This window comes from Salmo trutta, chromosome 27 (genome assembly GCF_901001165.1).
Source record: "Salmo trutta chromosome 27, fSalTru1.1, whole genome shotgun sequence".
NCBI classification, from domain to species: domain Eukaryota; kingdom Metazoa; phylum Chordata; class Actinopteri; order Salmoniformes; family Salmonidae; genus Salmo; species Salmo trutta.
In genome coordinates, this window is record NC_042983.1 from 15202280 (window position 1) to 15490637 (window position 288358).

The 288358-nt window shown below is 44.5% G+C and overlaps 12 protein-coding genes, 1 long non-coding RNA gene and 1 pseudogene across 23 annotated transcripts in view; 8 read left to right on the forward strand and 6 right to left on the reverse strand.

Moving 5' to 3' along the window:
• epg5 (ectopic P-granules autophagy protein 5 homolog (C. elegans)) overlaps positions 1-13598 on the forward strand; it is a 27035-nt gene extending 13437 nt beyond the window's left edge. For all 3 annotated transcript variants that reach the window (XM_029716833.1, XM_029716834.1, XM_029716835.1), the window contains 20 exons: positions 2764-2908; positions 3794-3965; positions 4061-4226; positions 5286-5428; positions 5524-5680; positions 5790-5984; positions 6133-6346; positions 6436-6611; positions 6712-6919; positions 7029-7104; positions 7317-7420; positions 7565-7740; positions 7948-8151; positions 8353-8562; positions 8724-8868; positions 8951-9193; positions 9362-9575; positions 9657-9869; positions 11417-11531; positions 11630-13598. In XM_029716833.1, coding sequence (XP_029572693.1) covers positions 2764-2908; positions 3794-3965; positions 4061-4226; positions 5286-5428; positions 5524-5680; positions 5790-5984; positions 6133-6346; positions 6436-6611; positions 6712-6919; positions 7029-7104; positions 7317-7420; positions 7565-7740; positions 7948-8151; positions 8353-8562; positions 8724-8868; positions 8951-9193; positions 9362-9575; positions 9657-9869; positions 11417-11531; positions 11630-11812 — 3459 coding nt within the window. In that variant the 3' untranslated portion in view covers positions 11813-13598. The remainder of the gene's footprint in view (positions 1-2763; positions 2909-3793; positions 3966-4060; positions 4227-5285; positions 5429-5523; positions 5681-5789; positions 5985-6132; positions 6347-6435; positions 6612-6711; positions 6920-7028; positions 7105-7316; positions 7421-7564; positions 7741-7947; positions 8152-8352; positions 8563-8723; positions 8869-8950; positions 9194-9361; positions 9576-9656; positions 9870-11416; positions 11532-11629) is intronic.
• A 12702-nt stretch (positions 13599-26300) lies between these two features.
• On the forward strand, positions 26301-36345 carry dnajb5 (DnaJ heat shock protein family (Hsp40) member B5). 2 transcript variants are annotated; one of them, XM_029716836.1, is made up of 4 exons: positions 26301-26855; positions 28922-29174; positions 29823-30478; positions 36039-36345. In XM_029716836.1, exons 2-4 carry the CDS (start codon positions 28964-28966, stop codon positions 36270-36272), a joined length of 1101 nt encoding a protein of 366 aa, XP_029572696.1. In that variant the 5' UTR covers positions 26301-26855; positions 28922-28963; the 3' UTR covers positions 36273-36345. The 2 variants fall into 2 exon arrangements, with proteins under 2 accessions (XP_029572696.1, XP_029572697.1); XM_029716837.1 differs by lacking the exon at positions 26301-26855 and adding an exon at positions 27228-27318.
• Positions 36346-39980: 3635 nt separating this feature from the next.
• Positions 39981-43028, reverse strand: LOC115164051 (aldo-keto reductase family 1 member A1-A-like; annotated as a pseudogene).
• A 1507-nt stretch (positions 43029-44535) lies between these two features.
• On the reverse strand, positions 44536-54558 carry LOC115164401 (transitional endoplasmic reticulum ATPase). The gene is made up of 17 exons (XM_029716839.1): positions 54415-54558; positions 53286-53397; positions 52942-53114; positions 49573-49715; positions 49342-49472; positions 48980-49111; positions 48486-48588; positions 48211-48344; positions 47830-47965; positions 47610-47722; positions 46698-46862; positions 46446-46568; positions 46164-46376; positions 45714-46022; positions 45353-45508; positions 45111-45265; positions 44536-45030 (listed from the first exon to the last, which is right to left on the reverse strand). Exons 1-17 carry the CDS (start codon positions 54429-54431, stop codon positions 44925-44927), a joined length of 2421 nt encoding a protein of 806 aa, XP_029572699.1. The 5' UTR covers positions 54432-54558; the 3' UTR covers positions 44536-44924.
• A 485-nt stretch (positions 54559-55043) lies between these two features.
• On the reverse strand, positions 55044-62858 carry fancg (FA complementation group G). 2 transcript variants are annotated; one of them, XM_029716841.1, is made up of 13 exons: positions 62667-62858; positions 59018-59117; positions 58747-58872; positions 58478-58653; positions 58153-58288; positions 57928-58058; positions 57706-57852; positions 57468-57625; positions 56951-57337; positions 56064-56104; positions 55830-55973; positions 55628-55742; positions 55044-55456 (listed from the first exon to the last, which is right to left on the reverse strand). In XM_029716841.1, exons 1-13 carry the CDS (start codon positions 62739-62741, stop codon positions 55354-55356), a joined length of 1839 nt encoding a protein of 612 aa, XP_029572701.1. In that variant the 5' UTR covers positions 62742-62858; the 3' UTR covers positions 55044-55353. The 2 variants fall into 2 exon arrangements, with proteins under 2 accessions (XP_029572701.1, XP_029572700.1); XM_029716840.1 differs by lacking the exon at positions 62667-62858 and adding an exon at positions 59511-59782.
• Positions 62859-71872: 9014 nt separating this feature from the next.
• LOC115164403 (neurofilament medium polypeptide) lies at positions 71873-76137 on the forward strand. The gene is made up of 4 exons (XM_029716842.1): positions 71873-72868; positions 73799-73998; positions 74098-74222; positions 74370-76137. The coding sequence occupies exons 1-4, from the start codon at positions 72082-72084 to the stop codon at positions 75535-75537; spliced, it is 2280 nt and encodes a 759-aa protein (XP_029572702.1). The 5' UTR covers positions 71873-72081; the 3' UTR covers positions 75538-76137.
• A 5161-nt stretch (positions 76138-81298) lies between these two features.
• Positions 81299-101918, reverse strand: thoc5 (THO complex 5). The gene is made up of 20 exons (XM_029716843.1): positions 101815-101918; positions 98192-98306; positions 97841-97984; positions 97621-97734; positions 92693-92790; positions 92419-92565; positions 92221-92335; positions 91794-91926; positions 89982-90059; positions 87372-87418; positions 86388-86487; positions 83529-83637; positions 83347-83448; positions 83127-83223; positions 82860-82971; positions 82595-82698; positions 82273-82360; positions 82010-82125; positions 81672-81862; positions 81299-81582 (listed from the first exon to the last, which is right to left on the reverse strand). The coding sequence occupies exons 2-20, from the start codon at positions 98282-98284 to the stop codon at positions 81519-81521; spliced, it is 2052 nt and encodes a 683-aa protein (XP_029572703.1). The 5' UTR covers positions 98285-98306; positions 101815-101918; the 3' UTR covers positions 81299-81518.
• A 696-nt stretch (positions 101919-102614) lies between these two features.
• On the reverse strand, positions 102615-110395 carry tfip11 (tuftelin interacting protein 11). The gene is made up of 15 exons (XM_029716845.1): positions 110257-110395; positions 109624-109842; positions 109305-109476; positions 107632-107800; positions 107373-107500; positions 105770-105931; positions 105456-105647; positions 105144-105323; positions 104883-105017; positions 104648-104754; positions 104367-104535; positions 103896-104139; positions 103543-103685; positions 103222-103387; positions 102615-103122 (listed from the first exon to the last, which is right to left on the reverse strand). Exons 2-15 carry the CDS (start codon positions 109830-109832, stop codon positions 102773-102775), a joined length of 2526 nt encoding a protein of 841 aa, XP_029572705.1. The 5' UTR covers positions 109833-109842; positions 110257-110395; the 3' UTR covers positions 102615-102772.
• Positions 110396-110416: 21 nt separating this feature from the next.
• On the forward strand, positions 110417-113166 carry srrd (SRR1 domain containing). Of its 3 annotated transcripts, none has more exons than XM_029716848.1 (7): positions 110418-110741; positions 110897-110937; positions 111092-111303; positions 111588-111644; positions 111774-111925; positions 112028-112073; positions 112197-113166. In XM_029716848.1, exons 1-7 carry the CDS (start codon positions 110593-110595, stop codon positions 112389-112391), a joined length of 852 nt encoding a protein of 283 aa, XP_029572708.1. In that variant the 5' UTR covers positions 110418-110592; the 3' UTR covers positions 112392-113166. The 3 variants fall into 3 exon arrangements, with proteins under 3 accessions (XP_029572709.1, XP_029572708.1, XP_029572707.1); XM_029716847.1 differs by having other exon boundaries at positions 110422-110741; positions 111588-111686; XM_029716849.1 differs by lacking the exon at positions 111774-111925 and having other exon boundaries at positions 110417-110741; positions 111588-111686; positions 112197-112340.
• A 13-nt stretch (positions 113167-113179) lies between these two features.
• si:ch211-166a6.5 (clustered mitochondria protein homolog) lies at positions 113180-131539 on the reverse strand. Its single transcript, XM_029716844.1, has 28 exons — positions 131191-131539; positions 127772-127881; positions 125448-125619; positions 124531-124668; positions 124182-124339; positions 123949-124103; positions 123435-123557; positions 123211-123343; positions 122918-123010; positions 122594-122760; positions 122268-122450; positions 121653-122051; positions 121405-121478; positions 121205-121309; positions 120953-121053; positions 120717-120869; positions 118303-118365; positions 117935-118167; positions 117690-117774; positions 117457-117610; positions 117204-117343; positions 117010-117090; positions 116721-116846; positions 116483-116592; positions 116291-116384; positions 114848-114964; positions 114673-114752; positions 113180-114574 (listed from the first exon to the last, which is right to left on the reverse strand). Exons 1-28 carry the CDS (start codon positions 131237-131239, stop codon positions 113878-113880), a joined length of 4293 nt encoding a protein of 1430 aa, XP_029572704.1. The 5' UTR covers positions 131240-131539; the 3' UTR covers positions 113180-113877.
• A 20380-nt stretch (positions 131540-151919) lies between these two features.
• Positions 151920-154005, forward strand: LOC115164408 (uncharacterized). The gene is made up of 3 exons (XR_003869913.1): positions 151920-151993; positions 153314-153379; positions 153938-154005. It is a non-coding gene; the product is annotated as an uncharacterized LOC115164408 (long non-coding RNA).
• Positions 154006-172368: 18363 nt separating this feature from the next.
• LOC115164409 (transforming acidic coiled-coil-containing protein 1) lies at positions 172369-206185 on the forward strand. 2 transcript variants are annotated; one of them, XM_029716851.1, is made up of 13 exons: positions 172369-172692; positions 191027-191118; positions 197378-197786; positions 198666-198726; positions 199128-199212; positions 202239-202291; positions 203180-203314; positions 203380-203456; positions 203684-203727; positions 203858-204018; positions 204130-204236; positions 204338-204458; positions 204633-206185. In XM_029716851.1, exons 1-13 carry the CDS (start codon positions 172628-172630, stop codon positions 204699-204701), a joined length of 1479 nt encoding a protein of 492 aa, XP_029572711.1. In that variant the 5' UTR covers positions 172369-172627; the 3' UTR covers positions 204702-206185. The 2 variants fall into 2 exon arrangements, with proteins under 2 accessions (XP_029572711.1, XP_029572710.1); XM_029716850.1 differs by lacking the exon at positions 172369-172692 and adding an exon at positions 188194-189020.
• Positions 206186-214179: 7994 nt separating this feature from the next.
• On the forward strand, positions 214180-240564 carry LOC115164410 (pleckstrin homology domain-containing family A member 2). The gene is made up of 12 exons (XM_029716852.1): positions 214180-214370; positions 216323-216487; positions 224311-224367; positions 224473-224521; positions 229373-229470; positions 236415-236543; positions 236648-236749; positions 236842-236910; positions 237209-237279; positions 237379-237442; positions 237768-237845; positions 238402-240564. Exons 2-12 carry the CDS (start codon positions 216347-216349, stop codon positions 238864-238866), a joined length of 1323 nt encoding a protein of 440 aa, XP_029572712.1. The 5' UTR covers positions 214180-214370; positions 216323-216346; the 3' UTR covers positions 238867-240564.
• A 5088-nt stretch (positions 240565-245652) lies between these two features.
• On the forward strand, positions 245653-267867 carry LOC115164412 (T-box transcription factor TBX5). Of its 4 annotated transcripts, none has more exons than XM_029716856.1 (9): positions 245653-245820; positions 250711-250880; positions 251675-251769; positions 258391-258510; positions 260428-260575; positions 261075-261227; positions 263426-263517; positions 265411-265637; positions 265808-267867. In XM_029716856.1, the coding sequence occupies exons 2-9, from the start codon at positions 250746-250748 to the stop codon at positions 266353-266355; spliced, it is 1518 nt and encodes a 505-aa protein (XP_029572716.1). In that variant the 5' UTR covers positions 245653-245820; positions 250711-250745; the 3' UTR covers positions 266356-267867. The 4 variants fall into 4 exon arrangements, with proteins under 4 accessions (XP_029572716.1, XP_029572713.1, XP_029572714.1 ...); XM_029716853.1 differs by lacking the exon at positions 245653-245820 and adding an exon at positions 248784-249441; XM_029716854.1 differs by lacking the exon at positions 245653-245820 and adding an exon at positions 248784-249247.
• The last annotated feature ends 20491 nt before the right edge of the window (positions 267868-288358 follow it).

Below are 288358 nucleotides of genomic sequence, written 5' to 3' on the forward strand. Positions count from 1 at the left end.
ATGTATCATATTGTATTGGTGGCTAGATGTATCTTATTGTATTGGTGGCTAGATGTATCATATTGTATTGGTGGCTAGATGTATTGGTTGCTAGATGTATCATATTGTATTGGTGGCTAGATGTATTGGTGGCTAGATGTATTGGTTGCTAGATGTATTGGTTGCTAGATGTATCATATTGTATTGGTTGCTAGATGTATTTGTGGCTAGCTGTATTTGTGGCTAGATGTATCATATTGTATTGGTGGCTAGATGTATTGGTGGCTAGATGTATCATACTGTATTGGTTGCTAGATGGAGCATATTGTATTGGTGGCTAGATGTATCATATTGTATTGGTGGCTAGATGTATCATATTGTATTGGTGGCTAGATGTATCATATTGTATTGGTTGCTAGATGTATCATATTGTATTGGTTGCTAGATGTATTGGTGGCTAGATGTATCTTATTGTATTGGTGGCTAGATGTATCATATTGTGTTGGTGGCTAGATGTATTGGTTGCTAGATGTATTATATTGTATTGGTGGCTAGATGTATTGGTGGCTAGATGTATTGGTTGCTAGATGTATTGGTTGCTAGATGTATCATATTGTATTGGTGGCTAGATGTATCATACTGTATTGGTTGCTAGATGGATCATATTGTATTGGTGGCTAGATGTATCATATTGTATTTGTGGCTAGATGTACTGGTGGCTAGATGTATCATATTGTATTGGTGGCTAGATGTATTGGTGGCTAGATGTATTGGTGGCTAGATGTATCATATTGTATTGGTGGCTAGATGTATCATATTGTATTGGTGGCTAGATGTATTGGTGGCTAGATGTATTGGTTGCTAGATGTATTGGTTGCTAGATGTATCATATTGTATTGGTTGCTAGATGTATTTGTGGCTAGATGTATCATATTGTATTGGTGGCTAGATGTATCATACTGTATTGGTTGCTAGATGGATCATATTGTATTGGTGGCTAGATGTATCATATTGTATTTGTGGCTAGATGTACTGGTGGCTAGATGTATCATATTGTATTGGTGGCTAGATGTATTGGTGGCTAGATGTATTGGTGGCTAGATGTATCATATTGTATTGGTGGCTAGATGTATCATATTGTATTGGTGGCTAGATGTATTTGTGGCTAGATGTATTGGTGGCTAGATGTATCATATTGTATTGGTGGCTAGATGTATTGGTGGCTAGATGTATCATACTGTATTGGTTGCTAGATGGATCATATTGTATTGGTGGCTAGATGTATCATATTGTATTGGCGGCTAGATGTATCATATTGTATTGGTGGCTAGATGTATTGGTGGCTAGATGTATCATATTGTATTGGTGGCTAGATGTATCATACTGTATTGGTTGCTAGATGGATCATATTGTATTGGTGGCTAGATGTATTGGTGGCTAGATGTATTGGTGGCTAGATGTATTGGTTGCTAGATGTATCATATTGTATTGGTGGCTAGATGTATTGGTGGCTAGATGTATCATATTGTATTGGTGGCTAGATGTATTGGTGGCTAGATGTATCATAATGTATTGGTGGCTAGATGTATCATATTGTATTGGTGGCTAGATGTATTGGTGGCTAGATGTATTGGTGGCTAGATGTATTGGTGGCTAGATGTATCATATTGTATTGGTGGCTAGATTTATCATATTGTATTTGTGGCTAGATGTATCATATTGTATTGGTGGCTAGATGTATTGGTGGCTAGATGTATCATATTGTATTGGTGGCTAGATGTATTGGTTGCTAGATGTATTGGTGGCTAGATGTATCATATCGTATTGGTGGCTAAATGTATTGGTGGCTAGATGTATCATATTTTATTGGTTGCTAGATGTATCATATTGTATTGGTGGCTAGATGTATTGGTGGCTAGATGTATCATATTGTATTGGTGGCTAAATGTATTGGTGGCTAGATGTATCATATTGTATTGGTTGCTAGATGTATCATATTGTATTGGTTGCTAGATGTATTGGTGGCTAGATGTATCATATTGTATTGGTGGCTAAATGTATTGGTGGCTAGATGTATCATATTGTATTGGTGGCTAGATGTATCATATTGTATTGGTGGCTAGATGTATTGGTGGCTAGATGTATCATATTGTATTGGTGGCTAGATGTATTGGTTGCTAGATGTATAATACTGAATTGGTAGCTAGATGAATCATATTGTATTGGTGGCTAGATGTATCATATTGTATTGGTGGCTAGATGTATCATATTGTATTGGTGGCTAGAAGTATCATATTGTATTGGTGGCTAGATGTATCATATTGTATTGGTGGCTAGAAGTATCATATTGTATTGGTGGCTAGATGTATTGGTTGCTAGATGTATTGCTTGCTAGAAGTATAATACTGTATTGGTTGCTAGATGAATCATATTGTATTGGTGGCTAGATGTATCATATTGTATTGGTTGCTAGATGTATCATATTGTATTGGTGGCTAGAAGTATCATATTGTATTGGTGGCTAGATGTATCATATTGTATTGGTGGCTAGAAGTATCATATTGTATTGGTGGCTAGATGTATTGGTTGCTAGATGTATTGCTTGCTAGAAGTATAATACTGTATTGGTTGCTAGATGAATCATATTGTATTGGTGGCTAGATGTATAATATTGTATTTGTTGCTAGATGTATCATATTATATTGGTGGCTAGATGTATTGCTTGCTAGAAGTATCATATTGTATTGGTTGCTAGATGTATCATATTGTATTGGTTGAGTGTAGGAGCTGTGGGTGGAGTATGTGGACCTGGAGCGTGTCCAGTATGATGAGAGGGAGGTGCTGGATCTCTGGGACAAAGTGAAGAATGAACCCACCTTCATACAGAGCAACAACCCTGCCTTCACTGACTACACCAACCCCAGCGCAGGTACATGAACACAGCCTCAGCACATAGCAGTTGTGACTGAATGAATGACGTTTTATTCTTGTGTCAACTCGTCTGGTTGGCAGCCCATTCCTTATGGGATTAATTGACACATTACAATAATTCACAGTGATAATTCTTCCAGTGTTCTGTGCAGGATGCAGCGGATAAAGAGTGGAAAAATAAACCCGTAAATAAGGTTATCCAAGCAATAATTATTTATCCCTAGAGCAGTAAAAATAAAACAAATACAGTTAAATACAGAAATAATACACGGAAGGCGTTGGAACCAAGTCTGACACAGAGAAGATTTATGTGTGAGACAAGCCTATACACAATCTATATACATAGGTGCCATTCGCTATGTGGGAGCAAAATATTTGTATAATTTAATTATAGGGACCTTTTTTCTTTTATTCCAGGCTTTATCAAAAAATTCTGCAAATGGCAATACATAATTGACAGAAAAAAACATTTCAGTTTTTCCTCATGACTCAGCCACATAATTCCAGGGTATATCTGGTGGGCTTTCTGGAATAAGGACAAGCGTATATCATGGTAGGAAGGGCAATAGAGGATCAAATGAATTTCATTCTCTATTTCATCAAGGTCACAATATTTACATTAGTCTTTCCTCTTACATTTCACCATTACACCGACCTGTTTCAATACGCAGGGGCAATATCCCTGATCTTACCTGTTTCAATACGCAGGGGCAATATCCCTGATCTTACCTGTTTCAATACGCAGGGGCAATATCCCTGATCTTACCTGTGCACAAAGCGATCGCTCGCTTTTAGGTAGGGTGTACATTGGAAATGATTCTAGTGCTAACAAACCGAGCGGCCTTGTTATTGTCGTTGTTGTAACCTTTTTGTGTGTGTGTAGCGAGGAAGCGTATCCAGTCTAACCTGCAAAAGCACGCTATCCCTCTGCCGCTCCCCGAGCTGCAATCACAGAGAGCTCCGGTACCAGAGGTCCCCTCCGCCTGCCTCGCTGACCCTGCTGCTGCTTCCACTCTCCTTCAGCAGGACCTCTGCTGTCTGCAGGAGCAGGCCAGGTACACACACACACACACACCAACCGTCACGCCATTGATGTATACCTGTATGTGAGGTTTTGGGACATGGCTCACAGTGTGCTTGGTGCGTTTAGGTTTGCAGTGTCTCGGGAGGCCCAGCAGGTGGCGTTGGAGTCAGAGCTGCTGGAGAGTCTTCCTCTACTCTACAGGAACAGGCCAGAGCAGGTTACTGTGGCGCTTGAGTGCAGAGGGCAGAGGGGGGGCCAGCCCTGCCAGGGAGCGGCACACATCACTGTCACGGTAGGACTTTTATACGAGTCAATTCTGTTTTGAATTCATTTTCAGAATGGGATGATTCTGCTTGAAAATTCAATGCAAATAGTCTGGATGGCCATTTGATTAGCTGTTCAGGAGTCTTATGGCTTGGGGGTAGAAGCTGTTTAGAAGCCTCTTGGATCTAGACTTGGCGCTCCGGTACCGCTTACCGTGTGGTAGCAGAGAGAACAGTATATGACTAGGGTGGCTCGAGTCTGGCAATTTTTAGGGCCTTCCTCTGACACTGCCTGGTATAGAGGTCCTGGATGGCAGGAAGCTTGGCCCCGGTGATGTACTGGGCCGTACGCACTACCCTCTGTAGTGCCTTGCGGTCGGAGGCCGAGCAGTTGCCATACCAAGCAGTGATGCAACCCGTCAGGATGCTCTCAATGGTGCAGCTGTAAAACCTTTTGAGGATCTGAGGACCCATGCCAAATATTTTCAGTCTCCTGAGGGGGAATAGGTTTTGTCGTGGCCTCTTCACAACTGTCTCTGTGTGCTTGGACCATGTTAGTTTGTTGGTGATGTGGACGCCAAGGAACTTGAAGCTCTCAACTTGCTCCACTACAGCCCCGTCGATGAGAATGGGGGGGGTGCTCGGTCCTCCTTTTCCTGTAGTCCACAATCATGTCCTTTGTCTTGATCACATTGAGGAAGAGGTTGTTGTCCTGGCACCACACTGTCAGGTCTCTGACCTCCTCCCTATAGGCTGTCTCATCGTTGTCGATGATCAGGCCTACCACTGTTGTGTCATCAGCAAACTTAATGACGGTGTTGGAGTCGTGTCTGGCCGTGCAGTCATGAGTGAACAGGGAGTACAGGAGGGGACTGAGCACGCACCCCAGTTGCAGAGGCAGGTGTTAAGTCCCAGGATCCTTAGCTTAGTGATGAGCTTTGAGGGCACTATGGTGTTGAACACTGAGCTGTAGTCAATGAATAGCATTCTCACATAGGTGTTCCTTTTGTAAACATGCATCCTCCTCCCCTCTTCCCCTCATTCCCATCTCTTTGTGTGTGTGTGTGTGTGTGTGTGTGTGTGTGCAGTGCGAGTGTGTACAGAAGCAGGAAGCAGTAGAGACTCAGATCGTGTCTCTGAGAAGCGACATTAAGCAGCTGCAGACGGAAGCCAAGACTCCTCCTCCTCAGAGCCTTGCCCAGGCTGCAGTACACACTGAGAAGTTCATTACGTCAGTACACACACACACCATACCTGTATGAATGATTCCTCAATTAGAATTGTTGATAGTCATATGTGCCATAAAGTAAATAAACGTGTGTGCAGTGCTCTGGTGAATTTGTACAAGGCCAAGCCGACGGCAGCAGTGCAGTGTGTAGGAGTGGCTGCCTTCTACAAGGTGGTCTCTTTCGTCTGTGAGGACACACTCCGCCACCCACCCACTCGCCAGTACCTCTCTTCCTGCGTTGAGATACTGGGACAGGTACTACACACACACAAACAAACTTATTTCATACACATAGGACGTGACTGTGTGTAGGTGTTAATCCAGTTTGTGTGTGTGTAGGTGTTAATCCAGTTTGTGTGTGTAGGTTTTTATCCAGGGCAACCAGGCAGAGTGCGGGCGTGTCCTCAGCACTATCCTGGAGCAGAGACGCCTGTGTCCCCTCCTCTCCCCCTTCTTCACCCCAAACGCTGCACCCAATCAGCTTGTCTCTCTCTACAAGGAAGTGGTGACATCACTGCACCCTGACAGCGCTGACGTCATCTTCATGCTGCTCACTAAGGTCAGCCTCAACCTTCAGAAACATACACAACAGCTACACACACCACCCACACAGAACACACACTTCCACCTCGACCCATCACACAGAGAACTGGAAGCCTGTGGCATTCCTGTGTTAAGATGAGCAGATTCTCTCTCTCCCTCTGTAGTTTGACCTGAGTGCGTGGTTGAGTAAGGCCGAGCCAGTGTTCTCAGAGCGTAGCAGACTGGTAGAGCTGGTCCACACTGCTCTGTGTTCCTGTGGCCGTGACCCCGAGGCTGACCTCCTCACGCCCTTTCACCTCTTCACACGACACTGGACCCTGTTGCTCAGACACCACTTCCCTGACCACTACAGCGACTGCCTGCGCCTGCTCATGACCAGTAAGACTGTTTTGTTTGCTCTTATTGCGGACTTCAACATGCAACGTGTGTGCGGACGTTGAACGTGTGTTTGTGTGTGTCATTGTCAGGTTCGACAGAGCAGTTGCTGAGCCCAGAGTGTTGGAGGGTGACTCTGTGTGTGCTGGGTGTCTCTCCTCCCCCCTGCAACACCAAACCCACAGCAGAGCCTTCCGGGACCACAGATACCCCCAAACCCACATCCATCTCCCCCAGCCAAGCCCCCATCACCCTCTCTCCTCAGCAGGTGAGTGCTGAAAGTCCTCCCTAAATCTTCATATTCAATACTGTTCATTTCCAGTCCAGTTTATTTAACCCTGCCTTGTCTCTTGATTGGCCCTCCTCAGGTGGAGGAGACGGTTGATTGGCTGTGTGAGTATTTTCAGCGTTGTCGTCTCAGTAAGTCGGACCTCCGCAGCTTTGGCCTTTACTCCGCCTGGGCGCCATACGTCAGTGAGGTCACCACGTTCTGGGGATATCTGATTGGCTACCTCATTGACCTGCAGCTCAACGCCTGCGCCAGGGAGCCACTGGGGGGAGCCAGAGTGCTGAAAGGTACCAGACACAGTTTTCATTAAGACATTCTGCTTTTTTTCCCCCCAGTCGCTGTTGACATCTCTCCTCCTCCCCACCTCTCATCGCTTCCTCTTTCTGTCTCTCTCAGCCCTGCAGGATCTACACGGTAAGATGGTCCGGCTGTTTAAGCCCTGGATCCTGGTTCTGGAGACAGACGATGTCAGGTAAACACACCTCTCTATCCCTCCGTCTAGTTCTCTCTCCCTCTCCATCTTTGCCACTGTCTTTCTATCTCCCTCCCCCCTTTCTTACTTTGCCTTGCATAACGCTAACAAAGCTACAGGCCTGTGGCATTGCGCTGTTTGGACTACAATATTTTCTCGCTCTCTCCTATCTTCTCTTACTCTCTCTCTCTCCTCCTTTCTGTCTCTCTCAGTAATCCAAGGTGTTATCCCTGGTTGGAGTCAGATGCCAGCGCTGCAGGCTGTCTTGTGGACCTCTACACCCAGCTGACCCAAACACTACACCACAAGTTCACAGGTTTGTGTGTGATGTTAGATGTAATGAAAGTCATTCATGTGTTTGAGCCTACATTTAAGGTGTGTGTGTGTGTGTGTGTGTGTGTGTGTGTGTGTGTGTGTGTGTGTGTGTGTGTGTGTGTGTGTGTGTGTGTGTGTGTTCCAGACCGCCTCCTCCCCGGGCAGCGTGGAGCTCTGTGGCTGTGTCTGATGCAGTACTGTGACAGCTGCAGCTCTCCTCGTACACCAGAGTACCTCCTCTACCTTTACCACCAACACCTCGGCAGCCTGCCCTGGACTCACCTGCACCCCGATACACACCTCATGGAACAGCTGTTCAATGTAAGACCCTGACCCCTTACTCTGATCCCAGACTTCTTAATCCCTAACCTCAACCCACAACTCATTGGATTCCTAAAACAAACTGACTCCTCGTACACTTTTTGAGTATCACAGTCAATAGGACTTGTTTGCGGGTAGTGCTGTGCGATGTAGCATTAGGGAGGTGTAGAGTGTTTCTTTACCCAACGTTAATCTGTTCCTCTGCAGGTGGAGAGAGGAAGTCCTAAGAGCTGCTTCCTGTTCCTAGGGGCAGTCCTCTGTAAGGTCAACTGGGTCAGCGTTCTGAGTGACAGCCTGCAAACTCCGGCCAGCTCTAACACTAACATACACACAGACTCACACAAGATGCTGGTCTATCTACTCTACATGCTGGTGTTCCTCACTAAAGAAGAGCAGCTTCTCAGCCAACCGGTGAGGGAGAATTAGGACACTGGATAGCTGTATTTGTGTTTGTACACAATTTTGTATTCTCGTTGTTTATTTCTTCATGTATTACCTCATTATGACTGGTGTGTAGCTCTGTTAACTCCCCATGTCAGTGGGTATTTTGTGGGTGATGGAATTGTCGTGGGTCTGTCCCTGGTTTAGCTTATTTTCCCCTCTGTCCTCCAGGACTCCCCTCTCCTTAGTCTGTTGGTCCAGTCCGCCTCCCTGCCATGGCACCAGGTGGACCATTCCTCCTACCAAGGGATCATGGGATATGTAGGCACCCACTACCCTCACGCTCTGCTGCTCAGCGCAGACTCCGCCCCTCAGACGCTGCTCCTATCACTACGCAGCGCTGCTGGGCTACAGCCACGCCCCCATGGGATGCCATACTGGGTGAGAAAGAGGGAACACAACAGAACGTCACCCTCCCTCTCTTTCTCTAGTTTTATCATAAACAGACTGTCTATGTTAGAGTGAGGAGAGATTGACTGACTGTCTCTCTCATTACCACAGACAAAATGAATGCATTAATCTCCGCCTCTCTCTCTGTGTAGGAGGAGACGTTGAAGGCCGGTGTGTGTGTGCGCTGGTGTGTCCAGTGTCTGGTCTCTCTGGAGCAGAGTGGTAGTATCAGTCTGGCTAACCTGGAGACGCAGTTAGAGGCACTACTGGAGAGCATCATCACCTTCAACCCACCTGGTAAGAACTCTTCATAATCATCATCATCATCATCACCTTCATCAATAATCTCTTTCTGTCTCTCTGTCTCTTGTGTGTGTAGAGGTGGGCTTGGAGCAGAGACACATGGCGTTCTGTAGTTTGTTCTGTGATTCGTTGGCTCTGCTGAACGGAGTGGGCGTGTCTACAGGCGAGGCCTTGGCAGCTCGTGTCATTGGCTGGCTGGACAGGAAGGGGCAGGGTTTCCCAGTGCTGCCTCTCCTGACAGCCTGCTCCCGTTGCCTAGCGTCCGTACGCCACATGACCCGCATCACCGAGGCTTGCATCACCGCCTACTTCACCTATGGTAACCACGGAGACAGTAACCATGGGAAGGTCTTAGGGGAGGGTCTATGTCAGGGTTTGTCAGCAGGGGGTACTGGTGACGGACAGATGTATTTTATTTCATACATGAGGTGAAAACCTCACTCGCTTGCTCTTCCCTCCCTCCGTCTCTTCATTTTTCTCACTCTAGCGGAAGAGGAGGGTGTCGGGTGGGGTCCTGTGCTGGCGTCCCTGCAGGTGCCTGAACTGACCGTGGACGACTTCCTGTCTGAGAGCCAATCAGGAGGCAGCTTCCTGACACTCTATGCTTACATCCTGCAGCGCCTCAACACGGAACACACAGTGGCCAATGAGAAGAGGACGCTCGCTCTACTCAACACATGGAACAGTCAGGTCTTCCCCAGGTCTGACCCCCCCCCGTGTGTGTGTGTGTGTGTGTGTGTGTGTGTGTGTGTGTTGGTAATATAGTTTTTTCTCTCTACCAGTGGTCCCCATGATGAGGCTAAGTTGTTCCTCTGGTGGCACAAGGCACTGTGTGTGTATGTGGAGCATCTGCAGCAGGGGCTGGGGGAGGTTCCAGCCGTGGTAGCGGGGCTGCTGCGGCTACAGACACGGCTCTCTCAGATGGGAGAGGAGAGACTCGGCTCAGGACTGCTGGGGGCTATAGGATTGGGCCGCCGATCACCCCTATCCAACAGGTACTCACACTCACACTCAGACGCCTTGACTTTTTCCACATTTTGTTATGTTAAAAAATCGTCAGCAATCTACACACAATACCCCATAATGACAAAGTGAAAACAGGTTTTTAGAAAAACAGAAATACCTTATTTACATAAGTATTCAGACCCTTTGCTATGAGACTGAAAATTGAGCTCAGGTGCATCCTGTTTCCATTGATCATTCCTGAGATGTTTCTACAACTTGATTGGAGTCTACCTGTGGATTTGGAAAGGCACACACTTGTCTATATAAATGTCCCATAGTTGACGGTGGATGTCAGAGCAAAACCCAAGCCATGAGGTTGAAGGAAGATCCGAGACAGGATTGTGTCGAGGAACAGATCTGGGGGAGGGTACTAGAAAACGTATGCAGCATTGAAGGTCCTCAATAACACAGTGGCCTCCATCGTTCTTAAATGGAAGAAGTTTGGAACCACCAAGACTCTTCCTAGAGCTGGCCACCCAGCCAAACTGAGCAATCGGGGGAGAAGGGCCTTGGTCAGGGAGGTGACCAAGAATCTGATGGTCACTCTGACTGAGCTCTAGAGTTCCTCTGTGGAGATGGGAGAACCTTCCAAAAGGACAACCATCTCTGGAGCACTCCACCAATCAGGCCTTAATGGTATAGTGGCCAGACGGAAGCCATTCCTCAGTAAAGGCACATGATAGCCCGCTTGGAGTTTGCCAAAAGGCAACTAAAGACTTTCAGACCATGAGAAACAAGATTCTCTTTGGCCTGAATGCCAAGCGTCACATCTGGAGGAAACCTGGCACCATCTCTATGGTGAAGCATGGTGGTGGCAGCATCATGCTGTGGGGATATTTGTCAGCGGCAGGGACTGGGAGACTAGTCAGGATCGAGGGAAATATGAACAGAGCAAAGTACAGAGAGATCCTTGATGAAAACCTGCTCCAGAGTGCTCAGGACCTCAGACTGGGGCGGAGGTTCACCTTCCAACAGGACAACAACCCTAAGCACACAGCCAAGACAATGCAGGAGTGGCTTCGGGACAAGTCTCTGAATGTCCTTGAGTGGCCCATCCAGAGCCCGGACTTGAACCTGATCGAGCATCTCTGGAGAGACCTGAAAAAAGCTATGCAGCAACGCTCCCCATCCAACCTGACATGGCTTGAGAGGATCTGCAGAGAAGAATGGGAGAAACTCCCCAAATACAGGTGTGCCAAGCTTGTTAGCATCATAGCCAAGAAGACTCAAGGCTGTAATCGCTGCCAAAGGGGCTTCAACAAAGTACTGAGTAAAGGGTCTGAATACTTATGTAAATGGGATTATTATTTTTTATCTATATTTTTTAAAACATTTCTGAAAACCTATTTTTACTTTGTCGTTGTGGGGTATTGTGTGTAGATTGAGGGGAAAATAAAATAATAAATCCAATCAACTTTAGAATAAGGCTGTAACATAACAAAATGTGGAAAAAGTCAAGGGGTGTGAATACTTTCTGAAGGCACCTTCGGTGTTTACTGTGTGATTCTTTTGGTAACTCCGGTGTGTGCATGTTTAGGTTCAGGGTGGTGGTGCGCAGTCTGTCTGCGTTTCTCTCAGTCCAGATTCCCTCAGAGGACCAGGTCCGCCTCCAGCCCAGTACCGACCAGCAGCTGACTGCTAAAGCACAACAGGTACACACACATACATACGCATACATACATACATATATATATACACACACACACACACACACAGAGTTGCTCAGCTTGTGTGTTTCGTGTGTTTCTAGGCTCTGGTTGTGTTGGAGTCCATGCCCAGCAGTAAACAGTATGCTGACCTAAAGGACTCAATAGGAAAAGCTGTCCAGTTCATCCACTACCCAGGACACTGTCTTAGAGATGGACCTTGCCTCCTTTCTCTGCTGGCCAACCTCCTCTACCCAGACCAAGGATACCTCAACATCATACGATAGCAGCGCCAGTTAGCATCGGCTAGCACGGTGACACAGTATGCTAAACAGGAAAAGTTAGAAATAGCAGTCTATCCTGTGGTGAAAGTAGGGAACTACGTGGGGAATATAGTGTCATTTGGGATGTGCACCGATATGCTAGTAGCCTACTAGCCATCGAATGCTGGAGCTGGACTGATAGCCATATTGATTTGACTGCTAGTGATTGTGGCACAACTATAGGTTTATCAGTTAAAGGTCTAGTTTATTAGAGTGTGATACTTAGGCGTAGATTCAATCAGATCAAGCGTTATCTGGCAATAGCCGACAACCGCATAGCTGATGTTTTGGCCGTGTATGAAGTGTAACGGTGTTGGAGCTGTCAAACCGGTGAGTAGCTGCTCTTGATCATTGTCACGAAGCCACACCAGTCCCACTCACATTAGTTCAGAACGAAAAGGTCTAGGCTATATAGAAATAATTACGCTCAAATTGAAAATCATTAAACAAAATAATAAGGATTTCTATCTTACATCTCACATTCCAGCGTTTGATCTTGTAAAAAGGCTGCATGGGATTTCTCTTACTGGCAATGCCCGCTTTAGGTATAATGCCAGGAGCCACTTGTGGATTTGCCAGCAATAAAGCAGTTCCACCTCAGACACTGTCAAAACACCCGGATGTCGGCTAAATCGGATCTGATTAAATAGAGCCCTTACTTACACACACACACACACTCTCTCTCTCTCTCTCTCTCTCTCTCTCTTTTAAAGGGCGTTGCCTTTTATTTTTAATTACTTCAGCAGTTCCTCCACATTTTGCCTATGGCTGATGTTGCAAGTGTTGGATGACAATTATGAAGCAGAGTTAGTATGAGAAACAAACTCACAGACATTACCATTAACCAGTGGCACTGATTTCACTTATTCTCTGTGATCAACATTTAATGATGGAAATTATAACGTGTGATGTTTAAGTTATTTAGAGCTCTTTTAAGTTCATCCCCAGTGGTGCATGTGGAGGAAGATTTTACATACCAGTATTAAATTGCCCATATTGAATGCCAGGGGATCAACCCATCAGTTACATGGCCTGCTATGACTGAAGGTAGAATGGTTGAATTGGCTAAAAGTGCTTTTATTGTTTGTGCCAAATACACTCAACTTATCAATTAGCCTTAGGAAAAACCATCTTGTCTTCTATGCTTTGGAGAAACACACGTGGTTATTATTCAGTACGTCTCCCAAATGGCACCCTATTCCCTTTTATAGTGCACTAGTTTTGACCAGGACCTATGTGACTCTGGTCAAAAGTATAGCACTATATATAGGTAGTTGGGTGCCATTCGAGATGCAGCCATATATTCCAGAGTACTATGGTATGACGCAGCAGCAGGAACAACAGCAGTGATATGATTGTACAGTATGTAACCTGCCTTACTGCCAGCCTGACTATGGGCTGCCAGGGGCTTGCTCAGTTGGGAGCAATGTTACAGGGCGATCAGATAGAAATGTAAGGTGTAAAACAGACATGACTCCTTGTTCAGTAGCCTAGAATGGGGAAGTGTGCCAGGTCTGAATGTACCCCTCGTTGGCTGGCTGTGTGTATATGATCAGCCTCGTCTACAGGCATGCCTAGCAGAGGATCATAATATACAGATGGGTAATGTTGGGGGGAATAATCACTAAGGAATTCACTCTGGGAACAGTGTTTACACACATTCTCCCCCAATTCCACCGCTGGTGATATGGTGTCTAGAAGTGTGATAACGCAATTTGGATCTGGAATAAATGATTTTTCTGAAATGAAACCGTGTTTAAGTCTCCTCAATCATGTGTTACTGTCTGGCACCTCGTCTGTCTGTCTGTGAAAGGAGCATGCTGCACTTCAGATGCCGGCTGTCTCCATGGAAATGGGATAGATAGATCTTAGAGGAGAGAATGGTGTGTACAGTCCATCAGATGGAGGAAAGAACTTACACACACACACACAGTCTGTCACTCCAGACTCCATTAGGTCTGTATATGAGTGAGTGACTCAGTCAGGTTTACACCTTCACAATAAAAAATGTTTAAAAAATAAATAAAAATGTTACCTTTTATCAGGGAGTCATACTGAAAAATGGTCTCTTTTACAGATGAGCCCTGAATTACAGAAATGACACGAAATACACACATCAATATAAATACAAAATGCAAGCAGAAAGAAAAACCAGGTAAAAAAAAAACACATTCATCAGTAATGATGTTCTCAATCAGAACATTTTGAAGATCCACAAATGTGCAAGAACTAAAAGCTGATTTTCCTAACTCAGTAGAGACCCAAGGAATTTCCAGTTAGCCATCCCTGAGACCGGGTGTGGCAACTCGTATGTCTAAAGTTTAGTAAAGATGTTAGGTACAGTTGGACTTAAAAGACAACATGGCATTGTATCAACCTACGTGACATCAGAGGGCCAACCAACTTTCTGGTAGAGAATGCAGTGATGAGTACAAAAATTGTCACCTGTAATAAAGCGCAGTACACTATGATAAACTGCATCTAACAGCTGTGTTCATATAGATGATGTCGCCATAGTCTAGGACCAATAGGAACGTCGACTGGATAATCTGCTTTCAACTATTTAGCGCAAGGTAGTAACTATTTCTATAGAAGTTTGTTTTTATTCTCAGCTATTGAACTAAATCATCTGTTCCGGTTTTTTTTTTTTATACTTCATACATTTTCAAATTTGAGAACATGGAGAGATTGACATCAATACAACACCCCCAGAACTTATCCTTCCCACCCCACCAAGGCATCATACAAAACAATTGAACAATGACTGAAACTAAAAATAAAACATTACAATATATATACACATGCAACAGTTTAAATAAAAGACATAAAAGAGAAAATAAAATTAACAAAAAAAATTGGGATTCCATTGTTATTGTGACATCTATCTGCACATTGAACCATTGACATGACATAACTGCCTATACTGAAACAAAATAAACAATAGCCATTCTCCATTAGTAGCTCAAACACAAATATGGGGTCAAAAAAATAAAATCTGAAATTGGCATTACCAAAGCATATGCCCCACAGTTGCTGGACTCTGATGGCTGATGAATATAATATACCTTATTATACCTTACAGTGAAATGCTTACTTACAGGCCCTTAATTAACCAACAATGCAGTTATTTTTCTTAAGTGTTAAGTAAAAAAGAAAAATAACAAACAATTAAAGGGCAGCAGTAAAATAACAGTAGCGAGGCTAGAAGCTGTTAAGAAGCCTCCTGGACATGGACTTGGCGCTCTGGTACAGTTTGCCATGCGGTAGCAGAGAGAACAGTCTGTGACTAGGGTGGCTGGAGTCTTTGACAATTTTTAGGGCCTTCCTCTGACACCGCCTGGTATAGAGGTCCTGGATGGCAGGAAGCTTGGCCTCAGTGATGTACTGGGCAATACGCACAACCCTCTGTAGTGCCTTGTGGTCGGTTGCCATACCAGGCAGTGATGCAAACAGTCAGGATGCCCTCATTGGTGCAGCTGTAGAACTTTTTGAGGATCTGAGGACCCATGACAAATCTTTTCAGTCTCCTGAGGGGGAATAGGCTTTGTCGTGCCCTCTTCACGACTGCCTTGGTGTGCTTGGACCATGATAGTTTGTTGGTGATGTGGACACCAAAAAACTTGAAGCTCTCAACCTGCTCCACTACAGCCCTGTCGATGAGAATGGGGGCGGCCTCGGTCCTCCTTTTCCTGTAGTCCACAATCATCTCCTTTGTCTTGATCACATTGAGGGAGAAGTTGTTATCGTGGCACAACACAGCCAGGTCTCTGACCTCCTCCCTATAGGCTGTCTCATCGTTGTCGGTGATCAGGCCTAACACTGTTGTGTCGTAGGCAAACTTAATGACGGTGTTGGAGCACGCACGACTGAGGGGCCAACCGTGTTGAGGATCAGCGTGGCAGATGTGTTGTTACCTACCCTTACCACCTGGGGGCGGCCCGTCAGGAAGTCCAGGATCCAGTTGTAGAGGGAGGTGTTTAGTCCCAGGGTCCTTAGCTTAGTGATGAGCTTTGAGGGCACTATGGTGTTGAACGCTGAGCTGTAGTCAATGAATAGTATTCTCACATAGGTGTTCCTTTTGTCCAGGTGGGAAAGGGCAGTGTGGAGTGCAATAGAGATTGCATCATCTGTGGATCTGTTAGGGCGGTATTCAAATTGGAGTGGGTCTAGGGTTTCTGGGATAATGGTGTTGATGTGAGCCATGGCCAGCCTTTCAAAGCACTTCATGGCTACAGACGTGTGTGCTACGGGTCGGTAGTCATTTAGGCAGGTTACCTTAGTGTTCTTTGGCACAGGGACTATGGTGGTCTGCTTGAAACATGTTGGTATTACAGACTCAGTCAGGGACAGGTTGAAAATGTCAGTGAAGACACTTGCCCATTGGTCAGCGCATACTCGGAGTACACGTCCTGGTAATCCGTCTGGTCCTGCGGCCTTGTGAATGTTGACCTGTTTTAAGGTCTTACACACGTTGGCTACGGAGAGCGTGATCACACAGTCGTCCAGAAGAGCTGATGCTCTCATGCATGTTTCAGTGTTGCTAGCCTCAAAGCGTGCATAGAAGTAATTTATCTCATCTGGTGGGCTTGTGTCACTGGGCAGCTCGCGGCTGTGCTTCCCTTTGTAGTCTGTAATAGTTTGCAAACCCTGCCACATCCGACGAGCGTCGGAGCCGGTGCAGTACGATTCAATCTTAGTCCTGTATTGACGCTTTGCCTGTTTGATGGTTTGTCGGAGGGTGTAGCGGGTTTTCTTATAGAGTCCCACTCCTTGAAAGCGGCAGCTCTACTCATTAGCTCAGTGTGGATGTTGCCTGTAATCCATGGCTTCTGGTTGGGATATGTACGTACCAGGCTGTATCACAACCGGCCGTGATTGGGAGTCCCATAGGGCGGCGCACAATTGGCCCACTGTCGTCCTGGTTTGGTCAGTGTAGGCCATCATTGTAAATAAGAATGTGTTCTTAACTGACTTGCCTGGTTAAATAAAGGTTATATTTTACTTTTTTTATTTTTTATTAAACCACAGTTTCTCTCAAATAAAAAGCCTACTGAGATAAAATAATGATTAAAAGCATCACTTATCCCATTCTTCTCAGTTATGATTTCAGAGGGGTTGGGTTAAATGCGGAAGACATATTTCAGTTGAATGCATTCAGTTGTACAACTGACTAGGTATCCCCCTTTCCCTTAGGCAAGGAAGAAGAGGAATTTGTACGCTTCAGCGCATTTACTGTTTTCCAAAATTTAGAAGGATCACCAGCAGTGTTAGAGATGAACAAATAGCTTGATTTGCTCTCTTTATCAAGACAGTACATCTGTTTTTCAATTGTCTGAAAGATTGCCAGTCCACTACAGAGTCAGTTTTCCTTGCTTTGGCCCAGGCTTGATTTCTCATTTGAGTGAGGTCACATGAAATCCAAGGGTTAGATCTATCTTTGACTCTGAATTGTTTAAAAGGGGTGTGTTTTATCTGCCAGACGAATAAACATGTAGGATACATTTTCTAGATCCAACTCAGGGTCAGGAATACTGGAGATGGTGGCTATATCAGAGTAGAACATGTCATGTAAAAACCTTTGAGATACATTTTAAAATGTATCTTCTTAATTAAACGAGGATCAGTATTTTTGTTGTTTCATATCTCTAATACATACTGTTCTATGGGACAATGATCACTGAGATCATATGCAAATACTCCACTAGCCAAATATTTATGGGGATTATTAGTAAGAATTAAATACATTTATGAGTTAACAGGATTTAAAATATTTAGCCATGTGGGTTTTGAGATCAATTGAGTCACGTTCAAATGCATATACGTTCAAATGCCAATCCAGAGTCAAATCCCCTAAAATGACCAACTCTGAGGACGGAGAAAGTGTTAAACACTCAGATATAGCACAAATAGCATCCCAAATGACAGCAGGGGGGGGGGGGGGGGGGGGGCGGTAAATCCCAGCAACAAATACATATGTATTCTGGTTTATGGACACATCTACAGTACAACAAGGAGCTCAAATTTCTTGGGAACAGAAATATTTAAAGTATACAGTATATGGCCACTCCTCTCCCTTTCTGTAATCTGTCACATCTAAATACATGAATAATTTACTTCAATGTCTTCATCAGCGACAGAACCATTTAACCATGTTTCAGAGAGAGACAGAATGTCAGGACACGAGTCCTGCACCCAAATGGCAATTGGGTCCATTTTTTTATTCATGTTTTGCACATTAGATGCATTAGCCCAAGCACCCTGAGAGATTTAAAGTCAGAGGGGGGTATTCAGCTCATAAGAGCTAACAGGCATAGGGTCATCTGCAGTTATTTGTTGAGTGAGCCTGGCCAACCACGTGAGAGCAGAGTAGACTGAGCATTTGACAGACCTCCCTCGAGTCACTCGTTGCAGGGGCTGGGGCAGGAATTGGGAGTGCAGTGTTGGCAGAGCTCAGTCCACCCGACCGGAGTGGCTGCCAATGCTCTATTCTAGCTCCTGTTGCAGGGTTGGGGCTGACACGGGGGGCGGGAGTGTCCCAGGCCTGCCCTGGGGATGGGAGTAGGGAGGCTAACCAAAACTAGCCTGGGAGGGAAGGTGTGGGGGGAATTGAGGAGGGTGGTGTGGAGGGCAGTGTGGCTGGCGAAGCTCCAAACTCTCAGCATACGAGGGCTGATGATGTGAATGATACATGGTGTGGACTGCATCATGTGGTGCAATAACCTCAACAGTGTTTTGCCAGACCCTAAAGGTAGAAGTCAGTGCTGTGTAGAGCTGGGCTGAAGTGGGCCTAGTCTGGAAGAGTTGTGCTGAGGCGGGCCTGGTCTGGTAATATGGGAGGGAGGTTGTAGGGAGAATTGAAGAGGGTGGTGTGGAGGGCAGTGTGGCCGGCGATGCTCCAAACTCTGCGTGGGGCCTCTTTGACCGCGTATGACTTGGTCATAGCTCAGTGTGTCTGCATGCAGTTCCTGGGAGAGAAGTGGTAGATGGTGGTGTTGGGGGCAGTGTTGCTGGCTGTTCTCCAGTCTCTGTGAGGCTCCACCGGATGCAGGTCTAAAGGAGCATCTGATTTGTCTCAGGGAGTTGGTGGCTGGTCTGCTGCTCCTGTGAGGTGAGGTGGACTGGCCACCCAAAGCAACATCCTTTAAGGTCCTGGAGAAGGTGGGGACTGCCTCTTTGTACAGGTGTACATTGTCATAAAGACAGTCCAAGCTGAGGGTGGGATGGTGGGCCAGGTGTACGTTAGGCCATAGCACACAGTCCCCGAGAGAGGCTGGCATTTACCCTCGATGGTGGCAAGGTGGAAATCACAGGAGGCTGCTGAGGGGAGGAGGGCTCATAATAATGGCCAGGAACAAATGGAATGGCATCAAACCATGTGTTTGTATTTCATACCATTCCACCGATTCCGCTCCAGGCATTACCATAAGCCCATTCTCCCCAATTAAGGTGCCACCAACCTCCTGTGGTAGAAATCTCTCCTCTGGAGCAAGGTAGATATTACAATATTTGCGATGGGGAAGATGGTGGAGGCCCTGTCAATCACTCCTCTTAGTGATGTGGCCACTCTCTCCTGTTGTGCACGCAGGTCATTGGTCCCCCTATGAATGATGGGGAGACAAGCTGGGCCGCAGTCAAGAGCTCCATACCTCTCTCTGTTGTGGGGCACCATCATTTTGCCACCTTTTTATTTGGGAAAAGTTTCATATAAACTTTCCATTGGAGTCCATCGTTAATATAATGTCTGGTTTCTCATCAGGTCTGTGGCGTATGTCAGGAGTGATGGGAGTAATTACAGGCCGTGAGATGGGGATAGAGGGTGTCAGCTGGGTTGGTGCATTGGTTAGCTGGGTTGGTTGGTTGGTTCTGATTCAGCTGTTGGCTTGGTCCTGGGTTTTTGTGGGACTCTTTGTAGAGTGGATGGTGGTGGCTGGTGGTGGCCTGCCTTAGCTCATGTAGCTCCTTCTGCAGGTCGTGCATGTGGCTGGTGTTGACTGTGCTGGACAGTTCCTCTCTAAGTCTGCACACTTCAATCCTGAGAGCCTGGCTGTCCTCCTCAACATTTTTCATTGCACACTGCAGTTCCCGGATCTCGTCCCTATGCTGACGCACCAGGCTGATCTCATCCCTATGCTGATGCACCAGGCTGATCTCATCCCTATGCTGACGCACCAGGCTGATCTCATCCCTATGCTGACGCACCAGACTGATCTCGTCCCTATGCTGACGCACCAGGCTGATCTCATCCCTATGCTGACGCACTAGGCTGATCTCGTCCCTATGCTGACACACCAGGCTGATCTCATCCCTATGCTGCGCACCAGGCTGATCTCGTCCCTATGCTGACGCACCAGGCTGATCTCATCCCTATGCTGACACACAAGGCTGATCTCCTCCTCTATAATATTCTGTGGTACTGCAGGTGTCCTGTGTGAGAGAGGCTTGCTCAGGGCTGTGTCTGCTGCAGGCGAGAGAGGGACACTGGGGACTATATACTGGGGCACAGAGGGAGTGGAGGCTGTTGTAGGTAGTGACAATGGAGATTTTTAAGTTCAGCATCAAGAGGTTTTATTTGGTCGAAGTAGTAGACAAATTGATCCAGACTGGCCTCCGAACCTTGAACCATCACAGTGCCGTTATTATAAATATGCATGTTAAATTTGGGGGTGGAATCAATGTACAGTTGCCTCATTGTTCTGTTTCCTGACATTTTAAGTTCATTATTGTTCTTATGGAGAGCTGTGTGCCAAGCATTACAATCATCTGCTTTTAGAATTAAGTCTGCTCTCAGAGTCTCTGGGGATTCTCTTAGCAATTTATTTTTTCCTGACTCACTTGTAACATTTTCAAGATATGTGATGGCAAGGTCTCTGAAACAATGCTTAGAGAATGCATTAATTTCCATCTCCATTGTGACCTCGTTAAACAATGCACTCTACTCTAGAATGATGTGCTTGTGCTTCTTGATGAAAGCACTTATTTCAATAATGCACCTATAGATAAATTCACTTTATAAACAATGCACTTTTATGAGGAATACAAATAAAAATATGAAATGTGTTTTTCAATGAAACAACACATTACACATAAATTAAGATACTCTCTCAATGTTCAGAATGTCCCCACCTCCTTTCCAAGTGCTATTTTGCTTGTTTGTTTGTTCGTCTGAATGCTTGTTTCGCTATCAAGGCTTGAACTACCTTCCAGAAATTCCTCAGAAATCCTTCCTCTTTCTCCCTATGTTGGTTTTGTGTTTGTTTATCTATGTCCTAATTCTTGTTGTTGTCCATGTTGGGTTTATAGTCCCCCTAGCCTGTGTTCTCTGATGATTCAGCACTGCAGATGAGTCTTGCAAGACCAAGTCAATCAATCTCTCAAAATCTCCAAACTATTTCCACAAAAGAAAAGTATCTTCCAAGTCCTCTAAATGGCCAGAACACAGCAATGCACTAAAATAACTCAACTGTTAACATATAATACACTTTTTTTAAATGTGCAATTTAAGGAGGAGCTCTTCTTAAGTGCTGCTGCTCATGGAATTGGTTGCTAGTAGATCTACATGTGAGACTTTGTGACAGGTTCTGTTACCCCTTCTGCTGGGACACCACCCTCATACACACAGGACCAGGCTGAGACAGACCAGGCTGAGACAGACAGCGGACCAGAACGAGACAGACAAAGGACCAGGCTGAGAGAGTTACCAGGCTGAGACAGACAGAGCACTCAGAGGGCTCCACTGTTGGCAGCTCCTTCTGTTGTCATGGAAACAAACATTGGGTCAGCAGTCAGTACATGTAGTGTCTAGAGCCTTCCTGTGTACAATCACAGAAATATTACACTCACAGAAATATTACACTCACAGAAATATTACACTCACAGAAATATTACCCAATGTGTTAATCCCTTTATAGGATTAATAACGTTTATTCAATTAAATCAATGCAAATTACCCTATTGCACCCACACTCACTTTTAATGTCTATAGTAAAACACACCTACACACACAATTGACAGCTGTACAGGGTCTCTCTGCTGCCACAGGGAAATGTCTCAGGAAATGTCAACAGAAACAAACCTGTACTGTAGGGTATGTGCCCTTACACCTGACACCAGTGCCGTCAGAAAGTATTCAGACCCTTTGACTTTTTCCATATTTTGTTACGTTACAGCCTTATTCTAAAATGTATTACATCTTTTTTTACACACAATACCCCATAATGACAAAGTGAAAACAGGTTTTTAGAAATGTTTGTACATTTCTTACAAATTGTAAAACAGAAATACCTTATTTACATCAATATCCTGACCCTTTGCTATGAGACTCAAAATTGAGTTCAGGTTCCTCCTGTTTCCATTGATCATCGTTGAGATGTTGCTACAACTTGATTGGAGTCCACATGTGGTAAATTCAATTGATTGGACATGATTTGGAAATAAACACCTATTTATACAAGGTCCCACAGTTGACAGTGCATGTCAGTGCAAAAACCAAGCCATAAGGTCAAAGGAATTGCCTGTAGAGCTCCGAGACAGGTTTGTGTCGAGGCATAGATCTGGGGAACGGTACGAAAACATTTCTGCAGCATTGAAGGTTGCCAAGAACACAGTGGCCTCCATCATTCTTAAATGAAAGAAGTTTGGAACCACCAAGACTCTCCCTAGAGCTGGCCGCCCGGCCAAACTGAGCAATCCGGGGAGAAGGGCCTTGGTCAGGGAGATGACCAAGAACCCGATGGTCACTCAGTGAGAGCTCCAGAGTTCCTCTGTGGAGATGGGAGAACCTTCCAGAAGGACAACCATCTCTGCAACACTCCACCAATCAGGCCTTTATGGTATAGTGCCCAGACGAAGCCATTCCTCAGTAAAAGGCACATGACAGACTACTTGGAGTTTGCTAAAAGGCACCTAAAGACTCTCAGACCATGAGAAACAAGATTATCTTTGGCCTGAATGCCAAGCGTCACATCTGGAGGAAATCTGGCACCATCTCTTGATGGTGGCAGCATCTTGTTGTGGGGATGTTTTTCAGCGGCAGGGACTGGGAGACTAGTGAAGATCGAGGGAAAATTAACAGAGCAAAGTACAGAGAGATCCTTGATGAAAACCTGCTCCAGAGCACTCAGGACCTGTCACAGGCGTCGTTTTGAACAGACCAAGGCGCAGCGTGTATAGTGCTCATCTTCATTTATTTTGAGAGAACACTTAAACAAAATAACCAAACGACAAACAGTTCCGTAAGGTACACAGACTATACGCAAAACAACCACCGACAAACCCAAAGGAAAACAGGGCTGCCTAAGTATGGCTTCCAATCAGAGACAACGAAAGACACCTGCCTCTGATTGGAAACCATACTCGGCCACACATAGAAAATGAACATAGAAAATGAAAACTAGAACAAATCCCCTCTAAACAAACCAACCCCAAAACACACAAAAACAACACCCCCTGCCACACCCTGACCATACTACAATGACAAATGACCCCTTCTACTGGTCAGGACGTGACAGTACCCCCCCCCCCCGCCGAAGGTGCAGACCCCGACTGCACCTCAAAACAAAAAACCCCACAAAAACAACCCCAAACCTAAAGGGAGGGAAGGGAGGGTGGCCACCGTCAATGACGGTTCCTGTGCTACACCCCCCCTTCGCCAATCCTCCCACTACGGAGGTGGCTCTGGCTCTGGGCGTAGCTCCCGTTCTGAAGACTCTGGGCTGCAGACCACCGCTGAAGGCCCTTGGCTGCAGACCACCGCTGAAGGCCCTTGGCCGCAGACCACCGCCGAAGGCTCTGGGTTGCAGACCACCGCTGAAGGCCCTTGGCCGCAGACCACCGCCGAAGGCTCTGAGTTGCAGACCACTGCTGGAGGCTCCGGACTGGGAGGCGTCGCTGGAGGCCCCGGGCTGAGAGGCCTCACCGGAGGCCCCGGGCTGAGAGGCGTCGCCGGAGGCCCCGGGCTGAGAGGCGTCGCCCTGAGGCCCCGGGCTGAGAGGCCTCACCGGAGGCCCCGGGCTGACAGGCCTCACCGGAGGCCCCGGGCTGAGAGGCCTCACCGGAGGCCCCGGGCTGAGAGGCCTCACCGGAGGCCCCGGGCTGAGAGGCCTCACCGGAGGCCCCGGGCTGAGAGGCGTCACCCTGAGGCCCCGGGCTGAGAGGCGTCACCCTGAGGCCCCGGGCTGAGAGGCGTCGCTGGAGGCTCCGGGCTGAGAAACGTCGCTGGAGGACTGGGGAGACTTACAGGAGACTGGGTGCGCAGAGCAGGCACGGGGCACACTGGGCCGTGGAGGCGCACCGGTGGTCTGGAGCTCAGGGCTGGCACACCCCATCCTGGCTGAATGGTCACTGTAGCCCGGCACGGGCAGAGCGCTGGCACAGGGCGAACTGGGCTGTGCTGGAGAGTGAGGGCTGCCATGCGTAGAGCAGGCACAGGGTAAGCTGGACCGAGGAGACGCACTGGCGGCCAGATGCGCTGCGCCGGTGCACTTCTCCCTGGCTGCCGGTCAACTCTCGCCCGGCAACGCTGCGGAGCCCGTACTGACCGCACCGGACTGTGCGTGCGTATGGGCGATACCGTGCGCATTTCCGCATAGCTCGGTGCTCTCCTCGTCACCCGCTCCCCACGGTAAGCACGGGGAGTTCGCTCAGGACTCCACCCTGACTCTGCCAAACTCCCCGTATGCCCCCCCCCAAAAAAAATTGGGGCTGCCTCCCGCACTTGCCTCTTGGATTATACAGCGCCTCATAGTAGCGCCGCTCTGCCTTCGCTGCCTCCAGTTCCTCCTTCGGTCGACGATACTCCCCAGCCTGCCTCCAGTTCCTCCTTCGGTCGACGATACTCCCCAGCCTGCCTCCACAGGGTCCTTTCCCGTCTAAGATCTCCTCCCACGTCCACGACTCCAAATACTTCTGCTCCTTACCCAGCTGCTTGGCCTTCTTTCAGTGGGTGGTTCTGTCACATACGACGCTTATGACAGGACCTCAGACTGGGGGTGAAGGTTCACCTTCCATCAGGACAACGACCCTAAGCACAAAGCCAAGACAATGCAGGAGTGGCTTCGGGACAAGTCTCTGAATGTCCTTGAGTGGCCCAGCCAGAGCCCGGACTTGAACCTGATCGAACATCTCTGGAGAGACCTGAAAAAAGCTATGCAGCAACGCTCCCCATCCAACCTGACAGAGCTTGAGAGGATCTGCAGAGAAAAATGGGAGAAACTCCCCAAATACAGGTGTGCCAAGCTTGTAGCGTCATACCCAAGAAGACTCGAGGTTGTAATCGCTGCCAAAGGTGCTTCAACAAAGTACTGAGTAAAGGGTCTGAATACTTATGTAAATGTGATATCAGTTTTTTTATTTTCATATATTAGCAAAACATTTCTAAAAACCTGTTTTTGCTTTGTCATTATGGGGTATTGTGTGTAGATTGACGAGAGAAAAAAACAAAAATTCAATCCATTTTAGAATAAGGCTGTAACGTAACAAAATGTGGAAAACGTCAAGGGGTCTGAATACTTTCCGAAGGCACTGTACATGCTGCGTGCATGTGCACGGTTTATCAGACAGACTCCTCCCACGAGAGCTGCTCTTCTCTACTAAGTCACTCGTTTCTTTCACACCTCCTCACTACTGAAGAGAAAGGGATGAGTCAAGCTATAGCCAGACTAATCCTGGGCCAACTTTCTCGCTCTCTTCCTCTACTTTCTCTTTGTCTCTCTCGCTACAATTCTCCCTTAGCCTCTGCCTCTCCCCCTTCCCTCTCTGTCTACCTTGAGTGGACCTTGAGTGACATGCCCGCCTCTCTACTTCTCCACCCTTCTATCTCCACCTCTTCCATCCTCCCCCACCTCCTGATGGTTCTGCGCTCTCTTATCTCTTTTGGAGGTACATTTACTGCTTACAGGCTTCTGAACAGAGTGCCTTTTCTTGGAAATTGCATAATGTAGGAATGAAAACTATAATCAGCTTCTCTTTTAATTGTGCTGTAAGTACTGAGCAGGCAGTTAATGTCCTTAACAGTAAAAATGTCACAGAAAACATTCTTACAGCAGAACTCTCTACTGATGACATAACACATCCTCTTGAAAGAGGAGAAAGGAAGGGGAGAAAAGGTAGACATGTGGACAGATATAAATACAGTACATATAGACACAGGCTGCATCTCAGTAGTCTAAAATGGCCTCTCCTCTTTATTTGTACTGAACTGACAACATTGGATGAATGGAAGTGATGTAAGATTTATGTAAGATTTGTCAATTAAGGAAAGGACACAAGAAGAGGAAGCCACTTAAGACTATTGAAATGTAGCCTCTGTGCTGAGTGAGATAGACTGACTCACTCCTCGGGCTTCTCTATCTGTCTGCCTGCCTGCGTGTGCGGGAAGGTTCTAGTCCCTGACTGCCAGTGATCACATGTACCAACTCTGTTTATATCACAGCTCAGCCTGGAGTACCATCCACGGGCATACACACAAACACACACTGCCTCAGCCTGGAGTACCATCCACGGGCATTGGATAAATCTGCCTTGGGCTCTGCTATCCCACTCTCTCTCGCTCACACACACACACACAGACAGACAGACAGACAGACAGACAGACAGACAGACAGACAGACAGACATACAGAGGGAGAGACTCCTAATATGTCTCTGTTTTCTTTTAGAGTAGAATCCCAGCTCTCTCAGAGTGAAGTAGAGCCATGACTTAGACTAATCCTAAACTCCAGACTGTTTATCTCCTCCCAGGAATGGAAGTCAAGTAAACCAACACCTCACTGAGTGGATCAATGATTAGATGGATTGGATAAATTGACTCGGGTGATGTTAATTTGATAAACGTTTCAATCAGCGCAACAAATTATCTAGACAGTCAGGCTGTCTTTTCCCATCGGCTCGGAGTGGATTGGAACAAAGCGCGCTGCGCTTTTAACTGGCAGAGTTCGACCCGCAAATCAGCTGTCGTGCGGAGAAGCGGCGAGGGACAGTTGGTGAAGTCCAGAGACAGTCACTAGCATACGGTAAGACGCTACTAAAACACACCGGCTACGGACTAACTTACTAGACTAACTCGTAGTAGATATGGACTAGTTCTGACCAGGAGCCAGTAGCCTATGTATTAGGCTATTTCAGCTTATGGCCAGGACAGGAATTGGGTTGTTGCTGTCGGCCAACGCTGTATTTCTCCTCTGAAGTTTAACATTGGAAGTGGAAATAAGTGTTGAAGGTCTATTTAATTGAACCAGAACCACACCGCATAACTATGTGATTTTTGAGTCACTGATTGAATGGTATGGGTTTTGGTTTTATTAGCCTAATTGACGTCAGAGCGTTGTTCTGTCACCAACTATTTCGGAACCGGTGAGCGGTTGAACTCTGACGTCACACAATAAAGACCCGAGAGGGATACCAGGGCGGGAGAGAAGAGAGAGACGGGGATATGTTCATCTGTTCTGCCGATTTTTCTGCTGAAAATTATAACGGGTAGGAAACGTTTAATTTCATCCTTCTATTCTTATGTGTTCTCCGCACCGCTCACTGGCCGTTTCCACGGCTGTCATTGAAGCCTGTGGAATAGCTGGTGTTGCACCACTCCGGTTTCTGCATTGGTCAATCGATAGGTTCGATTCTCACACTGAGGCGTTGTTGTCTCTTGACATATTTGCCGGTAATAGTCTATAATCAGCCTACCTGGCGGAACAACGACAGCAAAATTCGGTGCGGCGCAGATCGGCTCTATAATGGGTGACAGGTGCTGTTTCTTTGTCTCATTTTCTACGGTGGAGATTCACAGTGATGAAGATATTTACAGGAAAAGCTAAATAACAACCATACATAGGCCATACAAATAGCCTACCATCTGTTGTACTTTATCCAGCTATAAAATAGCTCGCAGGGCAGACTGTAGCCTACAATGACAGACGCATAGTGTCATATTTAGGCTAACAGGACTGCGGTTTCATGAGACTACTGATAGCATGTGTGTGTGTGTGTGTGTGTAGCAGATTGAGAGGTGCCAGATGGTAGGGAGTTCCTCACATTCACTAACTTTGAGCTTTTACTACACTGCCATGGCAACACCTTACTACATTACCATAGCATAGCAACACCTTACTACATTACCATAGCATAGCAACATGGCAACACCTTACTACATTATCATAGCATAGCAACATGGCAACACCTTACTACATTATCATAGCATAGCAACACCTTACTACATTACCATAGCATAGCAACATGGCAACACCTTACTACATTACCATAGCATAGCAACACCTTACTACATTACCATAGCATAGCAACATGGCAATGGGTTGCTATGTCCAGAGACAGTCACTAGTATACTGGCTCCTGGTCAGAACTAGTCCATATCTACTTCGAGTTAGTCTAGTAAGTTAGTCCGTATCCGGTGTGTTTTAGTACCTTACTACATTACCATAGCATAGCAACATGGCAACACCTTACTACATTATCATAGCATAGCAACATGGCAACACCTTACTACATTACCATAGCATAGCAACATGGCAAGTTCCACAAATTATCTGGGATGGAGTAAAGACTTCAAGATTCATTAGAATACTCACATGTGTGTTTAGAATACTCATTTGTGCGTGTGCGTGTGTGCGTGTAGCAGATTGAGAGGTGCCAGATGGTAGGGAGTTCCTCACATTCACTAACTTTGAGCTTTTACTACACTGCCATGGCAACACCTTACTACATTACCATAGCATAGCAACACCTTACTACATTATCATAGCATAGCAACATGGCAACACCTTACTACATTATCATAGCATAGCAACATGGCAACACCTTACTACATTATCATAGCATAGCAACATGGCAAGTTCCACAAATCATCTGGGATGGAGTAAAGACTTCAATATTCATTAGAATACTCACATGTGTGTTTAGAATACTCATATGTGTGTGTGTGTGTGTGTGTGTGTGTGTGTGTGTGTGTGTGTGTGTGTGTGTGTGTGTGTGTGTGTCTCACCAGAGAGCCAGGCTGTGTGGATCAGTTTTCATCAGGCCCAGGTGTATGCTTAACCCAGTAACCTTTCTCTCCCTCTACCACCAGAGTGCCAGGGTGTGTGTTGGGGGTCACAGAAAGGTCGTTGCCATGGGGAAGGACTACTATAAGACGCTGGGTATCCCTAAGGGTTCTAACGAGGAGGAGATCAAGAAGGCATATCGCCGCATGGCACTGAGGTTCCACCCAGACAAGAACACAGACGCCAACGCAGAGGACAAGTTCAAAGAGATCGCTGAGGCCTACGAAGTTCTGAGTGACCCCAAGAAGAGGGTCATCTATGACCAGCTAGGAGAGGAGGGTAAGAGAAAGAGAGGGTGCTCAGTATTCTGAGAGTGATGTCGGTGTGATTATATAACTGTCATGAAGTCATTTATCGTTATGTGTGTGTGTGTGTGTGTGCGTGTGTGTGAGTGTGTGAGAGAGAGAGAACACTGAGCAGACTCCTTTCTTTATTTAGCTATCCCCCTTACCTCTCCCTTCCACCTCTACCCTCTGACAGTCTGACTGTGTGTTCTCTCCAGTCTGATCAGGTCTTTCCACAGTGTGTTTGCGTCTCTCAGATAGGCCTGAATCCATGCGGAGGCAGAGATAAGAATAGCAGTGAGGTGGTGTGTGTGGTGTGTGTGTGTGTGGTGTGTGTGTGTGTGTGTTTAGCTGTGGGTAGTCTTATCTGTTTCTGTAGCAGCAAGGCTCTTGCTAGACCACTGCCCCCCCCCCCCACCCCCACCGGATCCCGTGGGAACTCTCTCACCCACGTGGGTTCGCTCTGACTGCTACTCATGCCTCCAGGGCCTCCGCTCCTCAAACTCCCTCCTACCTGCTGTAAACAAATCTCTAAAACTATTTAACTCTCTCCTTTCTCTACGGAAGGGGAATTAGGCTACAGGTAGGATGTGTGTGTGTGTGTGTGTTTGTGTACTCACAGCCCTCTCTCCCTCTCGGTCAGGTCTGAAGGCAGGGGGCAGTAGTGGTCAGTCTGGGGTTCCTGGTGGGTCGTACCACTACACCTTCCATGGGGACCCCCACGCCACCTTCGCCTCCTTTTTCGGCGGTTCCAACCCCTTCGATATGTTCTTCGGACCGCACCGCAACCACCACAACCGCTCCAACGGCGTCCACTCCAAGGTCCCCAACGACCATGACATGGAAACAGACTTTGATGAGGAAGACCCCTTCGCCTCATTCACACACTTCGGCTTCCCCGGGGGGGTCAACGGCTTCCCTGGCCATGGCGGGGGCAGGAGGAGGGGGGTGCAGTCGGAGCGTTTGGGGGGGTCCAGGAGGCAGCAGGACCCCCCGGTGGTCCACGAGCTGAAGGTGTCTCTGGAGGAGATCTTCCATGGTTGCACCAAGCGGATGAAGATCACCAGGAGGAGGCTGAACGCTGATGGCAGGAGCAGCTGTACGGAGGACAAGATCCTGAACATCGTGATAAAGAGGGGATGGAAGGAGGGCACCAAGATCACCTTCCCTAAGGAGGGGGACGAGACCCCAGAGAACATTCCTGCAGACATCGCCTTTGTGCTCAGAGACAAAGGACACGCCCACTTTAGGAGGGATGGCTCCAATATCATCTACACAGGCAATATCAGTCTGAAGGAGGTAGGGTCTGTCTGTCTGTCGCTCTGTCTGTCGCTCTGTCTGTCGCTCGGTCTGTCTGTAGCTCGGTCTGTCTGTCTGTCTGTCGGTCTGTCTGTCTGGCGCTCGGTCTGTCTGTAGCTCGGTCTGTCTGTCTGTCTGTCTGTCTGGCGCTCGGTCTGTCTGTCTGTCGCTCTGTCTGTCGCTCGGTCTGTCTGTCGGTCTGTCTGTCTGGCGCTCGGTCTGTCTGTCTGTCGCTCTGTCTGTCGCCCGGTCTTTCTCACACAGCCTTTGTCTCCACAAATACCTTATTACAAAACTAGCAGCCCGTGACAAAGTGCTCTTTTACTTTCTCTCTCTTTCTATCCACAAATACCCTACAGAACACTCACATAGAACTGGAGGCCTGTGGTATTAACCTGTTCGGACACGATTTTAAATGTTTTACTCTACAGGAGACTCAAACCCTATCTGCCTCTAGGTTTTCACAAGGGTGTGTGTTATATTATTTTAGTAAGTGGAGATGTTCTAATGAAGAGCATCAAAAGTCACATCTCTCTCTCTCTCCTACTCTCTCTCTCTCTCTCTCTCTCTCTCTCTCTTTCCTACTCTCTCTCTCTCTCTCTCTCTCTCTCTCTCTCTCTCACTCTTTCCTACTCTCTCTCTCTCTCTCTCTCTCACTCTTTCCTACTCTCTCTGACTCAGAGCCCCAGGCACCTTTAACAGCAGTACACTGGTGATCATGTTTCTAGTACTAAGCTGTGGGCAGTGGTGGAAGATGTGTGTGTGTGCAGTTAAACATTGGTACTCCACCTAAAAGAGGCTGTTCCTCCGAGTACATGACCTTGTTCAACACATCCCTCCAGTCTATCTGTGAAGTGAGCTGAGCCCTGGGTGGGCAGACTGAGTGCTTTGCAGAATGTCTCTGCCGCTGCAGTGTGAGTGAGCATGGGGGAATGTGTTGTCCCTGTGTGACAGGCCCACTCACACTCTGCCCTGCCTCATATGTCTTCCTTTATGATTGCTCTTTCAATGAGCACAACAATCGTTATGGTACTCACCATGTAGTGCAAAAACACACAAAGGATTTATACACTTAGACAGCTCTCTTTCTCTTTTATACACAGAGAGAGAGAGAGAGACACAGAGAGACACACAGAGAGAGACAGAAAGAGAGAGAGAGAGAGAGAGAGAGAGAGAGAGGGGATTGTGGTGTGAGGGTGGAACTCTGACACACAGTTCATTTAATTAAACCTCTATTCCTGTGTGGTCACAAGCTCAGCTGTGACCAGCCTGTGAAATGAAACACTCTTTTATAGTTCCAATATAGCTGCCATTTATCTACTGACTATATTAATGGACTGGCTAATGGCAGACCCCAAACAGGCACTTGTTAAGTACATACTGTATTAATTATACAAGTACCGCAGTGCTCAGATAAGCTCATTAACCAGTAGGCCTGTTTTACTGCTGTCATAAACGGTTCTTAATGTCATATACTGCCAAAGAAATATCTTTTAGTTATGAGATAGTTAATGCATCAAGAGTCGTGCACTATGTAGGGAATAGGGTACCATCAGGGACACAGACCTAGGGCTTGATTCAATCCGTATTGCGGAAGTTCAGCGCTATCGCGTGATTGAAACTTAAAGGTCATTTCCGATTGAACCCACATATGCATCGTTTACTGTGAGTGCAGTCTTTGCGCACGCGGGAACATTGCCTAGCACTGGTGGAGCTAGGAACACAAGCATTTCTCTACACGCGCAATAACATCTGCTAAATATGTGTATAACCAATAACATTTTAGTTGATTTACATTTCAAACGTGCTATAGCGCTGAACTTCCGCGATACAGATTGAATCCAGCCCCTAATGTATCCAGGAAAGACAATAAATGTTAACTTACATCCAGTGAAGGAGAGAGACAGAAGAGAGACCGGAGAGAGACCGGAGAGAGAGGTGAGGAGGGAGGAAGGGGAGATGTTGAAGGGAGAGAGAGTATTGGGGATTTGGGTAATCTGAACCATTATCTGAAAAACATAGTTTAACTGGAGCTGCCAGGGAGCTCTGCTTCCATCCAACAGGAAGGTATGATCACAGAGTTCTGGCACTAGGCGCTGTTGACGGGCTGGCTGCTATTATACACTCCGTTAGCTATGCTGGCTGGGTTTTGGCCCTAAAATAGCTGGGTCAGACCCTATGCTAGCTACACCGGCTGGTTTTAGGCCCTCTGTTTTACACAGGCTTTAGGTCTAACAATAACAAGCCCAATGAGAGCTACGTTGCAGAGCTGAAGGCTCTTTAGTCTGCTAAAGACAATTGTTACCTCTGCATTATGACCATTCTATGACCTCTACCAAGAATGTCTGGAGTCTGGACCTTTATGTCATCACTGGAGCCGGGGGCCTTAACCTGTAACTACAGGCTTCAAGCCCTGCTGACTCTCCAGCTGTTCTCTCTAAATCAGGACAGTTTGCCATTCGGTCAGTGTGAGAAACAGGAAGGAAGAACACACACACACAATCATACTTAGAAGGCTATCTCTAACTCTAAGAGGAACTTGACTTCTGATATTACAGAGAAATATGCTGTATGCATTGGCAAAGACAACATAACATGTGATAACGCTTAGGCAATAGTTTCTGGATGCCTTATATTTTGGAGGGTGGGGGGTTGAGGCGCGGGGGTTAGTAAACACTGGATTAGGCAACTGCTAACTGGGACTGTTGACACCTGATTGGGCAACTTGTAAGCACTAAACTGGAACATACAATTCAAAATAGTTTCATGTTATTGAATTGGGACTGGAAAACCGTAAGCCTACTGCACTTAATCAGAGTTTGAACTTATCAGGAGTAGAATATATTGTTCTGGTGCTGCCTTGTCTGAGCTGAGGCTTACATCATTACACTGGCCTTATGTCAGCTGTCTGTGTGCCTCCAGTGTCATGGCAACCTGTCTAGGGGCGGGATTCAATCCATAGCGCAGAATATCATTTTTGTAGTGCGGTTGAAATGTAAAGGTCATTTTTGATTGAGGCGAAATATGCAGCGTTTACCGAGAATGCAGTCACCGTGAACGCGGAAACATTGTCTTCAAATTTCAATCATGCTTATCTTCGGCGCTACTGATTCAATCCAGGCCTAGATAGTGTTGGGCGGAGTACTTTAAAAATGTAATCTGTTACTGATTACAGTTACATGAAAAATAAAGTAATCAGTAACGTAATCCTTTGGATTACTCAAAATGAGTAACGCAATCTTTTGGATTACCAGATATTTTAAAACATTAAAAAATGTTCACCTAATACAGTATTATTTAACTGAGTAACATTAGTATTTCTAAATCGGGGACTATTATGAGAGCATAAAGATCCTACAACTCATATGTTTGATATGTGAGAGCATAAAGATCCTACAACTCATATGTTTGATATGTGAGAGCATAAAGATCCTACAACTCATACGTTTGATATGTGAGAGCATAAAGATCCTACAACTCATATGTTTGATATGTGAGAGCATAAAGATCCTACAACTCATATGTTTGATATGTGAGAGCATAAAGATCCTACAACTCATATGTTTGATATGTAAGAGCATAAAGATCCTACAACTCATACGTTTGATATGTGAGAGCATAAAGATCCTACAACTCATATGTTTGATATGTGAGAGCATAAAGATCCTACAACTCATACGTTTGATATGTGAGAGCATAAAGATCCTACAACTCATGTTTGATATGTGAGAGCATAAAGATCCTACAACTCATATGTTTGATATGTGAGAGCATAGTCACAGGGCTCCATACCAACATTTTCAGTTGTTGGGACCAGCCCATGATATGGTCACACCAACATAGAAAAAACGGGTTGCCTAATAATTGTATTAAGTAATTCACCGTGCTTCATTAAGTACTAGAATAAAATGGTATGATCCAATAAATTGGAATGCACAATTCCAGATATTTTTCTGATGCACACCCTAAATTGTCACGAATTTCGAGTTTGATAATTTGGCAATTGTTGCTAGTATATTACTGTCAAAATACAGTGGCAGCATTTAAAAAAAAAAGTGGATTCAAAAGAGATTAAGTAACTATTTTGGGGCACAAATATCACAAACAAATTCATTTGGGGCTAATTCACCAAATGAGGAAGTAGTTAGCTAGATTGCAAACAATAAATCTAGCCTAATATTAGACTACTGATAGTTAGACTACTGATAGTCAGCCGTATTATTTACACCAGTAAATGTAATATATGTGGTCACCTTGAATGGCCGACGTGAGTGCCCTATGTTCAATAGTAAGAGTTGATGAATAGAATTCAGACCTACAGAACGCTGGGACCCTCTTCTCTTCAATGTTTTTCAGGGATTGCGTCTTGAAATATTGTGCAATCAGGACAGAGCTCACAACGGAGAAAGAGTGAAAGTGCAACGCAGCAAGCAGGAACTCTATGACGACTGTCTGACCAGAAGGCTAGGTGTAAATGTTTTGGAAGCCTTACCTATTCATTCAACCAGTTTATTACTAAAGAAGCCATCCATCCTTGATGAGAGATCAGCAGAACGATAGACCCTTTAAGAGCGTGTGAGAAGTCTTGAGGGTGCGCTAAATGAAAGTGGGCAAATGCTGGCAAAGTTTTACAAATGTTGCCTCTTGAGATTAGATGAAGTAATCCCAAACGTAATCAGTTGTTTTTAAGAATGCAAGTATAATCAGATTATTCATTTTTGTAATTAATCCAAGTTGATAAGTTACTTTGTTTTTGTATTCTGATTACTTAGTTACTACCCAGCCCTGGCCCTACGTTAGGGTTGGAGTTTAGTATGGTGTGCTGCCTGCTCTGGGTAGGAGTTGCAGATCTAGGATCAGTTTACTTTTACTTAATTGTAGGGTGCAAACCTGACCTAAGATCAGTGGACACCCAGGTTTCAGTCTCTCTCTCTCTCTGTGTGTGTGTGTGTGTGTGTGTGTGTGTGTGTGTGTGTGTGTGTGTGTGTGTCTGTGTGTGTGTGTGTGTGTGTGTGTGACCACGACCTCAGCTTATTCGGTCTTACTTCATTAGGTGTAGAAATGAGACCACACTCTAAAATTAGCTTCCTGTGCACTCTACAACCCCGCAACTATCAACACTACACACACAAGCACAGACACACACACACAGACACACACACACACCGGGGTTTTCCAGGTTCAGGAAACTTGTTTTAGTGTCAGAGAGGGAGTGATCCATTGTAGCTGATGATGTCATTCTGTTCCACTCTGAGTGCCAAGAAGTCATGTTCTCTAATGTTCTCCAGCTGAACCTGTGTTCTAGACTGCTAAACTGGAACAGATACAAGTTTTCTACATCCATAGCTCCTGAAACACATGTTATCACCTATCTTTAATCGCTGAATGAATTAACTACTAACAACATGTGATTTTGTCATCATTGGGCGTGAGTAGAACAACTATGTGCAACGCCAAGAGGAACAGATTGATAATCACTGTTGTAATGAAGCAGTCATATAGTAAACATGCTTGTGTCATATGATACAGTAGTAAACCCTCTCATATTCCCCTCCCCCAGGCGCTGTGTGGCTGTACGGTGAACATTCCCACCCTGGATAACCGCGTCATCCCGCTATCCTGCCATGAGGTCATCAAGCCGGGGACGGTAAAGCGGCTGAGGGGGGAGGGCCTGCCCCTCCCTAAGAGCCCCACTCAGCGCGGTGACCTCATCGTAGAGTTCACGGTTCGCTTCCCAGACAGGATCCCTCCCCAGTCCAGAGAGATCATCAGACAACACCTACCCCAGTCTTAGGACAACACCCCACCCCCCAGACTCATTACCCCCCCACACTCCTCCCTTCCCCAACCCCCCAGACCCATTAACCCCCCACACTCCTCCCTTCCACCACCCCCCAGACTCATTACCCCCCCACACTCCTCCCTTCCCCAACCCCCCAGACTCATTACCCCCCCCACACTCCTCCCTTCCCCAACCCCCCAGACTCATTAACCCCCCACACTCCTCCCTTCCACCACCCCCCAGACTCATTACCCCCCCAGACTCATTAACCCCCTCTCCATCCCTCCCCACACACACAAACGTTTTTACCAGTTGGACCCAACCCCTCTTCCCCCATTTCAAGAACTCACTGTTTCTACCACACAACATTACATGGACACTCGTATTTTTAAGGGAAAAGTTTTTTTCTGGGAATGACAAGAGGACCTCCAGTTTTAGGATGTTTTTGTTTCTTTTCGCCCAAGCGCACACACACAGACACGAACACACACACGGACACACACACGGACACGGACACACACACGGACAAGTGATACGGAGGAACGGCTCAGCGTGGCTTTGGCTTTTACCGGAACTCCTTTTCTTAAAGCTCTTTTTTTCTACAGATTTATCAAGGGTTTTATACATCCCCCTGACCCTCCTCTTCTTATGGATGAGTTGAGAGGAACACTTTATTTGAAAAAGAGAAGATTGTCCAGGATTTTCCAGAGGAAAGTTAAAAGTGGATTATTTTATTGTTTATCTACCAGCAGCTTCAGTCTCTGCTCCCCATTTTAACATAATCATCTGTTTCTAATGTTTAATAAAGCATAATGTGTGAACTCTGTGTTATCTGCTGGACAAGGCTACTACAACAGCCACTACTACCAGATCCTCCCAGTGCACAACCACTGACATAGATGTATAGTTTGGCAAACATATCTTGAGATTTGGATTTGCTCACCATAATCAGCACTCGAAGTGCAAATGAGCATGCAGTTGTTGTGAAAGGTTTGGTTGTAACATGGTGGACAGTTTGCTGAACTCTGTGTATCTATGTCTCTGGTCCAGACCCCCTGACTGGCTGAGAACCCCAACAGCGTGTGATCCACTATGGCCCTCAAATTCAACTATGGCCCTCAAATTCAACTATGGCCCTCGAAGCCAGTTCCACTGCTCCCCCCCCCCCCCATTCTTATCCCTCTAATCAGGGACTGATTTAGACCTGGGACATCAGGTGTGCGCAATTAATTAAAAGGTACAACAGAAAAGCAGGCTCCGGACCTCGTAGGGTAAGAGTTGAATACCCCTGCACTCTGGGTCATCATCTAGGTCAGGGCTTAAACTTCTGGTTTCATCCTCTCCTAATCAGGGACTGATTCAGACCTGGGACACCTGGTGAGTGCAATTAACTGCCAGGCAGAAACAAAAGACAGAAGGGTTTTGGCCCTCCAGGACCAGAATTGAACCGTTTCATCGAAGTCTGTCATCCATAGGTGCTTTGATCCCTGTGGTGTCTCTCTCTCAAAGGGAATGACTAAGTCTTTAATAACTCTCCCTGACTCAATGAGAGACTGGTAAGTGCCTTAACGTGGAGACATACACACACACTCAGTGTCCACAGGTTAAAACGCAGAGAATATGAAGACACATTTCTATGAAACTTTATAATAGGTATTGTGAAACACATTCAATATAAACCTGCCCAGATAGCCAGGACTGATCTACTGTGGATGCGGTCTTTTGGCTGTGGGGAGTTTAGTGGGAGTGATACTGTATGCGGTGCTTGAAGTGAAGGAATGAAATAGATGCTGGTACTTTATTTTTGGTTACCAGTACTGTTTCTATTTAGGAGCTGGAACACCGCAATTCTTTAAAGTGATTATATATGTATATAAATGAGTGCTGCTACTCAAGCAGTAGAACATTTTAGTTGTTGGTACTCAGTACCAGTGTATACCGGCACTGACTGTATGGGGGCTGCAGTGATCTGTACTGCGCTGAGGGACCTATCAGTCTGGTACTATCAAACATCACTTCAGGACTATCAATATTAAATGGAGACCCTTTTCTTGGTCTTTTTGACACTTGTAATATGTTTTCTATTGAAGAAATGTCTACTGCAGAGCTCTCCGACCCTGTTCTTGAAGAGCTACAGTCCTGTAGGTTTTCAATCCAACCATAATTTAGCTCACCGGATTCTAATAATTACCCGGTTGATAAGCTGAATCAGGTTAGTTACAACTGGGGTTGGATTGGAAACCTACAGGAGGGTAGCTCTCCAGGAACAGGGTTGGAGAGCCCTGGTCTACAGTATAGAGGAAATTGAAGGACTATGTAAGGAAACAGAATGATACTGTTGTTGCTCTCTGCCTCTAGGTTGTGCCAAACGTATTTTCATGTTCACACACAGAGATACAGACACAGAGAGAGATTGACAGAAATCAGAGGGACTCAATCTGAATCTAATGATGCCTGTCAAGCAGAGCAGCCACAGGGTCTCTGGGATATGTGGATGCGGTGGGGCTAAAGCAGGAAGTGAGCCTTGGCCTGGTGCTGTGTGAGAATGTGTTTTCCTGCGACTGAGTGATTCTCACTGTTTCACAGCTTCTGTACTTTTGACAAAGTTTCTCATGTGAGTTGAATTTTACAATGACAACCAATAAACCAAGTATTGCGCTATGTATGGTCTTGTGTGTTTATGTGAGGAGTGGAGGAGTTATTTGTAGCCGACCCCCATTCGACTGCTTTCACCTATCCATCACACTCAGCTCTGTTACTTCAAGGAGGGAAGGGAAGGATGATTTATCTCATTTATTGTCAAACGATCTCACAGATTAGATATCCACACATCGGAACACTGGATCAATTGGAGTATAACAAAATCAAGGATTAGAAACAAATATATTTTCCCACTAATAATGAATTCTTAATAATTGAGTAAGATGTATGTATGTGGATTCTTACTAAGGGAACGTGAGCTGCAGAACAGATGGTTCTTGTCTGATCAAATATTCAAATCTCTAGTGACTAGTCCTAGTAACTCCAGTCCAAGTATTCTGTATAAATAAAAGTAGATATGTGTGGGGTCTGTAGATCTGTCTCTAGATGTGGGGTCAGTAGATCTGTCTCTAGATGTGGGGTCTGTAGATCTGTCTCTAGATGTGGGGTCAGTGGATCTGTCTCTAGATGTGGGGTCTGTAGATCTGTCTCTAGATGTGGGGTCAGTAGATCTGTCTCTAGATGTGGGGTCTGTGGATCTGTCTCTAGATGTGGGGTCAGTAGATCTGTCTCTAGATGTGGGGTCAGTAGATCTGTCTCTAGATGTGGGGTCTGTAGATCTGTCTCTAGATATGGAGTCTGTAGATCTGTCTCTAGATGTGGGGTCTGTAGATCTGTCTCTAGATGTGGGGTCTGTAGATCTGTCTCTAGATGTGGGGTCTGTAGATCTGTCTCTAGATGTGGGGTCTGTAGATCTGTCTCTAGATGTGGGGTCTGTAGATCTGTCTCTAGATGTGGGGTCTGTAGATCTGTCTCTAGATGTGGGTCTGTAGATCTGTCTCTAGATGTGGGTCTGTAGATCTGTCTCTAGATGTGGGGTCAGTGGATCTGTCTCTAGATGTGGGGTCTGTAGATCTGTCTCTAGATGTGGGTCTGTAGATCTGTCTCTAGATGTGGGGTCTGTAGATCTGTCTCTAGATGTGGGGTCTGTAGATCTGTCTCTAGATGTGGGCCTGTGGATCTGTCTCTAGATGTGGGCCTGTGGATCTGTCTCTAGATGTGGGCCTGTGGATCTGTCTCTAGATGTGGGCCTGTGGATCTGTCTCTTGATGTAGGCCTGTGGATCTGTCTCTAGATGTGGGCCTGTGGATCTGTCTCTTGATGTGGGCCTGTGGATCTATCTCTAGATGTGGAGTCTGTAGATCTGTCTCTAGATGTGGGGTCAGTAGATCTGACTCTAGATGTGGGCCTGTGGATCTGTCTCTAGATTAGGTCGGGAAATGAGGGTGGTCTGCGTCCCTCCACTCTCTGTCCCTCTGTGAAGAGAACACACACAGTTCCATTCGGTACCACCACAAAACCCCATGGCTCAACTGAAACTCAGCTGAATTTGGCTGCATCTCAGTAGTCTCATATGGCATCCTCATCTGCTCTTCTTAACCTATCTAGTTGGGACTAGGGAATGAGGCTGTATATAAGACTATTGACCTGCACCCTGAGGTCTCATCTGAGACAATCAGAACTCACCTCCACAGCCGGGATGATGTACCTCTTGTTTCTGTTGAACGACTCGATCTGCTTCAGGTCTTCATCCGACAGGAGAAGTCAAACACCTGTCAATCAGACAAAGAAATTCCCACTCAAGAAAACAATCCCAGCAGCTACACAGAATTATAGCCTGTAGTTTCCTAGACTCAGCCAGCGAAAAGTCACATTTTGGGGAAGAGGTGAGTAGTTTCCAAACTGGTAAAGCATCATGCAGTTCAATTGGTATTCCTTCCACTAGATGGTGGTGTCCTCCTGACCTGCAGGTTCTTCAGGATCCTGGAAGGAGTGACGCTCTTGGGGATGCAGACCACCCCTCTCTGTACCTGCCACCTGGAGACAGAGAGACACACACACTTGAGCGTCGTTAATTACACTATGGCTAGTTACACGGAGGTGTTTGTGTGTTACGTGAGTATATCCTGAGCAGGGCTCTTTCTGTGGTGGAGGGTCAAAAGCCCCACAGTCCAGGGTCCTGCAGCAGGCAGGGTTCGTCAGGCGAAGCCCTGGACTGCTCAGCACTGCCCAGGGGACAGTAGGCCGTCACACACACACCTACCTGCAGTGATTCAGCAGCTCGGCCTTGGACAGGCATGGGTGACACTCCACCTACTAACACACAGAGTGAGACACCATTACAAAAACATACTGTACACACACACACACACACACACACAGTCCCATACCTGGTTGAAGATGGACAGACCGATGCCTCGGACCAACCCCTTATCAACCAGGTTCTCCATGGCAACCCAGGTTTCCCAGTAGCGTATGTCATCGTAACACACACTGCCAACGGCCCGCCTGAGCATCAGCTGTCCCACGCCTGGAGAACACGCAGGCAGCTCAGAGGACCAACATGTGTGGGACAAATTCGAGGTGTGATTAGGTGTATGTTTGTGTTGCTTACTGGAAGGCTGTGGGCCAATACAGTACATGAGGTAGAGGGCCAGGTATTCCAGTCCCAGGTGTATTAGACTCTTACTACAGTCTGTCTCTACGTAGTCAGGGTGATGCTGGGTGTTACACAGCTTAGAGGTCAGAAACACATCTTCATGACGCAGGGCCTGGGGGACTGCACAGGGGATCAACACACGTGACACATACACTATATGTACAAATGTATGTGGACACCCATTCAAATGAGTGGATTCGGCTATTTCAGCCACACCCGTTGCTGACAGGTGTATAAAACCGAGCACATAGCCATGCGATCTCCATAGACAAACATTGACAGTAGAATGGCCTTACTGAATAGCTCAGTGACTTTCAACGTGGCACCGTCATAGGATGACACCTTTCCAACAATCAGCTTCCTCATCTGGCAGTCCGATGGACAAATCTGGGTTTGGCGGGTGTCAGGAGAAAGCTACCTGCCCCAATGCATAGTGCCAACTGTAAAGTTTGGTGGAGAAGGAATAATGGTCTGGGGCTGTGTTTTCATAGTTTGGGCTAGGCCCCTTAGTTCCATTGAAGGGAAATCTTAACGCTACAGCATACAATGACATTCTAGACAATTCTGTGCTTCCAAATTAGTGGCAACAGTTTGGGGAAGGCTCTTTCCTGCTTCAGCATGACAATGCCCCTGTGCACAAAGCGAGGTCCATACAGAAAAGGTTTGTCGAGATCGGTGTGGAAGAACTTGACTGGCCTGGAGAGCCCCGACCTCAACTCCATCTAACACCTTTGGGATGAATTGGAACGCCGACTGTGAGCCAGGCCTAATCACCCAGCATCAGCGCCCGACCTCACTCATGCTCTTGAATGGAAGCAAGTCCCAGCAGCAATGTTCCAACATCTAGTGGAAAGCCTTCCCAGAAGAGTGGATGCTGTTATAGCAGCAAAGGGCTGGACCAACTCCATATTAATTCCCATGATTTTGGAATGAGATGTTCAAGGAGCATCTCATACTTGTGATCATGTGTAGCCTTTAAAGACTTTTCGTAATGCTCTTCGATCAAACTTCTACTTTTCCTCGACATGATTATTCTTCCTGTGTGTTTGTGCGTGTCAGAATGGTCCTGGAAGCGTAGAATGGCCTTGGAAAGACAGTGTGTGTGTGTGTGTGGCTCACTTTTCCTGGTCCCAGCCTCAGAACCTCCCCCACCTCCTGCTCATTACCGTAAACTGCAGCACAATCATTGTGTTTGTAGCCACAGATTAGAGCCGCCAGCACCTCCTGCTTCACCTGGAGACGCAGATAGTCAAACCATACACACAGGTTACGTTATGTTTTTGAATAAGCATTAAAGGACAAGCTCTATTTTTTATGCAAATTATAGGTGTCCAGACACTTTTTTTGCAATTAAACTAGATTTTCTCTCCCTCAGTTGCGTGCATGCACATGCATTCTCATTTCTCCTATTACCACAATAGGAACAAGAAAGCTTGCACATGCTCATGTAACGGAGTTAACGTACCATTAACTCATTCCACAGCTAGCTTGAGATGCTGGTTTAAAAAGTTAACGTTTAATTGCATTCTGACCTGTCCGAGAGCGCTCTTCCAGGTGCCCAGACGACAGGGTCACGTAGAAACTCATGGTTCAGACCAGAGGTTCTGACAGGCAGGCAGACAAACACTTTATGAATGAATGGAATTGTATATGAGGTAGCAACATGGTATCCAGCTCTAGAGGAGGTCAAACCATCTCTATGGGACTCAGAGAATGACCCAGATGACCGGGAGTGAGTTGCAAGTCATCATGACAAGTCTGAATGTGCTGTTACTGATTATCACTCATCGGAATTCATTAACTCAGCACAGGGGTCTCACGTGTGACAAGTGCATACATCATCTGAGACAGGGATATGATACCCCATATACATAGTTAAAACAGCCAAATCCTCCCCATTCTCAGCTTTCAAATATCTTTGAACCCATCATAATATAACTTTATTAACTTAGCTTCTATAGCTGATCCAACTATATGAAAGTCACAGGCTGGCTTTAGCACATTTCTAAATAATAGTATCATCCTATATTGTATTAAAGCATAGTACAATACCCAAAGCAGGTTGAGTGTTCTGAGGTCATGCTGCTATAATTAGAATTACAACCCCCCCCCTCCCTCACTACTTGTTTCAGTTTAAAATTGCGTTTGCTACCGTCCATAACCCTTTCAACGCTGCTCTGAACCACATTGCGTGCAAATAGTGATGTAAGAAGACACAATAGTGCAGTTTAGTTAAACATCCTGGCACCTTTACACCTGTGGATAGAGTAAAGGTTCCCTGTAATGTGAGACGTTACATCCGTGTATAAATAACATGCTAGAGTAAGAAACCGTAAGGAGTGCTAGTTCTTGTCTGTCAGCCAGTGTGTAATGCTCAGGAGTCACGCTGGTTTTAGGCAAAGTTCAAAGTCTGGATCTGTAACCCAAATTGTTGGAAAACAAAAACTTTACGCATCTAGAGGAACAGGCCCCGAAACAGCCCACCTGCAAATAACCCATTTATACTCGTAGACAATAACACCCAGGCTCATTAAATACATTTGAATATAAACAGTCATCAATATCATGTGCGTCAAAGTTTAAATGGCAGTTTGTATATGCACCCTGGGATGATCTGGTCAGGTAAGTGGGACACAGTGTGGTCAGATAAGGTATTGAAGGGATTGCAGACATTGAAACAATGGCCACCATTTTGGATATAAACGTTAACGACAGCTCATGCATTCAACTCCTATCCATTGTAATTTACAGGTATTTAACGCAAGGTTGCCATGGTGGTGAGTGACCAGGTTTGGAAGGACACTAGAGTTAACACTCCTACTCAACAAGCTTGTGTTTTAACTAACCCTGAAGACCTAAGGACTCAGGTTAGCGACCAGAGCAAATTGAGGCTTTTTAGCTGTGGGCTAACACGGTCCTAAAGCATGCAGATGTCCTGGGTTCAAAACCCAGTCCCACAATAGGTCAGACCTCTGACTTCCCATCAAAAGGAATGAGAAACTGGTTAGACAAGTTTGTTATGGTGAACCTGGTGTCAAACAAGGAATTAGAACAGACAGACATCAAAGTCAAACATTGTCATTTCGTGAGATTTTATTTTCAACATTTTCAAACTTGTCATACATTATATGCTACTACTCATAAAAAAATTAAGTCATTAGCTATTCTTTAATCCCCTTTTATAGTCTCACAGAATCCCACAACTAAAACCAGTCACATGGGATTGTAATAAACTCAGAATGAGGCCACTCAAGCCCCCCCACCCCCATCAACCAATCACCTAGATCCACTGCCCCCCTTCCAGATCAAACCAGGCAGCTACATGTTGTTTTCTCCACCAGAGAGGAATCATACAAAAAGAAACACATGAAAGAAGCACAGAGTCCTAAAAATGGTCAATTGGGTTTGAGTGTTTGTACAGGTATGATAACAGAGCTGGCCACCATGTGGCACCATCCATCCATCTATCCATACAGGTCATCATCGTTATCCTCGTTAAACACTGGCCCCCCACCAGTGCCCCCAGTACCCTGGCTGGGACCGCTGCCCCCTGCAGCATTGGAGGGGAACCTGGGAGAGAGACAATATTCACCATTAAAAAAAAATTAAACACAACCCCCCACCCCCCCCCCACACAGTCACACCCGTACCTGAAGCTGCCAAATCCTCGGCTCTGCTGCAGCGTCTGGGCAAACATCTCGTATTTGCGGATGTCATTGTCGCTGACGGAACGGCGGGCAAATCGCATGGCCTCCTCAAAGTGGTCCTTCCTGATCTCAGGCACAGGGTCGTCTTCCTCCACCTCCTGGAGATGAGAAAGGTGAATTGAAAAAGAAAAGTAGACATAGGGAGAGAGAAACATTAAGTGAGCGAGTGAGGTGTGTGAGCTAACCATAGCAGAGGGGTTGGTCTGCCTCTCCCTCTCTCGGCGAATCTCGTTCTCGATGCACTCTCTGATAGCCAGCTTACAGGCCCGCTGGCAGATCTCTGTAAGGTCAGCACCCGAGAACCCATTGGTCATCTTAGCCAGGAAGTCCAGATCAACATCCTACAGGACAGACGGAAGAGACCGGGTTTAACCAATCATCTTAAAGGTTATACATGACAGATCTATAGCACCTGAAACATCTTACAGATTGGTGTGAGCCACTAAATCTTGTTACATTTATATTATAACGGCATCATCAACCCTTGTTACATTGGCATGATGACAGGCGTAGGAGGATGGACTGTTGGGGAACTGTGCGTTTTACCTTGCTAATGGGGCTCTTCCGGAGGTTAGCCTTGAGAATATTGATCCTGCTCTTCTCGTCAGGCAAAGGGATGTATATGAGCTGGTCCAGACGGCCGGGTCGGAGGATGGCAGGGTCGATGATGTCAGGGCGATTGGTGGCTCCAATGATGAAGACGTTCTTCTTGCTGGACATGCCGTCCATCTCAGTCAGGATCTGGTTGATGACACGGTCGGCCGCTCCGCCACCGTCTCCCACATTACCGCCACGGGCCTTCGCTATGGAGTCCAGCTCGTCAAAGAACAACACACATGGGGCTGCCTGGCGAGCCTGCACACACAGAAACACACAGATGATTGAAACATGCGGTTCAATGCTAAGACTCCAGTTTTTCTCCATGTTGATTTAGAATCTACTATAGTGCCCTAATACAAAGTGTTCACTTATTTTTGGTGAGTCACTATGGCATACCTTGTCAAAGATCTCCCTGACGTTAGCCTCGGACTCTCCAAACCACATGGTGAGAAGCTCAGGTCCTTTAATGGAGATGAAGTTGGCCTGGCACTCATTGGCAATGGCCTTGGCCAGCAGGGTCTTACCGCAACCCGGAGGCCCGTAGAACAACACTCCCTTTGAAGGGGTCATACCGAACTTCAGGAACTTATCTGGGTGCTCCACTGGGTACTACAGGGAAAAGAAAGAGGTCATTAGGTATGACAATGTGTAATGTTAAACTGTGTGCGCACGCCTTACCTGCACCAACTCCTGCAGCTCCCGCTTGACGTCTTCCAGTCCTCCTATGTCCCCCCAGGTGATGTTAGGAACCTCCACCACTGTCTCCCTCAGAGCTGATGGGTTACTCTGGCTCAGAGCCCACTGAAAGAAATACCCACGTTTAATATATAGAAAAACGCATAACAGGTAGATGTATAGATATTATATGCAGGATTGTGATTGTAGGGTAGACTACCCTACATAGTTCACACTTGGTAGTGTGTTTCTTACCCTAAAGTCATCCATGGTAACTGCAAGGGAGTTCATGACCTCTGCATCGATGGTCTCGTCCTCCAGGTCGATGAGGTCCATCTTCTTCCTGATGGCCTGGAGAGCAGCCTCTGAGCACAGGGCAGCCAGATCAGCACCCACGTGGCCGTGGGTCTCATTAGCCACCTACAAAGGAAGACAGAGGGATTTAACACATGCAGGAGCCCTCAGTACATTATACTGGTATTCATTCACGGACCAGTTTGGATTTTTACTTTATCTAACACAAAAATACCGTTATAGTTACATTAAAGTTGTTCAGTAATGTTTAGAAGATTATGGTCATACGTTTTTAAATCGCCAGTAAGAAACTGCTAAATGCTGAGAACTGCTAGCCAACTTTCTAGCTTGCCAAACAGTTCCCCAGAAATCGTCCGACTACCCCTAGTGGCGAAAATAAGAGTATTTCTAAGACAAAAGAAATTACACAATGATAAATTAGTGCATTAAATAAATTATGAAAATGCGGGAATTGATCGATAATGCAAATGGACACCGATTGGTCGAGTATCATATGCAAAGTAGTACAAACCGGAATACTGTCAGTTTGGCCTCTATATTTGGTTGAAAGGTATAAAGCAATCAGAAAAGGAGAAAACCCATTAAAACTACTTAGAATTAATTTGTTGCCATGAACTACACAAAGCATACATTTTATAACGATTATTCGGAAACATCAAATACTGTCAGAAATACAGTGATATATTTGGTCCATATCACCCAGCCCTAGACAAATGTGTCAGCCACTTAAGACAGACACACACCAAGGATACGTCCCAAATGGGACCCTATCCCCAAATAGTGCTCTACTTTTGACCATGGCTATAGGGAATAGGGTGCCTTTTGAGACACACCCAAAGAGTCAGCACACACCTGCTCAAGGTCAACATCATCATTCAGTTTCATGTTCTTGGTGTGGATCTGCAGGATCTCCAGTCTGCCTGTAGCATCGGGGATACCAATGTCCACCTCCTTGTCAAAACGCCCTGGACACACACACACACACGTTATAGCATTGGGGAAACCAATACACAACGCCTGCACAATAAAACAAAAGCACCCTGTATCCAACAGATGAAGTGTGTATACATACCAAATCGTCTAAGTGCAGCATCTATGCTGTTTGGTCTGTTGGTGGCTGCCATGACGATGACATGAGCTCTCTGCTTCAGCCCGTCCATCAGGGTCAGCAGCTGAGACACGATACGCCTCTCCACTTCTCCATGAGTCTACAAACACAGTTAGCATAACAGCATGATATGTCTCACCATCTAACAGTTGGTCTACAGAAAGTTTCAGATCACCGTTTAAAGCTGCTACACTTGGTCTTTATTAAAGTGATACAATGTCATTGTTGGGTGACCTATTATTGTCCTTTAAAGGGGATTTCAGGTTCCTTGGTATTCCATTTTGATTCTCCTCTTGTGCACATCAACCGATATACACCGCAAATACCTATTCCCCCTCGCCTCACCTTCTCTCTCTTGGGAGCGATAGCGTCCAGTTCATCAATGAAGATGATGGCAGGAGAGTTCTTCTCAGCCTCCTCAAAGGCCTTCCTCAGGTTGCTCTCACTCTCTCCAGCCAGCTTACTCATAATCTCAGGGCCTACACACACACGGACCGGCAAACAGACCGAGAGAAGTCATACAGAGCAAAATCAAAACAGCTACCACAAAAAGACAAAAGAATAGTGATATCGTGGACAGTGATCCTCTACCAGGGACAGGGTAAGGTTTAGCATCTCACCGTTGATGAGGAAAAAGAAGGCTCCGGTCTCGTTAGCGACAGCTCTGGCAATCAGGGTCTTCCCTGTACCGGGAGGTCCGTACAGCAGGATACCACGGGGGGGCTGGAGGAGAGTGAGGAACATGTCAATCTTCTTAGTGTTGTTGACAGGGGACATTAGAACACGTTTCCAATACAACAAAATGTTTCCTATGCTTAAGTCAACTGAAATCATTGACTTTAAAAGTCAAGAAAGCATGTGTTTAAACGCTACTATTCAAGAAAGTGTGTAGAGACTGACAGAAGGACTAGAACCTTCAAACTATATTATGGACCTCAAAGCCAGATCCACTGATTTAATTCATTGTTCACCTCTAATCAGAGACTGATTTAGACTTGGGACACCAGGTGAGTGGAATTAATTATCAGGTAGAACCAAAAACCAGCAGGCTCCAGACCTCATAGGGTGAGAGTTGAATATACCTGGCCTAGAAGATAGGAGCTCTGTGTTTTACCTTGACTCCTATAGCCTTGAACAGTGCAGGGTGTCTGAGAGGCAGCTCAACCATCTCCTTGATCTGAGCCAGCTGCTTCCTCACTCCTCCGATATCATCATAGCCCACCTCATTCAGGGACTCCTCCTCATCCTAAACACAGGAAACACACAGAAGTCTGAGGGTAGGTTTGCTTACCGTTTGCCGGGTATTGGCAGGGACTTCAGGATACATAGGTCCCGATTCAATATAGATTGACCCCCCCCCCCTTGCTGTGGACTTCGGGAAAGCAATGCCAATTGGATAAAAGCACAACTCCTACATTTCCATAGGCTAAATGAAGAGTGCTCTGCCCACAAGCGATGGTGTAGGTTGTGACCCACCTCTCTCCTGATAGGCTCTCCCTCACAGTGGATGACTGTATCTGGGGCGACGATGCAGTAGGGGTTGGGGTCGGTCTCTACCACCTTGAACTCCACCGCACGCATACCCCCCCGAACAAGGAATATATCACCTACACACAATGACATTAAAGAATTAAATACAGACAAAATTCTATTGTTCACAGTCTCACTTTGGAAACAAAATGATTGGTAACAGGTGTGTGTACTGACCCTTGCGGATGGGCCTGTAGGCCTCCAGGAAGTAGGGTTTGAGGTAGACCTCAAACAGGTTGCCAGTGATCCCCTCGACTGTGTCATCAATAGGCAAAACATGAATCCTCTTCCCATACTTTACATCAGGACACGGCTGGATACTGTAGCAGGAGAAAGAGAAACACTCATCTCAATTTGCATTGGGAATATTATTTATATAGCAAATGGTATAGGTCACATACATATGATTAGCAGATGCTATTGCGAGTGTAGCGAAATGCTTATGCTTCTAGATCCGACAGTGCAGCAGTACCTAACAATTCCACAACTAAACCTAATACACAATCTAGTGAAGGAATGACAATAGATAAGTATAACATATGGATGAGCAGTGACAGAGCAGCTAAGACCCAATAGATCGTGAAGGATACAGTATATACATACGAGATGAGTAATGCGAGATATGTAAACATTCTTAAGTGGCATTATTAAAGTGACTAGTGTTCCATTTATTAAAAAGTGGCCAATGATATCAAGTCTGTAGGTAGGCAGCCCCCTCTGTGCTAGCGGTGACTGTTCAGTCTTATGGCCTTGAGATTGAAAAACAGCTTCTCTCCCCGTCCCAGCTCTGATGCACCTGTACTGATCTCGCCTTCTGGATGGAAGCGGGGTAAACAGGTAGTGGCACGGGTGATTATTGTCCTTGATCTTTTTGCCTTCCTGTGACATCAGGTGTTGTAGGCGTCCTGAAGGGCAGGTAGTTTGCCCCCGGTGATGTGTTGTGCAGACTGCACCACCCTCTGGAAAGCCCTGCGGTTGAGGGCGGTGCAGTTGCCATACCAGGCGGTGATACAGCCCGACAGGATGCTCTCAATTGTGTACCTGTAAAAGTTGAGGGTTTTCGGTGACAACCCATATACATTTTTTTTTCACCCTCCTGAGGTTGAAGAGGCGTTGTTGCGCCGCCTTCACCACACTGTCGGTATGTGTGTGGACCGTTTCAGTTTGTCGGTGTACACCGAGGAACTTAAGACTGTCCACCTTCAATGCTGTCCCATCTCTCCGCTGTTTCCTAAAATCCAATCTCTTTTGTTTTGCTGACATTGATTGAGGGGTTATTTTCCTGACACCACACCGAGGGCCCTCACCTCCTCCCTGTAGGCTGTCTCGTCGTTGTTGGTAATCAAGCCTAACACCGTAGTGTCGTCTGTAAACTTGATTGAGTTGGAGGCGTGCATGGCCGCGCAGTCATGGGTGAACAGGCAGTTCAGCAGAGAGCTGAGAACAAACCCTTGTGGGGCCCCAGAGTTGAGAACACGTTGTTTCCTACCTTGACCACCTGGGGGCGGCCCATCATGAAGTCCAGGACCCAGTTGCACAGGGCAGGGTCAAGACCCTGGGACTCAAGCTTAATGATGAGTTGAGGGTACTATGGTGTTGAATGCTGAGCTGTAGTCAATGAACAGCATTCTTACATAGGTATTCCTCTTGTCCAGATGGGATAGGGCAGTGTGCAGTGTGATGGCGATTGTGTCGTCCATGGACCTATTGGGGCGCTAAGCAAACTGGAGTGGATCTAGGGTAACAGGTAGGGTGGCGGTGATATGATCCTTGACTAGTCTCTCAAAGCACTTCATGATGACAGAAGTCAATGATAGTCATTTAGTTCAGTTACCTTAGCTTTCTTGGGAACAGGATCAATGGTGGCCATCTTGAAGCATGTGGGGACAGCAAACTGGGATCGGGATTGATTGAATATATCCGTAAACACACCAGCCAGTCCGCGCATGCTCTGAGGACGCGGCTAGCGATGCCGTCTGGGCCGGCAGCCTTACGAGGGTTAACACGCTTAAACGTTTTACTCACGTCGGCCACAGAGAAGGAGAGCCCACAGTCTGTGGTAGTGGGCCGTGTCCGTGGCACTGTATTGTCCTCAAAGAAGTTGTTTAATTTGTCTGGGAGCGAGACATAGATGGCCGTGACAGGGCTGGTTTTATTTTTGTAATCCTTGATTGTCTGTAGACCCTGCCACATACGTCTTGTGTTTGAGCAGTTGAATTGCTTACGGAGGGAATAATTACACTGCCTTTGGTCATGTTTCCAGTCGCCTTGCCATGATTAAATGCAGTTGTACATGCTTTCAGTATTGTGCAAATGCTGCAAAAGTTTCTGGTTAGGGAAGGTTTTAATAGTCACAGTGGGTACAACATCTTCTATACACTTCCTTATAAACTCGCTCACCGAGTAAGCGTATACGGCAATGTTATTGTCTGAAGCTACCAGGAACATAACCCAGTCCACGTGATCAAAGCAATCTTGGAGCGTGGCGTCCGATTGGTCAGACCAGCATTGGATAGAAATAAGCACGGGCGCTTCCCGTTTTAGTTTCTGCCTATAGGAGGAGAGTAACAAGATGGAGTCATGGTCAGATTTGCCAAAAGGAGAGCGGGGGGAGGGCCTTGTATGCATCGCGGAAGTTAGAGTAGCAGCGGTCGAGTGTGTTGCTCGTGTACTGCAATCGATGTGCTGATAGAATTTAGGTAGCCTTGTTCCTAGATTACCTTTGTTCTAATCCCCAGCTACAATAAATGTAGCCTCAGGATATAAGGTTTCCAGTTTGCATAAAGTCCAGTGAAGTTCCTTGATGGCCGTCTTGGTATCCGCTCGTGGGGGGATATACACGGCTGTGACGATAACCGAGGAGAGTTCTCTTGGGAGATAATACGGTCGGCATTTGATTGTGAGGAATTCTAGGTCAGGTGAACAAAAGGACTTGAGCTCTTCTATGTTGTTACAATTACACCATGAGTCATTAATCATGAAACATACACCCCCACCCTTCCTACCAGAGACGTTTGTTCGATGCACTGAAAATCCCGTTGGCTGTACGGACTCCGACAGCATGTCCCCAGCTAGCCATGTCGCCATGAAGCAGTATGTTACCATCCCGGATCCCTCTTTGGAAAGCAACTCTTGACCTAATTTCATCGACTTTTTTAACTAGGGACTGGACATTAGCGAGTAATATACTCGGAAGCAATGGGTGGTGTGCACGCATCCGAAGACTCACTAGAAGACCGCGCCGGCACCATCTCCTCCGAAAACGTTGTTTTGGTAAGCCTCGAATCAGTTCAAATGCCCTGGGAGGTGCAGACAAAGGATCCGTTTTGGGAAAGTCGTATTCCTGGTAAGTTGACATCTCTCTGACATCCAGTAGTTATTCCCGTCTATGTAATAACACTCAAGGTTGTTTTCTGGGCTAACAATTTAAATACATTAAAAATACTGCAGTTTCCCGAGAACTCTCCTCGGTTATTGAGATGGAAGTGATGCTGCCATCTCAATCGGCGCCATCCAGTTAATATACAGGTGTGTGCGTGTGTGTACCTGATGACATCCCCCAGACGGACACGGAGATTGTTGCGGACCACACGGTTCATGCGGACCTTCTCATCAGAGCAGGTGTCGTCAGACAGGACAATACACACAGACTCCCTGCGCTTCTTCCCCTTCATCAGCACTGTGTCGCCACGGAACAGCTGCAGCTCATCCATCTTTGCCTAAAAACAGAGCATGAATGACATGAATTTCACTAAGTGTACTAAATACGTAGACAGCAGGACCAGATCTTTTCCACACCAGCAGCAGTGTTTCAAAATAACAAAATGATCACAATCTGGGATTCTAAACGTTAACACAAATCCACCCAATGACCTGTAATTTAGGCCTACCTGAGAGAGAGAGACCACACTGTTGTCCTCGTTGATGGATTCATCGACAATCAATCTGTTTGGTCTGGTCTTCTGCTTCAGAATCGCAGTGGAAAGGTCATCATTTTTGGATCTAGTTCAAACAGAAACAAAAGCGACAAATTAAAACTCAAAGCTGACCGTCGGATAATGCTCAGTTGTTACTCCATACACGTTCTGTCCTTGTCTTATTCAGAATATTGATTTAGAAACGTCATTTTCATAGTCAGCAGTCAACTATGCTAATGTTGGATAGCTCGGCATAAATACTGTTAATTCATCGCCAGCTAGCTAATGTTGGCTAACTAGCTACCGTTAGCTCAGCAGCAGTGAGCAGATGACACAGCAAAAGGACAACTTTTGGGATCCTGAGCTGGCAAGCTACGGCTATTTAAACCAGCTAAAACATTGATGTAGCTAACGTTAACTAGTTCGGTATATAAACCTTATTAAATTAGCTAGATATATAGTTTACATTTTCGCAATATGCTATACACCTAAACCATCATAACACTAACCGTTTATTAGTTAGCTAGTCTGGTAACGTTAGGCTAATATGTTAGCTAAGCCAGTGACAAGGCCGACATTTTCACCCAGCTTTGAGTTAGCTAGCCTAACGTTAGGTAGCTAGCGAGTTGGCTAACTAGTAACGTTTAACGAATTGAGTTTGCAGTAACTTAGACATTTCCTGCCTCTAATTTATCATCATGGTCGTTGGATGAGCTTGTCAAGCCTGCAGGCCAGCGTTTCACAGGCTAGTTAGCTTACATAGTTAGTCAAATGTGCCGGTAGGCCCAGCCAACTTAGCTTGACAAAGCGTAGCTAGCTAACGTTAGCTGCCTACCTACAAACGTTTGTCAATCACTAACAGTAGTTTGGGTCATTCCAATAACTGGTCCCAATTACACTTTACATTAGCTCATACGTTAGTTAGCTAGTCAAGTTAATTCGTAACTTGAGTAGGGCATGACATATACTCTAACTAGCTAGCTAACCTTAGCTGAGGTATAATATTCGAGTTTAGTAACACGCTTGTTAAAATACACTTTTCTAGATGTGTTGGCTGTTTAGGTAACGATAGTTAGCCAACTGGTAACACATGTCTACTTACTCTCCTCCCGAGGCCATGGTACTAGTGAAATAGTATGTATAAATAAAAAGTAGCTCGCTATTTGTGGAGCGTCACTGGCAAGGTAACTTCACACCGTTCTCTTCAGTTCCAATTGCTACTGTTATGGACTAGAGCTCTCAAATCGATGCACGAGACAAACCTACTACATTCGAGAACCCAATCACATCCGCCGTTTTAACGTTTTCGAGAACTTTGTGAACATTTTGACCAATTGGATTCAGTTAGTGGGCGACGTCCATGTGCCTAGACCCATTGGCTAAGGCGCCTGTCATTAAACTGCTATGTTCCAATCAGAGTGCACCGCGTTGAGGTTATAGCGACATGGCAGATGCTCTCGATTTATTGAAACCGGTTTAGAGTGGCATTTATTGGTCCATATCTCGACTCTTCCTCGGTTTGCTGGGGTGTAAATTAAGTGCAATCCTCCATATCACGCTGACTTCATATCATCACTGTGTTGCTTTATAACATTATCGCTCTAGGTCTAACCTTATAGCACAAGTTCATCCTAATAGCAAAACAGAGAGACAGTTGTTTTTACCAGTAACAGGAGCTTGTTAGCTCCAAATCTCCCATACTGAGCATTCATTAAAACAATAACCAACACAGAAGAGAACAACCACACTCTTTATGGTGCTGAGTAAATACAAAATAATTTCAAACAAAAATATGACATATTTACAGAAATAGGGCTACAGAGTTCTAGTCCTCGAGTGGCCATCCTCCAAAATCTTGGCTGGGCTTCAGAGGTTAACAGAGTTCAAACTCCACTTAATTGGAACTCCATTTCAGCCAGGATATGAACCTCACACTATGTTGGGTGGGTAAAACCAGCTTGTCCCACGTACAGGGCTCACTAAGCCTTATGAGGACATCCCAGAGCTTATGTGGACACGCAAGTGTTTCTGGAGACACCCCCTAGCTGTGCCGAGTGTTGATGAACTCCTCCACTCTGCGTCGGAGGTCAGTGAGGTCCAGGGAGGGGCCAGTCTGGGGGTCCAGCAGGTACAGGGGAACACCTCTGGAAGGAGAGAACGCAGAAAAACAGAGGGTTAGGATGTGTCTCAAATGACACCTATAACTCTCAATTTTATACTCAAAACAATGTCTTTCTACATGTTTTTCCATTTGTATTGCGAGTAAATCCAGGTGATCATTTGTAGTGAACCATTGACCACTGATGTCATCTTACTCTAATGATGGAGCTGTGCTGGAGCTCTGGGTCTTCTCCCAAAAGGCTGCAGCCTCCTGTCTCCTCCCCAGCCTCCACAGCACCTCAGTTAGCCACAGCCCAGCGCTCGCACACCCTGTATGCACACCCAGGGGCTGGATTACAATCATGTATTACTTACTAGATACTAGTCTACATAAAGACAATTTAACCCTGTAGTTGCCTGGTGCAGCCTGCAGGCTGAGCTGTAGGTCTCTCAGGGACTCCCTCTTCTGGTCTCTGTGTGTGAAGCTGATTCCTCTCCCTGCCAGAGCCAGCCCTTTCAGCCTCTGCAGGGTCCTAACACCTAGCTCCAGCTTCACACAGCCTGCAACCAAACACCAACACATGTCAAGACAACCTCCAGATACACAAATCAACAAACATACATGTCCAAGTGGCCAGTCTGAATCCTCACCTTTCTGTTTAACACACACCTTCATCAGCAGGTTGATGCACCTGAAACACAACACATACTCCTTCAGAACTGGAACACACTCCCTCAGAACTAGAAGACACAGTTTCAGCACTCAGGTGTAAGGCATGATGCTCATCTGGTGGAGTCGGTAACCCGACCGGCCTAATGGGAACTTCTATGTTTTGATGTGATGCGAAGTGAGCTTCACCTGGTGCAGTGTAATGCAATATGAGACTCACCTGGTGCAGTGGGTGAAGTGTGATGTGATATGAGACTCACCTGGCGCAGTGGGTGAAGTGTGATGTGATATGAGACTCACCTGGTGAAGTGTGATGTGATATGAGACTCACCTGGTGCAGTGGGTGAAGTGTGATGCGATATGAGACTCACCTGGTGAAGTGTGATGTGATATGAGACTCACCTGGTGCAGTGGGTGAAGTGTGATGCGATATGAGACTCACCTGGTGAAGTGTGATGTGATACGAGACTCACCTGGTGCAGTGGGTGAAGTGTGATGCGATATGAGACTCACCTGGTGAAGTGTGATGTGATACGAGACTCACCTGGTGCAGTGGGTGAAGTGTGATGCGATATGAGACTCACCTGGTGAAGTGTGATGTGATATGAGACTCACCTGGTGCAGTGGGTGAAGTGTGATGCGATATGAGACTCACCTGGTGAAGTGTGATGTGATACGAGACTCACCTGGTGCAGTGGGTGAAGTGTGATGCGATATGAGACTCACCTGGTGAAGTGTGATGTGATACGAGACTCACCTGGTGCAGTGGGTGAAGTGTGATGCGATATGAGACTCACCTGGTGAAGTGTGATGTGATACGAGACTCACCTGGCGCAGTCAGTGAAGTGTGATGCGATATGAGGCTCACCTGGTGTAGTGGGTGACAGCCTGCTTCCAGTCCTTGAGGTGGGAATAGCAGTGGGCCTGGAGAAGGTAGGCAGCCCCAGACCACAGCACCACACCCAGCCGGTCCTGGCCTAACCCCAGCTTGTCTGGAGACCCAGGCACAGACGCCTCCATGGGCTCCTCCAGCAACAGCCTCTCTGGGAGCAGCTCTAGAGTCGTACTGATGACTTCATCACAAAGTGCCAGGCAGTCTGTAGGCCGCTGGGCCGTCAGCAGGGAGGAGCCAGCCTCCAGGTAGAGCTCAGGTAACCTGGGGAGGGAAGGGGCCTCAGAGAACCCCTGAGACAGCTGGTGGTCTGACTGAAGAGCAGCTAGGAGGTCCAGGTAGTGCTCTACACCCTCTGACACACTACAACACAAACACACAACCATAGGATAGCACACTACAAGATAAACAACAGTAGTACAAATTCAACCCTCTCAGATCTGAAGAAGTTCCTAGGAGGTATGTCGACAATGTTGTCTATCTGGGAACTTGCCTTCCGTGGAGCACACACTTCTGAGCCAGACTGTGTAGTACGCTGAGGGGGGAGGGGACAGAAAGCAGGCTGGATAGGGATTGGCCAGGGAGCAGAGAGGTGGGACAGATGATAGGTGGGGCCACAGCAGGCTGGGTGGCAGGTGGCATCATCAGAACCTGGCACAGACACAAGACCCATCACATTTCAGTCAACTACTGCCTCAGACAGATGCCTTTAATCTGTGTGTGTCACTCACTGAGTGTAGCAGATGTAGAGCCTGGATCTCTGCTTGTGTGTTTCCCAGCTGCCTGTAGACCAGGATGCTCTGGTGCAGCGCACACACACACCTCACGTCCGTCTCCAACGCCTTCCTATAACACTGCATAGCACTGTGTAGACGACCCTGCACATAAACACATCTCAGTGGTCATCACTCTTGTGTGTGTGTGTGTGTGTGTGTGTGTGTGTGTGTTTTTACCATGCGGCTGAGGCAGAGGCCTGTGAGAGTGTGTATCTGGGCCAGCAGTTCTCTGGGGGCCAATGGGGAGGGTTCTCTCTGAAGAACAGTCAGGGCCTCTGAACACCGGCCCTCACACAGCAGCTCAGCACCTGCAAAGGTAAGGACAGGTAAGGGTTAACCTCTCTGACCTTAGACAGATAAGGGTTAAACTAACCAGCATGGGGAGCTCTGAATGGTTCAGACCTTGAGCGATGACAGTGCAGATGAGAAGGAGGTCTTTTAGATCCCTGGGGTGCACTAGCACCGCTGGACTGACTGCACTCTTCTCCACAGCCACCTCTCCTGCCCCCAGTCCCTCAGAGAGAGATCGCAGCTCTTCCTGCAGACAGAGGGAACCAGAAAAACTTGAATATTTGTGACGTGATGTCAGTGTGTAACGGTAAAGAACTATTGTTTCAAGACCTCATTTCTGATTACTTCATCATGACCTAATAAGGCAATCCTAGTGTTTTACATACAGAGAAATCCAATAACAGGTTGGTCACACACACACACACACACACACTACCTGCAGCTCCTGTATGTGCCCCAGTCTGCAGGTAGACAGCCAGAGAGCCCAGTGCAGACAGAGCAGCTGCAGAGTACAGGAGCGCAGGGAAGGTGTGGAACCCAGGGACTTTAGAACCATACACCAGAACACTGGGGGGTTGGGAGGTGGACGATCACAACCTACAGCACCTAGAGCTGCACAAAGTATAGGGGGTGAGGTGAGAGAGATGGGGGAAGAGGGCAAAGATAGATATGTGTTTCCTACCTGTGTGAGTGTGCGTTTCGTACCTCTCTCCAGGCTGTGTGTGAGGAGCTGCTCTGCCTCAGTGAGTTGTGTCTGACTGATGGAGAACAGAGAGCAGTTATACACCACTGTCAACTCCAACTGGACATGGGCCGGCACCGCAAGTACACCTGGAGGGGAAGGGAGGTGAGGGGGCGGAAAGGGATGGAGAGGAGGTGAGGGAAGGTGTGGTGGATGGAGAGAGGAGGGGAGACTTATCTGTATGACTTTTTTGGGGGTGCTAGCTTAAATTAAATGCCATCTTAGATTTTGCACCTTGTATTTTCTGTAATAGTTTGTGACTCTCCACGTAGCACCATTTCAGTAGTGTCAGACCCTGTTCCCGGGTCACTGCATCTCCTCTGTCACGATGTTGCTGAAAAGACACGTTTGTTAGGGTGTTTTCACACTTGGTCCCTTTCAGACAATTTTTGTGAACTCAGTGCAGCTCGCTTAATTTTCTGTGCAGTGTTAATGCTCCAAAGGAACTCAGACCCTTAGAAAAGAGCCCTGATGCGAACCGAACTGAGACCATCTCGAGAAGTGGTCTGAGTTTGGTACACTTGAATTCCACGGTCCGGTTTCCTTTTTCAAGGCAATGTGAACACCAACCTCTCCAGGTTTGCATGTTATTATTCCCACACCACAGGCTACTGCAACACTGTTTCCCCTGCCAAATCCCCTCACATTGGTGCCACCATCCATTTGGCGACAGATTTTCATGTGAACATAAAAAAATTGCATAAAAACAATATGCGCATTTTCCTACCTGAGATGGGTTTCCGTCAAATTGACTTGTTGCGGAGAAAAGGCTGTGCGTGATGCCGTAGTGCACATAAAACGACATTTACGGTTCATTTCCAAAGTATCGAATAAAAAATACAAGCTAAATGATTTTCCACAAATGTTCAACTCCACTGTTTGCGTTATATAACGTGTGCCCCCTCTGGTACTGGCAAATGCGCTCTAGCCAACAGCTTGCCGACACAAAGCTGGTATAGCCCACTACATGAGATTATTTTGGACAAAATAGCGATCATGTCACCAGAATAAGACACTCAATATTTATTGAAAAGGAGCACCAAGCTCATCACTGTGCACTTTCACCACCCTGTGAAATTCATCATAACTTATTTCATCTGTAGCCTAATAAATGAGAAGGGTGTAATTGCTGCCCGCAATTTGGGGCGCTCCTACATCTTTATACTTCTATTGGTCATTTTCTAAATTAGGATAGTCGGGAGGCGGGGAACTCTAGTACAGTAGGTGCTGTTAATGAACAATAAAGTTGGATGTCAGCAGCCAATAAACCCCACAGAAGAAGGGGTACAGCGGTAGCTAGCTAGCCGAACACCGGTAGACAGTGTCCTTCGCCCCCACCTATCGGGCACTGTTTCCCCGCAGTTCTGTTAACGACGGCGAGGGCAGGTGTCCGGCAGGCGGGAGCAGGGATACTGTGTGCTAGCTTAGCCAGCTAGTCCTAAGGAGAACTCCGGTACACAGCAGGCGGGAGCGACACCGTGTGTTAGCTAACTAGCAAGCTAGCTAGTACACGGTATCGCCCTTGCATCCTATCTGCTGTGTCAGTGGGAGGCGGGGACGACTGGTAGACAGTGTCCTTCGGGGGAGAGAAAAACTAATAATACTTTTATTTCCCTTTGGACCCACATTCAAAACTGTCACACAAGCATGATGTTGTCCTCCCAACACATGCATTCCCAACGCGTTTTCGTGGGAGGACCACACTAGGGCTGACCCCATTTAGTCGATTGTTTGGTAGATGGTCGACCAACAGCCTAAGTTTTTTTTAGTCTAGCAGTCCCAAATAAATATATTTTTATGGCACACGAGAAACCTGTCTGATTTACACTTCTCGGAGTGGACTAATCCATTGTGGAGTCTGCGGGATGGCACACCAGTATCCCACCTTGTCTGGCGTATTTGGTTTTGTCGACATTTGAAAAGTTTAACGACAAATGTTCTGTTTCCATCAGGCCTGTCATGACTTTTTTTATCCGACATGTACTTTACTTGCATAAAAAGGTTGGATGAAACCTGGTTGATGATGAAAAACGTGTGCTGTTTTTGTATATTAAATCTCTATTGTCTAGCGTGAACAGAAATGCAAAAATGTGTTGAGTTTTGTACCGACACGATGTTCAAACTATTTGTTTGCATTATGTGACCTACAGGCTGAGAGAGCTCCATAAGCTGTTTATTTGATGATGGGTCTTGAATAGTGTGAGAAGACAACAATATTTGGTGAGAATCGCAACATTGATTTTGTACCCTATGCTAGCTCTTAAAGGGACAGTAGCCTACATTGGGTGTACAATTTAATTACATAATTATTTAATCTGCAGATATTGTGTTACCAATAACATTTACATGTTAATATTATATCCTGATTATAATTGTCTCAACTAAATGCAATCTATTAGCTTCCAAAATGTAAGTAGGCACAGTGCATTCAGAAAGTATTCAGACCCCTTTACTTTTTCCACATTTTGTTACGTTACAGCCTTATTCTAAAATTGATTAAAACAGGTTTAGAAATGTTGCAAATTTATTGAAAATAAAAACTGAAATATCACATTTACATAAGTATTCAGACCCTTAGTACTTTTAAAATACATTTTCTAAAAACCTGTTTTCACTGTCATTTTGGGGTATTTTGTGTACATTGATGAGGAAAATATCTAGCTGATATTGGCGGGAACTGGAACACGCTGTCGTAAACGTCGATCCAGAGCATCCCAAACATGCTCAATGGGTGACATCTGGTGAGTATGCAGGCCATGGAAGAACTGGGACATTTTCAGCTTCCAGGAATTGTGTATAGATCCTTGTGACATGGAGCCGTGCATTATCATGCTAAAACATGAGGTGAAGGCAGCGGATGAATGGCATGAAAATGGGCCTCAGGATATCTCTGTGCACCCAAATGGCAATCGATAAAATCTAATTGGGTTTGTTGTCCATAGCTTATGCCTGCCTGCCCATATCATAACTCAGTCCTCACTGCCACCATGGGCAATCTGTTCACAACTTTGACATCAGCAAAGACCCTGGTGAGGACGACGAGCATGCAGATGAGCTTCCCTGAGACGGTTTCTGACAGTTTGTGCAGCAATTCATTGGTTATGCAAACCCAGTGTCATCTGCTGTCCAGGTGGCTGGTCTCAGACAATCCTGCTGGTGAAGAAGTCGGATGTGGAAATCCTGGGCTGGCGTGGTTACACATGGTCTGCGGTTGTGAGGCCAGTTGGACATACTGTCAAATTCTCTAAAATTACGTTGGAGGCAGCTTATGGTAGAGAAATTATCTGGCAACAGCGCTGGTGGACCTTCCTGCAATCAGCATGCCAATTGCACACTCCATTAAAACATCTATGGCATTGTGTTGTGACAAGACTGCACATTTTAGAGTGGCCTTTTATTGCCCCAAACACAAGGTGCACCTGTGTAATGATCATGCTGTTCAATCAGCTTCTTGATATGCCACACCTGTCAGGTGGATGGATTATCTTGGCAAAGGAGAAATGCTCACTAACAGGGATGTGAACACCTTTGTGCACAACATTTTTGAGAAATAAGCTTTTTGTTTCAGCTCATGAAACCAACACTTTACATGTTGCGTTCAGTATAACGTTAACTGCCGAAATTCAATTGATAGAGGGCAACACTGTGGTCAAGAAGGGATCCATCATTTGTAGCAAGTTTAGGAGAATTTACGTGACAGGTTGAGAAATAGGTTAAGATTAGGAAAAGGATTAGGGTTAGCGAAAATGTAAATATATATATATATATATATATATATATATAGCGTATACTTTTAACGTAAATCTGACAAATGTTGGATCCATCTAGACATTACCCTTCGTTTGTTGGCTAGCTAGCTAGCAAGCTAAATATAGTAGCTCACCTTCCACTTGTCTACGATAGCGTTATTTTCTTCAGTCCATCTGTCAAGCAAACATGGAGCAGATACATGAGACATCGTTGTCACACAATCCTTTACAAATCATTAAAAATACAACCGCTCATGTCTCTTTGTTGTTGTTTCGAACTTTCCCTTTCTGGAGTCAAAGACAGGAAGCTATGTCAGCGAAGAATGTTCTGTCCGGCGTAAATCCATGTTGCTCTACCGCCGCCTACTGGATAAAGCAGGCAACACTCTCTCGATTCCATTCAAAGGGGCTTTAATGACATGTGAAACATGTTACATTACCAAAGCAAGTGGGAAAAAACAAAAGTGAGAATAAACTAAAACAACGTCAACAGAAAAATACAAGTGAACAGTAAACATTGCACTCAAATGTTATCAGCTATGTACAGTGATTTTAACAATGTGAAAATAGTTGTAGTGTGAACAGTAGGGAACGATAAGTAAACAGATAATATCGGTTGTATTTACAATGATATATGTACTCCACTGGTTGCCCTGTTTCCATGGCAACAGGTCACAAATCTTGTTGCTGTGATTGCACATTGAAGTATTTAACCTAACATATATGGGAGTTTATCACTGTTTGACTAGTTTTCAAATTCTTTGTGGATCTGTAGGAAATATGTGTCTCTAATATGGCCATAACTTTAAAAGGAGGTAAGGAAGTGCAGCTCAAATAAAATTGTAATTAAATCAATTTTACACATATTTTTAAGATGTTATCGCAGGTGCAAAAATCAGAACGAGCAATGTCAGAGTCCGGAATATACTGTAAATAGATATGTGTGTATAATAGCGTATATAGACTATGGACAGTATACAGTATGAATAGAAAGATGTGTACAGCAGTAGATATTTTTTTATTTGATTTTTATTTAACTAGGCAAGTCAGTTAAGAACAAATTCTTATTTACAATGACGGCCTACCCCGGCCTAACCCGGACAACGCTGAGCCAGTTGTGCGCCGCCCTATAAGACTCCCAATCACGGCCGGTTGTGATACAGCCTGGAATCGAACCAGGGTCTGTAGTGACACCTCTAGCACTGTGATGGTATATAGGATCAGCCTTGACTAGAATACAGTATATACATATTAAGTATAAAAAAATAGTATGTAAACATTATTAAAGTGACCAGTGTTCAATGACTATGTACATAGGGCAGCAGTCTCTAAGGTGCAGGGTAGAGTACCGGGTGGTAGCCGGCTAGAACAGTAACTAAGGTTCAGGGTAGGATACTGGGTGGAAACCAGTTAATGGTGACTATTTACAGTCTGATTGCCTCGAAATAGAAGCTGTTTTTCAGTCTCTCGGCCGCAGTTTTGACACACCTGCACCTGGGGAACAGGCGTGGGTAGGGTGGCTGAGGTCCTTGATGATATTCTTGGCGTTCCTGGGACATCGGGTGCTTTATTACATTCACCCAGTTCAATGTAACATCAATAGGTTAAGGCTACTAAATGATACTCAAATTTTCCCTATACCCATTATGAGGTTGCTATAACCTGGGCTGTTTTAATGTTGCCTCTTGAGAGTTTCAAGTTCCTTGGTGTCCACATCACCAACAAACTAACTTGGTCCAAGCACATCAAGACAGTCGTGAAGAGGGAACGACAAAACCTATTCCCCCTCAGGAGACTGAAAAGATTTGGCATGGGTTCTCAGATCCTCAAAATGTTCTACAGCTGCACCATCGAGAGCATCCTGACTGGTTGCATCACTGCCTGGTATGGCAACTGCTCGGCCTCCGACGGTAAGGCACAAAGGGTAGTGCGTACGGCCCAGTACATCACTGGGGCCAAGCTTCCTGCCATCCAGGACCTATATACCAGGCGGTGTCAGAGGAAGGCCCTAAAAATTGTCAAAGACTCCAGCCACCCTAGTCATAGACAGTTCTCTCAGCTACCCCACGGCAAGCGTCACCGGAGTGCCAAGTCTATGTCCAAGAGGCTTCTAAACAGCTTCTACCCCCAAGCCATAAGACTCCTGAACATCTAATCAAATGCCCCCCCCCCCCCCTTTTATGCTGCTGCTATTCTCTGTCTATTATTTATGCATAGTCACTTTAATAACTCTACATACATGTACATATTACCTCTTAATGTGCCCCTGCACATTAACTCTGAACCGGCACCCCCTGTATAAAGCCTCACTATTGTTAGTTTACCGCTGCTCTATAATTTTTTGGGGTTGTATTTTTCTTAAAACTGCATTGTTGGTTAAAGGCTTATAAGTAAGCATTTCACTGTAAGGTCTACCTGTTGTATTCGGCGCATGTGACAAATATAGTTTTGGCAAGTCGGTTAGGACATCTACTTTGAGCATGACACAAGTAATTTTTCCAACAATTGTTTGCAGACAGATTATTTCTCTGTATCACAATTCCAGTGGGTCAGAAGTTTACATAAACTAAGTTGGCTGTGCCTTTAAACAGCTTGGAAAATTCCAGAAAGTTATGTAATGGCTTTAGAAGCTTCTGATAGGCTAATTGACATAATTTGATTCAATTGGAGGTGTACCCGTGGATGTAGACCTACCTTCAAACTCAGTGCCTCTTTGCTTGACATCATGGGAAAATCAAAAGAAATCAGCCAAGACCTCACAAAAAGAAATTGTAGACCTCCACAAGTCTGATTCATCCTTGGGAGCAATTTACAAACTCCTGAAGGTACCACATTCATCTGTACAAACAATAGTACGCAAGTATAAACACCATGGGACCACACAGCCGTCATACCGCAAAGGCTGCGTGGTCCCATGGTGTTTATACTTGCGCACAATTGTTTGTACAGATAAACGTGCTACTTTCAGGCGTTTGTAAATTGCTCCCAAGGATGAATCAGACTTGTGGAGGTCTACAATTGTATTTCTGAGGTCTTGGCTGATTTCTTTAGATTTTCCCATGATGTCAAGCAAAGAGGCACTAGAGATTAACATACTTTGGTGTGAAAAGTGAAAATCAATCCCAGAACAACAGCAAGGGACCTTGTGAAGATGCTGGAGGAAACAGGTACAAAAGTATCTATATCCACAATAAAATGAGTCCTATATCAACATAACCTGAAAGGCCGCTCAGCAAGGAAGAAGCCACTGCTCCAAAACCGCCATAAAAATGCCAGACTACTGTTTGTAACTGCACATGGGGACAAAGATCATACTTTTTGGAGAAATGTCCTCTGGTCTGATGAAACAAAAATAGAACTGTTTGGCCATAATGACCATCATTATGTTTGGAGGAAAAAGGGAGAGGCTTGCAAGCCGAAGAACAACATCCCAACCGTGAAGCAGCATCATGTTGGTGGCAGCATCATGTTGTGGGGATGCTTTGCTGCAGGAGGGACTGGTGAACTTCACAAAATAGATGGCATCATGAGGCAGGAAAATTATGTGGATATATTGAAGCAACATCTCAAGACATCAATCAGGAAGTTAAAGCTTGGTCGCAAATGGGTCTTCAAAATTGACAATGACCCCAAGCATACTTCCAAAGTTGTGGCAAAATGGCTTAAGGACAACAAAGTCAAGGTTTTGGAGTGGCCATCACAAAGCCCTGTCCTCAATCCTATAAGAATATTTGTGGGCAGAACTGAAAAAGTGTGTGCAAGCAAGGAGGCCTACAAACCTGACTCAGTTACACCAGCTCTGTCAGGAGGAATAGGCCAAAATTCACCCAACTTATTGCGGGAAGCTTGTGGAAGGCTACCCGAAACGTTTGACCCAAGTTAAACAATTTAAAGGCAATGCTACCAAATACTAATTGAGTATGTAAACTTCTGACCCACTGGGAATGTGATGAAAGAAATAAAAGCTTAAATAAATCTCTCTACTATTATTCTGACATTTCACATTCTTAAAATAAAGTGGGGATCCTAACTGACCTAAGACAGGGAATTTTTACTAAGATTAAATGTCAGGAATTGTGAAAAACTGAGTTTAAATGTATTTGGCTAAGGTGTACGTAAACTTCCGATTTCAACTGTAGGTGTAAATCTTTGTGTAATCTATGGCAACGGTATATAGAAAGAATTTGCATTTATTGTCCTGGCAAGTGGAACACCACCGTCTTACTGCGATTTACCGTCCGGGCCCAAGTCTGACAGAATCTGTGCAGAAGATATAGGTGGTGCTGTAGGCCCTCCTTGGTTGGGGACAGAAGCACCATATCATTTGCAAACAGCAAACATTTTCCTTCAGAGTCTAGTATGGTGAGGCAGGGTGATGCAGACTGTTCTAATTCCCTCGCCAATGAATTTATATATATGTTGAAAAGCGTGGGACTCAAGCTGCATCACTGTCTCGCCCCACGGCACTTTATTGCCAATTTTAACTGCACACTTGTTTGTGTACATTGATTTTAGAATAGCTTTTTAGTTTTGTAAATTAGGGTTTGCAGGGTGTACACGTGGTCTGCCGTGTGATTTTTGGTAAGAAGCCATTTGACATTTGCTCAGGACATTGTTTTCGCTGAGGAAATGTTAGTCTGCTTTTGATGATACTGCAGAGGATTTTCCTGAGGTTACTGTTGACGCAGATTCCAGTGTAACTGTAGAGGTCAAATTCGTCTCCATTTGTATGGATTGGGGTGATCAGACCTTGGTTCCAAATATTGGGGAAGATGCCGGAGCTGAGGATAATATTGACGAGTTTAAGTATAGGCCATTTTAATTTGTGGTCTGTGTATTTTATCATTTTGTTTAGTATACCGTCAACACCACAGGCCTTTTTGGGTTGGAGAGTTTGTATTTTGTCCTGTAGCTCATTCAATGTAATTGGAGAATCCGGCGGGTTCTGGTAGACTTTAATAGCTGATTCTGAGTTTTGCAAATGATCATGCATATGTTTGCTCTTGGTTCTTTGTTATATGGCCTAAAATGTTGTTGACGTGGTTTATCCATACATCTCCATTTTGGATAGATGGCTCTTTGTGTTGTTTGTTTAATGTGTTAAAATTTCCACAGCAGTGATTTTATTCTATGTATTCTTCAATCACAAGAGAGCTGTTTTATGACATGCTGTTCTTTATTTTTGTATTTCTTTACTGTTTTAGTGTTTCCCCATAGTGAATGCGTAGGTTCTGGTTATCTGTGTTTCTGGTTGGATAGGTTTCTCAATTTCTTTCTTAGGTTTTTATATTCTTCATCAAACTATTTCTCATTTTTGTTAGTTTTCGTAGGTTTGCTTCTAGAATGTTTTTATTTGATATGCTAGGTGATAGGTTACATTTACTGTTCAGGCGTCCTACTGCAAAGTTCACACCTTCACTATTGAAGAGAAACATTTTGTCTAGGAGGGATTGGATTTGTTGTTGGTCAATTGTTTTTTGGTACGTTTCTAGACTACCCTCTTTCCAACTATAGCATTTCTTAATAGCATGCAGTTTGTTCGGCTTCGCTACCTCATGGCTGAATATTGCTCTGTTCAAGTAGATTGTGATTTTGTTGTGGTCTGATAAGGATGTTAGTTGGCTGACTGTGAACGTGCTGAGAGACTCTAGGATGAGGTCAGTGATAAAGTTGTCCATAGTACTTCAGCCAAGAGATGAGTTGTAGGTTAACCTACTGTAGGAATCCCCTCGATGCCTACCGTTGACTCTGTACAGACCCAGTGTGCGACAGAGCTGCAAAAGTTGTGACCCATTTTTCTTGGTTGTTTTGTTGTTGCTGTGTCTAGGGGGGCATATTTGGGAGGGAATGCTGTCCCCTCCAGGTAAGTGCTTGTCCCTCTGTGTGCTGAAGGTGTCAGGTTCTTGTCAAGTTCTGGTGTTTAGGTCACCAAAGACAAGTACATGTCAATGGACCTGGAAATGGTTGAGATCTCTCTCTTGCTCACTCTCTTACACACTCACTCTCTCTCTCTTACACGCTCACACTCTCTCTCTCTCTCTCTCTTACACACTCACTCTCTCTCTCTTACACGCTCACACTCTCTCTCTCTCTCTCTTACACACTCACACTCTCACACACACACACACACACACACACACACACACACACACACACACACACACACACACACACACACACACACACACACACACACACCAGTACAATGGAATATCATCCAAAACGTCCAACACTGACTCATCTATATGAGGCCTGCCAGTAGAGTTCTGTCTTCCCAAGGTCACTCTCTTCACCCTCCCTCCATCTCTCTCCTCCCTCCATGTCCATCAAGTCTATCTCCCCTTCCTCTTCATCTCTCTCCTCCTCCCCTATTCTCTTTCTCTTCCTACATCCCTTTCCACTTCACTTGCCTTCCTCAAACTTCAAACTGATTGACATTCCAAGGACAGAGAATGCTGGCCAGCCCTCCATTCTGGCTCAGTGATCTCTGCTCCACTCGCAGTGAACTCATACAGTGCTTTAAGAAAGTATTCAGACCCCTTGACTTTTTCCACATTTTGTTAGGTTACAGCCTTATTGTAAAATGTATTAAATTGTTTTTCCCCATCAATTTACACACAATACCCTATAATGACAAGGGGGAAAAAAACAGGTTTAGAATTTTTGCTAATTTACATAAATATACAGACCCTTTACTCAGTACTTTGTTGAAGCATCTTTGCCAGCGATTACAGCCTCGAGTCTTAGTGGTTAGAGCATTGGGCCAGTAACCGAAAGGTTGCTGGTTCGAATCCCTGAGCTGACAAGGTAAAAATCAGTCGTTCTGCGCCTGAACAAGGCAGTTAACCCACTGTTCCCCAGTAAGCCGTCATTGTAAATAAGAATTTGTTCTTAACTGACTTGCCTAGTTAAAAAAATATATTTGGCACACAGGTATTTCGGGAGTTTCTCCCATTCTTTTCTGCAGATCCTCTCTAGTTCTGTCAGGTTGGATGGGGAGCATTGCTGCACAACTATTTTCAGGGCTCTCAGGAGATGTTCGATCGGGTTCAAGTCCGGGCTCTGGCTGGGCCACTCAAGGATATTCAGAGATTTGTCCCAAAGCCACTCCTGCGCTGTCTTGGCTGTGTGCTTAGGGTCGTTGTCCTGTTGGAAGGTGAACCTTCGCCTCGGTCTGAGGTCCTGAGCACTCAGGAGCAGGTTTTCATCAAGGATCTCTCTGTACTTTGCTCCGTTCATCTTTGCCTCGATCCTGACTAGTCTCCCAGTCCCTGCCAGTGAAAAATATCCCCACAGCATGATGCTGCCACCACCATGCTTCACCGTAGGGATGGTGCCAGGTTTCTTCCAGAGGTGGCGCTTGGCATTCAGGCCAAAGAGTTCAATCTTGGTTTCATCAGACCAGGGAATCTTGTTTCTCATGGTCTGAGATTCTTTAGGTGCCTTTTGGCAAATTACAAGCAGGCTGTACCTGAGGAGTGGCTTCTGTCTGGCCACTCTACCATAAAGGCCTGATTGGTGGAGTGCTGCAGAGATGGTTGTCCTTCTGGAAGGCTCTCCCATTTCCACAGAGGAACTCTGGAGCTCTGTCAGAGCATCAGGTTCTTGGTCACCTCCCCGACCAAGGCTGCCCCGACTCCTCAGTTTGGCCGGGCGGCCAGCTCTGGAAAGAGTCTTGGTGGTTCCAAACTTCTCCCATTTAATAATGGAGGCCATTGTGTTCTTGGGGACATTCAATGCTACAGATATGTTTTGGTACACTTCCCCAGATCTATGCCTCGACACAATCCTGTCTCGGAGCTCTACGGACAATTTTCAGGTGTGTGCCTTTCCAAATCATGTCCAATCAATTGAATTTACCACAGGTGGACACCAATCAAGTTGTATAAACATCTCAAGGATGATCAATGGAAACAGGATGCACTTGAGCTCAATTTCAAGTCTCATAGCAAAGGATATGAATACTTACGTAAATAAGGTATTTCTGTTTTTAATACATTTGCTTTCGTTTTGTCATTATGGGGTGTTGTGTGTAGATTGCTGAGGATTTAAAAAAAAATCCATTTTAGAATAAGGCTGTAACGTAACAAAATGAGGAAAAAGTCAAAGCGTCTGAATACTTTCCGAAGGCACTGTATATAGTGGATGTAGTGAGTAACTGGGACTAAAAGCATGTGAAGTGTTCATTTCTGGTCTAAATGTGATACTCTGTCTGATAAATATGTGATTATAAATATGTGATTATAAATGTGATGAGAAATATGTGGCAGGTAGCCTAGCGGTTAAGAGCGTCGGGCCAAAGTGTTACTGATTCGAATCACCATGCCGACTAGGCTTCTGTGAGTCGCTCTGGATAAGAGCATCTGCTAAATGACAAAAATGTAAATGTGATGTGAGAGTTTGTCACTGAGGAGAAGGCCATGACAACGTCTGAGGGTGATCACCTGCCATATAAAAACAGAGAAAATACAAGGGTTTGTGCAATGTTGACACGTGCAGAAACATTTCGGTCTTTGTATCCAAGATCGTGACGGTATAACGTTGTGGAAAATGGGGCTGCAGAACTTTACAGTGACCGAGAGATATTTAACATGTTCCTTTAAGATTTACAGCCATGGTGCCGTGTGTGTGTGTGTGTGTGTGTGTGTGTGTGTTGCCTGAAGGAGTCTGATCAATAGGTGCTGTAGTAGGGACAGAATTATCCTCCTCAGACACATTCTTCCAAATCAGCTGACACACCTACAAGGACCGCACTAAAATAGCAAGTGTGTGCATTCTTAATTCTCCGCTGTCTGACTTTTCAAAGAACCTGGGTTATTGACAGAGGTAATTCTGATCCATCCACTTATATACATTTCTCGGGATCATGATGAAGACGTCAAACCTAACACACTGTTATGAGGTGTAAAGTTGTCAGTGGGCCAGCCAGGTGTGTGTGTGAGAGAGAGGGGGGAGAGACAAAGAGAAGGCGCTGCTTTCTGCTGATGTGCAGTCTGATTACCTCTGCAGTGTGAGTCTGCAGATCCACTCCAACCCACCTGGGGCACACACCTGGCCCACTGACAGAACCACACACACTTTCACTGTCATGTATTCACAGCACTGACAAATAGAATAAAAAGCTGCACATAAAACGTTCAACTAGTCCAAACACAATCGTATCATTTAAACCCAGCTTGTATTAGCTATATACTTTTCTTCTGGTGAACATGGTATTGTGGACATAATTAGTTTCAAAAAGTTGAAGCCGATTGGCCTCGGTCTACTGTAACGAACATGGCACATAATCACATTGTGGGCACTCAGAAATCAAGAGTAAATCATATCATACAATTGAACATTTGGGTGAAAATTCAAGAAGCCTATCATGCGCTGTATCATGGTGTTTCTGTAGTTAGTCTGTGTGACAAGGAAAGGGTGGTGATGACGATAGCGAAGATGATGTCTCTTTAAAGAGAGAGATTGTTCGTGCTGAGTTGTGAGTTTCTCCTCCCGCGGTATAAAAGCTCATCTCTCGTCACCCTGCCGCAGTCTGCATCTGGCTTAGAGATGAGCTACCCACTGGACTACCTCTACGGCCACGGCTCCTATCGCAGGACACCACAGGGGCACTCTGCCCGTCCCGCGGCTTCCCTCTCCTCCTCCGGCTACCACTCCCAGCCATGGACGACCTCCCAGCGCCGCCGCCCGGCCTACAGCCAGACAGCCTCTGCCGACAGCTTGGAAATCTTTAACGGCGACATGACTCGGAGAAACGAGAAGGAGATTCTGCAGACACTCAACGACCGGTTCGCCGGGTACATCGACAAGGTGCGGAACCTCGAGCTGATTAACTCGAATCTGGAGCAGGAAGCGGCTGCGCTGCGACAGAGCCAGACGGGGCGTGCTACCGTGGGAGAGCACTATCAGCGTGAGCTGGAGGACCTGAGGGTTATGGTCCAGCAGTTGACCGGGGAGAAGGCACGCACACTCTTGGAGCATGACCACCTTGAAGAGGACATCCAGCATGTGCGGACCAGGCTCGAGGACGAGGCACGCAGCCGGGAGGAGCTGGAGGCCGCAGCACGCGTCATGAACAAGTATGTGGATGAGTCTGGGCTCGCGCGGCTGGAACTGGACAAGAAGCTGTTCGCACTGCAGGAAGAAGCCGCGTTCCTAAAGAAGAACCACGAGGATGAGGTGGCCGAGATGCTCGCACAGATCCAGGGTGCACAGGTGAGGTTCGAGGCTCGAGACACGATCAAGGCGGACGTCACGAGCGCACTGCGGGAGATCCGCGCTCAGCTGGATGGCCACGCGACCAAGAGCGCAATGCAGGCAGAGGGATGGTTCAAAGGTGAGAGGTGCAACTTTATATCAAACTTTATATCACCTTAATATCTTTAATACCCACCTGGTTTTACCAAGAGAGTGGTCGTGAGAAAGCCAGTTTTATAGTCTTATAGGACTATAATGTGTGGCCGTGCGGTGACGCATCCTTGTTCGCTGTCCGTGGTGCTGAACTTGGGAGCGCTTTGGTTTTACAATCAAATAGGCTAGTGGTACATAGTGGTGCATATAGGCTATTATCAATCCCATTGGGACATTGATGCCTCGTAAGATCACCATTGGCTATATATTCAGCTAAACCTGCGTAAACATCATCCCATGAGTGCATACCAATTACTATAATGACACCTTGAGTGACAAGGGTACTTTCGAATCAAACGCCATAGTTATGAAATGATAGGCTATGATTGCATTTGGAAAAAGTATTGGATGTGAATAATGTGGTGAAATAGCCCACTGGTTTATTTTATGGAGAGGACTACGTGTTCTGTCTGGTGTAAACTCGTGTCTTTTACCATCTGTCCACCTGCCACTTGTCATCTACAGTCCTGTTTGGAAAATCTTATTACTGTTCATCATGCATTCCTGCCGTAGGCAACTATGAGTCAGCAGTATTAGGTCCCTAAAAACAAGATGGTGCATTCAAGACTCCTTGGAAGTTTCTTTTGATAAGATTTTCATCGATATGTTGTTCAGTGTCATGTATCTGAGTCAGACCTCTGACAGACAGACAGACAGGCACTGTCAAGGTCACTCCTTCCTGGAGGAGAAAATGTGTGTTCTCAGTGACAGACCTTTACTAAAGCTCAATACAGAAAAGCATTCAGGCACCTGGTCAGTCCTAAGACAGGAGACTATTTTAAAATGTTGGGTTATAGCCCCTGTTCCCATGACCTCTAACACCCTGTCTCTGACCCTGTCCCCCCACCTTCTGAAGTGCGTATGGAACGGTTGGCGGATGCAGCTCACTCTAACACGGATGCAATCCGCGGTGCCCAAGAGGAGATAGCCGAGTATAGACGGCAGCTGCAGAGCCGCACCATCGAACTGGAGACCCTCAAAGGAACCAAGGACTCTTTGGAGAGACAATGCATGGATAATGAGGACAGACACCATGGAGATATCCACTCCCTACAGGTACACTCCTCTGCCTGACTGACCATCTGTCTGGCTTTTCTCTTTCTCCTTCATTCTGACACATTGCTAAACAACGTGTGTGTGTGTGTGTGTGTGTAGGAGACCATCCACCAGCTGGACGGTGAGCTGAAGAGTACTAAGTGGGAGATGGCAAGTCAGCTGAGAGAATACCAGGAGCTGCTGAACGTCAAGATGGCTCTGGACATTGAGATAGCTGCTTACAGGTGGGTCAGGGGTTAAGGGGAAGAGGTTAAGGGTGTTCAGACTGGCTCTGAACAACCTTGCGCTTGGAATATTATTTTTTTTAAAACAGGAGACTGTATTGACACACCCAACTCAGACTGTACTTCCCATGTTCTTCCCCTAAACAGGAAGCTGCTGGAAGGGGAGGAGACTCGGTTCCTCTCTGGGCCAAGCCTGTTCTCCTACTCCTCCGTTCACCTTAAGCTGAAGGGGGAGGAGCTCTCAGACACAGTCATACTGGAGGAACAGACGGATGAGACACAGGTCACTGAGGTGACAGAGGAAGGAGAGGAAGAGGAGAAGGGCGAAGAGAAGGAAGAGGAAGTAAAGGATGAGGAAGAGGATGAGACCAAAGCTGAGGTAGAAGAGGGAGAAGGAGCTGAGGATAAGGGAGGAGAGGAGGAAGAGGGTGATAAGGAGGAAGAGGAAGGATCTGAGGATAAGGGGGAAGAGGAGGCAGGTGAGGAGAAAGAGGAAGAGAAGTCTAAGTCACCTGAGGCTGCTTCTCCATCTAAGTCTCCCACCAAAACCCCCCAGCCCAAATCACCTCCAGCCAAATCTCCCCTCCCCAAATCACCCGCCAAATCTCCTGCCCCCAAATCTCCCACAGAGAAATCTCCCCAGCCCAAATCCCTGGATGTGAAATCACCATCTAAATCTCCCCCTAGCAAATCCCCAGAGTCTAAGTCCCCTCTCCCCAAGTCTCCTGAACCCAAGTCCCCTCCTCCCAAGTCCCCCATCCAGGAGATGGCCAAGCCCCCTGCAGAAGACAAACCAGCCAAGGAGGAGAAGAAAGAGAAGGAACAACCCCAGCCTGAGAAGAAACAGGAGAAGAAACAGGAGCCAGAACCCAAGGAGAAAGAGAAGAGTGAGAGCCAGCCTAAAGAGAAGGCTGAGGAGAAGACAGACAAACCAGATCCCAAGAAGGAGAGCAAGCCAGAGGAGACCCCAACACCTGCCCCTCCTGCCGCCACCTTGGCCAAGCCTGCAGAGGAGAAGCCCGCCCCCGCCAAGGAGAGCCCCACCCCTGCTAAGAAGGAAGATGAGAAACAGGCCCCGTCCAAAACAGACGACAAACCTCAGGCAGAGTTGAAGCCTGCCCCCAAAGAATCCCCAGAGAAAACAGAGAGCAAGAAAGAGAAGAAACCAGAGCCCAAAGAGGAGGTGAAGGAGGACAAGCAGGAGGCCTCTAAAGGGTCCGACAGTAAAGAGGTGAAGGATATGAAGGTGGAAGGGAAGGCAGAGAAGGACGAAAAGTCCTCCAGCACTGAGGTCAAAGAGAAAGCCATGAAGTGAATCACTAACGCGTTGTGTATGAGAAGATCTGACGAGCCTTTGTAAAGGGAGGCCAGAGCAGAGTAAGAGACAAACAGTAAACAAGCAAAGCAATAGTGTTTCTCTAGTTACTAATCCCTGGGTACTCAACCCTGATATGATGCTTCTTCTAATGTATGACTGTAAAGAATGCAGAATGCTCTAAACTCTATCTGAATGTGTGACTTCCCGTCAATAATAACAAGTGCATTAAAACAGCAACATCGCTCTGGCTGGGAGCACAGCACAGGGCCATGTACCTTCTGAAGCCTTCAAGGGCAGAGATGTCAACAAATGTCTATAAAAGATTGTGTCAGATGAATATATTGTACTGTATGTGTATATTTATGACGATATAAATTAGTATATTATATTGACAACTATAAAAAGCAGAGAGACTATGAACCCGCTCATTGTGCACCTTAAACAGCTCCCTGTCTGGTTGTGCTGAGTCACTGTGCTGTGGTTAGTATGCTAGGTCAGGGAGGAGAACTCTGAAGTCAGGGATGATTGTGCCATGTATAAACTGCTGAGAATATGCAATACAAACTGATGAAACTAATAAAAAAGGTTCAAACTGAACAATTTCTGTGTGTTCTCATTATTATTATTATTATTATATAATTCTAATACTAAGATATACTCTGGTGTGAATTATACTGATTGCCGCAGTGATGGTCTCGATCTGACCTGGGCAAAGACGTCAATTCAACGTCTATTCCACATTGGTTCAATGTAATTAAATTGAAATGGCGTGGAAACATTGATTCAACCAGTGCGTGTCCAGTGAGAAAAAAATGGCTTGCTAAAATGGATCATTTACTGGTACAGTACGGAGGTACTAGACTACAGAAATTGTATTGCTCCCGTCTAGTTCCTCTCATGTACAGTTGAAGTCAGAACTTAGGTTGGAGTCATTAAAACTCGTTTCTCAACGACGTTTTTAACAAACTCTAGTTTTGGCAAGTTGGTTAGGACACCTACATTATGCATGACACAAGTATTTTTTCCAAAAATTGTTAACAGATTATTTCACTGTATCACAATTCCAGTGGGTCAGAAGTTTACATACACTAAGTTGACTGTGCCTTTAAACAGCTTGGAAAATTCCAGAACATTATGTCATGGCTTTAGAAGCTTCTGATAGGCTAATTGACATCATTTGAGTCAATTGGAGGTGTACCTGTGTATTTCAAGGCCTACCTTCTAACTCAGTGCCTCTGCTTGACATCATGGGAAAATCAAAAGAAATCAGCCAAGACCTCAGAAACAAAATTGTAGACCTCCACGTCTGGTTCATCCTTGGGAGCAATTTCCAAACGCCTGAAGGTACCACGTTCATCTGTACAAACAATAGTACGCAAGTATAAACACCATGGGACCGCGCAGCCGTCATACCACTCAGGAAGGAGACACGTTCTGTCTCATAGAGATGAACGTACTTTGGTGCGAAAAGTGCAAATCAATCCCAGAACAACAGCAAAGGACCTTTTGAAGATGCTGGAGGAAACAGGTACAAAAGTATCTATATCCACAGTAAAACAAGTCCTATATCGACGTAACCTGACAGTTTGCAACTGCACATGGAGACAAAGATCGTACTTTTTGGAGAAATGTCCTCTGGTCTGATAACAAAAAGAGAACTGTTTGGCCATAATGACCATCGTTATGTTTGGAGGAAAAAGGGGGAAGCTTGCAAGCCGAAGAACACCATCCCAACCGTGAAGCATGGGGGTGGTAGCATCATGTGGGGGTGCTTTGCTGCAGGAGGGACTGGTGCACTTCACAAATTAGATGGCATCATGAGGCAGGAAAATTATGTGGATATATTGAAGCAACATCTCAAGACATCAGTCAGAAAGTTAAAGCTTGGTCGCAAATGGGTCTTCCAAATTGACAATGACCCCCATCATACTTCCAAAGTTGTGGCAAAATGGCTTAAGGACAACAAAGTCATGGTATTGGAGTGGCCATCACAACGCCCTGTCCTCAATCCTTTCGAATTTTTGTGGGCAGAACTGAAAAAGCGTGTGCGAGCAAGGAGGCCTACAAACCTGACTCAGTTACACCAGCTCTGTCAGGAGGAATGGGCTAAAATTCACCCAACTTATTGTGGGAAGCTTGTGGAAGGCTACCCGAAATGTTTGACCAAAGTTAAACAATTTAAAGGCAATGTTACCAAATACGAATTGAGTGTATGTAAACGTCTGACCCACTGGGAATGTGATGAAAGAAATAAAAGCTGAAATAAATTCTCTCTATTATTCTGACATTTCACATTCTTAAAATAAAGTGGTGATCCTAACTGACCTAAAACAGGGAATTTTTACTTGGATTAAATGTCAGGAATTGTGAAAAACTGAGTTTAAATGTATTTGGCTAAGGTGTATGTAGACTTCCTACTTCAACTGTACATGTCAGTATACACCCTATGAAGAGAGGAACAGTTCTGAACGGAACACCAACTGAGGTGGTATGAAAAGAAGCACAGCGGAGGTGAGGAAGATGAGAGGTGTGAGGATCTCACTATGCGGGTGTGTGAATGTGTGCTGTACTGCATTGCGGCTGAGGAGTGCACCTCCCCTCCCTGCTCTGACGTCACATAGCCTGGGCTCATACAAAAATCAGGTGTGGTGGAGAACAGCGCTACCTGAACAGAGCAGTTCCCCCTCTTCTTTCTACTCCACAACATCCTGGAGTTAGAGAATACAGCTGCCCCATGCACCTCTCGCGATTATCCTTAGTCTCTCATCCTCATCGCACCCTCATTTTAACTCTCTTCTATACCTGCTCCACAAAGCTAGCCTGCTGAAACGGTAAGCATGGATCAAAACAGTCCAAAAGCATAATTATCATCATAAAAAGTATGTTAACGTACACCATCTAGTAGATGGATTCTGGAGTAACCTGCCACCCCAGAGATGATCTACACCAGTTAATCTGAGGCTCCATGCATGTGCTGCTAAAGACGGAGCAGTGAGACCACATTATGAGAAGTGCTATAAAACAGACATCACAACCTTTATTTCACAACAAAGGCTTCCATTAGACTTTGATGTGTTTTAGAGTCCTGTCTATGATGTCCTTGAGGTGAAGGTTGTCCACAATCATTGTGGAAACTACAGTGGAGTTGGTAGTTGTGATATGCTGTGGAGTTACAATGGAAACAATGTTTTCCGTAGGGACTGGAGCGCATGTACAGCGCCTTCAGAAAGTATTCACACCTCTTGACTCTTTCCACATGTTGTGTTACGGCCTTAATTTAAAATGGTAATCCATTATGATTTGTCATCACTGGCCTATACACAATACCCCATAATGAATTATGTTTTTTTTTAATTTTTTTTTTTTACAAATTTCATAAATGAAAAGCTGACGTGTTGAGTCAATGAGTATTCAAGGCCCTTGTTATGGCAAGCCTAAATAAGTTCAGGAGTAAAAATGTGCTTAACAAGTAACATTAAATTGCATGGGTGCATAATAGTGTTTAATATTATTTTGGAATGACTACTTCATCTCTATACCCCACACATATAATCTATAAAAAGGTCCTTCAGTCGAGCAGTGAATTTCAAACAAATTCAACCACAAAGATCAGGGAGGTTTTCTATTGCCTCACAAAGAAGGGCACCTATTGATAGATGGGTAAAAATAAAAAAGCAAACATTGAATATCCCTTTGAGCATGGTGATGTTATTAATTAGAGACTTTGGATGGTGTATCAATACACGCAGTCACAACAAAGATACAAGTGTCCTTGCCGGAGAGGAAGGAAACCAGCCAGGGATTTCACCATGAGACCAATAGTGACTTTAAAACAGTTTCAGAGTTTAAATAGTTGTGATAGAAAACTTAGGACGGATAAACAATATTGTAGTTACTCCACAATACTAACTGAATTGACAGAATGAAAAGAAAGCCTGTAGAGAATAAAAGTATTCCAAAACATGCATCCTGTTTGCAACTAGGCACTAAAGTACTACTGCAAAAAATGTGGCAAAGCAAGTAACGTTTTGTCCTGAATAAAGTGTTATGTTTGGAGCAAATACATTACTGAGTACCACTCTCCATATTTTCAAACATAGTGGTGGCTGCATCATGTTATGGGTATGCTTGTAATCGTTAAGGACTAGGGAGTTTCAGGATAAAATATTTACGGAATGGAGCTAAGCACAGGCAAAACCCTAGAGGAAAACTTGGTTGTCTGCTTTCCACCAGACACTGGGAGATGAATTCACCTTTCAGTAGGACAACCTAAACACAAGGAGTTTCTTACCAAAAAGAAAGGGAATACTCCTGAGTGTCCGAGTTACAGTTTTGACTTAAATCTACTTGAAAATCTATAGCAAGAGCTGAAAATGGTTGTCGAGCAATGTTCAACAACCAATTTGACAGAGCGTGAAGAATTTTGAAAATAATAAATGGGCAAATGATGCACATTCCAGGTGTGGAAAGCGCTTCGAGACTTATCCAGAAAGACTCACAGCTGTAATTGCTGCCAAAGGTACTTCAATCAAGTATTGACTCAGGGGTGTGAATACTTATGTAAACTTGGCATTTCTGGATTTCATTTTCAATACATTTGCAAACATTTCTAAAAACACGTTTTCACTGTGTCATTATGGGGTATTGTGCATAGACGGGTGAGAAAAATATACACTGTACAGTACACCAGTCAAGTTTGGACACACTCATTCAATTTAAAAAAAAATCATTACTATTTTCTACATTGTAGAATAGTGAAGACATCAAAACTATGAAATAACACATGGAATAATTTAGTAACCAAAATGTTACACAAATAAAAATATATTTTTGATTTTATAATCTTTTTGGTTACTACATTATTCCATGTGTTATTTCATAGTTTTGATGTCTTCACTGTTATTCTACAACGTAGAAAATAGTATAAATAAAGAAAAACCCTGGAATGAGGTGGTGTCCAAACATTTGACTAGTACTGTATATTTAATCCATCTCGAATTAAAGGCTAAAACACAACAAAATGTGGACTATTTCAAGGGGTATGAATACTTTCTGAAGGAAGTTGTTCTGTTGACATCGAGATGCTGTATCTCCCTGAATTCTGACTGTATATCACCATAAACATTAAGTTTCTCCTTGAATTCTTTCCTCGTGATCATTAGGTTTCTCCTTGGGGTTGTAATGGCAAAATGTAAATCTCTTTATGTCTGATGGATGACTGTGTGTTAACAGGAGACAACCTGCAGCAAAAAAAACGTCCTCAGAATGATCACCATGGCATAAGGAGCCCCAAAATACACCTTGGCTACATCCTTGGCTACATCCTAACAGTGGAATGTGTGTCCTGCAGGGGAGAGGGCTACTGTGGTTCTGTGATGCTGCACCAGTGTCCGTTTAAATCCAGGGCAGTGATCCAGTCCACCAGTAGTCCTGTTATCAGCTCTTACTACACTAATTACAGGATAGGGAATGCATTTTTAGGTGTGTGTGTGTGTGTGTGTGTGATAATGTATTCTCTGTATTTCCAGAACCAGTGGGTATGAGTCAGCTTAGAAAAGTGCTGAGCCAAGATAATAAAAGCCATAAAATAATGTGATCCGATGCAGAGAAGAAAAAAAAAAAAAAATGGAGAGGGAAGGCAGCGAGAGATGATGAAATATGCAATAGCTAAGAGAGGCGGAAGAAAGGAGAGGTAATTCATGATAGAATACAGCTGAACATAAATCATAGCAGCGAACAAAAAAACACCAAGAACTTGCTGATTCAAACAAAATCACTATCTTTTTATTGTCCAACCAACACACAGAATGTGTGAAACTAAAACAGACAAAACTACAGTGTATTAAAAAAGAGAGGGGGATATGAGGGCAGGGACGTGGCAGAAGGTAAAGTTTAGGGGTGACTGAAGAAGCCTTGAGGTGGACTATGAAATCAGGTGTAAGATATAAGAGGTGAAGGGATAGGGGTTAAGGGGGAGGTCAGCGGTGACTGAAGAAGCCCTGGGGGTGGTTGTACTTGAACGGCTTCAGACGGTTCGGACCCCTGAAACACAAGCAGAGAGAAACACGCTGTCAGAAATACTGAGAAAGGAGTGTGTGAGTAAGTGTGTACGCGCGTGCGTGCGTACGTACCTTACGGTGCGTAGACACATCTTCTCTCTGAGAAACTCCCGTGGTCCCTCCACGCTGTCATCCTGTCCGTCGGTCTCCAGGTATACGTCCAGACAGACACACAGACGAGCCACCTGATTGGTCAGCAGCTGGTGCCCTGGGCGGGGCCCCTGGAGCTCCGACTTAAACACATTCACCTCACTCTCCATGGCCTGGGGGAGGGGTTACACATGTCAGTCACAGCCGGTGTGCATGACTAACCAGTGACATCAAAGGACATAACAGAACAGAGATCCTCCCCTGGGTTAGGGTCTCATATTCAGTGTGTGATGAGTGAGTGTGTGTGTGTATACACTCACTCTAAGGTTGTCATCGGTACGTCCGCTGCACTCGCCCTTCCAGCTGAGTGAAAGAGCAAACAGAGGAGAGATTTCTGGATAACGGGGGTTCAACACCACTGCAGCCTGAAGACGAGCTGAGGGGGGAAAGAGAAATAGCTTAGGTTCCAGACTTTTCTAAGGGACCTTATGGTCCAAACAAAGCAAAGAGAGAGGCCTCCATTTCTTCAGGAATGTCTTCATATATTAAGTAGTGAATCATCACTTTGGGCCCTGATTTTTACCTGTTCCTCTCTCCACCACAGCCATGAAGAACAGGTCAGTTTCCCGAGCCAGACCTGCGTCTGACACATGCTGCGTGAACGACAGATTCTAGAGAAAGATCGAACACACAAAGAAAAGTAAGCTACCAGTATATGTTTTACTTCATTAAACCGCCTTGTTTTACACAATGCTTTTTATAGCAACACCATCTACACCACAGCTCCAATGAGAGCCAGAAGTTAGTGAGTGCGAGGTTGAGTTGTAGTCAAGATTGTGCGCTTCCTGTGTACTCCTCGATTGCGTAGCGAGATGAAACAAAACGGGAGGTTGTGCGTGTCTTACTGTGTACTCCTGATGTGACATGGTTGTCCAGCGAGCCAGGCGGGAGAGAACCTTAGCAGGGAACAGGTGCTGGCACTCCGTGGACACTGGAACGATACTGTGTTCTGAAACCAGACAAACAATACCAACAGCATGCAGGAGACAGGTTATTTAGTCTGTGTGAAGCCAGAGATGAGAAATGTGAGTAGAACTGTTTATGCCGGGCCAGACGTGTGTCCCTAGTGAGGAGAACCGTTTGTGCAGGGCCAGATGTGTGTGTGTGTACCTAGTGAGGAAAACTGTTTGTGCAGGGCCAGACGTGACTGGACTCGTCCTCTCAGCAGCTTCATGGTGCTCTCCATGTGACTGGCACTAAGAGAACTGCCTGCACGCAAACCCTGAAAAACACACACACACACACATAGCGGGGTTAACACACACACACACACACACACACACACACACACACACACACACACACATATATAGAAAGCACACCCCATAGCAGGAGACATTTTACTATACACAATGGCAGGGCCACCCACACACACACCTCTGGGGCGTCACTGGGGAACTGCAGTCCTCCTAGACTCTGCACCCACAGGTAGGGATGACCTAACTCTGCCACGTAGTCTCCAAACGAACTAATCCTGCAAGAAAACAACATAATCATCCATACTGATCCTACAATCATCAAACAATATCTGTATTGATACTGAAGCAACTGTACAAGGTGTGTATACGGGTGTCCGGCGTTAGGGAAGTATCCATACCCCACTTTATCAAACTGGTAGCGGTTAGCAGGGTTGGGGGTCTCGCGGCCCTGGTCATTGGCATACAGGCAGTTGAGCAGCGTGTCAGAATTTAACAGCTCCCTGAGAGAGAGAGAGAACACAATTGTTACAGCACAGGTCGCACACTCCAAACTCCACAAACACGGGTCGCTGACACGTACCCTGCGCTGATGGCTCCAGTGAGATCTGTGGCGGTGGAGACTTTGGCCTTGACAGTCATGATGTTCAGGTTCATCAGGTAGTAGTTGAACAGATGCAGCACACTGCCGTCTAGACAGAGAGACACAGAGAGAGGAGGTTCACTGGGTGTGTCTGTGAGCATGATGCCATCTACTAATATATATATTTTCTATTTGGCAAACAGGGAGATGGGACGCGTGTCTATGTGAGCGTGATGCCATCTATGTACTGTGGACGGTAAATTGCCTCTCTGCCAAAAGGTTCCACCTGCAACAGTCATCTCAGTGTGAATTAACACTTAATTATATAGTACAATGTATAGTATTGTTAGGTTCTTATTTTTCAGAGTAAATAACCCACGGACACTAGAGAAGCTTTAACCTCTCTGGGGTATGTGGGACGCAAACATCCCACCTGCGGGACACACTATTCAACAGCCAGTGAAATAGCAGGGCGCCAAATTCAAAACAACAAAAATCTCATCATTCAAATTTCTCAAACATACACCTCTCCTTAATCCAACCACATTGTCCGATTTCAAAAAGGCATTACGGCGAAAGCATAAAGTTAGATTATGTTAGGACAAAGCAGAAACAAGAAAAACCACACAGCCATTTTCCAAGCAAGGAGGCGTCACAAAAACCAGAAATACAGCTAGAATTAAGCACTAACCTTTGATGATCTTCATCAGATGGCACCCATAGGACTTCATGTTACACAATACATGTATGTTTTGCTCGATAAAGTTCATATTTATATCCAAAAACCCCATTTTACATTGGCCCGTAATGTTTAGAAATATTTTGCCTCCAAAAACTTCCGGTGAATGAGCACATCAACTTACAGAAATACTCATCATAAACGCTGTTAAAATATTAAACTGTTATTCAAAGAATTATAGATAAACTTCTCCTCAATGCAACCGCTGTGTAGATTTAAAAAAAGCTTTACGGCAAAAGCACATTGTTCAATAATCTGAGTACTGCGCTCAGACAACAACATCAAGCAATACAGATACCCGCCATTTTGGAGTCAAATAAAATCATAAATAGCATTACAAATATTCACTTACCTTTGATGATCTTCATCAGAATGCACTCCCAGGAATCCCAGGTCCACAATAAATGTTTGTTTTGTTCGATAAAGTCCATAATTTATGTCCAAATACCTCCTTTTTGTTCGTGCGTTCAGTCCACTACTCCAAATCCAGGAAGCGCGCCGAAATGTCACGACGAAAAGTAAAAAAAAGTTAGATTTACGTTCGTAGAAACATGTCAAACGATGTATAGCATCAATCTTTAAGGTGTTTTTAACATAAATCTTTAGTAATATTCCAACCGGACGATTCCAATGTCTTCAAAAATGAACTGGAACACAGCGAACGCTCACGTCAACGCGCGCCACTGAACTCATGTCATTTTCTGAGTCATCAAATTCCAGGAGCTCTTGTTCGCTCAAGATTCACTGTAGAAGCCTCAAACAACGTTCTAAAGACTGTTGACATCTAGTGGAAGCCGTAGGAAGTGCAAAATGAACCCTAAGTCACTGTATACTGGATATGCCAGGACTTGAAAAACTACAAACCTCAGATTTCCACACTTCCTGGTTGGATTTCTCTCAGGTTTTTGCCTGCCATATGAGTTCTGTTATACTCACAGACATCATTCAAACAGTTTTAGAAACTTCAGAGTGATTTCTATCCTACCTTCTGGGCCCGAGTAGCAGGCAGTTTAATTTGGGCACGCCTTTCATCCAAAATTCCGAATGCTGCCCCCTACCTTAGAGAAGTTAACCAAGTTTAAATTATTCCCAAAAGGTTCTGTACAGCTGTAATCAGAACCACCCAACATTTGTCCCATCCAGATATTTATATCCCACTTAAGACACTCCTCCTTCTCTCCAATCCTTACATTTTATGGCTCTACAGGAAGATAATAAAGAGGGTAACAGGACACCAAACGTTTATTACTCTCTTAAGAGAATCTATCCTCACCTCCCAACCTCAACCCCTCCTCCTTCATCTAATCCACAGAGGTCCGTCTGTCTCCCCTGTATCAACATGTTGCTCTCCTCTCACCCAACACATTCCACAGCCATCTGTCTTTCTACAAAGACCCAGTCTCTTTCACTCCTTAATATACTATGCGTCTGATCTATCATGTCTTTAATATCTCAATGTTCAAAATGTCAAATCCAACAGTATGATGTCATGGCGTCACTTCCCCAGTCTGCCACGTAGTGCTACTGTGTAGATAGGTGTATAGGACGGGTTGAGCCAAGGAGAAGAGAGGGACTGTTTATACCCTGCTGACAGGGGGAGATGACGAGGGGCGGAAGAGAGGAAATGGGGATGAGAAGAAGAGGGAGAGATGGAGAAGAGGATGTTCAGCATTGCAGGCGTAACTTCATCCAGCCACTGATAGGCAGGCGGGCGCGGACAGTGTGTGTAGATGGAGCTGGCAGCAGTGTAAGGCTGCAGCAGTCACACCTTATTCTCAACATATTTTCATCAGCCTCCTCTTGCTCTCCCTGTTGTCCTCTAAATCACGGGCAGTTTTTGGCTGTTTGCTGCATTAAAAGCAGTGTGTGTGCGTGCATGTGTGTCAGTCTCTCAGGGTGTCATTGGGTTCTGTCTGACTGCAGAGGCAGGAGAGGAGAGGCGACCTTGTGTAACCTCTGTAGTGATGTCATTGCCCATTGGACAAGAACAGTTTATTCACTGTCATCTATGCACCGACACTGTCCTATCATATAGCACTGAATGAGCCTATCTCCTCTGTCCCAGGGAGAAGCAGCGACAGTGTCCTGCTGCCTGTCACACAGGAACAGTATGTGTGTACCTTTGCATTTGAGGTCCAGGCAAAGGGAGAGAGGGTGTCTCTTCAGCATCTCACGTCTCTTATCATCCAGCTGACCACCTGTAGTAGGTCGCCTCCTCTTCTACACACACAGACAGACAAAGGGGGGAGTATTACCATTAGTATTTTATCATGCCATCATTTTCTACTGCTCATTATAAACTGGGTGGTTCGAGCCCTGAATGCTGATTGGTTGATAGCTGTGGTATATCAGACAGTACATCACAGATATGGCCCCAGAAAATATTTTTACTGCTCTAATTACGTTGGTAACCAGTTTATAATAGCAATAAGGCACCTCGGAGGTTTGTGGTATATGGCCAATATACCACATCCCCTCGTGCCTTATTGCTTAATTAATCAGATGTAAAGATATCTGGCCCTGGTCTAAAGTAGTGCACTATATAGGGAATAGGGTGCTCTTTGGGACACATTCTATAATCTTAACTGTTCTATCATTGCAGCCGGCTATAGGAGGACAGAGTTAACCTTGGCTTGCCCTTCACCTCAGAATTATTTCACAGAGAAAGACTAGATGAAGGGAGGGAGGGTCAGCTGAGGTGTAGTGACAGAGCAGCAGTAATGTGACCAGGCAAATCACAGACGGACAGTTGTCTTCAGCAAAAAGACGAATAAATAAATAATACAAAAAAAAGCTTGGCTGTATGTGTTGGAGGAGTGTGTGGAGTATGACTGCCAACTGTGGGTGGGCTTGGGTTACAGTGACCCATCTTATCCATGCTTCCCAGAACCCACCACATGGCACCTGTCAGGAAGCGATCAATAGACCTCCTTTCCCTGTCTGCTATAACATTGTGTGTCAGCAGAGGTTGTTGGGACAATGTGTGTAGAGGAGAGGTGAACTCGTTGACACGGACTTGTGTGTGTGTGTGTGTGTGTGTGTGTGTGTGTGTGTACAGAATGGTATTAGAAGGGCCTCTAGTGGCAGTATGGTGTGGGACAGACCGTCTTCTCCTGCTCCTCCTCTGCATCAGAATCACCAGAATCATCATCTAGAGAGGAGAGATAAATCAGAACACACACTTCAATGCCCACACTATTCTCTAATTCACCACTGCCCCGTCAAAAAAAAGAATCACTGCCCTGTCGAACACACACACACAGTAGTCATTAACTTCTTTGGGATAGGGGGCAGTATTTTGACATCCGGATGAAAAGCGTGCCCAAAGTAAACTGCCTGCTACTCAGGCCCAGAAGCTAGGATATGCATATAATTGGTAGATTTGGATAGAAAACGCTAGTTTCTAAAACTGTTAAAATAATGTCTGTGTATAACAGAACTGAAATGGCAGGCGAAACCCCGAGAACAAACCCCCCCCCCCCCAAAAAGAAATTCTGCATATCACTGATTTCAATGGCAGGCACTTATATAATAGTTCCTAGGGCTTCCACTAGATGTCAGTCTTCAGAAAGAGTTTCAGGCTGGTTTTTGGAAAAATGAGGGAGAAGTTGTAGTTTTTCTAAGTGACTCCCATTTTGGCTGTAGTGTTTCCAAGCGCATGGCCGAGAAAACGCGTTATTTTTGTTTATCTCCCGTAAAGACAATAACGATTCTCCGTCTTAAATTTTATAATTTATTTGCGTATTAGGGTACCTAAGGTTTGATAATAAAAGTTGATTGACTTGTTTGGATAAGTTTATTGGTAACATTTGGGATTCATTTTGTACGCATTTTGAAGGAGGGAAACCGAGCGGATTATTGACTGAAGAGCGCCAGCTAAACTGAGTTATGGATATTTGTTCAACTTTATCGAACAAAAGGTCAATTTGTAATGTAACTCGGACCTTTTGGAGTGCCAACAGAAGATCTTCAAAAGGTAAGGCATATACAGTGTGGGAAAAAAGTATTTGATCCCATGCTGATTTTGTACATATACCCACTGACAAAGAAATGATCAGTCTATAATTTTAAATGGTAGGTTTATTTGAACAGTAAGAGACAGAATAACAATAAAAAAATCCAGAAAAACGCATGTCAAAAATGTTATAAAATGATTGCCATTTTAATGAGGGAAATAAGTATTTGACCCCTCTGCAAAACATGACTTAGTACTTGGTGGCAAAACCCTTGTTGGCAATCAGAGGTCAGACGTTTCTTGTAGTTGGCCACCAGGTTTGCACACATCTCAGGAGGGATTTTGTCCCACTCCTCTTTGCAGATCTTCTCCAAGTCATTAAGGTTTCGAGGCTGACGTTTGGCAACTCGAACCTTCAGCTCCCTCCACAGATTTTCTATGGGATTAAGGTCTGAAGACTGGCTAGGCCACTCCAGGACCTTAATGTGCTTCTTCTTGAGCCACTCCTTTGTTGCCTTGGCCGTGTGTTTTGGGTCATTGTCATGCTGGAATACCCATCCACGACCCATTTTCAATGCCCTGGCTGAGGGAAGGAGGTTCTCACCCAGGATTTGACGGTACATGGCCCCGTCCATCGTCCCTTTGATGCGGTGAAGTTGTCCTGTCCCCTTAGCAGAAAAACACCCCCAAAGCATAATGTTTCCACATCCATGTTTGACGGTGGGGATGGTGTTCTTGGGGTCATAGGCAGCATTCCTCCTCCTCCAAACACGGCGAGTTGAGTTGATGCCAAAGAGCTCCATTTTGGTCTCATCTGACCACAACACTTTCACCAGTTTTCCTCTGAATCATTCAGATGTTCATTTGCAAACTTCAGACGGGCATATATATGTGCTTTCTTGAGCAGGGGGACCTTGCGGGCGCTGCAGGATTTCAGTCCTTCACGGCGTAGTGTGTTACCAATTGTTTTCTTGGTGACTATGGTCCCAGCTGCCTTGAGATCATTGACAAGATCCTCCCGTGTAGTTCTGGGCTGATTCCTCACCGTTCTCATGATCATTTGAACTCCACGAGGTGAGATCTTGCATGGAGCCCCAGGCCGAGGGATATTGACAGTTCTTTTGTGTTTCTTCCATTTGCGAATAATCGCACCAACTGTTGTCACCTTCTCACCAAGCTGCTTGGCGATGGTCTTGTAGCCCATTCCAGCCTTGTGTAGGTCTACAATCTTGTCCCTGACATCCTTGGAGAGCTCTTTGGTCTTGGCCATGGTGGAGAGTTTGGAATCTGATTGATTGATTGCTTCTGTGGACATGTGTCTCTCACTGTTCAAATAAACCTACCATTAAAATTATAGACTGATCATTTCTTTGTCAGTGGGCAAACGTACAAAATCAGCAGGGGATCAAATACTTTTTCCCCCTCAATGTATTATATCGCTATTTCTGACTTTCGTGTCGCAACTCCCTGGTTGAAAATGATTTGTAATACGTTTGTGTGCTGGGCGCTGTCCTCAGATAATCGCATGGTTTGCTTTCGCCGTAAAGCTTTTTTGAAATCTGACACGGCGGCTGGTTTAACAACAAGTTAAGCTTTATTTTTATGTATAACACATATATTTTCAAGAATGTTAAATATTTGAATTTAGTATTTTTGAATTTCGTGCTCTGCAATTTCACTGGATGTTGGCCAGGTGGGACGCTACCATCCCACGTATCCGTAAGAAGTTAACAGGCAGCCAGGCATGCTGCAGTCTTACCCTGGGAGTCCTCTGGAGGTTTAGACAGAGCTTTGGCCTCGTCCACGTCTCCACTGATGGACACACTCAGGCTCTTATCTGAAACACACACAAATACAAAACATGAAAACCACATCCTCGGACGTGTCCCTCCACAAAATGGATCATTTGACAAAGGAAAAAGTGACAAAAATCGTGTTCACAAGTAAGTAAAGAAGCTGACGAAGATCCGTTTTGGAATGATACGTTGTCAATAAAGCAGTGAACTGGGAGCATAAACAGTGTGCGGGCCTTCCTGTTCTTTACAAGCATCCTTGACCTGTTGGGGATAGGGGGCAGTATTTGCACGGCCGGATAAAAAATGTACCCGATTTAATCTGGTTACTACTCCTGCCCAGTAACTAGAATATGCATATAATTGTTTGATTTGGATAGAAAACACCCTAAAGTTTCTAAAACTGTTTGAATGGTGTCTGTGAGTATAACAGAACTCATTTGGCAGGCCAAAACCTGAGAAGATTCCAAACAGGAAGCGCTCTCTCTGACTTTTTCTTGGCCTTCTTGATCATCTCTAACCAAAACAGGGGATCTCTGGCATGACGTGACATTTTCTAACGCTCCCATAGGCTCTCAGAAGGCGCCAGAACGATGAATGGTGGCTTTGCAGGCCCTGGCTGAAAAACATTAGCGCATTTTGTAAGTGGTCGATCTGAGGACAATGAGACTGGAGGCGCGTGCACGAGCCGACACCATGTTTACTTTCTCTCTCTTTGAACGAAAACAATGACTCCCGGTCGGAATATTATTGCTTTTTTACGAGAAAAATAGCATAAAAATTGATTTTAAACAGCGTTTGACATGCTTCGAAGTACGGTAATGGAATATTTGTATTTTTTTTTGTCACGAAACGCGTCACCCTTCTTTACCCTTCGGATAGTGTCTTGAACGCACGAACAGAACAGAGGATATTTGAACATAACTATGGATTATTTTGAACCAAACCAACATTTGTTATTGAAGTAGAAGTCCTGGGAGTGCATTCTGACGAAGAACAGCAAAGGTAATCAAACTTTTCTAATAGTAAATCGGAGTTTGGTGAGTACCACACTTGGTGGGTGTCAAAATAGCTTGCCTGTGATGGCTGGGCTATCTACTCAGAATATTGCAAAATGTGCTTTCACCGAAAAGCTATTTTAAAATCGGACATAGCGAGTGCATAAAGGAGTTCTGTATCTATAATTCTTAAAATAATTATGTTTTTTGTGAACGTTTATCGTTAGTAATTTAGTAAATTCACCGGAAGTGTTCGGTGGGAATGCTAGTCACATGCTAATGTAAAAAGCTGGTTTTTGATATAAATATGAACTTGATTGAACAAAACATGCATGTATTGTATAACATAATGTCCTAGGATTGTCATCTGATGAAGATCATCAAAGGTTAGTGCTGCATTTAGCTGTGGTTTGGGTTTATGTGACATTATATGCTAGCTTGAAAAATGGGTGTCTGATTATTTCTGGCTGGGTACTCTGCTGACATAATCTAATGTTTTGCTTTCGTTGTAAAGCCTTTTTGAAATCGGACAATGTGGTTAGATTAATGAGAGTCTTGTCTTTAAAATGGTGTAAAATAGTCATATGTTTGAGAAATTGAAGTAATAGCATTTCTAAGGTATTTGAATATCGCGCCACGGGATTACACTGGCTGTTGAGTAGGTGGGACGCAAGTGTCCCACTGGCCCAGAGAGGTTAACTAGCCCAGTGCCTAAAGTTTAAGGATGTGCGTATGATCAAACTTTTCACAAAATGTAAGTAAACATACAAAAACACTCACCGCAGGCCTGTCCGTAAGCGCTGGCCTGTACCAGGAGGACGTAGAGAGAGGGGGGAAGGTGGCGGGCGATCTCTGTCTGTCTCTGGGTCTGTTCAAACGGCATTGAGAGGTACTCCTGGACCGGGAGGGATGCCTGGGGAATGAGACATGTTTAGGTTTCAGGCCTGGTAGGTCACATTCTGGGTACAAGGCCATTTCAGAAGGCCCTACCTGCAGTGTGTTTTTTCATGCACAAGTCCAGCCATCCATACCAGACAGAAACCTGGACTTGTGAAAGCTCTGTGGGACTGGTGTTGTTCTGTCAATTGAATGCTGCTATGGCTTCCAGGGATATTTAAGTTCACTTTGCTTCATTGTACCTGTGTAATCGCATTGTGTCCAGGTTCTAGGGGGTGTGAGAGAGTTAGAGAGTGTGTGTGTATGTTACCTGCATGATAGCGTTGAGTCCAGGCTGTAGAGAACTCAGGTGTTCCTTCTTCACCTCAATGCCTTTCTGGATCTTCTCCTTACTGGACAGAGACTCCTTGTACTGCTCAGCCAGCCTACACATACACAAAGTACCCAGAGAAAAGTGGGAGTTCACGTACTGCTTAGCCAACCTACAGAGGAACAGTGTATGTGGTACCTCTTCCTCTGCTCCAGTTCCCAGTCCAACCTGGCCAGTGTGAGTTGGTGGGGGTCATCCTTGGTGAGTGGGGTGCGGGAGATCTCAGGGGGGGCCTCCTGGTAGAACTCATCTACACTCACCAGATCTATCTCCTCATGTTTAGACCTGGACAAAAAATAAATAAAAATAAAAATCAACAACTTAGAAAAGAGCAATACTCTCGAAGCTTCTTATTCCTGGACTTAGCCCTACAGACTTTGCGCAAATGTGAGATCCCCCCAGTGGTACTGACTTGAACTCCAGACACTTGCTGATCTCCTTCTGCAGGTGCATGACCTCATAGAGCAGGTTCTGGAGCTGCAGGTGCAACACATCCACTCTCTGCTTGCCCTGAAGGGAGAGGGGAGGAAGGGGTGTTAGATGCTTTTCTCTGGGTGTGTAGAGGGTTTTCTAAAACGTTGCGTGTGAAAGTGTATATACAGTGAGGTCTAAAAGTATTTGGACAGTGACAAATGTTCTGTTGTTTTGGCTCTTTACTCCGGCACATGTCTATGAGGTTAAAGTGCAGACTGTCAGCTTTAATTTGAGGGTATTTTCATCCATATCAGGTGAACCGTTTAGAAATCACAGCACTTTTTGTACATAGTTTCTCTCCCCCCCTTTAGTGCACCAGAAGTATTTGGACAAATTCACTTGTGCATTAAAGTAGTCAAAAGTTCAGTACTTGGTCCCATATTCCTAGCACGCAATGACTACATCAAGCTTGATGGATGCATTTGCCATTTGTTTTGGTTGTGTTTCATATTATTTTGTGCCTAATAGGAATGAATGGTAAATAATGCACTGTGTCATTCGGAAGTCACGTTTTGTGTAAATAAGAATATAATGTTTCTGAACACTTCTACATTCAAGACCATGGATAATGTTGAATGAATTGTGAAGAATGATAAAGTTAGAGGCACAAAGATCTTACCCCAAGACAGTCTAACCTCTCACCATTACCAATAACAGGGGAGGTTAGCATTCTTTATTTGTGTGTTGATGGGGGGGGGGGGGGGGGGGGGGGTTATGCCTCCAACTTCATCACTTATTATTCACGATTAGCAGAAACATATTCTATTCTAATTTACAATATGTGACTCCAAAATGACAATACATTATTTCCCATAAATTTCTATCGGGCACAAAATAGTCTGAAACAAAAACAAACTGCAAATACATCCAACAAGTTTTCAGAGTCAAGCTTGTTGGATGTATCACAATTAATTTGTAAATTAACATTATTCCACTTTCACATTATGGGGTATTGTGTGTAGGCCAGTGACAAAAAAAAAAAAAACTCAATTTAATACATTTTAAATTCAGGCTGTAACACAACAATATGTGGAAAAAGTAAAGAGGTGTAAATACTTCCTGAAAGCACTGTAAAAACACTCCCACTACTACACTAACTTACAAAACCCACACAACACACACTTTCAAACTCATCATTTGCTGCTGCTACTCTGTTCTCTATTCTTACTCTTATTATCTATCCTGATGCCTAGTCTCTTTACCCTGCCTTCATGTACATAACTACCTCAGATACCTCATACCCCTGCACATTGATCTGGCACTGGTACTCCCTGTATAGAGCTCCATTCTTGTGTATTTTATATCTTGTGTTACTACACTGAGCAAAAAAATAAAACGCAACATGTAAAGTGCTGGTCCCATGTTTCATGAGCTGAAATAAAAGATATCAGAAATGTTCCATGCGCACAAAAGGTATTTCTCTAAAATTTTGAGCATAGATTTGTTTACATCCCTGTTAGTGAACATTTCTCCTTTGCCAAGAAAATCCATCCACCTGACAGGTGTGGCATATCAAGAATCTGATTAAACGGCATGATTATTACACAGGTGCACCTTGTGCTGGGGACAATAAATGGCCCCTCTAAAATGTGCAGTTGTGTCACACAACACAATGCCACAGATGTCTCAAGTTGAGGGAGCACGCAATTGGCATGCTGACTGCAGGAATGTTAACCAGAGCTGTTGCCAGAGAATTTATCGTCAGTTTCTCTACCATAAGCTGCCTCCAACATAATTTTAGAGAATTTGACAGTACGTACAACCAGCCTCACAAGTGCAGACCATGTGTATGGCGTTGTGTTGGCGAGCAGTTTGCTGATGTCAACGTTGTGAACAGACTGCCCCATGGTGGCAGTGGGGTTATGGTATGGGCAGGCATAAGCTATGGACAACAAACACAATTTCATTTTATCAATGGCAATTTGAATGCAGTGATAACGTGACAAGATCCTGATGCCTACAATCGTAATACACCGGCTCCGAAGCTCGGATGTGGCAGGGCTTGCAAACTATTACAGACTACAAAAGGGAAGCACAGCCGAGAGCTGCCCAGTGACACAAGCCTACCAGACAAGCTAAACTACTTCTATGCTCACTTCGAGGCAAGTAACAATGAAACATGAATGAAAGTATCAGCTGTTCCGAACGATCGTGTGATCACGCTCTCCGCAGCCGATGTGATTAAGAACTTTGCACAAGTCAACATTCACAAGGCCGCAGGGCCAGACGGATTACCAGGACATGTACTCCGAGCATGCGCTGACCAACTGGCAAGTGTCTCACTGACATTTTCAACCTCTCCCTGTCCGAGTCTGTAATACCATCATGTTTTATGCAGACCACCATAGCGCCTGGGCCCAAGAACACTAAGGTAACCTCCTAAATGACTACTGACCCGTACCACTCATGAAGTGCTTTGGAAGGCTGGTCATGGCTCACATCAACACCATTATTTTAGAAACCCCAGACCCACACCAATTTGCATACCGCCCTAACAGATCCACAGATGATGCAATCTCTTGCACTCCACACTGCCCTTTCCCACCTGGACAAAAGGAACACCATGTGAGAATGCTATTCATTGACTACAGCTCAGCATTCAAACCATAGGGCCCTCAAAGCTCATCACTTAGCTAAGGACCCTGGGACTAAACACCTCCCTCAACAACTGGATCCTGGACTTCCTGACGGGCCGCCCCCAGGTGGTAAGGGTAGGTAACAACACATCTGCCGCACTGATCCTCAACACAGGAGCCCCTCAGGGGTGCGTGCTCAGTCCCCTCCTGTACTCCCTGTTCACTCATGACTTCACGGCCAGGCACGACTCCAACACCATCATTAAGTTTGCCGATGACAACAGTGGTAAGAGTGATCACCGACAACAATGAGGCAGCCTATAGGGAGGTGGTCAGAGACCTGACCGTGTGGTGCAAAAACAACAACCTTTCCCTCAACGTGACCAAGACAACGGAGATGATTGTGCACTACAGGAAAAGGACGACCGAGCACACCCCCATTCTCATCGACGGAGCTGTAGTGGAGCAGGTTGAGAGTTTCAAATTACTTGGTGTCCACATCACCAACAAACTAACATGGTCCAAGCACACAAAGACAGTCGTGAAGAGGGCACAACAAAAACCTATTCCCCCTCAGGAGACTGAAAATATTTGGCATGAGTTCTCAGATCCTCAAAAGGTTCTACAGCTGCACCATCAAGAGCATCCTGACGGGCTGCATCACTGCCTGGTATGGCAACTGCTCGGCCTCCAACCGCAAGGCACTACAGAGGGTAGTGCGTATGGCCCAGTACATCACTGGGGCCAAGCTTGCTGCCATCCAGGACCTCTATACCAGGCGGTGTCAGAGGAAGGCCCTGAAAATTGTCAACGACTCCAGCCACCCTAGTCATAGACTGCTCTCTCTGCTACCGCACAGCAAGCGGTACCTGAGCGCCAAGTTTAGGTCCAAGAGGCTAAACAGCTTCTACCCCATAGCCATAAGACTCCTGAACATCTAATCAAATGGCTAACCAGACTATTTGCATTGCCCCCCCTTCTACATTGCTGCTACTCTCTGATTTGATGGTTCGCCGGAGGGCATTGCGGAATTTCTTCCCTTTTCCACATTGTTACGTTACAGCCCCATAATGACAAAGCGAAAACAGGTCCCACAGTTGACAGTGCATGTCAGAGCTAAAACCAAGGCAGGAGGTCAAAGGAATTGTCTATAGAGCTCCGAGACAGGATTGTGTCGAGGCACAGATCTGAGGAAGGGTACCAAAATGCTGAAGCGCGTAACACTTAAAAATGGTCTGTCCTGTTACAACACTCACTATCGAGTTCCAAACTGCCTCTGGAAGCAACATCAGCACAAGAACTGTTCGTCAGGAGCTTCATGAAACGGGTTTCCATGTCCGAGCAGCCACACACAAGTCTAAGATCACCATGCGCAATGCCAAGCGTCAGCTGGAATGGTGTAAAGCTCGCCACATTTGGACTCTGGAGCAAAGGAAATGCGTCCTCTGGCAGTTGGACGGACGAATCTGGGTTTGGCGAATGCCAGGAGAACGCTACCTGCCCAAATACATAGTGACAACTGTAAAGTTTAGTCGAGGAGGAATAATGGTCAGGGGCTGTTTTTCATGGTTTGGGCTCGGCCTCTTAGTTACAGTGAAGGAAAATCTTTACGCTACACCATAGAGGATTCTGGATATTTTATACGATTCTGTGTTTCCAACTTTGTGGCAACAGTTTGGGGAAGTCCCTTTCCTGTTCCAGGATGACAATGCCCCTGCGCACCAAGCAAGGTCCATACAGAAATGGTTTGTCGAGATCAGTGTGGAAGAACTTGAATGGCCTGCACAGAGCCCTGACCTCTACCTCATCGAACACCTTTGGGATGAATTTGAACGCCGACTGCAAACCAGGCCTAATTACCCAACACCAGTGCCCGACCTCACTAATGCTCGTGGCTGAATGGAAGTAAGTCCCAGCAGCAATGTTCCAACATCTAGTGGAAAGCCTTTCCAGAAGAGTGGAGGCTGTTATAACAGCAAACGGGGGTCTCAGCTCTATATTAATGTCCATGTCGTGTATCTGTAGAGTTGAAAATGTGATGGAAACACATCGAACTTTAGATTTTTATTTGGTACATGAAAACTTAAGTGAAAAAGTACATTGTGTTCAATAAGTCATCATGCACTGATTTTTACCCGCAACAAGTCCATTTGGTGTCAACCCACTACTGGTGGGAAAATAAGCGTATTTTCTTCATGTCGATTTTATATTATTCGCATGAAAATGTGTCGCCAACTGGATGGAACCCTTGCTACTGTCCAAATACTTTTGGACCTCACTGTATATGTACCTCGTGTGTCTGGTCTCTCCCCCTCTTCAGTCTCATGTGAGCCAGGCGGTTGAGTTTCTTCAGGCTCATAAAGTGGATACAGCTCTGCATCCTCTTCTCCTCTACCTCAGCACACTGGAGGGAAGGGCAGACATCATGGGGGTTAGAGCAATTCTCTTATAAGACGGAGTAGCGTCTGATTGTAAAGGACACTCATTTTCTGACTGAGTGTGTCTCTCACCCCATCCTTGGCTCCGTTGGCTTTCAGCTCCTGTATGTCGTTCATCAGTTTGGCCAGAGCTTCACAGGTCAGTTTATACTGCTGGTAGTCCTCTTCAGGGTCCCTGCCATCCAGCTCCACCTCCTCACTGTACACACGTATGTCCTGAAACACACACAGTCAATTTCAATAACGCCCCCCCCCCCTTCTCTCTCTATACTTGTCTGCCTCCCCTCACTCTACCGTTCTCAACTTGCACCCGCCCACGTGTATCTGCTGTCCACCCCTTTGCTCACCTAGATTTGAAAACGCAGACAACAGCACCATTGGTATATTGTGGAAGGTAACCCGTCTGTCTAGACTAGTGCTCACCTGGTCTCCCTCTTCGCGGCCGCATTTCCCCTCCGGTGTGCCCGTCTCGCTGCGGAGCACTTTCGACTTGCGCTTCTTCAGGGCATCAGACATGGCTTGTCAACGTCAGAGGACACTAAATACAGAAAACGTATTTATATAGAAAGCTAGCTAGATACGCTAGGCACGACAGAGATATTGGAGAATGGGGGAGTTAGGAATCCCAGTGGCCAATGAATGGAGAAACTTGTAACACCCCACCCAGCAGACGGTCAACCAATCACGTTCATTGTCATGCTGCGTAACGCAGTTGCTAAGATAACCGTCACACAATCCATTTAAAAGTATGAATGAGTCAAGAAACATGCATATTTTCCTCGAAAGTACGTCACGATTTCAACGCTATACGAAATTAGAGAATTAATTCTCAAATCTCAGAAAATATTTGTAATGTTGAGCTTCTAGTTCACGTAATTCATGCTCATGTTGGGTTTTTGTGCTTGCAGCCCATTGGCAATGTACGGGCAACGTACATAATGGGGATTAATACAAATCCAATGGAGATCCCTATCTCCTCAAAAGTACTGTATCTCTGGCCCATAGAGATAGAGGACTTGCCTTTATTTCTGTGTCATTATAGTGTCTGTACAACCTATATAAATCCCCATCCAGTTGACAACGGAAGCATGGTGGAAACCATCAATGGAAATAGAGTGGTGAGGAGGAGATGGGGAGTAATTTAGCCATTGGCGTTCTCGTGTCAATTAACACGTAACATTCCTGGATTACTCACATGAATAAAGTTAGATTTACAAGTATTCAGACCCCTACCCTTTTTACACATTATGTTACAGCCCTTTTCTAAAAATGATTCATGTTTTTCATCAATCTACACACAATACCCCATAATGACAAAGTGAAAACAGGTTTTTAGAAATTTCCACAAAATGTCAACATAAAATTACTCTAATATCTTATTTACATAAGCATTCAGAGCCTTTGCTATGAGACTTGAAATTGAGCTCTGGTGCATCCTGTTTCCATTGATCATCCGTGAGATGTTTCTATAACTTGATTGGAGTCCACCTTTGTTAAATTCAGTTGATTGGACATGATTTGGAAAGGCACACACCTGTCCAAATAAAGGTCCCACAGTTGACAGTGCATGTCAGTGCAAAAACCAAGCTATGGAGGTTGAATGAATTGTCAGTAGAGCTCCGAGACAAGATTGTGTCAATGCACAGATCTGGGGAAGGGTACAAAAACATTTCTACAGCATTGAAGGTCCCCAAGAACACAATGGCCTCCATCATTCTTAAATGAAAGAAGTTTGGAACCACCAAGTCAGTATATGGTAGCATTGCCTTTAAATTGTTTAACCTGGGTCAAACATTTTGGGTAGCCTTCCACAAGCTTCCCACAGTAAGTTGGGTGAATTTTGGCCCATTCCTCGTGACAGAGCTGGTGTAACTGAGTTAGGTTTGGAGGCCTCCTTGCTCACACACACTTTCAGTTCTGCCCACACATTTTCTATGGGATTGAGGTCAGGGCTTTGTGATGGCCACTCCAATACCTTGACTGTTGTCCTTAAGCCATTTTGCCACAACTTTGGAAGTATGCTTGGGGTCATTGTTCATTTTGAAGACCCATTTGCAACCAAGCTTTAACAAGACATTTGTGGAGTGGTTGAAAAACAAGTTAAGGACTCCAACATAAGTGTATGTAGACTTCAACTTTATGTAAATGTGATTTCTGTAAATTTTTTATAAATGCGCAAAAAAATTCTAAACCTGTTTTTGCTTTGTCATTATGGGGATTTGTGTGCAGATTGAAGGGGAAAAATATTTCAACCGTTTTATAATAAGGTTAACGTAAACAAAATGTGGAAAAGTGAAGGGGTCTTAATACTTTCGGAATGCACTGTAAATCAATAAATATGATATCAGTTTAGAAAAGGTTAATGGTACAAGACTGTACATATATGGCTGTGATGGCAAAATCACTAGATATCCCATCGAGCCATGCGGGTAGAGGCTGTCGTTGTCACAGTTCCAAGACCAGTCAGAAACGTCCAGCTAACCCTACGCCAATGACGCCGGTGGAGCTCAAAACAGAACTTGGATCTGCAATAAAGGTTCATTATGCAGAAATCGCACCACCATTTCCCAGTAGAAAAATTGAATAGTTTGCCTAATTTCAGTAAAACAAAACAAAGTATAGAGAATCATTGTACCACAAACCGCTGAAATATATTTTAAATAACCACAGTGTATTTTCAGCTGTTTGAAGTTGGTGTACATAACCGAAAGACGCAAAAACAAAGCTTCAGACTGGGAAGCATAGAAATAGTGCAAATAGATCAGATCCGCCACTTTGACTTTCAATGAGTGACAGATCTATAACTAACATTTCTGTGAATTTGGTTGGTCACCCAAAAAGTTGTATATTTTACTTTAAGTAGCAACGATATCCTTCGCCACCGTTGTCTGACACGACAGATAGTTGAATAGTCATGACTGGTTCGAGCTAAACAATTAATTTAAGTTTCTTTCCAGCGAATTTCTTAGTTGCATGATTGTGTAACTCGTTAAGTTAATGCAGTATTTAAGAAGTTTGGCCATGAGGACTAAAACCAGCATAGTTAAACTAGCCAGCTAGTTTAACCATGGAAACCGTGTAAAACAAACTCGGGACAGAATATAAACTGGGCACACATGCGCACTTGGCTAATTAAGGTGTTTTTATGCCCTGATATCAGGAGCTGGCAGCAAAAAGTTTGATTAAACAATTCAGAGCCTGTAACAAATGCATCAGATGACATTTGAGAGCGAATCAATATACAAACCCAGAAATTAGCTGTAACTATCAATAGTAAAACAATGCTTTAAACAATGTTTGCGTTCACCATTCATTTTCTGGATTCAGGTTAAGTCCAGTGGAGGCTGCTGAGGGGAGGACAGCTCATAATAATGGGCTGGAATGGAGTCAATGGAATGTTATCAATCAGAGGGGTTGGGTTAAATGCGGGAGACATTTCAGTTGTGCAAATATCAAAGATATTTATAACTGACCCAAAATAATGTAGTTTACAGTGGGATCAAATTAAGCAGTGGGTAGAACCAGCAATGAGGTGAGCAAAGCAACGCAGGAGCTAGCGAGATCCTATTGGTGCGTTGTAACATGATTCATGCTGTGATTCTGATGCATTCAAATGTATAGCACCTGAAGCATGCTCCGTGCACGTGTTTACATGCTTCTGCGCATGCTTCAGATGATAACAATGAACGCACTTGCACTACCAGCGCTTTGGAAAGTTGATGTAATTACACTTCTGTGGATATAGTTTTACATTGCTACCGCCAAAAGGGCCAACCGGTAAAGTGGAGGCTTTCCTGATTCAAACGCTCAATGCTGCCGACGTAGAATTCACTGCAATTCAACGTCGGGTTTCCAGGCAATATGTGACAATATGTCCATGCCAACATGAGTTATCCACGACGAGTCCTCTATATCGATGATCTGGCCAAAATGGCAAATATTTTTATAACGATGGTGTTGCTAGCCAGCTAAAGTTAGTAAATGTACAAGCTAGCTATCAAAGTAGCAATAACAAATATTGCAGGCACCACACACGATATACTCACCAAAACGATATAAAATACGGAAAACTATATCAGAACGTTCATTTATCCACAGCTCATAGTTTCCAGTTCCAACGCAAAGCACGATGGGTAACAATCTTCTTCGTTGGTCACGGCAGCAGGTACATAAGTGAGGCATACCGCCATCTAGGGTACTGGAGTCCCGCGCCTCAGCTAGTGCACTGTCTTTAATTAACCTTTATTTAACTAGGCAAGTCCATTTAAGAACCATTTTTTTTACAATGACGGCCTGCCCCAGCCGACACCGGGCCAGTTGTGCGCAGCCCTATGGGACTCTCAATTATGGCCCGTTGTGACACAGCCTAGAATTGAACCAGGGTCTGTAGGGACACCTCTAGCACTGAGATGCAGTGTCTTAGACCGCTGTGCCACTCAGGATTTCCCTTCTCACTAGAAGTTGTGCAACAGTGGTAGGCAAACATACATAAGGGCTCCGAGTTGCACAGCGGTCTAAGGCACTGCATCTCAGTGCTAGAGTCGTCACTACAGACACCCTGGTTCGAATCCAGGCTGTATCACAACCGGCTGTGATTGGGAGTCCCATAGGGCGGCGCTCAATTGGAAAAGTGTCATCCGGGTTAGGGTTTGGCCGGGGTAGGCCGTCATTGTAAATAAGAATTTGATCTGAACTGACTTACCTAGTTAAATAAAGGTTAAAAAATGGGTTTCAGTCAGCCAAAATGGCTATTTGGGTTATTGTGAATTTACAGCCAAGTAATTTAAAGTCCTACGAGCAATACTCTTGGCTTGCAGCGTGAGTCTACAACAAAAAATAACTTATGTAGAAAGTCAAATCATTTATTCATGGTTCCAATTACATATTTCAGTGTTCACCAGCTGAATATCAAACTTATTACAAACAAATGACAAGCGTGCTGCCTCTACACAGCATTCACCTGATCTCCATCTCTATGTACTCCCTCTCCATGTACTCCCTCTATCACTTGGCCATATCTATGAGACTCTGTAGGGACGTGGGGACCCAGGTCTTCTCTCCCTGTACGAAGACCACTCCTCTGTCTATGTAGATGACGATACGTCCAAAGGTGTACAGCTGTTTGCCCTCGTGGCGTTTGGCAACCAGCGGCATGAAGACAATGTTGTTCTCCTCAGCCTTGGTCTGGATCAGGTCTTTGAAGTTGGTGGGCAGGCTGGCACCGATGCCTCGCTGCGCCACGCTCTCAGCGTCCCGGCGCTCCTGCAGAGCCTCATACTGGAAGTCTTTACGACGCTCTGTGTGTGTGAGGTATGCTATGTTCTCACGGGCACCAGGCTGCATGTACCCTCCACCTGCAGAAAGAGAAGGGTGCGTGTGTATCATATTAACCTATGCCAAAGGTCGGTGATCAATTAATGTTGTTTGGAACTGTGTGTGTGTGTAATACGAACCAAGGCCAGAGGAGACAGCGCGGTTCATGATGTCCAGAGCTTCGTTGAACTTGTCCTTAACGAGTGGCTGAGCCAGAACAGCATCACTGAATATGGACTTCCAGCCCAGGTACCACTTTGTAATCTCCTCATAGTTAGGACTGTTACTAAGCCACGAACACAGCACCTACACAAACAGACAAACACACAAATCAATTATCTCTGCATAGTTAAGGACATTTACAGACCATTTAGGTCTAAAAAAAACAGCACAGGTAAACACATCAGGAGTAAGTCAATTATCATTAAGCACAACCTCTGTGCTCTCTCACACACACATACCTGTAGCCACTTGGAGAAGAAGTGTTTGTCCAGCAGTGATACGAGGCTGGAGGGAGACAGCATGCCCTCCCAGTCCAACACCCAGTTGAACGGCTCCATCTGCTGCTGGTGAGGATTTATTACCAGCTCCCCCAGACACAGAGCTATAAGGAAGGAGAGTAGGAAGTAAGAAACTACTGTTCTACTATCCAGTAATATTTGTCTGCGTCCCATGTCCTTTATAGTGCACTACTTATGACCAGAGTTTGTCAAAAGTAGTGCACTATCTTGGGAAGAGGGTGACATTTGGGACGCACTCAGCGTAGTGTCATTCAGCTGGCTTCAGGGACCACTGAAGGTAAGTGTGTATTTACCTAGTTTAGGGATTATGTTTTTGACCATGAAGGCCTCCCAGGCACCGGGCGTGAACACGTCTCTCCATGGTTGGAGGATGAGGCGGGCGGAGCCGTCACTCGGGTGCCAGCGCTGCAGCGCATTGGCCAGTTTACTGCGGATGGGCGGGTAGAGAGGCTCCAGCCGTGATTGGAGCAGAGGCAGCCAGGGGTGGAGCCAGGAGTGGATGGGCACTGTGTCGGTCAGGGGGTTCCAGCTATCCACCTATGAAAGAGAAGGTGTGGGGTTAGTGGGGGTAGAAAGAGTGCGTTCATCATGTTTATGGTTCTGGGTAGAAAAAAGCGACGCTTTGAGCTACCCCACCAAGACCAAACTACTACTACTTTATGGTTGTGAAACGTTTCTCTCTTTCTTAACAGAAAGCTTGGCACCACATCACGAGACTTCATATTTGTATCACTGGTATAGCGCTGATGCGTGTGTGATTCTACCTCTCTCTGCAGCCTGGGGAAGAGGAGTTGTTCCAGGAGGTGGTTTAGTATCCAGAGGGGCAGCAGAGGGGTCCAGACCTCCACACAGTCCACCATGGGTCCTACCATACGAGGCTGCCACCCCGACACACACACTCGCAGCACGGGGATCCACACCTCCCACAGCAGCCTGTACACACACACACATTATATTCACTCGCATAAGGCTTGACATTCTGGTATTTTTCCCACTGTGCACACACAGACACACACCTCTGAGGTGTGAAGTGGTATTGATTTACCTGTGGTAGGGGTCCATGTGTGCTTCAGGGGCGTTGGCGTGGTGAAGCTGATCAGACTCCAGGATGGCTCGCCACTGACCCACCTCCTCCAGACCATATGAACTGTCCTACAGACAAACAGCACAAACAGCAGGAGTCAGTGGAGGGAACTAGGACTAAATGCAAGTGTTTTCATGCACTTGGTGGTGCTTCCACAACTAAAAGGTGGAGCACGCAAGGGAGTGTGTGTGTGTACCTTGAGAGGATCCCATGTACGTAGTTTCTCTCTGAGTAGTGGATGTACTACAGCCGCAGCCAGATCTCCCAAACCTAGAGTCTTGTACTCCTCATAGAACTCACTCTGTAGAGTCTCAAAAACACCAGCACACTCCTAGAGAGAGAAAGAGGGAGTAAAATACAATAAAGAAAAGTTTGTACCACAAGGTTCAATACTGGGACCACTGTTATTCTCCATCTTCAATAATAACCTGTTCTGAGAGAGCACAAACGTGTGTACCTGCAGGCTGGGTCCTACCCCAGGTGCAGTCTCCCCGCTCTGAAAGCGATCCACCAGTTGCAGTACTGCCTCTAGCCTCTGGATGGCATCCCGTTCCGTCTCGAGCCTCGTCTGCAGACCGGAGCTCTCGTGGCTCAGAGTCACCACCACATCACGCTCATGCTGCAGACGCCGCGAGGACTACAGACAGACAGGGGAATATATTGTGAGTTTATATGAGTTTCTGAACTCTCTGGAAATAGTGTTATAGTAATCGGTGAGATGTGTGGTCTCAGAAGCAGAAAGTTGTGGATCCTAGGGGTTAGGGGTTACCTGTAGTATGTCTTGTTCCGTCAGGTCGATCAGTAGTTGCAGGTTGTGTTCCAGCTCTGGCAGGGCAAAGCCAGACGTCTTCTGCTCACGTGTGGCCACGCTCAGTGGAGCCTCCTCTGGTACACTGAGTTTGTTAGTCATCTGACTGTAGCTGTAATACACCTTCTGTTCCCTGCCTGTCATATCTATCACCTAGAGAGAGAAGGGGAGCATTTTTTTCTTCTTAAATTATAAAATTCAAGTGTTTAAATCAGTTTCTGGACACTTAAATGTGTAACTGTGTGTGTGTGTGTGTGTGTGCAAGTGTCCCCCACCTTGACCTGAGCCAATTCTCCAGCGGGTGTCTGTGTGGTCCGTCCAGCCAGCTTGCCTTTAGCCTTCAGCTCCTCTACAGTCCTGTAGGAATACTTTGGTTTCTTCTTCCCTCCACCACCTGCAGGGTCCCTACGCCACTGACCAAGCTCCCTCTGGAACTCCTAGAAAAAGGGGGATAAATGTATGTTAAATCAAATAAAATTGTATTAGTCACATGCGCCGAATACAACAGGTGTATCCCTTACAGTGAAATGCTTACTTACGAGCCCTAACCAACAATGCAGTAGTAATTAAAGAGCAGCAGTAAAATAACAACAGCGAGACTATATACAGGGGGGTACCGATACAGACTTAATGTGTGGGGGCACCGGTTAGTTGAGGTAATATGTACATGTAGGTAGAGTTATTGAAGTGACTATACAGAGTAGCAGCAGTGTAAAAAAAGGGGGGGGGGGGGGGCAATGCAAATAGTCTGGGTAGCCATTTGATTAGATGTTCAGGAGTCTTATGGCTTGGGGGTAGAAGCTGTTTAGAAGCCTCTTGGACCTAGACTTCGCGCTCCAGTACCGCTTGCCATGCGGTAGCAGAGAGAACTGTCTATGACTAGGGTGGCTGGAGTCTTTGACAATTTTTAGATCCTTCCTCGGACTCCGCCTGGTATAGAGGTCAGTGATGTACTGGGCCGTACGCACTACCCTTTGTGCCTTACCGTCGGAGGCCGAGCAGTTGCCATACCAGGCAGTGATGCAACCAGTCAGGATGCTCTCGATGGTGCAGCTGTAGAACTTTTTGAGGATCTGAGGTCCCATGCCAAATCTTTTCAGTCTCCTGAGGGGGAATAGGTTTTGTCGTGGCCTCTTCACAACTGTCTTTGTGTGCTTGGACCATGTTACTTTGTTGGTGATATGGACACCAAGGAACTTGAAGCTCTCAACCTGCTCCACTACAGCTCCGTCGATGAGAATGGGGGCGTGCTCGGTCCTCTTTTTCATGTAGTCCACAATCGTCTCCTTTGTCTTGATCACGTTGAGGGAGAGGTTGTTGTCCTGGCACCACACGGACAGGTCTCTGACCTCCTCCCTATAGGCTGTCTTGTCGTTGTCAGAGCTTTGTATGCGTCTCTGTGTGTGGAGTAAAGGTGGTCCAGAGTTCTTTCCCTCTGGTTGCACATTTAACATGCTGATAGAAATTTGGTAAGACCGATTTAAGTTTCCTTGCATTAAAGTCCCCGCCCCTAGGAGCGCCGCCTCTGGGTGAGCGTTTTCCTGTTTGCTTGTGTCGGAATACAGCTCATTGAGTGCGGTCTTAGTGCCAGCCTGTCTGTGGTGGTATGTAGACATCTACAAAAAATACAGATGAAAACTATAGGTAGATAGTGCGGTCTACAGCTTATCGTGAGATACTCTACCTCAGGCGAGCAAAGGCATACATCATTAACCCAGGTACAGATGTTGTGCTCACAAATCTAAAGGACTGGATAGGAGAGAGGAATATAGTGGAAAAGACATCACTGCATTGTTTATACCTAACCATTCCCTTTCAGATCTGTGCACAGACTACTGAAGTGGTTGAGGATGGGGAGAGACAGAAAGAGAGAGCTACCTTCTCCTCCTCCTCCTCAGAGTCAACCACAGGGAAGTCCTGTAGTGACTGTTTGGTTCTCTCGTTGCCGTAGGCGCCCACCGCCCCCTTTCCCTTTCGAAGCTTCGCCTCGATGGGGTTCAAAATACCTTAGGAAAGAGGGTTCAGAGGTCAGACCTGAGGAGAGAGGCAGCATTCGACAGAGGACAATTGAACCTTAGAGGGGAATTCTGCTAATTCTTCTGTTTTCTCGTTCTCTCTCTCTCTCTCTCATACCCACCCTGGGCGTTCTTCCCCAGTCCTTTCCCTGGTACATAGCCCATCTTCTGGAGGAGTTTCTGGCCAATCCCCTTGGTGTGTTTCTCCCAAGTGCCCAAGTCTCCTCCAGCTCGGATACCAGCCGCAAACCCAGTCCTCTGGGACTGGCTGTTGCCACGGAAATTACCACCCTGGAGAAATCAGACAGAAGAGAGAAAGACCGAGTTAACCATGCAAGTAAGACAAAAATCAGTCTTCCTAATTATGTCTATTGGTCATTAATGTGATTCTGTGTTGAACCTTTGAGTCACAGAACCTAATGCTCCTTCAATGTCCCATAAAACACACACCACACACTAGAGGTCGACCGATTAATCGGAATGGCCGATTAATTAGGACCGATTTCAAGTTTTCATAACAATCGGTAATCGGCATTTTTGGACACCGATTATGGCTGATTACATTGCACTCCACGAGGAGACTGCGTGACAGGCTGACTACCTGTTACGGGAGTGCAGCCAAGGGAAGTTGCTAGCTAGCATTAAACTGATCTTATAAAAAAAAAAATCAATCTTAACATAATCACTAGTTAACTACACATGGTTGATGATTTTACTAGTTTATCTAGCTTGTCCTGTGATGCATATAATCGATGCAGTGCCTGTTAATTTATCATCGAATAACAGCCTACTTCGCCAAACGGGTGATGATTTAACAAGCACATTCGCAAAAAAAGCACTGTCGTTGCACCAATGTGTACATAACCAGCTTGGGCTGCCTGGCTCGTGGCGAACTGTGTGAAGACCATTTCTTCCTAACAAAGACCGTAATTAATTTGTCATCAGAATTGTACATAATTATTACATAACATTGTAGGTTGTGCAATGTAACAGCAATATTTAGACTTAGGGATGCCACCCGTTGGATAAAATACGGAACTGTTCCGTATTTCACTGAAAGAATAAACGTTTTGTTTTCGAAATGATAGTTTCCAGATTTGACCATATTAATGATGCAAGGCTCGTATTTCTGTGTGTTATTATATTATAATTAAGTCTATGATTTGATAGAGCAGTCTGAGCGGTGGTAGGCAGCAGCAGGCTCATAAGCATTCATTCAAACAGCACTTTCCTGCATTTACCAGCAGCTCTTTGCTGTGCTTCAAGGATTGCGCTGTTTATGAGTTCAAGCCTATCGACTCCCGAGATTAGGCTGGCAATACTATAGTGCCTATAAGAACATCCAATAGTCAAAGGTATATGAAATACAAATGGTATAGAGAGAAATAATTCCTATAATAACTACAACCTCAAACTTCTTAACTGGAAATATTGAAGACTCATGTTAAAAGGAACCACCAGCTTTCATATGTTCTCATGTTCTGAGCAAGGAACTTATACGTTAGCTTTTTTACATGGCAAATATTGCACTTTTACTTTCTTCTCCAACACTTTGTTTTTGCATTATTTAAACCAAAATGAACATGTTTCATTATTTATTTGAGACTAAATTGATTTTATTGATGTATTATATTAAGTTAAAATAAGTGTTCATTCAGTATTGTTGTAATTGTCATTATTACAAATATATATATAAAAATTATCCGATTAATCAGTATTGGCTTTTTTTGGTCCTCCAATAATCGGTATTAGCGTTGAAAATCATAATCGGTCGACCTCTACCACACACACCTACCGTCTGTAATTTCTTAGGTGCAGTGTCGCGGGGTGGGGGTTGGGCAGGGGGAGTGTTGTCATTGTCAGAGTCATCTGACCCTCCACCTATCTGCTGCTGTTGCTTCTCCTCTGCTGCAGACTTGCGCAGCCCAGCACTCACAAAACTCACAGGGGCAGAGTAGTCCTTAGACCTGGGATTAAGAGTAGACACAGACCTAGTTAAGACCATTTGATTGTGACATCCATCTCTGCCACCATCTCCTCTTTCCAAATGTGTGTCTGTAGTTTAGTCATCAGCATGTTATCAGATGGAGAGTGTACAGGAACCAGCCTCCTACCTCTTCCCTCCGAAGCTGGGTCTCTCATCGTCTGAGTCTCCCCTCTCTGCCCAGATGCCATAGACGGCCTCCTCTTTGGTCTGTCTGTGTCTGCGGCGCTCCGGGTTAAACTCATTGGCCAGGTCCCATTCTGTCACCTCAAACTTCTCCACCTCCACCCCCTCATCCTCCTCCTCTCCCTGCCGTCCGTACAGGTGGGACATAGACATGGCTGGGTCTCTGAGGAGACAGTTAATCAAGCCTTCATCATTAAGGAATAGTTACCAGAAATTACCCAGTCACTTCCTCTTATGGATGATTTAAACGTAGGTAGTGCATACACTATAGTCTATGGACTACACTTTCTAGAAAGTAGTAACGTTAACGTTAGATATGTATTGTCTGGACTTGCTTGCTTTATGGCGAAACAACTGAAGTGATATGACCCTGTTAGCATGCAGAATATACAAGTTGACATTGATAAAGCTGATTTAGATCTATATAGTGTTAACTAGTTATATATAAATTTTATCTACCAAACTAACTAGTCTAACGTCGTTATGGGACAGCTGATTTCCTGCTCTGGCTATTCGTCGTTGGAGGGACCAGCTCGATTTACATGGCTACGAAAGTAAATTTAACTTAATTACTTACCTGAACTGCTCAGTTGTTGCAACTATCGATGAACGCAAATATATATGGACAATGTGTACCGCTAACTAGCTAGCATTGTAACGAAGACGAAACCCCAAGTACTTCCCCTTGACAAATATTGAACCGGAAGCAAATGGGTTTGCGTGCGCCACTTTAAAAACAGTCCCCCATGTGTTGCCAGAAATACTAGCTACGGTAGCTACTAACTTTTTGTTTTATAAATGTTTCCTTCGATAACACAATTAGTGGCAGTATCATTATCATAAATTCATGAGTCTAATAGCTGTGTTGGTTAGGTGAGCTGTTGTGTAGATGTAGATAAGCGAACTATTCCAGATGCCGAACAGCGGTGAGGAGTGGCAGGTGGCTCGGCGACGTAAGGGAGCAGGCCGCAAAGGGAAGATTCCTCACACCGCCCGTCATGAACCTGGACATGCCGACGCTGTGGACACAGACAGGACCAAACAAAGGATCACAGAAACCATGTAAGAAGAACAAAGCTATTAAAATCAAGGATTATCCTGACTGTTCCCATATGCCATTCACTGTACTGTATTGTACAAAGGTGGACAGTAGGGCTATCTAATCACAGCAGTTGACACAAAAAGATAACTGTGTTGCTTTATTTCTCCCACTGTAGGGCTGAACTGAGGTGTGCAGACTTCTGGTTGGAGTGGAGAGGTGTGTAACAGAACTCTAATGAATGATCTAGTTCCGTATCCGGTCCCAGTTGGCCAGTCCCATAACTTCCAGCCTCTACCAATAGCGACACACTAAACCTGAAAGATTTGGATAAGTGTAAACACTATGGTAATAGAGCTCCTTCCTTTCTCAGATCGACTGACGGCTGTGGCTAAGGCAGACTTCCCAGAGGTTGGAGGGGACCCAGCAGCAGGCGCTGACCCAGGACCTGAGGGTGGGGACCGGGCCCGGGAGCTCCCTAGCGGCACACAGGAGTGTGTGTGTTATGGTCTGGGCTCCTTCTCTTCCTGTGTGACAGCTCGTTACCAACTAGCCATGCTGCTATTGATTCTGGAATCACTAAAGGTACACGCTCTCTCTCTCTCTCTCTCTCTCTCTCTCTCAAGACCTAAGACTTGGCCTAAAGACACGGCTTCACTGTATTCCTCCTGTCCCACTCTAGATTCCCATGGAGATGTGTAATGGGAAAGGGGGATACCCAGTCAATTGTACAACTGAATGCATTCAACTGAAATGTGTCGTCCGCATTTTACCCAACACCTCTGAATAAGAGAGGTGCGGAGGGCTGCCTTAATCGACCCTATATTCCATACTATACTGTATGTAATGTATACTGTATTCCTGTCTAGATCCCTATGGAGCGGTGCAGTGTGTACGACCCTGTGTTTTCCTCAGGGGAGATGGAGGTACTGAGACAGCTTGGCCTCACCGTGCTGACTGAGAACGAGGTGTGTGTAGAAGAAACAGAACACAATTTTTGTCTCTGCAGATGGACTAATGAAGTACTATTGTATACGTGTGTGTGATGTCATCAGGAGGGGAAGCGAGCAGTGTCGAGGCCAACTCTTTTCTACCTGATGCATTGTGGGAAGGCTCTGTACAACAACCTGCTGTGGAAGAACTGGAGTAGAGATGCACTGCCTCTACTGACTATCATAGGAAACAGCTTTGCAGGCATACAGGACAGGTGTGTGTGTGTGTGTGTGTGTGTGTGTGTGTGTGTGTGTGTGTGTGTGTGTGTGTGTGTGTGTGTGTGTGTGTGATCCTCTAACGATTGTCTTTCCTTCAGGATGATTCAGAGAGAACTCCAGAGAGACTACAGCTACATAGCACACGTATCCTTTGAAACTAAGTACAGTGTCATTAGAAAATAGATATACAATAGAAATGCAGTATAGCTACATATGATCCACTGTCTATGGAGGATTTTGACCCTTAACCCCCCCTGTGTGTGTCAGGCTGTGTGTGTGTGTGAGGAGTGGCCCCTCCCATGCCCGTCCCGACTCCTGGACACCTTCAATGACACTGCCCTCATCACCTTCAAGCCATGCGGCCTCTGCAAACTCCCACAATCCACCTGGGGGGAAGCACCAGAGCCCCAATACCAACACTGCCCCGATCTGGAGATCATACAGAGAGGCCCACAGAGATGAGAGGGTTGGAGGATGAAGGAATCATTGTGGTCTCTGTGGTTCCCAGTGAAATGAGAGGATAACAAGGATTTTTTTTGCCCTTGTAATCCTTTGGTGGGACATTTTCTTTTTGGGGTAAATTTATTTTCAGGATGGAAAAATGCGTTAAGTTTAAACTTAAACTAAAACTAGATATAAAGTATGTAGAAAAGTCAATGAACATATATATTTTTTTAATAATATAATCTTTGAGAACTAACAATCACCAAAATAAAAGCTAGACAGGGAGAACTGAAAATTCCAAAAACAATGAATTTAGCAGTATTCCTTTTGTTATTATGTTTGAACAAAGAACACAGCATTATCCATGGTGAAATGCAGGAAACTAGCTTTAAAACTGCAACATTTTCTCTCAGCTCCATGGCAGAATATATAGAATCGCAGGAAATTAGCTTCAAAACTGCCAAAAACATTCTCCGCTCCATGGAGAAATTTGTAGAATTGCAGGAAATTGGCTTATTTTTTGATACAGCACCAAGATAGGGTCCTCTAAAATGTAGCCACGCCGACGGTTATCTGTGCTCATTACTATGGCAAACCACGCCCACCCCAAGCCCCTTTTTGATCCAGGAAAAACCCAGGATAGGATGGTGGATACTGGACGTAAGCCAAGTCGGATTCACTTCCACAGTCGGAAAATCTGGCAGAAGTGTGTGAGTGCTGTGGAACCTGTGTGTGTGTTTGTTGATCTGTGGAATGTATGTATGTTATAAAATTTGAAGAAAAAAAAAAACAATTACCAGACTGTCTCTTTTTCCCAATGTTTTTATTATTTTGGTTCAGTTGTGTAAGTGTAAACATTCAGTTTTATGCTGTTATAACAGTTGATTTGTCTGTAACTAAATTAGACAACAGCAGTAAGAAAAACACTGGTTTGTTTTACAGTCAAGAGTAAAATGTTTAATATTGAAAAAAGCAACAAAGTGTAGCTCTCTCCCAATATCAGTAAAGAAACCACCAGGTCAAGGACAATGGTACACTTCTATCTTCTCTTTCTGTTTTTGTTTTTCATCTCATCCTCCACAGCTCTCTGCTCTAAAGATTCTGATCCAGCTGAATCAACAGCACCGTTAATAAGCTACCGCCTTGTTGGCAGCTGCCTGTCTGTCCTATGACTCCTCTCTATGGTTATTTTTTATATATATATATATATTTTTTACTTTATTTAACTAGGAAAGTCAGTTAAGAACAAATTCTTATTTTCAATGACGGCCTAGGAACAGTGGGTTAACTGCCTTGTTCAGGGGCAGAACGCCAGATTTTTACCTTGTCAGCTCGGGGATTCGATCTTGCAACCTTCCGGTTACTAGTCCAACGCTCTAACCACTAGGATACCTGCCGCCCCTAAATTCTGTAGGTCTCTTATGATGGTCCCTCCCTCTTTGTCTTCACTCTCTGACACCGCTGTTCCATTAGCTAGCATCTCACCCTCTGCTGTGACAAGTGTTTATTTTGTTTGGCTGATGGTCGTCGAGGCGTCCCTGTTCGCAAAGACCTCCTGAGGCTCTGATTGGTCATTGCTGGTGCTTGGCGTTCCGTTCACACCGCTGACCTTATCTGACCCTGGCTTCTCATTGGCTACCTCCACATCGTTGTCTGATTGGTTTCCCTCCGATTCTAAACCTCCATTTTGTGTCAGACTCTGACTCTCCTCTATACAATCTCTGACTGGCTCAGTTTGCATTTCCTCTGTAGCCATCAGCTTTGCCTCTCCATCCTCTGTCCCTGTGTGCTGCTCAGCCTCTGGGGCAGCTCTGTCTTCATCTCCATCTCTCTCACTGGATTCTACTACAGCTCCACTCTCTACTGCTTTACTCTCTGCTGCTGACCCCTCTACTGCTGAGCCCTCCTCCACTACTAAGCTCTTTACTACTGAGCCCACATCTACGGACCACTCATTGACCTCCAGTTGATGGCCGTCCGCTGTCTGTTTGTCGGCTGTGTTCTTCTCTGGATCTACCTCTTCTGGGAGCTCCTCACCGGTGGTCTCCTGGACTACCCTATCCTCCTCTTCCTCTCTTTCAGGGGTCTTCACTTCCTTTCCGTTCACTGTTTCTGTGTGTGTGTTGTCTGGTTTGGCGTTAGCGGCCTCCTCTGCCTCTCTCTGTTCCATCAGCTTCTGTTTGAACTCCAGGAGCCTGTCACTAAGAGACCAGACCACGCTTAGATTCATGTCTGCTAATATCATTTTGGTAATATATGAATACATATATATAAATACAATCCTTCTCTTGTGTGTTACCTGTGGCTTGGTGTCCTGATGCCTGTGACCAGGGCCAGCTGCTCCAGAGTGGTCTCAGCTGAGGGAGACAGAGACTGCCCCTGGGGAGAGAGGAGACAGGCAGAAGGGAATTTAATGGTCACCTACTCTGGACCTTTATTTAGTACACAAAGAGAACAGAATAGGGTTTTATTACCTCAGCTGTGAGCGGGTTCCCTCCTTGCCTCAGAGAGCGTTCCACACGCACTGCTTGCTGGGTAATGGAACGCAGGAACTCATAGCTGCAACGTCTCTGGGGGTGGTCCTCACCATACTGGTTACACACAGACACACACACACCTATGTGAGTATGCTGTTCATTGACTACAGCTCAGCGTTCAACACCATAGTGCCCACGAAACTCATCACTAAGCTAAGGACCCTGGGACTAAACACCTCCCTCTGCAACTGGATCTGTACTTCCTGACGGGCCGCCGGTAAGGGTAGGCCACGCTGATCGTCAACACTGGGGCCCCTCAGGGGTGTGTACTTGGTCCCCTCCTGTACTCCCTGTTCCCCCACGACTGTGTGGCCAAACACGACTCCAACACCATCATTAAGTTTGCTGACAACATAACAGTGGTAGGCCTGATCACCGACAACGATGAGACAGCCTATAGGGAGGAGGTCAGAGACCTGGCCGTGTGGTGCCAGGACAAAAACCTCCCTAAATGTGAGCAAGACAAAGGAGCTAATTGAGGACTACAGGAAAAGGCGGGCTGAACAGGCCCCCATTAACATCAACATGGCTGTAGTGGAGCAGGTCGAGAGTTTCAAGTTCCTTGGTGTCCACATCACCAACGAACTATCATGGTCCAAACACAACAAGACAGTCGTGAAGAAGGCACGACAAAACCTTTTCCCCCTCAGGAGACTGAAAAGATTTGGCATGGGTCCCCGGATCCTCAAAAAGTTATACAGCTGCATCCTGACTGGTTGCATCAGGGTCTGGTATGGCAACTGCTTGGCATCTGACCGTAAGGCACTACAGCGGGTAGTGCGTACGGCCCAGTACATCACTGGGGCCAAGCTTTTTGCAATCCAGGACCTATATAATAGGCGGTGTCAGAGGAAAGCCCATAAAATTGTGAGACTCCAGTCACCCAAGTCATAGACTGTTTTCTCTGCTACCGCATGGCAAGCGGTACCGGGGCACCAAGTCTAGGACCAAAAGGCTCCTTAACAGCTTCTACCTCCAAGCCATAAGACTGCTGAACAATTAATCAAATGGCCGCCGGACTATTACATTGACCCCCCCCCCCCCATTTGTTTTGTACACTGCTGCTACTTGCTGTTTATTATCTATACATAGTCACTTCACCTCTTCCTACATGTACAAATTACCTCTAACCTGTACCCCTGCACACTGACTCGGTGCTGGTACCCCCTGTATATAGCTTTGTTATTGTTATGTTATTGTGTTACATTTTATAATTTTTTACTTCAGTTTATTTGGCAAATATTTTCTTAACTCTTCTTGAACTGCACTGTTGGTTAAGCATTTCACGGTAAGGTCTACACTTGTTGTATTCGGCGCATGTGACAAAGTTTGATTTGATTTGACACACACAAACACACACACAGTATGCTAGGTACAGACCAGGCTGGTGAAGGCAGACAGAGCTTCTTTCTCGTGATTCATGGCAGAACGATAGTCTCCCACTCCACACATCCACTGGGACAACAGATGCTGACTGGAGAGATGGGGGAGATAGAGTGATTGAGTAGTGACTTGGTTAATTGATTGATTGGTTGGGAGAGTGAGGGAGGGAGTGATTTAAGCGATTGATACCTGAGAGCAGTGTGCACGTCGGTGGGGCCAAAGAAGGAAGTGTTGATTTTGAGTGCGCTCTGTAGGAACTGCCCTGCTTGTTCGCTCGGCAACACCAAACCTAGACAGCTCTGAGAGAGAGGGAGAGAGTTTAGTCTCCTCTAACAGGTCTTAGGGGTGTAACAGTGTAGGGGTAGGTTAGGGTATGGAAGACTCAGTTCTAGTATAACGGTGTAGGTTTGGAGTGTAGCAGACTTACGTCCAGTGTAGCGGTGTAGGGGTGGTCCTCTCCATGGACTGTGAGCATCAGGAGACGGGCTCTGAACAGACACCTCTGAGCTAGAGCAGACTCTCCTCCAGCAAACACATACACCGCCAACAGAGCCTACAGGACACACACCTCCTTCACTTAGCTAAAGATGACTCGGATGACAAATAAATAAGGTCTACAAAGGCCAACTTGTTGTTTATTGATCCTTGGGGAGTTTTGATATCCCCAGTAGACGGTGGTGCTTTGAATGAGTAGTGGATGACAATGTGGTACTTACGTATTGTTGGATAGTGTTGGGGTGGTCAAAGCCCAGGACTCGCTCACTGATGACCACAGCCTTGAGCTGAACACTGCGGGCCTGGTGGGTTGTGGGTGGGGGTAGAGAGGCACAGGGTAATAGTGAGTTACACAGCCGTACAATCCTATGCCTTACATTTGAGGCCATAATCTGAGGTGTGTGTGTGTATATACCTCTGTGGGCTGGCCTTGTAAGTAAGCCACTCTGGCCATCAGGCTTAGACAGGAGCAGGCCTCCGCGTTCAGGTCGTCACACACGCGACCAAACAGATACGCTGCCTCCTTCAGACGCACATACGCCTGCTCCATCATGCCTGGGGGACGGGAAAACATACATATCACATCCGCTGGCGTCAACGACAGAAATACACACACCGACAAACTCTAACCCGGTGTGTTGAACCAAGCAGTGACCCGCCCACCTCACCTTTCTGAACGCTACTCTGAGCAGCTCGGAACGCTCGCGAGGCATCATGTGTCGTCATGGTGACATGCTTGACAACAGGAAAAATGTTGAGCACGTCGTCTGGACCAATGGGAGCCTTAGTTCGGTTGTCGAAGACGTACTCTCTCAGTCGCAGCTGAGGGACACACATAAAGATTGTGAGGTCTGTGTGAGAAGGTGTGTGTATGCATGTGTGTGTGTGTGTGTGTGTGTACCTGTAATCCAGTCTTCAAACAGAACTCTCTAAGCAGGGAGACCTTCTGCAGCCCATACGTCTCTACTAGGTGGTCAGCAGTGGAACTGCAACACAGAGACACATAAAACATCAGCTCACACTAACTACTGGTATTATTATACTATCATAATCATTAGGTGACAACGCAAGGAACTGTACAAGTAACAAGTGATGGACTAATTGATTGATTAATCGATTGATGACTAATTCATTAAATGTGCCAACCCTAGGCCGTGAGTGATGTCATAGGTCTCTGCTGCATCCTGGCCAATCAGGATCCAGAGCTCGGCTCCACTGAGTGCACTCCAGGCAGCGCTGTCTGAAGCTCCTCCCCCACGACCCCGCCTCCTGGACCTCTTCTTAGGCTCCTCCCCTGTGGGGGCGGTGCTGTAATGGGCAACCAATAGGCAGCAGAGGAAGTGACTGACAGCTGCAGAGAGACTTGACACCTCCACACCCTGTGGACAGAGGAGAGGAGGTTGCTATGGTTACAGACAGTAATGATGCTTTCCCTACACCCAGTCAAGGAACTGAGCCCAGACCAGTTAATAAGGACTGTGATAATGACACTGTAATGAAGACTGTTTCAGTACCTGCAGGAAGTTGTTGAAGATCCTTCTGGAAGAACGAACCACAATCTCTCCAACAGCCAGCCTCTGTAAGAGAGAAAAGCGGGGGTGCGTGACGTTTAGAAAATCCCTATCATCACAGCGCGTATAAAACATTTGTTCGGTGGGTGCTTATATTTGTCCTGTTTCCCACATGCAGTGGGTATTATACACATGTGAGTTAGAAACTCTCCCTGAGACTGGGGTCATAGTTAGCCAGGGTCTGCCATTATCAACAGCAACCCTGAGCAATTAGGGTTAAGTGGCTAAGGGTACATCAACAGATTTTTCACCTTGTCCATTCAGGGATTTGAACAAGCAACCTTGCGGTTACTGTCCCAACGCTCTTACCGCTAGGCTACCTGCCACTCATATATATATACACTGCTCAAAAAAATAAAGGGAACACTTAAACAACACAATGTAACTCCAAGTCAATCACACTTCTGTGAAATCAAACTGTCCACTTAGGAAGCAACACTGATTGACAATACATTTCACATGCTGTTGTGCAAATGGAATAGACGACAGGTGGAAATTATAGGCAATTAGCAAGACACCCCCAATAAAGGAGTGGTTCTGCAGGTGGGGACCACAGACCACTTCTCAGTTCCTATGCTTCCTGGCTGATGTTTTGGTCACTTTTGAATGCTGGCGGTGCTTTCACTCTAGTGGTAGCATGAGACGGAGTCTACAACCCACACAAGTGGCTCAGGTAGTGCAGCTCATCCAGGATGGCACATCAATGCAAGCTGTGGCAAGAAGGTTTGCTGTGTCTGTCAGCGTAGTGTCCAGAGCATGGAGGCGCTACCAGGAGACAGGCCAGTACATCAGGAGACATGGAGGAGGCCGTAGGAGGGCAACAACCCAGCAGCAGGACCGCTACCTCTGCCTTTGTGCAAGGAGGAGCAGGAGGAGCACTGCCAGAGCCCTACAAAATGACCTCCAGCAGGCCACAAATGTGCATGTGTCTGCTCAAATGGTCAGAAACAAACTCCATGAGGGTGGTATGAGGGCCTGACGTCCACAGGTGGGGGTTGTGCTTACAGCCCAACACCGTGCAGGACGTTTGGCATTTGCCAGAGAACACCAAGATTGGCAAATTCGCCACTGGCGCCCTGTGCTCTTCACAGATGAAAGCAGGTTCACACTGAGCACATGTGACAGTCTGGAGACGCCGTGGAGAACGTTCTGCTGCCTGCAACATCCTCCAGCATGACCGGTTTGGCGGTGGGCCAGTCATGGTGTGGGGTGGCATTTCTTTGGGGGGCCGCACAGCCCTCCATGTGCTCGCCAGAGGTAGCCTGACTGCCATTAGGTACCGATATGAGATCCTCAGACCCCTTGTGAGACCATATGCTGGTGCGGTTGGCCCTGGGTTCCTCCTAATGCAAGACAATGCTAGACCTCATGTGGCTGGAGTGTGTCAGCAGTTCCTGCAAGAGGAAGGCATTGATGCTATGGACTGGCCCGCCCGTTCCCCAGACCTGAATCCAATTGAGCACATCTGGGACATCATGTCTCGCTCCATCCACCAACGCCACGTTGCACCACAGACTGTCCAGGAGTTGGCGGATGCTTTAGTCCAGGTCTGGGAGGAGATCCCTCAGGAGACCATCCGCCACCTCATCAGGAGCATGCCCAGGCGTTGTAGGGAGGTCATACAGGCACGTGGAGGCCACACACACTACTGAGCCTCATTTTGACATGTTTTAAGGATATTACATCAAAGTTGGATCAGCCTGTAGTGTGGTTTTCCACTTTAATTTTGAGTGTGACTCCAAATCCAGACCTCCATGGGTTGATAAATTGGATTTCCATTGATTATTTTCGTGTGATTTTGTTGTCAGCACATTCAACTATGTAAAGAAAAAAGTATTTAATAAGATTATTTCTTTCATTCAGATCTAGGATGTGTTGTTTAAGTGTTCCCTTTATTTTTTGGAGCAGTATATATAAAGCATCATTACTGTCTGGATTTCCTTTTGTGGTGGTCCATTCTTGATACACACGGGAAACTGTTGAGCGTGAAAAACCCAGCAGCGTTGCCGTTTTTGACACAAACCGGTGCACCTGGCACCTACTACCATACCCCGTTGAAAGACACTTAAATCTTTTGTCTTGCCCATTCACCCTCTAAATGGCACACATACACAATCCATGTCTCAATTATCTCAAGGCTTAAAATCCTTCTTTAACCTGTCTCCTCCCCTTCATCTACACTGATTGAAGTGGATTTAACAAGTGACATCAATAAGGGATCATATCTTTCACCTGGATTGACCTGGCCAGTCTATGTCATGGAAAGAGCATGTTCCCAAAGTTTTGTACACTCAGCGTATATATATCCTGTTCTTCGAGTGCCTTTGAGTTGTGTGTGAATGAGTTTCGAGTCTGACCATAATATGTCTAAGCCGCTCCTTGTGTTCTGATTGGCTGATGGCCTTGGTCAGCTGGCCGAGGTAGCGGAGATTGATGCCCTTCTGGTGTAGCGCCTGCTTCAGCGTAGCGCCATCTAGAGGCATCTCACTGCCCTGCAGGCATGCCTCCACCTGAGACACACAGACAGCTAGAGTAAGAGACAGGTTACGACAGGTTGATAAACTGAACTCCAGGAATAGAGAGCTCCACTCACGATGGCAGGTATCCGTTGTGTGATGATGGAGGCTGCAGCCTCTCTAAGTAGCCTCTCCTGCAGCCTCACGGCCTCATGGTCACTCTTGGGGAACGTCACGTCTGAACACACAGAGGGGTGAGACAGAGACAGGGTCAATTTTTACACTCTGGTATGTCACAGCAGTGGTTTTGTCTCAGCTGTATGGGGAAGGGGAGGGTGTGTGTTGTGTGTGTTCGTGCGGAGCAGATGTGTGCGGAGCAGATGGGATACCTGGGGAGAACACGCTGGGGTTGAAGCGCATCTCAAAGATGATGTCACTGACTGATCCCACATCTTTACAAGCACCTCTCACTGCATCTGTACCTCGATGGTCACCTGGGAACACATACACACACAAAATAACGTGTCAGCTCTGATATTACCTGTGGTCTTGAAATCTAGAGCAAAAAATAAAAACGGCCTTTCCTCACCTGCTTTTACACACTCCTCCACGCCTCCATTCTCTTCCATCCTTTCTTTGCAGCGGCGAGTGAACTGGGACTGTCTGGAACAGAGGGAGGGAGGGAACAATCTTAGAAACAACACAATACAAAACAAAACATTTAGAAATGTGACATCATACTGCAGAGTTACTGTAAACGTCAGACTGTCCCACATGCATACAGTACATAAGAAGTATTCCTACAGTATAGCTAACTAGAGGTGTAATAGTACTGACTTGTCCTGGATGAAGGCCTGCAGCAGCTCTGGTCTTAGCCTGCAGAGGCCATGAGGGAACCTCCTGGGCAGACCTGAAGTGCTCTGGTACTGCTCTGGCCAGCCCTCCTCCCATGACCCCTCCTTCTTCTCCACTTCCTCCCTCTGCCTCCCTCCCTCAGGGCAGTAGTTGGCATCGGCCGGCAGGCTCCTGAAGAGGTCTAGCAGGTAGAACCTCCCATCAGCCCCCAGCAGCCCCTGGGCGTCAAGTGCGGTGAACAGAGGCACCTGGTGGCCGTTGGGCCCCACTACAGCGTGTCTCTGCAGGCTGAGGCCTTTAGCAGCCTGAGCCAGCAGCTCCAAGAGACAGCGTCGGTGGGGGGACTCCTGGGGCCCAGCGCCCACCCCGTACAGAATACCCCTGGGGGAGAGAGAGAGGGGGAGAGCGAGGAAGAGAGTGAGAGGGGGAGAGAGAGATAGAGAGAGGGAGAGGGTGAGAAAAGGTGGGAGAAGGTAGGAGAAGGTGAGGGTGACATGCCACCGACAAAGACTAACTGCAGGTGCAAACACTGTCCTCATTAAACAAATCACTGGGGAGCATATAAAAGCTAATGTTTATGTTCTTATTGAGTTGTACCTGGTAGGAGCAGAGGGGCCCTGGTCCTGCTCTGGGCCCTCCAGGCCAGGGGCCAGGCCTTGGGCAGACAGACGGATCCCCCTGTAGTCCACGGTGGCGGTGGGCAGGGTGTGGAGGCCCTGGAGCGCCCCCTCCAGGTCACTGTAGGACTGTACACCCCTCAGCTCCAGCCTCTGGGCCACCCTGGGAGGGAGGGGTGTGTTGTTATACAGCAGCATGATGGGTTCAGCAGGATTTTTTCTATGATTATACACTATAAAAAAGACTGGTCATTCTCTAGCTACATACAATGAGATCCGCTGAAGACAGGCTGAACAAGATCTTACCTGCGTCCCCTCTCGCCCCCTAACGCCATCCCTGCTCCTCCCTGGCTCAGGAACAGCCCGCCCCACAGGAAGGCGGGGTCATCAGGACCTCCACTGATTGGCTCTACACAGCCGTCAATAACAGTCTCCGCACCCTGGGCCACTGCCCACACAAACGAGCTGTTCACCTGAATGAGAGAGAATAATGTATTTTCTAGAAATGTCTAAATAGCCTTACAGTTCAAGCACAGCAGCATGACAGATCCTTTTTTGAGAGCAACAATAACAGCTTGTCAGCAGTGAATACTTCCTGGAGGACTCCTAGTGAGTATGACGTGCGTGTACCTGTAGTAGAGCTCTGTCTCTCTGTAGTCTCTCCTCCTGACTGCCCTGAGGCAGATCTCTGGCTGCCTGCAGCTCCTCGTTCCAGTCTGGAGCCTTCACATCACAAACACCAAATCAATCAGTCAATTGGTCAGACAGTCAGTCACTTGGTTGATTGGTTATTCATCCGTCCGTCCTTTGGCTTGGCTAAAACACTGAGAAGAGCTGTTAAACTGTGTGTGTGTGTGTGTGTGTGTGTGTGTGTGTGTGTGTGTGTGTGTGTGTGTGTGTGTGAGAGACAGAGAGAGACAGACCTGTGCTCCAGAGTGTTGATCCAGTCCCAGCCTGCTGAGAGGATTTCTGTGGGAGTGGGAGGCTGATGGGGGACCCAGCCAGCTCAGTGTGCGGTAGGGAGTCAGCATCATTTCTACTGGGGGCAGTTGGGGCCTACAGGGAGACAGACACTACATTACACATACGGAACATAGGGTCGGTCACTGTGTGTGTGCGTGCGTGTGTGTGTTTGTTTGTCTGTTACCTGGCTCTGAGAGTGGCGAGTGCCTGTTTGAAGGCAGGGCTGATGTGAGAGAGCAGGTCAATGAGGCAGTGACTGACTGGAGAGGACGAGGTTGGCCGAGGATCAAACACCTCTACTGTAGACCTAGAACACACACACACACATTGCTGTTGTCATTGCTGTGATAATAACAATATGCAGCTGAGATATATTGACTGAAGTAATCTCGTATGGATAATAAGTAGAGTGGGGTTCGAAATGATTGACACCCTTGATAAAGATTAGCAGTAATGACAGTATAAAATAAATAATTCACATATTGAATGGGAAATTATATTATTTTATACTCATACAAATGCTCAGAGAAAGAGCAATTGTATTAGTATAAAACTATATAATTTCCCTATATTTCTGCATAAAACATAGCGCAGTATTTGAATCATTTATTTTAAACAGTCATTATAGTTCATCTTTATCAAGGGTGTCAATCCTTTCAGACCCCAACGTATATGCCTGTTACTTCTGAGAACCTCACCTATTCAGGAAGAATCCTCGTGGACAGGATGTGATGTCACACTTGCGACTCTCTAGGGTCACCACAGTGATGTACAGGAAGTCCCCTTGCAGCTTTCTGTGCCCAGGGGGCGGGTTCCAACAGCTGAGTGACAGGTCTTGCAGAAAACTGGGAACCTTAGGAGAGAGGCACAGAGTCAGAGAGAGAAGAGTGTGTGTGTATGTATGTGTGCGTGTGTGCGTGTGTGTGTGTACCTCTGGCTGAGAGTTGTGAGGCAGCATGGCCAGTAGTGGTCTCTCTGCGGCTCCAGGGAGGAGGTACTCAGGAGGAGCTCCATCCTGATTGGCCGGGTCAGTCTTTGTGTTGCTGGACGAGCGTTTCAGGCTTTTCCCATTGGCTTGGACAGAAGAGTCTACAAAACATGCAGAAAGAGAGGAGAATGGGCAATATATTTGTTAGTGTTCTAAGCTGTACGAATAGAGGGGCTCTTTTTCATGGTCCTTCGAGCTGGATAGGAACACTTACCCTGGAAATATGACGAGTGTGTGATTCCTTACAGTGTGTGTGTGTTTGTGTGTGTTAACGTGTTTGTCATGTGTGTACCTGTAGAGTGTGTGTGTGTCAGTGAGTCCAGTAGGCTAGGTGATCGTCCTTCCATCAGAGCATCCTTTGGTCCAACAGCTCTCAGCAGCTCCAGCACACGAGCCAGATGAACCCTTGCAGACCTGGGAGAGTATGGCTCTGGAGAACAGAGGACAAAAGACAAGCCATATTCCAATGAGCACGATGGTTAATTGTTATAGTTCTACAGGCACTGACCTGTCCCACTGACACATGCACGCGCACATGCACGCGCACGCATACACACACATGAAAACAAGAACTCACGAACGCATGAACACACGAACAAACGTACATACACACACACACACACTTCTCTCTCTCTCGACTCTCTCGACTCTCTACCTCACATACACACACAGGCATAGACCTGCCCTGCTGCTGGGTTTTCCCGTGGCTGTTTGGTATTCTGACAGAAAAGCAGTCTGGTTGGCAGAAAGGTTATCCCTGTGCCAAGCCTGCTGCTTTGATGTTCTCAACCCATCCAAGACTTTGATGTTTACTGAGTCAGCAGTGGTAGAGAGAGAAAGAACAAAAAAATAAAATCGTGAACTAACGTGAACTAACACTCGCACTTGACCTTTTTCCCCCTTTACTAGCTCTGACTTTGCTGGTAGCTACAGTACTTTATTGAGGAAAAATGTACTTACTATGACCTAGCTATCTGTAAGTTGCTCTGGATAAGAGTGTCTGCTAAATTACTCAACTTTAAATTCAAAAAGGCAGAGGAAGAGAAAGAAAGAAAGAATGAAAGAAAGAAAGGGGAAGACAGTCTCAATTGGAACTCATATACAGTATATAGTAGGCCCTGGTCAAAAGTAGTGCACTACTAAGGGAATAGGGTGCCATTTGGGATGTAGCCATTGAGACAGTAGTATTGTATGTAGTTCTTCTCCTACCCTCCACCAGGCGGAGCGTGGCTCCTGGTCTGAGGTTTTTCAGGCTCTGCAGCTCTGTCAGGGGGTCAAGGGTCATTCCAGAGAGGGCCAATGAGAGGCTGGAGCGAGGAAACACCTCCTCTTTCCCCAACACCGCCATTACAGCCTCCTGAACCAGCCAGAAACCATGGACCTACGGAGACACACACAATTATTGTATTTTTTTATCATAAAGAATAAGGTTTTGAAGTGTCTGTCCCATATCTAGGAGATATAAGAAAGCTCAGGAAATATTTTAGTTTTTTGGACACCTCTTATTTTTGTTGACACAAAACTACCTCCATACTTCCATTCATTTGCATGGGTTACATTCAGATGAGTCCTGTGACACTTGTGGATGGGTCCTAAAGCAAAACGGAGAACACCATTGTGTTCGTGAGTCTCCCCTTTCCATAGTGGCGTTATATTAGTTTGTAGTCCCAACGGTTCAAAAGCATTATCAGAGAAACACCGCTGTAGCTCCAGTGCATTTTGTATTATTCTGTATGTGAATCCGACACTCTATTTAGTTTGATATGTTACATTTGGTATGGTTACATAAGTCCCAAAGGTTGCGAGTTCAAATCTCATCAACGACAACTTTAGCATTTTAGCCCGTTAGCTACTTTTCAACTACTTACTACTTTTTAGCTACTTAGCATGTTAGGTAACCTTTACCCTTTTAGCTAAACCCTCCCCTAACCTTAAACGTTACCCTTTTAGCTAACCCTTCCCCTTCCCCTTTAACCTGACTCCTAAACTTAAGCCTAACCCCTTACCCCAACCCCTAGCCTAGCTATTCTAAAGGACCACTATATATTGTGTAATGACCAGTCAAGTGCATTTATGTGCATGTATGGCCAAGCCTGGGAAAGTGTTTATTAATTTGAGTCTGTTATCTAAGTAGCATAATAAAATAATCCCCATCAATTTAAACTGGAGATATATGGATAATCCATCAAATCCGCCAATGTCGGCCTTCCACAGCTGCTGTGGAAGGTGGCCGAGCTACTAACCTGGTCTCAGAGCATTTCGTATTATTCTGTATGTAATCCGGGACACTTCATTTAGTAGGATATGTTGCATTTCGTATGGTATGTATTAATATGTGAATGTCCATCACCGATTTCCTATGATATATTACGAATTATAATTAATATTATATGTTAAGAATTTTCTAAATGCACAATATGTGTATGAATTTGCTAAATGTACAATATGTGTATGAATTTTCTAAATGCACAATATGTGTATGAATTTGCTAAATGCACAATATGTGTATGAATTTGCTAAATGTACAATATGTGTATGAATTTTCTAAATGCACAATATGTGTATGAATTTGCTAAATGCACAATATGTGTATGAATTTGCTAAATGTACAATATGTGTATGAATTTTCTAAATGCACAATATGTGTATGAATTTTCTAAATGCACAATATGTGTATGAATTTGCTAAATGTACAATATGTTACGAATTTGCAAAACGTATCATATGTTCCAAACTTAAAAAACGAATTCTAGCTAGGTGGCTAAAGTTAGCTAGCTCGCTAATGTTAGTTAGTGGGTGAACTTGGCATTATTATACTTAACAAGTTTGCATTTCGCTACACCTGCAATAACATCTGCTAAATAAAATTTGATTTGATGCTTCCACATTTAGATTGGCTGTGGCCTAATGGTATGTAGTCACTAGTGTGATATGAATTAATGGTGTGCTAATTTTGGTCCCTTTCACCTCTTGTTCCACCCTCACTGCAGGTCTGTACCCGTTGTTGTACTATTGAATGTCCCACCCTACACTCCTGCATCCAGTTCCTTCAGAAGTGCATAACCTGGAGGACAGGGGGCTCTGGGTTGTTTTCGGTCCAGGCCCAATGTGTGAGAATGTGTAGTGTGTGTGTGACTGTCAATGATTAATTTATATATACACTATATATTTTAAGCTATTTTGGAAGCAATAAAATTTCATTTATTAATGTCTACATTCGTTTTGCCACATGTATTCTATTACAGACACCTTAATAATCCATACTTTTTAATTATATTATGAGCTAAAACATTTTTTTTAAATGAATGAATATATAAAAACCTTTTCCTTAAAAGTACAATTTTTTTTGTTTACTAATGTTACTGTCTCCACTACAGCAACAAAAATACTTAAATGCATTTAATATTGTAGAATTCCATTAATACAGCTGACCGGTGGCTTCAAAGCCTCTCAATGGCCAATACATATCATCACCAATCCAGGGTTTATATAAATCATTGGTTACTATGTGTTAGTGTCTCTCTTTGTTTTACCTGCAGCTCAAATGGTTCTACTCCCGCACCCTGGATCTTCACAAGGAATGATGGGTTTTCTTCCTCCTTCATACCAGCAGCTGTTTTCCCAATGGTCAGTGTGAGTGTATCTGATTAAGGGAGGGAATGAACATGCCAATCGGATCATTAACAACAAACCCTAACCCCTGGACATGTTCAGGTGAATTATGGTTGCAGAAACGTTGTATATCAGACTGTTGAGTTGCAGTGGGATTATTATTTTTTTCAAGATTACACAGTAGCCAGCTATAGTGCCGCTTTGAAAGAGAGTGTGTGTGAATGTGTAGTGTGCCAGAGAGAGAGAGAGGAGGAGGAAAGGAAGAGGTTCCCTACCTCGACACACAGACAAGAGCAGGACCCAGCATGTGTGAGGGGTGGGTCTGTGTCTGCGTTGGCAGTATTTGCCTACAAGCAGTGATGTCACCTCAGAGGTAAGGGACTGCCACACCCAACCCTGGCATGTGAATGCCTACACACACTCACCGACACAGTCACACAGAGACACACACACACATACACACCGACACTTACACTCACACACAATACAGTCCATGGCACACACAGACCTGATCGAGTACTGCAGCATGCACAGTGCGCTTACACAAAACCTCTTAAGCTGTCAGTCCCCGAAATTGGGTACTAGAATTATATGTGTATGTTAACCACCGTTTTATAAGTCAGATGACAGAAATCCAGACCTTCCTAGGACCATTAGGTGCGGCATGTAGCCTGGTGGGTAGAAGCATTGGGCCAGTAACCGAAAGGTTGCTGGATCAAATCCCCAAGCTGACAAGGTAAAAATCTATCGTTCTGAGCAAGGCAGTTCCCCGGGTGCCGAAAACGTGGATGTCAATTAAGGAATCCCTCCGCACCTCTCTGATTCAGAGGGGTTGGGTTAAATGTGGAAGACACATTTCAGTTGAATGCATTCAGTTATACAGCTGACTAGGTATCCTCCATTCCCCATGTAAAGGTCCTCTGTTGAAAAAAATGGTATTTGCCTCCCTTTGGTGGTCGGCTGCATCATTACATCAATTTATATCACTTCACTGCGAAGTCAGGTCAAAGGGATGGTCCTTAGAAAAACATTTATCCTGCTCGACTGCTTCACGATGCAGACATGGCAAAGCAATGGCTGAATTTGTCTCGAGCAGGTGGATCTAAATACATAACTTTCATACCTCTACGATAAAGAATGTGACCTTAAACTTAAAATAAGTAAAGAAGTAATTTTGTGAGGAAGTCACAAATCGAGCCCTTTACAAAGCCCTTCTCCCCTTGTCTATAGGAGGGATGCACGTTGTTTAGTGGCCCAAATGTTGATTTAGACATACACACATTGAACAGATTTTGACTATCACCAATGTCATGATATGTTTGGTAAAGTAATAAAGAAGGTGAAATATTTTGGGTAGATGTTCCTCAAACAGATCATAACTATATATGGACATATTATAAAGTATGAAAAGGGTTATTCATTCTTTTTTTTGTCATATCATCATATTTGTTTATGTTTTATTATACATTTCTTGTGTATTAGATGACATAGGTTGAAAAGTGTTTTTTTCTCAGACATAAATAAACAACTCAAGATAACTAAGAAATCTGTCATTCATTTGGACATTTTTGCTGAGGAGATATTAGTCGCGCAATTTTACATCTAACTAAGATGTTTGATGCAGTATTTCTCAGTTACAAAATGTGCATGAAAACGAGTCGTCTCTCGTTGAATTACAACAAAGACTTTATTGAAGAATTCCTACTGTTGACCAATCATCTACAAAGGGGCGTAGACTTCAGCTACCGACTTTGGCTTGCCTCGAGAAAAAATGTTGGGTGCCCGAACGTCCGAAAAAAACTAAACGAACAGAAAACGTCACAAAATGTTGTCATAAATATGCAAAAACTCTTACGAACTGTTTTGGTTGGGAAGCATGCAGACGCCAATTAGGTTATCTTAGATCAATTCTGTATATTTTGGCTACGGCGTCTCAAAATTGACAACAGTACTATTGCGGCTTTTTTCTCGTTTTTCAAGGGAAGCTGCCAGCCGCCAGTCGAACTGAAGAACTGACACTTTACTCCCCTCGACTCCAGCGGCCAAGAGCCACCAGACCTGGCACCAATAACATCTGCCCTCCTGTCTCACACACACACACACACTAACATTCCTACTTGATGAAGGGTTACACTCCCATCACATCTCACTAGAATATATTATTTTTGACCTTTTAGTGTCTAACCAAGTCTGACAATTATACAGCTCTGATTGTAGCTATATATTAGAGGTACAACAGCGTCCAACATTATGGGTAACCTTTACAGTTGAGTTTCGGGATAATAATCTGTCAATCATCTGGTTGCCCCCGGTGATATGCCTACTCACAGGGGAGATATGCCAGGGGAGATAACAACAACCCCCCCCCCCCCCCCCCCCCCACACACACACCATCACTCACTACACAGGTATGGATTCATGAGAAAACACACAAACGCACACACACTATCACTCATTCTATACACACCACCCCTGTATTGGGTGATGGTAACACAGAGGCAGATGTGTGTGTATTTAGTTACTTGGGTCATTGCCATGAGAAATATGCTCACTATGGGAGGGGTGTGTGTGTGTGTGTGTGTGTGTGTGTGTGTGTGTGTGTGTGTGTGTGTGTGTGTGTGTGTGTGTGTGTGTGTGTGCGCGCGTGCATGTGTGCGTGCACACGTGTGTGTGTGTGTGTGTGTGTGTGTGTGTGTGTATGTGTGTGTGTGTGTGTGTGTGTGTGTGTGTGTGTGTGTGTGTGTGTGTGTGTGTGTGTGTGTGTGTGTGTGTGTGTGTGTGTGTAAGCAAGGAAGAGGGAGAAAAGCCTCCCTTGGAATAAAGGCACAATAAACTGTAGCATGCAGAGAGAAGTGGTGTGGCGAAGAGGAACGACACAGAGCAGAGATTATGTATTATGTACATTCCTAGGAGATGCAGGAATGTACATAATAATTAAAATTGTTTCCTTTAACAACATGGCTTAGTAATTGGCAGTGTTGAAAACTATACAACCAGAATTCGGTTCATTATTCTCTTTACATAGGATTTCTGTTCCCTACAGACATAGTCAGGCTTCCTGACTCTACTCTACCTGCCTTTAACAATGCCACACTGTTAGTGTTGCATTGGCAGACCAGACCATTTGGCAAGACAACAACAGTTTGACTGAATGAGAACCAGACTGGAACCAGGCTACAGCAGACCAGCAGTGCTACAATAGCCCCCTGTAGGGCAGTCTGGAACAGCAGAGAAAAAGAGAGAGACCGTATGGAAAAACAAGGAAGTGGGAGAAAGTGAAAGAGAGAAGAGTGTTGTGAAACAGACACCAGAGCAAGGCTGAGCAGTTGTTCTTTCTCACCTGATGTTCCCTGATCTCCTCCTCCTCCTCTCTTCACTTTGTCCTTCATGTCCAATTTCCTTTTTTGCTGTTCCCTCACTCTCTTGTTTTTCTGTGCTGGCACGCGGTTGCTCTCTCAGACTTGCTGTTCCGACTCTCTTCTCTTTGTCCGGTCAGAGTGAGATTGAGTATGTTTAGGAGTTTGTATGTGTGTATTTGTATATGCAGACTGTGTGTGGGAGCAAGTGAAAGAGTGTAGTGAGTTCCACCAAGCTAACTCTGCTTATCGTTTCCCCTCTGGAAGATAACCACACCCTCCTATTACTCAACTCTCCCCTTCCCCCTTTCTATAACTCTCTCTGTTTCTCCCTCAAAGCTGCTGTGCCTCGCCTAGGTGTTGAAAATGGGTGTGTCTGCTCAATCTTGCTCTCTTCACTCTTTTCACTCTCTCTCTCATTATCCTTCCCCCTCCCCCTCTACCCTCACTCCCCCTCTTTTTCTCTCTGCCCTGGGGGAAAGGTGTGATCATGCTATCCACACACACCCATCAAACTAATCACACACACACACCCAGGGATGTGGGAAATGGGAGTCATCACACATACATTATGGTGACCCAGACATTTACATAAGGAACAATGAACACATGCTATGAAACTCTCACCTTTCACAGAACATGAACGTAAAGTTACAGATGTCTTGGTTCGGCTTGGGGATGGATCGGTGTGTAATGTGTGTAGGAATGGTGTGTGTGTGTGTGTGTGTGTGTGTGTGTGTGTGTGTGTGTGTGTGTGTGTGTGTGTGTGTGTGTGTGTGTGTGTGTGTGTGCAGGGCTTCCCTTTGCAGGAATGCCAGTTTATCCTTTTACTGCAGAGGGTCACACAGAGTGTTTCTTGGTAGTATTAAACAAATCTACTTTGAAAGAAAAGTATACACCTCACACACATGGTTATGAGCTTAAAAAAAAGAAGACACCTGTACCATGTCAGATATAGAGTTGAAATGTATTCCATTTTGAGTTTGCATCCCAATATTGCCCTTTATATACATCAAAGAAGACTGAAACAAAAAAACGTTTGTTCGACATAGAAACGTCTGATTTTCAGCAGGTTTAAAAAAAAGAAACATTTATTAATTATGACATTATAAAAAATATGAATAACATTCCACCCATGAGGCCACTAGAGGACGGTTTGTTCTTTTGACTGCAGGCTACAGTGGTTGGTATTGGTACAGCTTCTTTCCAATTCCATCCTAGAGACAGTTTTATATCACACACAGAGCCTCACCTCCTTATCACAGTGCCTATGGCAGGGAGAGCAGTCAGAAATAGAATGGGGTTTGAGGAATGAAACCTGAGCACCCAAAGAGGTAGGATTAAGTGTCCTATAGCCCCTGATCTAAGGTCAGTTTTGTACCCTAATGATCAGGCTTAAAGTTATAACCTACAGTTCTAGGCCTAACTACAGGTAATAATATATAACCTACTACACTGGGCACAGACGTCAATTCAACATCTATTCCACGTTGGTTCAACGTAATTTCATTGAAACTTATCAAGAGCTTCAAGTTCCTTGGTGTCCGCATCACTAAGGACCTATCATGGTCGAAACACAACAACACAGCTGTGAAGAGTGCACGACAATGCCGATTCCCCCTCAGGAGGCTGAAAAGATTTGTCATGGGACCTCAGATCCTCAAAAAGTTATACAGCTGCACCATGGAGAGCATCCTGACTGGTTGCATTCCGGCTTGGTATAGCAACTGCTCGGAATCTGACCGCAAGACGCTACAGAGAGTAGTGCGTACGGCCTAGTACATCACTGGGGCCAAGCTTACTGCCATACAGGACAGGCGGTGTCAGAAGGCGGTGTCAGAAGGCGGTGTCAGAAGAAGGCCCTAAAAATGGTCAAAGACTCCAGCCACCCAAGTCATAGTGTCACGTCCTGACCAGTATAAGGGTTATTTGTTAGTGTAGTTTGGTCAGGACGTGGCAGAGGGTATTTTGTTTATGTGGTTCGGGGTGGTGATTTATGTAGTAGGGTGTTTGATTTATTATTTCCGGGTTTTGGTCTATGTTCTATGCTTTGTATTTCTATGTTCTTTCTGGTTTGTGGTATTTCTATGTGTAGGTTTATGGGGGGTTGGACTCTCAATTGGAGGCAGGTGCTTTCTCGCTGCCTCTGATTGAGAGTCCTATATATGGGTAAGTGTTTGGTGTAGTGTTGTGGGAGATTGTTTCTTGTTTTGCTGAGTGTGCATGACAAGACTGTTTTGTTGTTCGTGCGTTCTTCATTTGTTATTTTGGTGTTCTCTTTATTTAAAATAAAATAAAAGATGAGCATCCACATTCCTGCTGCGTTTTGGTCCTCCATTCCCGACGACAACCGTTACACATAGCCTGATTGTTCTCTCTGCTACCGCACTGCAAGTGGTACCAGAGCACCAAGTCTGGGACCAAAATTGTTCCCCCTTATTTTATAATTATTTATAATAAAATTTTGCTCTGACTCTCTTGCACATGCTAATACACTGACTGGACTCTAACCACACACTCACACATACTACACTGACACTCCAACACACACACACAGACACAACACACACACACAATACATCCATATTGACACACACACACACACACACACACACACACACACACACACACACACACACACACACACAGCTGCCCCTCTCTTTTTATTATCTATGCATAGTGACTTTACCCCTACCTACATGTACATATTATCTCAATTACCTCAACTAACCCGTACCCCTGCACATTGTCTCAGTACTGGTATATAACCTCATTATTGTTATTTTATTGTGTTACTATTTTTCCTTTTGTTTATTTAGCACATTTTTCTTACTTACTTTTTAAAAACTCTGCATTGTTGGTTAAAGGCTCGTAAGTAAGCATTTCAGGGTAAGGTCTACACCTGTTGTATTCGGCGCATGTGACAAATAACATTTGATTTGAAACAATGTTGATTCAACCAGTGTGTACCCAGTGGGGCAGTTTGAGGCTTACCTACAGGTAATAACACACCATATGTAACCTACAGCTCAACCAACATGTAATGACACACACTGTAACATGGCTCTGTGAACAGTATCTGTTTTGACCTATTCCTGTAGTTGTTTTTCCTCTATACTTGATTGACTGATTGACTAGACTGAGATAAGACCGGAAATACAGGACTGATGTCTTTCGCAGCTATGGCATTTTGCTTCAATCATCACTACAGCTCCATAAAGAGTTAATAATTTTTCAGCCTCTTGCCAGCCAGCAACCTCTGCAGAGATAATTAACTTTAGTTTAGGCCAAATGGAAATCAAATATAGGTGGATATTTCAATTCATATCATATACCCTATAATTTTCAACCAATTATTGTTGATGCTTTAATGAGCATTATCGTGTTATCTTATTATTATAACCCCCAAACTAAGGATTCATGAGCCATTGTGTCAATCTATTTCTGTTCTATTTTTATAAATTGACAATATCGTTCTAGTTTCAAAAAATAATATTCCCACATACCACTTAAATATATTATCGCAGGAAAAGTTACATTTTGGTTCATGTTTTTGGGCTGACTGAGTAAATTCAAAGATGATCTATATAAGCTCCCAAGTGACGCAGCTAAAGCACTGCATCTCAGTGTTAGAGGTGTCACTACAGCCCTGGTTCGATTCCAGGCTGTATCACAACCGGCCGGGATTGGGAGTCCCATAGGGCCGCACACAATTGGCCCAGCGTTGTCCGGGTTAGGGTTTGGCCAGGGTAGGCCATCATTGTAAATAAGAACTTGTTTTTAACTGACTTGCCTAGTTAAATAAAGGTAAAATAAAAAAATATACTGACATAAAGTCTTCCTCTCAAAGGGCGGCGGGGCTTAGCAAATGGTCAATTCACCAGCCATGTTGGCGGTAGGTCAGTGCGAGCACACCAAAAGATTTTGCAATTGTTTTAGATGCCATTTCCTCAGGTGTTGCTCGATTATTCAGGAACGTGTCAAGAACTGACCCTCAGAGCCTACCTTCTATTGACCCTGTTGACTCATCAGTAGGAAAGATTTGTTTCTCTTTTGGTCCATTCAACAACAGAGCGGTACGAACCTTGTTTCAGCAGGATGTTGTATCTATACCTTATGTCATGCCTTATTGGAATGGATTTATTGATAATATTTGTTGGAAAAAAGTTTGGATGTTGCCTCACACATACCTACTTGTTAACAAAATTAAGGAAGTTTCCTTTACAATTATTCATAAATATTATCCTGCCAACAACTATATGAAGAAGTTTAAGGAAAACATCAACTCAAATTGCTCCTTTTTTAATGACCACCCAGAAACAGTGTTTTTGGCATTGTATTCATGTAAGAAAACTGTGGCAAGACATCAGTAGATTTATAATTGAACACTTTTATGAAGGTTTAACACTATTGTGGAGAGATGTACTGCTTGGATTCTTTACCTACGATTGGAATAAGCTGAAACATTTTTATGTAATTAATTTCATTATTCTTTTGGCCAAATTTCATATTCAAAAATGTACATTTAAAAAAAAAAAATTCTTACCCTACAAAAAGAAATTGAACTGTATTTTAAGACAATTAAATACACTACTAACAAAAAAGCTGTTAGAATTATAAGTGTATGTATGTCCCTTAAGGTCCTTGTGTAATGTGATATTGTTCCCCCTAGCTCAATTGTCCATTGTATATAATCTATATATACTTGTGTTCCCTCATGTACTTTCTGTATTGATTTGTTGTTAATAAAAAAAAAACGTTTTTTTTTTTAACTGAAGGGGAAAAAAAGTCTAAAGTGAAGTATGTGCCAGTAGTGATTCATAGCAAAACAAATGCTGCAGTAGCTGTTTTCAAAGTATTTCTGCCGCTTTGTTTCATATCTAGTGATGCACAAAGAAATAGGAATAATAACGTTATAGCTATCCCACCTCGCTCAGCAACTGTTCGTCCATATATTATAACGACATTTTGTGACGTTTTTGTTGATTTTGAATTTAGGTGAGGGTTTTTTCGCCCTATCGGGCAATCGACATTTTTTCTTGAGGCAAGCCGGAATTCGGAGCCAAAGTCTACGCCCCTTCGACGGTGATTGGTCAACAGTAGGGATTCTTCAGGAAAGTCTGTTGTCGTTCAACGAGACACGACTCGTTTTCATGCACATTTCTTTACTTAGAAATACTGTACTAAACATCTTAGTTCGATATAAAATTGAGCGACTAAGATCTCTTCCCCAAAAAGTGTCAAAGTAATGACAGATTTCTCGAGTTATATTACATGAATTGTGACTATTTTGAAGAAGTAAACTGGCTACGGCGACGCAAAATGGATGAAATACTATTCCTGCGTTTTTCAAGGAAAGGTATTTTAAGGGAGTACGCGAGCACGCTCGTTCGGTTCGCATAGCCGTCTTCGGTTAGCTGCCAGCCGAATAAAGAATGATGACGCGTCCCCTCGACTCCACCGGCGAAGAGCCACCATACCTGGCACCAATAACATCTGCTCTCTCTCTCTCTCTCTCTCACACACACACTAACATTCCAACTTGATGAAGGGTTACACTCCCATCACATTCCAGATTGAAATCACACTAGAATATATTATTTTTGACCTTTTAGTGTCTAACCAAGTCTGACAATTATACAGCTCTGGTTGTACCTATATATTAGAGGTACAACAACGTCCAACATTATGGGTAACCTTTACAGTTGAGTTTCGAGATAGTAATCTGTCAATCATCTGGTTTCCCCCGGTGGTATGCCTACTCACAGGGGAGATACACAATATCCCTGTATTATGTTTAGTTACTTGGGTCATTGCCATGAGAAATATCCTCACTACAAAAGTATTATAAGGGGGGTAGATGTGTGTGTTGGTCTAACTACTACAAGTTTGGTTGTTTTTAATGTTTTAGTTTGCTTCCACTGCTAGTGATACTCACAGGCACACGTGAAGACTCGAGTGGCCCGTTACCAAGATAGCCTTAAAGGGGCAGCCGGCATTTTTTGGCACTCCCCCACCGTTGTAAAACAGATTTTGGAAGCCATAGAAATGCATGTATAAATGTCAACATTTGTTTTTGACACATGTATTCTTTTACAGACATCTTAATGCATACTTTTACATTATATTATGTGAGATAAACATTAAAATATTTATTTTCCTTGAAGTATAAACACGTTTTTTCCCTTAAAGTATATATATTTTTAGATTACTTATGTTACTGTCCCCACAACAAGAAAATAATGTCCTTGAAACATTGAATTGAAATACTGTAGAATTCTATTCATTCCTATGGAGAACTGCACCTACCGGAAAGTGCCAATATGGCCGACCGGTGGCTTCAGTACGTTCAAGACATCTGGGAACTCTGGGGAAGAAAAAAAAAACTCAGACTGGGAGAAATCGCTTTGAAAGGTCATACAACTCAGAATTACAAGTCGCAAATTTGGCATCTTTCTAGAGCTCTGACTTTCCGACCTGAAAATCACTGATGTCATGATTTCACATCGGGTTTTTTTGAGTTCCCAATTGAAAACTCAAAGCACCAACACTACAGCCAAGTGATTATCACACACTCTGGGTAATTGGACAGCTAGGTGTGAATGCTTTCAACAAATGTTGCTAGCTACATGGTTTATTGATTAGGCAACCCGGGGTTAGTTTAGTGACAGGGTAGCACTTCTGTATACAGTCATTGGTCTCTAGTGTCAGAAAATTTGATGTGAGTGCCCTGACCGACTGTCCTACCAAACTATCCAGATCAGCAGCAGGTCAGTTCATATTGTTTTTGGATTGCCTTCTCTGTCCTGACCAGCTACAATTAGCTAGCTAGCTAGCAACGGGCACTGCACTGACTGATGTGAGTCTGTTATAGCTAACTAGCAAGGACTGGACTGTGGTGTTCAATCATGTAGCTACTCCAGGGCAGGGATCTTGAGTAGCGCAGGGGTCTAAGGCACTGCATCGCACTGCTAGAAGCATCACTACAGATCCGGGTTCGATCCCGGGCTGTATCACAACTGGCCGTGATGGGGAGTCCCATAGGGCGGTGTACAATTGACCCAGCATCGTCCGGGATAGGGGAGGGTTTTGCTGGGGTAGGCCGTCATTGTCAATAAAAATTGGTTCTTATACTGACTTGCCTAGTTAAATAAAGGTTAAATAAAAAATATAAACCTACTAGCTAGATAGATACAGCAACCAAGGATAACTAGCAATAATAACAGCTAAAGTTAGGTGAAAAATCTGTCGATGTGCCCTTGAGCAAGGCACTTAACCCTAATTTGTACTGATAAGTTATGGCTGACACTGTAAAACAACACATTTCAATGCGCCTTTCCAGGGTATGTGACAATAAAAAAATACAATTTAAACCTGCAGCCAGGCTAAGAAAGCTTTGCCTTATGGCTGGCTGACTAGCGTTGTCACGCCCTGACCTTAGAGAGTCTGTTTTATTCTCTGTTTGGTTAGGTCAGGGTGTGACTTGGGTGAGCATATCTATGTTTCTATTTCTTTTTTGGCCTAGTATGGTTCCCAATCAGAGGCAGCTGTTTATCGTTGTCTCTGATTGGGGATCATACTTAGGCAGCCGTTTTCCCACCTGTGTTTGTGGGTATTATTATTTTCTGTGAGTGTTTGTGTGTGCCACAGTTGCGGCACGTTTGATTTCGGTTTACGTGAAAGGTTTCACTTCCATTAAAGATGTGGAATTACATGCATGCTGCGCCTTGGCTCATTTATGACAGGGAGTTTGAAGACAGTGATCGTGACAAGCGTAGCTAAGCCAGAGGTCTATTAATTAGCTAAATAGCTTGGCTTCACCGTCATGAGCCTCTAGTATAAGCCAGGTAGCTGGCACTAATTTGACCTGTGCTCCTGACAGCTGTTCTCTTTCCATCTTACAAGAGAAACCTTTTAAGTTAACGTGCTGCCATAATAAAGAACTAGCACTTCTGTTGTCATCTGGACAATTGCTGATCTAATCTTATACAGAGATGCCATGCATGGGTAATACCAGTACTGTCTTGTGTATCTCTGGCTAGTGCTCAGAGTTTAGCTAACATGGTTGTTGTCTTGTTATTTGTCTTTCAGTTCCTCTTTTAGTTCCCACTGATCTGGCTCCTAGCCTGGCACAGAGCATCACCCCTGTGGCAAGACAACACCCCTGTGGCAAGTGCCTCCGTACCCAACTCTCTCTCTCTCTCTGTAGGCCTGAGATGTCAGAGTGATGTCAGAGGGCGTGGGAGTAGAGGGGGGGGGGGTCTCAGCCTGGCCCCACCTTTATCGTTCAGGACCTGTCTGACACACCTGCACACACCTCTGGACAAGCATTTCGCTACACCTGCAATAACATCGGCATATGACCAATAAAATGTGATTTGATTTGAATACACCTGCACACACACCTCTGGACAGGAACCCACCTGTGGAGCAGGTGAGTGTGTGTGTGACTCAGTGTGACTCACCTCCCCCCTCCCCCCCACACACACACACTGGGGCTGAGCTAGGGACCGATTCAGCTGTAAGTAGAGGAAAAGAAGGGAACAAAGGGGAGGAGAGGAGGCAAGTGAAAGAGAGCAAAGTAGAGGAAAGGAGAGGAGATGCTTGCAGTGATAGAGAGAATAAAGCAGGGCTTTGTTTATCCCGGCAGAAGTCTTTTACTCGGCTATTCTCGCCTGTCCTGTCCTGGTCTCCTCTCTGATCAGTGGAAGCTACAGGGACAAGGGACAACTGCCTGGCTAATGCTTAATTATTGAAGTTCCTGGCTGTAACTGTAGAATTGTGTGATTGTGCAGAGACTGCTCTTTGTAGGCCGTCATTGTAAATAAGAATTTGTTCTTAACTGACTTGCCTAGTGGAATAAAGGTTAAATAAAAATAAAAAATTGTGGAGGGGAAGGTAGATCGAGCTACATCTTGGTTGTGACGCTACTTCCTCACTAGAATAGCACCTAAGGATCTCTATGAAGTTTTAAACTAGGTTCTCAGTTTAAGTGAATGCAGAAAACAAATGAGGACTAAAGGATTGGTTTTGGTTTGGCAGAGCTAAGTGTTATTTAGACATTTTAGTTTCTTCAGTGTTGCTTCATGTGTGATTGTGGAAACACAGATTTCTAGTTTGTGAGTTACACCGTAAGTAACTGTATAATGTCATAATGATGTTACCACTACAGGTGTCTGGTGTGGTGGGTGAGACATCTCCTTTTTTCACTTCCTCTTTCGAGTTCGTTGACATGGAGCCAACCCCGCCCCTCTATCAGCCTGTACAACCCCATTGGTTTTACTGTCTCTGTGCAGACTCCAAGGACTTGTGGCTCCCCATCTGCAGAGAGGACTCGGTGAGACTGGAACAGGCTTGGAGGGGAAGTAACAGGAATAGGTAGTGAGTGTGGAACAGCTGATGGATGAGATATCATAACATTCCTCTCTGGTCTGCGGCCCACTGGGTCAGTCATTGCGGCTGCCAGAGATTAGATGAATAGGCTAGATGAATAGGCAGTGTGAGCGCGTCACATGCTCACACTGTCTCCGTATCTGTTTGATCTGGGTTCATTGAGAATCTGTGTGTGTGTGTGTGTTGTGGGAGGAGAGGAGGAGGAGGTAGTGGCAGTAGATGGGGAGAGGTATGCTGGGTACTGGGAGCAGGGTCTGTCAGAGTATTGGGTCGGACCCCCCTTTGCCTCCAGAACAGCCTGATAAATACCTACATGTTTCAAGCAAACCACCATATTCCCTGTGCCTAAGAACGCCAAGATAATCTGTCTAAATGACTACCGCCCCATAGCACTCACATCTGTAGCCATGAAAGGCTTTGAAAGGCTGGTCATGGCTCACATTAACACCATCATCCCAGAAACCCTGGACTCACTTCAATTCACATACCGCCCCAACAAATCCGCAGATGACGCAATCTCTATTACACTCCACACTGCCCTTTCCCACCTGGAAAAAAAGGAACACCTCAGCGTTCAACACCATAGCTCATTACTAAGCTAAGGACCCTTGAACACCTCCCTCTGCAACTGGTGGGGAAGGTAGGCAACAACACATCCGTCACGCTGACCCTCAACATTGGGGCCCCTCAGGGGTGTGGGCTCAGTCCCCTCCTGTACTCCCTATTCACCCATGACTGCGTGGGTGGGCACGACTCCAAATCCCAGTGGCGATTTAAAGCATGTAAATCTTGGTGGGGCAAACTCCCCAACATTTTTTTAGATGCATGCCAGCAAATACACTATACAACACAACACTGAACAATACATTAATTGCACTATAACGGCGACAAGTGGTGCCCACAAACTGTTAGGGCCTACATAAAGCTGTCCCAACAGCAGAGCTTTCTTTTCAGCACCATGGAGTGAATCCTTACCACCACTACACCTGGCTATCAGCGGAGCCTTGTCTGGCAGCGAAACAATTAGTTTACTGCCTTCTTATAAAACATAGCTGATATGGCTGACCATATCTCCCTGGCATATTACATAATTTATGCAGCAGCATATAAGATATTTTTGGACTCACCTTGTGCGCGGCGGTCCTTCCTTGGCAAATTTTGTCATCAAAGAAAAAGATTTACAATTCTGAGTTGGATGACCGTTCAAAATGTATTTTCCCAGTCTGACCTCCCAGTTGCAATGCTTGCGGTTAGCCAATGTCACCGATTCCTTCCAAACAACTCATTGTTGAATTTGCGATTTCCAACTTGTTGTGTAATGTTTATGTCCAATGGCCGATGAGCACCAATACGTTTTATCTATAATTTATCTTCGTATGACAAGGATTAAAACGGATTTGCCAGTAGATTGTTTACTTGATATATGATGATGACTGCTAGCTAAGATTTTGAAAGTAAGATGTTGACATGATCAGTCCAATCAAAGCTACTGTACATATAACGTGATTTGACGTAATTTTATCTGTGGCCAATGACCTTGAGCCTTCTTGGAAGGGAACTTCTAATGTAACTCTATGGCAGCACCCAAAGGGCTCACATTCTTGATGTCTACCGTTACTAAAGGTGGGTGACAGTGTCCCCATGAGTGACAGAGCCAATCACGGTGCAATGTTGAGCCAATCACGGTGCAATGCTCCTATTTTCTGCAGGCCTGCCCCATCACCACAGAAAGCACTGAGCTAGGCTGAAACACCTACGTTTTGGAGCTGCCTGTTTGTATGCGGCTTTATTAACTCAATGATATGTATATATTTTTTTACTTGTTTGCAAACTGATATGTAACACGTATTAATGCCAAAATAACATTCAAAACAGGCAAGCCCCCCCAAAAAAGAAATATATATATATATATATATATATATATATATATATATATATATATACATTTGGGGCTCAAAGAGTCCCACCTGCCCTGAATGACGGGTCGCCACTGCCAACACCATCATTAAGTTTGCCAACGACAACTCATAGACTGTTCTCTCTGCTACCGAATGACAAGCGGTACCGGAGTTTCAAATCTGGGACCAAAGGTACCTGAACAGCTTCTACCCCCAAGCCATATGAGTGCTGAACAGTTAAATGGCTACCCAGACTATTTATATTGACCCCTTTTATTATTCCTTTATCTTCATTTTTTAAAAACTGACTCCCTTGCACTGGGTCTATGCTCACGCACTAGACTATATGCACACACTCCCACATACTCACACCTACTATGCTGACACTCTAACACACACACACACACACACACACACACACACACACACACACACACACACACACACACACACACACACACACACACACACACTCACACTCACTCACACATACTATGCTGACACTCTAGCACACACACACACACACACACACACACACAAATGCATATTGACGCAAACCACACACACACACACACACACACACACACACACACACACACACACACACACACACTCACACTCACACTCACACTCACACATAAACACACTTTCACACACGCTGATGCTACTCTGTTTATTATATATCCTGATTGCCTAGTTACTTACTCCTACCCACATGTACATACTGTATTACCTCAATTACATCAACTACCACGTTCCCCGGCACATTGTCTTGGTACTATTTGTCTTTTTAACTCTGCATTGTTGGGAATGGACTCATAAGAAAGCATTTCACTGTAAAGTCTACACATGTTGATTTGAATTCTTTGAGGCCTGGAAACGTTGCTCAATTGGTATCAAGGGACCTAATGTTTGCCAGGAAAACATTCCCCACACCATTACACCACCGCCACCAGCCTGTACCGTTGACACCAGCCAGGATGGAGACATGGACTCATGCTGCTTATGTCAAATTCGGATTCGGCTATTAGCATGATGTAACAGGAACCAGGATTCGACGGCCCAAGTGACGTTTTTCCACTCCTCAATTGTCCAGTGTTGGTGATCGTGTGCCCACTGGAACGGCTTCTTCTTATTTTTAGCTAATAGGAGTGGAACCCGGTGTGGTCATCTGCTGCAATAGCCCATCCATGACAAGGACCGACGAGTTGTGCGTTCCAATATGCTGTTCTGAACACCACTGTTATACCGTGCTGTTATTTGCCTGTTTGTGGCCTGCCTGTTAGCTTGCATGATTCTTGCCATTCTCATTCAACCTCTTATCAACAAGCTATTTTCTCCCACAGGACTGCCGCTGACTGGATGGTTTTTGTTTGTCGCACCATTCTCGGTAAACCCTAGACACTGTCGTGTGTGAAAAGCCCAGGAGGCCGGCCATTTCTGAGATACTGGAACCGGCGCCCTTGGCACCGAAGATCTTACCACACTCAAACTTGCTTAGGTCACCCGTTTCGTCCATTCTAACATTCAATTGAACAGTAACTGAATGCTTTGATGCCTGTCTGCCTGCTTTATATAGCAAGCCACGGCCATGTGACTCACTGTCTATAGGAGTGAACCATTTTAGTGAACGGAGTGGTGTACCTAATAAACTGAGTATACGTCTGCTGCAGAGACAATAGGGAACATAACATTTGTTATAATCAGTCATGGAAATAAAAATGCTGAAAATATGTTGGCTCACTATTTAAAAAGAAGATGGAGAACAAGCTACAAATCGATACTTGTAGTCAAATATCTATATAATATCGGCCAAAGATTATATTGCAATATGTAACTGTAGCGACCCCCCCTTCCCTAATTGTCATGTCTGCACCCTCTCCCTCCCTCTGTATTTACTCTCTATTTTTCTCTCTTCACCCCTAACCTCCCTTTCATGGTCAGCTGATCATGCAGTACCAGCCAATTGCGTTGCGGGAGGAATGGGCCTCATCCCCCTCGGAGCAGACACGCCCACGCACTGTCAAGAGTGGCGTCAACAACATCACAGCAGAGATACCTGTGTGTGTGTGTGTGTGTGTGTGTGTGTGTGTGGTGTGTGAAAGAGAGAGATTTACGGTTTGCCCTCTGGTCAATCTCCAAGCCGTTTAGTATAATGGATTACCTCTAGTTGCCCTACTAAACTCCTTTTAGGTGTGTGTGCTAGTTTATAGTCCTCTAACTGTCTGTGTGTGTGTGAGAGACATGCGTCCTGCTCTACTGAAGGCCTGTCTGTGTGTGTGAGAGACATGCGTCCTGCTCTACTGAAGGTCTGTCTGTGTGTGTGAGAAACATGCGTCCTGCTCTACTGAAGGCCTGTATGTGTGTGTGAGAGACATGCGTCCTGCTCTACTGAAAGCCTGTCTGTGTGTGTGAGAGACATGCGTCCTGCTCTACTGAAGGCCTGTCTGTGTGTGTGAGAGACATGCGTCCTGCTCTACTGAAGGCCTGTCTGTGTGTGTGAGAGACATGCGTCCTGCTCTACTGAAGGCCTGTCTGTGTGTGTGAGAGACATGCGTCCTGCTCTACTGAAGGCCTGTCTGTGTGTGTGAGAAACATGCGTCCTGCTCTACTGAAGGCCTGTCTGTGTGTGTGAGAGACATGCGTCCTGCTCTACTGAAGGCCTGTCTGTGTGTGTGAGAGACATGCGTCCTGCTCAACTGAAGGCCTGTCTGTGTGTGTGAGAAACATGCGTCCTGCTCTACTGAAGGCCTGTCTGTGTGTGTGAGAGACATGCGTCCTGCTCTACTGAAGGCCTGTCTGTGTGTGTGAGAGACATGCGTCCTGCTCAACTGAAGGCCTGTCTGTGTGTGTGAGAGACATGCGTCCTGCTCAACTGAAGGCCTGTCTGTGTGTGTGAGAGACATGCGTCCTGCTCTACTGAAGGCCTGTCTGTGTGTGTGAGAAACATGCGTCCTGCTCTACTGAAGGCCTGTCTGTGTGTGTGAGAGACATGCGTCCTGCTCAACTGAAGGCCTGTCTGTGTGTGTGAGAGACATGCGTCCTGCTCAACTGAAGGCCTGTCTGTGTGTGTGAGAGACATGCGTCCTGCTCTACTGAAGGCCTGTCTGTGTGTGTGAGAGACATGCGTCCTGCTCAACTGAAGGCCTGTCTGTGTGTGTTTTTCAGGTGATAGATCACCTGGTATTCATGGATCATGGCATCAGCCTCGCCTGTGACATCCGCTTCAGATCTATCATACAGTGTGGTGAGTGTCTGTGTAGTGAATGACTTCAGGAGTGGATGTATCTGTTAACTGTGTGTGTGTGTGTGTGTTTGTTAACCTGTTGGGGTGTAGGGGGCAGTATTTTCACGGCCGGATGAAAAAACGTACCCAAATTAAACTGATTACTACTAGAATATGCATATTATTAGTAGATTTGGATAGAAAACACTCTGACGTTTCTAAAACTGTTTGAATGGTGTCTGTGAGTATAACAGAACTCATATGGCAGGCAAAAACCTGAGAAAAATCCAACCAGAAAGTGGAAAGTCTGAGAATTGTAGTTCTTCTTTTGATTCTCTATCAAAACTACAGATTCTGTGGGGTCACGTTGCACTTCCTAAGGCTTCCATTGGCTGTCAACAGCCTTCAGAAAGTTCTTTCAGCATTCTCCTGTCACTGGGCAGATAATAGGAGCTCAGTCAATGAGTGGACTGCCTGTGGACAAAGGGATTGGATATGTGCGATCCCGTGAGCGCGCCGTTCCTTCTTTTTCTTCTTGAATGAATATGCTATTGTCCGGTTGGAATATTATCGCAATTTTACGTTAAAAATACCATAAAGATTGATTTCAAACAGCGTTTGACATGCTTCTAAGTACGGTAATGGAAAATTTTGACTTTTCGTCTCTGGTACTGCGCTCGTGCGTTATGCCTTTGGATAAGTGATCTGTACGCACAAACAAAATGGAGGTATTTGGACATAAATATGGATTATTTTGAACAAAACAATATTTCTTGTGGAAGTAGCAGTCCTGGGAGTGCATTCTGACGAAGATCAGCAAAGGTAAGAGAATATTTATAATACTAATTCTGAGTTTAGGTGATCTCGAACTTGGCGGGAGTCTGTATAGCTTGCTGTGATGGCGAGCTATGTACTCAGAATATTGAAAAATGTGCTTTCTCCGTAAAGCTATTTTAAAATCTGACACAGCGGTTGCATCCAGTAGTAGTCTATCTACAATTCTTTACATAATTGTTATATATTTTGTCAACGTTTATGATGAGTATTTTTGTAAATTGATGTGCACATTCACTGGACGTTTTGGTGGGAATACATTTTCTGAACATCACGCATCAATGTAAAATGCTGTTTTTGGATATAAATATGAACTTTATCGAACAAAACATACATGTATTGTGTAACATAATGTCCTAGGAGTGCCATCTGATGAAGATTGTCAAAGGTAAGTGCTTCATTTAGCTGTGGTTTGGGTTTTATTGACACATGTCCTTGCTTAGAAAATGGCTGTGTGATTATTTTTGTCTATGTACTCTCCTAACATAATCTAATGTTTTGCTTTTGCTGTAAAGCCTTTTTGAAATCTGACAATGTGGTTACATCAAGGAGAAGTGTATCTTTAAAATGGTGTAAAATAGTTGTATGTTTGAAAAAGTTGAATTTGCCGCCCTAATATTTCACTGGCTGTGTCCCGCAGGTGGGACGCTAGCATCCCACGTAGCCCATAGAAGTTAACTGCCTGTCTTTAGTGAATTACTTCAGGAGTGTGTGTGTTTGTGTCTGTGTAGTGAATGACTCCACTTGCTGTTCAAACACAGACGCCCAGAGTTTACTGGAGCAGTGTCTGTGGTTGGACGCCTCATGGGTAACACACATATAATACACAGATACAGACACTCCACAAAATATGACTTATTTGACAACCATTCTAATTACAATTCAATAAAGAATGCAACTGTCTAGGAAACATGGCAGCTGATGGAATCCTACATCTTTAAACAGGATTAGCTTATCTTTATCGCTGACCTTTTATTGAACAACCTCAGATTCACCTACAGGTTTGCTGATCCTGGTTGACCTGCTGACCAATCAGAAGACCAGATCAGGAGAGGCAGACAGAGATGAGGTAACCAGGTCTTTACAGTGACAGACTCTGTGTCTGTAGTATTACATACCTGACTGACACACCTCAAGCTAAACTCCATATACTATAAACTCACAGTGGATTCATTAAGTGTGCTACACTTACATAGATAATGTTACTCATCCTAGCCTCTATTGTCTATATGAGGGGGAACTGTAGGCCTCTATTGATAGACATCCTGCTGTACAGTACAATTCATGTCTAGATGCCACTTTGTTAATGCTATAAACATCACAGTGTATTTATGTAGTGACTATCCCATTATATTTATGTTCTATAATATGATAACCCCCCTTCCTTGTCTGTCCTGTAGGGGTGTAACCGTGACCACTTCCCTCTGACCTGTGATGCATTGGAGCAGGCTCTGTGCAGAATGGGCCTCCAGGAGCATCTGGCTACACTACAGAGCGTGGACCTAGACCTTGACTCACTGGTGAGACTGTGTGTGTCTTCATCTCTTCTCTATCTTCCCTCAGGCTCTGTGTGACGAGACTGACCTGACAGAGCTGGGAATCCCTCTGGGACCGAGGAAGAAGATCCTCCACTTCATACGGAAGAGACACATCCTACAGGTTAGGGTTCATAAGCTCGCGAAGTACTGTGTGGGTCTCAGTAGGAAACACCAGATACTCATTAGAATTTATTTTTCTGTGTGTGTGTAGGAGGGTCGGCAGGGGATGGTGCTTTTGGCCCCAGGGCTGCAGGCCCTACCAGGCTCCTCAGACGATGCCCCCTATCCCATGGATTGCCGATTCTCCAGGGGAATTGGCACGGCGACGGCAGTTTCTATGTGGTCTGGGACCACTGTACCATAGTTTCTGGGAGGCTAGAGAACCGTTGAAGATTCATATGGTGCATAGGATGCACATGGGGTGATGTGTATGTAAATACCTAAGTTGATTTATAACGTTATTGTAATGGTATGCGTGAAGGGCTGTAGGAAGTCAGGCGCAGGAGAGCAGATAGTTGGTAGCAAAACGGAGCCTTTTATTTGGCGACCCAAAAGCACACGGAACAAACTAACACGAAATACAAATAAGGGTTTAACATAACCCAGTGTAACCAGCCTAACATGCGCATGCATGAACAGATAAACAATCACTCACAAACAAACATGGGGGAACAGAGGGTTAAATAATGAACAAGTAATTGGGGAATTTTAACCAGGTGTGTAAGACACGGACAAAACAAATGGAAAGCCGGTGACGGCGACCGCCGAACGCCGCCCGAACAAGGAGAGGGACCGACTTCGGGAGAAGTTGTGACAGTTAAAGAGGAATTATGTATGTGAAGATATAAAAGGAGAGAGTACTATTCCCGAATATGCTGTATAAATAGAACACTAGTGTAAAGGAGATATAATGGGTTACAAGAGATTTAATGAAGTAACTTGCACATCCACACGTAGTGGTGTAAAAAGTATTCTGAGTGTTCAGAGTGGTCCCTTGGTGGGTTATTTGATAAAGATAAGGTTAAATCATTGTATGACTGTCGAAAGGGTCTGGGGAAAAAGTATCCGACAAAGATTGGCGCATATCCACTTTTGGTAAAGTTACGGGACTTGACTAACCCCTAACCAATAAAACTACAAACGCTTATGAGAATTCCTCCACTCCATACATTTTGAAACAAAACCCATGCCCTGTTAAATGGAACCAATGAATGTTTAACATGTAGAGACTTAACAAGAATTAAGGCTACAATGTATTATGCTCTCGATGGAGGTTTCGTTGATATCCCAAATGATGAAGTTCTAAACCAATTTCATAGGCAAAATTGAACCACCCCCCTAGACGGAGTTGGAAACTGGCTCTGTTTCCCAGTCTATCCTATCTCAGGTGCCAGACTAGTTATTGACAGAGCACTCCATCTACAGTGGACTGATAGACAGTGATCTACAGTGGACTGATAGACAGTGATCTACAGTGGACTGATAGACAGTGATCTACAGTGGACTGATAGACAGTGATCTACAGTGGACTGATAGACAGTGATCTACAGTGGACTGATAGACAGTGATCTACAGTGGACTGATAGACAGTGATCTACAGGGGACTGATAGACAGTGATCTACAGTGGACTGATAGACAGTGATCTACAGTGGACTGATAGACAGTGATCTACAGTGGACTGATAGACAGTGATCTACAGTGGACTGATAGACAGTGATCTACAGTGGACTGATAGACAGTGATCTACAGTGGACTGATAGACAGTGATCTACAGTGGACTGATAGACAGTGATCTACAGTGGACTGATAGACAGTGATCTACAGTGGACTGATAGACAGTGATCTACAGTGGACTGATAGACAGTGATCTACAGTGGACTGATAGACAGTGATCTACAGGGGACTGATAGACAGTGATCTACAGGGGACTGATAGACAGTGATCTACAGGGGACTGATAGACAGTGATCTACAGGGGACTGATAGACAGTGATCTACAGGGGACTGATAGACAGTGATCTACAGTGGACTGATAGACAGTGATCTACAGGGGACTGATAGACAGTGATCTACAGTGGACTGATAGACAGTGATCTACAGGGGACTGATAGACAGTGATCTACAGGGGACTGATAGACAGTGATCTACAGGGGACTGATGGACAGTGATCTACAGTGGACTGATAGACAGTGATCTACAGGGGACTGATGGACAGTGATCTACAGGGGACTGATAGACAGTGATCTACAGGGGACTGATAGACAGTGATCTACAGGGGACTGATAGACAGTGATCTACAGGGGACTGATAGACAGTGATCTACAGGGGACTGATGGACAGTGATCTACAGGGGACTGATAGACAGTGATCTACAGGGGACTGATAGACAGTGATCTACAGGGGACTGATAGACAGTGATCTACAGTGGACTGATAGACAGTGATCTACAGTGGACTGATAGACAGTGATCTACAATGGACTGATAGACAGTGATCTACAGGGGACTGATAGACAGTGATCTACAGGGGACTGATAGACAGTGATCTACAGGGGACTGATAGACAGTGATCTACAGGGGACTGATAGACAGTGATCTACAGGGGACTGATAGACAGTGATCTGCAGTGGACTGATAGACAGTGATCTACAGGGGACTGATAGACAGTGATCTACAGGGGACTGATAGACAGTGATCTACAGGGGACTGATAGACAGTGATCTACAGTGGACTGATAGACAGTGATCTACAGGGGACTGATAGACAGTGATCTACAGTGGACTGATAGACAGTGATCTACAGGGGACTGATAGACAGTGATCTACAGGGGACTGATAGACAGTGATCTACAGGGGACTGATAGACAGTGATCTACAGTGGACTGATAGACAGTGATCTACAGGGGACTGATAGACAGTGATCTACAGGGGACTGATAGACAGTGATCTACAGGGGACTGATAGACAGTGATCTACAGTGGACTGATAGACAGTGATCTACAGGGGACTGATAGACAGTGATCTACAGGGGACTGATAGACAGTGATCTACAGGGGACTGATAGACAGTGATCTACAGGGGACTGATAGACAGTGATCTACAGGGGACTGATAGACAGTGATCTACAGGGGACTGATAGACAGTGATCTACAGTGGACTGATAGACAGTGATCTACAGTGGACTGATAGACAGTGATCTACAGTGGACTGATAGACAGTGATCTACAGGGGACTGATAGACAGTGATCTACAGGGGACTGATAGACAGTGATCTACAGGGGACTGATAGACAGTGCCAGCCCAGTTATAATACATGTTGATCCCAGGAAGTTTCTCTCTTCCCTTCTGAATTGGCCAATATATTTTATATTCATCGCATTACATGTTAATCTTATAATAATAGACATTTAATAAGTGTGAAGCAGAAAGTGAATGTCCAACAGAAATTGGTAAGATATATAGATTAACATTGTTAAGGTAGAGTAAAATTAAAACAATGCCTTCCAATAAGGAGAAAGTGATCATGTTTGTTTTGTTTTGTTTTTAAAGCTTACAATAGGGGTAAAAGCAGAACATTGTAAGAGAGTAATCTGTGTGTATTAGCAGTAGTGATAATGTTTTTTTTCTTCTAGAAAAAGTGAATGGTAATATTAGTGGCTTTCAGATAGCACTCTAATAATGCAATATCTTAGTCATTTGAAGAAGTAAATGTTTCAATACAAGGTCACATGACGAACAGAGGGATTGAGCCTTGGGACTGATTATATTAGAGGCTGACATGTGTTGTTTGTGTTAGAGATACGCTTCCTGTGGACAAATAGATAAGCCGCCAGTGAAAGTGAGTGGTACTCACTGAACTCAAACAGGCTGTAAGGGACATAGTGGAACATTTGGGACAGAGGTATGAATAATTGAATGAGACATTTTTGACAATTTCCAATTATTATTACTCAATTCTATAGTTTAGGTAACACCAGTGATTTAAGTAAGAAGGTAATGTCATCTAAAATAATAATCTGTTTCCATTATGTGGAACTGTGTCGACAATTGAAGTAGATCCAAGTAAATGTTTTTAGTTCCAAATATTGAGCTGATAAGCCAACACCAACTTTTTGAAGGACCTAGCAGATTTGTTAAACAACAGGTTTCATATTTTGGCTAGTTGATGTCACAGGGACAGTCAGTACAGAACATATGCCAATGCAACAGGTCAAAATGATAAGATTACAAGAAAGGGACTCTGAGATTGTTTACTTTAGAAGGGCCTATTCCTCTTAACGAGACAGTGTATCATCTGATGTGTCTGAAGTATGATTCTGTATAAGCATGGTTTTATTAAGACTTCCTGCGCAAAGTAAGTAAGCTCGATTAATATTAAGAATTTTTAGGACTGACTAAGTTTACTAATGATTCTGAATCTCTCCCTTTGAAAGACTTCCTGAGGCAGGTGCCTTAGTAGAGCAGTTATTGAGACTGTGTACTATACAGTATAAAGGTACCCGGTTCCGGCTATTAAGGGATCTCCCAAATTAAGTGAGGCCTGGCCATTTTGTTTGTTTTTACCACAAATGCCAGCACCCACACAAAACCCAACTGTTATGAATATTTGTTAGTGGTGTTAATACTGTGTTTGATTAATTGTGTGGGGTCTTTTTATTTTGGTTTTAATGGGTTTTTCACAGGTTAGAAAGGTTGCAACTTCAAGGGGACACAAATTTTCTGAAGTATCTATTGTCCAAGTTTTGGTTACACACATGTACATTCTCTTGATAAAGAAATGTACTGAAAAACCCAATGTAAATCTGGCACACAAAATGTATTTAAATAATGAGTCTGAGGTACAGGGAAAGAAAAGGGAAAGAACACTCACTTAATTGGGTTGAATGACCTCTAACCTCTGTTCTGACTTTCTGGTAAGGCCTGATCACCCTCACTAGAAAGGCTAGCAACATTGGGTGAGATATTTATATGTAATATGTAAACACTGGTAGAAGTTTATAATTTATCAATAGTCCTATGTGTGATTTGGACCACAATAAGGAGAGCGAGGGAGCGCTGCCCCTGAATGAGGGAAACCTGTCTCTAGTCTATTTTACTATTCATTGAATTACCTTATGGGATACAATTATTTCCTTATGGAGTTATCAAGGGCTGTAATTCTAATTGAATTTGTTATTCTGATTTGTTTACTTTTTATTTAACCGGCAGTGTTTTTTTTTAGGTAGCATGAATCACGATGTGAGTCATGTGTCTAAAGAGGGAATTACCAGTCCCATGGGGACCTTTGGTAAATATGCAAATAGATTTTCTTCACATGCCTACCTGTAAAAGGGAAAAATGTATGTTGGTAAGGGTTGACAGTTACTCCAAATGAATTGAAGTTTTCCCCAGGTCAAATACTTCCTTACAAATAGCTAGTAATGTCTCTGTTCTACAGAATGTATCAGATTGTTGGGTTTGTGGATTGTTACTAGAAAGTGCTGAGACTATGCCATGTGGACCAAAGCAGGTAACCTTTTTATATGAAGAAGTGTATTGCTGTTTTTTTTTTGTCTTGCTTCAATACAAATCTCACCAGATTGGGTCTGTTGTATGGTTGGGATTTCTCCCTAAGAATTAGCCATCAACTCCCTGAACCTGTAACTCTGCTGTGAGGTCGCCAATGTGATAGGGGAGTGAGTGTAAGCCAATTTGCAAAAATTGTTTCAAATGTGTCTTGTTATTCTCTTTGTATTGAGAATATTGGTAGAAGTAATAATTTGTCATACAGTGAATCGTTTGCCTGGATTTCCTGAATCAGAAATGCCCTAAACTAAACGGTTGTTCTGGTCTGTCCTCTTTCGAGGTTATGGCGAAGGTGACCACAGATGGTGTCTAGATGCACGGAAGGGATAATTCGTCCGAGAACAGTGTGAGCCTCACCCCCTCTAACCGGCTGAAGTAATGACTACAATGGCGTTCACTATGGCCCTGTCCTTCCTGGGTCCGAGCCAGCAACCTGTGCACAGCGTCCAGTCGAAGCTATCAACTGCCTTTTATCTCAGGAGTGCGGCATGTGTCCACGTAGAGTGAGCATGGAGAGAGATCCCGTCCAAACTTCTCATGCTGCTGGTGTACTGGTCGGAAAAAGGACAAGACATAATGAACCGTAAAGGATAGTGGTGGCTCAGGTGAGTGAAATCAGGACATGATCAAGGGCCATCCACTTTGAACATGTGCCATTGGACAAACTGAAACACTATCTGAAGAAGAAATGCCAGAAGAATGAGTGCCGGGAAGGAGGAGGGGGGTGGTCAGCCGTGCCCGTAATTGATTTAGGCTTGTGCAAAATTGTTTAATTGGGGTATCAGTTTGATCTGTCATTAACATGCCACTCGCAACAAAAGCTCCAGCTGAAATGTCATTGCCAGAATCCATTACTGAAATTGTGTAATGACGCATATGTGTAACTGTATGAAGTGAAGGTCTTAAGTTAAAAGATTCTACTGCAATGGTTTTACAAGTAAGGGCTATAGAAGGAGGATCAGTCTCTCATTGGTACAACCTGGAATTAAGGGTTTGAAAGTCTTTGGTTTCATGCATTGATTTTGTTTACTTATGATAGAACCTCCTTTGATTGTTTAAGCAATAACCAAATGAATACAATTTAACCTTTTCACACGTATGTGATCATTCTACAGTGGTCCCTGTAGTGTACGATCAAACCGGTGTGATTAGAACACTTATTTAGAATGGTCAGTATTGAATGATGCAACAATCAGCATTTGAGCTGGCCACAGTTTTCAGAAACATTTTGCACAAACACAGTCCTTACAGTTATGTCCAGAATGTGAGCAGTTTATTTTTGGATGCAATGTTCAGACATTCACAGAAGTATCTACAGCACAACACAATCATCGAAACCGGAAAAATGTAGGCTACAGTTGTCCTAGCGCTAACTGAGGAAAGACTGACGTAACAGGGTAGTTTCTGCGCGCTGCCATGCTCCCCCCCACAGAAACCAAAGATAAGACGAGTTTGGTCACGTGAATAAAACAGTAAATATTTACCCACACACAGGGCTCTTACATGGGAGTCATAAGGCCAGGTTAGCTTAAAAAAAACACAAGCTGGGTCCAGGGGCAGGCAGAAGGTCATACACAGGGGGGTCCAAAAAGGCAACAGTACAGGCAGGGAAAAGGCTAGTAACATCGTCTGGGAGATCAGGCAATAGGTTGATAAAAGGAAAGCCGATAGGCTAAAGTACAGGCAGGGAATAGGCATCGTCAGTGAGGCAGGCAAAAACTTTCATACACAGGCGGCATAAATTACAGTGACACCAGCACTCCAAATAGAACCATGTCACAAAACAAGCAATACTTCACAATGATGTGGTGCAAAGAACTGAACTAAATAGTGTGTCATAATGACATACAGGTGTGTGAACAGGTGATCAGAATTCAGTGAGCTGCGTTCAAGGGACTATGTGTTTGAGAGTGAGAGCTGGAAAGTGAGTTGTGTTCAGAGGATCTACGTGTTTGAGAGTGTGAGTTGGATGCAGACGTTACACCAATGTGTACTGTGGTGCATTATATGTTTGTTGGAACCTCTCCAGTTAACTGACAATAAAGAATGATTCATTTAAGTTTGACTTCAGGTATCCCTGGTGGTAATTTCCACGACAGGGTAATTCATTTCCACTGGATTGTATTGACCCATGTAATATCACATTATGTTGACATTTTGTATGGGATCAAGTTCTACTGGGCTATTCAAGCTTATTCTCTTGCTCTTCTGTGGGCTGAATATACTTGTGATTAATAAATACACTCACCCCTCCCCCCCACCTCGCTCTCTCTCACATTCTCTTTCTCTCCAGGTGTCCATTAACTACCCCCAGCTGTCTGTCCATCCTCAGACCTTCTTTACGCTTGGTTCTCCCATTGGAATGTTCCTGACTGTCTGTGAACTCAAACGCATCGACCCAAACTACACTTTCTCCACCTGCAAGAACCTTCATAATATGTACTACCCTCTACGTGAACACACACACCCACCATCACCATCTGCCTGATATTGTAAGGGGTGCGTAACTGGCGGCAGGGAAGTCAGACGCAGGAGAGCAGAACTTGGTAATAGCCAGAGCAGTTTAAAAGGTAAAACCTAAGGCATACGAAATGCAAAATATGGGCAAAATAACCCAATGTGCACCAGTCAAACAAATGTGCACAAGCACTTACAAATAAACAATACCACACAAATACATGGGGGGAACAGAGGGTTAAATACACAACACATAATGAGGGAAATGAAAACTAGGTGTGTGGGAAAACAAGACAAAACAAATGTAAAAGGAAAAATGGATCGGCGATGGCTAGAAGACCGGTGACGTCGACCGCCGAACACCGCCCGAACAAGGAGAGGCATCGACTTCGGCAGAAGTCGTGACTGATATTGTATAATATATAACACCCACACACAGGGCTTTAAATTAAATAAAAAATGATTGCTCCCAACTTAAAAAAGTTAGGAGCACAACATAACATTCAGGAGCACCAGAATATTGTATTTTTTTAATTGATTGAGATATAGCCTATATTGGGCTTTCAGTGGTTGCTCAACTAAAAGTTTTGAGATTATGCTGCGAGATTTAGAGGTAATTTGTGGTTTAGTACGTTACCCTGCATCATTGTTTCATTGCTCCAGACCAATGCAAGGGGGAGTTAGAGCACTGATTATGCTTTTGGGTCTGAAGGCGCTAAATGTGTCTCTACCTAACAATGAATGGGTGATATAAACCAAATAGAAACTGATAATTGTGCGCAACTTCAAAATTTAATTTCAATTAACTGAATGATGAGGACAAAGAAGGTGATTGAATTTAGAAACGAAAATGTTCAATTATATTCCATGATATTCTTAAGAATATCATGGGGGTGGTGCTGACTGAATATTGTTTTAAATGTTAAATGTTTTATTTCACCTTTATTTAACCAGGTAGGCCAGTTGAGAACAAGTTCTCATTTACAACTGCGACCTGGCCAAGATAAAGCAAAGCAGTGCGGCACAAACAACAACACAGAGTTACACATGGAATTTAAGCAAGTAATGTCTGCTAAATAATCAAGTTGATGGCGCGGTCATATAGCCTGGCACCTACATAAAGATTAATGAATCACTTATTCATGGCTTTGGATCAAAATAAATAAGTACCAACATTCTTTCTGATAGTCTTTAATAAAGAAATGCTTTGGTTATCCTGACCTGGATGCCATGTATTATATTCTCTAAAAGGAAAAATATTATTACCGTAATATTAGAAAATATTACCACCGTCTCTTGCGCATTTCGTTTTCCAGATTTTCCCTAATGAAAAATGCCCTTAGATATTAATTTAGAATCCTCCAATCAGCTAAATGTAATTATTGGCAGAGAGCCATATAGATTGCAAAATAGTTGGGAAGAGATTTGCGATGGTACATGGTTTATTGACATGCAATTTTCCGTTCCTCTTGAAAGCGCTAACTAACAGTCAAATGCATTTTCTCCGTCGTCCACATGCACTTTAAACATTTGGATAATAAAGCATTTAAAGGCTGACATTAGTTGATTTTATGCATTCATGAATCAAACCGCTTTAGCTGACATGTTGCGGTTCATCTAATGAAGGTGCACATGGGCCTATTTATATAATGAATATGAATTCAGAGGGTAGAAATGATTGAATATTAAAGCATTAGACCTCTCACTAAAGGCGTCAGTCATACAAAAGTTATACTTAAATCCGAACTGGTTTTGCAGCACATCATCTTCAACCATCAGTGAGTCGATGGCTTGAATAGTCTTGCTGGAAATGGAATACCACAGTAGATGTTGTGTTTTTGGATGATTGCCAGGTGGCATTGGCGGAGAGTCAGGCGGAGAGCGACCTGTTTAAATTATATGAGCAAAAAATATTACATTTTATTTGGAATGGCAAGCCAGACAAAATGAAAAGGGCCTATTGTCTCACCCTATGTTCAAGAATGGCCTTTATCCCTTTATTCAGATTACAACCGCTCACTTTCGGATATTTGAAAATGAAATCCTCTCCAAAATATCATTATTTTTTAAACATGAACTTGAAAATGAGATTGTGAACTCTGCAAACAACGTTTCCAGTCCGAGAATGAGAATGGTAAATGACTGTAATTAATACAAAATACAAAAAAAATGTTAATGAGTTCCGAGAGCCAATCTGTTTTCTAACGATTAGTTTAATAGCCCGGCTACTGTGTGAAAATCCCCCCCAACAAGCAATAGCCTACCCACGTGTGGTCAACTATTTCAGCAATGTTTCGCGCTGCTCTGAGACAAGCAAGACTACTTAATGAACATATACATTTTAAAACAGTTTTTTTTATTAACTCTGCATTATAATTGTATAAAAGCCCCTTAGATATTAATTTAGAATCCTCTAAATGTAATTAGTTCTACGACTGTACAAGGACATTTTATGGATCTGCCAGTATTTACATTTAGAGATTCCAGTAAAGAAATGTGTATGTACAGGGGTAACTTTCTTCACCAGTTCTCTTTATCATTTAGCCTACCAGTTGGTGTAAATGTAATGCTAATTCTCTTGAGAGGAATTTTGCTCTTCACTATCACAATATTAAAAACGCATTCATGAATTAAATCGCTATAGCCGACATGTTGCAGTTCATCTCATGAAGGATTGACTCGATCTATAAGCCCAGGATGATAGTAAAATGGGCAATAAGATACACTACAAGAAAGGGAACACATGTAACCATAGAAAACGGTTTCAGGTCGGAGGGCCATCTAACAAGTGCAGATCGGAAGGCCATCAAGCGAAACAGACCAATGAAGCACGGGTAAACGGCGGGAGTATCTATGACTCTCTGAGGACTGGGTAGGGTATGGGGCCCACGCCCTCCGCTTCTCCCTTCCCTTAGCGCGGGGTTCTGGGCCGGGAGGGTTGGGAGGGTGGCTTCGGCTCTCGCTTGAGCTCGGATCCCCACAACTCCATGTCGCCTGGGTTGCGCCCGACCGGCTCCATCCCCCCTTTCCCCGTTAGGGGATTGTGTCGCTAGAGCCAGGATAATCCCAATACCACAGGATCCTGAGGAGACTTAATGAGCAGGAATTGGATCATCTTGCTGTGGTTCCCTGACACACATAGGTTGATGGGGGTGGTATTGTGGGTGACCCGACCTATAGAGCGCCCGTCCAGTGCTCTAATGTCTATGGGAATGGAGAGGGGCTGAGTGGGGATGTCCAGCTCGGATGTCACGCCCTGACCTTAGAGAGCCTTTTTATTTCTCTATTTGGTTAGGTCAGGGTGTGATTTAGGTGGGCATTCTAGTTTTTCTATTTCTTTGTTTGCCGGGTATGGTTCCCAATCAGAGGCAGCTGTCTATCGTTGTCTCTGATTGGGGATCATACTTAGGCAGCCTTTTTCCCACCTTAGTTTGTGGGATCTTGTTTTTGGTACTGTGCTGTATGCCCTACTGAACGTTATGTTTTCGTTTGTATTTATTTTGTTTTCGGTGTGCATTTAATAAATTTAAAATGTACGCCTACCACGCTGCACCTTGGTCCGATCCTTCCAACAATGAGCGTAACATCGGAAGCCAGGGTAGTGTCCATAATGCTCTCATCGGCCCCAGAGTCGATGAGTGCCCAGAGAGATTTCGACTGGTTCCTACACAGCAAAATGGCATGAAAAGGGGTGTGAATAAGGGGAGAGGAAAAGTTCTCCGTATGGCCCACCAGAGTACTCACTCCTACTGGTGAGCCTGATCTTTTAGTGGACAGGTGGAGACGAAATGACCAGTAGTCCAAAAATACAGGCAACTCTAAGTGTGAAGCCTGCACAGCCATCAGCTGGAGACAGCCTAGCTCTGCCTAGTTGCATAGGCTCGGGAAGAGGTGAATTGGCAGTCTTCGGAGACTCTCGGGGGAACTCGGGTATCCTCGGGTTCTCTTGGCAATAGAGCCGTTGTGTCATGCCCTGATCTCTTTCACCTGTCCTTGTGCTTGTCTCCACCCCCTCCAGGTGTCGCCCATTATCCCCTGGGTACTTATACCTGTGTTCTTTGTTTGTTGCCAGTTCGTCTTGTTTGTCAAATCAACCAGCGTTTTGTTCCGCAGATCCTGCTTCTCCCGTCTCTCTTTTCTTGCCCTCCTGGTTTTGAACTTTGCCTGTCCTGACTCTGAGCCTGCCTGCCTGACCATTCTGCCTGCCCCTGACCCTGAGCCTGCCTGCCATCTGGTGCCTTTGCCCCTACTCTGGATTATCGACCCCTGCCTGCCTGACCTGTCGTTTGCCTGCCCCTGTTGTTGTAATAAACATTGTTACTTCAACACAGTCTGCACTTGGGTCTCACCTGAAACGTGATATGTCGGGGACTTCCAGGATGCCTCGGACGCGAGGTGGAATCCTTGAACGGGTGAGTGAAATCGAATCTCCTCTCCTTCCTTCGTTCCCGTAGTCGCCCATCGATCCGAATGGTCAAGGCGGTGATCCATCGGTAGTTCCTGGGCTGCAAGCTCATCCTTTACTTCCTCCGATACTCCGTGCAGGAACATGTCAAACAGCGCTTCCGGGTTCCAGGCACTCTCAGCTGCCAATGTGCGGAAATCCACTGCATAGTCTTGCCGAAGCTGGAGTCAGTCATGCTGCTGGGTCAGTCATGGCTAGTTCGTACTATCACATTTCAGGTAAGACCCAGATGCAGACAGTGTCGAAGTAACAAAAGTTTATTACTAGTACAGGGGCAGGCAAAACTACAGGTCAAGGGCAGGCAGAGGTCAGTAATCCAGATAGGGTGCAAAAGGTCCAGAACGGCAGGCAGACTCAGGGTCAGAGCAGGCAGGGGTCGATAATCCAGTGTGGTGTGGCAAGGTACAGAACGGCAGGCAGGCTCAGGGTCGGCAGAATGGTCAAAACCGGGAAACCAGGAATTAGAACAGACAGGAGCAAGGAGAAAAACGCTGGTAGGTTTCACGAAACAAAACGAACTGGCAACAGACAAACAGAGAACACAGGTATAAAGACACTGGGGATAATGGGGAAGATTGGCGACACCTGGAGGGGGGTGGAGACAAACACAAACACAGGTGAAATAGATCAGGGTGTGACAATGGTAGCCTGTGTGCCAGGCATATTACTCACACAAATGATAATATAATGGCCTTGTTATAGCCACGGCTTTATATTTTCCTTAATATTTTGGCTTGAATTTGGAGCCACATATTTGGGAAAAATAGCCACATATGTGGGATAAGATGGCTGATAATGATACATATTTAGGGTTTGTAGAGTCCCATACCCATAGATTCACCTAGCCTCTACCTAGAAATTGAAGGCTGCTGATTTGGACCTCTCAAACCACTTAGTTTGAGGCTACTACTAGCTAAAACAGTATTTTCTGACAGACTAGTTACAAGAGTATTTCAGTGATATCCATGGACTGATTTTTAAAACTGTAGATAATAAAACTGTAAAAATAATTTGGTTAAATCAATAGCATTAACTAAAAGTATCATCTTACCTTGGATGTGTTATATTGATGCAGTATCTCACTCTCTCTTCAGTAGTGTGTTATTTTCAGCCCTTTCCTCTCAGCATATCTAGGCTTTTAAACACTCTTTTCTTAGCATCTCTCACCTGTTGCCCTGCTAGCTCCGACCCCCCCTCCTCCCCTTCCCGTCATACACCTGGCCTCTCCCCTCTCCCATGCCACTTGCCCCCTCCCAGAGCCCTGATTGGCTGCCTGACTTTTCCAAGTGTCTGCTGCTTCCTGAAGCGCAACTTCATTTTTTTCTATAACTCCACTTGTTCATTTCACTCACAAACTTCACTTGTTCCCTCCTCTCGCCCAGTAAACTCTCCCACTCCACTCTCTAACTCCACTCATTCACAATTTCTACCAATCTTTCCTTTAAACAGCAGTCACTAAACTTACGACCTGGTCCAGAAACACTTCTTATTCTCTAGCTAGCTTCATCATCTGCAGATCTGACAGAACCATCTAGGTGTGTGCAAAATGGCAGAAACTTCCCTAAGCCTATTGGAAGGCTAGAACAACCTAACATAGAAATACAAAACTAGAACATAACAACATAGAAAAAACTAAACTAGAAACCCCCCCCCCTGTCACGCCCTGACCTTCTCTACCATAGAAAATAACAACTTACTATGGTCAGGACGTGACAGCATGGTGATTTGTAGATCAGTCAGTCTCGACCCACCTTTAAAGTTGGCTGCAATGTTGAACGTGCCCACAGATACAGCCACAGCTCTCGCCCAGAATGCCTTGTGTCTGAGCCTCACCAAACTGTCGAGTCAACTCCTCGGACAAAATGGCATCTGCCTCTGGGTGTGTGTGTCAGAGGTGTGACTTCCCTGAAGAACCAAACCTCTACCAGGCAGTGACATTAAGAATATCCAAGTGAGCCCTCTATACAACTCTATGGGACAACCACAGTGAAGAATGGTTTCCTTTCTCCTAAAACCACACGGAAGGATCCGGGCCAGATCCTCCTGCTTTAGGGACTGACTGTGGGTTTCTAACCAATCAGATCCTTTTTGATCATGTCTCAAAAATAACCGATAGAAAAGTTAGGATAAAGTCACTTCTTTTTTACTTTGCCTTAGACTTAATTATTCCTATAATACATATACAACGACTGACGATTATGCAGGATGATGATTCTTCTCCTTTGTGTTTAGTGGTTGTATATCAGTACGTATCAGTCCTGACTACCAAAAGGGTAACACTTTACTTAGATGCTGCATAAGACCTCATAAAAGCATTTATAAAGGGTATAAAAACATGTAGGGCATTGACTCTTGTCATGCATATAAAGCCTTTATGAATGCTTTATTATTGCTACATATCACCACCCTAAGTAAAGTGGTACCATAAAAAGGGCAATATGATATTCTGATGTCACTCCTCTCTAGCCTAACTGACTGACTGACTATGGGTAATTAAGTTGTATTTATTTGTATGATGTAAAGGCTAAGTATTTCAACTATTGTAAAAACAACTATGATATATATCTTTAATGGAACTGACACAAGAAATGTTTTCCTCCAAGTACTTTATCGGAGAGTCAGGAATGTATGAGGTTAGGAAGGGGACAGGGTTGTCTTGTTTCGGTGTGTCTTGTGAGTGAAATGAGGTATCCTGCTATACAGAATATGTCACCAGCACCCCTCCCCCTTTGGTGTGTGCCAACCAACCTCTTTAATCTGTAGTTGGGGCCAATTTATATCCATTCTCTATCACAGTACCCCTATAGCCATACATACATTCCCTCTCTCTCTGGAGATATCTCTGACACTGGTTTACAGGGTTGGTTTCAATTCAGAAATTGACTCCAACATTGAAGAGAATTGGAGTTGGAATTTCAGTGTACTTACTGAATTGACCCCAACTCTGCTGGTTTCGCTGTCAGTCAACCAGCAACAAACCCACAGCAGTCCTTTAACATGGCATGAATTATCACTGACCTCACTCTCCTCTGCTGGTCAGAGCTAGCTGAACAATAGCTCTGGTCCAGTGTGTTAGGTGCGGCTTAATGTAATGCACTGGACCAGAGATAGCTGAACAGTAGATCTCAGTTTTCTCAACATTCTTCAACCACAGAAGAGGGTTGGAGGTTCTGAGTAGGCAGCTGATTCCCTGCTTAAAATGGGCTGTGTGAGATATCCCTAATCTCTGATGCCTAACCTCTGACCCCTAACCCCTGCTCTGCGAGCACTCACCCTCTGCTTCACTCCCAAATGATGTCTTTTGTTCTGATAACGTGAAGTTTTGCACTTCGTGACATTATGTATTTAAAACCAAAATGTATAATATTAATAACATTTAATTTGAAGCTGACTGGTATACTGTATTGCTTGATATAAGCATGTATGGGCCTTATGTCTTATTATTAACTGAAAATATGATGATATGCTCTCTATGTAAACATTTTTAACTGACTCAAGATTGTTGTGTAAGTTAGACAAGATCATTATGAGATAACACATAAGGTAATATACAGAATACTGTATTCTAGTCATGGCTCGTCAAATATAACTTGTGCTGTACACACCTTTTCTATTCATATACTGTCCATACACACCATGATATGTATATACAGCAACAGTCAAAAGCTTGGACACACCTACTCATTCAAGGGTTTTTCTTTATTTTTACTAGTTTCTACATTGTAGAATAATACTGAAGACATCAAAACTATGAAATAACACATATGGAATCATGTACTAATCAAATAAGTGTTAAACAAATATTTTATATTTGAGATTCTTCAAATAGCCACCCTTTGCCTTGATGACAGCTTTGCACACTCTTGGCATTCTCTCAACCAGCTTCATGAGGTAGTCACCTGGAATGCATTTCAATTAACAGGTTAGCCTTGTTCAAAGTTCATTTGTGGAATTTCTTTCCTTCTTAATGCGTTTGAGCCAATCAGTTGTGTTGTGACAAGGTAGGGGTGGTATACAGAAGATAGCCCTATTTGGTAAAAGACCAAGTCCATATTATGGCAAAAACAGCTCAAATAAGCAAAGAGAAACGACAGTCCATCATTACTTTAAGACATGTCAGTCAATGCGGAAAATTTCAAGAACCTTGAAAGTTTCTTCAAGTGCAGTCGCAAAAACCATCAAGTGCTATGATGAAACTGGCTCTCATGAGGACCGCCACAGGAAAGGAAGACCCAGAGTCACCTCTACTGCAGAGTATACGTTCAATAGAGTTACCAGCCTCAGAAATTGCAGCCCAAATAAATGCTTCACAGAGTTCAAGTAACAGACATATCTCAACATCAACTGTTCAGAGGAGACTGACTGAATCAGGCCTTCATGGTCGATTTGACGCAAAGAAACCACTACTTGTCACGGTTGTCGTCGGTGAAGGAGGACCAAAACGCAGCAGGTACGTGTATGCTCATCTTGATTTTTAATTATTTTCAAAATTGAACGTACAAAATAACAAAACATAAAGCACGAACGAACAACTACAAACAGTCTGGCCAAGCAAAGCTCAACACAGAACAATCCCCCACAAATCACAAACACACCCTCATATATGGGACTCTCAATCAAAGGCAGATAGACAACACCTGCCTTTAACTGAGAGTCCCAACCCCAATTAACCAAACATAGATTTAGACATACTAGACTAGACATAGAATAACTGAAAACCAAACAGTGCCCAAAAACCCCGGAATACTTAAACCAAATGCCCCTTCACCAAAACACACCACCCCGAACCACATAACACGAATACCCTCTGCCACGCCCTGACCAAACTACAACAACAATTAACCTTAACTGGCCAGGACGTGACACTACTAAAGGATACCAATAATAAGAAGAGACTTGCTTGGGCCAAGAAATATGAGCAATGGACATTAGACCGGTGAAAATCTTTCCTTTGATCTGATGAGTCCAAATTTTAGATTTTTGGTTCCAACCGCCGTGTCTTTGTGAGACGCACAGTAGGTAAACGGATTACTTGAGCATCTGTGTTTCCCAACGTGAAGCATGGAGGAGGAGATGTGATGATGTGGGGGTGCTTTGCTGGTGACACTGTCAGTGATTTATTTAAAAGAATTCAAGGCACACTTAACCAGCATGGCTACCACAGCATTCTGCAGCGAAACGCCATCCCATCTGATTTGCACTTAGTAGGACTTTCATTTGTTTTCAACAGGACAATGACCCAACACACCTCCAGGCTGTGTAAGGAGAGAGCACCTCCTCCGAGCCACCCACTGCACTGAGGCTAGGTAACACTGTCACCACCAATAAATCGACGATAATCGAGAATTTCAATAAGCATTTCTCTACAGCTGGCCATGCTTTCCTCCTGGCTACCCCAACCCCGGCCAACAGCTCCGCACCCCCCGCAGTTACTTGCCCAAGCCTCCCCAGCTTCTCCTTCACCGATATCCAGATAGCAGATGTTCTGAAAGAGCTGCAAAACTTGGACCCGTACAATCAGCTGGGCTAGACAATCTGGACCCTCTCTTTCTAAAATTATCCGCCGCCATTGTTGCAACCCCTATTACCAGTCTGTTCAACCTCTCTTTCATATCGTCCAAGATCCCTAAAGATTGGAAAGCTGCCGCGGTCATCCCCCACTTCAAAGGGGGTGACACTCTAGACCCAAACTGTTATAGACCTATATCCATCCTGCCCTGCCTTTCTAAAGTCTTTGAATCCAAGTTAATATACAGATCACTGACCATTTTGAATCCCACCGTACCTTCTCCACTGTGCAATCCGGTTTTCGAGCTGGTCACGGGTGCACCTCAGCCACGCTCAAGGTACTAAACGATCTCATAACCGCCATCGATAAAAGACAGTACTATGCAGCCGTATTCATCGACCTGGCTAAGGCTTTCGACTCTGTCAATCACCGTATTCTTATCGGCAGACTCAACAGCCTTGGTTTCTCAAATGACTGCCTCGCCTGGTTCACCAACTACTTCTCAGACAGAGTTCAGTGTGTCAAATCGGAGGGCTTGTTGTCCGGACCTCTGGCATTCTCTTTGGGGGTACCACAGGTTCAATTCTCGGGCCGATTCTTTTCTCTGTATATATCAATGATGTCGTTCTTGTTGCGGGTGATTCCCTGATCCACCTCTATGCAGACGACACCATTCTGTATACTTCTGGCCCTTCTTTGGACACTGTGTTAACTAACCTCCAAACAAGCTTCAATGCCATACAACACTCCTTCCGTGGCCTCCAACTGCTCTTAAACACTAGTAAAACCAAATGCATGCTTTTCAACCTTTCACACCCGCCCGCCCAACTAGCATCACTACTCTGGACGGTTCTGACTTAGAATATGTGAACAACTACAAATACCTAGGTGTCTGGCTAGACTGGAAACTCTCCTTCCAGACTCATATTAAACATCTCCAATCCAAAATTAAATCTAGAATCGGCTTCCTATTTAGCAACAAAGTCTCCTTCACTCACGCTGCCAAACATACCCTCGTAAAACTGACTATCCTACCGATCCTCGACTTCGGTGATGTGATTTACAAAATAGCCTCCAACACTACTCAGCAAACTGGATGCAGTCTATCACAGTGCCATCCGTTTTGTCACCAAAGCCCCTTATACTACCCACCACTGCAACCTGTATGCTCTAGTCGGCTGGCCCTCGCTACATATTCGTCGCCAGACCCACTGGCTCCAGGTCATCTATACGTCTATGCTAGGTAAAGCTCCGCCTTATTTCAGCTCACTGGTCACGATAACAACACCTACCCATAGCACGCGCTCCAGCAGGTATATCTCACTGGTCATCCCCAAAGCCATCACCTACTTTGGCCACCATTCCTTCCAGTTCTCTGCTGCCAATGACTGGAACGAATTGCAAAAATCGGTGAAGCTGGAGACTTATATTTCCCTCACTAACTTTAAAAATCAGCTATCTGAGCAGCTAACCGATCGCTGCAGCTGTACATAGCCCATCTGTAAATAGCCCACCCAATCTACCTACCTCATCTCCATATTGTTTTTATTTACTTTTCTGCTCTTTTGCACACCAGTATTTCTACTTGAACATCACCATCTGCTCATCTATCACTCCAGTGTTCATTTGCTAAATTGTAATTACTTCGCTACTATGACCTACTATGACTTTCTTTTTTCTATTGTGTTATTGACTGTATGCTTGTTTATTCCATGTGTAACTCTGTGTTGTTGTTGGTGTCGCACTGCTTTGCTTTATCTTGGCCAGGTCGCAGTTGTAAATGAGAACTTGTTCTCAACTAGCTTACCTGGTTAAATAAAGGTGAAATAAAAAAGGGCTATTTGACCAAGAAGGAGAGTGATGGAGTGCTGCATCAGATGACCTGGCCTCCACAATCACTGACCTCAACCCAATTGAGATGGTTTGGGATGAGTTGGACTGCAGAGTGAAGGAAAAGCAGCTGACAAGTGCTCAGCATATGTGGGAACTCCTTCAAGACTTTTGGAAAAGCATTCCAGGTGAAGCTGGTTGAGAGAATGCCAAGAGTGTGCAAATCTGTCATCAAGGCAAAGGGTGGCTACTTTGAAGAATCTCAAATATAAAATATATTTTGATTTGTTTAACACTTTTTTGTTACTACATGATTCCATGTGTTATTTAATTGTTTTGATGTCTTCACTGTTATTCTCCAATGTAGAAAATAGTAAAAAATAAAGAAAAACTCTTGAATGAGTAGGTGTGTCCAAGCTTTTGACTGGTACTGTACACTGAACAAAAATATAAACGTAACATGCAACAATTTCAAAGATTTTACAGTTCATATAAGGAAATCAGTCAATTTAAATAAATTCATTAGGCCCTAATTGTCACGGTTGTCAAAAGGAGAAGCGGACCAAAGTGCCGCGTGTGTTTCGTTCCACATTTGATTTACTCTGTGAAACTTTGCAATACATAAATAAACTGAATTGACAAAACAACAAACCGTGACGCAGAGGAGAAACAAAACACTACTCAAAAATAAATCACCCACAAAACCCAGGTAGAAAAACTCCTACTTAAGTATGATCTCCAATTAGAGACAACGAGGACCAGATACCTCTAATTGGAGATCATTCCAAACAAACCAACATAGAAATACAAAAACTAGAACCTACGAACATAGAAATAGAACACATAGAATAAACACAAAACACCCCCTGTCACGCCCTGACATACTCTACCATAGAAAATAACATCTTACTATGGTCAGGACGTGACACTAATCTATGGATTTCACATGACTGATATGCATCTGTTGGTCACAGACAACTTTAAAAAATGTAGGGGTGTGGATCAGAAAACCAGTCAGCATCTGCTATGACCACCATTTTCCTCATGCTGCCTGACACATGTTCTTTACATAGAGTTGATCAGGCTGTTGATTGTGGAATGTTGTCCCACTCCTCTTCAATGGCTGTTTGAAGTTTCTGGATATTGGCTGGAACATGCTGTCATACACATCGATCCAGAGCATCCCAAACATGCTCAATGGGTGACATGTCTGGTGAGTATGCAGGCTATGGAAGAACTGGGACATTTTCAGCTTCCTTGAATTGTGTATAGATCCTTGTGACATGGGGCCGTGCATTATCATGCTGAAATATGAGGTGATGGCCTAGGATGAATGGCACGACAATGGGCCTCAGGATCTCTTCACGGTATCTCTGTGCATTCAAATTGACGTTGATAAAATGCAGTTGTGTTCGTTGTCCGTAGCTTATGCCTGCCCGCACTATAACCCCATCGCCACCATGGGGCACTCTGTTCACAACGTTGACATCAGCAAACCGCTCGCCCACACGACGCCATACACAGTGTCTGCCATCTGCCTGGTACAGTTAAAACCTGGATTCATCCATGAAGAGCACACTTCTCCAGTGTGCCAGTGGCCATCGAAGGGGAACATTTTCTCACTAAAGTCGGTTATGACGCCAAATTATAGTCAGATCAAGACCCTGGTTACGACGACGAGCACACAGATGAGCTTCCCAGAGACGGTTTCTGACAGTTTGTGCAAACCCACACTTTCATCAGCTGTCCAGGTGGCTGGGGATTGTGAGGCCAGTTGGACAAACTGACAAATTCTGTAAAACAAAGTTGGAGGCGGCTTATGGTAGAGAAATGAACATTCAATTTCTTACAACAGCTCTGGTGGACATTCCTGCAGTCAGAATGCCAGAATGAGGTCTCTAAACTTGAGACGTCTGTGCAGTGTGTTGTGTAACAAAACTGCACATTTTAGAGAGGCCTTTTGTTGTCCCCAGCACAATCTGCACCCGTGTAATGATCATGCTGTTTAATCAGCTTCTTGATATGCCACACCTGTCAGGTGAAAAGATTATCTTGGCAAAGGAGAAAGGCTCACTAACAGGGATGTAAACACATTTGTGTACACAATTTGAGTGAAATAAGCTTTTTGTGCATATGGAATATTTCTGGGATCTTTTATTTCAGCTCATGAAACATGGGACCAACACTTTACATGTTGCGATTATATTTTTGTTCAGTATATATGTTTATATTCCAGTCTCTGACATTGCTCGTTCTGATATTTCTTAATTTTCTTATTTTTATTCATTATGTATGATTTTTTTATTTATTGCTAGGCATAACTAGACTGTTGGAGCTAGAAACACCACACCTGCAATAACATCTGCAAATCTGTGTACGCGACCAATAAACTTTGATTTGATGAAGAGTACTGTTAAAATACTTTTATTTCATAACCGTGTTGGCTCTGTGCTGTGAGAAGACAGAACAGTCCCCGAGAACAGAGACTGATAGCAGGGTCACTCAGAATCAGTAGTGAAAAAGTACCCAATTATCATATTTGTGTTAAAGTAAAGATACACTACATGACCAAAAGTATGTGGACACCTATATGTCCATTGGTGGTGAGCTTTACACCACTCCAGCCAACGCTTGGCGTTGCGTAAGGTGATCTTAGGCTTGTGTGCTGCTGCCCGTCGGCCATGGAAACCCATTTCATGAAGCTCCCGATGAACAGTTCTTGTGCTGATGTTGCTTCCAGAGGCAGTTTGGAAATCGGTAGTGAGTTTTGCAAAATGTTAACGTGCTACGCGCATCAGCACTTGGTAGTCCCATTCTGTGAGCTTGTGCGGCCTACCAAATTGTGGTTTCCACTTCACAATAACAGCACTTACAGTTGACCAGGGCAGCTCTAGCAGGGCAGACATTTTACAAACTGACTTGTTGGAAAGGTGGCATCCTATGACGGTGCCACATTGAAAATCACTGAGCTCTTCAGTAAGACCATTCTACTGCTAATGTTTGTCTATGGAGATTGCATGGCTGTGTGCTCAGTTTTATACACCTGTCAGCAACGGGTGTGGCTGAAATAGCCGAATTCACTAATTTGAAGGGGTGTCCACCTACTTTTGTGTATATATATTGTGTATCTTAATGCAAAATGATTCAAGTAAAAGTGAATGTCACCCAGTAAAATACTACTTGAGTAGAGTATTTGGTAGTATTTGGTTTCAAATATACTTAAGTATCAAAAGTAAATGTAATTGCTAAAATACACTGAGTATACCAAACATTAGGAGCATCTGAAGTACAGATACCCTAAGAACTACTTAAGTAGTACTTTACAGTATTTTTACTTAAGTGCTTTACACCAGTGCTCAGATTCCCTTCATCCTTTGACTGAGAAGAACGCTGTGCAGTCCAACCTCGGCATGCTCTCTCTCTCTCTGTGTGTGTGTGTGTGTGTGTGTGTGTGTGTGTCTGTGTGTGCTAATGCTGGGCTTAGGGGAGGGGTCCTGACACACATTGGTTCACAGCAGGTAGAATGTCTCAGAACAACAGGGGCTGTGTTAATGCTCACCCCCCTTCTCTTTCCCTCCCACCATCCCTCTCTCAATTCAATTTCAATTTAAGGGGCTTTATTGGCATGGGAAACATATGTTTACATTGCCAAAGCAAGTGAAATAGATAATAAACAAAAGTGAAATGAACAATACAAAACTAACAGTAAACATTACATTCACAAAGGTTCCAACAGAATAAAGACATTTCAAATGTCATTTTATGTCTATACAGTGTTGTAACGATGTGCAAATAGTTAAAGTACAAAAGGGAAAATAAATAAACATAAATATAGGCTGGTTTTACAACCCTCTCTCTCCTCCCACCATCCCTCGCTCTCTTCCTTCTCTGTCTGTTGTTCAGCTGACTAACAATAGGGGCGAGTCTCCCTCTGGAACAATACCCTCAGCACTACCCTCCTTCCCTCTTCCCCCTTCACTGTCAGAGCTTAGTGGCCTTTACACCACCCCCGCCCCGCCCTCTCTCTCATTCTTTCTCACTCCCACTATCTCTCTTTCTTTAGAGAAGCTCTGTAATGCAAGGAATCTGGTCTGTGCAGGAGGGACCACTCGATCGAAAGTGAGAGAGAGGGGAAAGAGAGAGAGAAGAGAGGAGAGGAGGGGTTAGAGGAAGCAATAGAAGGAGAGAGAGGGAGAGGGCTGGCAGACATACAGAGAGAGAGGCAGGGACTGGCGGAATAGTTGACATGTGATCAGGACTCCTGAGCAGCCAGACCATTCACCCTAGATACAACATCAGCAGCAGCAGAGAGAGTGAGAAGGAGCTGGAGAGAGAGACAGAAGGAGTCAGAGAGAGAGACAGAAGGAGCTGGAGAGAGAGACAGAAGGAGTCAGAGAGAGAGACAGAAGGAGCTGGAGAGAGAGAGACAGAACGAGCTGGAGAGAGAGAGACAGAAGGAGCTGGAGAGAGAGACAGAAGGAGCTAGAGAGAGAGAGACAGAAGGAGCTGGAGAGAGAGACAGAAGGAGCTAGTTAGTCAGGGATGTGATGTGTGAGATGAGATGAGGCTATAGTGGTTGTGCCCTCATCACTGAGATTCTACTATTTTCAGAGAGTGGGAATATGGAGAGAGTGCTCTAAAAGAGATACGCCTGTCACTTGGAATAAGATACAACACACACACTACACACATACACACCCAGCGTTGCCATGGGGGGCTCCCTCAGTCAGCACAGGAAGAGCTCCTTCAGCTCCCCCAGAAAGAAGAGCAGCATGTGAGTACACAATCTAATCACCGTTATTGTGTGTGTGTGTGTGTGTGTGTGTGTGTGTGTGTGTGTGTGTGTGTGTGTGTGTGTGTGTGTGTGTGTGTGTGCGTCTGTGTGTGTGCGTCTGTGTGCTTGCACACGCATTATTGATCTTGTTCCTGTCCCGTGAGCATGTGGTTTAGTTTCCTGTGTAAATGTTGTGTATCGCTCTCTGAACAGGTTTCCCAGCATTGTCCATTAGCTAAAGTGCAGCAGAAACCGACATGACAATAACGCTTGTTTAGATTGAACTTATTTGACTTCAGAAAGGGGATCTAGATAGGGGAGATGTACAGATTATTTAGGGTCATGAGAGAGATGTAATGAGACTGATGTGATCAGATCTCCTGACGGAGACACTTCTTTAGTACTGAACATGCACAAGATGAGGTGGCATGTAAGGTGAGTGATCAATCAACAGAAGACCAACAGTTTATGTCCATTAATCAGGTGAATAATATAACACTATAATGCATTGTCTCATGATGGCCTCTGACTAAGTCAAGTGTTGAGGTGCGGTTGAATCACTTAAAATTAAATAAAATAACATTTTATTGGTCACATACACATGGTTGGCAGATGTTATTGCGAGTGTAGCGAAAGGCTTATGCTTCTAGATCCGACAGTGCAGCAGTATCTAACAGGTAATATCTAACAAATTCCACAACAAAACCTAATATCTAACACATTCCACAACAACACCTAATACACACAATCTAGTAAAGGAATGGGATAAGAATATATAAATATAAAATATATGGATGAGCAATGACAGAACGGCTAAGATGCAATAGATAGTATAGAATAGATAGTTTAGGATACAGTATACACTATATACACATGAGATAAGTAATGTGAGATATGTAAACATTCTTGAGGTGCCATTATTAAAGTGATTAGTGTTCCATTTATTAAAGTGTCCAATCATATCAGTCTGTAGGTAGGCAGCCGCCTCTCTGCTAGTGATGGCTGTTTAACAATCTGATGGCCTTGAGATAGAAGCTGTTTTCAATCTCTCTGTCCCAGCTTTGATAAACCTGTACTGACATCGTCTTGTGGATGGACGGGGTGAACAAGCAGTGGCTCGGGTGGATATTGTCCTTGAAGATCTTTTTGGCTTCCTGTGACATCGGGTGTTGTAGGTGTCCTGGAGGGCAGGTACCGTAATTTCCGGACTATTAAGCGCACCTGAATATAAGCCACACCCACTGAATTAAAAAAAAATATATATTTTGAACATAAATAAGCCGCACATGTCTATAAGCCGCAGGTGCCTACCGGTACATTGAAACAAATGAACTTTACACAGGCTTTAACGAAACACGGCTTGTAACAAAAATAAATAGGCTTTAACGAAACACGGCTTGTAACAAAAATAAATAGGCTTTAACGAAACACGGCTTGTAACAAAAAATTAACAATTAGCAGTAAGCTTTAGTTGTCTTTTTGCACTGAGTCAATTCCTCACGCTGCTGTTTCCAACGTCTTATCATCGACTCATTAAGATCAAGCTTCCGTGCAGCAGCTCTATTTCCTTTTCCAACAGGAAGATCAATCGCCTTCAACTTGAAAGCTGCATCATATGCAATTCTCCGTGTCTTTGCCATGATGAGGGTGACAAAATGACTACCGTAATCAGAATGATGGGAAGTTTGAGCGTGCTCGATTTAATCTAAACAGTAAACAAAAAAGTTGTTTGACCGTAACCCGTTCGGCAATTTCATTGGTCTAATGAAAGCTACATGCCGCCAAAAAACTGAGCACGTCACAGAATGCGTTTTTTTTAGAAAAAAAAATTGAAAGCGGGAAAAATCCATATATTAGCCGCGTCATTGTTTAAGCCGCAAGGTTCAAAGCCTGGGAAAAAAGTTGCGGCTTATAGTTTGGAATTTACGGTAGTTTGCCCCCGGTGATACGTTGTGCAGACCGCACCACCCTCTGGAGAGCCTTGCAGTTGTGGGCGGTGCAGTTGCCATACCAGGCGGTGATACAGCCCGACAGGATGCTCTCATTGTGCACCTGTAAAAGTTAGTTAGGGTTTTTGGTGACAAGCCACATTTTTTCAGCCTTCTAAGGTTGAAGAGGCGCTGTTGCGCCTTCTGTTGCGCCTTCTTCCCCACACTCTCTCTGTGCGTGGACCGTTTCAGTTTGCCGGTGATATGTCCACTGAGGAACTTAAAACTTTCCAGCTTCTCCACTGCTGTCCCATCGATGTGGATAGGGGGGTGCTCCCTCTGCTGTTTCCTGAAGTCCACGATCATCTCTTTTGTTTTGCTGACATTGATTGAGATGTTATTTTCCTGACACCACACTCTGAGGGCCCTCACCTCCTCCCTGTAGGCTGTCTCGTTGTTGTTGGTAATCAAGCCTAACACTGTTGTGTCGTCTGCAAACTTGTTGATTGAGTTGGAGGCGTGCATGGCCATGCAGTCGTGGGTGAAAAGGGAGTACAGGAGGGGGCTGAGAACGCATCCTTGTGGGGTCCCAGTGTTGATGATCTGCAGAATGGAGATGATGTTTCCTACCTTCACCACCTGGGGGCGGCCCATCAGGAAGTCCAGGACCCAGTTGCACAGGGTTGGGTCAAGACCCTGGGACTCAAGCTTAATTATGAGTTTGGAGGGTACTATGGTGTTGAATGCTGAGCTGTAGTCAATGAACAGCACTCTTACATAGGTATTTCTTTTGCCCAGATGGGATAGGGCAGTGTGCAGTGTGATGGCGATTGTGTCGTCTGTGGACCAATTGGGGTGGTAAGCAAATTGAAGTGGGTCTAGAGTGACAGGTAGGATCCTTGACTAGTCTCTCAAAGCACTTCATGATGACAGAAGTGAGTGTTACGGGCCATAGTAATTTAGTTCAGTTACTTTGGCTTTCTTGGGAACAGGAACAATGGTGGCCATCTTGAAGCATGTGGGGACAGTTGACTGGGATAGGAATTGATTGAATATGTCCGTAAACACACCAGCCAGCTGGTCTGCTCATGCTCGGAGGACGCGGCTAGGGATGCCGTCTGGGCCGGCAGCCTTGCGAGGGTTAACACGCTTAAATGTTTTACTCACGTCGGCCACAGAGAAGGAGAGCCCACAGTCTTTGTAGCGGGCCGCGTCAGTGGCACTGTATTGTCCTCAAAGTGCTCAAAGAAGTTGTTTAATTCGTCTGGAAGCAAGACATCGATGTCTGCAAAGGGTTTTCGTTTTGTAATCCGTGATTGCCTGTAGACTCTGCAAAGCGCGGTCACAACAGACAGACGAAAAATCAAAAAAGCACCATAAAGGTTTGTAGAAACATGTCAAACGATGTTTATAATCAATCCTCAGGTTGTTTATGTCATAAATGATCGATCATATTTCAACCGGACAATAGCTTCGTCAATAGAAAAGGAAAAACAAGAAAGGCACGCTCCCGGTCACGCGCAGGACTCATGTCTGGAAATGTCCACTGTCCTTTCATTGAAAGTGGTGTTTCTCCCTCATTTTTCAGAGTAAAAGCCTGAAACAATGCCTAAAGGCTGGCCACATGTAGTGGAAGCCATAGGGATTGTGAACTGGGTTATAAGTCTTTGTATGGTGGATAGGCTTTCAATGGAAAAACAGGCATTTCAAAATAATAGCACTTCCTGGATGGTTTTTCCTCAGGTTTTCGCCTGCCATATCAGTTCTGTTATACTCACAGACAGTTTTGGAAACTTTAGAGTGTTTTCTATCCAAATCTACCAATTATATGCATATCCTAGCTTCTGGACCTGAGTAGCAGGCAGTTTACTTTGGGCACGCTTTTCATCCAAAATTCCGAATGCTGCCCCGTACCCTAGTGAGGTTAAATGCGGTGGTACGTGCTTTCAGTTTTGCACGAATGCTGCCATCAATCTATGATTTCTGGTTAGGGAAGGTTTTAATAGTCACAGTGGGTACAACATCTCCTATACACTTCCTTATAAACTCGCTCACTGAGTCAGTGTATACGTCAATGTTGTTCTCTGAGGCTACCCGTAACATATCCCAGTCCACGTGATCGAAGCAATCTTGAAGCGTGGAATCCGATTGGTCAGACCAGCATTGGATAGACCTAACCACAGGCACTTCCTGTTTTAGGTTCTGCCTATAGGAGGGGAGCAACAAGATGGAGTCATGGTCAGATTTGCAAAAAGGAGGGTGGGGGAGGGCCTTGTATGCATTGCGGCACTTAGAGTAGAAATGGTCGAGCGTGTTACTCGCTCGTGTACTGCAATCAATATGCTGATAGAATTTAGGTAGCCTTGTTCTCAAATTAGCTTTATTAGAATCCCCAGCTACAATAAATGCAGCCTCAGGATATATGGTTTCCAGTTTGCGTAAAGTCCAGTGAAGTTCCTTGATGGCCATCTTGGGGGTCCGGGGGGATATAACCGGCTGTGACAATAACCGAGGAGAGTTCTCTTGGGAGATAATACAGTCGGCATTTGATTGTAAGAAATTCTAGGTCAGGTGAACAAAAGGACTTGAGTTCCTGTATGTTGTTACAATTACACCATGAGTCGTTAATCATGAAACATTCACCCCCGCCCTTCTTCTTACCGGAGAGATGTTTATTCCTGTCGGCGCGATGCACTGAAAATCCGGTTGGCAGTACTGACTCCGACAACATGTCCCAAGCTAGCCATGTTCCCGTGAAACAGAGTATGTTACATTTCCAGATATCTCTTTGGAAAGCAACTCTTGTCCTGATTTCGTCGACTTTATTAAAAAGGGACTGGACATTAGCGAGTAATATACTCAGAAGCGGTGGGTGGTGTGTGGGTATCCGAAGCCTCACTAGAAGTCCGCTCCGGCACCCTCTCCTCCGGCGGCGTTGTTTTGGGTCGGCCTCTGGAATCAGTTCAAATGTCCAGGGAGGTGCAGACAGGATCCGCTTTGGGAAAGTTGTATTCCTTGTCGTAATGCCGGTTGTGCTGGTAAGTTGACATCTCTCTGATATACAATAGTTCTTACCGGCTGTATGTAATAACACTTAAGGTTTTCTGGGCTAACAATTTAAGAAATAATACATTAAAAAAACTAAATACTGCACAGTTTCCTAAGGACTAGAAGCAAAGCTGCCATCTCTATCGGCGCCATTGGTCTTATGGTAAAAGGCTGTTTTTGGCCGTTTCTCCTCTCAAACGCCTCCTCCTATTTCTCTCTCTCTCTCTAATCGGGACCCGAATGGGTGCATGTTTTGGTTTTTGTCTTAATACTACACAACTGATTCAAATTATCACAGCTTGATGATTAGTTGATTATGGGGGTCCCGAGGAACGAGTTTGGGAAATCCTGCCACAAATCCATGGTAACAGAGAGCCAGTCCTCTCTTTCTCCCAGTAGGTCCCAGTGGATCATCACCATGTTAATGAGCTGCTTAGCCTATTACACTTTCTACCCATTCGCTGATGTCCTTCCTAGTCATACCCTGATGCTGCTCTGCTCTACCCATCCTGTTGTCACGGTGACTCAGCAGTACCACTGGCACTATTAGTGGTGTTGTCATCTTCTACAGCAGTTGTTGTTTACGCTGGAGGTCATTCCAATTGGCACTGAATGATCCAGAGTAGTGCAACTAGAGTAGAATGAGAGCCTTAGGCACTGAGTGGCTCTGAGACTTAGATCTGAGACTTCTTCTGTTAGCTTCTGTTAGCTGGAGCGCTCAGAGAATCAAAGGAGAGTCTGCAGACAGAGGCATCTTTGTTTGGCTGGTTTTACATTAACAAGCTCTGAATTGGAAATAAACCAGTCAACTTTTAACTGGATGGGGATGAGCCCCCTCACTACACACTGTCAGGCTTCTGTGTGTACTGTACGTTATTAAGCAGTGTTTTTCTAGGCAGTGTCCTTGTTTGTTTGTTTGTGTGTGTGTCTTTCTCAGTGTGTGTGTGTGTGTGTGTGTCTGAGTGTCTCTCTCGCTCTCTGTGTGTGTCTCTCACTCGCAGTGAGAGTGTGTGTGTCTCTCTCTCTCTGTGTGTGTGTGTGTGTGTGTGTGTGTGTGTGTGTGTGTGTGTGTGTGTGTGTGTGTGTGTGTGTGTGTGTGTGTGTGCGTGTGTGTGTGGCTATGAGAGGGATAAGAAGTTCCGTAGCAGCATGGCCCTTATTCTCAGATCTATATTTAGCAAATTATCTTTTTCATTTTTAAGTGCAACAGAAATCTGCCTCAGTCCTCATTTCTCAATCCCCCCTCCACTCACCGCCCCTCCTCCATCTCATCCATTCCTTTTTGGAGTTGAGAGTGACCTGCATTTGGAGCTCCTTTAGACCCTATTTCAGACTGTACTAGGCTGATCTATCTTTGGCCTGAAGCTCTTCCTCTCCTCCTCTCTTCCTCCCAACCTGTCCTCCTCTGTCAGTACTATATCCGCAACAATTCAGCTGGCTGTCGATAGACAGACATGGACCATAAGAGGAGGCCCTGCATGACCTTCAGAGTGTGTGTATTCGTGTGTTCATGTGCGTGCGTGTGCGCACCATTGTTTGAGGAATTATGTATCCTTTGTGTCCCTGTATTGTTACACACAATAGCCTGGTGTCTGTCTGTCCCCTGACCCTACTCTGTCAGTCCTCTCAGAACTCACAATTTAAGAATACAAATATAAAAGTAAATAGCTCAGTAAAATAGAATCAATATTTTAGCATAAGTGTAATACATGAAGTATTTTAATACTTATGCTAAAATATGTGTTATATTTTACTGAGCCATTTACTTTCATATTCGTATTCTTATCTTTCATTATTTCTTATCGTTGTTGCATTGTCGATAAGAAACCTGCAAGTAAGCATTTCGCTGGATGGTGTATACCATGTGTATCCCGTACATATGACTAATATAACCTGATACTTTAAACCATCTCTCTCCCAGTTAGATGCATGTTCAAGCTGCTCAGCTCAATGTATTCTCCAGATCGTTAGGGCATTAGAGTTAGAGACAGGGTAGGTTTACATTGTTGACAACATGTAAGCTATATTTCGTCTCCAATGTTTATTATTTATTAGCAAATTAATTAATTTGCACAATGAGCACTTGTTGTCTCTCAAATACATCATTACAGTTGTTGGTTAGCTAGCTAGCGAATTTTAGCCATATTAGCATTGACATGAAATCAGTCAAAACACCTCAAAACAAGACATGCTATCAAGAACAATTTGAAACAAGCTGAAACAGGCCACTTGCAATTCCCCACATGGCAGTTTCTTGTCATTCTTACTAGCAATCTGGCCATCCAGAAACACGCTGAATTCTGCTCCATGGAAGCGTGCACATCGTTTTTGTGACTTTGTCAGCTAACCCATCGATAGACAATAAAAATAGCAGAGGTGGGATGGGATCACTTTGCCTGCTACTTCTAGTCATTTTGAACAGAGCAGAGCAGGTATTGCCTGTTATTACTATGGCTGAGGGATTGGCATATAGTTTTTAATCATGAGTTCAGGTGGGCTTTCGTGCTTCAGCAAACAAAGAAAAAGGAGGGGTGCTCAACAATAATGACAAAATCACGAGAATGGCTTACCAAGAAAAACTTGTTGCTGCCTTGATTTTTTGGATCTCTTTGTCTCCGTATTCACAGACACCCAAATATCACCTATGGGATAGGGATTGATTTTATATTTTTTATTTTAACATGGACTACTGATTAACGAGACACACAATTTCTCTTAGCAGTTTATGCAATAATTTTCCATTTACCTTGAAACATAATATAATTATAACTTTTTTATATTGTTGTGTCTCAATTGGCCACTAGGCTATAAATAGGAGTTATGTCCAATGGTCAGGTCACTCTGAGGAAGAGATCAGTTTTACCTTAAAACGTCAGTCACCTGTTCACATCCTGTACAATGGATTAAAGTGAGCAATAAGAAATCAATCTCTGCCTTTTTTGGTTGAGTGCTCCAACTCCTTTTTACCTCAAATTAGTATTTTTGGAAGTTTTTCTTGGTAAGCCATTCTGAAATTGTTTCTGTAGTTAGAAACAGGTATTATTGGCATTCCTGAAACATTATTTGGTCGAAATTTGATTTGATATCTGAGAAATTAAGATAATTGATTGCACCCAAATTTGACATCTTCATTTATATATAGATTCAGATAATATTCAATAAATATAGAGCCGGACATCCGATTTGGACCAAACCTCTTCCTACCAATGAGTAAAAAGCCACGCAAAGACCTCCCCACACCCCATGCCAATCCCACCCGAACAACCAGTATACAGTATCACGTTTCAAGGTAAGACCCAGATGCAGACAACATCGAAGTAACAACAGGGGCAGGTAAAGACAGGTCAAGGGCAGGCAGGAGTCAGTAATCCAGATAGGTGGGGCAAAGATGCAAGACAGCAGTCAGGCTCAGGGTAGCTTCAAACTACTTGTCATACTGTATATTGGTTGTTTGGCATGGGTTGTGGGGGGTTTGTGGGTGGCGTTAGATTTTTTTTGGATTCCTCATGTCTTACTTATTGGTAGGAAGAAGTTTGGTCCAAATCGGGTGTTAGGTACTGTCATGGGCGTTGTAAGGATTGGACCAAGGCACAGCGGGTAAAGTGCTCATCTTCTTCATTTATTTAAAGAAAACACTTAAACAAAATAAACAAACGACGAAAGGCGTCGCTGGAGACTCCGGGCTGAGAGGCGTCGCTGGAGACTCCGGGCTGGGGAGCGTCGCTGGAAGCTCCGGGCTGGGGGGCGTCGCTGGAAGCTCCGGGCTGGGGGGCGTCGCTGGAAGCTCCGGGCTGGGGGGCGTCGCTGGAAGCTCCGGGCTGGGGGGCGTCGCTGGAAGCTCCGGGCTGGGGGGCGTCGCTGGAAGCTCAGGGCTGAGGAGCGTCGCTGGAGGCTCAGGGCTGAGGAGCGTCGCTGGAGGCTCAGGGCTGAGGAGCGTCGCTGGAGGCTCAGGGCTGAGGAGCGTCGCTGGAGGCTCAGGGGTGAGGAGCGTCGCTGGAGGCTCAGGGGTGAGGAGCGTCGCTGGAGGCTCAGGGGTGAGGAGCGTCGCTGGAGGCTCAGGGCTGAGGAGCGTCGCTGGAGGCTCAGGGCTGAGGAGCGTCGCTGGAGGCTCAGGGCTGAGGAGCGTCGCTGGAGGCTCAGGGCTGAGGAGCGTCGCTGGAGGCACAGGGCTGAGGAGCGTCGCTGGAGGCACAGGGCTGAGGAGCGTCGCTGGAGGCACAGGGCTGAGGAGCGTCGCTGGAGGCCTCCTGCGCGGAGCTGGGACCGGTCTCCCCAGACTGGGGAGACTTACAGGAGATTGGGTGCGCAGAGCGGGCATGGGGCACACTGGGCCGTGGCGACGCACTGGAGGTCTGGAGCCCACGGCCTGCAAAACCCGTCCTGGCTGGATGGTCACTGTAGCCCGGCACGAGCGGAGCGCTGGCACAGGGCGAACTGGGCTGTGCTGGGGAATGAGAGCTGCCGTGCGTAGAGCAGGCGCAAGGTAAACTGGGCCGAGGAGACGCACTGGAGACCAGATCCATTGTGCCTGCACACTTCTTCCTGGCTGCCGGCCAACTCTCGCCCGACAACGCTGCGGAGCCCTTACTGGCCGTACCGGACTGTGCGTGCGTATGGGTGACACTGTGCGCATTTCTGCGTAACAAGGTGCTTGCTTGATCCATCGCTCCCCATAATAAGCACAGGGAGTTGGCTCAGGTCTCCACTCTGACTCTGCCCAACTCCTCGTGTGCCCCCAATTTTTTTGGGGGGGATGCCTCTCGGCCTCATGTAGCTCCCTTAATTTTCTCTCCCAGAAACGTCGTTCTGCCTCCCACTTCCATCCTTCTCCTCGGTGCTCCAAACCCCACTGCTTGGTCCTTGTTTGGTGGGTGGTTCTGTCATGGGCGTTGTAAGGATTGGACCAAGGCGCAGCCGGTTAAAGTGCTCATCTTCTTAATTTATTTAAAGAAAACACTTAAACAAAATAAACAAACGACGAAAACAGTTCCATAAGGCTCCCAGGCTATACAGAAAATAACCACCCACAAAACACAAGTGAAACAAACACAACTAAATATGGCCTCCAATTAGAGACAACGACAACCAGCTGCCTCTAATTGGAGATCATTGCCAAAAACCCAACATAGAAATAGAAACCTAGATATAAACATAGAAATAGAAAACATAGAACCTAAACCAAAAACACCGAAACACACAAAACAAACACCCCCTGCCACGCCCTGACCAAACTACAATGACAAATAACCCCTTTTACTGGTCAGGACGTGACAGGTACTATATTTATTGAATATTATCTGAATCATATAAATTAAAATGGTACATTTGCATGCAATTAATTAGCAGAATTTCTCAGAGATAAAATTATATTTCAATATTTCAGGAATGCTAATCATATCTGTTACTAACTACAGAAACGATTTTAGAATAATCTGAGACGGTGAGTGTCGAAATTCTCTTTTGTGTGCTTTTGAGGTGGAAAGACACAATATATTCTAAAATATTCCATCATACAGGTAAAGGAAACACTTGAGTAAATGAGTGATACAAAATATATTGAAAGCAGGTGCTTCCACACAGGTGTGGTTCCTGAGTTAAATAAGCAATTAGCATCCCATCATGCTTAGGGTCATGTATAAAAATTCCCAGTTGGAGCAGCAACTGAGGCAGCATTTTCCACCACCATCAACATAACACCAAATGATGGAATATCTTGTTGAAGAATGCTGTCGCATTTCTACAATAGAGTTCCAGACACTTGTAGAGTAGGGTGGCCCAGCACACTATTAAGACACTTTATGTTTTTGTTTCCTTTATTTTGGCAGTTACTTGTAGGCCTACATTGAACACAACATATTTGATTTGATTTGACATATCCCAACATAACATCTCTAGACCTCCATGTAGTAAAGGTTCTACTGGTCCTCTCATCTATAATTTGTGTGTCTGTTTTCCGCTCTGATTACTACAAATGGAAAGGTTTGCCTAGTCAGTTGTACAACTGAATGCGTTCAACTGAAATGTGTCTTCTGCATTTAACCCAACCCCTCTGAATCAGAGAGGTGCGGGGGTCTGCCTTAGTCAACATCCACGTAATCAGCACTCAGGGAACAGTGGGTTAACTGCCTTGCTCAGGGGCAGAACAACAGATTTGTACCTTGTCAGCGCGGGGATTCGATTCAGCAACCTTTCATTTATTGGCCCAACGCTCCTACCCGCCAGGCTACCTGCAGCCCCAAATTGGGCTTAGATTAAATATGCAGATACTGTTTTAAGGGAAAGGAAAGGTGGGATACCTAGTCAGTTGTAAAACTGAATGCTTTCAACTGGAATGTGTCTTCCGCTTTTAACCCAACCCCTCTGAATCAGAGAGGTACGGAGGGCTGCCTTAATCAACATCCAAGTCTTCGGTTGTTAGTTATATAGGCAAACTATCTCAGTCACACTTGCCAAATTCACCATCAAAGGTCTTATTGTAGCATTATCTGCCCTTATCTCTCCAACTCATCTCCCTCTCTCTCTCTCAATCTCAGCTAGCACAATTACAAGGTCTGTTGTAGCAGTACAAGATGATGTAATGCACTTCAGACTACATCCCCAGATGATGCTGTAATGTCAGCTGGCCTGGTTACTGTAACCGTGCCGACCGGCACGGTACTACACTTCTCCTCTGTTTAATTTAAACACTTGTCATGATGATGCTCTACACATGCACGCACACACAAAAGCATGGGAGAAACTAGGCTAAAGCATTACTCCATTCAGTACAGAGTTGTAGAACTGTATTCAAACATGGCTTTTACTGCCCGAGAGAGACAGAGAGACTCAGGGACTAAGAGAGACTGAGAGAGACTGAGAGGGTGAGTGTACTCAGCACTCTAAGCAGTGTTTCTCTCTTGTTTCTGTGTGTACCTGCCTGCCTGAGCCAGAGGATCCCAGTCAACACGAGCCTCCAGTTTGACAGTGAGAGAGACTGGACCTGGTCAGAGACCACTGATCGCCACAAGGTGGAGCTCTCTTTCCTGCATAAGGCTGAGAAGTGTGTATACACCATGAGTTTACATGGACAGTTTGAGTGTTGTGGTTTGTGATCAAACCTTCAATGAAACAGTTACGGTGCTGAACGAGGCTAAGGGTGTAGGTATGTATGGCCGTAGACTAGAGGGGACTGATTCATCAATATAATTCAGGCTCTGATCTTGTCCCATCTCGATTACCATCTGGTAATATGGTCAGGAGCAGCAAAGAAAGACCTAGAAAAGCGGCAGCTGGCTCAAAACAAAGCAGCCCACCTTGCCCTTAACTGCACACACAGAACTAACATCAACAACACACATGATAGTTTTCACTGTTGAGGAGAAATATACTACTTCTCTTCTAGTCTTTTTAAGAAACGTTTCTGTGTTGAAAATGTCTGACCACTTGTATCATCTATTTTCATACACTTCAAACAGACATGCATACCCCACCAGACACTCCACTATGTGTTTCTTCACAGTACCCAAACCTAAAACAGATTTAATGCAAGTTTAGCTTTAAAAACAGATGAAAAACATAATTAGTATCACAGCACCTCTCCTCTTTCTATAAACATTTCAAAATATCTAATTTAAATCAGAATAAGAATGTGTATCTGAATAGTGTGTAAATAGTATTTTTGTTGTCTCTTGGTGTCTCTTCTATATATAACTCTTATTATGTTTGTATTTTGAATTTAATGTAATGGCTTATGTTGTTCTTGCCTATAACTGTTCTGTACTTTGTCATGTATTTGTACATTTTATGTGAACCCCAGGAAGAGCAACTGCTGCATGTGCAGTAGCTAACGGGGATCCTAATAAACTCAACTAAACCAATACTGCGGTTCACCACTACATTACAGTACAGTATGTACTTGCCCAGTGGGGACAGAGAGATGTGTTGACTTCTGTTTACCACCAGATGGGACTGTTGAGCCTGTTTTTGTCTCAGTGCCACAGCTTCACCAGGCAGCCATGTTATTATAGGAAAGATGAACTTACTGTTCAGATCAGTATTCAGAATCATTGGAGGAATGCTTTTGGTAATCCACATATGTGTGTTCCAGCATGCTGAATTATCTCATACGGTATCACGCCACTCCTCATGTGGCGATGTGGCTACTATAAATGTTTATACTGGTTATATTTAGCTCCTAACCACACACACACATCTGTGACTTCCAGTCAATTCTTAATTTAATGAAAAGGATGATAGGTTAGGCTGCCTGCACGTACACTCACAACATAGACACATGCATACACACAAACACACACGCCGCACGCATGCACGCACGCACACACACACACACACACACACACACACACACACACACACACACACAGTGGTCTGGGTTAGAATGGGGTCTGGGTTCAGATGGAGACAAAGATTCCAGACACCGGGAATGTGACCCTCTGTCTTTACTCGGGGAAGCTGAAGTCGTCTATAGTCACAAATGTGACTGGGCCTGTGTGTCTGTTAGAAATGATAATATCCTTATTTACTCTTCAGAAACCGCCTCTGTTCCACTTAAGCTCCTGGAGTGAGATCTTTGGTGTGGTTCTAGAAGTCTCAGTGTGTTCCCGACTGCATGGGTTCGAGACTAGAGCATGGCTGTGTGTCTGTGGCTTCGCCAGTGTTCCATGTGTGCTGAGCTATTTCTGGGTCCAAGGAAAAGAGTTACATAAGACCTGATTAGTCTCTCTTTCTCTTCATCTCCCTCTCTTTCCTCTCCTCTGCACATTTTCCAGCCCGTGAGTCAAGGTGACTATGACCTTCCTGTGTTTGTGTGTGAGTGCGTACATGTGTGCTTGTGTTTGAGATGGGCTGTTTACCCCAACTATAGTGTGGGTGTAGCCTCGTGAAAGCAGCCTGATCTCACGATAGCTCACATTCTGAAACTAAATGTGAGGGTATGGGTTTGGCTAGTTTACCAGGCTAATGTGGGTGAACCCTACTCTATACAGGTGTAGCGAGAGGTGATAAGGACAAACAGCTTCCCTAACAGGTCTGTCCTGTCTGCTACAGACAATAGAGAAGGGAGGGAAAGCAATGCCAGACATCCCTGACAGCTATGACAACAGATAAATCCTAACAAAATATATACGCACTCACTCACTTTCTCTTCTGCCTTCCCTCTCTCTCTCTGTCAAAGTGTTACAGAGAGCTGTGCTAAATGGGGTTCAGTCTGAGAGAGAGAGAGAGAGAGAGAGAGAGCGAGAGTGACAGAGAGGAAGAGACAGGGTACCCTCTGTGTGTCTTTGTGGGTTCTCCAGCTTGCTGATCACGTCTGAGCAGAAGAGAGCAGAGTAAAGGGAAAATAAAAGAGGAGATGAGAGAGACTCTCCTCTGTCACCTCTCTTTATCCATACCTCGTTCCTCTCCTCCACAGAAGCAAATGGATATTAGATTAGTCATGGTTGATGTTTCTCATACAACACATCTCATTTGGCTTGGCCTAGTTAGAGTGTGTGTGTGTGTGTGTGTGTGTGTGTGTGTGTGTGTGCGTGTGTGCGTATGTGCGTGTGTGTGTGTGTGTGTGTACGCGTGCACGTGCATGTGCGTGTGTGTGTGCGAGCATGAGTGGGATGCATGTTAATCAGAGTTGTGTCAGTGCATGTGGTACTCAGTGCTGTGTGTCAGTGTGAGAGTGTGTCTGTGTGTGCGTTTTGGAAGTTATGTAAGCCATCATGAACAGCCTCCAGGCGTGTGGTTGTACGTGCGCACTTTTGCGTGTGTGTGCGTGTGTGTGTGTGTGTGTGTGTGTGTGTGTGTGTGTGTGTGTGTGTGTGTGTGTGTGTGTCTGCAGAGATGGGAAAGAGAGAGTTTCCACATGGTTGACTAACCACAGCCTGCCATGGTCGCACAGTTACCGGCACGTTCCATAGAGAGAAGAGTAAGAAGAGCTCTGGAGGATGATTGTATAGTCATAGGAGGAACTAAATGTTCACGTTTGATTTGTTTTGATGTAACAGATGTATTAGACTGTGACAGAGGACAGAAGAGTCAGTGGAACAGATACAGCCAAATAGCAAACTAAATGTTGTTATTCTTGTCGAAATAGATAGACTAGATAGGGTGCATCTCAGTTTCTGTCTGTCCACCCAGCCTGATTCACTCTGATCCTCTGCACACACCTCTTTCTATCTGTCTGTCTCTTAGATCTCCTATCCTCTGGTCAGGTCTGACAGAAACGTGTACTACTTGTGTTAGCTGTGTTAGGTGTCCTCCTCCTATCTCCTGTCCCCTCTTCCTCCCTCTCTCCCTCACTCCTGGACACTAGTGATCTACCACTCGGTGTAAACAATCAGACGACTCTCAGACAACAGCTCTTTTGAAACAGGAAACTTTCACCCTTACTTCTCTAACCCCCTCCCTCTAACCCCCTCCCTACCTCTACCCTCCCTCTACCCCCCTCTCTTCTCCCTCCTCTCACAACACGCCTTGAGACTCTCCTCTATCACAATAGAGCAGCCTGAAAGAGAGTTGGGGTAGGGGGAGGGTGGAGGGCTAGGCAAACTCTTTTTGGGTGCGAGTGAGAGAGAGTGAGGGAGGGAGAGAGAGAGGAAGAAGGAGGGAGGAGGGAGCAGTCTGGCAGCCAGCTGATCACTGCTCTGCCATTCAGAGTCGAAGCGGAGGATGGAGAGAGAGAGAGGCTGAGGGAGAAGAGGCTACTGATGCTACAGTAATCTGTGATCTAACAGTAAGAAACCAACAGCGTCATCTCAGCTCTGTCAGCCTCTTGTCACGGTTTGTTCCGGGATCAACAATGCAGAAGAGCAGTCTGGGAAACGAAAGCAAAAGCAGGAAGTGAAGAGAGAAACAAGAGATGCCAAAAAATCAACATCCTTTCAAAAAGAGAGAGAGAGAACACACGGATCAGCTCTAAGACAGAGAGAGAGAGAGAGAGAGAGAGAGAGAGAGAGAGAGAGAGAGATACAAGTAAACAGTGTCTGTGGTGAGTCACTCCTCCTCTCTCCTCCTCTCCTCTGGTGTGTTGTTGCTTATGCACAGAGGAGCAGCAGAACTGAGAGAGGAGTTCAATCTAGAGCCAGAGGAGAACCAGACTGTGTGGGAGTAACAGAACCGGGAGTGGAACTGTAGAACCTGTAAGGGACCAGACCATTACAACTAGGAGTATCATCAGACCCAGTGGGGTGCAACCAGACCCAGAGGGTTGTATACTGTATAGAGGAGCTGGTGTGTCTCTGTAGAGATGTCCTGGGGGTCTTTACTGTCTCCGGTCCAATGGGCCAAATGGACTTGGTCAGCTGTACGGGGGGGAGGGGAGGATGAGGGGGAGGAGGGAGCGCCCGGAACCAATGATGGAGAAAAGTAAGTGGGCTACAGGTGTGTGTGTGTGCATGTGGGTGCGTGTGTGTGTGTGTTTGTGTGAGTGAGTGAGTGAGTGAGTGAGTGCGTTGGTGCGCATGTGTGTGTGATGCCTGATGCCTGTACGGCACACGTGAGAGAGGGAGAGAGATAAAGAGAGATTGTGCTGAGAGATCACTGTGCATGGTGGATGGCAGCAGTCTGAGTGTGTCTGGATCCACCTGTCAGGATGACTTGGGGGAATTTGCTGTTATTAATCATACAGAGAGAGAGAGAGAGAGAGAGAGAGAGAGAAGCAGATATGATGTTGTTGTGATATGGTCTCTTGTCCATTAATCCCATCGTATAACAGTGACTAGATGACATTGTCATGTCTAAAAGCGGAGTCGGCCAGGCGACCACACACACACACCCAGGCTTTTACACCATTACACACCCAGGCTTTTACTCCATTACACACCCAGGCTTTTACTCCATTACACACCCAGGCTTTTACTCCATTACACACCCAGGCTTTTACTCCATTACACACCCAGGCTTTTACTCCATTACACACCCAGGCTTTTACTCCATTACACACCCAGGCTTTTACTCCATTACACACCCAGGCTTTTACTCCATTACACACCCAGGCTTTTACTCCATTACACACCCAGGCTTTTACTCCATTACACACCCAGGCTTTTACTCCATTACACACCCAGGCTTTTACTCCATTACACACCCAGGCTTTTACTCCATTACACACCCAGGCTTTTACACCATTACACACCCAGGCTTTTACACCATTACACACCCAGGCTTTTACTCCATTACACATCCAGGCTTTTACTCCATTACACACCCAGGCTTTTACTCCATTACACACCCAGGCTTTTACTCCATTACACACCCAGGCACTTACCATTACTCCATTCTAGCCATTATTATGAGCCATCCTCCCATCAGCAGCCTCCTGTGGACCACAGATACTTAGGAGAATATGTCTTCCTTCATGTGTGTCTGTGTGAGAGAAGGGCAGGAAAGGGATGGCGGCAGGTTTGGGAAGTTTGGGAGAAGGTTGGTTGAGTTTTCTCAAGATGTGGGATTTTTTGTGCTAGTTTCTAGTTTCCAAGTACCTGTCCAAGATCGCCGTGTAGAGGTCATCACTGGGACTTTATTTCTGATTGTCTTGCTCTGCTTTGTCTGTGTGTGTGTGTGTTTGTGAGTAGATGTGTGTGTGTCTTTTTAAGGATGATCTCTGTATATTTTAGATGTGATGTGTGTGTGTGGGAGAGAGAGAGAGAGAGACAGAGATAGAGAGAGAGAGAGAGAGAGAGAGCTGTCTGTATTCTGGGAGCCTGTGTCTTTGTTCTCCTGAGCTGTTTTTCATTAGTGTGTGGACAGTTTGATGTGCATTTAGGTGCATGGGAACACAAACACACACTGGAGCACAGCGTGGAAATAAATCTGGGCCGGGCATCTGGGAGACCCTAAGACTGTGTGTGTGTGTGTGTGTGTGTGTGTGTGTGTGTGTGTGTGTGTGTGTGTGTGTGTGTGTGTGTGTGTGTGTGTACATGTATATGAGAGAGAGAGAGCGAGAGAGAGAGGGAGAGAGAAACTGAAACACAGCCTGTCCTTGTATTGGGGACACGTGGGCAGGATGAGGAGGCTAGTGGATGCAGGTGGCCAGGCAGGGTTAAGCTCCCCTTCTCCCCTCCTCCCTTCTTCCCCTCTTTCCCTTTCCTCCCCCTTTGCTTCTCTTACAGTGACACTTCCTATAAACTCCTTTGGTGGCTGTTGAAGGAGCCATTAGCGAGCCACTGGCCTGAAAGTTCCCCTTCTAGACAACCAGGAGAAGTTCCCTTTGAACATGTAGCAGCAGATCAATGTGTTACAGATCTGGGTGTTTTGTGTCTGCTCTGGCTTTAGTCTGGCTCAGTCTTACACACAAACACAACTCTGGAACTCACAACTCTCTGGAACTCACATCTCTCTCTCTCTCTCTCTCTCTCTCTCTCTCTCTCTAGTTCGGACTCAGAAGGGAACTTTGAGACCCCAGAGGCGGAGTCTCCTGGTCTACTGAATGACCTGACCCAGCTGGATAACTCTGCCCACACAGGTGAGATACCTGTGTGTCAGTAGGAACAATGAGACAGGAGTAGTGGATGGCAGACAGGAGTAGTGGATGGCAGATGCAAGCTACTCTAGCATCACTCTGTAAAGCCACAGAGACCTGAAGTACAGGTGCTTCTTCACCAATAAAGACTGACTTAAGAAGTGTGCCCCTCCAACACACACATACGCACGCACACCGCTGACATCCCAAACCAACAGAACACACAGATCATGTGTTGTCGACCATTGTGGAGTTTTACAGCCTAACAATGTTATCCTATTAAAATGTTAAAGTGCTCTGTGGCGTCTTGGACTGGATTCGTTCAATTGTTTGCGATTCATAATCCAATGCAATTTAGAAGATGGGATTCTATGATCGTAATGTACTGAACCTCCTTTGTCTCTGTAGACAATAACGACCCCTCCTCTTATAGAACAGCAGCCAGTCACATGCTGCCTGCCTGTGTATTTCTGGGTTACTGACAAAAATGAAACATTGACTGAGAAATAATTCAGTCTGGAGGAATAAGAATAGTCTACTCGATTACAGCACCGAAGGGAGAAACTACACAGTAACAACAACACAATACTAGATATTAGATGTACATAGTCTATTGACTGGGTTCGATGTCTGAGCAGAGTTGGAATTTAGGGTTTCTGAAGAATCGAAGGCCTTTCTTGTTATTGTGCTTGATTGTTTAGAGAAATCAAATAGACCCTCCCATTTCCCCCTCGCATCTCTCTCTCTCTCTCTCTCTCTCTCTCTCTCTCTCTCTCTGGTCAGTGTGTTACCCTGTTAAACTGTGTAGAGGCTGTTATTTATCGGTTGCTAGGCTACAGGGTGAGGCCTAAAGGCCAGGGGCGAGGTTGTCCTGCTCTACTCCCAGATGATTCTGGTTAGAGTTGGGGTTAGAGTTGTCTACTGTTCACACAGTAGACATATGGGATTGTCATGATCACTCCATACTACACATCCACAGAGGGCTAATTTGACTGTAACATCTTATTCATATCTCTGAGAAAAGACAATTGAAAGATGATCTAGTTATGTTTGAAAACAAACACTTGTTCTTAGTTGAGGCAGACGTTTATCTAAACGAGTAGCGTCTCACATACAAGGGAAATAGAATAACCAAATCACCTAGTGATTCTCGATAACATATCAACAGAACTGTCTATGCAATCGATGATAGGAATCATGAATGGATGCTAATCTGTGCTGAACACGACACCCCCCGCCCTTTAAACTAGGCATGAAAGGAGGTGATAAAGTCTTGAAGGTGAGCAGGGCAAGAGCGCACCCTTACAGGTCGCAGGACGGCTGCTGCAGTGACAACAACAGGTGCCCGTGGGACTGGCACTTGTACTTCAGGTGGGGCCAAGGGAGCGTGTGACACCGGAAGTGAACTACTCAGAGTGGCATCAATGGCAGAGTGGGGACATGCAGGAGGTGGCACCTTCATCAGTCGGCTGCCAGCGAGAGCCGTCAGGCAGTTGAAACATTGCTGGGTCCAGTTGACGTTGAACTTGACACGGTGTTGACCAGAAGGTGCAGAGCTTGTCTGCGTGCTGTGGTCGTTGCACCCTGACCCAATCCCTCACTTGGATTCCAGGAAGCCGTGCTCTCTTTCTTTTGTTGTAGCGCTCCTGACTTTTACGCTGTTGGCTATGCACTGCTGCTTTGACTGTGGAGGCTGAGGGACGGAGCCTGTGTAAGGGCAACTCTAGTTCACATCCTAGCATCAGCTTGGCAGGAGAGACTCTGTTGGTGGAGTGGTGAGCAGCTCTGTAGTGCAGCAGAGTTTGCAAAAAGGAGTCAGTGAAGGAGCAACCCTGAGCTAGGTAACCTCTGATTGAACCTCTCCACCCGCCCCCTGTTGACCCGGGGGTGGCGGGTAGGCTGTTCTGATGTGCTTGATCCCCTTGCTTTGGATGTAAGAGCTGAACTCAGCCGAGACCAGTCAAGGGTCATTGTCCATGGTCAGAATTGCAGGCCGTCTCCAGCGAGCAAAGAGCATATCCAGGAAGTTTATGATGGCCCCTGATGTGACAGAACTCATGGGTGTGACCTCTGGCCATTTTGAATGTAGGTCATACTCAACCACCAGGAAGTGTTGGTGATGTGGCACATTGTAGAGTTCACTGCAGATGTCCAGTTGGATATGTTTGCATGGACGGGAGGTCCAGGCCAGTGGTTGCAGTGGTAGTGGCGGATGTCCTGTCTTTCTACAGAGAAGACATGGAGCACAGTCACATACTAGTCCTTCAATATCATGACCGATGCCTGGCCACTACACCAGATCCCAGCAGCACTGCTTCAGCAAGGTGGCCCTCATGAGCCATGGCCAACACTCGTCCTCTGAGGCTGCTTGGTATGCTGGTGCAGTTTCCACAGGCCAGACGTCTCATTCCAGCATGACAGCTCATGTTTGAACCTGGCATATTGTTGGTTCCGATGGGCACTGTGCCGGCCAGCCATTGGCTACGTATTCCCGCAAGGTCGTGAAGAAGGGGTTGTTGGTTGATTATTGGGTCAGCTCAATGTGCAGAACAGTGTCTTGGGAGGTGAGCGTAGGAGCTGGATGAGGTCCTCATCTGAGTCAACCTGGAAACAGGTGGAGTCTGGAGGAACTGAGCGCGAAAGGATTGTCCCTGCCCAACACATTGTCCCTGCCCGGCGTGAACTGCAGCTTAAAGTTATACTGCTGGAATTGGTCTGACCGGGGGTACATGCGGAGGAGCTTGTGTCCCGACCCAGAGATAGACATCAAGGCTGTGTGGCCTGGTGGTCAGTGCACAGTTTGACACAACTGTGTTGGCCACGTTGGACACCCATGGGTGTCCAACAAGCATCCTCCAGCTGCTTGTGTAGATCCTTAGTGACCTCCTGGCGTAAAGCCAGCGGGATATGGCGTAGAGGCTGAATGACTGGAGTCACCATAGGGCCGAGGAGGGGCTTATGTGTGAACGCTGTCAGGGCACCTACGCCGTTGAAGAGGGTAGGCCATGGGGAGGCGACGTGCAGGATTGTTGAGACACTTTTGTTCAACAGAGAGAACCCCAGGCTGGTGAACAGGTCCAGATCTAAGATATTAGTGCCCTGCGGTGTGATGTGGAAGGAGAACTGAGTGAGGGCCTTGTTGCCATACTGCACAGGTGAGTGTATAAAGCCGATGACATCAATCACTGAGCGTCCATATCCGTACAGGCTAAAGCTGGGCGGCTGGAGGGGCAGGTGAGACATGAACTGCTCATAGGTGGCCATGCTGAGGAGCAACACTTTTGCTCCTGTGTCTAGCACGAGAGGAACGCAGGAGTCACCCAGGTATACAGTACAAGCGGAAAACCCAGTCGGGTTTGAGCCAACAGTGCAAGTGACAGGAGGGGGTGTGGCTGTGGGGCATGACCCAGACCAGTTTGAGACAACTGCGTGAACGACAGCAGTGGGCGTGTCTGTGGGGTGTGATCCAGCTGGGTTTGAGCCAACCAGGCGAGTGACAGGAAAGGGTGTGTCTATGGGGCTTGCTTACTGCACAACTTGAAAAACACTGGAAGCATGTGTTTGTGCCTCACAGATCTTAGTTGCACAGTGAGCTGCTGATCCCACTTGAGAAGCTATGGCTACAGCTTTTGCTGTAGAAGAAGCCTCCCCCGCACGAGTGAACATGAGGTTTGCTCAATTAACTGGTCCCTGATAATTTAATCTCGAAGATATCCAAACTGACATGACTGTGCTAGCTCTTTAAGATCAGCGACGTACTGTGTCACTGACTCACACGCTCGCTGTCGAAAATGCAGCCTCTTCAGAAGCACACTCTGTTTCTTTGCAAAATGTCCATCCAAAAGTTCAACAGCTGCATCAGATGCGCGAGTCCCCGGCACCAAGACAGTGGATAAAAATGTCTCTTTTCCTCTCAGGGCTAACCACATCCAGTCCGATAGCTAGCATGTACATCACAAACGACAACTTCCGTCTGTCCCATGGGATTGTTGGTTCACCCGTGTGAGGAAAGAACTGCTCCGGTGGAGGTAGGGATATTGTAGAAATACTTTCAGCCATCCTCGTTCGCCAAATGAATTAAAAAAAAATAACAGGTGAGGCTGACGTTTATCTAAACGAGTAACATCAGAGAGGAAGAGGCAAAGCGAGAGAGATAACTGGGCCCAAGATCTGTCGTCTCCAGGAGGTGGCATTTTTCCTTTTTTCCCACTCACTAAGCAAGAAGTTTTTGTATAGAGAACAATTTTTTTATTTAACCAGGTAAGTTGACTGAGAACACATTCTCATTTATAGCAACAACCTGGGGAATAGTTATGGGGAGATGAATAAGCCAATTGTAAACTGGTGATGATCAGGTGGCAATGATGGTCAGATTGGGAATTTAGCCAAAACACCAGGGTTAACACAATAAGTGCCATGGGATCTTTAGAGACCACAGAGAGTCAGGACACCCATTTAACATCCCAGCACCCTACACAAGATCCCCAATCACTGCCCTAGGATATAATAGGATATCATTTTTTACAGACCAGAGGAAAGGGTGCCTCCAACACCACTTCCAGTCTCCCATCCAGGGACTGACCAGGACCAACCCTGCTTAGCTTCAGAAGCAAGCCAGCAGTGGGATGCAGGGTGGTGTGCTGCTGGCTAACAATAAGAGATTGTTGAACATTTAATGGGTTTATTTGATCTAATACAAGTTTCGCAATACTTAGGTTGTTACGAGTATACTGATATAAGTAGAACAAGTGACATCCAGGCAATTTTAAGAAAAAACATTTTATATCGTCACTAGTTTCCACAGCCACAAAGTCATAAACCCCACCTATTTATTTGTGATTTTAAACCTGACTTTAACCACACTGCTAACCTTATGCCTAACCCTAACCTTAATTTAAAACCAAAAAAGCTAATTTGTTTTTACGAATTTTTATGATATAGCCAATTTTGACTTTGATGCTATGGTAACTAGTGGAAACCATTTTGCCTGTTGTTCACACACGTATCTGCCTTCTCATTGGCTAGAATGGTCCCACCTTATCTTGCCTCCTCCTGACTGCCTTCCATTTTTTTAAGACATTTATTTTCATTGTAAGAGTGGCCATTAGAGTATCTGGTCAATATGATGGATAATCTGTGATAGCATCTCACATACAACAGAAATAGAACAACCAAATCACCTAGTGATTTTCGTTAACAACCTATCAACAAAACAGACTGTGCAATCGATTATAGAAACCATGGATATTGTAAGTGCTGAACACAACACAACAGACACAACAGAGAGAGAGCATTATCACAAGAGTGTGTGTGTGTGTGTGTGTGTGTGTGTGTGTGTGTGTGTGTGTGTGTGTGTGTGTGTGTGTGTGTGTGTGTGTGTGTGTGAATTGCGGTGTAGTTACATTGTTCTGCGTTCCTGGGCTTTGTGCTGGATTTCTCTAACAGAGAGCTCACTGTACAGCAGTATGAGTCAGCAACCCTGACTTAAACACACACACATACACACACACACTGGGCTAGAGCCTCTCCTCCCTCAGCAGTGTCAGCCCAGACTGAATTGAGCAGCCCCAGACCCCAGAGAACAGAAGCATGTTAAGAGCATCACCGTCAGCTGTTGTAAACACAGCAGGATCCTGGGATAAACATACACTTAAAGCATTACTGTGCTCTTAGGGAAAGGACCATTGTGTGTGTGTGTGTGTGTTTGCTGTTGACAAGGTTTTTGTTGACGCAGGGACCATTGTAAGGGATCCTTTTTAGCATTCTAGCAGGAAGTTAGGAGTCATTCTGATTGTTCTAACAGGAAGTGAGAGGCCATTCAAACATAGCTCAGTCCACAAGCTGCAGCTCAGCTAGTCACGCTTTTAACTAGGCACGGACTGAGGCTGACCTGCAGTGCTTTAAGTGTTCCCTGTGTTTTGAGCCGCTATAGGAGTTAGAGATGAGACACTCCGTCTGATTCCAGAGATGTTTTTCACCCTGATGCACTGGGAACTAAGAGCCCAAAGAGACAATATCCTAAAGAGAAAAGAGCCATAGAGAGAGTGGTGAAGAGAGAGCGAGTGAAAAGAGAGATATGCATTTCCTGTAGTGTATTTTCTGAAACAAGAAAACCATACAAAGATAAATAAATGTATTTGCTGCTAAAATGTCTGTTGTTGTTTTTGTTGTTGTTGACATAGAATCATTATTGGTGCCACTTTTAAAGAAAGGTTGTTGTCTTGCTTCTCTCCAGCGTGATACTAACTCCACCTCTCTTCAGTCCTCACTAGAGATGTCGGACAGCTGACGGCCCGCCTCGTCCTGGACAGAAACTCCAATCAGGATGTTTATCCCACCTCCCTACAGGAAGTCCAAGATGCCCTAAACAACCTCAATAGCTCCTCCCCTTCTCTGAGTGGAGCAGGTTTAGACCAGAACCTGAACCTGAGGTTGACCTCAAGACCTGGAGAAGGAGATGGTCTCTCCCCGTCCCCTCTGCCCCAGGCCCGCGCCCTACGCCCCGCCTCGCTCCCTGTCCACAACTGCCCTGACCCCGCCGAGGTTGATGACCTTTCTCCTATCACCTATGACCCCAACGGCAACATGAACTCTGACCCCAACAGCCTGACCCCTGAACTGGACAGACCAGACTCAGACAGACAGTCACCTAGGATGAGCACGGGCATCACGTGAGTAACACTCACATAAGACATCTTATCTTACACATGCCAGCAGCCCTGGCTAGACTTCTTTAGTGCTGTGTCAGGTTGATGCATGGAGATAGATTTAACGATAACTATTTGGTCATCAGATTCTCTCAGGCAGGGCTAGTCGATCTCAGAGCCTATTACATTATCACTACCTCACCTCAGAGAGAGAGAGAGCCTCACAATACTCTAGTCTACAGAAACGTTACAATACTCTCTGTTCACGCGTAATCATGCAGTAGTCTGGTGAGGCAACAGCCTGTTTCATTAATCTGCTTTCTGCTTTCATTTAGTAGTTTAGCAGCACATATGTACAAAGCAACTCAACAGAGAAAGCACAGAATGTGGTCTGATTACAGTCTGCTTTCTCCACTACTTTCTCTCCATTCTTCCTACTGAACTCTCTATATACTCATGAAAAAGCAACATGGTTTCAGTCTCACCTAATATCATAGGTGTAACGATGTGCGCTGAGCGTCAGGGAGCGAGTGTTTTAATAAATAAACGCAACTAAATACACAACAAGAACCACAAACAACACACATGACATGACACAGACACAATAACGCCTGGAGAAGGAACCAAAGGGAGTGACATATATAGGGAAGGTAATCAGGGAAGTGATGGAGTCCAGGTGAGTCTGATGACGCGGAGGTGCGCGTAACGATGGTGACAGGTGTGCGCCATAACGAGCAGCGGCCTAGAGGCCGGAGAGGGAGCACACATGACAATAGGACTCTGCTACCTTTGGGTCTGGCTGCTGTCCCAGACACACATGGTCGGTGGGTCAGTGATGATCTGGTTAGGGTTCGCATAAGGGTAGGTCTCAGTAGCTCTGACCTCAGTGCTCTTTGTCTTCAGGAACTCCTGTAAAGTGAAGAAGCTGGACAACCAGACTCCGTTACAGAACACCAGCGGGGAGGTAATGGTTAATGTTCTTACCAGCTTCTCAAACAGGAAATGCTTTACTCTTCTTCTTCACACCTTTACTCATAAAGAAAGCAAACTTTATTTACCTCATTTTTAAATGAATGATTTTGAATACTCCAGATAAAAGTGTGTGTATCGCTGTCATTGTATCACATTTTGTGGTGTGTGTGTGTGTCTGTATGTGTGTGAGTGCAGTGTTTCTGGTACCTTTCCTCTGTGTGCAAGACCATGACTGTGGTAACCGTACACATTTCTCTCTGAGAGCCCTGTCTTCTACTTTACCTCAGCCCTCGGTATATGTCAGGCCTGCTCTGGCACAGAAACAGGGCGAGCAGGGAGCCTGTCCAATTAGGATGAAAATGTCTCTGACTGTCTGTCCCTGTCTGTCTGTAGGACAACGACCATCGCAAAGGTCATGCTACAGATGAGGAGAAGCTAGCCAGCACGACAGGACTCAGAGCAGATAGAGACCACAAGGGTGAGTGAGGAATAAAGGGATTAGACACACCCAACATCGTGTGTGAATCAATGTGTTGGTGAATCAATATCACAGGGAAGGTCATTGTTGCCCCCCCCCAAGAACAGTAATCAGAGACCACACCTGTGTGGTGCCAGGACAACCATCTCTCCCTCAATGTGAGCAAGACAAAGGAGCTGATCGTGGACTACAGGAAAAGGCGAACCGAAGAGGTCCCCATTAATATCAACATGGCTGTAGTGGAGCGGGTCGAGAGTTTCAAGTTCCTTAGTGTTCATATCACCAACGAACTATCATGGTTCAAACACACCAAGACAGTCGTGAAGAAGGCACGACAAAACCTTTTCCCCTTCAGGAGACTGAAAAGATTTGTCATGGGTCCCCAGATCCTCAAAAGTTCTACAGCTGCACCATCGAGAGCATCCTGATGGCGTAGTCACTACACCCCTACCTAGAGTTGAAGTCAGAAGTTTACATGCACCTTAGCCAAATACATTTAAACTCAGTTTTTCACAATTCCTAACATTTAATCCTAGTAAAAATTCCCTGTCTTAGGTCAGTTAGGATCACCACTTTATTTTAAGAATGTGAAATGTCAGAATAATAGTAGAGAATGATTTATTTATTTCATCACATTCCCAGTGGGTCAGAAGTTTATATACACTCAATTAGTATTTGGTAGCATTGCCTTTAAATTGTTTAACTTGGGTCAAATGTTTCGGGTAGCCTTCCACAAGCTACCCACAATAAGTTGGGTGAATTTTGGCCCATTCCTCCTGACAGAGCTGGAGTAACCGTCAGGTTTGTAGGCCTTGCTCGCACAAATGTTCTATAGGATTGAGGTCAGGGCTTTGTGATGGCCACTTCAATACCTTGACTTTGTTGTCCTTAAGCCATTTTGCCACAACTTTGGAAGTATGCTTGGGGTCATTGTCCATTTGGAAGACCCATTTGCGACCAAGCTTTAACTTCCTGACTGATGTCTTGAGATGTTGCTTCAATATATCCATATAATTTTTCCTCGTGATGCCATCTATTTTGTGAAGTGCACAAGTCCCTCCTGCAGCAAAGCACCCCCACAACATGATGCTGCCACCCCCGTGCTTCACAGTTGGGATGGTGTTCTTCTATTTTTGTTTCATCAGACCAGAGGACATTTCTCAAAAAAATACAATCTTTGTCCCCATGTGCAGTTCCAAACTGTGGACTGGCTTTTTATATGGTGGTTTTGGAGCAGTGGCTTCTTCCTTGCTGAGCGGCCTTTCAAGTTCTGTCAATGTAGGACTCGTTTTACTGTGGACATATATACTTTTGTACCTGTTCCCTCCAGCATCTTCACAAGGTTTGCTGTTCTGGGATTGAGTTGCACTTTTCGCACCAAAGTACGTTCTTCTCTAGGAGACAGAACGCGTCTCCTTCCTGATCAGTATGACGGCTGCGTGGTCCCATGGTGTTTGTACTTGCGTACTATTGTTTGTACAGATGAACGTGGTACCTTCAGGCGTTTGGAAATTGCTCCCAAGGATGAACCAGACTAGTGGAGGTCTACCATTTTTTTTTCTGAGGTCTTGGCTGATTTATTTTGATTTTCCCATGATGTCAAGCAAAGAGGCACTGAGTTTGAAGGTAGGCCTTGAAATGCATCCACAGGTACACCTCCAATTGACTCAAATGATGTCAATTAGCCTATCAGAAGCTTCTAAAGCCATGACATCATTTTCTGGAATGGTACAAGCTGTTTAAAAGCACAGTCAATTTAGTGTATTTGAACTTCTGACCCACTGGAGTTGTGATTAAGTTAAATAATCCCTGTAAATAATTGTTGGAAAAATGACTTGTCATGCACAAAGTAGATGTCCTTACGGACTTGCCAAAACTATAGTTTGTTAACAAGAAATTTGTGGAGTGGTTGAAAAACGAGTTTTAATGACTCCAACCTATGTGTATGTAAACTTCCGACTTCAACTGTACATGTACAAATTACCTTGACTAACCTGTACCCCCGCACATTGAATCAGTACCGGTACCCCCAGTATATAGCCTCGTTATTGTTACTTTTTATTATTTTTTTTACTTTAGTTTATTTGGTAAATATTTTCTTTGCTCTTTCTTGAACTGCACTGTTGGTTAAGGGCTCGTAAGTAAGCATTTCACGGTAAGGTCTACACTTGTTGTATTTGGCGCATGTGACAGTTTGATTTGAATTAGTAACTCGAATTGTCCACAATTGCTTCATTTGAAGCTGCGTGTTCCTATGCTCTGATTTGGGCTCCCTCCATCTCTCAGCTGACTCGACCACTAGACCTACTGTATATGACTCATTCAGCTTGTTGTGTATGACTGGTAGGTCTGTGTGTATGAGCCAATAAGCAGAACCCCATTAGTGTGACAGGAAGCAGACAGACTGTACCAGATCAATAGTCCCTCAGGCTGCATGTGACACACTTCTACTGTAGCTCTGTTCTCCACAGACTAGACAGAACTGAAAAGAGAAGTGTATATGGTAGATGTTTGTCTGTCATCTTAGGAGTTTATTATGAGACAGAAGTGTCGTCATGCCCTCTGAGCTGCAGGTATACACTGCACCCTCCAGGTTACACAGCAGCAGTACATGGAGCTGCCAGTGGTTGGAGTCAGGTAAGAATGGAAAATAAAATGACAGAAAAAGAACAGAATATACTAGTTCCTTTTGAGAATACAGTGTGGGATAGACCGCTGCTCCCGAATGGCGCAGGGGTCTAAGGCACTGCATCTTAGTGCTAGAGGTGTCACTACAGACCCTGGTTCGATACCAGGCTGCATCACAACCGGCCGTGATGGGGAGTCCCAAAGGGCGGCGCACAATTCGCCCAGTGTCGTCCGGGGTAGGGTTTGGCCGGGTAGGCCGTCATTGTAAATAAGAATTTGTTTTTAACTGACTTGCCTTGTAAAATAAAGGGTAATATATATATATTTGACACAGATACTTTTAGGGACTTGTCATTCAAGGGTACAAAGGTTTGATGTGATGTGGTGTTTTCTTCCAGAACCAGAGCTGAATGTGTCAGCCAGACCAGAGGAGTCAGACTGCTGTTCTATGGTGAGTACACTAACATGTCCTGTTAACAGTCACATATAGCCCAGTGAGAGTTTGGTCCACTTCAGATCCAGGTCTAGAGATGATGGTTCTGTCAAAATCATGTGCTCCCCCTGGTGACCATTAGATGGCGCCAACAGTGAGCCAGCTGTATGGAACTCTTCTCTGAAAACAGATTATGGCCATGATGCTACTGTAGAGCGTTAACAATCATTGTCATCATGTTTTAGTAGATGTAGTGGATTACAGCTGTGTTCACAATGACGTTGAGGAGCTATCTGGCCCGCTGTTATGGTGACTGGCTTGATTAGTCTTCTAGTCCACCCGGTGCCTACTACAGTAGCACATTACACTATCACGGTAGCTTTACTCCCACACTGTCTGAACATGAACTGACCACAGGCTCCTCAGCCTGCCTGTCTGTCATCTCCAGCTTGTCAGGTGATAGAGGGCTTGAGATGATTAGGATTAGGATATGAGTGTGAGTTATAATCCAGGGAAGGATAAGAGGAGGGCGAGGGGAGGGCGAGGGCTAGCGAAAGAGATGGAAATAACTACCCTTAGCTCTGGTACTGAGGAACAAGACCTGAACTTCTACCCCCCCCCCCCCCCCCCCCCCTCAGAGTAGGCATGCTGATGACGGCAGAGCGAATACAGAAGTGATTGTCTGTCTACGGCTCTGACAAACACTGTACTATAATCTGTTTATTATTGAGTGAAACACACAGATGGAAATGACCAGTCTGCCACACCAGAAACATTCAGAGAGTGTATCCAATGCTACAGGCCACAGTTGACATTGACTAAATCAAGGTTTGGGTCAATTGATTCTAACATCTAGTCAGGTACTTATGGAACTCCTCCCCTACACTGACACCCATTCCTCCACAGTATGAGGACCCCTGCCAGCTGAAGAACGCCAAGCTGGGAGGAAGTAACACGAAGAAGACAGGAAGTGAGGTTCTAGACTCCATTTGCATCTGCGAGGAGGAGAAAATGGCTGTTCTCACCCTTATCAGAGAGGAGGTAGGTTAAAAAATAGACCACACACTCACACTGGGTAACACAGTAATAACTGTTTCCTGTGTCAGATCATCACTAAGGAGACGGAGGCCAGTGACTGGAGGAGAAAGTATGAGGACAGCAGACAGGAAGTCATGGAGATGAGGTAACTCACATGTAGGGTTACAAAATTCCTGGAACTTTCAATAAATTCCCTGGTTTTCCAGAAATGGTGGTTATTGAAAGTTACAGGAATTTTGCAACCCTACTCACATGTACCATTCACCTGAACTGTACTGTGAGGCTAGTAATCATGTGATGTGTGCTGAGCAGTGAACAGACTGAGGGTTAGCTAATATAGACTCATCAGTAGCCGTTCCTCCTCTCTCACAGGAAGATTGTGGCAGAGTATGAGAAGACCATCGCCCAGATGATTGGTGAGTGGCTCGGTCAACCAACCTCTTCAAACATTCCTCTCCGTAAAATGACAGGTATACCCAGTGTAGTGGTGGCGTTGATGCACGGAATCATAAAATGACCCGTCCGCATGAACTCTCTCTCGTTCAGAGGACGAACAGCGCAACACCATGAGCTCCCAGAAGTCTTTGCAGGCTGTAACCATGGAGAAGGAGTTGGCGCTAGCGGACCTGAACTCGGTAGAGCGCTCGCTGTCCGACATGTTCCGCCGCTACGAGAACATGAAGAGCACCCTGGACGGCTTCAAGAAGGTCAGATTTCAAGGGTCAAGAATAGTCTGACCTGAGTATCATTAGTCTTTAAGCACATTTGACGTATGTTCTTTATGTGGAATGTGGTCGTTCTACCATTTGTGCGTGTAGAATGAGGAGGTGTTGAAGAAGTGTGCTCAGGAGTATCTGGCCAGAGTCAAGCAGGAGGAGCAGAGATACCAGACGCTTAAACTCCACGCTGAGGAAAAACTAGACAAGTATGATCACGCAAGCAAGCACCCACACTACACACACACACACACAGTGGTCTGTGACTATGTACCAACCAATGAAACATCTACCCTATTCCTCACCTCAGGGCTAATCAGGACATAGCCCAGGTACGCAGCAAGGCCAGCTCTGAGAGTGTTGCTCTGACCGCCAGCCTGAGGAAGGAGCAGATGAGGGTGGACTCTCTGGAGAGAGCCCTGCAGCAGAAGGTAACGCACAACACAAATGCTACATGCTAATGCATTTTGCTAGCCCCATAGCATAAAGTAATGCGCAACACAAACTCTACATGTTAACAGAAGGTTGCTTGCCCTACATAAGTGTTTTTGCTAACCAGATCTTAGTCTTGAATCTCCCTGATGTGATCTTCCATCTTTTCACAGGCCGAGGAAATCGAGGAGCTCACCAAGATCTGTGACGAGCTCATCGCCAAGATGGGCAGAACAGACTGAGACAGATTCCATATGTCCAAATCATTCAATCTTGATCCGCCGAGAAATCCCTGCCTACAACCTATGGCATACTCTGCCCTGTGCATGCAGCCAGCCAATGAGCAGTTCTGTTTTCCCGTGGGGCACCTACCCCTAATGTTTCTGTACAGGTCCAATGTCATATGATAACCCATTTTCTCTTGAGTAGTGCACCCTATGGAGAATAGGGTGTCATTTGAGCCAGAGATTCTTACATGTGGACTGTTTTTGTTTTGGTCATTTTTGCCATGCAAGACCAAATCCCTTACTCCCTCCATCCATCCATCTGTCTTTCTGTCCTGTAACAGAAATATAATATGCTGTCTAGGCATTGCATAGATTGGGGCTTATTTACCTCACGATAACATTTTGTAGTGCATTTATTAATAGAGTGTGTATATAAACACCCTGTCTGAGATGTACTGTACATATTTATTCTGAACACTAGGAGACTAGGGTGGGACCAGGTAGACGCTCTAGGTCAGGGGTGAGCTGTGTTTGACCCTTCTGTATGACTGCACTATTACAGGGAGGGGGGATATGGACATGGGGTTAGGATGCACTGCTATTGATAGGGGTCGTGTGGGGGGGTTGTCCTGGAAAGTATTAAACTTTTCTCCTGTCTGTAATATGAGGCCTTGTGTTAGCAGTGGAACAGGAGCTGTAGGTCTACTGTATAGTCCGCTCTGTGTGGTCTTGGACAGGTTTAGATAACTGCACAGGGGAGGATTTCTCACTGTCCTAAACTCCACCTGGTTAGTGTTTGTCTCAGGCCAGTGTGTTGGAGAGTAGAATACTCAATCTGGAAATGGTGAATTTAATACAAAGACTATATATTTTGTATATGTACAAACCATACTGGAAGAGTGTTTTAATGACTGTGGCTGTTATCTTTGGTTGTTCAGAATAAAAACTGCTCAGAATATCCTGCTCATGTTCCCCTCTGGCCACTGACATGCACAGCACCTGTCGTGTCCAGGTGTGAAACGTTATGACATGGAGGTAGAGAGAACTGTTCCAGGATTACTTGAGCTCCCATTGACCCCGGTCCAATGTAGTGCGCTATATAGGGTGCCCTTTGGGACGCAACCAGTGTGTTTTACTGCAGCACCTATTTAGTGGCATAGAAAGATAACGTTTCTCTTATTCACTTCTTAAGTGTTCTCAGCTGAACTGGTTCTGTTAAACTCTTCTTCACCCCTGTGGAGAGTCACACCGCCTCACAGTACTAGTTCCCTCTCCGCCATCCTGCTCTGTGGACGCCATACTTAAACAAGATGTTTATAAACTGGGTGGTTCCAGCCCTGAATGCTGATTCGTTGACAGCCGTCTCTCTCGTGCACATTTTTGCGCCATTCTGTAGTTGTTACCTCCAGCTTCATTGACGGTTTCATTAAACGTTATGCCACCGATCCCTTTTTTGAATTGTCATTATTTGTGAAGTGGTAATAAAAGTACAGCTATACTATGTTGACTAATACGGTATATGCAGTGTGTCCTGAGTAAACAAGATTGCAGTAATAAAGGAGTGTGTTCTCATGGCTTCTGTGTGCAGGAGAGTTTCCCTGTTCAGGGCTTCACAGGTAGGGTCTGACATCACAGCTTCAGAGGACGAGTCTGACATCACAGCTAGACAGATTGGGTCTGACATCACAGCTACAAGCACTGACTTAACTGAATCCTCAGTCTCTGCCAGAGTGAACCGTAGCCTAGCCCTGGACTAGCAGCCGAACAGAGAAGTGTGAAAGGCGTCACCGTTTCGGCTTTATCCTCGTATTCTCAGACCTAACATCCCCTGACACAACAATTATGTCCTCTGTGTGACACACAGAGATAAAGACACATGCACGCAGACTCATATACTGTGCGAAATGGATGTTAGAGGGCAAGTGACACATTTTAGGTTGAATTTCCCTGTAGTTGGTGTGAATGGTCTGTGACAACCTAGTGTGGTTGTATTATTTCTCTGATCACTAAGACCGCATGGGGGGGGGGGGGGGGTGCTGACCGCAAAGGTGCAAACAGTACAGACAACAGTATTGAGAGTATACCTAACCCTGTCAAAGCTACCCTGGGTAAGCTCATTAACACAATAACAAAGGCTGCTGGGTGTGCAGGGTTGATAGGAATTAGGGCTAAGATGTTATTGCCCCCAAGACACCCCTGCCCCCTTCTCTTTTCTCTCCTCTGCGTTTACCTCCTCTCTGCTCCAACTCCAGCACTGGACTTCCAAACGCACACTGATACGCACCGTGCACCCAGCACTATGAAGACTGTCCTGGCTCTGCTGATGTTGGTATGCCTGGCCTGCCACAGTAAGTCTCCTTGTTCATGTAGTGGCAGGGTTATTGGATCAACTAGAGGGGGACCATATTGGGGGTTCAGGGTTTTATAAGGGGTTATAAGGGCTTTTTAAAGGGGGCTCTGATTCTCAACGGTGGGTCTGAATATATAGTCTTTACTGGGTCATTGTTAAACAATGTAATCAGGTTAGAAATGTGTTTATCTGGTGGGTGGCAAACAAAATGTCTTGAGCTTAGTTGGATCACATAACTCCCAGAAGAGTCTGGGACACAATGAGAGTAACTGATGCTAACACTAACACTACCATAGGTCAACACTAACCCTAACTGTACCATGGGGTCAGATTTCAGTATATTTTGTTTTAGTCATCATATTGATAAGGGTTGTGCCTTGAAGTGCTAGTGAAGGGCTCTGTTTACTTATCTGTGTCTGTCTCTCTGTCTGACCAGCTGACAGTGGGTTTCAGTGTGCTCTCATTTGTTCATAAAAGCCAGAGGGGTTGACAGGACAGATCATACGGACAGGGTCATTCCGGGTTAGGTCACAGACACAGCCTTGGAGTTGCTCTGTACATGATCAGATATTAGTTTGTGTTTATGGGCTCCCAGTTACTCAGGAACAATGTGTGCATGTTGAGAGTTAGCCTCGATCCAACCTTCTTGCAGATGGATTGCTAGTCTTTCTGTCTGTGTGTGTTGGTACATGCTGCTTAGTCTCATCTCAGATGTTCTCTCCTGTTCCATGTGTAAAGGTCACGCACTGAAGTGTCACTCATGCGTAGCGTCCAATGAGGATGATTGTACTAAACAAGGAGCCACCACCTGCCCTCAATTCGCTGACGCCTGCTCCACCATCACAGGACAGAGTGAGTACACACCCATAAAGCGTGCAGCATTCTTTTCTACCCCTAGATGTCAGGCTAGTTCTAGGAGTCAGTTGATTTTCCTGACTGTAGTGTAGGACAGCGCCACCAAACAGTACAGTATGAAGATAGGCTAAAACTGCTTCTCCAATTAGAAATCCCTGATCACACCTGTAGGCGAGGTCGAGGCGACGTTGGTTAGGTAGCCTCACACGTAGAAACACGTCCCCGGTCCAACGGTTGTCTCGCGCTGAACTGCGTCTGTGTAGGCCATCAAATCAAAGGCACTCCTTCGATATAAAGTTGTTTTGACGAAAATGAAAACGTTTCAGTTTGTCACTTAAACGAGGTTGGAGAAATAACATCGACTACTTACGAAATTGTCTCGAACATAGGTTGTGCCTTTAGATTTCGAGAAAATGAACAACTAAAGATGAATGTTTTACTTCTCCCATTGACTTGGTCTGCTTCGAAAGCGTTCGCAAAAGTCTCGCAATGTTGCGCCTCTGGGTTTAGAAAATCTGTGGCACCACCATCAACACTACACCACAGATAGAACAAGGAGCCATATGTTTCACCGGCAGTATACATCTGAAGCATCCGGTTGAATTTCCACTCTCCACCAAATATGGTGCGAAGAGGAAGCCCAGTGGCCTGCAGTGGGGGAATATGGCGCGAAATAGAACTGGGCCAACATTCTGCAGATTTTGTCATCTAAGGAAAGCTCTCAATTCAGGTTTCTGTTCCCAAAACTAAAATCTGTATGCACAACGTTTTGTAGATGTTACCCTTTGCCAACGTTTCTACATATTGCATTGTTTACAAGGAGTGCAAGGGCGAATTGAGTTATAGCACAAGTGCACTTCACAGCAATAGCGTTCCCTAATTGAAATATGCAAATACCTGCTAGAACATGACACTATGATTATTTTGCTCCCATTGAAAACAACACAGATTAACTATCTTTGACTATACACAGCAGAAAGTAGAGCACAGACGTACAAGTGCCGAAATCCTCATCGACCCCTAAACCTGCCTCCTATAGACACTTCTGTAGATCTGAAAGTATTAGATTGCAAAAATCTTAAATTCCACAAAGATCCGCAAGGTATACTTTTTAGACTTCAATTGTATATTATCGGTGTTCTAGCTACTGTGTAACTGACACGAACACATCTTGTACAAAACAGATTTTAAAGCTAAATAAACACGAGTCTTTATGCTACTATACTATTTCACACACTAAATCAATGACCACGGAAATTCGATAATAGAGTACATGTACACGTATTTCTCTCTCGCTTTTGTCAGCAGTCGCTCTCCCTCTCTCTCTCCGCGCCCTGTAATCACTGTGTCATCATCTCTCGGGATTCTGGATAAATTCCCAGCAGTTTTTATCAACCACAATTGGGAGTCCTATAGGGCGGCCCAGCATTGTAAATCATTTATTTAACTAGACAAGTCAGTTAAGAACAAATTCTTATTTATAATGACAGTTTACCGTGGAACACTGGGTTAACTGCCTTGTTCAGGGGTAGAAAGAGATTTTAACTCAGGGATTCGACCCAGCAACCTTTAGGGTTACTGGCCTAACACGCTAACCACTAGGCTACCTGCCACTAACTGACTTGCCTAGTTAAATAAAGGTTAAATAAAAATGTAGTAAAAAAATAGTTATGTGATTGCTGTATATAAAAGTACCATGTATGTCAAATGTGTATGTATATGTAGCTGAAAAGCTGTAAAATAAAATAAAAAGTGTCCTCCGAAGAGGACAATAAAAAATATCTCATTCCTCACAGCTTTCCTCTCACTCTCCTTCCCTCCCCACTCCTCTCTCCCCTCTCTCCTTTCCTCACACTCCTCTCTCCTCCCTCCCTCCTGTGTTTCAGACACGGTGATGAAGTCATGCTCCTACAAAGCATTCTGTGATAAGGCCCACAGTGGCAACTCTGGAGCCAAGATGGAGTGTTGTTTCACTGATGACTGCAATGGGCCTCATAAGGGCCACCAGCACGGGGAGCACAAAAACACAGCTGGAGCCCTGGGAGCCAGCCCTGCTCTGCTACTTGGGGCTCTGATGCTCCGCATGGCCCTCAGCAGGTTCTAAACTCCTGATCATAAATACATTCATCCCTTTACTATCCATCTATCCATGTATTCATTATTTCATACAGCCCTACCACAAAACCATTTATCCATCCATCCCCTCGGAGTGTGTCTGCAGAATGCTGATGAGCCAGGGTTTTGTGAATCATACAGGGATTAGTAAGAGTGTGTGTGATGCCTGTGGTGGGGGGGTCATAAAAGCACATTCAATCAAGTTTAAAGACAGATGGAACTGATGTATCACTCCATATGACTCAGCTCTGTCAGAGATGTGTGTCCGTAACCAGTCATATGTACAAACTGAGATGTTTGATATGATCAGAGAGAGGATGGAACTCCTGTAGTGTCTGTAGACTCTGGGTGGATGTGAGCCAGGCTGGGGTTAGAACTGTAGATGTATATACTATGTTTATACCTGGGGCAGATCAAAAATGTCACCCATGGTAGCCTGTGTGTATGTATGATACTGTTGGTTAGTGCTGGGCTCCCAGTAGGCCTAGTGTTAGGCTCGTTCCCACAGTGACCACATACGCTAGGGCACTCTTCAGCCTTCAGACTCCAATCATCATTAATTAAATAGGAACTAAACAATGAGAGACATGTTGGTACTTGTTGGTCCATTGTTAATATTGTTATGCTTCAATACTTATTTTTAAATAAACATGCTATTACACCCTTACATTTCCCTTCTATCTCTCAGCAGTTGGTTTTGTTGTGTGTGTGTAGCGTGCCACAGTGTGAGACTGTCAGTGGGTGGCATCAGTGGAAATGTTAAGACCGTAGGTTTAGACTCCCTCCTCCGTTTCTGTGACCTCTGACCTAGTTACAGGCCACATGACAGGACGTGAGGTCACACACACACACACATGCACGAACACACACACACATATGCACGAACACACACACACACACACACACACATTTCCTCCTCACACCTCCAGTCTGTCTCTAGTGAATGCTGACTTCTTCTCTGTCTCTGTCTCAGACTGTATAATCACTTGGTGCAGGGAAGGCTCATATAAGGACAGTTGGACAAGGCAGAGAGAACAACTGGTCTAGACAACGATACAGATCGCACCCGCTAATCACCCCATTCAGACAGAATATCTACCCCATTTAGGCTAGTCACAGTAGCTCTGCGCACCGTAGCATACTGTTACTGTAATTTCTATTTCCCTGTTAGCCTAGTCTCTCCTCCGTCTGAGACCATGTCTCTCTCCCTCCTCTGTCATAAATACAAGTCAGCTGAGCGAAGAGAGAAAGAGAGAGACAGAGAGGGGGGGGGTGAAATTCTGAATCATATGATGTGACTTTGACCCAGTTCCCATAGCAATGCTGCCAGCTGAGAGACGGAGAAGGAAGGAAAGAGATAAATGGTTAGAATATCGCTCTGTTTATGAGAATGTATCATAAATGCATGGTTAAAAATGTAATGAACAAGTAAAACTAACCTACAGTTGAAGTCGGAAGTGTACATACACCTTAGCCAAATATATTTAAACTCAGTTTTTCACAATTCCTTACATTTAATCCTAGTAAAAATCCCCCGTTTTAGGTCAGTTAGGATCACCACTTTATTTTGAGAATGTGAAATGTCAGAATAATAGTAGAGAAGGATTTATTTCAGCTTTTATTTCTTTCATCACATTCCCAGTGGGTCAGGAGTTTACATACACTCAATTAGTATTTGGTAGCATTGCCTTTAAATTGTTTAACGTGGGTCAAATGTTTCGGGTAGCCTTCCACAAGCTTCCCACAATAAGTTGGGTGAATTTTGGCCCATTCCTCCTGACAGAGCTGGTGTAACTAAGTCAGGTTTGTAGGCCTCCTTGCTCGCACACGCTTTTTCAGTTCTGCCCACACATTTTCTATAAGCTTGAGGTCAGAGCGTTGTGATGGCCACTCCAATACCTTGACTTTGTCCTTAAGCCATTTTGCCACAACTTTGGAAGTATGCTTGGGGTCATTGTTCATTTGGAAGACCCATTTGTGACCAAGCTTTAACTTCCTGTCTTGAGATGCTGCTTCAATATGCCTCATGATGCCATCTATTTTGTGAAGTGCACCAGTCCCTCATGCAGCAAAGCACCCCCACAGCAGGATGCTGCCACCCGCGTGCTTCACGGTTGGGATGGTGTTCTTCGGCTTGCAAGCCTCCCCCTTTTTCCTCCAAACATAACGATGGTCATTATGGCCAAACAGTTTTATTTTTGTTTCATCAGACCAGAGGACATTTCTCCAAAAAATACAATTTTTGTCCCCATGTGCAGTTGCAAACCGTAGTCTGGCTTTTTTATGCCGGTTTTGGAGCAGTGGCTTCTTCCTTGCTGAGCGGCCTTTCAAGTTATGTCGATATAGGACTCGTTTTACTGTGGATATAGATACTTTTGTACCTGTTTCCTCCAGCATCTTCACAAGGTCCTTTGCTGTTGTTCTGGGATTGATTTGCACTTTTCGCACCAAAGTACGTTCATCTCTACGAGACAGAACGTGTCTCCTTCCTGAGCGGTATGACAGCTGCGCGGTCCCATGGTGTTTATACTTGCGTACTATTGTTTATACAGATGAATGTGGTACCTTCAGGCGTTTGGAAATTGCTCCCAAGGATGAAACAGACTTGTGGAGGTCTACAATTTATTTTTCCGAGGTTTTGGCTGATTTCTTTTGATTTTCCTATGATGTCAAGCAAAGAGACACTGAGTTTGAAGGTAGGCCTTGAAATACATCCACAGATACACCTCCAATTGACTCAAATGATGTCAATTAGCCTATCAGAAGCTTCTAAAGCCATGTCATCGTTTTCTGGAATTTTCAAAACTGTTTAAAGGCACAGTCAACTTAGTGTATGTAAAATTCTGACCCACTGGAATTGTGATACAGTGAATTATAAGTGAAATAATGTGTCTGTAAACAATTGTTGGAAAAATGACTTGTGTCATGCACAAAGTAGATGTCCTTACCGACTTGACAAAACTATAATTTGTTAACAAGAAATGTGTAGAGTGGTTGAAAAACGAGTTTTAATGACTCCAACCTAAGTGTATGTAAACTTCCGACTTTAACTGTATGTAATAGCCGTGCTTTACTTTGGCAGGAGCTCACCGGAGCTGGGTACTGGCTACAGCACCTCAAATGTTCTACTGCTTGAGCTCCTTTTCCTCTTATAGAATATTAGCTCAAAAGTGTTGTGGAGCTCCTGCACCTAAATACAAACAGCACTGGCACCCAACATGAGTACCTGCACCTATTTCATTCCAAGTCAAGTACTGGTAATAGCCTATAGGTTATCTAAATAAAGTATAGGTCAGTACACAATCTATTTGACTGTATATCAGATGTATAGGAAGCATACCTGTGTATTATGAAGTGAGTGGTACACCTATTATTAATCAGTTGTGTAAAAAGTACCCAGTTGTCATACTGGAGTAAAAGTAAAGATACCTTAACAGAAAATGACTCAAGTAAAAGTGAAAGTCACCCAGTAAAATACTACTTGAGTAAAAGTCTAAAAGTATTTGGATTTAAATATACTTAAGTATCAAAAGTAAATGCAATTGCTAAAATATACTAAGTACCAAAAGTAAAAGTACAAATCATTTCAAATTCCTTATATTATGCAAACCAGATGGCGCCATATTATAGATTTTTTTTAATTTACAGAAAGCCAGGGGGCACACTCCAACACTCAGACATAATTTACAAACGAAGCATGTGTTTAGTGAGGCCGCCAGATCAGAGGCAGTAGGGATGGCGCCTTGATAAGCGTGTGAATTGGACCCTTTTCCTGTCCTGCTAAGCATTCAAAATGTAACGAGTACTTTTGGGTGTCAGGGAAAATGTATGGAGTAAAAAGTTAATTATTTTCTTTGGGAATGTAGTGAAGTAAAAGTTGTAACAAATATAAATAGTAAAGTAAAGTACAGATACCCACCAAAAACACTTAAATAGTACTTGATAGTATTTTTACTTAGGTACTTTACACCACGGCTATTAATGTTTGATGACCCAGCACAATGACAGCCATGAAAACTGTTAAAACCTAAAGTCAACAACAGAGAGATCAGCGGCAGCGCCAGTCAAGAGTCTGGCTACCCAAACTCTTTGCTTCAGCCAGACAAATTCAAGAGTTCATGTCAACGCAGTTCCTCATACTGTAGCTACTGCAAAAAACGACAAGAGACTAGATCATTTCCGGGATTGGTTCATTCTAATCGCGAGCCCTACCAGGAAAGAAGCCTCAGCTGACAGCGGTGTTCGGGTGCCGCAGACATTTCAGATAGTAGACAGATGTCAACTAAGAGTAACAACAGATTTAAACGAGACGTGTTTTACTCTTTGCGACACTTGGGAAGCACGCACACTGAACAGTAAAACGGGTAAGTTTTGTGTGTCTGTATGTGTGTGTTGGGGGGGAGTAGCCTAGGTGTGGCAGACATACCCAGAGTTGTGGTTGGCAGATCGTTTCAGCATTAAACTTTCATGTCATCTCAACCTGATGCTAAATCATGCTTCATTGGGCGGAATAGTTATTCTCCATACAAGTCGACAACTAGTGAAATAACTGACAGAGTATCTAGCCTACAGAACATAGCCCACTGAGCACCTGATCAAATAATAATGTAGGCATATCTATGATACAGGATGGGTTCCACGTGGATCTGATCCTCCTGGATCAGATACACGTTAACAGTGACACTAATACTCAGATTGTTCACTTGTCAAATAAAAAAACAACGATTGCAAAGCTAAACAAACCATACAACTCTATGCACAATAACTATTTTTAACATTTTCCACATAAAATTGTACAAAAACACGTTTACTTGAAGAACAGTGCAGATGTGAAGTTTGGTAACAGAATGATGTTTTGTGCTGTCATTCTGTTACCAAACATTACATCTGCACTGTTGGAATGCACCGTGGAATTGCCCTCCTATAGTATTCATATGTAGCCTCTATTTCTGTATCTGCTCCTCATTCTGTTTGGGGAATAAGAGCTGTGTATTAATAAACAAAACTTAATGATATTAAACAAAACTTTATGATTCACACTAATCAGTAGGGTTGTGACAATTATGGAATTTGGGGTAACAATTAATTGTCATGCAAATAGAAACTGTTGTCTTAATTGTTTTGAGCTTGTGATGCATCTTTTGAAAATTGCCTACTTGCCTAATGAATATCACAGCTTGGTGACACCCCTGTCTCAAAACTGGTTTTGACCGCATTGAACTTTTGGAAATGAAGCTTCTCCTCCCGAACATGCCGTTCTGCTCGTAAGATGAGTGAACTATATCTACTAGAATATAAAGTTGAACCTCCCCTTCTCCTAAAATACATGTATTAAGATTTTTGTTGTTGTTGTTCAGGGTTATTGTCATTAATTGTCGGTTAAACAATTATAGGATAACTTTGCCAGCCCTGTGAATAAGGCCTACATAGACAGCATGGTACCAAACACGAAGCCCTTCTAACCCAATAATAATGTAATGCTAAGTTTAAATGCATCAAATGTCCCATGTCTTGTAAAGATTGAGAACTACTTAAAGTTTGCCATAGATGCCAATATATCGTTTCAGACTTGGTCACTCCTGCTATGCTAAATCCCCGAAACAGATGTTTTTTCTGATGTCAAAGCAGTGTGTGTGTTTGTGTGTGTGTGTGTGTGTGTTAATTTCTTTCTTTCCTTAAACAACACCATGAACACGAAATGTTCTTCATATTGCTGATCCAGAGGAAAGGTTGTGTTAGCATGCTTATGTGACCAGGTAGGTGCATCTACTGTACAGACAGGCATCAGTCAGGATGATGTCATGTCCTCAGCATGTCAGTCAGTCTCTCTGACAAGAGTTAGGTTGTCCTCTAATTAATGTTCATTCCCTTGTCACTCTCTGACCTGCCCCCCCCCCACTCTCTCTCTCCCCCCTTTTTCTCATCTCTATCTCTCCCTTCCTCTCTTTCTCTTCCTCCCCCCCATATCTATCTGACCAGATGAAATGTGCCTGTATGCAGATCTGTTTAGTAGTCTATAATTTCCAGCTGTGGTGAATCCTCTGGTTAGCAGCACAGCCTGAGGCCTTATGCTTAGCTAGGCTGCCTCAATAACGTCACATGAAAAGTGTGTGTGTGTGTGTGTGTGTGTGTGTGTGTGTGTGTGTGTGTGACATGACTGCTCGCTCTCTTCCTCTCTTTCGGGCAAATTCACTGCCTACTGTTGCTCTAAAAGAGGATTTGGGTTTTCTGAAGAATTGGAAGCCTGTGTCATTACTGTGCAAGATTTATTTCAAAATGCCTTACAAATAGACTCCTCCCGCTCTCCATCTCTCAGTGATATGTGGTAGCAGGCAGCAGTATGCCATACGTGGACAGGCAGAACCGTGTGTGTGGCTTCCTGGACATTGAGGAGAAGGAGGGCAGCAGTCGCTTCCAGAGACGCTACTTCATACTGGACACACAGGGCAACACACTGCAGTGGTACATGGACAACCCCCAGGTACACACACACACACACAGTCATTATAGTACCTGTACAAACACACATGACCTCTGATGTGTCTGAGGCAGAGTGTGTTCAAATAGTGTGTGTGTTCCGCCGCTAGCAGGGTAGAGGAAGTGAAACTGGGAGTAGAAGGTTTTTAACTCTATCTCTGCCTGCATAAGTGCTTGTTGTTAGGCTTGGGCGAGACCCCGGTATACGGTATAAATGGTATATTTCGAAATACCGACGGTATGATTTTCAATACCATTTAAATAGATAAATATATACAGTGCATTCAGAAAGTATTCAGACCCCTTGAATTTTTCCACATTTTGTTACATTTTAGAATAAGGCTGTAATGTATTAAATGTAATTTTTTTCCCTCATCAATGGAATACCTCGTAATGACAAAGCGAAAACAGGTTTTTAGAAATGTTTGCAAATAAATTAAAACAGAAATACTTTATTTACATAAGTATTCACACCCTTCGCTATGATACTTGAAATTGAGCTCGGGTGCATCCTGTTTCCATTGATCATCCTTGATGTTTCTACAACTTGATTGGAGTCCACCTGTGGTAAATTCAATTGATTGGACATGATTTGGAAAGGCAAACATCTGTCTATATAAGGTCCCACAGTTGACAGTGCATGTCCGAACAAAAACAAAGCCATGAGGTCGAAAAAATTGTCTGTAGAGCTCAAAGACAGGATGGTGTCGGCACAAATCAAATCAAATGTATTTATATAGCCCTTCGTATATCAGCTGAAATCTCAAAGTGCTGTACAGAAACCCAGCCTAAAACCCCAAACAGCAAGCAATGCATGTGAAAGAAGCACGGTGGCTAGGAAAAACTCCCTAGGAAAAACTCCCTAGAAAGGCCAAAAACCTAGGAAGAAACCTAGAGAGGAACCAGGCTATGAGGGGTGGCCAGTCCTCTTCTGGCTGTGCCGGGTGGATATTATAACAAAACATGGTCAAGATGTTAAAATGTTCATAAATGACCAGCATGGTCAAATAATAATAATCATAGTAGTTGTCGAGGGTGCAACAAGCACGTCCGGTGAACAGGTCAGGGTTCCGTAGCCGCAGGCAGAACAGTTGAAACTGGAGCAGCAGCATGGCCAGGTGGACTGGGGACAGCAAGGAGTCATCATGCCAGGTAGTCCCGAGGCATGGTCCTAGGGCTCAGGTCCTCCGAGAGAAAGAGAGAATTAGAGAGAGCATATTTAAATTCACACAGGACACCGGATAAGACAAGAGAATACTCCAGATGTAACAGACTGACCCTAGCCCCCCGACACATAAACTACTGCAGCATAAATACTGGAGGCTGAGACAGGAGGGATCAGAAGACACTGTGGCCCCATCCGATGATACCCCCGGACAGGGCCAAACAGGCAGGATATAACCCCACCCACTTTGCCAAAGCACAGCCCCCACACCACTAGAGGGATGTCTACAACCACCAACTTACCGTCCGAAGACAAGGCTGAGTATAGCCCACAAAAATCTCCACCATGGCACAACCGAAGGGGGGGGGGCGCCAACCCAGACAGGAAGACCACGTCAGTGACTCAACCCACTCAAGTGACGCACCCCTCCCATGGACGGCATGGAAGAACACCAGTAAGTCAGTGACTCAGCCCCTGTAATAGGGTTAGAGGTAGAGAATCCCAGTGGAAAGAGGGGAACCGGCAAGGCAGAGACAGCAAGGGCGGTTCGTTGCTCCAGCCTTTCCGTTCACCTTCACACCCCTGGGCCAGACTACACTTAATCATAGGACCTACTGAAGAGATAAGTCTTCAGTAAAGACTTAAAGGTTGAGACTGAGTCTGCGTCTCTCACATGGGTAGGCAGACCATTCCATAAAAATGGAGCTCTATAGGAGAAAGCCCTACCTCCAGCCGTTTGCTTAGAAATTCTATGGACAATTAGGAGGCCTGCGTCTTGTGACCGTAGCGTACGTGTAGGTATGTACGGCAGGACCAAATCGGAAAGATAGGTAGGAGCAAGCCCATGTAATGCTTTGTAGGTTAGCAGTAAAACCTTGAAATCAGCCCTTGCCTTAACAGGAAGCCAGTGTAGGGAGGCTAGCACTGGAGTAATATGATCAAATTTTTTGGTTCTAGTCAGGATTCTAGCAGCCGTATTTAGCACTAACTGAAGTTTGTTTAGTGCTTTATCCGGGTAGCCGGAGAGTAGAGCATTGCAGTAGTCCAGCCTAGAAGTAACAAAAGCATGGATTAATTTTTCTGCGTCATTTTTGGACAGAAAGTTTCTGATTTTTGCAATGTTACGTAGATGGAAAAAAGCTGTCCTTGAAACAGTCTTGATATGTTCTTCAAAAGAGAGATCAGGGTCCAGAGTAACGCCGAGGTCCTTCACAGTTTTATTTGAGACGACTGTACAACCATCGAGATTAATTGTCAGATTCAACAGAAGATCTCTTTGTTTCTTGGGACCTAGAACAAGCATCTCTGTTTTGTCCGAGTTTAAAAGTAGAAAGTTTGCAGCCATCCACTTCCTTATGTCTGAAACACAGGCTTCTAGCGAGGGCAATTTTGGGGCTTCACCATGTTTCATTGAAATGTACAGCTGTGTGTCGTCCGCATAGCAGTGAAATTTAACATTATGTTTTCGAATGACATCCCCAAGAGGTAAAATATATAGTGAAAACAATAGTGGTCCTAAAACGGAACCTTGAGGAACACCGAAATTTACAATTGATTTGTCAGAGGACAAACCATTCACAGAGACAAACTGATATCTTTCCGACAGATAAGATCTAAACCAGGCCAGAACTTGTCCATGTAGACCAATTTGGGTTTCCAATCTCTCCAAAAGAATGTGGTGATCGATGGTATCAAAAGCGGCACTAAGATCTAGGAGCACGAGGACAGATGCAGAGCCTCGGTCTGACGTCATTAAAAGGTCATTTACCATCTTCACAAGTGCAGTCTCAGTGCTATGATGGGGTCTAAAACCAGACTGAAGCGTTTTGTATACATTGTTTGTCTTCAGGAAGGCAGTGAGTTGCTGTGCAACAGCTTTTTAAAAAAATGTTGAGAGGAATGGAAGATTCGATATAGGCCGATAGTTTTTTATAATTTCTGGGTCAAGATTCGGCTTTTTCAAGAGAGGCTTTATTACTGCCACTTTTAGTGAGCTTGGTACACATCCGGTGGATAGAGAGCTGTTTATTATGTTCAACATAGGAGGGCCAAGCACAGGAAGCAGCTCTTTCAGTAGTTTAGTTGGAATAGGGTCCAGTATGCAGCTTGAGGGTTTGGAGGCCATGATTATTTTCATCATTGTGTCAAGAGATATAGTACTAAAACCCTTTAGTATCTCCCTTGAGCCAAGGTCCTGGCAGAGTTGTGCAGACTCAGGACAATGGGGCTTTGGAGGAATACCCAGATTTAAAGAGGAGTCCGTAATTTGCTTTCTAATGATCATGATATTTTCCTCAAAGAAGTTCATAAATGTATTACTGCTGAAGTGAAAGCCATCCTCCATTTGCGAATGCTGCTTTTTAGTTAGCTTTGCGACAGTATCAAAAAGAAATTTCGGATTGTTCTTATTTTCCTCAATTAAGTTGGAAAAATAGGATGATCGAGCAGCAGTGAGGGCTCTTCGATACTGCACGGTACTGTCTTTCCAAGCTAGTCAGAAGACTTCCAGTTTGGTGTGGCGCCATTTCCGTTCCAATTTTCTGGAAGCTTGCTTCAGAGCTCGTGTATTTTCTGTATACCAGGGAGCTAGTTTCTTATGACAGATGTTTTTAATTTTTAGGGGTGCAACTGCATCTAGGGTATTGCGCAAGGTTAAATTGAGTTCCTCGGTTAGGTGGTTAACTGATTTTTGTCCTCTGACGTCCTTGGGTAGGCAGAGGGAGTCTGGAAGGGCATCAAGGAATCTTTGGTTTGTCTGAGAATTTATAGCACAACTTTTGATGATACTTGGTTGGGGTCTGAGCAGATTATTTGTTGCAATTGTAAACGCAATAAAATGGTGGTCCGATAATCCAGGATTATGAGGAAAAACATTAAGATCCACAACATTTATTCCATGGGACAAAACTAGGTCCAGAGTATGACTGTGGCAGTGAGTAGGTCCAGAGACATGTTGGACAAAACCCACTGAGTCGATGATGGCTCCAAAAGCCTTTTGGAGTGGGTCTGTGGACTTTTCCATGTGAATGTTAAAGTCACCAAAAATTAGAATATTATCTGCTATGACTACAAGATCCGATAGGAATTCAGGGAACTCAGTGAGGAACACTGCATATGGCCCAGGAGGCCTGTAAACAGTAGCTATAACAAGTGAGTGAGTAGGCTGCATAGATTTCATGACTAGAAGCTCAAAAGACGAAAACGTCATTGTTTTTTTTTTGTAAATTGAAATTTGCTATCGTAGATGTTAGCAACACCTCCGCCTTTGCCGGATGCACGGGGTGTATGGTCACTAGTGTAACCAGGGGGTGAGGCCTCATTTAACACAGTAAATTCATCAGGCTTAAGCCATGTTTCAGTCAGGCCAATCACATCAAGATTATGATCAGTGATTAGTTCATTGACTATAACTGCCTTGGAAGTGAGGGATCTAACATTAAGTAACCCAATTTTGAGATGTGAAGTATCACAATCTCTTTCAATAATGGCAGGAATGGAGGAGGTCTTTATACTAGTGAGATTACTAAAGCGAACACCGCCATTTTTAATTTTGCCCAACCTAGATCGAGGCACAGACACGGTCTCAATGGGGAAAGCTGAGCTGACTACGCTGACTGTGCTAGTGGCAGACTCCACTAAGCTGGCAGGCTGGCTAACAGCCTGCTGCCTGGCCTGCACCCTATTTCATTGTGGAGCTAGAGGAGTTAGAGCCCTGTCTATGTTCGTAGATAAGATGAGAGCACCCCTCCAGCTAGGATGGAGTCCGTCACTCCTCAACAGGCCAGGCTTGGTCCTGTTTGTGGGGAAGGGTACCAAAAATTATCTGCAGCATTGAAGGTCATCAAGAACACAGTGGCCTCCTCCATCCCCCTTCCTAGAGCTGTCTGCCGGCCATACTGAGCAATCAGGGGAGAAGGGCCTTGGTCAGGGAGGTGACCAAGAACCCGAAGGTCACTGACAGAGCTCCAGAGTTCCTCTGTGGGGATGGGAGAAACTTCCAGAAGGGAAACCATCTCTGCAGCACTCCAACAATCAGGCCTTTATGGTAGAGTGGCCAGACGGAAGCCACTCTTCAGTAAATGGCACATAACAGCCTGCTTAGAGTTTGCCAAAAGGCACCTAAAGGACTCTCAGACCATGGGACACAAGATTCTCAGGTCTGATGAATGCAAGATTAAACTCTTTGGCCTGAATGCCAACCGGTCACGTCTGGAAGAAACCTGGCACCATCTCTATGGTGAAGCATGGTGGCGGCAGCATCATGCTGTTGGGAGTTTTTTCAGCGGCAGGGACTGGGGGACTAGTTAGGATCAAGGGAAAGATGAACGGAGCAAAGTACAGAGAGATCCTTGATGAAAACCTGCTCCAGAGCGCTCAGCACCTCAGAATGGGGCAAAAGTTCACCTTCCAACAGGACAACAACCCTAAGCACATAGCCGAGACAACGCAGGAGTGGCTTCGGGACAAGTCTCTGAATGTCCTTGAGTGGCCCAGCCAGAGCCCGGACTTGAACCCAGTCGAACATCTCTGGAGAGACCTGAAAAAAGCTGTGCAGCGACGCTCCTCATCCAACCTGACAGAGCTTGAGAGGATCTGCAGAGAAGAATTGGAGAATATCCCCAAATACAGGTGTGCCAAGCTTGTAGCGTCATACCCAAGAAGACTCGAGGCTGTAATCGCCGCCAAAGGTGCTTCAACAAAGTACTGAGTATAGGGTCTGAATACTTATGTAAATGTGATTTTTATTTCCCCCCCCCCATTTTTTTTTTTTTATATATTTGCAAACATTTCTAAACCTCTTTTTGCTTTGTCATTATGGGTATTGTGTATAGATCGATGAGGGGGGGTAAAAACTATTTAATCAATTTTAAAATAAGGCTGTAGCGTAACAAAATGTCAAGGGGTCTGAATACGTTCCGAATGCACTGTGTGTGTGTGGTATACTGTACCAGTCAAAAGTTTGGACACCTACTCATTCAAGGGTTTTTCTTTTAGTTTTACTGTTTTCTACATTGTAGAATAGTATTGAAGATATCAAATCTATGAAATAACACATGGAATCATGTAGTAATCAAAAAAGTGTTAAACTAATCAAAATATATTTGAGATTCTTCAAAGTAGCCACCCTTTGCCTTGATGACAGCTTTGTACACTCTTGGCATTTTCTCAATCAGCTTCACCTGGAATGCTTTTCCAACAGTCTTGAAGGAGTTCCCACATGTGCTGAGCACTTGTTGGCTGCTTTGACTGACCTTCATGTCTTAAAGTGAAGGAAATCTGGAAAATTTCAAGAACTTCAAGTGCAGTCGCTAAAACCATCAAGCACTATGATGAAACTGGCTCTCATGAGGACCACCACATGAAAGGAAGACACAGAGTTACCTCTGCTGCAGAGGATAAGTTCATTAAAGTTACCAGCCTCAGAAAATGCATCCCAAATAAATGCTTCAGAGTTCACTACTAAAGGACACCAATAATAATAAGAGACTTGCTTGGGCCAAGAAACACGAGCAATGGATATTAGACCGGTGGAAATCTGTCCTTTGGTCTGGAGTCAAAATTTGAGATTTTTGGTTCCAACCGCCGTGTCTTTGTGAGACATATAGTAGGTGAACGGATGATATCCGAATTTGTGGTGCTCACTGTGAAGCGTGGAGGAGGAGGTGTGATGGTGTGGGTGTGCTTTGCTGGTGACACTTTTGATGATTTAATAAAAAGTCAAGGCGCACTTAACCAGCATGGCTACCAGAGCATTTTGCAGCAATACGCCATCCCATCTGGTTTGCGCTTAGTCGGACTATAATTTGTTTTTCAACAGGAAAATGACCCAAAACACACCTCCAGGCTGTGTAAGGGCTATTTGACCAAGAAGGAGAGTGATGGAGTGCTCTATCAGATAACCTGGCCTCCACAATCACCTGACCGCAACCCAATTGAGATGGTTTGGGATGAGTTGGACTGCAGAGTGAAGGAAAAGCAGAATGCCAAGAGTGTGGAAAGCTGTCATCAAGGCAAAGGGTGGCTACATTGAAGAATCTCAAATATAAAATATATTTTGATTTGTTTAACACTTTCTTACTAAATGATTCCATATGTGTTATTTCATAGTTTTGTTGTCTTCACTATTATTATATAATGTAAAAATATAGAAAAACCCTTGAATGAGTAGTTGTGTCCAAACTTTTGACTGGTACTGTATATATTTATATATAATTTTTGTGTGGAGGGGTTGAGGACACCTCTGACTCGCAAGAGTGCATGCTACGCCACTGCTTATAACTAACTATAAGTTATGTATAACTGTAATAAATATATATATATATCCAGCTCAGGGCCACAGCTATGCATTTGCTTTGGTAACTTTTTAGCAAAGTGGCTAGATGTAAAGGTCAAGCTTCTTGGTTACAGCAGAGACATTCAATCCCCTCCTGGATCAAGATCCCTGTTGCCTAAATTGTGTTGTGCGTCCCCTCAAAAAAGTATATATACAGGTATATTATTTTATTATTTATAGCAGCCCTTGTGTGCACATTCGGTAATACCGTATACCCCGGTATGGTACAGAAACGCTTTGACGGTATGAAAATCTGGTTACCGCCCCACCCTAGTTGTTGTGTTACTGTGTTTATTACACTGTTGTGTTGTTGTATGTCTGCCTCTAGAACCTGCCTAGTGGAGCGAACGCAGTTGGGATTCTGCAGCTGACGTACATCTCCAAGGTAACAACACCCTTAAACAGACTACTTAGTAAGGGCAATGTTTTTGACTGATTCCAGACTCTCATCTTCTCTCTCATCTCATCTGCTCCTTCGTTCGGTGGTTAGGTGAGCGAGGCCACGGGGAAACAGAAGTCCAAGACTGAGTTCTGCTTTGGTGAGTCAAAGTGTTTGTTTGAGTGCTTCCGTTTGCATGAGTATGAGAGTGTAAAGTCTTCTCATGGCCCTGGTGAAACACGTTCAGTTGTGTGTCATCTGAATCGTTCCATGTCATTTCAATAAGCCATGACACCCACCATCTCAGATTGTTCTGAAATTGTTTCTGTAGTTTGAAACATTGGCATTCTTCAAAGTGTTTGAGAGATTGAGATACATTGTCTAGATAAAGTAAGATATCGTCGTCGTATAATGACATGATGTTATCCGTAGAATTGAGAGAGATTGGTGTAATTTATTTTGATTGCCGAACTGCCTGGGCCAGGGGCTCCATAGACAGGTTGGTTGTTTAGCAACAAAACCGATGTGTGTGCAACAGTGGGGCAAAACAGACAGGGTTCGTTTAGATTGTTGACAATATACAGTTGAAGTCGGAAGTTTACATACACCTTAGCCAAATACATTTAAACTCAGTTTTTCACAATTCCTGACATTTAATCCTAGTAAAAATTCCCTGTTTTAGGTCAGTTAGGATCACCACTTAATTTTAAGAATGTGAAATGTCAGAATAATGATGATTTATTTCAGCTTTTATTTCTTTCATCACATTCTCAGTGGGTCAGAAGTTTACATGCACTCAATTAGTATTTGGTAGCATTGCCTTTAAATTGTTTAACTTGGGTCAAATGTTTTGGGTAGCCTTCCACAAGCTTCCAAATTTTCAATGGGATTTAGGTCAGGGCTTTGTGATGTCCACTCCAATACCTTGACTTTGTTGTCCTTAAGCCATTTTGCCACAACTTTGGAAGTATGCTTGGGGTCATTGTTCATTTGGAAGACCCATTTGCGACCAAGCTTTAACTTCCTGACTGATGTCTTGAGATGTTGCTTCAATATATCCACATAATTTTCCTGCCTAATGATGCCATCTATTTTGTGACGTGCACCAGTCCCTCCTGCAACAAAACACCCGCACAACATGATGCTGCCACCCCCATGCTTCACGGTTGGGATGGTGTTCTTCGGCTTGCAAGCATCCCCCTTTTTCCTCCAAACATAACGATGGTCATTTTGGTCAAACAGTTCACCGGGGGCACCGGTGTCGAGGTAATTGAGGTAATTATGTACATGCAGGTAGGGTTGTTAAAGTGGTAATAACAGAGGGTAGCAGCAGCATAAGGGGGGGTTGCAAATAGTCTGGGTAGTCATTTGATTAGCTGTTCGGGAGTCTTATGGCTTGGGGGTAGAAGCTGTTTGGAAGCCTCTTGGACCTAGACTTGGTGCTCCGGTACCGCTTGCCCTGCGGTAGCAGAGGGAACAGTCTATGACTAGGGTGGCTGGAGTCTTTGACAATTTTTAGGGCCTTCCTCTGACACTGCCTGGTATAGAGGTCCTGGATTTGCAGGAAGCTTGGCCCCCCCCGGTGATGCACTGGACCTTACGCACTACCCTCTGTAGTGCCTTGTGGTCGGAGGCCGAGCAGTTGCCATACCAGACAGTGATAAACGAGTCAGGATGCTCTCGATTGTGCAGCTGTAAAACCTTTTGAGGATCTAAGGACCCATGCCAAATCTTTTATTTTATTTACGTCCCTTCCAAATTACCCTTTGTGATTGGCTTTGTTATTCATTTCGAGTAATAGTTGATCTAATTGGTTCCAAAATATTAAATAGCCCTCAGAAGGAATACTGTCCCAAACAGGTGATTTGTCTTTATTCATGCTATCCAATGCCCTTTTTAAGTTCATGGAGAGAGATTTGGGCTCCCATCAAACTGGCTTCCTCAGTTGAGAGAAGAAGAGTTCTTACATCTTTAAAAAGGACTTTGTCTGGCTTGGAGTGGATTTACAATCAGAGGGGTACAATTCTTTATAGGAACGGGGGAATCTTTGTCACGTGTGCTCCCACTCTGGCCTCTAGGTCACCAGGCTGCTCGTTATGGCGCACACCTGTCACCATCGTTATGCGCACCTCCGCGTCATCAGACTCAGCTGGACTCCATCACTTCCCTGATTACCTTCCCTATATATGTCACTCCCTTTGGTTCCTTCCCCAGGTGTTATTGTTTCTGTTCCTGTATTGTCTGTGTGCCGTTAGTGTTTCTCATTTTTTGTATTATGTTTATTTATTAAAACACTCACTCCCTGAACTTGCTTCCGAACTCTCAGCGCACGTCGTTACACTTTAGTTGATATAATTTGGGTTCTGATAGTAATTCACCTGATTGAGTTTCAATGGTTACAATATCCCTTAATTACTGCGACGCTTGTTAGCCAGAAGACAACTGTGTCGATTACCATGAAACTAATGCTTAAGTTTATCTCCACAGATGGAATATTCTGCTCTCTGTCTTATCAATAGATTTAGTTCTGTCTTGACTTTGGAGAGAGTAGTTGCACTGAAAAAAGTATTTGTTGAGAACGCTCTAACTTCGTTAACAACTTTTCCAATTCTGATATCTTCTTTTAAATGTGATTTATTCAGCCCAGAAGCAAATGTAGTTGCATTGTTTTTAATAAAACCTTTGTCCCATAAAATCAGAGAATCATCAACTGAATTTTTGTTAATAATTATGATTTAGTTCAATTCAATTTCATGTGTGTTTCTCGGAGCATTGCTCTATCGATGTGGTTTTAGACTATTAAGATAGTTAGAATGTTTGATAGAACTATTAAGGCCTTTCAAATTCCACAAGAGAATAGCTAGTGTTGCCATTGTTTTACTAAAATGTAATTGTTATCTTTAATGTTGATTAGCCCATGGATGTAAAATAAAAGCAGGACCCACAGGGAAACTCACCCATTGGTCCGCTCCCCACTTAGAAGACACTCTCTATAAACCATTGACACTACCTTATGGTAAATAATGCAAGCTACTTCAATGACTAATTTCTTTGAACAAGGGAAAAGAAACATGACCAGATTCACAGGGAATGCATTACAGTCGTGGCCAAAAGTTTTGAGAATGACACATATTAATTTCCACAAAGTTTGCTGCTTCAGTGTCTTTAGATATTTTTGTCACATGTTACTATGGAATACTGAAGTATAATTACAAGCATTTCATAAGTGTCAAAGGCTTTTACTGACAATTACATGAAGTTGATGCAAAGAGTCAATATTTGCAGTGTTGACCCTTCTTTTTCAAGACCTCTGCAATCCGCCCTGGCATGCTGTCAATTAACTTCTGGGCCACATCCTGACTGATGGCAGCCCATTCTTGCATAATCAATGCTTGGAGTTTGTCAGAATTTGTGGGTTTTTGTTTGTCCACCCGCCTCTTGAGGATTGACCACAAGTTCTCAATGGGATTAAGGTCTGGGGTAGATTTTGTTCCCTGAGCCACTTAGTTATCACTTTTGCCTTATGGCAAGGGGCTCCATCATGCTGGAAAAGGCATTATTCGTCACCAAACTGTTCCTGGATGGTTGGGAGAAGTTGCTCTCGGAGGATGTGTTGGTACCATTCTTTATTCATGGCTGTGTTCTTAGGCAAAATTGTGAGTGAGCCCACTCCCTTGGCTGAGAAGCAACCCCACACATGAATGGTCTCAGGATGCTTTACTGTTAGCATGACACAGGAATGATGGTAGTGCTCACCTTGTCTTCTCCGGACAAGCTTTTTTTCCGGATTCCCCAATCAATCGGAAAGGGGATTCATCAGAGAAAATGACTTTACCCCAGTCCTCAGCAGTCCAATCCCTGTACCTTTTGCAGAATATCAGTCTGTCCCTGATGTTTTTCCTGGAGAGAAGTGGCTTCTTTGCTGCCCTTCTTGACACCAGGCCATCCTCCAAAAGTCTTCGCCTCCTGAGCAAGCTCTGTACTGGTGCCCCGATCCCGCAGCTGAATCAACTTTAGCAGACGGTCCTGGCGCTTGCTGGACTTTCTTGGGCGCCCTGAAGCCTTCTTCACAACAATTGAACCGCTCTCCTTGAAGTTCTTGATGATCAGATAAATGGTTGATTTAGGTGCAATCTTACTGGCAGTAATATCCTTGCCTGTGAAGCCCTTTTTGTGCAAAGCAATGATGACGGCATGTGTTTCTTTGCAGGTAACCATGGTCTGTTATTCAAACTCAATCAGCATGACAGAGTGATCTCCAGCTTTGTCCTCGTCAACACTCACACCTGTGTTAACGAGAGATTCACTAACATGATGTCAGCTGGTCCTTTTGTGGCAGGGCTGAAATGCAGTGGACATTTTTGGGGGGGGGATTCAGTTAATTTGCATGGCAAAGAGGGACTTTGCAATTCATCTGATCACTCTTCGTAACATTCTGGAGTATATGCAAATTGCATTCATACAAACTGAGGCAGCAGACTTTGTGAAAATTAATATTTGTGTCATTCTCAAATCCTTTGGCCGCGACTGTACATGATATGGAGAAGCAAGCCACAGCTTCATACTACTTGTCAAAAATAGAGAACTGATACTGTATACTGGTTGTTGGGGTGGGATTGGCGTGGGGTGTGAGGGTTCTGTGGGTGGCTTAAAAAAATATATTAAAAAAAATACAATTCCTCATGTCTTACTAATTGGTAGGAAGACGTTTGGTCCGAATCGGATGTTGGGTACTATATTAATTGAATATTATCTGAATCCTATACATTAAAATGGCCAATTTGGGTGCAATCAGTTAGGTTAATTTCTCATAGATTAAATTATATTTCAACAAAATAATGTTTCAGAAATGCTAATTGTTTCTTTTGCTAAGAACAATCTAACATGGTGGGTGTTAACCCTCTTTTTGAGGTGGAACAACCCATACCTGTTCTGTCCTTCTTGCAGTGATCAGTGCTATTATAACCTCTGTATTTATGTTCTGTATTTCTGTGTATCACTATGTCTGCAGTGATCAATGCAGTGTCTCGGCGTTATTTCCTCCATGCCAACGATGCTGCTGACCTGAAAGACTGGGTCCTCGCTCTGAACAAAGCTACCAAGATCACTGTGAGTACCAGAACTCCTTTAGCTAACGTTACCATTAACATATGGTAACATTAACATAACATATCACTCATCTAATCATTACACGTATAACCAGGCGTGTAACTTGCGGTCATGAGAGACAGGTCAATTTGCCCTTATAATAATTAACAGCCTTGGTTTCTCAAATAACTGCCTCGCCTGGTTCACCAACTACTTCTCAGATAGAGTTCAGTGTGTCAAATTGGAGGGCCTGTTGTCCGGACCTCTGGCAGTCTCTATGGGGGTGCCACAGGGTTCAATTCTTGGGCCGACTCTTTTCTCTGTATATATCAATGATCTCGCTCTTGCTGCTGATGATTCTCTGATCCACCTCTATGCAGACAACACCGTTCTGTATACTTCTGGCTCTGGGCACTGTGTTAACAAACCTCCAAACTAAATGCATGCTCTTCAACCGATCGCTGCCCGCACCCACCCGCCCGACTAGCATCACTACTCTGGACGGTTCTGACTTAGAATATGTGGACAACTACAATTACCTAGGTGTCTGGTTAGACTGTAAACTCTCCTTCCAGACTCACATTAAGCATCTCCAATCCAAAATTAAATCTAGAATTGGCTTCCTATTTCTCAACAAAGCCTCCTTCACTCATGCTGCCAAACATACCCTCGTAAAACTGACTATCCTACCGATCCTTGACTTTGGCGATGTCATTTACAAAATAGCCTCCAACACTACTCAGCAAATTGGATGCAGATCACAGTGCCATCTGTTTTGTCACCAAAGCCCCATATACTACCCACCACTGCGACCTGTATGCTCTCGTTGGCTGGCCCTCACTTCATATTCGTCGCCAAACCCACTGGCTCCAGGTCATCTGTAAGTTTTTGCTAGGTAAAGCCCCGCCTTATCTCAGATCACTGGTCACCATAGCAACACCCACCCATAGCACACTCTCCAGCAGGTATATTTCACTGGTCATCCCCAAAGCCACCTCGTTTGGCCGCTTTTCCTTCCAGTTCTCTGCTGCCAATGACTGGAACGAATTGCAAAAATCACTGAAGCTGGAGACTTATATCTCCCTCACTAACTTTAAGCACCAGCTGTCAGAGCAGCTTACCGATCACTGCACCTGTACACAGCACATCTGTAAATAGCCCACTCAACTACCTCCCCATATTGTTATTTATTTTTGCTCTTTTGCATCCCAGTATCTCTACTTTCACATCATCATCTGCACATCTATCACTCCAATGTTTTATTATTTCGCCACTATGGCCTATTTCCTTACCTCCCTAATCTTACTACATTTTCACACACTGTATATATATATTTTTCTATTGTGTTATTGATTGTACATTTGTTTATCCCATGTGTAACTCTGTGTTGTTGTTTTTGTCGCACTGCTTCGCTTTATCTTGGCCAGGTCGCAGTTGTAAATGAGAACTTGTTCTCAACAGAGGTGAAATACAACATTTACAAATTTGATTGATAGGGGAAATAAGTTCCCTCCATAAAGCACCAGGCAGCTACTTGATTTCTGTGTCTTGACACCACACAGTGCTACTCCTTTCCTCATTTTAAGATTGCCCCCACCCACCCAACGCTAATTATGCTTTTGGTTTGGCACGCTCACATACTCTCACAATCTCTCATCTATAATATGAGGAAATGGTGAAACAGGACAGCATGATTTGTGTTTTGAGGTTTCACAGAGCACATTCCAGCACAGTGTGTGTTGAATCCTATATTCAGCCTGTGGGGGGGGGGGGGGGGGGGGCTTTCCACACATACACTGTTTATAATACTGTATATACCATTTAGCAGATGCTTCTATTCAAAGCGACTGACATTCATGTGTGCATACATGTTATGTACATGTGGTCCTGGGAATCAAACCCTATCTTGGCGTTGCAAATGGAGGTCTTCACGGAGCCGCTTGTACCCGAATACCCGAGACCCGATCCGAGACCTGAGCAAGTCCGGATCCAGAATTCTAAAAAATGTCACGTGTCTGGGCCGGATCGAATTTGATTTTCACGGGTCTCAGGTATGTGTAGTTTTAATTGACTTGTCCAGAAGGACCCATACAGATCAGAACGCGACTGCTGCATTAGAGAGAGAAATCGTATAATTTATGCTGCCGCTCTTTACTTTTCACAAGAGTGGCGCGTGAAGCTTGTTGTTGGCCAATCATAAGTCATCAAAGTGGCAATAGGCTACAGTCAGAGCCTCCGTGTGTGGCAAAAGTTAGGACATATCTAATCAATGGAAGATGGAATTAAAATGAAGGAAAGTTAAAGGAGAAGGATGAGCTCCAAGAGCCAACAGATAGGCTGCTACTTTATATTCTGAATGGAGTTGTTGTTGTTTGTAGCTGTAGGATGAGAAAGCACATGCAGCTTCAATTAGCCTAGATGGTTAGTTAACCAGGTTCTCCTGGTTTGATGCAGTCAAGACAGGTACAACGTAATCATATTGGATGATAAATAACCTAGCTACAGTATGGCAGCTATTAGTCTACTATAGTGCGAGTCGACTTGTTTGGTTGCGGTCTCTCCCTCCCTGTTCCCGTGTCACACACTCACACACACACAAACAGCATGGCCCCTGCTAGAGCGTCACCTGTCCCTCGCTTTATCAGCTCCGGTTAATAAATTACCTTAAAAATATACTTTTCTGCTGCTTCCCTCACTCGGATCGGACCGGGTCTGGATCTGACCAGGTCTATACGGAACTGGTCTAGTTGGCCTTGGGTCCATTTGGAACGGGTCTCTATACAGTGGGGGGAAAAAGTATTTGATCCCCTGCTGATTTTGTACGTTTGCCCACTGACAAAGAAAGGATCAGTCTATAATTTTAATGGTAGGTTTATTTGAACAGTGAGAGACAGAATAACAACAAAACTATCCAGAAAAACGCATGTCAGAAATGTTATAAATTGATTTGCATTTTAATGAGGGAAATAAGTATTTGGCCCCCACTCAATCAGAAAGATTTCTGGCTCCCAGGTGTCTTTTATACAGGTAACGAGCTGAGATTAGGAGCACACTCTTAAAGGGAGTGCTCCTAACCGCAGCTTGTTACCTGCGAAAAACACACCTGTCCACAGAAGCAAGCAATCAATCAATCAGATTCCAAACTCTCCACCATGGCCAAGACCAAAGAGCTCTCCAAGGATGTCAGGGACAAGATTGTAGACCTACACAAGGCTGGAATGGGCTACAAGACCATCGGCAAGCAGCTTGGTGAGAAGGTGACAACATTTGGTGCGATTATTCGCAAATGGAAGAAACACAAAAGAACTGTCAATATCCCTCGGCCTGGGGTTCCATGCAAGATCTCACCTCGTGGAGTTGCAATGATCATGAGAACGGTGAGGAGTCAGCCCAGAACTACACGGGAGGATCTTGTCAATGATCTCAAGGCAGCTGGGACCATAGTCACCAAGAAAACAATTGGTAACACACTACGCCGTGAAGGACTGAAATCCTGCAGCGCCCGCAAGGTCCCCCTGCTCAAGAAAGCACATATACATGCCCGTCTGAAGTTTGCCAATGAACATCTGAATGATTCAGAGGACAACTGGTGAAAGTGTTGTGGTCAGATGAGACCAAAATGGAGCTCTTTGACATCAACTCAACTCGCGTGTTTGGAGGAGGAGGAATGCTGCTTATGACCCCAAGAACACCATCTCCACCGTCAAACATGGAGGTGGAAACATTATGCTTTGGGGGTGTTTTTCTGCTAAGGGGACAGGACAACTTCACCGCATCAAAGGGATGATGGACGGGGCCATGTACCGTCAAATCTTGGGTGAGAAACTCCTTCCCTCAGCCAGGGCATTGAAAATGGGTCGTGGCTGGGTATTCCAGCATGACAATGACCCAAAACACACGGCCAAGGCAACAAAGGAGTGGCTCAAGAAGAAGCACATTAAGGTCCTGGAGTGGCCTAGCCAGTCTCCAGACCTTAATCCCATAGAAAATCTGTGGAGGGAGCTGAAGGTTCGAGTTGCCAAACGTCAGCCTCGAAACCTTAATGACTTGGAGAAGATCTGCAAAGAGGAGTGGGACAAAATCCCTCCTGAGATGTGTGCAAACCTGGTGGCCAACTACAAGAAACGTCTGACCTCTTTGATTGCCAACAAGGGTTTTGCCACCAAGTACTAAGTCATGTTTTGCAGAGGGGTCAAATACTTATTTCCCTCATTAAAATGCAAATCAATTTATAACATTTCTGACATGCGTTTTTCTGGATTTTTTTGTTGTTATTCTGTCTCTCACCGTTCAAATAAACCTACTATTAAAATTATAGACTGATCATTTCTTTGTAAGTGGGCAAACGTACAAAATCAGTGGGGATCAAATACTTTTTTCCCCCCACTGTATTAAAAACGTGAATTCATGCATATCTGTTCCGGATGGGAATTCCCCAGGTCCATTTCGGAACGGGTCCAACTTTTCGGACCCGTGAAGGCCTCTAGTTGCAAGTGCCATGCTCTACCAGGACCACACACATGTGCTGTTTGTGCTGTGGAGCTGCAGTAAAGATCTGACACACACACACACGCACTCACACACAAACTTCTTGACCAGAGAGTTTAATGCTGAAGGCCTGTAACTCCTCCCCTCCACACTTCTACAGAAGGCTGAGAGCAGCAGTTAGTGGTTATGTCCCAATAATCTTAGTCTTTTTTTCTCCTGAAGTGTGCACTCGTTCACCACTCCACATACATTTGAAAACATTGGATTGGTGTAGGCCTAGAGGGAGTTTCCATATACAGTGCCTTGAAAAAGTATTCATACCCCTTGACTTATTCCACATTTTGTGTTACAGCCTGAATTTAGATTTTTCTCATGTATCTACACACAATACCCCATAATGACAAAGTGAAAACATGTTTTTAGAAATGTTTGCAAATTTATTGAAAATGAAATTCAGAAATATATCTCATTTACTTAAATATTCACACCCCTGAGTCAATACAATTCAAGCTCTGTCAAGTTGGTTGTTTATCATTGCTAGACAGCCATTTTCAAATCTTGCCATAGATTTTTGAGCTGATTTTAATTCAAAACTATATCTTGGCCACTCAGGAACATTCATGATGTCTTGGTAAGCTACTCCGGTGTATATCAAATCACATACACGTGATTAGCAGATGTTATTGCAGGGGTAGCGAAATGCTTGTGCTTCTAGCTCCGACAGTGCAGTAATATCTAACAAATTACACAACATATACCCAGTTCCCAACAAATCTAAGTAGAAATTAATTAAGACTATATACATATGGACGAGCGACGTCAGAGCAGAACGGACTAAAATACAGTAGAATAGTATAGAAACAACAGTATATACATATGAGATGAGTAATGCAAGATACAGTATGTAAGCATTATTAAGTCAATGAGACACCGTAGAATAGTATAGAAAACAGTATATACAAATGAGATGAGCAATGCCAGATATGTAAATAGTATATTTGGCCTTGTGTTTTAGGTTATTGTCCTGCTGACAGGTGAATTTGTCTCCCCGTGTTTTTTGGAAAGCAGACTGAACACCAGGTTTTCCTCTCGGATTTTGCCTGTGCTTAGCTCTATTCCATTTCTTTTTATCCCAAAAAACTCCAGAGTCCTTGCCGATGACAAGCATACTCATAACATGATGCAGCCACTAGCCTACTTTTAAATCTATAGTGTGGTACTCAGTGATATGTTGTTGGATTTGCTCCAAACATAACGCTTTGTATTCAGGACATAAAGTTAATTTATTTTATTTTTTATACTTTAGTGCCTTATTTCAAACAGAATGCATGTTTTTCGTATATTTTTGTTCTGTACAGGCTTGCTTCTTTTCACTCTGTTATTTAGGTTAGTATTGTGGAGTAACTACACTGTTGTTGATCCATCCTCAGTTTTCTTCCATCACAGCCATTTTACTCTGTAAAATCACCGTTGGCCTCATGGTGAAATCCCTGAGCGGCTTCTTTCCTCTCCGGCAACTGAGTTAGGAAGGACGCCTGCATCTTTGTAGTGACTGGGTGTTATTGATACACCATCCAAAGTCGATTTAATAACTTAACCATGCTCAAAGGGATATTCAATGTCTGCTTTTTTTTATCCACCTACCAATAGGTGCCCTTCTTTGTGAGGCATTGGAAAACCTCCCTGGTCTTTGTGGTTGAGTCTGTGTTTGAAATTCACTGCTCGACTGAGGGACCTTACAGATGATAATTGTATGTGGTGGGTGAGGTAGTCATTAAAAAATCATGTTAAACATTATTTCACACAGTGAGTCCATGCAACTTATTATGTGACTTGTTAAGCTAATTTTTACTCCTGAACTTATTTAGGCTTGCCATAACAAAGGGGTTGAATATTTATTGACTACATTTTTAACTAATTTGTAAAAATGTCTAAAAACATCATTCCACTTTGACATTTTGGGGTATTATGTGTAGGCCAGTGACACAAAATCTCAATTTAATCAAATTTATATTCAGGCTGTAACACAACAAAATGTGGAAAAAGTCAATGGGTGCGAATACTTTCGTAAGGCACTGTAGCAGTCATTTTCTTTCCAATCCATGAAGGGAAGTGTCACACTTCGGGAGGAAGGAGAGATTATTGGAACCTGTGTCAGAAAGGTCACCACTGTCTGTGGCTCTGTGAGGCTGAAGTGTGGTGCTGCTCTGTTTCTTCTCTATTGTCACCTGCCCTCACACAACTCTCGCTCTTCCACTTCCTCATTAACTGCCCTGTATTCCCATTGAAGAAACCCTGTGTGCCTTATGGGCCTTGTTTATCTCACATTTCTTGTTTATCACTCCATAAATATGTTGTAATGCATTTATAGTTTCATAGGATATCAATAAGTAAACCTGAATGGTAATGTGTTGTTAGCTAAATGCCAACTGCTAGCTGTGTGTTTGACTTATTGCTCAAACTGTTGTTCGATGTAGGTCCCAAAAGCAGGGCCTCTCCAGCCCAGATCAGAGGTTTCTACGGTAACCGGTGAGGCAGGGGGTAAGAGGCTGGCCTACAAGACTGAGATCATCGGGGGAGTGGTGGTGCACACACCCATCTACCAGGTACTATGGTCTAGACCAAATACACTATTGCCACGATGACAGTGAAGATGGCGATGACGGTGATGATGATAGTTGTGAGGATGATGATTGTGTGTGTGTTGCAGAATGAGGGGGAGGAGATTGAGGTAGGGGACAGGAGGGTCTCCTCTGTAGGCAGTAGACCAGGTGTACTGAGGTGTGGCTATTGTGTCAAACAGGGTAACGTGGTGAGTACACACACACACACACACACACACACACACACACACATGCGTGTACACACACACACACTTGTGAACTAATCTGTTGTGTGTTTCAGAGGAAAAGCTGGAAGAGACGTTTCTTCACACTGGACCACAACGCTGTCAGTTACTACAAGTGTGAGATGGTGAGGTCATATCCTGTCCCTCTCCTCTTCTCTCCTCTGTGTGTGGCTCTGGGTGGTAACGCTGTTGCTGTTTAGACCTCAGTGGGGTGTAATTACAGATGTCCTCAAATGGATTTGGGATAGGAAATACAAACCAAGCCAATACATTGTAGGAAAAAACATGTGTCCTCCATGTTTGTCTTTGGTTCTGCTTTTGTGTGTTTAGTGTTCTGTGTGACAGATATGTCAGTGGAATAGAGTAAAGTGGTGTTTTTCTGATGTGCGTTTGCGTGAAACCTGCATTTGATATGTATTTCAGGATAAGGAGCCTCTGAGAGCTGTTCCTCTGAGAGACATTCAGAAGGTCCATGAGTGTCTGGTGAAATCTGGGTGAGAGTCACACACCTCTCTTTCTCTCGTTCTCTTGACACAAGACAAAAACACATACAAACACAGAAGCTCAATGTCTTACCCACTCATCTCTGTCAGGGACCTGCTGATGAGAGATAACCTGTTTGAGATCATCACCAGCTCCAGGGTCTTCTATATCCAGGTAGGTAGGTGTGTGTGTGTGTGTGTGTGTGTGTGTGTGTGTGTTGTCGTCAGTTGGGCTTCCATCTGTGTTGACTCCTCTCTGGCTTGATGCTCTGTTGCTCATGTGTGGCCTTACTTCTGTTTTTGGAGAAATGGACAGGATGTTTTTTGTGAATTGGAGGAGAACTTTCCCAACACTTAACCATAAGAACAATAACATCCCTTGTCCCCCCATGGGAGAACAGCTGACTAGGGGCAGGGGCCTCAGATCACAGAGCGGTGTGTGTGTGTGCTTACTGAGTTGTTTAAGCGTGATGTGTAAGCATGTGCTGGTTGTGTTGCAGACGGACACTCCAGAGGACATGCAGGGCTGGATCAGAGACATTGAGTTGAAGATACAGGACTTCAGAGGCCCTGCCAAGGTAAAGGTAGATTTAGATGCATACGAAAGCCTCATATCACAACTCCTCAGAATTTGCCCCACATGACCCGATGGGCCGACTAGCAATTCAGACCAGTACTATTAGTGGTCCTTATGGCATGCCCAAATGCAAGCGTGATTCAGTGGGGGAATTGGAAAAATTGAATCTCTCTCTCTCTCTCTCTCTCTCTCTCTCTCTCTCTCTCTCTCTCTCTCTCTCTCTCTCTCTCTCTCTCTCTCTCTCTCCTCTCTCTCTCTCTCTCTCTCTCTCTCTCTCTCTCTCTCTCTCTCTCTCTCTCTCTCTCTCTCTCTCTCTCTCTCTCTCTCTCTCTCTCTCTCTCTCTCTCTCTCTCTCTCTCTCTCTCTCTCTCTCTCTCTCTCTCTCTCTCTCTCTCTCTCTCTCTCTCTCTCTCTCTCTCTCTCTCTCTCTCTCTCTCTCTCTCTCTCTCTCTCTCTCTCTCTCTCTCTCTCTCTCTCTCTCTCTCTCTCTCTCTCTCTCTCTCTCTCTCTCTCTCTCTCTCTCTCTCTCTCTCTCTCTCTCTCTCTCTCTCTCTCAGGGTTCTGTATTTACGTTTGCCTCCTCTCTGTATCGCCATGGTAACTCCTCCCACCCACCCTCTGTGTTCCGTGGTCGCCAGGGAGATGACAGGAGACCCCCACTAGTGAAGTCATGTTCTGTGGCCCCGGGGTGGCAGCCCTGGACCCCCGTACCCCAAAGAGAGGCTCCCGCTCTGGGCACACTGGACAAGGACAGTCCCTTTAGCAATCTGCCCTCCAGTCTTTCCTCTCGCTCCACCTCCACCTCCTCATCTTCATCCTCCCCCTCCACTCCCACTCTCATCCCACAGGGGGTCCCAGCTCCAGCCCTAGCCAGTGGTGTGGGGGTCCCAGCCTGCCCTGGCCCCATAGCTCCAGACCCCTCCAGCAGCCGGAGGAGACACCGCTCTCAGCCTCAGCCCCCCAAAGACCGCAGCTTCCCTTTCAGCCTGGACGATGATGGCATCCGCACCACCGACGTCTAGAACCAACCACGTCTAGAATCAACCACTTCTAGAATCACCAAAACTCTGGATCCAACAATATATAGAACCACCATCTAGAACCAATGTGTAGACAAACAATGACACTTGTTTTAGTGCTTTCTACCGTTGAAAGGCTGAACCTACCTCCCCCACCCCCTTCTCCTCCACTCTAAGAGTTTCACAGGCCTGCTGCTGAAGCTACGTCTGCTGTGGGTCTGTTTGCTGAAGTAGCCCTGGTGGGGGAGGGTAGTGATGTAAACTGGGGTTCCTGGATGCGTTCTCTCACTGAGGAGTGTGTCAGTAGTGGCTGTGGGCTTTTGGTATAGAGGGTGACTCAGAGAGAGCAGTGTTGGGCAGACTGGGAGGGGTTATCAGTATTAGAGTGTCTGGTGGAATGTGAAGGATATGTTATATTTTATTGTACGATTTCCTCTTTAAACTTGAATTTAGTCCACCCAGGTACTGAGATGAAGGAAGGTGGATGCTGTGGTGGAGCCTGGTCTGTCTCCCGAACACCCTCCACGAGTATGAGTCAGCTGGTCTTTTGCTTGTATTAACCAAGGCTACGTCCCAATTGGCACCCACTATGGGTCTTGGTCAAAAGTAGTACACTATATAATGAATATGGTGCCACTGCCAATTGGGACCGAACCCAAGGGTCCCATTCTATCAATAACCTGGTCATGGAACATGTTAGTGTCTGTGGCTCTGCCTGTTGGTAGACAGTCCTGTTCCCTTGTTAGACTGCATCCAATTGCGTCAAATCGCTACATCAGCAACACATTTTGTAAATACGCTTTTAGCGTATTTCTGCACGTTCTTCCACATACCGGATTCTCTTGCTCAAATGCAAATGATCTACTATGGTATTGTGTCATGTCACATGTTGTGTTTTCCCCTGCCTGTACCTCATCGACCCAGGTCCAGGTGTGCTTTTCCCCTGCCTGCACCTCACCGACCCAGGTCCAGGTGTGCTTTTCCCTTCTCTTTAAACTTAACCTGTCATGTTTCTGATTCTTTACATAGACTCCTGTTATAAATCACAAACATCAATATCTGCTTTGTGTGTGTCAGACATGGGTTCAAATACTATTTAATGTATTTTAATATAAATATACTCCCATACATTTAACCCAGGTATTTGAAAATAGTATTTGAAATAAGTATTTGAATATACTTTTAAAATACAATTTGGTCGACTATTTGGTTTTTACAAATAACTCAAATAAAAGTACCTGTTTTGGGCTGTGTATTTGAAAATACTGAAATACATAGAAAAAAGTATTTCAATAACAAATGCTCAAATACACATGTATTTGAACCCAGAGTGTGTGTGTCTATCTGTGTGTGTTGGGTTCATCATGGTTGACTGGCTGGTCAAACATTTTAGAAACAGGGTAATGTTTGTTTTTAAGTTAAGGTATCTTTGATATCTGTATATGTTCTTTTAGCATTTTGCAGTACTGTCATTCCGGAAAGAGAATGGTTAAATGCTCATGTCTGCTATTTCTAATGCAATTTCATGTATTTTGCTCTTCTGGTTACTGTTTTCTCTGATTAATTCCTGTGGTACAGTATTTCAAATGTAATGGACTGCCTTCTACCTCGTACCTGGTGTCCACTCACCTACCTGATCATAATGGTGTTGTTTTTTAACTTGTAAGCAAGTGCATTAAATAATAAGACAAAAGCTTTTTAGTTCTATTGTAAAGTTGTCTGATTTGAAACCAATCTAGTTTTGGCCAGTACTTTTGATGTGAAGTGAGTGTATGACCCGCTCAGTCCTGCTATAATAGTTAGTTTGTCATCCTGTGATCTGACAGTGTCACTGGTGCGCTGGATACAAGCAACACAAAGAACTTAACAGATGGTGTGAGAAAAAGACAGACAGAAATACCGTTTTTCTCTCCTATTATATCTCCTCCTCTTCTTTTATTCCCATCTCTCTCCTAGAGGTGAGATGAAGTGACCCCAGACCGTCCACCCTGGCCGGCCCCGCCAGAGGCTGTGTTAAGTGAAGTCTTTCACACGTCCAGTGCTGAAACCTGTGACCCAACGCTAACCCAGACCACCCTGCCTGGGGACATGCCTCCTGAGCTCTGTACCATGGTGGGGAAAGGTGTGAGCCACAGTAAAGGCCACATTAACACAGTAAAGGGCCTTAGAGCATCACAAATGTCAGCTGTGTTGACATGAGTTTTCAGCCTTTAAAGACTGACATCCCAGAAGGGATAAAGTCTCCAACTGGAAGGAAGGGGCTTTTTAAAGGGAGCATTTAAACAGGACTGACTGATGGAGGACGAGGAAGGTTGAGGAGGAGATAATGATGTCTAGGAGAGGAGGAGATAATGATGTCTAGGAGATGATGTCTAGGAGAGGAGGGGAATAATAATGCCTAGGTAAGGAGGAAAGGAAGAGGAAATAATGAGAGGAGATGAGGAGGATAATGTCTAGGAGAGAAGGATAATGATGTCTAGGTGAGGAGGATAATGATCTCCTCTAGGAGAGGAGGAGGAGATAATGATGTCTAGGTGAGGAGGAGGATAATGATGTCTAGGTGAGGAGGAGGAGGATAATGATGTCTAGGAGAGGAGCAGGAGGATAATGATGTCCAGGAGAGGAGGAGATAATGATGTCCAGGAGAGGAGGAGGAGGATAATGATGTCCAGGAGAGGAGGAGGAGGATAATGATGTCTAGGTGAGGAGGAGGAGGATAATGATGTCCAGGAGAGGAGGAGGAGGATAATGATGTCCAGGAGAGGAGGAGGAGGATAATGATGTCCAGGAGAGGAGGAGGAGGATAATGATGTCCAGGAGAGGAGGAGGAGGATAATGATGTCCAGGAGAGGAGGAGGAGGATAATGATGTCCAGGAGAGGAGGAGGATAATGATGTCCAGGAGAGGAGGAGGAGGATAATGATGTCCAGGAGAGGAGGAGGAGGATAATGATGTCCAGGAGAGGAGGAGGAGGATAATGATGTCTAGGTGAGGAGGAGGATAATGATGTCTAGGTGAGGAGGAGGATAATGATGTCTAGGTGAGGAGGAGGATAATGATGTCCAGGAGAGGGAGGAGGGTAATGATGTCTAGGTGAGGAGGAGGGTAATGATGTCTATGAGAGGAGGATGATAATGTCTAGGTGAGGAGGAGGATAATGATGTCTATGAGAGGAGGATGATAATGTCTAGGTGAGGAGGAGGATAATGATGTCTAGGAGAGGAGGAGGAGGATAATGGTGTCTAGGTGAGGAGGATAATGATGTCTAGGCCAGCGAGCAGTATATGGAAAATATGAGGTCTTACTGCATAAAGTAGTTCATATTGTAGTAGTTCATTTCTGATTAAGCTCTAAGCCATTCTCTGTCGCTCGCTCTCTTTCTCTCCATCTCTTGTATGTGTGTGTGAGTGGCCAATGGCCATCAGTGCGTAAAGAAGGTCACTTGTGTTTAGTAACACTTCAGAGTGACGCCTGTGAGTGAAATGTTCCTCTCGGGACATACACCCAGGCACAGAGGCTGGTATCCTAAATGTTAATGTTACCACATGGACACCTCTGTGCCCCCCTCACCCTAACCCCAGACCCTTTCTGTCCCCTCTAACTCTGCACCTGCGACTTTATTGGTCAAATGCCAGCGGATAAAATAATGGGCACTTTTCTGCAGAGAAACTCTGCCGTCTGTGTGTTAGAGACACTGCCGTCTGTGTGTTAGAGACACTGCCGTCTGTGTGTTAGAGACACTGCCGTCTGTGTGTTAGAGACACTGCCGTCTGTGTGTTAGAGACACTGCCGTCTGGTAGGACTCTGCCTTGCCGTCTGTGTGTTAGAGACTCTGCCGTCTGTGTGTTAGAGACTCTGCCGTCTGTGTGTTAGAGACTCTGCCGTCTGTGTGTTAGAGACACTGCCGTCTGTGTGTTAGAGACACTGCCGTCTGTGTGTTAGAGACACTGCCGTCTGTGTGTTAGAGACTCTGCCGTCTGTGTGTTAGAGACTCTGCTGTCTGTGTGTTAGAGACTCTGCCGTCTGTGTGTTAGAGACTCTGCCGTCTGTGTGTTAGAGACACTGCCGTCTGTGTGTTAGAGACACTGCCGTCTGTGTGTGTGAGCATGTTAAGAAGAGTTTAGGAGTGTGTGACCTGATGGTTTGGAACTCCTCAGAGTGAGTTTAGCACCGTGTTCTGTGTGCTATTGTGATGTTAGTCCCTGTTCTGCTGTGTCTGTCAGAGCAGAGGGCCAACACTAGAGGGCGATGGAGGGCCAGACACATCTCCATCAGGACAGTGACCCTAGAAGAGACTAGCCCTGTCTGAGGAACACACTGTACACACAGACTAATGATACGAGTCATTTACAGTAGTGATGTTGTTTTATTGAACAACAGTCGTGTAGTGTGGGCTAATAGACAGTAGAGTGTGCTAACAAAGTGTGTTTTGCAGCCTGGGATCTGGTGCCAGAAAGCTATGTCCTGCATTCCAACCCCAATATAAAGTAATAACACAGTGAAATAACACTTCCTTGAGTCTCTGTGCCATTCGGCATCTCTCATTGGAATCCAATCAGGACAGCTTGTAGTTATTCTTTATGTAGTTTATCATGTGAGGGTCCCTCTCTTTTCTACAAAATAGGACCTGAGAGAGACCACCTGACTGAAGGGGGTGGGCGAGATGAGAGAGGGGGGGGGAGAGAGAGAGAGAGAGAGGGGGGTAGGAATGTGACTTACCATGTGTGATGTGATTGTTTGCAGAGAAATGGGTTGACCTTGTCCATTGCTACCACATAGGCATACACACACACACACACACTCATTCCCTTTGGTCTGGCTGTAGGTGTGTGGGACAAAGCTGTGGAGTGCTGGAACACTTGGAACCACTTCCTCCATACAGACCTAGCGGTTAAGAGCGTTGGACCAGTTACTGGCGTAACCGAAAGGTCGCTGGTTCGAATCCCAGAGCCGACTACTTGAAAAATCGATTGATGTGCCCTTGAGCAAGCCACTTAACCCTAATTGCTCCTTTAAGTCGCTCTGGATAAGAGTGTCTGCTAAATGACTAAAACTTTTTTTTTTTTAAATCAGTTCATAGAGTAAATGTAGAAGTAAGGATGGGACAGTGTAGTCCAACCATGGCCACAAAAAGGCATGCATTTTACCTCTGTCTATGTCTCTCTCAGCTTCTTAGTAATATAATGTTAGTTCTAACATGGATGAGAAGTTTGTTTGGTTACTCAGCTTCTATACTCTCACTGTTGGAGAGTAGAAAACATGCCTACTGGAGTGAAATGACATAGGCCCTATCACATAGGCCTGACCTAACCTTCCTTCTATTTATCTACTGAGATGATGTTCTAGAAGTCTTAAGTAAAAGATAAATATGACAAGTTCAAAACAATCAAATTCTGTTTGAGATGAATATTTGTGATAAAGTCACTAAATAATTTGAATTGATTAATTTGCCTTTTTTTCAAACAATGTAGCCTTCAACTATTAGTGTACTTTATTAGATTTCTACACACAGAGACGAAATATAGGTTATATTATCTGCAATTATAAATTCCTAAACTAAAATATCTTTAAAATCATAGTATTTTAGATATTGCTTAAGACTAATAAATTGTATAAAACAGAACTTGAGTATTAGAGAAGATTTTTCAAAGATGCTGTGGCATTCAAGTTAATAGGCTTTCTACATTTATGATTTGGTTATGGGATGTTTCACTCCCTGCCAGTCAGTTTAAGATTGTTTAAATAAACACATTGCATTAATATATACCTACATTTAAAAATATAGCTGATAAAAAAAAAAGTTTAGGCCTAATTCCTAATCTAATTTGATTTAAGATACCTCTGAATTTAGTGATAGTGCCCTACATTCGTTTATAACAATCTGATATATTTGTAACATTGAAGTTATAAAGAAAAACGGTTTTCGAATTATGCCTAATATTTGTTTTATAAAACATAAATTATTAAAAAGATGAATTTGAAATGCGTGTCCCTCGAGCCAACACGCATGTCAAACTATAGCCTACCAAAAAATATTCTCACAAACAGTTGCTGTTCGTAATGAATGTTTTTGTTCGAAATTAGATCAAAATGTGATTACACATGGAGGCCTACAATTATAGCTATGAATTAAAACAGTAGGTCTAGAACGTATTGAGGAAGTATCAGACTTTATTTCATCTGAATCATCCAAATCATACACGTTCACAACTGCACATGCAACCGCAGCCAGAAATGACGACCGACCATCACTTGACCAAACATGAAATAGGCCTATTCTATAAATATACTGTGAGTGTAGGCCAACTATCGTTTAACGGAATTCTAAATATTATAAACAAAATATTTCAAGATTTTTGTATATCTCACACCGAGGCTGATGTTTCTGACTCGCAGCGCAGGATTAGGATTTTAGATGTTAGTGGGTCTCTATCTCTTTCTCAGGGCCCAAGGCCCCAAATATAAAAGAGAACACGTACAAGTCAGAGGGCATGAGGAGAGAGGGGTGAGACAGAGGCCTGAGTTCCACTGCACATTAAGTTTAGAAACAGTTGTCGTCTGATATTCGCAGAACACCATCACATCTCCCGGTTATCAATAGAAGGTTGATCTTTGTCCATCAGTCATTTCTCTGGCAGTTGAAATGCCACATATTGGTGGCAGTATAGTCTAGGCCTAATGTTCTTTATATCTTTGTGATTATTCACAGTGGGGTCAGTTATGTGAGCAGTGACGTGTGTGGTGCACGCAGCGACGGAAATCAATGCCAACTCCACAAGAGCCACAATCTCAATGCCACTACACGACAGCACATGCTCTAGGCATATGTGCATGCCCCGAAGCACATACGCATGGATTGCTTCATATGAGACCATTGAGGACTGTTGACACACTAGGCCTCGGCTACTGACCGAATAGATAGTAAATGTCCCAGCGCGGAACTGCCACCTGAACACGGTAAAATACAACAATTGATGAAATAACCGACTACTGATCTGTTTTGGAGACCATGCATGACCGACTGGCTATAGGCGTTTGTCTTCTTATTTGTGATTTAAAAAAATAGAGGTCAAGCCTTTTACTAATATTCCCAATATTAGCCTAAATTATATGCTAGGTTATCACTTTAGGAAATAATTGTTGGATTTGAAGAAAACCTTGCGCTTTAGAGCACTCGGGACACTGCATGCGTAAAAGCCAAAATTCTGGTGACAAGCCTGTAATAACGAGTTTATTGCTGTGACAAATAACCGTTTTGAGGAACAAGAGCATTATCGAAGCAGAATGTCAAGGCTACGGAGTCATCGTCGGTAGCCTATGAGCGGTAGCCAAGAAAATGTGAGAAAATCAGATTAGGTTATAATTAGGCTATATTTACGCGATGTTGACCTATTTTCATACACCAATGAGTCCAGGCTATAATTTCACACTATTGTAATAGGCTGTATCGCTGCAAGCCTATCCTTTTTCAATATGTGTGTGTGTGTGGTCGTGGATTGATTATTTGATTAAAACTTCTTTGGGAAGGGGGCAGTATTGAGTAGCTTGGATGAATAAGGTGCCCAGAGTGAACTGCCTGCTACTCAGGCCCAGAAGCTAGAATATGCATAGATGTAGATTTGGATAGAAACACGCTAAAGCTTCCAAAACTGCTAAAATAATGTCTGTGAGTATAACAGAACTCATATGGCAGGCAAAAACCTGAGAAAAATTCAACCAGGAAGTGGGAAATCTGAGGTTTGTAGTTTTTTGCCTATCCAATATACTGTGTCTATGGGGTCAGAATGCACTTCCTAAGGCTTCCACTAGATGTCAACAGTCTTTAGAACGTTGTTTCAGGCTTCTACTGTGAAAGGGGAGCGAATAAGAGCTGTTTCAACCAGGGGTCTGGCTGAAAGCCTTGAGTTGTTTATTGCGCGCGGCCATGAGCACGAGCTCCGTTCCCCTTCCTTTCTAAAGACAAAGGAATTGTCCGGTTGGAATATTATTGAAGATTTGTGATAAAAACATCCTAAAGATTGATTATATACATCGTTTGACATGTTTCTACGAACTATAATGGAACTTTTTTGACTTTTCGTCTGGACTTTGTGAGTGCGCCTTGTGCATTTGAATTACTGGACTAAACGCGCGAACAGAAAGGAGGTATTTGGACATAAAGATGAACTTTATCGAACAAAACAAATAGTTATTGTCTAACATGGAGTCCTGGGAGTGCCACCAGATGAAGATCATCAAAGGTAAGTGATTCATTTTAACGCTATTTCTGACTTTTGTGACACCTCTCCTTGGTTGGAAAATGGCTGTATGGTTTTCTGTGGCTAGGCGCTGATCTAACATAATCGAATGGTGTGCTTTTGCCGTAAAGCCTTTTTGAAATCTGACACAGCGGTTGCATTAAGGAGAAGTTTGTCTTTAATTGTATGTCAAACACTTGTATCTTTCATCAATGTTTATGATGAGTATTTCTGTAATTTTATGTGGCTCTCTGCACTTTCACCGGATGTTTGTTTGAGACAATGCATTTCTGAACATAACGCGCCAATTTCAAATTAGGTTTTTGGACATAAAGATGAACTTTATCGAACAAAACACACATTTATTGTCTAACATGCAGTCCTGGAAGTGCCATCCGGTGAAGATCATCAAAGGTTAGTGATTCATTTTAACGCTATTTCTGTCTTTTGTGACACCTCTCCTTCTTTGGAAAATGGCTGTATGGTTTTCTGTGGCTAGGCGCTGACCTAACATAATCGCATGGTGTGCTTTTGTCGTAAAGCCTTTTTGAAATTAGACACTGTAGCTGGATTAACAAGGAGTTTATCTTTAAAATGGTGTATAATACTTGTATGTTTGAGGAATTTTAATTATGAGATTTCTGTTGTTTGAATTTGGCACCCCGCAATTTCACTGGCTGTTGGCTAGCGCCCCACATATCCCAGAGAGGTTTTAAAATCAGAGTCAAGTATATTCCGCCAAACGGAGAGAGCAGAGCTCAAACGAGCGCCTGTTTACCTCATGCTGACCCCTTCAACTCCGGTTGACTCTGCTCAAGAGCTGCACGGTAATGGATGCGACGGTTGATTATCTTGATTCTTAACACAGACGCAGCGCCCTGCAGAGCGCCCTGCAGTGAAATGCTGTGTGAAGGATGGTAGCCTTTGAGATAATATACATGTAGGTTATCCTAGCTATTATATAAGAAAGGGAAAAAGTCTAATTAAGCAATAAGGCCCGAGGGGGTGTGGTATATGGCCATTATACACATGACGCAAAGCGGAGTACCTGGACACACCCCTTATCAGTGCTATATTGGCCATATACCACAAACTCCTGAGGTGCCTTATTGCTATTATAAACTGGTTACCAACGTAATTAGAGCAGGAAAAACAAATATTTTGTTATCCCCGTGGTATATGGTCTGATACCACAGCTGTCAGCCAATTAGTATTCAGGGTTCAGACCACCCAGTTTATTATAGTATTTATATCCTGAGATCATGCATGCATGTATTTACAGAAAATGTTGCTCCTCTCTTAAATAGGGATAATAGTACCTTCATGCTCTTTACATCAAACCAAATCCTCATAAACCGACCTCCATTTTCTCAAAACAATCCCTGGCCATGCAGGGAATGAATTCATCTCCGTCTCTCGGTCTGTCTGTCTCTCAGATTCATAGCATCTTTATTAGCATGAATGACAAGGCCACTGTTGCTAAAGCTCTCTCTCTCTCTCTCTCTCTCTCTCTCTCTCTCTCTCTCTCTCTCTCATTCATAGCATCTTTGTTAGCATGAATGACAAGGCCACTGCGCTCTCTGTGTCTGAGCGAGAGGGGTGTGGGAGGGAGGGAGAGCAATCTTATAGGCCTACATTATTTCAGTAACTGGCTATGACGCGAGGGTACGATGGGGGTGGGGGCTGAAAAGCGTAGGGGGTGCCTTGAAATGGGTAATTCCTGATTTGAGGGTCAAACCGAGCTCCAGCTCCGCACACTATAGACACTGCTGCATGGAGATAGAGGGACAGGAGTGGGGAAGGCGGGAAAAGACTGGGGGTCTCTGGTGGACCAGGCTGGCTTCGGCAACCGTCAACGGTCAGAGTCATAGGGGAATTCATCCAGACGTATGGTACAATCCAGTTTTAAAATACTAAACGTATATAGCCTAACCTTCGTCCAGTGTGATTATTCACCATAATACTGCGTTACTGACGGAGGTCTGACGGAGTGTTCTATTTAATTCGTTGAACTCTGTGGGTCTGCGTGTTTGGAGAATTTCGGATTAGGTGACACAGCGACTCTGGACACTGATCTAACAAACACACACACACCAGGATGACCGTGGAACTGTGGTCTCCAGGACCGAAACAGAACAGCGCATGAGGTACACAGACCGGAAGAGTGTGTGATGAGTGTTTAAGTGAATGTGTGCGGCTGGATGTAGTGTTGTTTAGTCTCCGCGTCTTGGCTTTAGACGGCTGTCTCTGTCTTCGCTGTTCCGCTCCAGAGTTGATGTAGAATGCAGACCTGGGTTCATATTCTTTGAAAGTAATTGAAATAGCCTAAAGACATTTCGAAGTAAGTATTTTGATAATTTTTCTTTTAAAATATAAGTAGGCTAGTTGAATATTGGAATGTTTTTGGAAACACTTGGAAAGTATTTGAAAATACTCAAATACACAGACAAGTGTATTTTCGAATACAAATATTGAAATACTCCATGCATTTTAACCAAGGTCTGTTTGGTCCAAGGGGTATTTGAAATAATGGAAACAAGTATCCTATTTCAAAATACTGTAGTTTTGGCTATTTACATGAATTTACTTGCAAATACTTTCAAATAATTCCAATATAAGTAGCTGATTTGGCCACATTATTTGAAAATACTCAAATACACAGAAAATAAATATTTCAATAACAAATAGGCCTAGTAAATACGCATGTATTTGAGGCCAGGTCTGGTACAGTGAGAGGTGCAGTCCGGGATTTGACCAACAATAAGCCAAACTGGACCTCTCTTAGCTCGTCTAGAAACACTGTTTGGATTTAGTGTCACTGTACATTTTATTGTCAATAATTTATTGAAAACAAAAATGTTTTACCAGTGGGCCCTGATCATTCACAGTTTATAATAATAGCATCCTTATATAACCGTCTATCTATTAGCTTACTAATAGCATATTTAATCACTAGTAGGATATTGTTACGCGTTATTAGTAAGGATATGCTACATACATTATTATGATCACTAAGCCTATTCCTATTATTATTTTATTATTAATTATGACTGTTATTCGATTATTATGATGATGATTATTATTGTTATTATTACACGTTGTTAAATATGCACACGCTGTGATATAGCCAGAACACAATTTTAAATAATAGATTAATAATAGATAAAGCCTTAGCCTACTGATATTTAACAAGACTACATGTTGCAGATGACTATCTAAATCAGAATAATATACATTTCATTGACTATCTAAATAGACACTTAAATGTTTATTTAAATATGTATTTGAATTATGCTTATTTTTTCTAATTTGTTTCATTTGATTATCTAGACCATTTATGCATGAGCTTATTTCTTTAGGCCCAAGATGTTTTCAAATGCACAGCACAGTTTATTTTGTAATATAGTTAGAATTTTGTCATATTTTCTGTGATATGAGACTGAGGTGTATATTGAATTCAAGTCATTATTATCAGCTCTGTTATCCCAGGCCTAATAGGCTAATAATAAAGTATTAACATACTGTATTTTAGGCCTATCAGATAATAGTGTGTGTGTGTGTGTGTGTGTGTGTGTGTGTGTGTGTGTGTGTGTTGTGTCTATCCCGTCAGTGTGTCCATTGGTGTCAGGTACTGTAGTGTGTGTCATGGCTAACGGCGGGGACCCGTTCGCCATCCCAGAGCGCATGGACGCAGACACGGACTCACCGAAAGAGAACAAACCGGAGAATCACACTAGCTCCAGCTCTCCACGGTCACCGGAGACCACGTGCACACAGCAGGTAACTCCCCGTGTGTGTAAATGTAACATTTGTCAAAACATGAAAACGATGCACATGTATATTTTTTTAAATTGTGGGTGATCACGATTTATGCATGATTTTCTATTCTAAAGCGAAGTGGTAAAGTAATTGTTGAAAATAATGTCGTTAAGTTAATAGTCTATAGTAGGCCCATAGCCTATTGAAGAGAGCAAATGAAAATACTCGGAATAATATAGGCCACTAATTTAAACGATTATTCCCCCAATATAAAAACTAAAGTTGGCGAAGTAGCGCATTTCATTTCAAAGCAGAAACAAATAGCCAATTTTAGGAACGCGGGAGCTGAATATGACCTAGATTTGGTTTCTAAACAGTCGGTTGGTTACCTAGAACATGCCCAGAGCAACACTGACTGACTCTCTGGTTAAATCTGTGTCAAACTCCGTTAGTGAAAATATCTGGGTTTTCTTATAAATTTGAAACATTCAGTAGCCTATTTAACAGTGCATGCCTATGCCGCATCTAATAAATAGGCTTACAATAGTTATTCATATTAATATAGGACCAAACGTATTGTCATTTTAATCAAACCGTTCCAATAGTACAACAGTCTCATTAAAATAACATATATTGTTATTGGTCAGGCTGTAAAGGCTTACGTTTGTTTTTTTGTTTTTTTTTACTGTTTTTACAATGTTCAATTAAGTTTATGTAGGCCTATCGGTAGGATATTCCCTCAAGGAGGGATCGGGACTTTGGTTTAAATATTTAGTATATAAATATCTCTTATCTCATTTGTTCTCTATTCTCAGGGGATGGAGGGAATAAAAGTCTACCTGCACGAGCGCGAGCTGTGGGAGAAGTTCCATGAGGTCGGAACAGAGATGATTATCACTAAAGCGGGAAGGTAAATGCGTGCTCTGTGTTCTTGCATTAGAGGATAAGGAAAATTCGTGTCCATTTATAGGCTACAATTATACCTGATAAACTAGTAAATATTGTTTTCTCTCTTTTTACGTTAGGCTTAGGCTATAGGTTTTTTGAGCTTCCGTTAATTAACACTGAACATTTAGGGTAAATAAACATGTGTCCACAAGACCTAGACCTGTTAAACATGTCACATTTTTGTGATTAGGGCTAATGTTTGTAACGTTTGTCTTTATAATTAGGCCTATAACAAGTAGACTGATGGCCGGGTACACATTTTCACGTAACATAATTTTCTCATTAGCCTAATAAATGATTGGCGGTGGCTATGAATATGGTGTTTCGCACTCGCCCCAACCACTCTGGAAACCCCTTTCTCAAAGCTATGCATCCAAATCACCTCCTGTACGTGTTATTCTACGCACACATTTTTTCTTGCTGCTCACACTTCACCTCCCTTCACGTTTCTCTCTTTACTCACCCTCTTCTGATCGAACCATGATGATGCATCCTCCCACTGGGCACAAACTGGTTGGTTCAATCAAGGTAGCTAGTAACTTATCAATGTATTGTGACGTGGAATGTACGTGAAAATACATAGGATTTGAAAAAAAGTAATCAATGGTTGTTTGGAAGGTGAAATTTCAACCACGGGATTATGTCATCATTGTAACCAGTTTTCAACATAGACAAACTTGCATGAAATATGTTGAATTTGTACCTTTGAAACAACTTTATATCTTCAACACATAGACAAACCTTGTTTAAAATATGTTGACTATGTACCTTTGAAAGAGCTTTGGAGCTTCAATTTACAGTGAGCTCCAAAAGTATACAGCAATATCAATGGAATACATTTAACTCTGAAAATGTTAAATGTACACTAATTTCAGTGAACATATGAGTCCCAGTGTTAAAATAACACTTTTGAAAGCGTTAAAGATTTAACTCTGTTACAGTGTTCCCAATTCAACACTTAAAGTGTTCAAATGAACTTGGTTGTGGTGTTTGCACAGCTCTACTGTAGAGTAATATGCACCTACAGCGTAAAACATAACACTTCATTTAGAGTAAACTGGACTCACTTTGCTTAGTGCTGATGCTGTTACACTTTCTCAGTGTAAGAAATGAACACCTCTAGTGTTACAGTAAATACTTTTTAGGTGTTGTTTTAACACTATGGTGTAAAGCCTCATTTGCATATGTCCCGGGTGCCTTTTCTTTTTGAGTGAATTATAGCGTTTCCACCCATGACTGTATTTGTTACTGACAGAGACATGGTTATTGAATTATTTCATTTTAAAGGCCTGTGGCATTCACCAAGTGAGTACCTAGTCAAATGTGATCATTAAAACTAAACTCTATGACAATACAATACATATATCATAAGGCCTTACTTTGATGGCTTACCCGTACACAGTGGTGTTAGGATACTCCTGGTTTACAGGCCACATCAGGCCTGCAAGTCACATTATGCTGGCTTGCAAAGTGATGTGTAATTCCTATTGGAATCCAGTCAGAGTTAGGATATCCAACAGCTGGAATTTTTAATCACCCGCAACCTGCATTCAGAATGACTTTCAGGGTTAGGAAAGTTGATAAGAAGACTACCGAAACCATTTAAACTGGAACAACCATTTCAGTAACAGGTATAATAAATCAAACTAATTGATTGTATTAGTTTAGAAAAATGTATGTTATTTATCTTTGTGTAGCATAAGATTAATCAATCAAAACCAAAAGCAAAAACACAGATATTAAAAACAATCCTAAAAAATCTACCTGCAGTAGAGCATGCTTGGAAATATGATAATGATAAGCGGGGTTTTGATGGGACTGTTTTACTCTCCACACTGTACAAAATAACTGGTTATTAACACCAACACTGGGGGTTCTTTTACACCACTTAGGGTTCATTTCACTCTTACAGAGTGAGTTTAACTCCTGAATCAACAGGAACATTTTTACACTGAAAAAAATCATAGTTGGCCAATTTGCTGTGTATTGGGACTGTGACAAATCTTTGTTTTGGCTCTGTGCTCCAGCACTTTGGATTTGAAATGATACGATGAGGTTAAAGTACAGACTGTCAGCTTTAATTTTAGGAAATTTTCATCCATATCGGGTGAACCATTTAGAAAGTACAGCACTTTTTGTACATAGTCGCCCAATTTTAGGGCACCAAAAGTATTGGGACAAATTCACTTATGTGTATTAAGGTAGTCAAAAGTTTTATATTTAGTCCCATATTCCTAGCACGCAATGATTCCATCAAGTGTGTGACTCTACAAACTTGTTGGATGCATTTGCTGTTTGTTTTGGTTGTGTTTCAGACTATTTTGTGCCCAATAGAAATGAACAGTAAATAATGTATTGTCATTTTTTACTCACTTTTATTGTAAGTAAGAATATGATTCAAAATACTTCTACATTAATGTGGATGCTACCGTGATGACGGATAATCCTGAATGAATTGTGAATATTGATGAGTGAGAAAGTTACAGAGGCATGACTACTTTAATACACAAACATATAAGTTAATTTGTCCCAGTACTTTTGGTCCCTTTTGGAGCTCACTGTATATCCACCATCAGAAAAAAACTATAGGCTGAGCACCACTTCCTACTGGAGAGTTGTTCTATCTAGAGCTATTAATTTGGTCTCCCATCCAGAGTTTTAACCAAGCCCTGCTTAGCTTTGATATTTATCACTGACTAATACCAATGTACTATCGTGAGAATGGTTATTGAGAGGTCTCTTAATAACAAAATTCACTATAGCTATCAAAGTCATTCCAAAGGGTAGGTTTAACAGAGCAAATTCAATTTAACCATACTTTAGAGATCATCAATGATACTATTTAGGCCTATATAGCATTTGCGAAGTCATCTAGAGCTATGTTTCAATTCAACCCAGGGTTCAACAAAAAATGGACAATACATACAGTGCCCTCAAAGTATTCATACCCCTCAACTTTTTCTATATACAAAGTGTGATTAAATTGTCTTTTTTTTTTGTCAACGATCTACACAAAATAATCTAATGTCAAAGTGGAAGATTCTTTAAATAAAACACTAATATATTTTGATTAGATAAGTATTCAACCCCCTGAGTCAATACATGTTAGAATCACCTTTGGCAGCAATTACAGCTGGGAGTCTTTCTGGGTCTTTTAAGAGCTTTGCAAACCTGGATTGTACAATATTTGCCCATTATTTTTGAAGAAATTCTTCAAGCTCTGTCAAGTTGGTTGTTGATTGTTGCTGGACAGCCATTTTCAAGTCTTGCCATATATGTTTCAGCCGATTTAAGTCAAAAATGTAACTAGGCTACTCGGGAACATTCAATGCCATCTTGGTAAATAACTCCAGTGTATATTTGGCCTTGTATTTTAGGTTATTTTACTGCTGAAAAGTGGATTTGTCTCCCAGTGTCTGTTGGAAAGCAGACTAAACCTTTAGGACTTTTCCTGTGCTTAGCTCTATTCCTTTTCTTTTCATCCTAAAAAACTCCCTAGCCCTTGCCGATGACAAGCATACCCATAACATGGTGCAGCCACCACCTCGTTTGAAAATATAAGAGTGGTTCTCAGTGATGTGTTGGATTTGCCCCAAACATAATGCTTTGTATTTAGGACAAAGAGTGTATTCATTTTCCACATTTTGTGCAGTATTACTTTAGTGCCTTATTGCAAACAAGATGCATGTTTTGTAATATTTGTATATTCCAAAATACATGTAGGTTAGTATTGTGGAGTAACTACACTGTCAGTGATCCATACTCAGTTTTCTCCCTATCACAGCCATTTTACTCTGTAAAATCACCATTGGCCTCATGGTGAAATCCCTGAGTGGTTTCCTTCCTCTCTGTTAACTGAGTTAGGAAGGACACCTGTATTTTTGTAGTAACTGGGTGTATTAATACACCATCCAAAGTGTGAAAAAATCATGTTAAACAACATTATTGCACACATAGTTAGTTCATGCAATTTATCTGACTTAAGCACATTTTTACTCTTGAAGTTATTTTTGCTTGCCATAACAAAGGGGTTGAATACGTGTAACCGATGTGAAATGGATAGCTAGTTAGCGGGGTGCGCGCTAATACTGTTTCAATCGGTGACGTCACTCGCTCTGAGACCTTAAAGTAGTTGTTTTTGTGGAGCAATGGGTAACGATGCTTCGTGGTAGGCAGTTGTTGATGTGTGCAGAGGTTCCCTGGTTCGAGCCCAGGTAGGGGCGAGGAGAGGGACGGAAGCTATACTGTTACATACGTATTGACTAAAGACATTTCAGCTGTTCATTTTATTTATTTGTAAAAATGTCTAAAAACGTAATTCCACTATGACATTATGGGGTATTGTGTGTGACATAACATCTAAAGAAAGGTTAATCAATTTTAAATACAGGCTGTAAAACAACCAAATGTGGAAAAAGTAAAGGAGTGTGAATAAGGCACTATATAGGCACTGTATAGGCCTAGGGTTTCAAGCTTTGGTTGATTTCAAATGTAATCTTCAAATTAATCATTGGATTCAAGTCTCCATCTTAACCAAAAATCAAGGCTAAAGAATCGGACTAAATCAAACTTTATTTAAAGTGCATTTAAAGTTTGATTAGATTAGATTTAGTCCTATTATTTAACTTCGATTTTTGGTTGAGGTGGAGACGTCTATATCAATTATTCATTTGTAGACAATCTGGAAATTGAATTGTGCCCAGGTAACCAAATATCAACATTTGAAGGAGATGTATCTTCTGCTTGGTTAGTTCCATCTGTGCCACTGATTTAGTCTAATTCCAGTTTGTCTACAAATTACTAATTGATATGTTGGATTCATTTCTGCATCTCAACCAAAAATCTAAGTTAAACAATAGTACTAAATCAAATCAAATTTGAAATACACTTTAAATAAAGTTAGATTTGATTTAGTCATGTTCTTTAACTTTGATGCTTTGTTGAGATGGAGATGTGAATCCAATTGATCAATTAGTAATTTGTAGACAAACTGGAATTAAAACCAGTCTAAATCAGTGGCACAAAAGATTCAAATGTTGATATTTGGTTGCGTTGACTTTAAAGAATAGGATTAAGGTTGTGGCTCAGATGAAACTATCCAAGCATTCAATATCCTTTAAATATTGATATTTGGTTGCGTTGTCAATAGCCTAAAGTTATTTTAGAAACTAATGTGACAGTATTTATTCAACCTTAAAATGGCCACATTTTGAGTTTAGCCTAATGTAACTATACATTTATTTTTATGTAATCTTAGAAAGCGTGCATGATCAAGATAGCATGCAAAGGTTGCAGGTCTGTGGAGATCTTTGCAATTGCTATAATAACCTGCTCAGAATCTCGAACAGCATTGATCACTTGCACTATGCGCTTTTAATGTAATCTCAACTGCAATCCAGGTAATTTGGTTGTGCTATGAGATACATATTCAAAATATCTGACATTGTATTCCCATTTGAACTTTGTGGTGCTTTTAAATGGTTCAAAGTGCAGCGATAACACATGTAGATGAATACTAAACCAAAAATCTGACATTGTTTTTCCATTGGAATTTGGCTGTGATTTTAGAAGTGTTGAAAGCATAGTGATGACACATTGGGAATTCAACAAACTTCTGGCTGTCTTTTTGAGTGGGTGAATAAAGGTTGAAATCTCATTGATCAACACCTCAACCAAATATTACCCACATTTCCACATTGAAGTGACGTGGTGTGCCCAGTGGGCTATGTTTCTGCCTCATACTTCTGAACAGTTGAAATAAAAACCCTGCAGTGATTTATGAAGACTGCCTACAACCATATCTGTCTGTTGTATTGGATATTGCAGTTGCACAAGAGGGACGCAGTCCCTACACATTGCATTGGAGCAAAAACAATCTGCTTTTTGTGTTCTGATGGAGGCTAACCTTTGTAATTGTCATACGGTAGCCACTAGCCAGAGTTGCTGAAAAAAACACTGCTACTTTGACTGCCTGTCTGCCTCCTGCTTAGCCAATGTTTACAATGATGATTGAAAAGGACTTTAAATCGCTAATTGGACTGTGACTGTGTCTTGCTTGTGTTTGATATGCTGCCTAGATAGCTGCATGCAACTCCCCACTTGAGTTTTGACTGGAGTTTGTACGAACATGTTGATCATGTCTTTTGTGTTCAACATGTAAATAGCTGCATGTAGCTTAACTCCCCTCCTGAAAAAAGAACATGAAATCATGCTTATGCTTAATATCCTACTGAGGCATGAAATTCAATAGAGAGAACATGTCGACCATATCCTTTGTGTACAACATGAAGGTTGTAGGCTACACCAGACAGTCGTTCATTGCCGATTAAGGAGGGGGAAGCGGCAGCAGAGCAGTGGGCAGCAGCTTCATATTTTGTTAGGAGGGCAGAAATCTCAGTATCTTTAGCCAGAGCAAATTGGGCCTCCAGAAAATCCGGAACCGCAGCCACTCCGTAAATTGTTTAGATGTTTCTCGTTTTGTTTCGGGCTTTGCTCACAACTGCAGCAATGGCTGCTATGCCTTTGTGATAGGCTACTGATATTGCTATGATCCTGACTGTCTGGGGTGTTGCTGTCTCGCCAGGCGGATGTTCCCCTGCTACAAGGTGAAGGTTACGGGCCTCAACCCTAAAGCCAAGTACATCCTCCTCATGGATATCGTGCCAGCGGATGACCACCGCTACAAGTTTGCGGATAATAAATGGTAAGCTAGCTATATATCAAAACTTTGTATATTAAATAGCCTACATTATGTGTTTTGAGCTGCTAAAAATAAATAGTAAAACAGTATAAAATTTAACAGCATTATAGAGAAAGAAACATAACACAGAGCAGGGATGTGGATGTTTAGGCCTGCTTACACGCTGCCGTGACATCATGGTCCCACTCAGTGCTCTGTGGCCCAGTTTCTTGTGTATGCCTGCTGCCCGCGCATCACACCTCCTGCCCCTGACTGCCGGTTCAGTCTCAGTACCATGGGTTCATGTGGCGGGCAGATTAAAGGCTAGGTTTCACTGAGGTCAGCACCAGGCTGCAGGGGAGATGTCGTAAACCCATAAACTCAGACATTTCCAACTTGCTTACTCGTTGTAGAAAGATCTTACCCGAGTTTCGCTCTTGGGAATTATCAGATACAACCAATATGAAGCTCTACGCAAATAACTTACGCTCATTTTAACTAGGAGGTCCCAGGTTTCCAACGTGACGTGAATGCGGCGTAAACCCTCTGGTGCTGCGTAAGTCTCCTCTCCCTGGTCACATGACGGAGGCCCGTGGCACCCTTAAGGACACGTCATTCATCTGATACAATAGAAGATGGCCGCTCCATTTTCAGTCATATGTTTAGACAAGGGACTATGTTAATGCCTAATGTGAATGTTGTTATGCATGGGTAGATTATTTGTTTGTAAATATCAGCGGTGCTCTGTCATTTCCCTGCCACATTTGACAGAAGTGGAAGAACTTCAGTGAACATGTTTGCCAACTCGGTCCAGTTGTTGCCAGTTGGAGGGCATTCTTCTCTGACAAATTCTACACACGACAACAACACGCACACACGTCATAGGCTATTGTCATTAAAGTGGCAAGGTTGGGATCAATTCCGTCTCAATTCCAGTCAATTCAGGAAGTACACTGAAATTCCAATTGTCGTCAACGCTTTTCAATAAGGAAAATGTGGAATTGGAATTTGGTTTACTTTCTGAATTGACTGGAATTTAAATGAAATTGACCCAAATACTATAAAACAAACCAGAACATTTTGCATGTTTTAAATATACTGAACAGAAATATAAACATGCAACAATTTCAACGATTTTACTGAGTTACAGTTCATATAAGGAGATCAGTCAATTTAAATGAATTAATTTGGCCCTAATCTATTAATTTCACATGGGCAGTGGCGCAGCCATGGGTGGGCCTGGGAGGGCTAGGCCCACCCACTTGGGAGCCAGGCCCAGCCAATCAGAATATGTTTTTCCCCACAAAAGGGCTTTATTAGTGAGAAATACTCACTAACAGGGATGTAAACAAATGTCTGCACAAAATATGAGAGAAATAAGCTTTTTGTGCTTATGGAAAATTTCTGCGATCTTTCAGTTCATGAAACATGGGACCAACACTTTACATGTTGCGTTTATCTTTTTCCTACATGGACAATAGTTTTTGGAAACATGTTCACATGGTTGGAATTTGCTTGTACCTCATCGCTCTGATTACCACCTGTATTGGTATGAACATATCCTGATGTAACAGACAGGGGCCAGCGGTGTCTCTTTGTAATAAAAGCAGTTGAAGCGTGAGGAGGATGTTGGTCTAGTAATAATAATAGACACAGCCAGCGGCGCACCATGGTGTGTCAGATCTATGTGTCTCCTATGCCAGTGTGACAGCACGACGAACACAGTAAATAGCATGGCCAGGTTAGAGTGTGTGTGTGTGTGTGTGTGTGTGTGTGTGTGTGTGTTTGCGAGCGAGAGAGAGAGAGAGACACACAGTATGAGGGGCAGGTAAAAGGGCAGGGCTGGGTCAGACCAGGGCCAACTGACTCTCACATTAGCATCCAATTGTGATTGATATTTGGTTGAGTTGTCAATGTGTGAATTTTGTGTGTGTGTGTCAGGTCTGTGACGGGGAAGGCGGAGCCGGCCATGCCAGGCAGGTTGTACGTCCATCCTGACTCTCCGGCCACCGGAAGCCACTGGACACGTCAGCTTGTCTCCTTCCAGAAACTCAAACTCACCAACAACCATCTGGACCCCTTCGGACACGTTAGTCCTCAACCTCTCTACCCTGTGTGTGTGTGTGTGTGTGTGTGTGTGTGTGTGTGAAGGGATAGTGCTGCTGTCTGCTGTGGTTTTGTTAGAACAGTGGTAACCTCAATAATGATGTTAGGTATGTTAAGGGTCATTAGCTCATCCATGCCTGGTGGGACCGTCACACCAATTAGGATTAGGCCTCTCGATGAACGCACACGCACGCACACACACACTATTATCTGCTTTCTGCTAGGCCTATTATCTGTTCATACTTTACTATTACACATAGAGCATGGCTACCAGAGAGGGAACAAAATCACTGACACGACAAACATATGCACAGTGCATTGGTACATAAAGACAAGCATTTGGAAATAAACAATTTAGCTTCAGCATAGCATGCGTCCAGACACAAGGGCAAATTTATGGATAGGCCTATTGAATATATCCTTCTACAAGTGGGATGGAGTTAGAGCATTGGTTTAATGTATTTGTTTTTGTTGTATTGCAGATCATATTAAACTCCATGCATAAATACCAGCCCCGCCTCCATATCGTCAAAGCAGACGAATACAACAGGTTTGGTTCCAAGAACACTGCCTTCTGCACGCATGTGTTCTCAGAGACCGCCTTCATCGCCGTGACATCATACCAGAACCACAAGGTACCGAAACACTGAACACACAAAATAATTTATGATTTAAAAAAAAAATAATTGTAAGTCACATTTTTGTTAATCTTATTTGATCAGATATTTCTGGATTATTTTGGCATAGATACAGTTAAATTGTCCAGGTCCTGTTGTACATGCCAGAGTTGTCTTATGGGTATATAGATTTGTGTTAGCCATGTGAATCAGTGCATTTTCCCCCGCGATCACTGTTCTCAACTCAACATGTCCAGTTTGATTACATCCCAGTGTTTACGCATCACAGGGCAGCTCTGACCTGTTCCTTTCCTTTGATCATATATGTTATGGTTTCAGCGCCATAGAGAAATCACTCTCACACACATACAGGTAACTGCCAAAATAAAGGAAACACTTGAGTAAATGAGAGATACAAAGTATATTGAAAGCAGATGCTTTCACACAGGTGTGGTTCCTGAGTTGATTATGCAATTAACATCCCATCATGCTTAGAGTCATGTATAAAAATGCCCAGTTGCCCATTATTTCTGGCTACCATGGCTAGAAGAAGAGATCTCAGTGACTTTGAAAGAGGGGTCTCAAAGGACCATAGGGGGTTTAAATGGTGTGTGTGTGTCTGTCATCAGATCTCAACCCAATTGAACACTTATGGGAGTTTATGGAGACAGCGTTTTCCACCACCATCAACAAAACACCAAATGATAGAATTTCTCATTAAAGAAAGGTGTTGCATCCGTCCAACAGAGTTCCAGACACTTGTAGAATCTACACCAAGGTGCATTGAAGCTGTTCTGGCAGCTCGTGGTGGCCCAACACCCCATTAATAAGACAGTTTATGTTGGTGTTTCCTTTACAGTGCATTTGGAAAGTATTCAGACCCCTTCACTTTTTTCCCATTTTGTTACGTTACAGCCTTATTCTAAAATGGATTAAAAATATATATATCTCATCAATCTACACACAATACTCCATAATGACAAAGCAAAAAGAGTTTTTAGATTTTTTTGCAAATTGATTACAAATACAAAAATGAAATATCACATTTACATAACTATTCAGACCCTTTACTTAGTACTTTGTTGAAGCACCTTTGGCAGCGATTACAGACTTAAGTCTTCTTGGGTATGACGCTACAAGCTTGGCACACCTGTATTTTGTTAGAAACAGCTTGTAGCGTCATACCCAAGAAGACTTGAGTCTGTAATTGCTGCCAAAGGTGGAAACAGGATGCACCTGAGCTCAATTTCAAGTCTTATAGCAAAGGGTCTGAATACTTATGTAAATAAGGTATTTCTGTTTATTAGTTTTTTAAACGTGTTTTTGCTTTGTCCTTATGGGGTATTGTGTGTTGGTTAATGAGGACATTGTTTTATTTAATACATTTTAGAATAAGGCTGTAACGTAACAAAATGTGGAAAAAGTCAAGGGGTCCGAAGACTTCCCGAATGCGCTGTATTTTGGCAGTTACCTGTAGTTTCTCTCTCTCTCTGTCCTCTCACACACACACACGCGCGCGCACACACACACACACACACACACACACACACACACACACACACACACACACACACTGAAACACATGAAATACAACATTCTAAACTATTGAATGCAAATTGAATTCCTGAACACATTCAAAATTCAATTTCCGTTGGCATTTATATCGCTCCATAGTGAAAGCCCACGTGCACTGTGATAAACACATCACCACGCCTAACAAGAAAAACACAAACCAACGGCAAGTTTCCCGCCTTGTCATTGTCAATGAAAATATCTATTTTTCACCCCAAATGTTCCTAGAACAACTATATTTGACTTAAGGACTTTAAAGCTGGAATCCTTGGTGAAACTGCTTTGTTCATTTTGGGATATTACAACAACAAAGAAATTACAGCAAACAACAAACATTGTTTAGTTCTTTTCCCCTCACCTCTGTTTTGTCCATAAAACAATAACAAAGGTGCTGGGCCGACAGCGGCGCTGTTTCTCCTAATGCGGATTCCATCTTTAAACAGTTTACACTGCTATTCTGCTGGTTCAAAATGAATACTTTCAGAACATGATCAGTGTCTGTGGAATGTCCATGTTGCGTTCCAGAATCTAGCAACTGTTCAGGTCCAGATTCAACATTTAGTGTCTCATGGATCAGCACAGTAACACAAAGGGCTGGGCAGGCTGTTTGGTGATCTAAGGCAGTGTGTTGTGTCCCTTCTCAGATCACCCAGCTGAAGATAGAGAACAACCCATTCGCTAAGGGCTTCAGAGGCAGTGATGACATGGAGCTGCACCGCGTGGCTAAGATACAGGGGTGAGTACAGACTCCCTCTCTCTTTCTCTCTCTCTCTCTCTCTCTCTCTCTCCCTCCCCCTTCTCTCTCTCTCTCTCTGACTTTTGCTCCAGCCTGTCTGAAAATGACAGTCTATTTTGTACATATTGTGTGAGGTGGTTTGAGTAAGTGTCCTCTCAGAAATCGACAGTAAACTTAGGAGGGGAGGAGAGGGGATGAGGAGGGAGGACTGGGGAGTCACTGTACTGCTCTAGGTGTAGATTGAGGGAGGTGAAAATAAGAGAGGGAATGACTGGGGTGTTAGAGAGATTGAGAGAGACGATGAGAGCAGAGAGAGAGAGAGAGATGAGGGAGAGTATCTGAAGTGGCATGCGGATGAGAGTTTATTTTTAGAGTAGCATATTATCTTTCAGCAGTGTGTGTGTGTGTGTGTGTGTGTGTGTGGGTAACAGCAGGGTGAGAGGTAGAGAGCCACAGACCAATGTCCCCTACATACCACTGAGAGGTCAGTGTTCAAGAGAGGGAGAGAGTAAAATTTCATCATAACATGCACGTCTATAATAGAAAAATAATGATCAAACTGGGAGGGAGACTACAACAAGAAAGGAATACTGAGTGTGTAATTGAGGTTTTTGAATCACAAGTATGGAAATATACAGTATATTGAAGAACAGGTGGAAGTCAATTATTGTGTAATATTTTGGCAAGCAGCTTAGACAATATTTTCAAATCTACGTTAATTAGACTGTTTGCCTAAAATATATTCATATATCTGCTCACTGGGCACACACTGGTTGAATCAACGTAGTTTCAACGTCATTTGTCCACGTATTGTGACGTGGAATCAATGTGGAAAATACATTGGATTTGAAAAAAGTCATCAACCAGCACTGTTTTCATCTAATTTCAACCAGCATTATAAACATTGAAATTAGGGTAAAGCTTCAACTTAAATACATTGACTTAACCTGACTAACAGATGGCACATCAATAAAAGTGTATTATTAATATCATGAATTTGGCATCCATATAGGGCTAATGATAACTACTTCTAAACTTTCAAAGATCCAATCAAACATGGATAAATGATAGTATACCTGCCTACATGTAGAAATGACGGTGTCCTTTGTTGGGCAAATCAGATGTCAATGTAGTCTACATAAACGCAACCTCACTCCGAATTTACTTTCACATACAGATTGCGTAAGAAAGGTTAGAAGGGTTACTTTCAACTATTCAATGTTATTTAGGTAGTCTACGGAAATGAGTATGGAAGCTGATTAATGTCTAAATGTGTTGAAACGAGCACAGCTTGTTTCCAAGGCTAAGCAGGGTACATAGAGGTAGGCATCTGGATGGTAGACTTGTTATCAAGTGCATTACCCCTCATATACCATTTAAAGAGTCACTGTTCAGGCAGAAATCGTTGGACTGTGGCTTTACATCTTATTTCAATATACCTCGTTATTTAGGTTGATAGCTTAACCGTTGAAACAATGATGTTTATTCAAACATACCATTTTACTATCATTGAAACTAGGTCAAAGGCAATTTAAATGTGTACATATTTCTGATGATTATGTTGAAATGAGATTGATGTAACAACCTGTTAGTCAGTATTTATGTTGAAGTTTTACCCTAATTCCAATGTGTATAATGCTGGTTGAAATGAGATTAAAAACAATACTGGTTGATGACTTTTTTCAAATCGAATGTATTTTCCACATTGATTCCACGTCATAATACACTGATAAATGACATTGAAGGTTGATTTAACCAGTGTTTGCCCAGTGGGTGGTGGTTTAGTTTTCTTAGTACTGGAGGCCTGTCTCATTACTGTGCTTGGACTAAAAGATGATTTTAAAATGTGTTGCAAATGGTATAGATCTCTTTCTCTCTCTCTCTCTCTCTCAGTAAGGAGTATCCGGTGGTTCCTCGTAGCTCAGTGCGTCAGAGGGTGTGTCCTAGTGGGAGTCCGTTTGGGGGGGAGGCGAGGGGGTTGGGTTTACACCCCTATTCCTGTGAGAATGGGGTGAGCAGCACCACCCAGGACCTCCTCATCCCTCCTCCATCCCCCTACACCCTCCCCCAACCAGACACACACGAACACATGCAGGTGTACCACTGCAACAAGAGAAAAGGTAAGCTACGCTGCATTTGTACGATTACTGTCACTCTAAACACTGGAGCAGTTTGTATTGCCTCTTTGTCTCGAGTGATTTGTTTCTATGATCGTCGTTGCTAGTGGAAGACCAGTCCCCTTTATATTGTGTTACTCAATCTTACACCCCCCCCCTCTCTCTCCCCACAGCGGATGATAGCTGTCCTACAGCAGAGAATCACCAGTATAGGAAGCCCTACATCGACTGTTCTCCCAGCAACGACGAGTCTTACTATCAGCCGTCTGCTTACCCTCATCCCCCTCTCCCTCCCTCCGTCCCTCCCCCTGGTCTCTCTGACTCCCCATACAGGTCAGAGGTGGGGCAGCGGCAGGCGTGTATGTTTGCTGGCTCAGAGCCCAGACTGGACAACCTCAGCTGTACATCCTGGTCCTACAGCTGCCCATTGACTCCTCCCATGGCCCCTACTGACCCCTACACTACCTTCCCCCACCAGCCCTACTCCTCCAGTCCCCGGAACGCTCAGCTGAGCTCCATAGCCCACCAAGGCTCTCCTCCTCTGGGGGACTCTCTCTCTCACGGCCAGACCCAGAGCTCCAGACCACACCAGACACCCCAACATCCCAGCCCACCCCTCAGAGAGTACCACCGCTACCCCTCCTCCCCATCTCCTCCTCACTACCACACCCTTCACACACATGTCAGGGGAGGGGTCCCAGAATGGAGCGAGCCCACCTGATTGGACCACAGGTGTAGGGGAAAGACTCTGATTGGTGGCTTGGGGTTATGTTTATGTGAGGTGTTGTCATTTTATGTGTGAAGAGATTTAATTGGCCAGTTGTGTGTTTCCCTGTGCCATCGGTGGAACGTTTGATCATCTGTGTGTTGCGTTTAAGTCCATCCTCCTCTGACTGGGACCTCTGGAAGGAATTGATGTTAGAGGAACTTGGTGGATAAGCATTCAAACTAGAGGGACAGGAAGAAAGATGATGCCATCAACTAACACGTTCCACGCTTCATTCCTGAGACTGTTTTTAATACAGTATGTGACCTGTCTGTCACCCTGTCCCCTGAAGATGTGAGACTGTCTCTCTGTGGCCGTGGTTCCCAGTTGGTTTGTAACCACCGAAATCCCTGTGATCCAACAGACAAAACCATATTTGTAATCTGTGTGTGTCTGTCAGCTCAGCTCAGGGCTGCTGTGAGTTAATGTCGGCTGAGAGGGGCTGCGGTGGCCACAGGCAGAGCAGAAGAGAGATAAACTGTTAGTTTACACCAGGCTGCAGGGAGGAAGACCTGCACACACACACACACACACTGACAAACACAGAGAACTTGTTTAGAGGCTGCTGCATGGCAGAAGACCTGTAAACACTCCCATTGCATTTTGGGTATACGCACATCTCATCATCATGCAGCTGTCACTGCTGGCCTCTCCTTTACCCCTGAACTGACCCAACAAAACTCTCTGTTTCTCTGAACTGACCAATCAACACTCTCCGTTTCTCTAAACTGACCTATCAATCAACACTGTCCTTTACCCCGAACTGACCAATAAACACTCGATCAACACTACATTTCTGTCTCTCTCTGCCCCTCTCTCTCTGTCTGTGTTTCTAGCCCCCCCCCTTAAAGCCAGTAGAAGGGAGTCATATTATAGTCACACTTTTAAACATATTCTTTAGACATCATATGATTATTGTTGTCTAAATATTGTTTTCTTGTCCTTGAGAGTCAGTGGGTGTGTTAGTTGGAACCAGGTGATGGCCTGGTGTTTTACACTAACTTAGGAAGAGTTCATATTGGTTCACAGAGGATCAGTACGTAAGCACTGTATGTGCAGAGCGAGAGTCATTCCTGTGTGTGTGTGTCTGTGCGCCAGCATGCGTGTGTTTATGTGAAAGCAATACTTTAAAAAGAGACGTCCTGTGATCATTTGAGAAGTGTTTGTACTTTATTGTATTGTTATTGTTTATAGTATTTATTGGCCTTGACATTCTGGCTGGTTTTGTTGTAATTACACAGTGTTGGTTGAATTGTTCAAGTTGTTTGTTTCCCATTGAAGTTTTAGTTTTTTTGCTTTCCTCCCTCCCGTCTCCTGTCATTTCCTTTTGAATACAATATTTAACATGGTTGTAATAAATGGCTTGTTACTTTTTCTGTTCTGATGTGTGTGTGTGTGTATATATATATATATACAAATGTATTTACAGAACTTAAATACATTTGAAGAGAATTTCAAATAACTCAATCTGTTGTCATGTTTATGTTCCTTCTGAAGAGACATGCATCGCGCACACACACACACACACACACACACACACACACACACACACACACACACACACACACACACACACACACACACACTAAGGCTGAGCAGGGAGTAACTCCTACAGTGCAGGTTAAAGAACATTGAGCTGAGCTGTGTTGATAAAGGAAGTTAAACAGAGTAGTCTAGTTCAAGTGCAGCTGTGTGTGTGTGTGTTTTCTCTTATCTCTGACAGTTTGTTTGGCCTCTCCAGTCTCCTCCAGCTGTACCCCCTCACACAGATGACCTGCTGCCCAGAGAGTAGTGGGGTTGACTGGGCAGGAGCAGGCATCACCATGAGGACTGTTGGTGGTCCTCCATCTCACTCTCTGTCCCTCTCTCTCTTGCCTCCTGAAGTGATTCTCGTTAAGGTGTCGTGTTTCTGCACCTCAGTGGGGTTAAGGACTCCTCACACCTGCCCACAGCTCAGGGAAAGGATGAGACTGTTACAACACACACAAATACACTCAGACACACACAGTGCATGGTAGAGAAATGTGTATGTGCGTGCGTGCATGCGTGCATGCGCACTTGCGTGTGTGTCAGCTTGACTTTCCCCAGCTTTCTCTGCAAGACTTCGCCACAGCCAAAATGTAAACACACTCTTACTCTCTGTCTCTCTCCCTCTTTCTCCCTCTCTCTCTTTCTCCCTCTCTCTCTTTCTCCCTCTCTCTCTTTCTCTCTCTTTCTCCCTCTCTCTCTTTCTCCCTCCCTCTTTCTCCCTCTTTCTCTCTCTTTCTCCCTCTCTCCCTCTTTCTCCCTCTTTCTCCCTCTCTTTCTCCCTCTCAGTCTTTCTCCCTCTCTTTCTCCCTCTCTTTCTCCCTCTCTTTCTCCCTCTCTCTCTCTCTTTCTCTCTCTCTCTGGGGTCGGGGTTAAGCACACAGCCCCTTTGAAGGTCCGTACCTCCTTAACCCTTCCTCTCCTGTGTTAGAGAGTGCTGAAAGGAGGAGCGGGGGAGTGGAGAGGCCCCTGATCCATCTGTTAAACAAACACAGTGGAGATGAATCACCCTACCACAAGCTCCTAGAGGAATGTTCAGTACACTACCGTAATAATACAACAGGGCTCTCCAGACAGAGATAAGAAAGAAACAACCAGATTATGAATGAGAAATGTCTCTCTGTAACTGTTGAGACCATCAAAGATTGTGTGTGTGTGTGTGTGTGTGTGTGTGCATGCTTGTGTGTATATTATAAAAGCTGAATGTTCAGTCTGGAGACTGTCTTATGATCAAAGAGCCTAAGTGGTGCTTATCGGTATCTCCAGCCAGGTCACCCGTGATACAAGTCAGTATTCGACGTTCCTCCATGTCTGAGGATGTTGGGAGATGATGTGGAAACCAGCCACTAGGGGCAACAGTGACCGCTGTTACCTTCAAATAGATGTTGTATTGTGGCTGGGGATGGTGGATGGGTGTAAGCAGTTAGAATCCAGTGATAGAAAGTTGTTTTTTAGATTTTGTTTTAAGCCTATCCCAAACCTTAACCCTTACCTTAACCATTCAGAGTTAATGACTAACCTTAAGATTTAGAAGTTAATGCCTAAACTTAACCCTAACCTTAAAAATTCGGAGTTAATGGCTAATATTAACCTTAAAGACCTCAAAATTTGACGTTTCCAACAACATAAACATTTGACGTTTGAGAAGCATGGATGAAAGTCTAATTCTGACGTGAAACTGAGAGCTAATTGGTTATCTCTCCCTGCCTCTTCCCTCCCTTCCTCGCTCCCTCTTTATTCCCTTCTCCCTCCATCCTCCCTTGCTTCTTCCCTCTCTTTCTTCCCTTTTCCCCCTCTCCATTCCTCCTTCATCCCTCTCTCTCTTCCCCCTCTTCCCCTCTCTCTGTCCCTCTCTCTCTTCCCCTCTACTTCCCCCTCCCTCCTTCCTTGGTTTTGGTTTTACACAAGTATTAGATCTAATTATAATCTGACATAAATATCTTCAGTTTTACCCATCCTCTTTAAGAACACAGGCATTTGTGCGATGTTCAGTCCTTAATGACATCATTTGGGGGAATAAGTCATTAGAAATGGAGTGTAATTGAAAAAGCTGATTATGTTCCACTTACAGCAGTAGGTCCTAGGAGTCAGTCACTTACAGAAGTAGAGTGGTCTGGTGGTCGTCTGGCTCTGGCGTCTAACTCAGGCTCTGTGTGTTTAAAACATGGAATTAGCATGGATAGAGCTTAGGAGAAACAGGTGTGCTACAGTAAGGCTGGAACAAAAGTAACTGCTCGTAAGTAAATTGTATCTGCCAACAGTTAACCAGGCTACATTAGCTAGCTAGTAGCTATACACATATTTTACAGTTAGTCACTACAGCTGCTGCATGCAACAATGATATCCTACTTACAGTACCATGACCACGGCAGTTCCACATCATTCGACCCAACATTCCAAACGGTATGTATCAAATATGGTACACCCACCAGGCAAAGTTGATTAGAAGGATAATGTCTGTTCTATAAATTCTAATTCTAGGGTTTAAAAGCCCTGAGAGTGGTAATGTCATTAAGCTGTTCATAGTAACGAGCCCCAGACTCAGGCTAATAACCCCAAATGAGACTTTATGGCTGAAATAGTCTTGGTTGTTCTGGAGTAGATCTTCATATGGATATAAAGCTGTCAGGGATAAGAGAGGGCAAAGAGCACAGGGGTGGGTGTACACACAAGCAGTTGTCATTGTGCAAGCAGGCGTGCATGTGTATTGTAGCTGTACTGAGATATGATGCAGGTGGACGGATGCACTGCGTCCTGGCAGGGAGACGGGACTTCATTTTCAGACTTTTAGCTCCATTACAAGATGCTCATACAGCAGCTCTCGTCTATTTGTGTTTCTGTGAGTAGGGTTAATGGGATCGTTCGGGATTTTGGCAATAAGGAAATCTACTTGCCTAGAGTCAGATGAACTCGTGGATACCATTTTGCGTCCAGTATGAAGGAAATTAGAGGTTGTTTTGCAAGCCAATGCTAACTAGTGTTAGCACAATGACTGGAAGTCTACAGGAACAGCTAGCATGCTAACTGTTCCCATAGCGCAATGACTGGAACTGGAAGTCTAACGGTAATTAGCAGTTGCGCTAACGTTATTTAGCATCTGAACGCATACATAAAAATGGTATCCATGAGTTCATCTGACTCTGGGGAAGTAGAAGGGGCTTCATTGCCAAAATTCCAAACTACCCATTTAAGGATAAAGACACACACAAACACACAAAAACACAAAACATAGTGGTGGTGAGATCTGGTAAATTGTGCACAGGATAGATAAATACTGATCATCATTACGCTGAACTCATCATTAGTCCTCCCCCCCTCTCTCTTTCACACACACACACACACACACACACACACACACACACACACACACACACACACACACACACACACACACACACTGTGAGCTGCAGCATGAAGACAATAGGAAGGGTTGCAGGTCAATCAGACAGGTCAGGGAGGTCAGACTAACTTCATTAGAGAATCTAGAAAGGCTGTTGTAATACCTCACCACTGGTCTAGTACAGTGGTGGTCACTAAATACCCGGGCTGTGACGTGGTTGGAGTTGTCAACAAAGCAACATGACAGAAATATGATGCCAAGTTTTAGAACTACCGGTAGTTTCTTTGAGAAGATATACACTGAGTGTACAAAACTGCTCTTTCCATGACATAGACTGACCAGGTCAATCCAGGTGAAAGCCGTGATCCTTTATTGATGTCACCTGTAAAATCCACTTCAATCAGTGTAGATGAAGGCGAGAAGACAGGTTAAAGAAGGATTTTTAAGCCTTGAGACAATTGAGAAATGGATTGTGTATGTGTGCCATTCAGAGGGTGATTTGGCAAGACAAAAGACTTAAGTGCCTTTGAACAGGGTATGGTAGTAGGCACACCGGTTTGCCATGCACACAGGTTTGAGTGTGTCAAGAACTGGAACACTGCTGGGCCAGCATCCCTGTAGAGTCCATGCCCCGACGAATTGAGGCTGTTCTGAGGACAAAAGGGGGTGCAACTCCTAATGTGTTCTTAACGTTTTGTACACTCAGTGTATAATACGATCTGGGCATTTGAACAACAGCATAAATACACCTATTTCACTTTTGCATGTCAAAACCCGAATGACTAATGCTGCACATGCTGACACTGTTTTGAATAGATTAGATTATACTATTTAGAATGAGCAGCCAGCTCACAAATAAACGAGTGCATGAAGGAGAACGCAACAAACATGCAGATACAATAATTGAAAACACATTATCTAACTGGGGATAGCTAGCTAACATAATGTCACAAATCATGATGACCTAGCCAGCTTACTTTCATTCTGAAATAACTTCATATGTCCAAGTTAGTCAGAGTCAAGACTTGAAATTGGCATGTGCGCTAACTAGCTAGCAAGCTACCAGATAGCTATTGCTAGCTAGCTGCTTATCAAAGGTAAATAACTTGTTATCTCAAATTTTGCAAACTATTTCTGTGTTTCTCAAAATTACTGTAGCTGGCTAATTAATTGATCATGCTTTGTGATACACCCGGTTTTATGCTGTTTTAGTCCACACATTATGTTTCCCTGTCACCTACAGTAGAACCTGATAAACAACATGGGGGGACACAATATAATTGGCCAGCCACCGTCATGTTTTTCTGTCCTACCAGATCCGCAATGAGAAGGTTCCAGCTATTGTATCCCTCTGTCTTTTGACTCTTGTTGGATGTAGATGTCTGGTTTATCAAGACCCAGGCTCCCATGACTGTTATGATTATTCATTTACAAGTAAATTACAATTAGCTTTTTGCTTTAGCGCCATCTGTACCTGATAGAGCAGATCTAGTCTCACGTGCGGAAGAAAGTAAGCCATCTGGCACGAGAGACTCATTTGGAGGGAGACTAGAGCAGACGTAGAAGTTCTGATTGAAAGCACATTTGAGCGTCCCAGGATGGTCCATTTACTTTGTACTGCTATAATGTATGCTATGAAATCCTGCGATTTCATTGTGACAGTTCCCACTCAGAGCAAAGAGCTGGCAAAACAATCCAAGTAATGTCCATCCAAGTAATGTTCTCACGGCCTATGCGCCCCGGAGGCAGAGCTGCTGCAGCCAGTCACTGAGGAGCAGAATAGTAAGTAACGGAACAGCTTGTATTGAACAATATCGTTTTGAAATAGGAAAATGTACACATTTCCTGCAATTTTCTGAGCATTTAAAACATAATCCATGAATTATCTAATATATATATTTTTTTATATATATTTGTACTTGTTTTTTTACCAATCACAAGTGGGGCGCCACCCCTAACGCCCTAATGGAGCAGGCCGCCACTGGTCTAGTGCTGTATATAGTCCATACAGTCTGCAATATACATCCATGTATGTGTTAAACAACCCTAATCCTGGAGGTTTAGAGGATCAGAGGCTGTTCAGGTGGTGGACAGAGATCCATCCTAACTTCCCATCTGTTTGCAGCATGGAGCTCTGTGAGAAGGCCCAGTGACCAGTGGGAGAGACTCATTTGGAGGGAGACCAGAGCAGACGTAGAAGTGCTAGCCTCCCTACACTGGCTTCCTGTTAAGGCAAGGGCTGATTTCAAGGTTTTACTGCTAACCTACAAAGCATTACATGGGCTTGCTCCTACCTATCTTTCCGATTTGGTCCTGCCGTACATACCTACACGTACGCTACGGTCACAAGACGCAGGCCTCCTAATTGTCCCTAGAATTTCTAAGCAAACAGCTGGAGGTAAGGCTTTCTCCTATAGAGCTCAATTTTTATGGAATGGTCTGCCTACCCATGTGAGAGACGCAGACTCAGTCTCAACCTTTAAGTCTTTACTGAAGACTTATCTCTTCAGTAGGTCCTATGATTAAGTGTAGTCTGGCCCAGGGGTGTGAAGGTGAACGGAAAGGCTGGAGCAACGAACCGCCCTTGCTGTCTCTGCCTTGCCGGTTCCCCTCTTTCCACTGGGATTCTCTGCCTCTAACCCTATTACAGGGGCTGAGTCACTGACTTACTGGTGTTCTTCCATGCCGTTCATGGGAGGGGTGCGTCACTTGAGTGGGTTGAGTCACTGACGTGGTCTTCCTGTCTGGGTTGGCGCCCCCCCTTGGGTTGTGCCATGGCGGAGATTTTGTGGGCTATACTCGGCCTTGTCTTCGGACGGTAAGTTGGTGGTTGTAGACATCCCTCTAGTGGTGTGGGGGCTGTGCTTTGGCAAAGTGGGTGGGGTTATATCCTGCCTGTTTGGCCCTGTCCGGGGGTATCATCGGATGGGGCCACAGTGTCTTCTGATCCCTCCTGTCTCAGCCTCCAGTATTTATGCTGCAGTAGTTTATGTGCCGGGGGGCTAGGGTCAGTCTGTTTCATCTGGAGTATTCTCTTGTCTTATCCAGTGTCCTGTGTGAATTTAAATATGCTCTCTCTAATTCTCTCTTTCTCTCTTTCTTTCTTTCTCTCGGAGGACCTGAGCCCTAGGACCATGCCTCGGGACTTCCTGGCATGATGACTCCTTGCTGTCCCCAGTCCACCTGGCCATGCTGCTGCTCCAGTTTCAACTGTTCTGCCTGCGGCCACGGAACCCTGACCTGTTCACCGGACGTGCTTGTTGCACCCTCGACAACTACAATGATTATTATTATTTGACCATGCTGGACATTTATGAACATTTTAACATCTTGACCATGTTCTGTTATAATATCCACCCGGCACAGCCAGAAGAGGACTGGCCACCCCTTATAGCCTGGTTCCTCTCTAGGTTTCTTCCTAGGTTTTTGGCCTTTCTAGGGAGTTTTTCCTAGGGAGTTTTTCCTAGCCACCGTGCCTCTTTCACATGCATTGCTTGCTGTTTGGGGTTTTTAGGCTGGGTTCTGTACAGCACTTTGAGATTTCAGCTGACATACGAAGGGCTATATAAATAAATTTGATTTGATTTGATTTGACCAGCCTGCATGTCTCCAGTGCGGCGCTCCATGAGGAGGCTGAGTGACCAGCCTGCATGTCTCCAGCGCGGCGCTCCATGAGGAGGCCTGAATGACCAGCCTGCATGTCTCCAGTGCGGCGCTCCAGGAGGAGGCCCAGTGACCAGCGTGCATGTCTCCAGGGAGGCGCTCCATGAGGAGGCCCAGTGACCAGCCTGCATGTCTCCAGGGAGGCGCTCCATGAGGAGGCCCAGTTACCAGCCTGCATATCTCCAGTGCGGTGCTCCATGAGGAGGCCCAGTGACCAGCCTGCATGTCTCCAGTGCGGCGCTCCAGGAGGAGGCCCTGTGACCAGCCTGCATGCTTCCAGCGCGGCGCTCCATGATAGAGGCCCAGTGACCAGCCTGCATGTCTCCAGGGAGGCGCTCCATGAGGAGGCCCAGAGACCAGCCTGCATATCTCCAGTGCGGTGCTCCATGAGGAGGCCCAGTGACCAGCCTGCATGTCTCCAATGCGGCGCTCCATGAGGAGACCCAGTACCAGCCTGCATGTCTCCAGCGCGGCGCTCCGTGAGGAGGCCCAGTGACCAGCCTGCATGTCTCCAGCGCGGCGCTCCGTGAGAAGGCCCAGTGACCAGCCTGCATGTCTCCAGCGCGGCGCTCCGTGAGGAGGCCCAGTGACCGGCCTGCATGTCTCCAGCGCGGTGCTCCGTGAGGAGGCCCAGTGACCAGCCTGCATGTTTCCAGCGTGGCGCTCCGTGAGGAGGCCCAGTGACCAGCCTGCATGTCTCCAGTACAGCGCTCCATGAGGAGGCCCAGTGACCAGCCTGCATGTCTCCAGTACGGCGCTCCATGAGGAGGCCCAGTGACCAGCCTGCACGTCTCCAGTACGGCGCTCCATGAGGAGGCCCTGTGACCGGCCTGCATGTCTCCAGTACGGCGCTCCATGAGGAGGCCCCCTGCTGCACAAAAAGACAAACCACCTCTAATAGAGTCATGCTCTGTTCACCAGCCCAGAAACTCAAACAAACTACTATTAGACCTGAGAAATGTCCCCTCTCATAAACACAAGAATAGGCACAGACAGACAGGCAGGCAGGCAGGCAGGCAGGCAGACACACACACACACACACACACACACACACACACACACACACACACACACACACACACACACACATATGAAAGCGAGGAAAGGGGAGTAGAGACGCACCCCCCAGTGAGTAGTTGGAGGGTTGGGAGTCGACGTGGAGCCAGTGTCCAGTCTCATTACAGACAGGGGAGTTGAGAGGCATGCTAATTCACCCATCCCCCTCCACCCATACACCCATACACACACATACACACAACCCTCTTTTACCATCTAGAAAATCAGTGAGTGCGACTTCAAATAATTGTATTTAATTATATTATTTATTATATTATAACGTCTCATGTCAATCAACTGTAAAAGTTTAAAAGCAACTGGGACTATAATAGATGGGACTATAATGTCCAGGCCTCAGGCCCTACTTCAGCAGCCAGGCAGCACATGCAGCCAGCAGGCTCCTTCCCCAGCATTCCCCCAGTGTTCCCTGGAGGTTTGTTGTTACCCGTGTTCCATGATGTTGGCAAACAGCCCAACAAGACCCCTGCAGAGACACTAACGCACAACAAAAACATCAATAAACAAACAAACGCATAAACACACCCCTACACACATCCATACACACGTCCCCCAATGCACACACACGCCTTCCCTATTTACCATCCCATTGTTGGCCATATTTTCCCTTACTCCCCCTCCCCTCCCCAAACATACACACACATACACTCCATGCGTCCCTCAAATATGGTCTCTCATCACTAATCGATGAGCCCAAAGAGCATCATTACCATAAACACAGACTTCCTCTCAGGGACATACACGCTTTGTTTGGGCTGTCCTGTTGACCTTTAATAATGGATGTCCAAATGTTTATCACCCCCGCTCAGTGGGGGAGAGAGAGAGAAGGAGAGAGGGAAGCGTCTTTTAGGAAGATCCACTTTGGTTTTTTAACATTTGTTTTCTTCACTTTTTGTTAGTTACTGCAGATTTAGGCTTTGTGTTCGTGCATCCATCAAAGTAGCTGGAGTTGAGATGTGTGATGAGGTGGAGAGGGACAAGCGTTGATTGGGAAAAAGGGAAGGAAGGATTTATCTATACTGCAATGTAATTTAATTTATTTTTGAGACTTGCAAACCTGCTTAAAATGAATAAGAGTTCTGGCCAATTAGGAGAGGAGGTCAAGTCATTATTATTCTTTGTTTGCCATTATAGTTAAAATCCAATGATGGTTATTGGCAAGAGTGGAGATGGGCTCAATCCAAAGGATCAGGATGGGGGAGCTGGGAGGGACGGGGGAGCTGGGAGGGACGGGGGAGCTGGGAAGGACAGGGGGAGCTGGGAGGGACGGGGGAGCTGGGAGGGACGGGGGAGCTGGGAGCGACGGGGGAGCTGGGAGGGACGGGGGAGCTGGGAGCGACGGGGGAGCTGGGAGGGACGGGGGAGCTGGGGAGGACGGGGGAGCTGGGAGGGACGGGGAGCTGGGAGGGACGGGGGAGCTGGGAGGGACGGGGGAGCTGGGGAGGACGGGGGAGCTGGGAGGGACGGGGGAGCTGGGAAGGACAGTGGGAGCTGGGAGGGACGGGGGAGCTGGGAGGGACGGGGGAGCTGGGAGGGACGGGGGAGCTGGGAAGGACGGGGGAGCTGGGAGGGACGGGGGAGCTGGGAGGGACGGGGGAGCTGGGAGGGACGGGGGAGCTGGGAAGGACGGGGGAGCTGGGAGGGACGGGGGAGCTGGGAGGGACGGGGAGCTGGGAAGGACGGGGGAGCTGGGAGGGACGGGGGAGCTGGGAGGGACGGGGAGCTGGGAAGGACGGGGGAGCTGGGAGGGACGGGGGAGCTGGGAAGGACGGGGGAGCTGGGAGGGACGGGGAGCTGGGAAGGACGGGGGAGCTGGGAGGGACGGGGGAGCTGGGAGGGCATCAAAAACTTCCCTGAAGTATGTGTGGTGCCTCCACTCATCTCACTTCGGTCTCTTGGTGGACCCACTCTCCACAAGTAGAGCCCCACCAGCCACTATACTTTAATTTAATTCACAAGGTATTACAAACTGACCACAGTATTTAAGTGGCAGTCTTTCTCCAATGTATTTACAATGACATCATCCACAGACTTTGGTACATTAGAGAAGGAGTGGGAGCTTAAAAGCCCTAAAAGGGCATTGCGCCCTAAAGTACAAAGAAGTACTTACATTATGTTTTTTGTGTGTTCTCTGTTAAATGTTTGCTTAGCCTACACGTTCACACGTTTTATAAATGTAATGTATACAATAACTATGTATTCATACTTTAACTCTTCCATATCCATGCGATGTCCACCGCCCTCATATGACATGTCTGATAAAATGTTTTGTCTGGTTTTTCAACGACAGACGAAACAGACAAGGTTTGATTCTAGACTTTAATTCTATACAAGTAAAGGCCAACAAAATCCAACTTACTATATGGAATGTGCACAGGCTACATGATGCCAAAAAAAAGGTTATTGAACATTTAAAGGGATTGTCAGCAGGTGTGGTTTTCCTGCAAGAGCTACACTTCAAACAATGAGAAATGTAATTCTTAAAGAAGACCTTGGTTGGAGGGGCCTTTGCAGAGACCTACTGTAGTAACAGACGATGTTTAGGCATCCTGATAAATAAGAATACACCCTTTTCCCTTATATCCCAGCACATGGACCAAGGCCATTGTACCTTACAAGTGGGGAAAAATGGAATTGATTTAATTGTATATCCCCCATGGGCAAATCTGGTGTTTTTAGATAGAATTTAAGCTATATTAGATCAGATCCACACTGGAACTATTACTTTAGCAGGTGACCTAAATCAAGCATTCAGCAAGTTAGACAGAGCAATAAAAAAGGGAAATTCATGGAGCCTCCAAAGAGGCTGACCAATTTCATCAATATACAATATTTTACAGGACACCTGGAGATTATTATTCCCAACTACAAAAGGCGACTCATTTTTTCTCAAAGTAAGAAAAGCTATTCAAGAATTGACTACAATGTACTGGGTTCTAAAATCTATTACCCACTGTGACTATTACACACTGTGATTATTAAAACCTACCCTAACCAGAAACAGTGGATGGATGGCGGCATTCGCGCAAAACTGAAAGCGCGAACCACCGCATTTAACCATGAAAAGAGGTCTGGGAATATGGCTGAATATAAACAGTGTAGTTATTCCCTCCGCAAGGCAATCAAACAAGTGAAATGCCGGCACAGGGACAAAGTGGATTCAACAGCTCAGACACGAGACGTATGTGGCAGGGTCTACACGAAATCACAGATTACAAAAAGAAAACCAGCCACGTCACGGAGACTGACGTCACGTTTCCAGACAAACTAAACACCTTCTTTGCCCGCTTTGAGGATAATACAGTGCCACCGTCGCGGACAACTAACAAGGACTGCACCCCCCCCACCCTCCTTCTTTGTGGCCAAAGTGAGTAAAATGTTTAAACGTGTTAACCCTTGCAGGGCTGCCGGCCCAGATGGTATCCCTAGCCGCATCCTCAGAGCATGCGCAGACCAGCTGGCTGGCGTGTTTACGGACATATTCAACCGCTCCCTATCCCAGTCTGCTGTCCCCACATGCTTCAAGATGGCCACCATTGTTCCTGTACCCAAGAAGGCAAAGATAACTGATCTAAATGACTACAGCCGCGTAGCCAGTGATGCCAATTTAGCAATTTTGTTGCTAGATTTAGCAACTTTTCAGACTACCCTGGCAACTTATTTTTCAAACAGCACCTAGCAACAAATTTAGCTACTTTTAAAAATGTATTTGGAATTTTTAGCAACTTTTGAAAAGTGACTCAAACGCTAAAATGCACGTATTTTCCCTCTAAATGACACAAAAACGATTTTCCCTGTCACACACTCAGTCACAACACATGTGCCTGGCTTCAAAAGTGCATTGTGAGTGACGTCAGCAGCAGACGCTCAGCTCGTGCACAGGCAGCTGCAATTTCAGCAAATTGCAAATCATTGTTAGCAGCCTGTGCACGAGCTGAGCGTCTGCTGCTGACGTCACTCACAATGCACTTTTGCAGCCAGGCACGATAACTAACTACCAATACACTGCTTAAAACTATAATTGTTCAGAATGTGTAGGTTTACTAGATAAAAAGAAAATCAATAAAATGTAATTGTTCAATAATGTCTAATGTGTAATTGTTCAATAATTAAATGTGTTGTGTTTAAAAATACAAATATCTGATCATATAAAATGCGTTGTGTTTATATTACTTTGACAAATAAAAATATGTGATAAACAAACAAATCTAAACTAACAAATGTCAAATTATATTTTCGCCGAGATGGCCAGTCAATTTGAGTAACGTTATTGTGTATTCTACGTAATGACGCAGTTTTACGTTATTACGCAATGACATCACAACGTCATTTAGCAACTTTCAGCGACAAATCAACCTGCCTCTAGCAACTCCCCCTGAAAAGTAGTTGGCAATACTGCAGGTAGCACTCACTTCTGTCATCATGAAGTGCTTTGAGAGATTAGTCAAGGATCATATCACCTCCACCTTACCGGCCACCCTAGACCCACTTCAGTTCACATACCGCCCCAAAAGGTTCACAGACGATGTAATCGCCATCACACTGCACACTGCCCTATCCCATCTGGACAAGAGGAATACCTATGTAAGAATGCTGCTCATTGACTACAGCTCAGCATTCAACACCATAGTACCCTCCAAGCTCATCATCAAGCTGGAGGCCCTGGGTCTCAACCCCGCCCTGTGCAATTGGGTCCTGGACTTTCTGACGGGCAGTCCCCAGGTGGTGAAGGTAGGAAACAACATCCCCACTTCGCTGACCCTCAACCACAAGGGTGGGTGCTCAGCCCCCTCCTGTACTCCCTGTTCACCCACGACTGCGTGGCCATCAAATCAAATGTATTTATAAAGCCCTTCTTACATTAGCTGATGTCACAAAGTGCTGTACAGAAACCCAGCCTAAAACCCCAAACAGCAAGCAATGCAGGTGTAGAAGCACGGTGGCTAGGAAAAACTTGCTAGAAAGGCCAGAACCTAGGAAGAAACCTAGAGAGGAACCAGGCTATGAGGGGTGGTCAGTCCTCTTCTAGCTGTGCCGGGTGGAGATTATAACAGAACATGGCCAAGATGTTTAAATGTTCATAGATGACCAGCAGGGTCAAATAATAATAATCACAGTGGTTGTCGAGGGTGCAACAAGTCAGCACCTCAGGAGTAAATGCCAGTTGGCTTTTCATAGCCGATCATTCAGAGTATCTCTACTGGTCCTTTTGTCTCTAGAGAGTTGAAAACAGCAGGTCTGGGACAGGTAGAATGCCTGTGAATGCCTCCAACTCAATCATCAAGTTTGCAGACAACACAACAGTAGTGGGCTTGATTACCAACAACGGCAAAACAGCCTGCAGGGAGGAGGTGAGGGCCCTCGGAGTGTGGTGTCAGGAAAACAACCTCTCATTCAATGTCAACAAAACAAAGGAAATGATTGTGGACTTCAAGAAACAGCAGAGGGAGCACCACCCTATCCACGTCGAAGGAACAGCAGTGGAGAAGGTGGAAAGTTTTAAGTTCCTCGGCGTACACATCACAGACAAACTGAAATGGTCCACCCACAGACAGTGTGGTGAAGAAGGCGCAACAGCACCTCTTCAACTTCAGGAGGCTGAAGAATTTTGGCTTGTCACCCAAAACCCTGACAAACTTCTACAGATGCACAATCGAGAGCATCCTGTCCGGCTGTATCACAGCCTGGTACGGCAACTGCTCCGCCCACAACCGCAAGGCTCTCCAGAGGGTAGTGAGGTCTGCACAACGCATCACCGGGGACAAACTACCTGCGCTCCATGACACCTACAGTGCCTGATGTCACAGAAAGGCCAAAAAGATCATCAAGGACAACAACAACCCGAGCCACTGCCTGTTCACCCCGCTATCATCCAGAAGGCGAGGTCAGTACAGGTGCATCAAAGCTGGGACCGAGAGACTGAAAAACAACTTCTATCTCAAGGCCATCAGACTGTTAAACAGCCATCACTAACTCAGAGAAGCTGCTGCTACATTGAGACCCAATCACTGGCCACTTTATTAAATTGATCTCTAGTCACTTTAAACAATGCCACTTTAAACAATGCCACTTAAAATAATGCCAGTTTAATAGTGTTTACATATCTTGCATTACCTTGCCTATGGCGCTCGGCCATCGCTCATCCATATATTTATATGTACATATTCTCATTAGGTGGCTTTTACTTGCAAAATATATTGAAATGCACTAAAGACGAACAAAGGGTACATATTGAAGATTTGCATGTTTATCCCCAGAATCTTTTCACTTGTCTGTATAGAGGTGCTGTTTTCAGAAAATTCACAAAAGCTCTGACGAAGGCCGTTAGGCCGATACGTAAGCTTATTAAATATCAGTGATACTATCAAGAGCAGTGTGCGGTTTCCATTTTCCTTCATCACTTGTTCAAAGTAAAGAACACTATAACAACATGGAAGGAAATGAAACACATTCTACAATAACCAATATCACTCCCTAAAAACACACCGCTATGGAACAATCCTTGGATAGCTTTACAGAAATCACAGATAAATTGGCTCACATGGAAAACTAAAGGCACAGAAACCATAAATTACGTGGTAATTGGAAATACAATTATTTCCATGACACAATTAAAAAGCACTTTTGGACGGACCAATGTGGACATTTTGAAATATATGCAATTTAAAACTTTTATATCACAAATTTCTACCTGAAAACTTTTGGACATCAGAGAGATGTTGGAATCCTATTTGAGTCAGAAATAGATAGTCATATGATAGGTAAGATATACAAAACCTTGCAGAGAGCCTATCCAACTGACAATCTCTTGACAACAATATGAACTATTGGAACAAAGACTTAAAAAGAACTGAAATTACAGTTAACAAAAATGTACCCTTAATCCAGTATAAACGAATGTATAGAATGAATTATACAAGAGACAAAATTCACAAATTCTACAGCACAGCTAAAGAGTCACATCACGTGTAGAACTAACAATGACTCAATAATTCCAGCTTTCTGGGAGTGCTATAAAGTCCAAACGTTATGGGCAGTTAGAAAGCTGGCTGTCAGAAGTTGGATAATGTAAATCTACTTTTAATCCGTCTATCTGCATATTTCAAGACATGTCATATGGGGATGCAGTGAGATACCCAATGAGTCAGACAATATTATTTTTGTCACTTGTATTGAAGAAGCTATTACTTAAATACTGGAAGTCAAACGATACTCCAACGTTAAGTGAATGGAAGAATCACATTTTTTATTATTTCAATATAATTTGTATAAAATCTGGCTACAGACAGAAACGACATAAAACAATTTGAAGTCATATGGGACACAGTCTTACTAGCATTAGAAACAACATTGGGTGTGGTTACTGTGGGAACATGTGGGTCTGAGCAAGTGTGATGTCTTTAATGTTTGTGGAAATGTATGTAAATGTTAAGTTGTCTGTTGTTTTTGACCATGTATTGTTAAAAAAATTATAATAAGTTAAATCAAATATAAAAAAAAGAGATGTGTGTCTCTGAAGTGTGTGTATATTCATGGCTGGAGGTTGATGTGTGTGTGCTGGTGTCTGCCCCTCCTCTCCTCTCCCAGGGGACAGCAGAGCGACAGAGGGAGACCCAGGGATGGATGGAGCAGAAAACGACAAACAATCACAGATGATCAGCCTGAGAGTCAGGAGGATGCCTTTAAATATTAATCAGTTGTTAAAAGGTCTGGTGGCGTTTACATGGGTGTGAGGTCCCCATCTCCTCAACCTCTCACTGTCATCCCCGACAACACACTTTTATTTTAATAGCATCGCTACATTAGCATTAACAACTTTGTATGTATCATGTGTGTGTCCCCGTATGAGTGTATGTGTGGCATCTCCATGCATGAGTGGCCTGTGTGTGTGTATTTCATCAAAAATACATACAGTTGCATCTCCCTACTCCCTCCATCGGTAAATTGTTATTTTTTCCCCTCCAATGGCTTTAGGTCACGGCAGTATGCGTGTGTGTGTGTGTGTGTGTGTGTGTGTGTGTGTGTGTGTGTGTGTGTGTGTGTGTGTGTGTGTGTGTGTGTGTGTGTGTGTGTGTGTGTGTGTGTGTGTGTGTGTGTGTGTGTGTCACATTTGCATTTGCATTTGAAGATGCATTTTCCTGGTCCTGCTGCTCTCCTCTCATCTGTCTCACCATCTTCAACACAATATGATCAGTAGAGTTTCAGTCAACTGGCAGGCATAACATCACACTGTATTTCCATTAGCTACATTAGATGATTGTTAATAACAGTCCCATCTGTCTCCTGTTGTGTTGTAATGTAGTCTAACAAAGGTGACGACTGAGCTGTTTACTGTCTGCAGTCTGAAGATGACAATGCTCCCTGGATCACAGGTAGCAACTAGTCAGTGAAGATCAGTTATAGTCACTAAATAAGACTGGATGTATTAGCTGTGGCACAGTCCACAGAGAAATGTGTGATATCAGGTGTGAGACAGCTTGAAATCACGAGATTACACTTCTCTCGCTTTGTCAGCAGCCATTGGTCAGATGGGGGAAATGCACACTCACACACACGCACGTCTGTGGCTATCTGAAAAGATTCTGTGTAGTGAGAAATAAACTCCCTTTTTCAGGACCCTGTCTTTCAAAGATAATTCGTAAAAATCCAAATAACTTCACAGATCTTCATTGTAAAGGGTTTAAACACTGTTTCCCATGCTTGTTCAATGAACCATAAACAATTAATGTACATGCACCTGTGGAACGGTCATTAAAACACTAACAGCTTACAGACGGTAGGCAATTAAGGTCACAGTTACGTAAACTTAGGACCCTAAAGAGGCCTTTCTACTGACTCTGAAAAACACCAAAAGAAAGATGCCCAGGGTCCCTGCTCATCTGCATGAACGTGCCTTAGGCATGCTGCAAGGAGACATGAGGACTGCAGATGTGGCCAGGGCAAAGAAATTGCAATGTCCGTACTGTGAGACGGCTAAGACAGCTCTACAGGGAGACAGGATGGACAGCTGATCGTCCTCGCAGTGGCAGACCACGTGTAACAACACCTGCATAGGATCGGTACATCCGAACATCACACCTGCGGGACAGGTACAGGATGGCAACAACAACTGCCCGAGTTACACCAGGAACGCACAATCCCTCCATCAGTGCTCAGACTGTCCGCAATAGGCTGAGAGAGGCTGGACTGAGGGCTTGTAGGCCTATTGTAAGGCAGGTCCTCACCAGACATCACCGGCAACAACGTCTCCTATGGGCACAAACCCACCGTCGCTGGACCAGACAGGACTGGCAAAAAGTGCTCTTCACTGACGAGTGGCGGTTTTGTCTCACCAGGGGTAAATGTCAAATTTGCGTTTATCGTCGAAGGAATGAGCGTTACACTGAAGCCTGTACTCTGGAGCGGGATCGATTTGGAGGTGGAGGGTCCGTCATGGTCTGGGGCGGTGTGTCACAGCATCATCGGACTGAGCTTGTTGTCATTGCAGGCAATCTCAACGCTGTGCGTTACAGGGAAGACATCCTCCTCCCTCATGTGGTACCCTTCCTGCAGGCTCATCCTGACATGACCCTCCAGCATGACAATGCCACCAGTCATACTGCTCGTTCTGTGCATGATTTCCTGCAAGACAGGAATGTCAGTGTTCTGCCATGGCCAGCGAAGAGCCCGGATCTCAATCCCATTGAGCACGTCTGGGACCTGTTGGATCGGAGGGTGAGGGCTAGGGCCATTCCCCCCAGAAATGTCCGGGAACTTACAGGTGCCTTGGTGGAAGAGTGGGCTAACATCTCACAGCAACAACTGTCAAATCTGGTGCAGTCCATGAGGAGGAGATGCACTGCAGTACTTAATGCAGCTGGTGGCCACACCAGATACTGACTGTTACTTTTGAATTTGACCCCCCTTTGTTCAGGGACACATTATTCCATTTCTGTTAGTCACATGTCTGTGGAACTTGTTCAGTTTATGTCTCAGTTGTTGAATCTTGTCATGTTCATACAAGTATTTACACATTTTAAGTTTGCTGAGAATAAACGCAGTTGACAGTGAGAGGACGTTTTTTTTTTTGCTGAGTTTATATAGGCTAAACTTAGACCTTATAGATATGCAGGTAGGCTATAAATAGAAGTACAGAGAGAGGCAGAGATACAGAATGGAAAACAGACAACATGCCTTATCAGACAGACACACACACACACACACACACACACACACTGTAGTGGAGCTTCTATGTCAGTAGTTTGCCATTGGGGGCAACAGAGGCATTGTCTATGTATTGCCATAGAGACAGGATAGTACAGCAGGGTAGAGAGCAGTCTGAAGGGAAAGTTTCTCAAGTTTCTAACTGCTGATCAGAAACTCCCTGGAGACAGGGGATAAAATTGCCTTGGATTTAGAGGATTATTTTCAGACTGTTGAGGAACAACTCTTAATGTGCATTTGTATGTGTTTGTATGTGTTTGTATGTGTTTGTATGTGTTTGTGTGTGTTTGTATGTGTTTGTCTTTGTTTATCAAATAAATAAAAAATGTATTGGTCACATACACATGGTTAGCAGATGTTAATGCAAGTGTAGCGAAATGTTTGTGCTTCTAGTTCTGACAGTGCAGTAATATCTAACAAGTAATCTAACAATTCTACAACAACTACCTAATGCACACATCTAAAGGGATGGAATAAGAGTATATACATATAAATATATGGATGAGCGATGACTGAGTGGCATAGGCAAGATGCAATAGATGGTATAAAATACAGTATATACATATGAGATGAGTATGTAAGATGTGTAAACACTATTAAAGTGGCATTATTAAAGTGGCCAATGATTTCAAGTCTGTATGTTGGCAGCAGCCTCTCTATGTTAGTGATGGCTGTTTAACAGTCTGATGGCCTTGAGATAGAAGCTGTTTTTCAGTCTCTCGGTCCCAGTTTTAATGCACCTGTACTGACCTCCTGCCTTCTGGATGATAGTGGGGTGAACAGGCAGTGGCTCGAGTGGTTGTTGTCCTTGATGATCTTTTTGGCCTTCCTGTGACATCGGGTGCTGTAGATGTCCTGGAGAGCAGGTAGTTTTCCCCCGGTGATGCGTTGTGCAGACCGCACCACCCTCTGGAGAGCCTTGTGGTTGCCATACCCGACGGTGATACAGCCTGACAAGATGCTCTCAATTGTGCATCTGTAAAAGTTTGTGAGGGTTTAAGGTGACAAGCCAAATTTCTTCAGCCTCCTGAGATTGAAGAGGCGCTGTTGTGCCTTCTTCACCACACGGTCTGTGTGGATGGACCATTTCAGTTTGTCTGTGATGTGTACGCCGAGGAACTTAAAACTTTCCACCTTCTCCACTGCTGTCCCGTTGATGTGAATAGGGGGGGTGCTCCCTCTGCTGTTTCCTGAAGCCCACATTTATGTGTGTTTGTGTTTGCGTGTGTTTGTGTGTGTTTATGTGCGTGTGTTTGTATGTGTTTATGTGTGTTTGTGTGTGTGCGTGTGTGTGTGTGTGCGTGTGTGTGTGTGTTTGTATGTGTTTGTAGTGTGTGTGTGTGTGTGTGTGTGTGTGTGTGTGTGTGTGTGTGTGTGTGTGTGTGTGTGCGTGTTTGTATGTGTGTGTGTGTGTGTGTGTGTGTGTGTGTGTGTGTGTGTGTGTGTGTGTGTGTGTGTGTGTGTGTGCGCATGTGTGTAGGAAAATGCCTGTGTGGGACAAAGATCTGATGAGTGGAGCCATACAGATGATTGAGAAACAGACATAGATCAGAGAGGTGGATAAACAGCTCCAGACAAACAGATAATAATCATAGCAATCATAAAAACAAAGTGACAAAAATGTGACTATCGGAGTTAACATACTGTATGTACCTGGGATATTGTGTGTGTGTGTGTGTGTGTGTGTGTGTGTGTGTGTGTGTGTGTGTGTGTGTGTGGAGTGTGTGTTTGTGTGTTTGTGTGTTTCACAGGAGTTTGAGCTGAAGATGGAGAGTTTGCGAAGGCGGAGAGATGAGGTGATGAAGAAGGGAGAGAAACTGAAGGAGTCTGCTCAAATTTGACAAATTCCTCATATTGGGTGGCTAACACACACACACACACTCACTGACACACACACACACACACACACACACACACACACACACACACACACAGACACTGGAAAAACCATCATAGTCACATGTGCCATCTTGCAGGAGAACGACGCAAAGCGAGGCCATGTTGAGAAGAAGTTGGAAAGAGAGAGGGATGCTGTGCATCATAAAGAGGGAGGGAGAGACAGAGGAGTGCGCTCCTGGAGGCTTGCAAACTGAGGCTGCAGTGCATGGTGGAGAAGATTGCCCTCTACTGGACCTTCTTGGAACAGGTCCT

Bases quoted from the DNA above. Each gene is read 5' to 3' on its own strand.
- dnajb5 (XM_029716836.1), top strand. From the start codon at position 28,964: ATGGGGAAGGACTACTATAAGACGCTGGGTATCCCTAAGGGTTCTAAC. The intron at 29,175-29,822 runs GTAAGAGAAAGA...CCTCTCGGTCAG, and splicing joins TGACCAGCTAGGAGAGGAGG to GTCTGAAGGCAGGGGGCAGT. The intron at 30,479-36,038 runs GTAGGGTCTGTC...CCCCTCCCCCAG, and splicing joins GCAATATCAGTCTGAAGGAG to GCGCTGTGTGGCTGTACGGT.
- LOC115164401 (XM_029716839.1), bottom strand. The intron at 47,723-47,829 runs GTATGTATACAC...GTGTGTGTCCAG, and splicing joins TGCTGCACTTAGACGATTTG to GGCGTTTTGACAAGGAGGTG. The intron at 46,863-47,609 runs GTGTGTGCTGAC...CTTCCTTTGTAG, and splicing joins ATGATGTTGACCTTGAGCAG to GTGGCTAATGAGACCCACGG.
- fancg (XM_029716840.1), bottom strand. From the start codon at position 59,588: ATGTCGTTTTATGTGCACTACGGCATCACGCACAGCCTTTTCTCCGCA. The intron at 55,743-55,829 runs GCAACTACAGGG...GTGTGCATACAG, and splicing joins CAGCCTGCAGGCTGCACCAG to GGTGTGCGAGCGCTGGGCTG. The intron at 55,457-55,627 runs GTAAGATGACAT...CTCTCCTTCCAG, and splicing joins AGCACAGCTCCATCATTAGA to AGGTGTTCCCCTGTACCTGC.
- LOC115164403 (XM_029716842.1), top strand. From the start codon at position 72,082: ATGAGCTACCCACTGGACTACCTCTACGGCCACGGCTCCTATCGCAGG. The intron at 72,869-73,798 runs GTGAGAGGTGCA...CACCTTCTGAAG, and splicing joins GGCAGAGGGATGGTTCAAAG to TGCGTATGGAACGGTTGGCG. The intron at 73,999-74,097 runs GTACACTCCTCT...GTGTGTGTGTAG, and splicing joins GAGATATCCACTCCCTACAG to GAGACCATCCACCAGCTGGA.
- thoc5 (XM_029716843.1), bottom strand. From the start codon at position 98,284: ATGTCTGATGCCCTGAAGAAGCGCAAGTCGAAAGTGCTCCGCAGCGAG. The intron at 87,419-89,981 runs GTAAGACTGCAG...TCTCCTCTCTAG, and splicing joins ACCTCCAGAGGACTCCCAGG to ATGATGATTCTGGTGATTCT. The intron at 82,699-82,859 runs GTACACACACAC...GTCTGGTTTCAG, and splicing joins CAAACAGTTTTCCTCACTAG to AACACAGTATCGTTCCAGTG.
- tfip11 (XM_029716845.1), bottom strand. From the start codon at position 109,832: ATGTCTATGTCCCACCTGTACGGACGGCAGGGAGAGGAGGAGGATGAG. The intron at 107,801-109,304 runs GTAGGTGTGTGT...TGATTTCTCCAG, and splicing joins CACCTAAGAAATTACAGACG to GGTGGTAATTTCCGTGGCAA. The intron at 104,140-104,366 runs GTAGAATCACAC...TCTCTTTCATAG, and splicing joins TCCCCAGGCTGCAGAGAGAG to GTGGATAGCTGGAACCCCCT.
- srrd (XM_029716847.1), top strand. From the start codon at position 110,593: ATGCCGAACAGCGGTGAGGAGTGGCAGGTGGCTCGGCGACGTAAGGGA. The intron at 110,938-111,091 runs GTGTGTAACAGA...TTCCTTTCTCAG, and splicing joins CTTCTGGTTGGAGTGGAGAG to ATCGACTGACGGCTGTGGCT. The intron at 111,926-112,027 runs GTGTGTGTGTGT...TCTTTCCTTCAG, and splicing joins TTTGCAGGCATACAGGACAG to GATGATTCAGAGAGAACTCC.
- si:ch211-166a6.5 (XM_029716844.1), bottom strand. From the start codon at position 131,239: ATGAAGGACAAAGTGAAGAGAGGAGGAGGAGGAGATCAGGGAACATCA. The intron at 117,611-117,689 runs GTACACACACAC...TGTGTCCCTCAG, and splicing joins GTTTGAAGACTGGATTACAG to CTGCGACTGAGAGAGTACGT. The intron at 117,344-117,456 runs GTGAGGTGGGCG...CCCGTCCCCCAG, and splicing joins TCAGAGTAGCGTTCAGAAAG to GCATGATGGAGCAGGCGTAT.
- LOC115164409 (XM_029716850.1), top strand. From the start codon at position 188,902: ATGTCCTGGGGGTCTTTACTGTCTCCGGTCCAATGGGCCAAATGGACT. The intron at 202,292-203,179 runs GTGAGTACACTA...ATTCCTCCACAG, and splicing joins AGTCAGACTGCTGTTCTATG to TATGAGGACCCCTGCCAGCT. The intron at 204,237-204,337 runs GTATGATCACGC...TCCTCACCTCAG, and splicing joins GCTGAGGAAAAACTAGACAA to GGCTAATCAGGACATAGCCC.
- LOC115164410 (XM_029716852.1), top strand. From the start codon at position 216,347: ATGCCATACGTGGACAGGCAGAACCGTGTGTGTGGCTTCCTGGACATT. The intron at 229,471-236,414 runs GTGAGTACCAGA...TGTTCGATGTAG, and splicing joins ACAAAGCTACCAAGATCACT to GTCCCAAAAGCAGGGCCTCT. The intron at 237,443-237,767 runs GTAGGTAGGTGT...GTTGTGTTGCAG, and splicing joins CCAGGGTCTTCTATATCCAG to ACGGACACTCCAGAGGACAT.
- LOC115164412 (XM_029716853.1), top strand. The intron at 261,228-263,425 runs GTACCGAAACAC...GTCCCTTCTCAG, and splicing joins CATCATACCAGAACCACAAG to ATCACCCAGCTGAAGATAGA. The intron at 263,518-265,410 runs GTGAGTACAGAC...TCTCTCTCTCAG, and splicing joins CGCGTGGCTAAGATACAGGG to TAAGGAGTATCCGGTGGTTC.